This window comes from Apostichopus japonicus, chromosome 5 (genome assembly GCF_037975245.1).
Source record: "Apostichopus japonicus isolate 1M-3 chromosome 5, ASM3797524v1, whole genome shotgun sequence".
Taxonomy (NCBI): Eukaryota; Metazoa; Echinodermata; class Holothuroidea; order Aspidochirotida; family Stichopodidae; genus Apostichopus; species Apostichopus japonicus.
In genome coordinates this window covers 8,447,363-8,680,629 of record NC_092565.1, presented here as the reverse complement: position 1 = coordinate 8,680,629, position 233,267 = coordinate 8,447,363, and the positions used below count along the sequence as shown (strand labels likewise).

The window sequence follows — 233,267 nt, the reverse complement described above, 5'->3', positions numbered from 1 at the left end:
TATAAACTATACACGAACTTACTATAGGATCGCGATATAACATTAACTACACATCCACAAAGCTTATACAGCTGCATGGTGAGCTATACCAAATAGCTCAAATAATATGCAAACCATCTACTGAATATTCATTAAAGGGAATTGTTGTGAACTATTACGTAATACAAGTATCTCGAACAAAACCCGCTACAATTATTATGAGTCAAATTGAGTCAATAATTAGTGTGTGACGTTATAGTTGTACATTGCCTTCACAACCTTTACCTGGATTAGTTGCAAAGCTTCCACGTTTCTCAGAATTTTTGTTTATTTCTTTGATGTAGAAAGACTGAGACAAAGTTTGCAGAAAACAAATGGTCCATGGAAAGTTAGAAAAATTAGTGCTTATATGTTGAATGGGTATCTGTTCCTGTGAACAGGATATTTGGCTAAGTTTATGTGTAGTATCTGTTCCCTTTCGTGCCCAGGTTCTTTCCTGGGCGAGTTTTTCTTAAAAAGTAGGATCGAAATATAAACATAAACACAATAGCTTTTGAAGTTAGTGCTTAATAGCCTAATGAATAAATATTAACTATATACATCCTACATGGGAAAACTAGCAGAGGTATAGCTATATCGAGGTTATAGGTTATGGCTGCTGACGTTAAATGCTACATTCAGGCTATAACCTATGCTGCGCCGTATTCTTCATAAATCCGGAAAACCAAAAAAATACAAAATATATAATGTCAACTTTTTTTCAAATGATCAGTTATAACCAGGGGCGGATCCAGGATTTTGAGAAAGGGGGGCCGACATCCCGATGGTAGCACTTTAGTGATCTGCGTCCTAGGGGAGGGGTCAAAAAGAGTGGGGAGGGGAGGGGGCTAAAAATTTCCAAGGGGGAGGGGGACAACCCCTCCCCCTTGGAAACTTTTGATTAATTGTGAGTGCTTAGATGCAAAATGGTGAAACATTTCGCCAAAAACTAGAAAAACCAGAAACGTTGCAGACACGCTTTTTTGTGCACATATTTTTTCTCGATAGACACATATTTAACAACGCTCAACAGTGCATGTACAATGGATACACTATTATTGCGTCGATTCGTTCTTTCTTCTGCGCGAAAATTATGACACCAGATTCACCCCAAGAAAAAACATAAAACAAGATATATTCAATGAGATAATTATGATATACTTATTAATGAAAGGGGCGTGTAGGCGGTTTTACACTATCTAACGCAACGTTGTCGCCAAGAACCTGAAGTATTTTTAAGGGAGGGCCCGATAATAAGCGGAAATGGATCACCGACCGAAAAAATATCGGAATTTGTGGACTATTTCTTGCTTCCTATTGTATTAAAACAAAGCACCTATGTGAAAGACACAAATCACATTCTGAAAATTGTGGAAGCCACCCCGTTACCAAAAGCAGTAGTACTTGCTACACTCGATGTCGTCGCCATGTATACCAATACTCCCCAAGAGGAGGCATTAGATATATGTCAAGAAGTCTAATGAAAAGGCGGAAAAAAGCGAATATGGAATAAATAAAATAAAAAAATATAAATAACCAATTCTATCTACAAAAGATCGGTTGCGCCATGGGTAGCCAAGCCTCTCCGGAAATCTGTGATATCGTCATGCATAGACTGGAAAACCAGATTTTACCGACAGATAATGAAATCTTAAAATGGCTCCGCTATAGAGATGAAATTCTATTGCTTTACGACGGTTCACCTCAGGAACTTGAACAACTAGTAAACAGGTTGAATGAAATTCACCGCTTCTTAAAGTTTACGGTAGAAATATTACACACCGAGGTAACATACCTAGATTTGAAAATCTTCAAAGGTCCAAGGTTTGAAACCAATGGGTTATTAGACACCAAAGTCTACACCAAACCCATGGAAACCTTCCACTACCTCGACAGAAACTCTGCACACCCACTTGCCACTTTTAAAGGCTTCATTAAAGGGGAAGTCTTACGATACGCACGTCTATGTAACAATGAGACTGATTTCTTACAGAAATAGAATGCGTTCACAGAGAAACTGTTACTCCGTAACTATAAGAAAGAGGAAATTGCCTCAGCCACGAAAGGCATAAAATTTGAAAACCGTGAGCAATACCTCACTACCAAACCTAAACAAAAGGAATCACCAATGGTTGCAAGCTTACCTATACACCCCATATCAAAACCACGCATTTGAAAAATGTACTTTTGAAACATTGGCACTTAATCTCGCAACACGCGGACAGGGGAGTAGCGAATTTCTTTTTATGTTGGGGGGGGGGTGGAGGATTTGATTTGCCGACGGATCTGGAAGTGGTGACTGAAATGGGGGAGGGGTCTAAGGGGAGGGGGTGTCCCCCTCCCCTTTGGAAAATTTTTAGTTTTGAAACGTCCTTAGATGCAATCTGGTGCATATTTTAAGTCAAATTTGGCACCGTAGAATTTCCATTTCGATATTATTTTTATGGCAGTCGGCAGAAGAAGAATTAATTGGGACCAATTATCGAACTGTGTTTTCTCTTTTACCGATCGCTGAAATAGTGAAACTTCGTAATGAAAATGTTCAGAAAACTTCCCGGTAATGAGAAATAACAACTTTCATTGATATACAAGCGAGAAACGTTAAATATTGTGTACAATTCGTGAGCCGTGTCCTTAAATTTTCCACGGAGAACGAATGACATCTGCGATGACGTCATTCTGAACAGAGGATAATAACAACACGTTGTCACACGATAGCACGACTCATGGGCTGCGGCCTATACGGAAGCCTTTAATTCCATTTCTTTCACTGAGTTGCTGGCGATTCTGGCACTCGTCTAGCTGAGCCTGGCTACAGTAGCTATACTGACGGCCGTGACATTATCAGTTATTTGCCGAGAGGTTTTTAACTTGCAGGCGTCGGGTGATTGGATTGGTGCAAAGATTTACTTGTTAACTCAAGGTTTCATACTAACGAAGAATCAGCTGACTCTCAAGGTTCACACGAAGCTCTTTTAGATGCTCTTATAGCTGCACTATGAGTCCATAAAAACTCGTGCACAGAAAATAGATGCAATTTTTACTACTGATGAAGCTCCTCCTATAAAGTTTGAGAGCAGAAACCAGTCTAGTTGGTCATAAGAACCTACACTAGTCTCTCCTACTATTAACAGTACACTCAATTCACCTAATAGGTGCAATTACGTTTCACCACGAGGAGCATGCTATAAGTTCATGTTCCTCGGGCCCTCCCTTAAAAATACTTCAGGTTCTTGGCGACTACGTTGCGTTATAGTGTAAAACCGCCTACACCCCCTTTCACTCAGATAATTATGATATACTTGCTAACTGTGCATTGATTTTCCCTGACAGTAATAGTCAGCACTATAGTACTGAGCCGTATCTAATTAATACGTGATGTCGCGTAGGCCTGATAATTGCCTTAGTTTCAAATTTGGAATAAAAACGATCGCGTTTCAGGGAAGAGCAGCTGGATATATATTAGGCTTTTCTTTCACCAAGTTATGCTTATTAGGAATTTGAAGTACTCCCACAAAAAAACGCAACTGATTTCCAAAAAGGGGGGGCCGGGGCCGGGGCCGGGTCGGCCCCCCCCCTGGATCCGCCCCTGATAACAGTGAAATCTCTTACATACAAAAGAGAATCTCAGATACGTACAGGACTGCGTGTGCTGCTATAACGGTAGTATATAGCTTTTAAACTATACTGAAGCTCTACGTTGAACACAAGAAACCAATGATATGTGGCGGCGCAGTACATGTCTGGTCTGAACGCGGACAAGGGTTTGTTCCCGCGCAAGGGTTTCTTGGAGTCGTCACTAGGGAAAAGGAAAAAAGAAAGAATGAAACCATTCCAAATTAGAAAGTTGATTAAACAGCGCAATGAAAACTTAAACGATTCATGGTCAATTAAAAGTTTACTAGAGAATACAATTTATATGAAATGTAGGCCTACTAATTCTGGGGGTCAAACGTGCGAATTTTGTTCTTGTATAACAACCGTATTTAGACAATTTAAACCGAAAACATCAAGTGTTGTTTTGTAATAATTTGTTCTTTGTGTTAGTATTATATTTGGATAACTTACTATTAAATTGACACCGCAAGCCCTCATGATTGTTGACACAAGTACAACGGTAACCATTAGCAACGGACCTATTAATTTGACAGTATCCTCTGCCTTGGCATGGATTGTGGTTACATGGATCTGTAGAAAACAAAACAAAGGAAAACCCGTGATAGACATCTCCAAATTAGTGAATAATTTGTACTTTCAATAGTTGTAATGGAAGATATATTTATTTTCGGTCGCCACTTACCAATAAGTGGTGGCGCTATTACGACTCCGTCAGAAGATGACCCAGTTCCGGTCGCGTGATTTTTTTTCCCAGGATGGTTGTGGGTAATTAACATAAAGTAGGCGCGTTCAATGCATTCCTGTACAGTGTATACAAACCAGACAGAGTTTGGAGCAGGCATGGTTTGATCGCATTTAAGTATAGTATCACGTAGATGATGTGGTCTGCCGTACGTGTGTCTTGTACAGGTAGGGATATCCATAGCACAAGCTTGAGAGGACCAAACTCCCTGGCCTTGGCCCTGCGTGGGTGTTGTATTGATTCTGTGCACAAGTCCGTAATACGTAGATGATATGGTCTGCCGTACGTGTGTCTTGTAGGGGTCATGAAATTTGGTACCACCTATATACTACAGTATTACTACTGGCCTATTACTAGTTTGTAACTTTTACGAGGGTGAGTAAGTGAGCGAACTAGGACTAGGAACTAACAAAAACCGATGCCCATATCCAGATGACGTACGTGTGATTCGCACTAGCCTTATAATATGTCATATAGGCTAGGCTAGTACAGTGCATGCGCGCGATATCCAAGTTGTTGTGTGATGGTACGGTATTTGTAACAATAGCAGTATAGTACAGTGCATAGGTCATACCAAACTTTCCTAAAGTAGGCCTACTGCACATGTGCACTGATTGAGACACGCCTCCTTTATGTTAATTACCCACAACCATCCTGGGAAAAAAAATCACGCGTTCCGGTCGACTTGCCGGTACTGTCTCTGCGTATCACAGTATGGATCACGGCAATTCGAGTGTTATGAAACTGAACTGGTTGGTTGTCAAAGCAAAAAGAAACAAATGCTTAGCATTACTAACGCATTATAACATGTGACATGTACATTGCATGGGGCGGAGCGTACATAGCCGCGACCTAACACAAGTAAGGCCCATTAATGATTGAACATATACCGGATGTGCAGGGAGGGGAATTCATACCACGGTATATATATATATATATATATATATATATATATATATATATATATCTATATATATATATATATATATATATATATATATATATAAATATAAATATATATATATATATATATATATATATATATATAAATATATATATATATATATATATATATATATATTATTATTATTATTATTATATATTATTTTTATTATTTTTACTGTAAGGTTAACTTAGCATGCACCTACATCGGGAGATGAATGAAGAACGTATCGTAAGTTAGTCATGTATATTAACAAGATTTGAAGTTGAATGACTTTGCATTTGTTTTTTCATTGTGAAAATCTTCTTTAAAAAAATTGGTGATAAGCATCACAACAGCATTAGAAGCAAAAGAAGTTATCAACCCATACATCACTTGTTGATATGATATTTATGTAAATTTCTAACCTGGGTAAGGAAGGGTGATAACAACCGCCGCCGCTGTTAAATAAATCATTTACTGTGTTTATGAATCAAGACACGGCAAATAGCATCAGCATCAAACATAAGATACATTATTTGGTAAACTGAACTGTTGTATATATGTACCCTATAAGCTACCATACATGTACTCTATACAACTACTCTACATTATGCCTTGAATTGAATCAATTTAAACTGAAGTGTACGAATATATTCAATAAATAATGCTGTAACTATATTGGAACTATCTGTAAAAAAAGCGTAAAATTATGGTCTATGATATTTGCGAAGCGAGTTAATTTAAAAAAAAAAATCAGCTTTATCATCAATACTGTTTTTGAATTTTGAATTCGTCTTTTGAGAATAAATAAATGACTAATCCAACAAGACACGTACAAATTATCAATGCTCCAAATAAGTGTGATATCCCTTTCGATTGAATATACTGTGAGAATGCCATACTGCATTCTAGACCCCAAACGTTCATATATATTGTCAACAATACTAAATCAACGTCATATAACTATTAATGTATTTGAATTGATTTTCTTCTTCTTATTTCTACCGAATGAAACGTGTTATACCAAATTAAGTAGAAGAACAGTTACAGATATAGTTTCCAATAGACTATAGAGTTATAGATCAGATGGTAAATAAACGTCAGTTATAATAATCACAGATTTGTCACAGATTTCCAACTGTCGAACAGACGCAGATTCTGAGTGTCTACCTATATTATATACTTTGGAATAATGTTCACTTATATGTATTGTTATAAACGTGCAAAATATAATATACGTCATAAGTCTCTGGAGTCGATTGTTGTTTTATTTGTGGAACTCCTTCAGTTCATGTCCATGACAATCTGCAATAATAACTTAACCTATAGCTGTGTACACCTGCTCAGGTCACATATGGCCACTCGACTTGTCTGATTAAAGGGACGGACCTGCATAATAATATTTGTGACGTCTTCTTAAAGGGAATATCCTGCACGTTTATATTCTGACCTCTACTTAAAGGGATGTACGTGCATAATAATATTTTTTGACACGATTGAGAGCTAAATTCGTCATGTTTGTGATTGGTTTGCTATCGATCGTTTGTTTTTATTGCGAATTGCATGGAGTTCTAACTACAAAAATCCTCCAAAACAAAGATGAAGTGACCCCTGCTTGGATCGTTTCAGTGACGTCATGATGGCTTTGTTACGAACATAGCAGAGGATATTCCGTATACTACAATTACGTGAGCATCATTAAAACTCATGTAATGTCACTTTTGCTTCAGCAATAATGAACTTACTCTTTCGAAGAACTGTCCCTTAAAATATTAATGTTACAATTAAAAAAGGAAATACCTTCTTTATTTATTTATTTAGCTTTTAAATTTCATACAGGTTACGAATAGAAAAGTCACTTTTCAATTCCTCAGGGAGATTTTACCAAGAATTGTTTGCTGAATTCGAAATATCTCCATTGTGTGGGAGTCGTCCTAGCGAGCTTAGCTGTAATATTTCCCATATCTGTCATAGTTAAACAACTCTTAACTGGAAATAGTTCATGCGATAGTCTCCATATGTGTAACTGTATATTGTATAAGACAGACAGTTGTCATGATGACCTCACACGTGCTACGCCAGATTCTCGCGTAAAATTTAACAATTCATATTGCAAAATTTAATGACTTACACATTTCGTTATCTGTGATATGAATATGCTGTTTGGATGTGGCTATGGCTATGGAGGGAAGGTTGGGGTGGGGTGGATGTGGCTATGGAGGGGAGGGTTGGGTGAGTTGGATGTGGCTATGGAGGGGAGGGTGTGGTGTGTTGGATGTGGCTATGGAGGGGAGGGTGGGTGGATGTGGCTATGGAGGGAGGGTAGGGTGGGTTGGATGTGACCTTGGAGGAGAGGGTGGGTTGGATGTGGCCTTGGAGGAGAGGGTGGGGTGGGTTGGATGTGGCTATGGAGGGCAGGATTGGGTGGGTTGGATTTTGCTATGGAGGGGAGGGTGGGGTAGGTCCCCTCTACTCATTTTTTGTTAAGAAAAAAGTATAACCTATGACTTCCTGTTGTGAGGGGAAAAAATCACGCAGTGAGAAGTGACCAAGTGGTAATGGAAAAGATGATTAAAAAAGTAAATGTGCGAAAGCATGAATTGACAATTTTTTGGCAAACTTGTTAGCTTGTTCTTTCAAGACCCCCCACCTGTATAAAGACGATATTCTTAAAACAGCTCCCGGTTTACATATCCTGTATGTATGGTCATTGCACCCACGTGACTGGCTTGTTTGACAGGGTTCATCCTGATATACGCCCATGGACGTATCATGTTCGGCATTTATTATTCACTGTTACCAGACCGATGATCCTTGTTCCGCGCATGGCTGTTTATACACAAACCAAAAAACAATGACGTAGCAACATATTTGTCTTCGTGAGTCTTATTTTCGTCATTATCGCAGATTTCTTTCATCAGAATTTAGTTTTCCCTTTTTAAAATTGACAATATTTACTTACAAGACGTTTAATAACCATTACAGTTATGTTACTGGTACCCACATGTGCAGTTCTGTCTCACTTTTGTTTAACTAGATTTTCTAGATTTAGGCCTACACATTGACTGGATTCGGTTCTGGCTGTAAATCTATACCGCAACTATAATTAACATCAGTTGTGAACATTCACGACAGGAACAAATAGAATCACTGTAGAATTGGGATCAACATAAAGATATATGTGCTGTAGTCTTCCCTAAAACTTTCACGTTCACCGTTCAGGTATATTTTTACGAAAAGATAAGATATCGTAAATCACTCCTCACTTCATGTTAACATGTGTTATACTACACACTATTTAGCTGCATGTTGTACAAAATTGCGAAAGGTTAAAAGTTGGAGCAACACGATCGGTACCTATAACCTCGTTAACTGGGATTTGTTACATCCAGTCATATGCTATGACTATAGGCCTATACTCAAATCATGGAACTACAATGTACAAAATCCGTTCTACTAATACAGCAGTGTCCGTTACTAAAGGTAGCGCAGGGATATACCATTATACTTGAATACGTTCATACAACATCACGGAAGTAGTCCATGTATACGGTGATGCATGATGACCATTCTGCCGTCGAGCGATGAGGTAAGCGATTTCATCGAAAACGGAAACACTATTACTCATTAAGCAAATAAATTTAATTATCGATCTTAGGCGGCAGATTTTAGTTCAACACTAAAAAATGTAGCAAATTATTTAGTCCTCCATCGATATCGACAAACTAGAAGTTCTTTTGGTGTTATTATTGCAGACACGTGCAGTGGCGTCGAGAGCCAGATTCGGGCCCCAGTGGAGAAAAAATATGTCTCCGAGCCCCTTCTAGAAACCTTCATTTTATTATGAATATGAGAGATGAAAAATGTATATAGCTCTACTTTGCTATACCTGGCTATACCCATAGCTATACCTTGTCTGCAGCAAGGAGAGGGATATTTTCCACTGCTCGGTCACGTGGTATGTTGAGTTTTGTGCGTCTATATTCTAGGAAACGGTGCAGTTGATCAAAGCTCTGTTTTTCTTGTGTAACAGCGAGAACTATCTTTAACGTCCAAGAATTGTTTTTTGACAGAGCTCGCACCATGAAAGGGAGGTCAAATCCTGTGTGATCTCTCATCCTTTGCTTGAATAGGTCAGAATGATCTGACTGAATTATTCCTGTTTTCAACCAGAATTTTACCTGATTGCCCGTTTCACTGTAAAAGTGGGGAAGCGCTTTGAAGCTACAGTGCAACAATATCCACCACAATGATGCAAAGACCTACAAAACAACTTCCGTACTGTACCATATTTGACTTGCTATCTGTTAGTACAAGCAGGTTAATATAGAAATGAATGAGTTGAGGACGATAGGTTTAACTGTACTTTCATTTCCGAATACTGAAGCGATCGACTGGGAGTATAGTTCCTACTTATTTGTTCGCAATCGAAAGTTCTACCATATTGTTGATATACGGGGTATAAACTCCATCTCAATATAAGCGGTTTGTGCTTATTTAAATTGTTTTGTTTCTATTTGAGTGGATACTGACGACTCTGATCAAGGTTATAAAATGGCTGACACACCTGCCTATTTCAATGATACAGAGGTATATAACGGATTGACGTATTTTTCGTACTGTTTCGATTTATGTGGAAGTATCCTCTTCACCCTCATTGCGATTGTTGGTATTGTGGCCAATGGATTGGTTATTTATATGGTTGCGAAACACGCACAACTTCGGACACCTACGAATCACTTCATCACTCACCTAGCGGCAGCCGATCTGATTCTGCTATTCGTACTGGTAGTACCACGGGATGTCAACTTTTTTACGAGTTGGAAGATATTTACATACCGTGCATCTCTTATTGTAATACAGTATATCCAACATGTAAGTATATACCATGTATGCAATGTTTTCATGTTTTACCTTAGAGTATAGGCAGAGGCGTGGCTAACAGCAAAAGTTTAGTTTTCCAGGAAAAAGAGTCGTTTTATTAGAGCTTTTATGATGGCCCTATATTTAACAAAATACCGTGCGCCCACAAGCAATGAGTGTAGCCCGTACAAATAAAGATTATTTTGAACGATTCTTCACCATGGCCATTGTTACAGCACCATACGTAAGATATGACTAATGACAACCACGTACCAAACAAGATATCTCACCAACGGACCAATTTTCGAAAATTAGTAAATAGTAATCATATGCGTATATAATCATGTATTCCAGAAATCGATTGGATCTCTCATATTCAGTCTCACATCACCGGCCAAGACTTGGGACCCCTAAACAACTATATAACCAGTTCCACAAAGTTATATGTATCGTTCTTCCTATTCTTTGCTCCTTAAGCCACTTCCTATAAAGTCATGGTTTATTTGGTACTAATACCACCAGTGCCCCTCGTACTTGTCTAACGTCATATTTATGGTGTTACATTTTGTACTTTCCACTGCCAAGTATTGCCAACGAAGGTCCTGCTTTTAATCTAATAATATTTCCTTAGGAGCACACGTGTATTTGCTTTATAATATACATATATATATATATATATATATATATATATATATATATATATATATATATCATGGCCAAATTAGCATACCATTGTCTTATGCAGCTTACTTTGATCCCGGTGTCAGGCAGAACAAAGGAAAAATAGGTAAACATATCTTTGTTTCCATGACTTGAATATGTTAGTATTTTGAGTGGTTTTATCGTAGGCAAGAGACGACGATAGGCTTTTGTCCACCGTTGATTGGTCAGAGCATACATTCATCGTTATAGGTTAATATTATGAACATTTTTACTGAGTAGTCGAAGTTTGATGGAGAATCCGGTTCAGATTTAACAGCGAAACATTAAAAATTCCATATAAGTCAACTCTATGGTGATATAAACTCCGGAATATTGGGAAATGAATTTGTACAATTCTTGGAAATTATGAGCCGTATCCGACTCGGATGTAATGTGCATACAATGGCGAAACGGCACACCTAACGACCATCGTGTTCCGTTTACCTCGACCTGACTATCACGTGTCCATGCATATTGCGGTAGCAACCATTCACTTCGATATCATATGCATGGTTAGTCTCTAGTCAAGCAAACTTCTTGATTACATGTAGGCATAGTAACAACTTCTCATGCTTGACGAAGAAGGATAGGGGAGGGAGACTTGGGGTGGGGGGGGGGGCTTGTCCAGATTCTAGTGACACTATACGTAACATATCTACTTATGACAATCACCAAACAGGATATCACCCGAACGGAAGCAATGTTCGAAAATTAGTAAACAGTAAACAGATGCGTTTATTATCATGTCTACCAGTAAGTGTAGAAAGTAAAACAGTGTAGAACAGAGACTACTTTTGTTGGGTTTGATAAATGGATTGGCGTCTTCCGAGGTATACGGACTAAGGGTCAGCAATCTATTCTGTGGTCAATTCTCAGTTTTGAGTGCAGATGTAGAACCAATTATTATAAATGTATGCGATTTACCACGTCAACTGTTTTCAATCATTAGGATTGGCCTATATCAACACGTAAGTACCTATATAGAATGGAGCATTTGTAATGACAATGGGTCGATGGACTTCCATCTCTATCTCTGCAAATTAATTAATTTAACATAAATATTTTATCCTTCACTATAGTTGAAAAAACCCAACATTTTGCACTAACTTCTTTCAGGCAACTTCTTTCAGGGATGTGTTTATGTTGAGTTGGATATATAAAGAGTTCATCAAGAACACATTTTAATTACCGTACCGAGCTAATCCTTTTCAAGCTCAAACAATTGATTGTCAGGTTTTGATGTTCAGTTGTTTATGTGTTTCTTTTCAATCATGAGTATTTTCTTTCATATGATGAAAACTAGCAGGCATGAGACCATGTTTTGATCTGACGGTTTACACCGCCAAACTCACCGGTCTGTTTGCATTTAAAAGTGACTAACGGCTGTTTTTACATGTACTAGCCGACGCAACAGTGTAATGTCCTCTATAGAACAACCTAACATCAATATAGACTACAGATACGTCTCTTAAATCCCAAAATTAAACACATTCCGCACGTTTCCAATATTGATTTCATACGAGCGATCAACCTGCAGTTTTGATGTTTGAAATCAGTAGAGAACATTTGCGTCGACTCTTGTCGAAAAATGTATATGAAAGACTGGTTACAGTGTATTCGTACCAAATTGGACCTTACCATGGCAACCACGGGACGAACGTGCATGACAAGGTACGCAGGCGACTAATTGCATAATGTGTAAGTTTCTTATGGCCCTATTAAGGGGTTACCAGTGAAACAAACAAAAAACCTCTGATCTTTGCAGCAACAGCCTCGCTCCAACTAGAATCTCTTCTGTTGGATATACAACTCAATCACACATCCATTCTCCCGTTAGTATGTGTAATGAAACAATATCTTTATATTTAGCTTAGATACCTGTCTTACGCGAAGGACAGTATGACTTTAGTAAAGATCCCTCGCGGCCCATCCTCTCCCATCATCCCTCCCCACCCACATCCCCCTCAACTCTGCCTCATCAATCACTCGTCTTATCAGCAGTCAAGATAGGCTCGCTGATTTGTAATTAAATTTCCTAGAGAAGTGCAGGCTTTAAAGCAATTTTTATTGTCTTTTAATGATTTTAAGCTCTTCGACTATCAGCGTATATGTAAAAGCCTCAATAAACTACCACACGTAACATACAATCTGGATGCGTCTAATTGAAGTTAAATTAGTTAAAAAAGTTAAATTTTCAAAAGAATTGTTGCTCAGCTCCCTGCTGAGTTAGTTTAGTTTAGTAGAAAAAAGGATCAGGAGGGACACTTAAGTCCCCATCAAGGACCCTATAAAGAGAGGGAAAAAAAAACTGAAGACACAAACACTCAGACCCGATTACAATGCTTAAAGTGCCTGTCCAAAGCATTCTTAAACCCATTGACACTACTTGCAAGTACAACTTTCTCAGGCAAACTATTCCACTCATTCACAACCCTATTAGAAAAAAAGTTATGCCGAATATTAATCCTACTATGCGACTTTTGAAGTTTAAGACAATGACCTCTAGTACAACTACTGTTTGCAAACATGAAAAAGTCGGTAAAGGATAAATTGTCGAAACCATACACAATCTTGAAAACCTGGATCAAGTCCCCACGTAACCTCCTAAGCTCCAGTGTGGTGAGATTCAACAGTTGTAACCGCCTATAATAAGGAACCCTCTTTAATGAACTAATCATCCTAGTAGCCCTCCTCTGGACCTTTTCAAGTACTTCCTTATCCTTAGCAAAATAAGGGTTCCAAGCCTGCACAGCATACTCCAGATGAGGCCTAACCAACTGCTTATAAAGCCTAACTACGATGTCCTCTTTCAGAAAACTGAAGTTCCTCTTGATCATACCTAAAACCCTATTACCTCTTTTAGCAGCTTCAAGACAATGTTTGGAAGGTTGCAGAGACGAGTCAATGTAGATACCTAGGTCTCTTTCAACAGAGACCTCCTGTAACTCCACACCATTTAGATTGTATGTAAACTTTTGGTTACTACTACCAATGTGCATTACCTTACATTTATCAATATTAAAAAGCATTTGCCACCCCTGAGACCAGGAAAAAATCTTATCTAAATCCGCTTGAAATTTCTCAGAATCGCTTTTGGAAGAGACCTCAGAATACAATTTGGTGTCATCAGCAAACTTCTTAGCTGTACACAAAATATCTCCGTCGATGTCATTTATATAGGCAACAAACAACAGGGGACCTATTACAGACCCTTGTGGAACCCCACTAGTAACGTTCTGCCAAGAAGAAGCACAGCCATTAATTACCACCCTCTGTTCCCTATTACCAAGCCAATTCCCGATCCAAGACAGTAAATTCCCTATGACACCCATGCTCTTCAGCCTAAGTAAAAGACGCTGGTGGGGAACTTTATCAAAGGCCTTCTGGAAATCCAGGAACACAACATCTACAGACATCTGCCTATTTAGTGAGCTTGTTACATCTTCCATAAACTCAAGGATATTAGTGAGACAAGACCTTTTTTGACAAAAGCCATGCTGAGACTCTCTGATCAAAGACTGACTGCTGAAGTGACAGACCAAAGACTTTTTAACAATAGACTCCATGACCTTACAAACTACACTAGTGAGACTAACGGGCCTATAATTACAGGGCTTAGTCTTATCACCCTTCTTGAAAATTGGGGTAATATTAGCACATCTCCAGTCCCTAGGAACATAACCTTCATCCATAAATTTACTAAAAATCAACGAGAGTGGAACGCAGAAATAGTGTGCAAAAGTCTTCAACAAATACGGATGGATTGCATCCGGTCCAGAAGCTTTAGAAACATTTAGACGAAGCAGCTCCTTTAAGACAACGTCATCCGAAAATAAGACCGTATCCAGTTTAGGCCTATCACTGCCCCCCTGAAAATCTGGAATACTACTCGTATAAAATCTGGAATACTACTCGTATAGTTACAATGTCCCCCCCCCCACCCGCACCATCCCACCCTACCCACACCCCTATATAAGTTATGGTTAATCATTTCAGTATTTCCATGTATTTGTCATTGTCACGAATTAATCATTATAAAAAAAATGTCTCTCCCAAAAAGAAAAAAGATGACACTCTAAACTGACATATATTATTTGATAAGGGAGTTCGTATGAGGTGGTGCTACTCCTCTTACCGGAAGCGACGTGGAGGTGCAGAGATATACTCGAGATATACATTCAAGCTGAAAGAGAGCTATTAATGTTATATGTGTGCGAGTTTAAGACTACTGGTGGGACATCCCCAAGCTCTCATATCGTCTCTGCATGGTCACTAGATTACAGGAATCACTGAGCTCTTGGATGTATAATGTGACCTCTTTACCCTGTTTCCTGTTTCCTTGTTCCTTTTTACCCTGTTTTATAACGTTTCGACTTCAGTTAACATGATTATCAATCAATCAATCAGAAAATATTTATATAGCGCCAAAATCAACAAAAGTTGTTCAAAGGCGGTCAAGACAGTTACATGAAATTAATTACAATACACTTCTTGAAAAAGATAACATTTGAGCAGTTTCTTAAAAATATGAATAGTCTGAGCATCCTTGATGTGATTTGGAAGAGTGTTCCACTCTTTTGGTCCATAGCAGGAGAATGAGCGATCTGCAAATGACACAGCACGGGTTCTGGGCACGATAAAGTGAGGAGAAGATATATATGATCTAAGCTGTCTGCGTGGTGCTTGCAGCTGTAGTAAGTCAGATATGTAGGATGGCGACTGTTTATGGTGAGCCCGGTACACAAGAAGGAGAACTTTGAATTTAATGCGCTGTTGTATAGGAAGCCAGTGAAGAGCAATGAGTTCCGATGTGATAGAGTCATACTTCTTACGCTTGACAATGATGCGAGCAGAGGTGCGTTGGACATTCTGAAGTTTAGTGATAAGGGATTTGTTTACACCAATCAAGAGGCTGTTGCAGTAGTCCAACCTGGAGGTAACTAATGTGTGCACAGCTAGCTTGGCTGCCTCAGTAGTGAGCATTTTGCGTGCACGACTAATGTTATTGAGATGATAGTTAGCAGATCTGATAATAGTTGTGACCTGTGCACTCATTGTCATACCGGAGTCGAACATAACCCCTAAATTTCTGACAGGGTTTGTCTGGACGGGAACATCAACACCAGCAACAGTCACTGAGGGCAGGTTGAACTTAACCAATTGGGCTCTGAACCCAATCACCATAACCTCAGTTTTGTCAGCATTGAGTTTCAGGAAGTTTGTTGACATCCATGCTTGCACTTTGGAAAGGCAGTCTTCAAGTTTCGAAACTGCTTGCTTCACTCCCTCCTCAGATGTTGGGCAAACCGAAACATACACTTGTGTATCATCAGCGTATATATGCAGATCTAGCCCATATTCGCGAACAAGATTTCCGAGAGGCAAAATGTAAATGGCGAACAGCAAAGGACCCAACACCGATCCCTGAGGCACGCCATACACCAAGTTCTGAACAGAAGAAAATTTGCCATCAACAAGGACACGATGAGATCGATCAGACAGGTACGATTTGAACCAGGTAAGCGGAATTCCATGTACTCCCAGCAGATATTCCAAGCGATGTATAAGAACTTCATGGTCAATAGTGTCAAATGCACTGCTCAAATCAAGTAGGACAAGGATTGTTACTCCCTGTCTCTCCATTGCCCACAAGATGTCATTGTGAACCTTGATTAAGGCAGTCTCAGTTGACTGAAACTGCTTATAGGCAGACTGAAGTGGCTCATGAAGTCTGTTCTCGGTCATGTAGTTGGTTAGCTGCTTTGCAACAACACGCTCAAGCACCTTGGATAGGAAGGGAAGGTTGCTAACAGGCCTGTAGTTCTTCAGCGTGTTATGGTCTAAGTTGGCCTTTTTGAGGAGTGGCGCAATAACAGCCTCCTTATAGGTATCTGGAACAACGCCAGATCTAAGCGAAGTATTCACTATTTCTGTTACGGTTGGCAGAAGAGAGTCAAGCAACAATTTCACCATCCAAGAAGGCAAAGGATCAAGAATGCAAGACGGGCTTGCTGCCTTGGAAATTATCTCACGAAGATCGTCCTCGCTGACAATAACAAATATGTCCCAGGAGTGAGAAACGGGAGATGGCGTGGAAGAATCGCAGTTTTGACATGTGAGATTGTCCCTAATGGTTTGAATTTTAGTAGAAAAGTACGCTGCAAATTGATCTGCCAAGTCTTTGGCAGAGTCATGGTCCGGTAGTTTTGTGGGTCTCTTTCTCTGAAGAATGTCATTTATGGTACGAAACATGGACTTGAAATCATTTCCACAATCCATGATCTTGTTGTTGAGGAAAGTACACTTGGAACGGTACAGCTCGATGTTATAGCTATTTCTTTCTTTCTTGAACTTATCAAAGTCAATCAGCGAGCGACTTGAAATCCACTTTCGTTCAGCCTTACGGCGATTGCGCTTAGCAGAATGAAGAGAGTTAGTAAACCAAGGCTGCTTTGGACGAATCACCACCCTTTTTGTACTAAGGGGTGCATGTTTGTTGAGGAGATCAGACATGACACTATTATATTTGTCAGCAAGATCACATACATTGTTTGACTCCGATGAAGCCGTTTTTAGATCAGAAGATGATATATCGTTCTTGAACGCAGGCAAATCAACAGAGCGATATTTCCTTGATGTTATTATCTTAACAAGCGGAGGTGGTTTTGCGATGTTAAGATTGCAAGCAACAATATGGTGATCAGATATAAGATCAAGAAGATTATTAGGGAGCTTCCCTTGTGTCTTCAACAAGAATTACATATCCTGCTAAACCGTTGAACGCCCGAAAAAAAAACCTCAAAATGGGTTAGTCAGAATGTCGAGCTATAGTGAAACATATTTAATGTAGCTAATGGTTTATTGTAAGAATTCCAGGCTAAGAATAATAAAAAGCAAGGATGCCAGCAAAGAAACAAACATTGGGCTTCCCTCTGAGGTTAAACTTTCAAACTAACCACTTTCGATTAGTGGGCCAGCTAAGTAGATTATAAAGAAATTGTGTACGTTCCATGAAAAGTAAACATAGTTTGATTAAACAATTTACGTCATCATGACGTGATTTGAAGTTTATATTCGTACATAGCAATTCCTACTACAGCATTATATATTTTAGTCGACACTGTGACGTCAGAGAAATTGCCTCGTTCAAAACTTTATATCAAGATTTGGCTTGATTCTTCAATATTCATAATTTGTACTTTACCAACATTATGGTTTATAGTTCTCAGTTATACCACATAGGCATTTTTTAGTATTTCCATAGAATTGACACGTGACCTTGTTTCTGTCTTACTTAGATTTGCATCCAGGCTACAGCCCTGATCTTAGCCTTCATGTCTATATCGCGGTACACCATGGTAGTCCTCCCCCTCAAAGCCAAGGCAGAGTGGACCGTACGTAGAGTATGGATGTGCTGTGGTGCAGCTTGGATATGTGAGTATATCCTATTCCTTACACAAATACCTTGTTTAAATATGTGGGTATACAATCACGTGGGAATTGATGGGGAGGGGGAGGGAGGGGTGTTAGGGGGAAGTTGAGGTAAAACAAATACTACAACTTCGCTTATACGGTATCACTGTTCATCCATACCTCACTTCCATCGCTACTCTCCTTATCATCAAATTTAAAAGAACGTTTCGATCCACAACTCTTAAATGTCTTTACATTTATGTTTCCAAATAACATTATTCTTGATGGGAGGTTTTAATTAACCTCAATATCAGAAACTAATGTGAAGTTAGGGAAGATTTACCAACAGAGATACCCTTCGAAACTTTGTAGCAATTAAAACACACTGAAATTTGCAGTAATATACCATATACTATATGACCAAGAGTGACGTAACCACAATTATAATTATTATTATTATTATTTGTTATATCTTTATTGGTTTCAGTATCTGTGCTGCTGTATATTCCGGTGGCCTGTGGCATACTTTACATGAAAAATACCGGCTACCAGCCTACCCCCATACCACTCGAAACCAAGATATTTGCCGCCCTCAAGCTGGTTTTCATCTTCTTACTGCCATTCTCTGTGATTGTATTTTGCTACAGCAAAATCATTCTAACCTTTAGGAGGGGAAGATACAAACTGAAGCGCACCGCCAACATTGACTCTGGTCACAGTGATGATCAAACGCGCAAACTCGCGCGCATGGTCCTTGTGATTATTCTGATCTTTTTCTTCAGTTGGGCGCCAATCCAGGGTTACCAGACGTGGTTATCCTGCAGAGAGCATTCCCTACCTACATCGCCGGCTAATTGGAAGACGATAGTCATCCTCGGATTCTTTTTTCGGTTGTTCGCCTACTTGGGTAGTACTATTAACCCATTCATTTACGCTTACACAAATCCGAGTTTCAAACGATTTAACATGTTCAGAATCAGGAAAATACCTGATTCTGTAGCGACACTTACCTCTCAGTTGTAGAAAGTCTGTACCAAGTTTGGGTACCAAGCGTTATTGCTCTTGTCATGTGATTTACGTGTGAGTAATAGACTTAACAGCCAGCACGAGAGAAATATTGTACATACAGTTAAGCATTGTGACTATGCTATTGATAACCTATAGATTGTCTGGTACCTTTAGTTCGATGTGACACTTTGAATGTATAACACTCTATGTATATATTGGGTATGTGTATATGTATACTGCATCAATTCAAATGTCTTATAATAATGTGCAGTGATCGAGGTGTTAGTTTTGATTTTATTGTTTATTATGGTAATCATTTGTTTTCTTTGACGTCACCAAAGACGTATGTAACGTCACCAACGCAAGCAATAATGGTTTTACATTATTTTTCCTTGATATTTTAAAGAGGATATGATTAATATCGTTCCCGGCTTAAAATTAAATGTTACTTATGGGATCACCTAGCAGAGTCCACGAGCAACCGATGGACGGGGGTAGGGCGACGAGAGGTGGAAATGCATTAAATATTAGGATTGTGAATGAATGATCGTTTTCAAAGTATTCAACATGATCAAGCCGGTGTCAAGTTTGGAACCGAAATCATTCAAAATATTTACCCGTTCCCTCCTAATAAGTTGTTAAAACAAGAAGAAAAAATCACAAGGCGACGAAGGGGATACATGCCCAAATATTTGTTTGAACTTCAGAATAATTCCTCTTTTGACGAACAGTTTGATTTTGATTGTTTTTTGTGACATTGGATACTTTTAAAAGTGATAAATTTACTTTAACGGGGACTTTATCTGCTCGGTGTGTCAGACCAGGGAGTTGTTATGGAACATAACAACTCCCTGGTCAGACAGATGACATGAAGTAGTACCCAGTGAGATGTCGGCCATATACATGGAGCTCCTCATTCTTAAAGATTTTACAGTTATCTACATTTGGTTGTTTTTGTTGATGTTTTTGTTTTCAAGATTTAGATTGTTGCATTTGCTTTAATTTGTTAAAAGATAGAGAGGTGCCGGTACCATTTAATAAGAAAGTGAAGTGCCACCACAACAAAGATATATTCTTACGAAAAATGTGGCTTCGATAAGGCCTGTTGAGAAGGACTAAGGGTCGGAGGGCATCAATTTAGCGGCCCAGGACAGTATTGAAGGGTGCCGAAAAAAAGGGTGATATGAAGTGTATATAAAGTGTACAAGGCTCAATAATATAATTGTTCATGGGGTCTCGACGCCTCTGGTTTCTATATTCGCAAATAACATTTTCTATTCTATTGTTTTACTTGTAACTTCTTACCTTATACGTCAACTTCCTGTTGCACAGCAACTACAACGGCATACTGGTATATTGCGGGCGATCTTCAAAGAACACTTTAGTTGACGTCACATCCGGGTATCTCTGCAGCCACGGCTCGTCAGAATGGCAAATTGGCAATGGTCGCTAATCTTCAACTTGGAGAACCATTCGCTTCTCGGCCTTTTTGGCTAAGATCATGTGTAGTATCTGTTCCCTTTCGAGGGGAATGGTAATGCACACCTGACGATGATCACACAGTCACAGTCCCGATGCAAGGGGACTGGGGTTAAAAGCGGATCAGTCGTTCGGTAGTTTGGTTTTCGTGCCCAGGTTCTTTCCTGGGTGACTTTTCTAAAAGAGTACCTTTTGAGCGCTGGCCGAGGACACAACTTACGCATAAAATGAAGACGAGAAAGACACAGGTCGAGTGTTTTAATACTGATGCCGCTTTAATTAATTACAAGAAACAGTTCATGTTTATCATGAAACCACGGATAAGAGCATATAAACTATACACGAACTTACTATAGGATCGCGATATAACATTAACTACACATCCACAAAGCTTATACAGCTGGTGAGCTATACCAAATAGCTCAAATAATATGCAAACCATCTACTGAATATTCATTAAAGGGAATTGTTGTGAACTATTACGTAATACAAGTATCTCGAACAAAACCCGCTACAATTATTATGAGTCAAATTGAGTCAATAATTAGTGTGTGACGTTATAGTTGTACGTTGCCTTCACAACCTTTACCTGGATTAGTTGCAAAGCTTCCACGTTTTTCAGAATTTTTGTTTATTTCTTTGATGTAGAAAGACTGAGACAAAGTTTGCAGAAAACAAATGGTCCATGGAAAGTTAGAAAAATTAGTGATTATATGTTGAATGGGTATCTGTTCCTGTGAACAGGATCTTTGACTAAGATCATGTGTAGTATCTGTTTCCTTTCGAGGGGAATGGTGATGCACACCCGACGATGATCACACAGTCACAGCCCCTATGCAAGGGAACTGGGGTTGAGAGTGGATCAGTCGTTCGGTAGTTTGGTTTTCGTGCCCGGGTTCTTTCCTGGGCGACTTTTTCTTAAAAAGTAGGATCGAAATATGATCGCTTCTCGGCCTTTTGGCTAAGATCACGTGTAGTATCTGTTCCCTTTCGAGGGGAATGGTGATGCACACCTGACGATGATCACACAGTCACAGTCCCGATGCAAGGGGACTGGGGTTGAGAGCGGATCAGTCGTTCGGTAGTTTGGTTGTCGTGCCCAGGTTCTTTCCTGGGTGACTTTTCTAAAAGAGTACCTTTTGAGCGCTGGCCGAGGACACAACTTAAGCATAAAATGAAGACGAGAAAGACACAGGTCGAGTGTTTTAATACTGATGCCGCTTTAATTAATTACAAGAAACAGTTCATGTTTCTCATGAAACCACGGATAAGAGCATATAAACTATACACGAACTTACTATAGGATCGCGATATAACATTAACTACACATCCACAAAGCTTATACAGCTGGTGAGCTATACCAAATAGCTCAAATAATATGCAAACCATCTACTGAATATTCAATAAAGGGAATTGTTGTGAACTATTACGTAATACAAGTATCTCGAACAAAACCCGCTACAATTATTATGAGTCAAATTGAGTCAATAATTAGTGTGTGACGTTAAAGTTGTACATTGCCTTCACAACCTTTACCTGGATTAGCTGCAAAGCTTCCACGTTTCTCGGAATTTTTGTTTATTTTTTGATGTAGAAAGACTGAGACAAAGTTTTCATAAATCCGGAAAACCCCCCAAAAAATACAAAATGTCCACTTTTTTTCAAATGATCAGTTATAACAGTGAAACCTCTTACATACAAAAGAGAATCTCAGATACGCACAGGGTTGCGTGTGCCGCTATAACGGTAGTATAGCTTTTATACTATACTGAAGCTCTACGTTGAACACAAGAAACCAATCATATGTGGCGGCGCAGTACATGTCTGGTCTGAACGCGGACAAGGGTTTGTTCCCGCGCAAGGGTTTCTTGGAGTTGTCACTAGGGAAAAGGAAATAAGAAAGAATGAAACCATTCCAAATTAGAAAGTTGATTAAACAGCGCAATGAAAACTTAAACGGTTCAAGGTCATTTAAAAGTTTACTAGAGAATACAATTTATATGAAATGTAGGCCTACTAATTCTGGGGGTCAAACTTGCGAATTTTGTTCTTGTATAACAACCGTATTTAGACAATTTAAACCGAAAACATCAAGTGTTGTTTTGTAATAATTTGTTCTTTGTGTTAGTATTATATTTGGATAACTTACTATTAAATTGACACCGCAAGCCCTCATGATTGTTGACACAAGTACAACGGTAACCATTAGCAACGGACCTATTAATTTTGACAGTATCCTCTGCCTTGGCATGGATTGGGGTTACATGGATCTGTAGAAAACAAAACAAAGGAAAACCCGTGATAGACATCTCCAAATTAGTGAATAATTTGTACTTTCAATAGTTGTAATGGAAGATATATTTATTTTCGGTCGCCACTTACCAATAAGTGGTGGCGCTATTACGACTCCATCAGAAGATGACCCAGTTCCGGTCGACTTGCCGGTACAGTCCCTGCGTATCACAGTATGGATCACGGCAATTCGAGTGTTATGAAACTGAACTGGTTGGTTGTCAAAGCAAAAAGAAACAAATGCTTAGCATTACTAACGCATTATAACATGTGACATGTACGTTGCATGGGGCGGAGCGTACATAGCCGCGACCTAACACAAGTAAGGCCCATTAATGATTGAACATATACCGGATGTGCAGGGAGGGGAATTTATAACACGGTATATATATATATATATATATATATATATATATATATATATATATATTTATATATTATTATTATTATTATTATTTATTATTTTTATTATTTTTACTGTAAGGTTAACTTAGCATGCACCTACATCGGAATGAATGAAGAACGTATCGTAAGTTAGTCATGTATATTAACAAGATTTGAAGTTGAATGACTTTGCATTTGTTTTTTCATTGTGAAAATCTTCTTTAAAAAAATTGGTGATAAGCATCACAACAGCATTAGAAGCAAAAGAAGTTATCAACCCATACATCACTTGTTGATATGATATTTATGTAAATTTCTAACCTGGGTAAGGAAGGGTGATAACAACCGCCGCCGCTAAGAGCGTCATCGATAACAGCTTCATGTTGATTTCTTGCAGTTTCTGTTAAATAAATCATTTACTGTGTTTATGAATCAAGACACGGCAAATAGCATCAGCATCAAACATAAGATACATTATTTGGTAAACTGAACTGTTGTATATATGTACCCTATAAGCTACCATACATGTACTCTGTACAACTACTCTACATTATGCCCTGAATTGAATCAATTTAAACTGAAGTGTACGAATATATTCAATAAATAATGCTATAACTTTGAACAATTGGAACTATCTGTAAAAAAGCGTAAAATTATGGTCTATGATATTTGCGAAGCGAATTAATTTAAAAAAAAAATCAGCTTTATCATCAATACTGTTTTTGAATTTTTAATTCGTCTTTTGAGAATAAATAAATGGCTAATCCAACAAGACACGTACAAATTATCAATGCTCCAAATAAGTGTGATATCCCTTTCGATTGAATATACTGTGAGAATGCCATACTGCATTCTAGACCCCAAACGTTCATATATTGTCAACAATACTAAATCAACGTCATATAACTATTAATGTACTTGAATTGATTTTCTTCTTCTTATTTCTACCGAATGAAACGTATTATACCAAATTAAGTAGAAGAACACTTACAGATATAGTTTCCAGTAGACTATAGAGTTATAGATCAGATGGTAAATAAACGTCAGTTATAATAATCACAGATTTGTCACAGATTTCCAACTGTCGAACAGACGCAGATTCTAAGTGTCTACCTATATTATATACTTTGGAATAATGTTCACTTATATGTATTGTTAAAAACGTGCAAAATATAATATACGTCATAAGTCTCTGGAGTCGATTGTTGTTTTATTTGTGGAACTCCTTCAGTTCATGTCCATGACAATCTGCAATAATAACTTAACCTATAGCTGTGTACACCTGCTCAGGTCACATATGGCCACTCGACTTGTCTGATTAAAGGGACGGACCTGCATAATAATATTTGTGACGTCTTCTTAAAGGGAATATCCTGCACGTTTATATTCTGACCTCTACTTAAAGGGATGTACCTGCATAATAATATTTTTTGACACGATTGAGAGCTAAATTCGTCATGTTTGTGATTGGTTTGCTATCGATCGTTTGTTTTTATTGCGAATTGCATGGAGTTCTAACTACAAAAATCCTCCAAAACAAAGATGAAGTGACCCCTGCTTGGATCGTTTCAGTGACGTAATGATGGCTTTGTTACGAACATAGCAGAGGATATTCCGTATACTACAATTACGTGAGCATCATTAAAACTCATGTAATGTCACTTTTGCTTCAGCAATAATGAACTTACTCTTTCGAAGGACTGTCCCTTAAAATATTAATGTTACAATTAAAAAAGGAAATACCTTCTTTATTTATTTATTTAGCTTTTAAATTTCATACAGGTTACGAATAGAAAAGTCACTTTTCAATTCCTGAGGGAGATTTTACCAAGAAATGTTTGCTGAATTCGAAATATCTCCATTGTGTGGGAGTCGTCCTAGCGAGCTTAGCTGTAATATTTCACATATCTGCCGTAGTTAAACAACTCTTAACTGGAAATAGTTCATGCGATAGTCTCCATGTGTGTAACTGTATATTGTATAAGACAGACAGTTGTCATGGTGACCTCACATGTACTACGCCAGATTCTCGCGTAAAATTTAACAATTCATATTGCAAAATTTAATGACTTACACATTTCGTTATCTGTGATATGAATATGCTGTTTGGATGTGGCTATGGCTATGGAGGGAAGGTTGGGGTGGGGTGGATGTGGCTATGGAGGGGAGGGTTGGGTGGGTTGGATGTGGCTATGGAGGGGAGGGTGTGGTGTGTTGGATGTGGCTATGGAGGGGAGGGTGGGTGGATGTGGCTATGGAGGGAGGGTAGGGTGGGTTGGATGTGACCTTGGAGGAGAGGGTGGGTTGGATGTGGCCTTGGAGGAGAGGGTGGGGTGGGTTGGATGTGGCTATGGAGGGCAGGATTGGGTGGGTTGGATTTTGCTATGGAGGGGAGGGTGGGGTAGGTCCCCTCTACTCATATTTTGTTAAGAAAAAAGTATAACCTATGACTTCCTGTTGTGAGGGGAAAAAATCACGCAGTGAGAAGTGACCAAGTGGTAATGGAAAAGATGATTAAAAAAGTAAATGTGCGAAAGCATGAATTGACAATTTTTTGGCAAACTTGTTAGCTTGTTCCTTCAAGACCCCCCACCTGTATAAAGACGATATTCTTAAATCAGCTCCCAGTTTACATATCCTGTATGTATGGTCATTGCATCCACGTGACTGGTTTGTTTGACAGCATTGATCCTGATATACGCCCATGGACGTATCATGTTCGGCATTTATTATTAACTGTTACCAGACCGATGATCCTTGTTCCGCGCATGGCTATTTATATATACACAAACCAAAAAACAATGACGTAGCAACATATTTGTCTTCGTGAGTCTTATTTTCGTCATTATCGCAGATTTCTTTCATCAGAATTTAGTTTTCCCTATTTAAAAATTGACAAGATTTACTTACAAGACGTTTAATAACCATTACAGTTATGTTACTGGTACACCTGTAGACTCACAGCCAGTCGGTAAGGTGTCGCAGCTTGGTAAGGGTGTAAACAGGTGAAAGTTACGAGAATACTTACAAAAAACGACAACAGCATATTCATCTTGGACGTCATCGCGAAAGGTTGTCATCATGAAGCAATCATTGCCAACAGGATTTGTCTTGAATCTCACCGGCCTGGCCAAAGTAGCTTCAATATGCTCGATTATTTTTACGCTAAACGGTAAGCCAACGGTCTTACTTACATTTCTAAGTTGTTTTTTTTTCAATCCACTAAACTGCCCAGTTTAATTCCCTTTCGCCAGAACTTTTTTTAGGACATAATAAATTTATGGACAAAACAATGTGAACTTAATGCATAGTGAAAATTCTCTTATCAACTCAACTTGAACACTTTTGTCGCGTAAAAGCTGAGTATATCTGCACGTGATTGGATGAGGCACTATAAATATTGGCTTGGATGTGGAAACAAAGCACTAACTGAACAATGCCAAGTAACTCATGTTGCTTCCGTTAGTCCCTCCTCATTAAATTATTTTATTTTTTCTTTCACCTGATTTTACTATAATTTAAAATAATTAGCATGAATCAACCTTTAAACCTGATTGTTGCAATAATGTACAGCGCCAATGAGTTTTCAAACGCTTTATGTTTAACGAGTAGTTCACATGGTTCTCTTATTCATGATGGACCATCTAAATTTTACAAACTGAGAAAAAGTGATTTTTTTTTTTTTGGTTGTAATTTTCTGGTGATTTTACCGTAAAAACAAATGATGAAGAAATAAGGATCTGGACTATTTTTTTTTCAAGCTGTTGTATATATGTACTTGCAGGCTGCAAACTGACTTGAGGACTGAGTCAAAATTTTAGTTTTGATATCTTTATAATCATGTAAATCTAACACAGCAGATATCATATTTAAGATTAAGAACACATCATCTTAATACCGAACGAACCGTCATTTAGTTCACATGCAAAATATGCGTGAAACATGTTGTAAGAGTCTATATGAGTGTTTGCATTCTGACGGGAACGCTTGTGCGTAACACGTTTACTTATAGAATTTGCCAACTTCAATTAAAAGTGCCCTCTGCATGAATGTCATATTTGACTGAATTGGTCCTGCATGTTTTCGGCAATTTGATCACACCGACTAAATGATTAGTTGAATTAATATTGCAATATTTACTTTTGTTACGTAGCAAGATATCATTCTGATAACGAATATTTTAGATGTAAAACATATATAAAGTAGGTATATATAAGGTATAGGTATATAAATTAGGTTAGACAATTTTCAGATCAGTATTTAATGACATAAAAAAAAATTAAAAAATTATGATCTTTATAACTTTGTACCGCATACTCTTTCTTAACCACTTCAAACTAAACTTGACCATTCACACAAATTTACAGCAATATTTTTTGGCAATTCCAGCGTTGAAAAGTGTCGAAAATTGACAAGTTCCAAGTTAATTTTTCTTTAAATTGCTTTTAGCGTTATTTTGGGTTTTTTTATACATGTGTTTGTATCATTTTTCGAGAAAAAAAGATCCAGGCATGATTGAATGCTAATAACTTGTCACAAACCTTGACAGACCGATATAGATGTAAGAAAAACTATAAAAGATAACAAGAATACACCAATAAAGGGAGACACCGATACCATTTATGCTGGTTATCCTAACACCGTAGGAGTATATATCAGGTTGCAAAAACATGTTTTAATAAAATCGTTAATACCTGGATTTGAATTAAATGTATGTACTTCCTGTAAACAGGACTCCACCAAACACACAAGTGTTAAGTTACTTTATCCAATAAATGTCTGTCACTATATAAAATAGGCGCCCACGGCCTTTTAACTATACTTGAAAAAGTAGTTTAAGTATTGTGATTTCTTGTTTGTGTTTGACCATTAGTTTTATTAAAGTAGGACCCAGATGAACAAGGGACATAATCTGAGCAAAACGCCCCCCCCCCCAACGCCCGCAATCTGCAAAGAACATAAACCTGGGAGGGGGATGTTATGTCCATAAATAATACCTGTGCTTTTCAAGGTCAAACTCAAGGTCATGCCCAGTTACGAAGTTAAACTCTTTTTGGGTGCTGACGTCATGACTATATTCTATATTGTACCGTATTTTTTCATTCTGTATATTCATTATTCATTCTTACTGTAATTGTCATTTAGTATTTTGGGGTCTCTTCCGATTTGTGGCTACATATAGCCAATCGATGAACCTTTTCATATTAATTGTAATATAACATATACTTGTAATTGGAATGCTCCTAAGGGACTCCGTAAGTTGGTGGCGTATGTATGGTAACACAACCTCAATGACAAAAAACTTGTGCGACTGAGCAACACAACACATATAGGCCTATACCAATCCGTCATTTTAATGTGATCTGCATGGTGTCCTCTTATTCTAGTATTGCGGTTAATGTTTATTTTTTCTTTTTCTTTTTAGGGACAGCAATCTCGATGTGTTTTCCGTCTATAGGTTGCTTTACAGATGAACTTTCTTGCCACCAAGGATGCGCGCCAGAGACACCCGAGCAGATCAACACTAGATTTTTCCTTTACACCCCTGAGCTGCCAGACACCCGTCAAGAGTTGAGTTTGTCGGACGTTTCGAGCATCCGCAACTCTAACTTCAGAGGTAACAGACCAACCAAGTTTATCATCCATGGACTCAATGGTAACGCCATGCAGAGTAAATTCTTGGAAATGAAGGACGCGCTGCTCTCTATTGTGAGTAATAATACTTATTGCTTGTTGAAAACACAGTATCTGATGTTACATTTTTTGTGCACAATCGATATGACGATTATAGGTACTGACATTTCGGATATTACACTGGAGATGTACAAAAACTGGGTTCCATTGTTACGTTTAGCCAGATTATACTATACCACTGAGAGACTTTACTAAGAAAAAATCAAACCTACGCTACGATCACAACATATATGATTATCTCTTTATTTATAAAAAAAAAAAAAACTATGTAAAAACTACAATTCTCTGTACCTGAATGACGGGTCGCTTCTCGGCCTTTTGGCTAAGATCATGTGTAGTATCTGTTCCCTTTCGAGGGGAATGGTGATGCACACCCGACGATGATCACACAGTCACAGTCCCGATGCAAGGGGACTGGGGTTGAGAGCGGATCAGTCGTTTGGTAGTTTGGTTTTCGTGCCCAGGTTCTTTCCTTGGTGACTTTTCTTAAAAAGTACCTGTATTAAAAAGTACCGGGTCCTAATCAGTATGTAAAAAGGTATGTAAAAAGTATGTAAAAACTACATTTCTCTGTACCTGTATGACGAGTACTCTTCACAAAGTCTGTGTCTGTTTCAGAGTCTGAAGTCACAAGAGTTGTTATCAGAACAAAGTAGAGATTCTGTTCAGGTTTGGGTGCGTGTGTGTGTGTTAGGAACGAGGGGGTGGGCGTATTGGCGGGACCATCTATGACAGATCACACGCACGTTGGTAAGTTGCTCAATTTAAATAAGGATATCAATATTTGTTCCATTCTCTCACCTTTTCTACCTCGCTGCTGTCCGTGTAGGGGAATTTCAACGTCATCCTGGTAGATTGGGGCGATGGAGCGGATTTGATCGATCTTCACAGAATAATAGCTGATGTGACGTCTGTACCTCACAGCTATGCCATCGCTCGTCAGAATACGAGGGTCGTGGGTCGTCAAATTGGAGAACTGTCTAAGAAACTGGTCTCGTTGGCTGGCTCTTCTTATTCTAGTATGCATCTAATAGGACATAGCCTGGGCGCTCATACAGCTGGGTATGCAGGCGAATATCTCTCGGGTGTATACGGTAGAATAACAGGTAAGCTGGAGGATCATTAGATAGATATTCATTTATTACATAACCAGCTAAGCCTGCTAGCATGTGGGCTTACTTGCATGTTTTCCATCATTACTGGTGAATTAATCGAATGATTGACTGTTTCATTGACATATCGTTGTTATAGGATTAGATCCAGCAGGGCCTGGATATGAGGGTTTCTCACAAACCGGATGTCTGCTTGAGAAATCGGACGCTCGATTTGTGGATGTCATTCACACAGGCACCGTCTTTGGCTATAATACAGAGGTAAGTCGACTCAAAGTGATTACCCTAATTTGAATTGCTTCTGGCAACGTATTTTCTACACTATATAGGGGCTGGACGTGGGACAATAAATATTTTACAATGCATAATACTTATTCACTCAAACACCCGGAGTATAGTCAAACACCAAGATATATAGTCAGTCATAGTCAATCGATTTCATGTTATATTTTAATTCAGGTCGGCCATCAAGATTTCTTTCCGAGCGGAGGCCAACATCAAGTCAGTTGTTTACCATTTGATCACATCTGTTATCATCTTCGAGTTGTGGACTTCTTCACCGAGAGCATCACTTCAAGTTGCTCATTCCGTGCGTATCCTTGTAATTCATGGCTTCGCTTCCTCCAAAGAAAGTGCCGAAAATGCGGTGATTCAGGTTGCTCCAGAATGGGATATTTTGCTGACCTTTCACCGGCTAGAGGTAGTTTTATGCTTGGCACCAGCGTAAATGAACCATATTGCCGGCAAGACTCAGGTGTTCCCCCAAGCTTTTGGGGCCGTTTCCTGGGCTGATAGTGGTCGCTTGATTTCCCAAAGGAGCAGAGGCAAGTGCTGTTAAACTGAAACTCATCTCCTTGGTTGTCACGGGTTCTATAGTCCCGGTTTTCAAAATGGCGAACTCTTTAACCAGAGAAAAGCAGTAGCAGGCACCTCATTTTTTTTAAACGTTTCTACACTTTTCAGAATACCTATGAATGAAGACTGAATAATAAAATGTCAATAATAGTTGTATACAGGCCATCATATGCTTTTGAAGCAGCAGTTTATTTCAATATATGCGCTTCTCCTTGTGAGTTCAATAGCAAAGAGTTTACTGTTTGTTTAATTTGACTTTTGACCATTATTTCTGAAATTGAACATCGTCACATACAAGTTCACATCATGGGGCACCTTTCTACCGAGGTTGAGGAAAACTGGCCCAGGAGTGTTTGACAAAAAATTACAGACGTACCCTACCATCTGTGCCCCCCCCCCCCAAGACTCACTTTTCAGGAACATTAATTTTTGCCATGACAACCATGCTATAGAAAATTTGCTCAATCAACTACAGTATCTAATCCTCAATATAGGAGTGATAAGATAGAAAGTATGTAATAATTAAATAATAATATAAAATAAAAATTAATAAAAACACACTCCCGGCCATAGAAATTTGTAGTTAAAGGGATACTTCCAGACAGCACAACAAGATAAAGTAAAACAACTACACTGGTTCTCTGAAACTATGAATTTAATCTCCCAATCTATTTTTTACAAATGTCATTAAAAATTAATCTATACAATAATATCATATTCCATATGAAAGCATTTATGAACAATAAGTGAAGATTCATGAGAATTATATACAAAATTGCATCATTACCCAATATAAATTTGACCACTTTGAAATTTTGAGAAAAAAAAAAACAGTCCTAAAAAAATGATATTATAACTATAATAACTCAACCAAATCACTTTTAACTTCACGTTAACAACAAAGTGCCCTTTGATAGCCATACCTGAGGTCACAAAAATCATTTGTCTCATATTTTTTTTTTAAATTTTGTGTTGCATCTGAAGAACTAACCTAACGGTCTGTGGGTTAGTCTAAGCAATTCAGCCACTTTACTTGTTGGACCTCAGATGTTTAAAGAGGTCATTTCTCAAACATTGATAGTGTTAAAAAAATACCACCAGCACTGATAGCAGTGTTTTGTTATAAGAACTCCAACAAATCAATATTTCATTTTGCACCATAAGTCAACTTTGAGAACACTAGATCTTAAAACAACTGAAGTAGCATGATCATATAGCCTCTGCTTCATTAATGATGTACTAAGTGCAATGTTAATATCTACAAATGATACCACTAAATGATACAAAGTATTTTGGTTTGCTCCAAATGGTTTTAATCGGCTGACAATAACCAATTTTTTGCTTGAGACGATACCGGCTGGTCGGGGGCTAGGCCTAATTGTTGATAAGACTTCATAAGGGGTTTTAAACATCCTTGTAACATTAATGATACATACCCACTAAACGTTACCTATGGATGAAGTGTGTTTACATAACAGGACACATTCATCACAAAATGCAACCAGCAACTTATAAAATAATGTTTCATCCTTCCCTGTGTGGTCGGTCTCCTTAGTTCACAACAGGGCTGATATTATCATGAAGGATAGAATTACACAACATACAACACCATTGTATTTGATGTAATAACAGAGATGAAAAAGCATATTTCTATCCGAGTACCGACTACAAAGTCAATGTCTAATCATGTTACGATAAATTACCCTATTCTATAGGAACAAGGCACCCTTTGGAAGCCATATCAATCAAACAAATGAAGAAAACTAAATGGTCATTTCCCTATCTCATATATTAGACTAAATTTTTCGATAATCAGGGACAAACATATTGAATATTTTTGAATAAATTAATCCTTCTCTCTCTCTTTCTGTAGTCTTTCAAATCCTATGCTCCAGGTGACCAGGTATGGAAAAGGTCCTAAACCTGGTTTGATTGCAATAAGGATATACAGCATACGTTGCAAGATATAAAAACTGTTCCCTATCCTAACCTGAGCATCTTGAGATACTTACACACACGACACATCTTAAATACACGACTAAGGCAGTATAGAGACATACCATACGAGGGAGAAAATAACACGTATTATCAAAAATGATGAACGTCTTAAAGCAAGGTTATCATGTATTAACAGATGATTCATAAAAACAGAGGAAAGGGTCAGAAACTTAACTTACTTTCAAAAATGGCAAAGGGAATATCAAAAGTGATTAACATATCAACATACAAGTATAGAGTTATAAAAAATAACATCAAAGTTTGATTTTTATGAATCAAAATGATTGTAGTAAATGATTCTCAAGAAGACGGACACCCTGAAATGACTGCCACACCTTTTTAATACACCTATCATAAAATAGAAATTATTCATGTGACTTCTGCTTGTTGATGAAATAATATCAACCTTTCATGGAAACAAAATGATACATTAGGAAAATAATTACTTACTGTATACTTTACACTGTATGATTAATTTGCTGAGTGAAGATTCATTTCACACGAAATGACCGGGAAAGACCAACATGTAAGCTTCCAAGTTTACAATAATTTAGGAAAAGTATGAAAATTTTCTTAAAATTTGAGATGTTTAAAGGGAGAGTATTCTCTGCTTTTTCTTGGGTATAATATCACGTTTCTTGCTATTCCTCTTACGGTAGCTAAAATTATTAAGTTGAAATTGATCTTACTGATGAAGATGGTAAAAATGACAAACCTGTAAAGAACTAACAAAAAAGTTTCCCTCATTTATATTACACAAATCATGACCATTGCATAGTTTGAGAAAAATAATACAGAGGCCGACACAAAATGTGATTTCTGGAGCTGAGTGCCAGTACTATGGACAGCATGCCACACACATACTTAATAGTCTGATATTTGCATCGGACACAGAGACACTGTGATTTCTGGAGCTTAGACCCATTACTATGGACAGCATTCCATACTTAACAGTCTGATATTTGGATCGGACACAGAAAACACTGTGATTTCTGGAGCTGAGACCCAGTACTATGGACAGCATTCCACACACATACTTAATAGTCTGATATTTGCATCAGACACAGAAAACGCTGTGATTTCTGGAGCTTAGACCCAGTACTATGGACAGCATTCCATACTTAACAGTCTGATATTTGGATCGGACACAGAAAACACTGTGATTTCTGGAGCTGAGACCCAGTACTATGGACAGCATTCCACACACATACTTAATAGTCTGATATTTGCATCAGACACAGAAAATGCTGTGATTTCTGGAGCTTAGACCCAGTACTATGGACAGCATTCCATACTTAATAGTCTGATATGTGCATCGGACACAGAGACACTGTGATTTCTGGAGCTGAGACCCAGTACTATGGACAGCATGCCACACACATACTTAATAGTCTGATATTTGCATCAGACACAGAGACACTGTGATTTCTGCAGTTTGGGGCAATAAACGATGTTTCTAAGTATAATATCTACTAGTACGCCACAAACTCAAAGCAAACTTAAAGAGCTCGGAAGTAACATGATCTATAAGCTTGTTATAATGCAGGTTTCCTATTCTATGTGAACCCTTACACAACCACCGTTCTCAACATTGAATGACACTGGGTCTAATGAAGTCACACACACACACCTTCTTACTTAATCCCTTCTGAGATTTTTACCAGCTGCACCAAATTTATTTGTTTACAGAGTGTAAATGGGACTCATCCCCACTGACTTTCTATGAATCATTAAAAAGATATGAAAAGCTGCCCTCACCAATTGCACACTGCCAGCATAAAAAAATAATAAAGTCATCAATTAAGCCTTCTAATGTCACTAAACACTTAAGTAGTAATACAACCCAACAAAGCAGCAAGAAGAATAAACAGGGCAAAACTACAAAATCAAATTATAACGATACGTTAATTAATTTGTCTACGTTTTTCCGACTCGTACGGAAATGTGGAGAGAGAAGATGGCATGAGCCGGTGACAGGTCGACCCTAACCTCTGACCTCTTCATGAATATGTTAAGGTCATTAGTGTTATCGGCCCAACATTTTAGCATGCTAAAACTTGCTTGAACATATTAAAACAAATTGTTGTTCTGCATTCTCCAAATCACATCAAGAAAGAAGCGTAAAATCAGACAATGTCTCGATGAAAATGTCTCGATGGGAAACATGACTTTGATGGTTGTAATTAAAATGCCTGTTGACGGTGGAATATAACTGACTGACCATTATATGACATCCTAGCATAATTAGGGCCAACGTTGATGAGCTTTTGACGTTGTCTTTTCTTATCATTTAGCGTCAGTACAGCTCCACTGCTCCTCATCACCATAACAACCTGATGTAAACATTGCGATTGTGTCAGTCTATTTCTCAGAAGAAATATTGCACCCATCTCTGATATGAGATGTATGTAGTTTTACTGTTATATTAACTGGAAACAGACATGTAGCAAAACACTACAACTTGTACAATTTGGCAATTTATAAGGGACACTTTTCAGGATTTGATTTGACACAGAACTCAGATGATTTTGAAGTGTGAAAAACATTCTAATTAATTAATTAATTAAACTTTAGGCATTGAGAAGACGTAGCACTCACACATTAATAATGCTTCTTATTTTCATAGCACATTAAAATGAAAGGTCTAGGGATAGTTTAATCCCAAAACAGAGACCACCATCAAAAAAACTTTTTAACAAAAAACTTATTTTGGCACAAAAATGGTTTCCTTTGTTTACATTATATATGTTGTCTCGTTTTCAAACTAGTGATACATTTCCATCGGTGTATAGCTTTGGGAATCGCATATACACAGACCCAACTAGCTTAATTACCTCATAACATTGATATAACATGATTAGGTGAGCACCAAGGTATCAAAGGAATGCTCAAAACAGGATATGCAAATATCATACCACAAGAGGATATCATACCCCGATAGGGTTCCAGTATAACACGGATATCAGCATGGTTTAGGATATCATTGGATCATGTTATAAACAGGATATCAAGATATGCTATAAGCAGGGTATCATGGGATCATGCTTTAGGCATGATACTAAGGTATCATGTCTACAAGAACAATTAACAAACCCTGTCACTCTTAGCTAGGATCAGTTGCTTTTAATAGCTGGATCAATTAATGAATACAATCACCAGAAACACCCAAGTTGTTTGTATGATGAGCAAGTTTGTGCAGGGGATATTATAAGGCTGACACTATTGTCATAGTTCATCACTAACACAACAGATAACAGTATTATAGTAATAATTCTGGATATACCACTCTCTGACTAAATATTGTTTGGCAATCGATATCAATGTATGTAACAGGTACAGCATATAAAGCTACTAATGACCAACACCATAGTATCTGAATAAAGTCTGAGTTATCAGGCGGTATAATTTTTAACTTGTGCATGTCTCAAGAACTGTGCATGGCACTATTAGCTGAGTAAATATCTCCTACTTCCACGCATAATGTATACAACATAGCCATAAATCTCCTACTTACAAACATACATACAACATAGATATAAAGAGTCCCTGAATAAACCGAAAGAGGAATACTGTCTCTGATCTGTCATCCTGGACAAGGTTTGGTCAATTTCAAGTTAGTGTTAGGTAGAAAGTTAACAAGATAGTATTGAACAAGTTCATCCAGGCTGGCAAATTGAGCAGTTTGATCCAATGCAAAAGAAGAACTCTGAAAGAAAACAGAAACCACTCAAGGTTAAACTAAACTGAAACAAAACTGCAAGACTAGGCACATTAATGAATTGTAGTAATAAGGAAAAAATCACCAGGCTGGATTGTTCGTGCCATCAGCGAAGTATAGGCAGTCTAGACTAAGGTAAGCAAGATTTCTTACGACAGTAAAGTAGATGGAGTCTAGACTAAGGTAAGGAAGGTTTCTTACAACAGTAAAGTAGATGGAGTCTAGACTAAGGTAAGGAAGGTTTCTTACAACAGTAAAGTCGATGGGAGTCTAGACTAAGGTAAGGAAGATTTCTTACAACAGTGAAGTACAGGGAGTCTAGACTAAGGTAAGGAAGATTTCTTACAGCAGATAAGTAGATGGAGTCTAGACTAAGGTAAGGAAGATTTCTTACAAAAATGAAGTACATGGAGTCTAACCTTAGGCAAGGAAATTTAAAAAGCTCAGCCACTGGAAATGTGCATTTTATGAGGTGAAAACGTATGTTGTAAATGAAACGTGAAAGATGAGTTTGACCTATGTATTGTGTGTTGGAACACACTGGACAAATAATATCAACAACATGAAAGTTGTCACACACGTAGGGACCCTGGTTTGAAGCAATGACCTGATGAGGTGTGGGGGGTGGGGAGATGGTAATGCTTTGGTCCTTGACCATTTTTTTCCACAAATTTACAAGGATTCTTAATTTCTTGCCACACTTTACATTCCGTTAAGACACAGGGGAAGGATATCTGCTCTTCATGAGATTTTGCAAAAAAAGTAAAGGGGGAGTGGCAGGAGGAGGGGGTGGGGGGGGGGTGGTGCATGAAAATATCATGTATGTTTGCATCCAGGCTGAGTCTTAACTAGTTTGAGGACTGGATGGAGTTGATTATGATGAGTACTAACTGGAGGTGTACCATTAGAGTTATAATTAGGTTTGGACTGGACACTTCAAGGACCTTAATAAACAATCTTTTTTGATGACCTGACGATGGTAACCACAGATCCAAAACATGGCCTATCAGAGTTCTCTAGACACAATGAGCCTATATGTTTGCAATGTGTGGAAGTAGGATAAACATTTTGGCATTTTAGCTACATTGACTGACAACCAAATATCGACTCACCTGGTCTCCGAATATTGTGTAATGCTTACTCTTATCCGCTTGCTCATCCCAAACCATAATGACCTGCAAAAACCAAACATGTACAACAGTAATAATAAACCAATACAAGGCTACCTCTAGTAAAATAAAGTCATTAATTGAACTTCATCATTCTAAATAATAACCAAACAAAAAGGTTCATCAATTGAGTTCCTTATACATCTACAGAGGGCCACTCTTAGTGGGGACTGTGATAGTCAAGAATGGAGACAATGGCCTTGTTAGTAGCTAGACGATTGTGGCAGTTAAAAAGAGTCAAAAGAAAAATGCTAATTTGCCATTAAAAACAATTTTTACCTTGGATTTTAGTGACCTTTATTCCTTCTGGGAGTCTTTCATGAAAATTCTAACATGGAAATGCACTCTTTGGTTTTCCCATGACAACAGAATTTTGTATAAGGATGAATATCAGAGCCTTGCTAGTCTAAGCTAGCTACATTAATATATCCAGGTCATTGTCTGGATAAAATACAGAAACTATTTTCTACTAAACATTTATTCGTTTTTGTATTGATACACCAGGAAATGATGAGTATCCGGTACCTGCTTTGTAATATCCCTAGCACTTCCCCTCAGTAGGTACATCCCATTCAAGTTATGCTTTCGAAGAAGACTGCAAACAAAAGAAAGATCAATAAACAATTAGTCATCTGTTGGGGTGGAGGGGGGGGGAGGGTAGGGGGGATGTCATTGATACACAAATATTACACTCTGACTTAACCAAAGGCAGAAATGTACCTGTTAAATATATGAATATGCATAGCCATTTGCATAGTAAATAAATGCAGTCTCTTCCTTACATTTCATTTATGTTTTAATTGTTTTGTTAGTGTATTTACATTGCTGACATTGATCTTTCATCCATGGAGTACAAAGGGTACAAAGTCCAACATAATGCTGCAGTCACTAATAATCAATTTATTTAAACACTTGTTGAACCTTCATATATCTGATATGAGAATTAGTTGAGACTAGTGGAACACTTTCAAAGAATTGAGCGATCACCAGACAACAGTTGTCTGATGATCGCTCAATTACGTGAAACTAACAACTACTAGTGTTCCACTAGTCTCAAGTAATTCTCATCTATACTTGGCTCTGCGCAAAGATAGACAATCAACCAAACTTACGTACGTACGTTCGACGTATATTTACATATAAATATATATATATATATATAAACATACATACACACACACACACATACACACATATTAATATATATATATATATATATAGATATATTTATATATATATATATATATTAAGACTAAATCTTCACATGAACAGACTCACCTTTCAGAATACACTTTATCACTTATTTTCAGAACAGCACTCTCTGGCAATAGGTTTCTTTTCGCCTATAAACAAATTAAAATTAAGAGAAAAACAAAATAATTAGATTGAGAAAAACTGTACAGTATTATGTGTCCATCACCAGATAAAAAATGTGTGAATCTTGACTGGGTCGTTGCAACCTACAATTTAAAAAAGGTTAACAGTAAATCAGGTGCTGTAAGCTATAAGGCAATTAAACTCATAGTCACATGACTAGTGACTCATCATTACATGTCATCTCATTTTGGACAATGTCCAGTTTGAGACATGGCTAAATCCCTGTAGAAGTTGTAAACCTACTGTTGTTGACACGATCTCAATACGGTTACATGCTTTGCGTACAGTACTACAAAATGAAGTCATCCCATACAATCATAACCCATCAACTTATGTACATCTATGTTACTTTGTACAGCTCATTGACAGTCAGCTGTCAAAAAATGATTTCAACTGCAAAATAGATGAAGTATTCTACAGAACACTACAATCATGTTCTGTGACACAAACACACTACAGAACATTAAAATCATGTTCTGTGACACATACACACTACAGAACATTACAATCAGGTTCTGTGACACACACTCCAGAACATTACAATCATGTTCTGTGGCACATACACACTACAGAACATTACAATCAGGTTCTGTGACACAAACACACTCCAGAACATTACAATCATGTTCTGTGGCACATACACACTACAGAACACTACAATCATGTTCTGTGGCACATACACACTACAGAACACTACAATCATGTTCTGTTACACATACACACTACAGAACACTACAATCATGTTCTGTGACACATACACACTATAGAACACTACAATCATGTTCTGTTACACATACACACTACAGAACACTACAATCATGTTCTGTTACACATACACACTACAGAACACTACAATCATGTTCTGTGACACATACACACTACAGAACACTACAATCATGTTCTGTGACACATACACACTACAGAACACTACAATCATGTTCTGTGACACATACACACTATAGAACACTACAATCATGTTCTGTTACACATACACACTACAGAACACTACAATCATGTTCTGTTACACATACACACTACAGAACACTACAATCATGTTCTGTGACACATACACACTACAGAACACTACAATCATGTTCTGTGACACATTCACAATACAAAACACTACAATCATGTTCTGTGACACATACACTACAGAACACTACAATCATGTTCTGTGACACATACACACTACAATCATTTGCTGTGACACACACACACAAACTGCAGAACAGTACAATCATTTGCTGTGACACACACACTACAGAACAATCATGTTCCATGACACAAACACACTACAGAACACTAAAATCACGTTCTGTGACACATACACCCAATAGCACAGTACAATCACGTTCTGTGACACAATGCACACTACAGAACACTGCAATCATGTTCTGTGACACATACTCTCCATATAGCACAGTACAACCATGTTCTGTGACACACACACACTACAATCACATGCTGTGACACACACACACACACCCCAATTACAGAACAGTACAATCACATTCTGTGACACACACACACTACAAAACAGTACAATCAGGTGCTGTGACACATACACACTACAGAACACTACAATCATGTTCTGTGACACATACACCCTGGGGTTCCTTTTTAATATTGGGGAGGGTAATTGCTGTAGGCATTTGTCATAATACCAATTAAAATATCCACAAGCCGGGACTACTAAACTAGAGCAAATGAAACAATTTAAAGATGATATTCCCAATGCTGAATCCTCTGCACAATATACAATGCTAAATCATTGTTACGTAGCGCCACCACCACAGTAGTGTTGAATGGGTTTGGAGTTATCTTGATGCCTGGATATACAAAGCTTTATGGTAAGTTATATTTCCTCTGCTCAAAGTTGTTTGCTAATTCAAACCTTATTTGCACTATTTACCACTTCTCCTTACTTGACCTTAATTCAATCTGGTATTTGTCCATTGTAAATCTTAGACTTTGAATCCAAAGGAATGCATAATGGCATCATATTAAGTTATGCTGAGGGGGAACCTTTCACAAAGACATACTTCAGTATGATGGGTTAGTATGCACCTTAACCTGGAACAAAGCATTTTCCAACAAAGAGACATAAAAGAAAACTATAAATCAGGTCACAGAATGATGACACTTACCTTTACAGGCACTTGGGGTTTTGTGGCCTTGGGCAATGTCATTGGTTTGATATCATTTGGCTTGGGCTTGGTAATGGGCTTTGGGGGGGGTCTTGGCGTCTACCGAGATGCAAAAATGCGAAAAGGTTACTTTACTCTGTAACTCTGTTTGCTCCGACAATTTAAAAAATATAAATATACATACATATGTAAAGTTGATGTTAATTTAGCAATTCAATACAGCTACTTGCCTTTATGGCTTGTAGAATTTTTTTTTCTGGTTTCAAAGCCAGGTCTATGGGTAACAGCTATACCAGTACTTTTACAAGATAACACTGTATACAAAGTATGTCCATTCAACTTAAAAGGTGGAAAACAACAGAATCATGATGTCTCCTAGGATCACTTTAAATAAAACTAGGATTAGATTCACCTGATTTCCATTTCTATTCCATTAAAAAAACTTGCTTTTCAACTGATTCTGTTTTCCAAACCCCATTAAAACTTCAATTAGCCTCTGCAAACAATCTACCTAAGAGGAATCAATTCCTTGAAACATTTAGCAAAAAATGGAACCTCCAGATGGTCAGTCAGTCCAAACTGATTTACTAGTGATTGCACTATTGGAGATAAATGGCTGAGCCACACATTGTTCTGAGGTGAGGAAGGACTGCATGTTAGATCTGATCTGATATTTCGCTGCAGTGGCTAGTATGCTACCAGCAGAAACAAATTCATTTTTAGCCTATCATGGTTCACTTCTTGGTTTCACAAACCCTACAAACCTGTGAGACAAAATGCATAACTTAAAGAGTACATGTATTTGGGAATTTGAATTATCTTTGCAAATATCTTCAGATGATGAAATAAATTGGGAACATACCCTGGACTTGTGTGAACCTAAGGATACTGCTATTGGAGGTTGATAAACACAACTACTCTACCTATATTGTGATGTTCTACAAACAGTAATGAGATAGCCACACCTAATGTAGGTTGATAAACACATTGATGCTTAAGTTCTATCATCAATAATGAGATATGCACTCCTACTGTGGGTAAACATATTTACCTATATTGTGATGTTCTATCACCAATAATGAGATAGCTACTCCTAATTTGAGATTGATAAACACATTGTTGTGTAAGTTCTATCATCAATAATGAGATGACCAGTCATAATGTGGGTTGATAAACACATTGGTGTTTAAGTTCTATCATCAATAATGAGATAACCACTCCTACAATAGGTTGATAAACACATTGGTGTTTAAGTTCTATCATCAATATTGTGATAACCACCCCTACTGTGGGTTGATAAACATATTTACCTATATTGTGATGTTCTATCATCAATAATGAGATAACCACTCCCACTGTAGGTTGATAAACACATTGGTGTTTAAGTTCTATCATCAATAATGAGATAATCACTCCTAATGTGGGTTGATAATCACATTGGTGTTTAAGTTCTATCATCAATGAGATAACCACTCCTACAATAGGTTGATAAACACATTGGTGTTTAAGTTCTATCATCAATATTGTGATAACCCTACTGTGGGTTGATAAACATATTTACCTATATTGTGATGTTCTATCATCAATAATGAGATAACCACTCCTACTGTAGGTTGATAAACACATTGGTGTTTAAGTTCTATCATCAATAATGAGATAACCACTCCTAATGTGGGTTGATAATCACATTGGTGTTTAAGTCCCATCACCAATACTGTGATAACCACTCCTACAGCGGGTTGATAAACATATTTACATGTAGTGTGATGTTCTATCACCAATAATGAGATAGCTACTCCTAATGTGGGATTGATAAACACATTGATATTTAAGTCCTATCACCAATAATGAGATACTCACAGCTATTGGAGGAGGCTTTGTTCTCTCCACAAACTTGTTACCTCTGAAACTATTGCCATCTGGGGCAGGCCGACTATAAAAAGAAAAGGGTTGAAACATGTCAAGTGCATAAAATAGCAACAGAACGTTATGCGATACAAATTGCAGCGGAAATTAACACAGAGATAATGGAAGAACAATACTGTATGCATAGACACCTAAAGAGTTAGCACTTGCTGGAATCTATCAATTCTATCTATTAAGGACGAAGTTAACCTGATTTTAAGGAAGTAACAAGGAGTATATACTGCTCATGTAGGTACTACAAACCTGATTCTAATGAAGTAACAAGGAGTATATACTGCTCATGTACTGTAGGTACTACAAACCTGATTCTAATGAAGTAACAAGGAGTATATACTGCTCATGTAGGTACTACAAACCTGATTCTAATGAAGTAACAAGGAGTATATACTGCTCATGTAGGTACTACAAACCTGATTCTAATGAAGTAACAAGGAGTAAATACAGCTCAAGTTTGTACTACAAACACGATACAAATAAAGTAACATAGAGAATTTACTGCTCATGTAGGTACTACAAACCTGATTCTAATGAAGTAACAAGGAGTATATACTGCTCATGTAGGTACTACAAACCTGATTCTAATGAAGTAACAAGGAGTAAATACAGCTCAAGTTTGTACTACAAACACAATACAAATAAAGTAACATAGCAAATTTACTGCTCATGTAGGTACTACAAACCTGATTCTAATGAAGTAACAAGGAGTATATACAGCTCAAGTGTGTACTACAAACACGATACAAATAAATTAACAAGGAGTATAAACTGCTCATGTAGGTACTACAAACCTGATTCTAATGAAGTAACAAGGAGTATATACTGCTCATGTAGGTACTACAAAACACGATACAAATAAAGTTACATAGAGAATTTACTACTCATGTAGGTACTACAAACCTGATTCTAATGAAGTAACAAGGAGTATATACTGCTCATGTAGGTACTACAAACCTGATTTAATGAAGTAACAAGGAGTATATACTGCTCATGTAGGTACTACAAACCTGATTTAATGAAGTAACAAGGAGTATATACTGCTCATGTAGGTACTACAAACCTAATTCAAATAAAGTAACAAGTAGTATATACTGTTCATGTAGGTACTACAAACCTGATTCTAATGAAGTAACAAGGAGTATATACTGCTCATGTAGGTACTACAAACCTGATACTAATGAAGTAACAAGGAGTATATACTGCTCATGTAGGTACATTACAAGGAGTATATACTGCCCATGTAGGTACTACAAACCTGAGTTTGTCTTCATGTATTGATTCCGTTTCAGATTGCCTTGTCCTGTGTCCTCTCTGTAGAGTCTGAATAACATTAGCCATGTCTGGTTTTGCTGCTTCTTGGGGGTGCCGTCCAGGAGGTGGCGGTGGAGGTAGTCTGATGGGCGCATCATGGTCCGTTCTGTCATAGTTATCCTCTGTTTGATGATTGTAATAAGGAAACAATTAATTGTTTTGATGTCAATTGAGAACTTTTGTTTTACCATATATTCAAGAACTATGACTAAAACAACCATACAGTCTGATGCGACGGACTTTACTATTACCCTACTTTCAAGTCTCAGTCAATTGAACCATGGAGCTATTATGATTGAACACTGTATAAATAAACATATAAATGTCCATCACAAAATATCATATACGCATGATATAAAGGCTACTTCCATGCTTTTGTAGCTGAATTTTAATACCCAAGGATGCATGCATGGACACCCAAAGACCCACATACAAATATTTCCCTGCCAAGATAATAAATGAAGAAACTTATATTTCAATATTTGCCACCATCCAAGTAAAAGGTTTGCTAAATTTCTTGAAGCGTTTACATTATTACAACAGTATAATACAGAGAATGGCTTCCTTATGCTGACAAGAGTCATATAGCTGATCTGTTCCACTCCAAAGGTTAATCAAAAGCACCAATCCCCCCCCCTCCCCTCAGAGCCCCTTGCTCCTGTGAGGATATGTTCAGAATGCAGCTACATACTGAGGATGATGTTGAACCAGAGATCAACTGTTGATATCATTTGACATAAGTTCTGTTGAAACTGTAACAACACACACACACCAAATGGAACAATGGACACTCGCAATGGAACAATGCAGAATGCAGAGTACATTCCATTCAACGTTCTTTTACCCAATAATGTCAAGCTCACAAATTTGAAGCTTTCAAGAGCCACACCACAACTGTCATTATAAGAAAGCCATTCTGCCATCTATTAACGATCGAAGATATGTTTAATGGTAGAGAATAAAAAACAAAGATGAATTTACCTTATAATATTTGTTAATGATACATGCTCTTTTGAAAATGAGTGGATGTCAAATTACTAAATACACGATACAGAATAAGAAAGATGGTGATGTTATTATCATGTTACTCACTTTATCAGAGTTAATACTCTAAGAGAATTCATTATTCTGTGCCTAATATTAAGCACAGAATATGATGATTACCAAAACAGAAAAATGAAGGAAAGAAATAAACAGGAATGCTAATGTCATGCAGCGAGATGATGTAAATTGTAACTTACATGCAGACTAAAGCAATGATGTCTTAATGTACATGCATGTATCCTGAAGACAAATCAACTACATCTCTTTGTAGGAAAATTGACCAGTTTGCCAGCTACACAGTACACACATTGACTTTGTGCCTAAATGTTAGAACCATTTATGCTTTTATTGTATTGCAACTCTGGGTAAAACCAAAGATTGAAAATGTAAGCCTCATTTTGTGAATAACATTGTGGATTGTGGGAAGGTGGTTAGACATATAGAGTATGTTACATAGAATCTCTACAGTACTATTACAGAGAACCAGAATGCTTTATTAAAGTCTCAAGCCTTGCTGAGGTTGGTCATTAATCATTACATGGCTAACTTCATCTTCAGTTTCATCAAATGAACCATTAAGTGATTTGATACATACATATATAGGTAATATTAATGAGAAATGTCAGCTGAATAGCAAATTTGACTACAGCGCTCTAAAACAGCTTTCTTAATGTGTAAATGTGTCCTGATCTTATTTGCATTTTGCATTCATGAGTAATGGTGGGTCTGAGAAGCCATGGGATAATCACCCACTACAAATGTTTCTTGATCTTATTTGCATTCTGCATGCATCCAGGGTAATGGCGGGTCTGAGAAGCCATGGGATAATCACCCACTACAAATGTTTCCTGATCTTATTTGCATTATGCATGGGTAATGGCGGGTCTGAGAGGCCATAGGATAATCACCCACTACAAATGTTTCCTGATCTTATTTGCATTCTGCATGGGTAATGGCGGATCTGAGAAGCCATGGGATAATCACCCACTACATTGCATACTGTAGCAATCTAGTGACTGTGTATCTCATAGTGACATGATATCATACACAATGTTCAAACAACAATCTCTCTGATGAACAGACTGTCCAACTAAAACTGCACACAAAAAAAAGGGAGATTTTGATCTACAAATATTCAACCGTATCCATAGCAACTAGCAAATAGAATTGAGAGTAATTCACAGTTTTAACAGTTAGTTTTGGAGTTAACTACAGTGAGGATTTATAGTTAAATGCACTAAATGAGCTAATTCATAGTGGCATCCATCAAACTCAAAGTGCAGATTGAGTTGTTTAAAGGAACCGTGGATGTAAGAGTCCCCGAAGAACAAATGTGTATGTAATACATGTTGTTAAGACACACGCTAAACATGTTTCAGTTAAATTAAGAGTCAACACAGGACAAGGAAATCTTCTTTAAAAACCGAGTATTGTAAACGCAGACTCAGCTGAACATATCAAAATTTATTTTCAATGACGACAAGGCACCGAAAATGGTAGTAAATTACGTTTAAGTTTTGAAGGTTTCACAACTTTTACAGGTTTGCAAGATTAAGTATCTAACTAGTTTCAAAGATGACGAAACTTCCATCGGCTTGTGATCATTTTGGTGTACTTGTTTACTAATCGATACTAAAGTCCAATGGGAATACAGGTCATTAGCTTAAGTAGTCAACTTCACAATCATAGTAAATGTTGACTATATCTACTTTGCTTGTATCTTATTAAGCAAGCTGATACAAACAAGTCTGTCAACAACTTCTTGCTTATGTAACATTCACCTACTTCTAAGGCTTTGGGGAGCTGTTAACATATTCTGATAGTTTCCCATCATTTCCATTAATACTCTGTCAAGTCTAATATTCAAATTTCATACAGACATCTTCAGGGCACTGCAGGCAATAGTAAAGACTATTACCAGCCAAAATTAACCAATGAAAATGAAATTCTAAACCAGAGCTTATTTAATGGCATTATTATAGGTCCGGACTAGTTTCTGATTAGACTCATGCTTTCACTCTCAAACAAGCCAATTGGTTTTATGCATTAGTTTCCATACCGAACCTAGACATTCAATATTACACATACAGTAATCGGATACACCTCATTCTAATAACTACATCTATAAGGATAAAACCATTTGGCACTTATAACAAGGTATAACACTTATAAATAAAGTTATATGTGCTTTCCTATAATAATGACAACTTTGTGTCCCACAAATTTAATACAATGTTTATATATTTCATTGGAAAATCCATTGATTTTTTATAATAATTGCATTATTTCTTATTTCTGATAGTTTTGGCTGCTATTAAAAAGTGGTAGCTCTAAGCTAATTTTTAATTCAACATTATTTCTCACTGCTTTTAAGCAGCAGGTGTAACATTCATGCAACCACTAGCAATATATTGTGTCATGTTCAAAGCAAGTTCAATGAAGAGAAAACCATGAAAGAAATGTATATCCAACATGTTGCTTTCATTTGTTCACAATGAAAATCAAATATTATGAATTTGAAAATGGACAACAATGAGTTGCATCAAATTAATGATCAATGGTGGAGGATAAGGTATAGGGGTGGAATGCATGTGGGTGCACGGGAGGGGTGAAATCATGGAGATGCAGGGAGGGGGTGGATGGGATGGACAGGGAGGGATGGATGGGATGGATAAGGGTTGCAATGGGGTGGGTGGGATGGATACAATAGCAGAAGGGCATGTGGGATGGATAGGGTTTGCAGGTGGAGAAGGGGTGGGTACATGGGAATGCGGGGAGGTGGTGGATGGGATGGATAGGGTGTGTAGGGGATGGATAAGGATTGCAATTGAGTGGGTGGGATATATGGGATGGCAGAAGGGCATGTGGGATGGTTAGGGATTCCAGTGGATGGGTAGAATGGATGGGGTTGTGGGATGGATGGGATCGCAGGATGATGTGACAGTGACTAGAATAGTAAGAAGTGATGAGGCAGTACTGTGCTTGATTGCTTGGTGGCTCATTTCTTTGGGCAGTATAGTTACTACGTAGCCATGAACTCAATATACAGCTAACTAAAGCACAAGAGTCTTGTGTGACTTATACATCCTCTGTGATGTATCTACCACTCACTTCATAGCAAACAAGACAACGATTGAAGTTTAAGGGTTGCAGAGCTTCAATTATCAATCTACCTTACGCTGTAACAACAGTTTGCCACACTATAAACAACTTTTGACAAAAATTTAAGGGGATTATTCAATAACCAGTAAATGTTGTAATGAAGAAAAAAGCTGTTGATTCACCAGTGGTGAAATGGATGATTAATGGTTTGTTTCATTTAAGTTGATACCATTATTTAATGAAATCAGTAATTACTGATAATTGAAGTATACTGGTGTTTTCAAAAGGAAAAGGAAATGGCCAATGACCTGGAAGTAAGGGGGTCAGCGGGAGTCAGTCAAAACAGTTAACTATTTGTTATAATATCAGCAAACTATGAATTTGAAATATGCTAGGAGGGGTCTGGTTTGTACCAAATACACTACAATGAATGATTCAAGCCTTGGAATTCCAATTTCTGTCCTGCCAGCTATTTGAAGTCAACGTGAATAATACAGATAAATATACACAAACTCCATCAGGCAAGCAGGAACACAAAACCTGTACCTTGAAATATTCATTAAACACCTACATCCTGGCATTCCATGATGTCATTAAAATCTAATTTTGTATAATTTGAGGAGCAACGAGTACTTGTTCTGGGGATGTCTTCAATTATCTGATGTTAACAGGGCTGTGAGATATAAAGCATACATCAAACTGCACGACAAAAACCAGCTAACGACATAACAATGAATGCACTTTTGAGAGGTCAAGTTAACCCTTTCATACTTTTAATCTTTGTCCTTTCCAATAGTATCATTGTGTAAGAATGTATGAATAAAAGGCCAAGTTATATATATACATATCACTATATATAGAAAAGTGCCATTCAATGCACTGTGTAGTTCATTGAACTCTCATAAAAGTGTAACCTAAATTAAAACAATTCATGGCGACTGAATCTGTTACCAACAAATCTGAGATTGAAATGAGGCCTTTGATGAAGCTTTACTCTGCAACACCTTAACATTTTATTGGTCATAAATACTTTAAAATCCTCCACTCTGGAACGTGTAATATTTGGAGCCGTTGTTTCAGTTCAGAACTTCAATTCAATTCATACTTTAATACACTGATGATTAATACAACAAGTTGAACACGAAATCACTTTTTAACTGACGTTAGCAGGTTACAATGAAGCTCTTTATGACTATCTCATAGAAAAAGACTTTAGTGAAAGTGAAATGTCTGTGATAGATAGCTTAATAATGAGTCACACAATGTTTGACATACTCAATTTGACATACTCAAAAGTCAATAAATTAGTAATTACCTCAGAACAGAGTTCTAGAGAGTTTAATAAGTGAGTCACAGGAAACTAATCTTACCATAATCATTGAAGATTGAAACCAAGGTTTCATTTTCAGAAGAAGAAAAAAGATATCAATACTGAGTCTTAATGCTAACTTGATTGTAAAGACAAATCCCAACTTTACACTTGCCTTAAATTTAAAGTGTTTAAAGCTGTCGTGAAGCTTGCATTGAATTTAGTTTGTGGAAAGCTGTGCAGAGAATGTAAGTATCAACACTGTCTATGGTTAGACTGAATTTTGCACTGGTTAGATTTTTCTTTAAAGGGTGTGAAGACCCGCGCAAAAAGAAACGTCTAATGCCGGTAATCTGACCTAGTTTCCAATGAGGTGTAACAGAAGTGTTAGACACCACCATCGATCCCAGAAAATACACACACAGCTTGCTACCGTCGGTAATTAGACATTAGTGTACAGTCAGTAAATACAGCCGCGGTTAATACCCACAGCACAGTGTACAAACGATACAGCGATGAACATCTCAGGTCCAGCTAAAGATAACAAGGTATCACGTTTCATTACTGTCTGCATTTTGTAGCGACAAGCAGAAAACTTCACTTGCAAGCAACGGAAAGTTAACTTTTTCGGAGCGGGGTAGGCGGTTGAGGCGAGTCTTCAATGCCTTTAAGACTTTTTTCTGTTCCTTGAGGATGCAAATTCAACAGTATGACCTTTTCCAGTTGAGAGACTGATTGGAAATGAAGTAAGAGACAAAGGTACAAATTTGAACCCTCGATGCAACACTCACTGTACAGTAAAAGACCAGTTTGGCCCCATAAAAACTCAGATGAGAACTGGAAGCTTTATTTTAAATCCAGTCAAATGAAGATTTTGAACCACATTACATTTGTAATCAAATATGACATTGAGATGTGGTTGTGACTAACGCAGAAAGAAGTGAAGAATAATTTTGAAAAAACTTTTTAATACCTAGCTATGACCCACATGTGACATGTGCAAGATCTTGAAAATGGAGCTGGTGGGCACTGTTCTGCGATATTTCAAACATAGATCATGTGTTTAAAATATAAACACATCCTTACTTCACAATGTCAATATTTTCACAATGTGAAATAATTGTCTCAACACACCTATTTTGATCTATAACTATAGTTAAGAGTAGTGACTAGTCTCTATTAGGTTCTTAATTAAGGCTAATTAGGAAAGGTTGAAATTAACAGTTGTGACAGGGTGCAGCAGCACAGCAGTAACTTACATAAATGGATGAAAAAAAGTTAAATAAACAGGCAAAGAAGATAGATGATTTAGAACAAAAACATGCTGTTGTATGCAGATATGTGGCAAGTATGAGTAAGCGAGGTTACTCTGCTTGGAATGTAGTACCATTCCTCCTAAATTGAGTGAGAGCTTCATTTTTACAATTGACGTTTTTACAAGCAGTGTTAAAACCGTAGCATGATTAGATGACAAGTCATGTAAAACATGTCATGCAGAATATCATGCATGCCACTCACTGACACGCCCGGGCTCTGGAAACTTAGGCCTGCTTCCCGGGGAATTTGGAAGCATTCTTCTTCTAGTTTGAGGAGTTGTGCGGCTTTCGGGGGAGTGGTTCCTGTAATGTCTTGACGGAGGGTCAGAGTTCACCCTCTTACCTACCAGTCACAATAAATAGAAATCATGAATATTCTCTGCATTAACATCAATTTTCGACATAATATTACATCATATTCTTCGTTCATTAGATAATAGAATCAATTTTATGTATTTATCCCATAGAGACAAATACAAGCTTCCTTTAAGGAAGTTTATTTCAATCATTGCTGAAGTGATTCGCTTCAGATTACACATAGCATTAATCTATTTTTGTTTTTTGCATTTTCTTTTTTTGTGCCAACTTTTTGCATTCTTTCAGTTTAGTTACATATTTGCTTTCATTTCTCATTTTTTTTTTTATATATTCTAGATAGAGCTGTTCAGAGACTTTGTATGGATATACAATGATCAATTACAAATGATCAATTACAAAATAGCTGTAACAGATCATATACCTTCAACTGACAAAAACTTGTAACAAAATATAACGATAACTGTAACAGCTCATATTTCCTTCAACTGACGTAAACTCATATTAAATATAACCATTGTATCGATTGGCTCATACAACTTCAACTAACATAAACTTGTAAACCATGCTTTGACAAGTCAAAACAGGGACTTTGTATCAGTCACTGCTTCTCAAAAAATGAAATGAATATATACACTTTTCAGCTTTTAAGGATATTTCATCTTAAATTTATCCATTATTACAGTAACTTGACACAAGAAAAACAGTAATCAGCAGAAGACATGCTAGACAAGAAAGGGTTTAATAACACTCAAACAAACAAAAGATAAGCAATTATAAATGTCACAGTATAACATATGATGTACTGTACATATGACAAAATGCTACACAAAATTAAGGTACATTGCAAGAAATGCTCCTTACGGAAGAAGATGAAGAACATTTGTTTTCAATGAGCTGAACAACAGTTTAAGCAGTATATTATTTGATGTAGCATTGGGCAGTATATTATTTGATGAGAGTATGGTTTTTGAAAGTGGTAAATTTACTGACAGAAAATGTGATCAAAGGGAGCGAAAAAGTCCTCATATGTTGGCGAGTGAGATGTAAGGTTCACGTTTTCATCAGAAGTAGCTGCTTAAGTGATGAATGAGATTCATATTGAGCTGTCCTCACATGTAGCTACTTAAGTGATGAATGAGACACATACTGTGTTGTCCTCAGATGTAGGCTACTTAAGTGATGAATGAGACATAAACTGACCTCACATATGTAGGTACTTAAGTGATGAATGAGATTCATATTGAGCTGTCCTCACATGTAGCTACTTGAGTGATGAATGAGACACGTACTGAAAGGTCCTCAGATGTAGGCTACTTAAGTGCTGAATGAGACATATACTGACTCCACATGTGGGTACTTAAGCTATGAATGAGATTCATATTGAGCTGTCCTCACATGTAGCTACTTGAGTGATGAATGAGACACATACTGAGCTGCTCTCAGATGTAGCAACTTAAGTGATGAATGAGACACAAACTGAGCTGTCCTCTCATGTAGGTACTTAAGTGATGAATGAGACACATACTGAGCTGCTCTCAGATGTAGCAACTTAAGTGATGAATGAGACACACACTAAGCTGTCCTCGGATGTAGGTACTTAAGTGATGAATGAGACATTTACTGACCTCACTGTTGTCACATGTTTTAATAGGTTCAGTTTACACACTCACAATCTGTGGTTAAAACAAAGAGGTCTTCCATGGCATCATGCTGCCACTCGTGCAAGTTTGATGCCATGCCATGACACCAAACTGTCTTACATTAATACTTTATTTACATTGTCAAAGATTTATATGTGTTAAGTCATTACTGGTTAATGTAGGTAAATAACCCAACCCCCCCCCCCCCCCCGTCATCCTCCCACTCTTTTTCTTGCATGCTATCGTGGTTCCAACTAAGAAGAAAAATCACTTCCTCATAGACAGTAACACTCTTGATGGTCTGCACAAGACACTGGCTCTGTGTATTTTTATGGTACTGTATTGCTGACTTTGTTGCATACAGTAGCTATTTGGAGGTAAACTATGTAACCAAGGTTAGGGTTATGCTGTTTAATAACTATCAGGCAGCAAATCCCTATATAATCATTTTGTGCCAGGGAAGGGCAGTAGCCATTCTTATTTGTGTACTGTTCAAATCACAGACCAGACCACAGATGGAAAAAAATGGAAGAGAACTTCAGCTGTTTTGCTCGAAGTTATACATGTCCAAATCAAGAACATAATTTAATGAAGTACAGTAAATCAATTTTCTATTATTGATTTTACAGAACACAATGTTTATATCATGTTTTTCACTTTAATTATCTACTCTACTATTCTAACGTCACTCTAACAATACTGCATAAACACACTGGTTTACCTAGAGCCTTACATTAAAAAGGTTTGCTCTCTTGTGGAGGAGATCGAAAACTTTAATTTATGACAAGGAGTTTTAGAGTGGACAACTGTTTCTCACTACCCAAAATCAGTTTCATTACTAAAACTACAAGATTTATTCCCCATATATTAACTATATTCAATTAGTTAAAACATACATTGGGAGCATTTTACCAATATGCTTGTTTGAACAGTTAGCTTTTAGACATGTGTCCCGGTAAAACTTAATGAAAACATGGTACTTCCTGATAAAATGATAGCTTAGGAGACTGTACTATATCTTTATTATATAAACTCGGGCTGAAGTTATTATGATTACAGATTATTGATAAGCACTGAACGGTAATTAATCAGTTGTGGTTTCATGCTAGCAAAAGAATGAAAACAAGGACACACAATGCAAATTAATTAAACCTAAGTTTTTATGTTATTAATGAGTAGAGAGAATATCTGTACATACAGAGTAATTAGTAACGACAGTGTTTGACCTTCTAAGTACAAGTCAAACCTGAAACATGAGTAACTAATAAAGGGCATGCCAGACAAAATGAAAGAAACTTCACATGGTATATGAAACTCATAAATTCAAGTTTCTGCTAGCGAAATTCAGAAGCGGACACTTTGTTGGAAGTAGACGGAATAAAACCACGAATGGATACATTTTGGACACTTTACGACTTATGGATGTATTTTACAGATTTTGGTTTTTGTTTTTTGAGACCATCCTAAAGGGTTTTAATACCTCTAATTTGATATTTGATCCTCCCTATCATGATCAAGTATGCTAATAGTAGCTGCCGGGCTTACTGTACAAACCTAAGTCATACACAATGAAATGCTTCCTCTTTTACATCATACAAACACCCACATCAGGAAATGAGGGTTTGAAAGCGAGAGAGAGAGAAGGAAAAAAAAAAAAGTTTGCACAGTTAAACATTGACATTGGATGAAAGGATCCTATATACGTCATATGTCAGATAGTTTAGTGTTCTAGTGTTAGAGTGCAAAGCCTTCAAAATGTGAACACTTTGAAGGAAAGAAGACAAGAAAAGAAAAACATTAGTTGATGACTCATGCAAGACGGTGCTTCCTATCCATTCATATTTAACAGATATCTCATAGCAGATCAAGAAAAAGTCATAAGACCTGCCTGTCATAAATTCATTATCACAGCTATCAAATTAAGAGCTTGCTTACTTAAGTTTGAATGGTTTTAAAAAAAAATCTTTTATGTTTTAATAGGAGCTGTGTATCACATTTTAGTTTTAGAAAGTGAAAGGGAAGATTAAATTGAAAAGCCATTTTGGAAGCTGATAGCCTAGGTCCATGATCATAATATAATGGTGACAAGCTCTGTGTGATCCATCATGCTGCTTAGTGTTTCTATCGAAGGGGGAGGGGGGAGGTTGTCTGGAAATTTACGTATGAGTCAGGTTTAAGGACATTCTGGTACAAGTTCTATGATGTAAATTATGAATTATTCTTTCCGGATTGAATTATATCGGTGGCATTCAATAATCCATTTATATCGGTGGCATTCAATAATGCATTTATATCGTTGGTATTCAATAATGCCTTTATATTTCGGTAGCATTCAATAATGCATTTATATCGGTGGCATTCAATTATGCATTTATATGGATTGCATTCAATAATGCATTTATATCGGTGGCATTCAATAATGCATTTATATCGGTGGCATTCAATAATGCTTTATATCAGTAGCATTCAATAACGCATTCAATAATGCATTCACACATGCGTAACACATAACTTTTCGTGCTGTTCTACACTTACAGCGAAGCATACCTTGACAGCTCCTAGCGGCTCTCCTTCTTTGAACTGGAGAGAACATACTAACAGGAGCTAGTAGGCAAGGATCTGCAAAAGATGATACTTGAATCAAACACAGGGAAACTACAACAAGGCTATAACAGGTACTAACAGGAGCTAGTAGGCAAGGATCTGCAAAAGATGATACTTGAATCAAACACAGGGAAAATGTACTACAAGGCTATAACAGGTACTAACAGGAGCTAGTAGGCAAGGATCTGCAAAAAGATGATACTTGAATCAAACACAGGGAAACTAGTACAAGGCTATAACAGGTACTAACAGGAACTAGTAGGCAAGGATCTGCAAAAGATGATACTTGAATAATCAAACACAGGGAAACTACTACAAGGCTATAACAGGTACTAACAGGAGCTAGACTCAGCTAGTAGGCAAGGATCTGTAAAAAGATGATACTTGAATCAAATACAGGGAAACTGTACTACAAGGCTATAACAGGTACTAACAGGAGCTAGTAGGCAAGGATCTGCAAAAAGATGATACTTGAATCAAACACAGGGAAACTGTACTACAAGGCTATAACTGGTACTTGAGAAACCTAGAGACAGGAAAAGAGTGATGGTAACAAAGGCAAGGAGGCAGGGGGGAGGGGGGTTTCAATGAAATAACTTGCATCTGGGAAAGGAGCCCTTGAGTCAATGAGGGAAAGTAGTTTAAAGGAGAAAACACAATATCAGAATGAACTGGTATGAGTTACCAAATACAATATGGAGGAAGGTGGGTAACATTGGGTGGGAGGATGGAGGGGGTTGGGGGGGAGCTGGAGAGGGTTTAGTGTGGTAGGTAAAAGTATCTCCAGACTGCCTGCAGGGGTGGGGGAGTTGGAGAGGATTTAGTGTGGTAGGTAAAAGTATCTCCAGACTGCCTGCAGGGGTGGGGGAGTTGGAGAGGATTTAGTGTGGTAAAATGCATCTCCAGACTGCCTGCACCTAAAATTAGAAACTTGAGCTGTCTACAGTAGGGAATTAAAGAAAATGAATATCTGAATATTGCAAAGAGCAAGCTACGTACTGTAGCTATTGAACTGACAGAATGCATCTAGAAAATTTAAGCCCAAATCTATGAATCCACTTCACATCACACACTAAAGTATGATACAATAGCACAACAGACACAGGAACAAGAGAAATGCAGTAAATGTAAGAGCAGTAAATAAAGAGTTATCAATGTTGGTTTTTGTTTGCTGCTTTCACTACAGTTTAAACCAAATTCCCACTGTGGTCAGTATACTGTAATGTTCTTCTCCCACAGTACAATATCTGAGCTCTCCTATGCGATTTCTCACAGTACAATGAGATTCACAGTTGATTTAACATTTTATCTGATAGATTCTACAAACCTTTACATTACAGAAGTGTGTCATGATATATATGGTGGTGACTGTTTGTAGTGCTACCAAGGAGCTGACTAAAATTAGATGAATGCTAAACTACAGGGTTCAGTCACTTTCAATAATGATATTCTGATGTTAGATGAACGATGCTTCTTATTTATGCCTTTGATGATCTATTACATATATATATATATCAAATTGAATGCCTTAATGTCATCGTTATCGCAGAAGCTGCATTTATTGTCTTTGTGTACACCGAGCCAAAGAGCATTGCTTTATGAAGCAGCATATCCCCTCTGCACATATTACTACAAGAACACATAGATGTACAATAATCAGTGGTCACACAACTCTGCAACAATAAAAGGAAGTATGAACTACTGTAGGTCTGACCTGTGAAAGGTACTAAGATGCTTGCATTGCCATGTTTGCACACACACACAAAAAAAAGAGAAAAAAAAAGACAGATTGTTGAATGTTAATACCCCAGTGAGAAATAGAGAAATGTCAGAGAGGCTGGAAATAATCAAATTCAAAGAGCCAGAACTCATTGAGCGATCCTCAGTGGATATTCCATTAACCCTCCAGGGACTTAAGATGTTTTTGATCAATTTATTCAAGTGTAACCAGCACTTATATCCTATAGGACATTAGCTGTATAATCATGTTTCATTTCTGAGTATTGCAAATTAAGTCGATCATTTTGAAAGTTTATTATTCTGCTGTACTGCTAATATGAAATATGTCAAATCAACTTGATGAGCCTGACAATTGAATGAAGTTCATGGATTTGCTTGCTCATTAAACACTCGCTTATTGATAATATTATATGGAGAGTGTCTTTAAAAATCTTATTTATATATTAATCTGCCTGCAGCCATTATTGTTCTTTATTATTAGCTTAGAGTTGCAAAAGGTTGTTTATTTATGAGTATATGGTAAGATTTTTCGACTAGTTAGCTGAGAGCAAGAGCAGCGTACTAAGAGGAGAACTCTGTATCACTGCTAGCAACCATAATCCAGCATCGAGAAACGAATAAGTTACAATGTTAAAGCATCTATAAGCGTCGTTTGAAAACAAAACGTTGACCAAAACAAAAAAATTGCTCTAGAAGGGAAACAGGCAAAGCAAACTCTGAAGAACAAAAGATGGAACTTTCCCTTTGATTCAGAAAGAAAACTAAATACCAACTGACAATTTGTCAAAAAATATCAAGGTTGATGGATAGTAAACAGATGAGATGCATGAGGGCTGTTCAACGGCCGGACGGAAACATGGAAAATTCAAAACAAAGACCGTTTGAGTAGGTGAAAGGAAAGAACACAAAGTTAAGAAACGCTCTTTACCCAGTCCATGAAATAATGAGGCCTTTTCCAGCAATACGGAAAATACAGAAACACTTTTGTTTCATCATTTTTGTTTAATATTACCCCAGGCCGTTGCCATTTTGGCCAATGTTGTGCAAACCAAATGAAAGACAAACTAAGTGCAGGGGATGAGATCATGATGACAGGTAAGAAATAGGTAGTTTATGATACAAAGTTCTCTTCTTTGTTTTTATGGTAGTATAAAATGAAGGATGGAAGTTTGGTACAATTATTTAGTAGCCTGCAGCAGCTATCCACAAACCTGAATCCTCTACGTCAGGTATGATATCCAGATACTCGCACCCTGATGCAAAGTAAGAGTCCGGCCTAGCACTCTCTTTCCTTAAATTTACGGACTGGATCTCGTATATGAAATTGGAAGCTTTGGGAAAGAAATCTGCCATTCAAATAAAAACAAATGTCGTCGATAGTAGGGAGACATACTCTTGCCTCCTCCTGATGATGTCTGCTGAGCTAGGCCTCATGACCGTGTCTTATACAGCATTCTCTTGCGCTCTCTAAGCAGTGATTATACCTAAAAAGTTAGGCTACTATGAATTGAGCATCCTTACCACCTACTGTATGTGTTAGCGATGCATGTTCTCTATACATGGTCGTTCTGGGAGAGAATCTGATCAACAGAGCAGAACCGCTCCTATGACGACACCAGAGAGTCACGCCTCAAGCTACCTCTTCCTTACGAACACGAACGGATAAAGTTCAAAACATAAATAAATCGGATATGTTATTACAGCTGCCTCAACAGCTTGTGGCTCAACAGCTTGTGGCTTTCACTTCCCTAGCTCCTCCATCAACTGACCATGGCTTGATTTTAACACCAACATGAATGTCTAGTGTCTCTCTAGCAGATGCACCACTTTTCTACACTACGCTTGATTTTAACAACAAAATGTATCTCTAGTGTGTACCACTTTCTACAAATTTGCATGATTTTAACACAAACATGAATGTCTAATGTCTCTGTAGTAGATGTCGCACTTTTTACACTATGCATGTAAAGTGCATCAAATGCCAGAAGTGCAATGCCATTCTCCTCCCCATTCTCCAACCATAGCATCCCGATCCCCCTAAACAATGGTAGTGCAATTCCATTCTCCTCCCCCATTCTCCAACCACAGCTTCCCGATCCCCCTAAACAATGGAAATGCAATTCCATTCTCCTCCCCCATTCTCCAATCACAGCTTCCAGAATTCCCTAAACAATGGAAGTGCAATTCCATTCTTCTCCCCATTCTCCAACCACAGCTTCCAACCCCCTAAACAATGGGGGTGCAATTCCGTTCACCTCCCCATTCTCCAACCACACCTTCCAACCCCCTAAACAATGGAAGTGCAATTCCATTCTCCTCCCCCATTCTCCAACCACAGCTTCCAACCCCCTAAACAATGGAAGTGCAATTCCATTCTCCTCCCCCATTCTCCAATCACAGCTTCCAGAATTCCCTAAAAAATGGAAGTGCAATTCCATTCTCCGCCCCTTTCTCCGACCACAGCTTCCTGATGCCCCCTAAACAATGTTGTCATCAAAACCACCATCTTGAAGAGACAGGGATAAACCACCACACACCTAGAATGACACACCACCTCCTTTAGCTACTACCCCCCCCCTTTTTTCTTGTATTCTTGTTTAAAGGGGTACACCCACCTGATTGTGCCACTGAGAGCGGGGGATGTATTCGGCCTCCACTGCTTCCACCACTGTGCCCACTGTCATCATCTTCTTCCTCATGGGCGATATCATCGTAGTTTTCATCATTTTCCATGTCTGTCGTCGGCGATTCCAGGTCCTCGTAGGTCTCGTCATCTTGGAACGTACGATCTCCGCCGCTCCCGGTGCTCGAGGCAGAGGTTATGGAATCGTCCCGTGCCATTCCAACCGGCGGACATCTCGCCTGCTCTGTGGTGATTATGTCTAAGCATCTAAATCACAAACGAACAAAGGAAAAACAGGATGCTTGCCCTGGTCTAAAAGACATCAGATCTATCAAGCAGGACCCACTTACAAAGGATGAATGTTATCTTTACATAATAGCTATAAATTTCATGTAAAGTTGAAGGATAGACCAGAGCAGAAACTGTTGTCAGATAGCACAATTTATGTTTCTTCTGCTGGGCAGTATCATTCAAGTTGTGACAACATTACAATATAACATCATACAAGATTTACTCTTATGGTAAAAAACATCAAACGGCAATCACTGATTCTTTACAAATTAATTATCTATGCTGTGTGTCATATTTTTAAGTACTGTATCTCTTAATATGTTATTGTCAAAGGTATTGTAAAGTATATCAATTTAATTAAGTTTCCAAGAGTAAAATTAATTGACTTTTCGGTCCTTTTACAGAACTACCAATAAACAAGGAATACTGCTGTTTAAATTGTCAAATTTGAGAATGCATTTATAATTCCTGGATCTACGAGCATTTTACCTTGACATGGCCCTGCCCACTGCCACCATCGATATTGGTAAGTCATTGACATGTTTAGATATGCTGGTCAAACTGACCAGAATATAACCAAATTACAGGGAAATACCCAGATTAGCTACAAAGACACCTCGACTAAATTCTGCATTAATTCTTCGAAGAGTGGTTTGACATAACCTCTGAGGACTCAAAAACTTTCCTTTAATTACTTATCCACCGGTGCTGTGGCAGAGTGGATAAAGGCGGTGGCATTTGAAGCAATGAGGCTTAGCAATCGGGAGGTTTGGGGTTCGATTCTCGGCCGGGTCATAGTAAGGTGTTTTTTTTTATCCACGAGCAATCTATGGTTTTCCCATCTGAAATGACTTTCTAAATTGAAAAGAGTTAAAATGTTGAATTGGAAGCCACCCGACGTGTAAGTTGTAATCCATAAGCCCTTGCGGGTATCTCCCACATTTGCGGTCGCTAATAAGCGCCGTAAAAGAAACTGCTGAATATTATTATGGACTTACGTCTGCTTCACTTTGCCATGTATTGCGTGGTCCATTGTCAACTTGAAACAGGCCATCCATAGCTGCAAAAGAGGAAATGATAAATCAAAATAACCAAGTAGCAAAAACTGTGAACTCTTGTCAATCATCCTTTAGGGAACTCCAAAAATAGACAGGGGAACAGGAAAAGGCAGACCCTAGGAATAGTTTGATCCTTCTCAAGGAAACATAGATATCAGAATATGAATTGGTCAATTACTACTCTACCACTGTAATACTGTATTTTAACATCATGTTCTAGAGCCATATAAACTTTGGATTGATACCAAACTTAACCCTTACTTTTGCACAATGAAATTGAGTGTGCCAAAGTTTATAATAGAGGCCTACTTAACTATTTGATATGTGATTCAAAACTATCAATGTCGCTTTACTTCAAGACATCAACATATTATGAAAGAAATATATATATAAAAAAAAAAACAGGAATACAATGGCTCAAACTGTTCATACTTGTATAGTAGCTCTTGGAGTCGGGCCATGTATGTTTACTTACAACATTAATCACACTTATTCATTTACTGTCTGACATACAGGCATAGTAACATTACAGAGGACATTTAGTAACAGTACATGAAATATTAGTGTGACGCAATATTACACTTCATATCATTTATGATATAAGGTGACTATCATGATTAAACGAATCCCACTTTTCATGGATTGCGAGCTATTCAGTGAATCGTGTTACATGCTTGGTAACTGTCTCAAATTTTTTATTAGTCAGTCTCACCTGCGGGTTAAAACCATGAAACAGCTAAGTAGCTCACATAGATTATACAAGTGTATATTGTTATGAGACAATCGCAGAGCTACTATTAAACACAGTTTCAACTATCTAACACTTTTCATGAAAGTGAAAGTTATCTTCTATGAAGTACTTACACGACTGTAGTACAACCAGAAATGAAATAGTTGACAAGTCAGCAATTGAAATATTAAAGCTGTAATAGCGTCTGTTAGGAGCCACTGTCTGGTCGGTATTTATCACTACCTCTAAAATTTCTATCTGCCAAACATTGCTGAAAGTTCTCAAAGGTACTTTCCATGATGTTCTGACATTTTAAGAGTTTTAAAGTAATGTTGCATGCCTTGAGGATGGGTTTTTTGCTTATCAAACCCTTGTTTCACAGGGGGGGGGGGTATATATGACTTTCTGGTATACTCGGTGCCAAGACTGACAACAACAGTGACAGAGAGGTCTGTCCCACTCCTAAGATGTTTGTTGCATTCTCTGATGGACTTGTCATAATCTATTGGCACCATAGTTCACAGATACCAGAAAGTGTAAATTTAAGGTTAACTAGAAATGGAATCTATAGCTTTAGCTAACCAAAATCACACCAAGAATGACTTAAAAAAAAAAAAAAAAAAACAGTTCAAAGAATTATAAATGATATAACAAAAGATTGCAATGATTTTGTGAGAACGTTTTCAAGGTTGGATTAAAAATTGTTCATAATTTGCTACAAATAAGGAGAGATTTTGAAAGCTGTTAACAACTGGCTTATAATGATCAGCAACCTCGGAACTCTGATTTACTGGTAGGATATATTACAGTTCATGACTTGATGACAATGGTGGAAAGTTGCAAACAATGCAGTTTGATTGTTATGATCCAAGTTATCGTATTTACAAGGTTTACAATAACTAATCATTGTTGAAAACAATTGGTTATCAACCAGTAGCCTACACAAAATAAGTGGGTACCACTCTGTAAACTTCATGCAACCAGACCTTAATGTTAGACTAAGTAACAACATTAATATCTGTGAATAACACATGTACAGTCCAGCAACTCACAATCTGAATGACGAAGTAATAATAGCAGGTTGATCCGACTATCTGAATGTCTGAACTAGCAACAACCTTTTTGGTTTCCTGGGTAGCATTTTTCTCACAAAGTTCTACTGCACAGTGTGCAATTGAAAGGAAGCAATTTATAAATCCTTTAAAATCATTTGTAAGCACTTAAAGACAGCTGTTGCTATGAATAAATCAAACAGTAAAGCTAGTACTTGCCAAAAGCAAAACAAATCTTTGGAGTTTAACTTTCTAAATAAATTCAATGGCTGTTAATGATTAACATGCTTCAAGGAGGGGAATTTCAAATTCTTACACTTTCCACTACGATAAATGTCTGAATTAGCAAAATGAAAACCACTTCCCTCGTGGCTTTACATCAAAGGATAGTACTTGATAGAACCAAAGGTTATTGATATGTAAAGTACACTCTACTTACTGCTGACATAGTGAAATGTAAAAACCAACTGTACAAACCTACTGTATGACTAACTAGCCAATCACCACTACTATATATAGTTTTCTTCCGTTCGGTGGAAATCGCAACATCACCAAAGATGGTTTGATTTTCATACTTGCAAGTTGTATTGCTTAAAATTAGTGCAAAATCATTTTAATACATGCATGCCAGATAAACAAAAAATGATTGGTTGGAACAAACTGAATATTCATCAACCATTTGTAAGAAAATAGATTGTTTGTGAGACAAATGATACTTTTCTAGATCTGTTAGCAATCAATTAATGGCTCTCATTGTTGATTGCATATACTTGGCCATATCAAATTCTTACACTTCCACTACGATAAATGTCTGAATTAGCAAAATGAAAACCACTTCCCTCGTGGCTTTAAGTCAGAGGATAGTACTTGATAGAACCAAAGGTTATTGATATGTAAAGTACACTCTACATACTGCTGACATAGTGAAATGTAAAAACCAACTGTACAAACCTACTGTATGACTAACTAGCCAATCACCACTACTATATATAGTTTTCTTCCGTTCGGTGGAATTCGCAACATCACCAAAGATGGTTTGATTTTCATACTTGCAAGTTGTATTGCTTAAAATTAGTGCAAAATCATTTTAATACATGCATGCCAGATAAACAAAAAATGATTGGTTGGAACAAACTGAATATTCATCAACCATTTGTAAGAAAATAGATTGTTTGTGAGACAAATGATACTTTTCTAGATCTGTTAGCAATCAATTAATGGCTCTCATTGTTGATTGCATATACTTGGCCATATGAAAGGCTGAAACAAACAACCCTTGGCCCTTGCCAACTTTGGCAGGTTCTGGAGCTATTTAGTGCCAGCAACCCGTCACTACTCACTCATTGACAGGAATACATTCATAAACATTGTGACTTACTGTGACTGGATGAGGTCACGGTACAGTTAGACTATGGAAAGTACGGAACTCAATATCCACAAAATTCAAACCGTTCCAAACTGATTGCAATAACCTTTATTCCAATATAAAACTATGAAACTCCTTGACACATTTTTCATCAAACCTACAGTAGGCAACTTTTGTTGCTAAAAAATTGAAATGTCAAATCAGACAAAGTGATATGGTTCTACACGGTCTTCAGATTATACTACAGTTGTACCACCATAGTACGGTATACATATTATGTACACTATCAGCATACACACTAAACGTTTAGTTGTGTAGTATCAGAGACAGGTAAGACAGGAGTGAGCTAAAATAAAAATGTTCTTCTTTTTTACTATGTCAGTAGGCTGATTAAGCTCGGACAGTTACCCTAATACTTACTGGTTAGGGTATAATTTACCAATGACAATATTTACTGGTCTCAGGCTATACATGCCATATCATTGCTAAGGGTGTACAGGACTAAGAAACTTACCATATCACTCTATGTACAGCAGTGCAAGAGTGCTTAGGTTGTGAGGAGAGAGGTAAGTAACAGTAATGCTTCTAAGCTGTTCTCCTGTCATTGGAGTAATATAATAACACCCACAGAGGGCACAGAGTGACAGACACACCGTAACAAGTCACTGTCACACTATATATATACTTCAGCCATATTGAACCATGTATATAGTGTGACAGACTCACAGGCACACCATAGCAAGTCACTGTCACACTATTTATATACTTCAGCCATATTGAACGATGTATATAGTGTGACAGAAACATCATACCATGTCATGCACTGGCAAACTATATGCATACTTCAGCCATATTGAACCATGCAGTGTGACAGAAACACCATAACAAGTCACTGTCACACTATACATACCTCAGCCATATTGGACCGTGTATATGGTGTGACAGACACTCCATACAAAGTCACTGTCACACTATATGTACAGTATACTTCAGCCATATATGGTTAGTGTATTGGTACAGTACATCAAATGTGTCTCATTTTGTATCTGTACCTTTACACCAGATTGTCAAATTTATGTTATTTCTTCAACGAAACTAGTCTACTACGTACGTTTTCAGCAACTCATTGTTTTAACATTATGATTCAAGAGCACCTAGCCACCACTCACTTCGTTCTAATGTATACATTACACGGTCACTTTTCAATAACGATGGATGAATATATATAGGAGATGGTACATTAAACACAAACACATTAAACTAAAGCAGCACATTCATGAGATATAACTTCAAAGTACGTGTCAAACAATAAGTGATGGTGACATCCAATTAAACCTTCGTCTCATGATCTTTATGATAATCATCCTGCCTTCTGATGCTACTACATAATGTTGTAAGTACAACTGCAACGATTACACTTTGATATGTCAACACATCCTGAACTGATTAGTCCAGTTATTTCATAATTAACTAAAATATAAGGAAGTCACCTAATCAAAGGGTCTGATCGGTAAAAGATTCTATGCACAGAGGAATGTACACCATCTAGGAATCGGTTATGTATGTAGCTAAATATTGTTATACAACATAAATACAACTTTAGCCAAAAAAATCAATGTTCTGAAATATTCTGTTAATGAGGAAGTATTTCTCTGGAATAATGGTAGAAGAACCTAAATTAAATTTCTATATTTTCAACCTTCCACCTCCCCCCCCCCACCCGGGTGCCCTCTTCCTCTTTCCCTACAAAACCAAAACTGTTTATAAACATAATAGTGGCAAACGACCTTGACAATGCAGCTTAAACATTTTATGACACTTTATGATCTTAAACATTGAGGACAATCGATACAAATGAAATTTCCTTCTCAAACAGTGCACGCAACCTCTGACTTACTTCGTTATAGTTGATTTTACCGATCTTAACGAGAATGACCGAGATAATTCTGGAAAAGACTCTTTGTGCAGCCTAGCTAACACAACTCTTAAGTTTGTTCTGCCAAAGCACGATGTGAAATACATTCTCATCAATGATCATTTTATCAATAGACTGTAAATAATTCTAATGTCAAGAATGTACCTCATGTACCCTTGGATAGTACTCCATTATGCTGCGCTGTGCATTACGTACAGTATGTACCTCCTATACCACTGTTTCAGAGTACTCCATTACGTTAAGCTGTACATATATATATATATATGTGACAGTATTTACCACCTATACCACTGTTTCACAGTACTCTATTACGTTGAGCTGTATATATATATATATATATATATATATATATATACGTACCCGTGTGTACATCGTATACCACTATTTCATAGTACTCCATTACGCTGAGCTGTGCATATACATACAGTATGTACCTCCTATACCACTGTTTCATAGAACTCCATTACGCTGAGCTGTGCATATACAGTACATACAGTATGTACCTCCTATACCACTGTTTCATAGTACTCCATTACGCTGAGCTGTGCATATACATACAGTAGGTACCTCCTATACCACTGTTTCATAGTACTCCATTACGCTGAGCTGTGCATATACATACAGTATGTACCTCCTATACCACTGTTTCATAGTACTCCATTACGCTGAGCTGTGCATATACATACAGTAGGTACCTCCTATACCACTGTTTCATAGTACTCCATTACGCTGAGCTGTGCATATACATACAGTAGGTACCTCCTATACCACTGTTTCATAGTACTCCATTACGCTGAGCTGTGCATATACATACAGTATGTACCTCCTATACCACTGTTTCATAGTACTCCATTACGCTGAGCTGTGCATACACATACAGTATGTACCTCCTATACCACTGTTTCATAGTACTCCATTACGCTGAGCTGTCCATATACATACAGTAGGTACCTCCTATACCACTGTTTCATAGTACTCCATTGCGCTGAGCTGTGCATATACGTACAGTATGTACCTCCTATACCACTGTTTCATAGTACTCCATTACGCTGAGCTGTGCATATACAGTACATACAGTATGTACCTCCTATACCACTGTTTCATAGTACTCCATTACACTGAGCTGTGCATATACGTACATCATATACCACTGTTTCATAGTACTCCATTACACTGAGCTGTGCATATACATACAGTATGTACCTCCTATACCACTGTTTCATAGTACTCCATTACGCTGAGCTGTGCATATACATACAGTAGGTACCTCCTATACCACTGTTTCATAGTACTCCATTGCGCTGAGCTGTGCATATACGTACAGTATGTACCTCCTATACCACTGTTTCATAGTACTCCATTACACTGAGCTGTGCATATACGTACATCATATACCACTGTTTCATAGTACTCCATTACACTGAGCTGTGCATATACATACAGTATGTACCTCCTATACCACTGTTTCATAGTACTCCATTATGCTGAGCTGTGCATATACATACAGTAGGTACCTCCTATACCACTGTTTCATAGTATTCCATTGCGCTGAGCTGTGCATATATACGTACATCATATACCACTGTTTCATAGTACTCCATTACGCTGAGCTGTGCATATACATACAGTATGTACCTCCTATACCACTGTTTCATAGTACTCCATTACGCTGAGCTGTGCATATACATACAGTAGGTACCTCCTATACCACTGTTTCATAGTACTCCATTACGCTGAGCTGTGCATATACATACAGTAGGTACCTCCTATACCACTGTTTCATAGTACTCCATTGCGCTGAGCTGTGCATATATACGTACATCATATACCACTGTTTCATAGTACTCCATTACGCTGAGCTGTGCATATACATACAGTATGTACCTCCTATACCACTGTTTCATAGTACTCCATTACGCTGAGCTGTGCATATACATACAGTATGTACCTCCTATACCACTGTTTCATAGTACTCCATTACGCTGAGCTGTGCATATACATACAGTATGTACCTCCTATACCACTGTTTCATAGTACTCCATTACGCTGAGCTGTGCATATACGTACATCATATACCACTGTTTCATAGTACTCCATTACGCTGAGCTGTTCAAGGGTTGGTCTGCATAACAGATCTCATCTTTTCCTCTTTAAATGTTAAACATACACTAGCACACAAAGCTGCTTCAGAAGGCAACTTAATTGAGTTTTATTAAAATTATAGGTACATGGGTACATCTTTCAATATTTCCAACTTTATTTGTCTGCCAGTTGCCAGCAGAAAACTATGCTTGTATGAGCAACCTCCCTGACATCATCAAGTGGTAACTAAACAATTTGGTCGCAGTTGTATTTTGATTTTTTTTTTTATAAACTTAAGAATTCTTCATTTGCGTCAGTTTAGTTTAGTGAATTAGTGAATACTTTTTTCCTACATGATGACTTTGTGTTTGGAAGAATTTTTCTGTTTTCTGGATTAAGCCTGTTAATTACAGTCGGTGTACTAATCAACTTACAGACGGACGGACAGATACATGTCCAATTACACGTATCATTTGCTAAGAATGATGCATAGTTGAAGCTGTATGTCTTTATAAGTGACTCTGATACAGATCAAACATTTGATAGTATTCTACTATCTCCCAGTACTTTGTGTTTACACGTTTTTTAGTGATAAGACAATGCTACCATGATAGTATTGCACGCTCCTGGTTATTAATATGTGCACATCCTCGTATGGAAGTTACACATCAACAGGTTTATCTATTAAATTTGATATAATTAACCTTTCACAACCTGCCATGTACAAGGAGTAATAGTTATACTGTGTGACGTCAGCAATGGACTGCTAGAGGAAGTATCAATCTTTGTATGTACCACAGTACTGCATAGGAATCTACAGCTATACTGTAGGGTGAAAGCAGCACAAAATAACTAGGGAGAGATACGAGTAGAACAAAATAACTAGGGAGAGATACAAGTAGAACAAAATAACTAGGGAGAGAAAAGACTAGAACAAAATAACTAGGGAGATATACAAGTAGAACAAAATAACTAGGGAGAGATACGAGTAGAACAAAATAACTAGGGAGATATACAAGTAGAACAAAATAACTAGGGAGAGATACGAGTAGTTCACAAAATAACTAGGGAGAGATACGAGTAGTTCACAAAATAACTAGGGAGAGATACGAGTAGAACAAAATAACTAGGGAGATATACGAGTAGAACAAAATAACTAGGGAGAGATACAAGTAGTTCACAAAATAACTAGGGAGATATACAAGTAGAACAAAATAACTAGGGAGAGATACGAGTAGAACAAAATAACTAGGGAGAGATACGATGTAGAACAAAATATCTAGGGAGAGATACGAGTAGTTCACAAAATAACTAGGGAGATATACAAGTAGAACAAAATAACTAGGGAGATATACAAGTAGAACAAAATAACTAGGGAGAGATACGAGTAGAACAAAATAACTAGGGAGAGATACCAGTAGAACAAAATAACTAGGGAGAGATACGAGCAGAACAAAATAACTAGGGAGAGATACGAGTAGAGCAAAATAACTAGGGAGAGATACCAGTAGAACAAAATAACTAGGGAGAGATACCAGTAGAACAAAATAACTAGGGAGAGATACGAGTATTTCACAAAATAACTAGGGAGAGATACGAGTAGAACAAAATAACTAGGGAGAGATACCAGTAGAACAAAATAACTAGGGAGAGATACGAGCAGAACAAAATAACTAGGGAGAGATACGAGTAGAGCAAAATAACTAGGGAGAGATACAAGTAGAACAAAATAACTAGGGAGATATACAAGTAGAGCAAAATAACTAGGGAGATATACAAGTAGAAAAAGACTGTGGTAAACAAAACAGAGAGATTTGATTGGTGCATGATCTGTTGGGTGGGGCTTGCAAATTTTGGTTGAAGTTTGTAGAATCTACGGACTTGTTAATAAATCTGGCAAATTTTATTCAGCTGAGAATGTTTAATGACAGATAACTAAAATTGTATGAAAATTGCATAAAACAGTGTCATTTTCACTGAGCTTTTAGGACAGTAAGCTGAAAAGGTCAAAGTTTAAATTTGGCAAACACATATTGAGACTTTAAAACTGAATCGAATGACAAAATTTTTAAAATTTCAAAATCTCAGCAACAGAGTGTGCTATCAAGATGAGGATTGGAGAAAAGTGCTTCCTTTTTCCATACACTATAATATACTATCAAAATGTTCAATTTTATTTCTTTAAGCAGTACATGAACTTGTAACAAAAGAACTGTGTAATGGCATGCTAGCTCCCATCTAGTGATTTCGTACTTTACAAATGACTACAAAATTCCAAACTTCCACCGCACACTGGGTATCTTAGAAAGCTACTTGTACACTGATGTCAGTGGAATGGAAGATGGTACAGTTTGTGCACACCTAACAGAAATACAGAATTCCCACCACTCTTCTCATAAACAGGTAATGGGAGGGAAACAGCTTGCATTAGGATAACTTCCCCCCTCATGGCTGTAGCTGAGTTAATGCACGATGTTAGTGGCTAATTCACGGCCATGCAATAAGGTGGGAAGTTGTAATTTCAATACTGCGGGACGATGTATTCCAGCTCTCCATGCGTTCAAACACCAAACAAACCATCATATATCATTGAGTGTTACTTTCAAGGTTTTCTCTTCCATTTGTATCATTCTAGAATTAAACCTCAGACAGAGAGGACATATATACTTTATGCAAGTTACTAAACGTTCTGTACATTTTTAGTTCAAAAGGCCATTATCAGGTGCACTTGTTCCATTTATCTACACAAATGCTTTTCACAACATTTAGTCTCAATCTAATGCTGCAATTCTACTGTTATTACTTCTACAAGATGCTACAAGCATACTAAATCAAGGATACAATATTCATAGGTGCTCAAAGGTAATACAACACCAATAGATGGTTTTATGTGATATCCCTTGCTGACGGATACTCTTGGCTGTGAAGACTTGAAAAAATTACCCTTGGACTTAAAAAATGACCGGACCGCAATCGATGGATTTCATATGAACAGTTGTTCTAGATGGTAAAGCTCTCTGCCTAGAGTGTCCCCTGGGTGGTTCCTTTCTTTATGACCCTATAGTTCAATATAAAGTACGGGTAAACTCTTGAAGATCATGTTAATTGAACAACATTCTTTGTTTTGATCAGGACAACGTGATTTACTGATTTGTAACTGTATTATCATAAATTCTCTTCTTCACATTTTAATCTAGTACTAGCTGGCTTCACATGGTAGAGCACCAAACAAACCAGCCTATGATCAACTCACACAGGAGGAACGGACAGCATTAAAGGGTGTGAAGACTAGAGCACAAAGAAACGTCTCATGCTGGTAATCTGACCTAGTTTCGAATGATGTGTAACAGATGTGTTAGACACCACCATCGATCCCAGAAAATACACACACAGCTTGCTACCATCGGTAATTAGACACTAGTGTACAGTCAATACATACAGCTACGTTCAATACCCACAACACTGTGTACATAGCAGCGATGGACATCTCAGGTCTATATAGATAAAAGATAACAAGGTATCACGTTCCATTACTGTCTGCATTTTGTAACGACAACAAGGAAACTTCACTTGCAAGCAACGGACATTAAACTATTTCAGTGGGAGGCACGCGGTTTGGGGTGAGACGTCAATGCCTTTAAGCTCCGTTTAGATTGCAAAACTCTCTGGCTTTACTACTTACACAACAACTATATGAGCAAATTCTAACATTTTTGATATCTTTGGCCGTTTATTAAACGCAGCTAAGACTGTTCTAAAACATACAGTCTCATTTTATAAATTTTAATTCTTGCAAGTGTATGAAGTTCTGCAATAGTCTCCACAACCTTCTGACTGTAGTAGCCTATAATGGTGACAGGTGTCAGTCCTGTGACTCATTCTTATATCTACTGTATTGTTGACATGCACATGTACTGTTTGCTTCTTAAAACAATGAGTGCTTAAATCTTTCCCAAGAGGGTTTTTATAGCGCAACCCTGACTAAACGACAACACAGCCGATTGTTCTACATCGGAGAAGCGCACAAGAGGAAACTGGCTTCATTGTGTAAACACACTTTAACTTCAATCTCTGTTATATCAACAACTTCACAGGATGATCTGTCCGGTGTAATGTTATTTATGCACATTACTTTCTGAAAACTTCAAGTAGAATTTAACCTTGAATTTGTTACTTCCTTTTTCCTACATTCTCAACATATTTTGAGGAAGTTTTTTGTACAAATATTACTTCATGTACTATAACGGGCTTACAAAACTTTGTCAAGCTTCAAGTAAGAACAATATTTCTCTAAAAATCAAACAAAATTGATATAAAGTAGAACAAAGAACACAATATAACTTGTAAAGTTTGTGGATTTTTTAAAATTTTATCATCATTAGAGGCTGTAAAAGTCTTTAACCTCCACTAGGTAGCCTACTAGCCTGTATCCAGCACCTCTCTTTTGCTTACTACAGGTTTGTTGGTATTAACAGAGCTTTTCGATACATTTTGAATCAATAATTGTGGCATTAATTGAGATACCTACACCACTACATGGTTGCATTAACATGCTACTACTAACTCAGAAAGGTCTCTACTTTGTCAATGTCACAAAGAATTCACGTTTAGCTAAAAGAGTTTGTATACTACAGTGACTTTATAATGCATTCCACAAGAACAGTGGCTGCTGGTCCTAATGTACAGCTAAAAGGTAAAGATGCCTGCATGCTTCGACAAATCAAAATGGACGTTCTGTACAGTTAACCTGTATTGGACAATGCGTCACACTTCACTTTGTCTTCTAGTTAAAAGATCAAACTTGGTGTAAGCATGGAGCTATAAATAGCTCCATGGTGTAACAAAGGTGTTGCTGTATTGTACGTAGCTCTGTATCAGGTGTTTTGACTGAGGTTTTCAGTGAGTGGGCAGAACCATTGTCTCTACATATTTCAATTACAAACTGATATGGTAAAAATGGCAAAAGAAAATTTTCTGACAAATACTCTCTTCTACAAGTTTGTAATGCTAATCTATAGTGGCATGGAGTGTCCCAAATTCGTTCAATTTTATAAACTTTTCAATTTCAGAAAGATGATGTTTTGATCATGAAAATTAGCTACTACATTTGGTCATATTGTACTCATAATAATATCGTTGTATACTGTCTGGAAACACTTCACAACAAAAAATTCACCAAATAGAGAATTCAACTACAGTAAATAACTCTATACAGCGCCAAATTCCAATATGTAAGTCTAACCTGCATTTTGTCTGTCAAATGGTTCCACTTTCATTCACCCTGTGAACTACTTTTGTTTTATAATAATAACAACATATACTAATAATAATGCAGCTATTTTTACGACGCTTTATTGACGATGAATGTGAGAGAAGCTCGCAAGGGCTTATGGATGACAACTTTCATATCTTGGTGGCTTCTAATTCAACAATTTAACTCAAATTTGGAATCTTTTCAATTAAAAAAAAAATCTTGAATGAAAAACCCAAATTTCTATGACCCCACAGGGTGTCCAACCCGGAACCTCCCGATTGCTAAGCTTCATTGCTTCAAATGCCACCGCCTATATCCTCTGCCCCCCTGCCCCCCCCACCCAACAGAACCTGTTTTGAGATACGTACTTGCACAAACTGCCATTCAGAGCAAAGGAAAATATGAAAACACTGTTGCAAATTGTTTGAAAGGTCTTTGAAACTGAGAGATTACTGTATTAAATTTTATGAAAATGAATTTCATTTTTTTATAATTTGGAAGAGAATACCCTTGTACATGTTGTGCAATTATACAACGTGAACAACATTGGGACATGAACAACATTGGGACCCTAAACCAAATTTGGACCACTCACTGTACACAATGCACATGACATAACAAAGTACTGCAATTTACTGTGACAATCCTGGAATTGTTAACGTGATCAGTAACACTACAACAGGTTAATAATATACAGTTCAATTGACAAACACGAACATATCACTTGGCATGAAAGGTCTAGTGATTTACATAGGGAGACAAGTTAGAGTAAAATATACAGATAATAAGGCTTTATACCTCACAGTAATTCACATTAACTATTGTACAACAACATGGGTTGTGCACCTCATGTTACAATTTTAGAGGTAATTCACATTGTAACAGTCTTGTGCCAAATGAATTGAATTCAACCTTGCCTTATTCTTGGCAAAGCAATGTTCAACAAGTCACAATCCAAACATTATTACTGTCAAGTTTAAGTTCCTCTTGTGGCAACCTTCGCAGGCAGACAGTTCTACAGGGTTGGTCTATTGCTGAAACCTAAAAGGATGTAGTTATTAGTTAAGGTAGAGCACCAAGTTTAAGTTCCTCTTTGTGCAACCTTGGCAGACATATTCTACGGGTTGGTTTATCACTGAAACCTGCAAGGATGTAGTTGTTATTAAGGTAAAACACACCGAGTGCAAATATAAACATCGAGGCTGAGTAAATAATATCGACACGATTTAAAGAAAAATACAGAGTTCACAACACAGATATATATCTATATATGTTTATGACGAATTCATTTGATTCAGGAAGTTCTGATACTACATGAATATTCATGATAAAGATCCATGACTCCCTGTTGAGTATCGCATTCTGTCCCGGATCAAAGAGTGCCAATAGTTCTGCACAATTAGCAGAAGCTAGCAACTACTCAGCTCAACTGTTAAAGCACAGCTGTTGTACAGCAGAGAAATATATCAGTAGCAGTAATTATGCAAAACATGAAAAGCTTCAGCAAAGTGCTTTTCGCATCGATTTTACGATCTAATCCCCTCCACCCGTCCCCCACCCAGAGTCCCCCAACCAGAGTGAACGGAACATTCAAATCATGTATCGAACTCAATACCGATCTGGTTTATTTTCATTTTAGTAATTTTAACATTTACAGCTGACCAGTTCAACGAGCACATACAACTAGCTGAAGGCCATTCCTGATTGTTTAATTATAGCAGCTGTTTGATAATTAATTAGGACACGCAATGGAAGGAAGCAGAATCTCTGCTGTCATCACGTCCTCAACATTTAAGAGAGTTCATGGCAAGGACAGCAAGCCACGGGAAAAATGCCTCGGAACATACCGATGTATGAAACGACAATTTCTGGCAAACTGGCATTCCTTCCATTAATATCATTTTAGTTCAATTTAGTTCCATTCATTTTAACCATATTTTTTTAAATGTGACAATTACTACGAGATGTCACTGCTACAGAAAGGATTTGATTGCGCTGTTGTATTGTTTATCAAGAGTAAGACATTATATCCTGCCATTTGGCCTTAATCTTTTCAACACTGTCAGTCATCTCTTAATCTTTTAATCCACTCCCCATAACACACCATCCTGTCGTTACAAAACTATTTACAAGGTCACCGTTATTAACTATTAATACTTGATGTCAACATAATTTAAATCTATCGTCGGTATGACAATCATTGCGAACAATTGCCAAAGACGCAGGCACGGAGACATAGTTAACACAATTTTCGTATTTCAATGTCACTGCCTTCGTTACCTTCATTTCTCTTTCAGAAGCCGCACAGAAATACCAGGTTCTAGCCGTCGATCTCATACCGATCACTTTGAACGGCCATTTTCTGTCCGCCGACAACATTTCTTCTGCTCGGACCACCCTACGGGGTGAAAACAGGAAATGAAGGTGATATGAAATTAGTCTATATGGAAGTTGTTCACATAAACTGTTTCTGAAATAATAAGATGAACTATAGCAAGAAGGTATGAATTCCATTTGTTAACATCAAGTTATTTATAATAGGAAGTTAACTTTGTAAAAATGGTTGACCTTTAAGTTATCAGGCAAACACTATTAGGGGTGGTGGTGGTGGTAGTGGGGTAGTTGGGAGGGGAGGGGAGGGAAGGGGAGCAGAAAAAGTATATACATCTTTCATGTGCCTTCCAATTGGGAAATAACTTGGACATCGTCATGTTAAACCCCTATCAGTGTTTCTGCAAACACCTAAATTTAACAATTAGCTATTGAAGAGAGGGGAAACAACCAAAGCTCTTAATGACTAAAACTTGAATTGTCAATTACTGTTAGTAGTCGAAACTACACAATTGATGTGAAACCTAAACTAACCCTCCAACAACTCTTTGCAGCATTTAAAGGACAATCATCAAGCATTGTCATTAATTGCAAAATTCCAAAATCCTGTTTTTAAGCACTTTTTGACATTATGGTGGTTTGAATATGTATACTTGTGGTAAGATATTTCAACATATCAGATAATCAATGCGCATGTAGAATTACCGATCTTTCAACTACCGTTATTTTTAGTTTTTTTGTTTTTTGTCACGGGAGTGGCATAAACTATGTGTTGAGATCCACCTTTGGGGTAAGCTGCTATCTCAAGTGTACATTGTTGCACAGTAGGTATGAAACCTATTTAAGTAATTTACAATGCCGCGTTCTGCTTACCTATTATAGTCTTTCAAGGAGAATTTGCCGACTGGTCTCTTGTTAGTGTCGTCCTTGTAGTAGACAACGTAATGACCGTATATTACCACATATCGAAGCTGCCATTTGTTCAGGAACTGCAGTTTAACTGGAAGTACCCCACCCACTGATTGCGTAACGATATCTGTTTTCTTGTCCGCAGCTCTCTTGTAGATGAAACCCTGATGAAGAACGTGCTGTTCATGGAACTGGCTGACACCTAACAAAAAATACACAAGCAGGTATTAGGTGCAAATATAATATAATGAACCCTGTTCTCCTCCTAAACTCTCACAACCTGCACCCATCTAACATGTAGAGCTTGTATTAGGTGCAAATATAATACAATGTACCCTGTTCTCCTATTCTCTCACAACCTGAACCCATCTAACATGTAGAGCTTACTAGTATTAGGTGCAAGTATAATACAGTGTACCCTGTTCTCCTACTCTCTCACAACCTGAACCCATCTAACATGTAGAGCTTGTATTAGGTGCAAATATAATACAATGTACCCTGTTCTCCTCCAACACTTTCACCAACTGAACCCATCTAACATGTAGAGCTCTATGTTGGGACAGAACTGGAAATATTGTGGTTTACTCATATATTCACACCCTGTCATTAATATACAATACTCTATTGTTATTACTGATGCAGCTAAAACAATGGCATCCTAAAACAATGGCATCATTTGCCAACTGATATAGTACAGTATAGCTCTTGATGTTGAATGCACAATAATTAGTCTCCTAATTCTTGAGTAGAATAGTAGGTTATATCATGACACTGATCAGGCATATTTGGTTCTAAGCTTGTTCTTTCAGTGATATAACCCCAGAGAGATATTTTTATGAAACAGTCTGAGCTGGCCCTAATAGGCCATTCAACCAAACCCTTTTATGCAAACATAACACAACAATGTGTGAAAAGCTGCCAAGTTAAAAAAATTATTACAATTTAGTTAGTCAAGCATGGATTGGTTTCTTCGGGGGACAATTCCCCTATTGCCAAATTTGTGAAAGACTTCGGCATTTTGTGCAACAACTCACATATCGATAAACAATGACTGGGCATTTTATCACAAAACACTGTCTTTGTGAAAAAGACCGGCTTATAGAAACAGATTTTAGTTAATCAATGCAATTTATTATCCCTGGATTGTGCTTAAATATATACATACTGTAGTCAACAATGATGTCATTGGATCACAGACTGTATAGTACACATACTGTACCATACTGAGGATCTATTGTAACGCATCACATGCAGATACCTAATATAAATGTATTTAAGTGATAGCAGATCTAAAGCACAGCCCAGAGCTTCTACTAGTGTTAGCCTCATCATATGAAGGAAGCTGTTTCACTATCTATTTTTGCAACATCTGGGGTTTCCCATTACTACTCAGAGGACTTATATTGTAGTCCTCTACAGCATGTTGAGGAAATATGACTTCCTGATGGGTTTACCTCTGAAGCACTTCAAAGAAAACAGACTGTATGGGTACAAAGGGCACATGTACAGATTGATGCTCTGATACTAGGGTCGCACATGTATGCATGTATACTGTGTATCTTCAAAGCCCAAGTTGCTGAACACATAAAGTAGGTCTTTAATACTCAACACTGTAAAAGTGCACTGTTGAGAAATAAACACAATTATGGTGTAGAGAGTTGTGGGTGGTGGGTGGGTGGGTGGGTGGTGGAAGAGATAGGATAAAGAAAACAAAGCTCTCACAAATCCGTTGATTGTGATCATACTTGGTACAAAAAGTCAGCTACAGAGTCAAACAATTTATTCAGCTTATTGATTACAGAATTTTCAATTGCTATATCTCAGCTATTGTGCACCACACTTAATATAAATATCAACTGCTATATCTAAACTATATTGTACACCATACTTACTGTAAGTTTCAACTGCTATGTCTAGGCTATTGTACACCACACTTAATATATCAAATGCTATATCTAAACTATTGTACACCACACTTACTGTGAGTTTCAACTGCTGTCTAAGCTATTGTACACCACACTTATTGTAACTATCAACTGCTATATATCTAAGCTATTGTACACCACACCTACTGTGAATTTCAGATGCTATAAATCTAAGCTATTGTACACTGGTCACACCTACTATAAGTATCAAATGTTTATGACTAGGCTTTTGAACACCACACTTGTTTCAACTGCTATATTCATGCTATTGTACATCACACTTATACTGTAACTATTGACTGCTATATCTAGGCCACTGTACACCACACTTACTGTAACTATCAACTGATATAGCTATTGTACACCAATCACACTTACTGTGTCAACTGCTATATCCATGCTATTGTACACCACGCTTACTGTAACTATTGACTGCTATATCTAAGCTATTGTACACCACACTTACTGTAACTATCAACTGATATAGCTATTGTACACCAATCACACTTACTGTGTCAACTGCTATATCCATGCTATTGTACACCACACTTACTGTAACTATTGACTGCTATATCTAAGCTATTGTACACCACACTTACTGTGTCAACTGATATAGCTATTGTACACCAATCACACTTACTGTGTCAACTGCTATATCCATGCTATTGTACACCACACTTACTGTAACTATTGACTGCTATATCTAAGCTATTGTACACCACACTTACTGTATCAACTGATATAGCTATTGTACACCAATCACACTTACTGTATCAACTGCTACATCTATGCTATTGTACACCACACTTACTGTAACTATTGACTGCTATATCTAAGCTATTGTACACCACACTTACTGTAACTATCAACTGATATAGCTATTGTACACCAATCACACTTACTGTGTCAACTGCTATATCCATGCTATTGTACACCACACTTACTGTAACTATTGACTGCTATATCTAAGCTATTGTACACCACACTTACTGTATCAACTGATATAGCTATTGTACACCAATCACACTTACTGTGTCAACTGCTATATCCATGCTATTGTACACCACACTTACTGTAACTATTGACTGCTATATGTAAGCTATTGTACACCAAACTTACTGTCTCAACTGATATAGCTATTGTACACCAATCACACTTACTGTGTCAACTGCTATATCCATGCTATTGTACACCACACTTACTGTAACTATTGACTGCTATATCTAAGCTATTGTACACCACACTTACTGTATCAACTGATATAGCTATTGTACACCAATCACACTTACTGTGTCAACTGCTATATCCATGCTATTGTACACCACACTTACTGTAACTATTGACTGCAATATCTAAGCTATTGTACACCACACTTACTGTCTCAACTGATATAGCTATTGTACACCAATCACACTTACTGTGTCAACTGCTATATCCATGCTATTGTACACCACACTTACTGTAACTATTGACTGATATCTAAGCTATTGTACATCACACTTACTGTATCAACTGATATAATGGGGCTATGATTTCCTCTTTATACTGTAAAGGATGCCAGTAGGGTTTGTCTCCAGGGCCTGAAAATTGAAGGAACTTGAATGTTCTAAAGACATATAGCGGAGCGCCACCATGGTTGGCTAGCGTTCCAAGAAAATGTTGGCAAAAAATACCTTCCAGATCACCAGAAATGGCACTTCCCTGGCCTTGTAACGTTGCATCTGAACGTTATTTTATTTGAACTTTATTTTGAGATATCTTGTTTCATAAATGTACACTTCCGAAAATGTAGATTAGAAAATACTATACAACACCATAAGATTAGAACACACATTACTGGATAATGGTCATGTGTTCCATTCATTAATCTCATGAACTGTAAATCCTACAATAGTGTCAGATCTCTTTTTGACATTGAGGGCGGTGTGGTCGAACTTTATCCATAATTCCGACATCCCCCATCCCTCTCCCACCCCAGGATCTATGTCTGTGGTTTCAAAATGAAAGAAGACTGAAGCAAGCCATGATCGTCCCTACCGCCCCCCCCCCCCCACACACACACATACTCACAGACAAAAGCACACCAAAATAAAATTAAAAGAAAGTGTGAAATTCAGCTCATTTGAATTCTACTACCTAATTCTTTCATTTTTTTTTCTGGTTGCATGCTTTCTCTGTGTTGCTAGAGTACTCTGTCCACAATCCTTTTTGCAAGTCTATGGACTGTAAGCTTGCTAGCTTGCCGTTTCTTCTTGTTTGTTGGTTCTTCAGTTTTGGCTGACAATGACAAGGCAGATAATTTTCCTTTTGAGGTGCCAGCTGTGCGCTGTGAGCACATGAAAAGCAGCTGATTGGTCCAATGGAGATGTAAGTTTATGTTTTCTGTGGTATCTTTGAAGTGAGGTTTGTTTGGTAGACAATAAGTCAAATTTTACATTTTGAATTGCACTGAATGTGTCAATGTTTAACCTACTTGTTGTTTTGCTGATGACATTATTCATCATACTATATGACTGCTCAATACATGGCCCTGTGAATATACTAAGTGCTGCTGAAACAACAGGCTTCAAAGCTGGATACTTCTTAAGAACACCTGCCAACCACTTGTCAATCCTCCCTATTCTGCTTCAGGCAAAGATTTAACCAGTTGAAGAGCTGAAACTTGAAGATAACACTGATCATTTTCAGAAGGTGTTAAACCAATTTTCATTGCCTTTTGTTAGGTTTCTTCAAGTATTCACCAGTGAGAGAATTGCCCATGTGCATTCTTGACCTTTGTTAGGAATGCATGCATCCTTGAAGACTATCTGAAGAATGACTTTTTCACATTTTGTCCCAATGAATATTTGAGAGTATTTCAACAAGTGATCATCAATGATAACAAGCTCGGCCAGCTGCTTTGCTTTCAATTCAGATAGCTATTCATTGCTTTAAGAAACATGCCAGGAAATGCCTTAATAGTTCTGTTCATCGTGTGCTCTGTGAATCATTGGTTCCTTTTTGTGTCAATGTGAGCACAAAACTCTCGAACAGAGGCAAAACACTACAATACAAATACACGTAAGCCAATGTCAGCTCCCTTTGACATAATATCTTCACTACAATTCTTTTCTTGCTCTCCAAACCACTTGCTATTGACTGCTTTTGTTTCAATTTCACAAAGATGTCATCAAATGCGCTTTCTGTTTGGCTCCTGTGATAATGTTGTTCACTGTTCTTTTCATGAACCTTTTGGTTTTCAGTTCCAACCAATGAGAAGTAAAAGATAGTCAGGGCATCCATCATTTCCACATTTCTTACAGTAACATCGTATGCTGATAACCACCTGTGTGCCACTCTATCAGTTGGAATTTTACATGTAATATACATGTAGTGCTGAACAAATATTGGATAAATGTTGTTCGTGGAGATCTGGACTGTAGTGAAAGTCATTATACATGTCATCTGCATGCTTCTCAACATGCCTATCAAATTCATTACAAAATGTCTTCACTGCATTGTGTTACATGTTGGCAAAGGTCTCCATCAATGTCTAGCATATTTGAAACTTCTTTTCGTAATTTGGTCTCAAAGCCACACACTTTGCCACGCATGTATGCAGTCGAGTAACTACGTAAGCGATGACACTACATTCTTCAAAGGAAATCCCATCCTGATTCCCCGTCATAATTTTTTTCCTTTAATTGTTTTTCTCGCTTAGAAAATATTTCGATTTGCAAGATTGTTGAACCTGCAACATTTGGAAGAGGGATATCTTTTTTAGCCGAGCAATGGGCTGTTTCATGGACATTTGGAGCCGCTCCATATCGCACAGTACATGATTCAGTACTGGAAGTCGAAGTGCGCTTGCCTGCTTCACCTGACTGAACGGAACGAACAGCTTGAAAAACTGCCATCTAAAAGTTGCTTTGTTTTTTTTGTGCGCTTCAGAAATCCCATGCTTGAGAATGGCCTTCGATCCACTACTCTTGTAGTTGATCGTTACGTTGCAAACAACACATCAAACTTTTCCGGGGACATCTATCTTTCGTATGTAGTCCGAGAGGAAAATTTCGGAATTATATCCGTTTTCGAGCCACTTCCAATTAAATCTAATTTTTGACTCCTGGGTCAATAACTTTCACGTTTTCTCCTTTTCCACATCCATTATAAAACAGAACTAAAAATGATCTCACTTATAGGCCTACACTACAGTCAACAGTACGCCGAAAGTGACAAACGGTAGCGCTAATGTACGTATTGCAGTACTGCTAGGCTACTCTATGTATGCACTGTGTAACTCTTACGCACAGGTGCATATAACAAGACAACACGCAAATGAACTGTCCCACACATGGATTTTAGCGAGGTAAACAGGCATTAGACTTACCTGACCAGAGGTTTTACTTTTACTGTTATATTTACATGTATGAACAACGTATGGCTTACAAAATACGATAGTATGGTCTGTTCTATATTTTTACTTGGGGAAAGTCCCGACAAACCAGCTTCGGGTTTACTTTCAACTGGGGCTGAAAGAGGGCATGGAGCGGAAACCGTATTTCAAAATCTGGAAAAAGCCGGAATTCAGGCTTCGGCCGGAATTCTGGCATCCCTGTTCTGTTAATGTTGTTACAGCTTAGGCTATTTAGTACTTACTATAACTGTCAATGTCTGAGGGGCTGATGTGTGGGTCATCTGTTAGTATTCTTTGAAAACTGTCTGGAAGTGAAATCATCCCAGCTGAAGAACCATGAAGACACGCTGCTGTAGCACTCCGATCAAACCCCGGTCTGTTCATCCTAAAAGCTCTGATGACCATGCAAAATATGCAAAGAGCTACACACAGAGTGCGAGAAATCTTAAAATGTAAACAAAAATAATACAAGGTTTAAAAGATAAGAATTCATAAAGGATCACAGATCTATCATTAAATATATTCATTGATTACCAAATGTTTCAGAACATGTCATTGAAAGAACAATTTTGTCTGCAGTTATGACTTGTTAACAGTGAATATATGCGTGCAGAAAGGAATGTGATTTGTCAAATGTGACATTTAAAACTTGAGGATTTACTAAATAGCAATTAGGCACTGACAGTTTCTTTAAAACACAATAGTTGATAGTTGAGAGGAAGAATTTCAACTATTGGGAGTAAGAACTGAACTGAATAAATCTTTTCTGTACAGAAATCCTATTTAACTGTTTCTCTGGTTGAAGTGAGATTTTGGTAGACAGTATAGTTTAGTGAAAATAATCTCACATTTACCTCAGATGCTTTCACAAGTAAAAAATAAATACTTAATTCAGCCCCAGATTAGTTTTATTTTTTTTATTTTTTAAATTAGTATATACAGAAAAAACAAAAGGTGAAGGTAGTTTTGGTTGTTATACCTATCAGGTGAGTGTGATACTTGTCAGTTAGGTATATATATAATTAATAAACAGGTGAACCTGTACACATTTAGATTGTATGCATGTTACTGAGACAGCAATACGTAACATGATACTATGGGTGGTACCAATCGTTTCGGACTTGAGATATATCCCTTTGGGTAGGCCTACTCAGAATATTTGACATGGGCATTACACTTTCTCAAATAATATCATTATTAATACTATTATTATAAGGGTTTATTGATTACAGCTTACACGTCATGAGGCATCCAACTCAAAATCTTAACTCAAATTTGGCATCTTTTCGGATGGGAAAACCGTAAATTTCTCTTGGATGAAAACCCTACCTTACTACCTTACCGGCCAGGTATTGAACCTGGGACCTCCCGACTGCTAAACCTCATTGTTTCAAATGCCACTGTCTTTATCCACTTGGCCAGAGTACCGGTATAATACACAATAAAGTTCTAAGTTATTCTCTCATGAATGTTAGCTATCGATAGGGCATACTCTTTCACACTTTTCCTACATCATTTCAATAAGTGCACACATAGAATCATTGCAATATTCATAGCTTTGACTAACTAGTAGTCCATTGCATTTAATGCTGCAACCAAGTAGCCTTGGCCTTAACAGGCTAGTCTCTAGCATTATATTGAATCTCCTAGTGTGATTAAAATAAGCAAACTGAAACTTGGTCTGTAAGGCTAGGCTATAGTCTTTTGAAAAATAGGGTGGACTTAATATTAAGTAACCAAATAGGCCTAGGCCTCCATCAAGTTCAAATAACTTCTTAATATTAACTCTTAGACATGGAATATGATGGCAACAGGTCTAACAGAATGTTATGGATCTGGGCACCTACTGTAGAACAGGTCTCTGAAATGGCTTTCTATTCTAGGCCTGGACCATAGACTAAGTTACAGAGGCCACTCCAACCACTCCATGCTACCAACGAGTCCTGCAGCCTTAATACACTCTACTAGATGACCATTGAATTATATTTAACAACCCTATACTGCTACAACTTCTAGTCTAAGTTACAAGAACGATAATAATTACTAGCATACTACTACTAGTACTACTACTACTACTAGTAGTACTGAAGTATCCATTGTAAACAATCCCTTCATATATGTTTTAGACCTCCTCCATTACAAAATGTAACTACTAGTAGTAGTACTAGGCCTACTGCAGTGCTAGTAGTACTTCTTCTAGTACTACTACTAATGTATATTACTTGTACTACTACTAGTACTGACTACTACAAGTACTACTACTAGTACTAGGCTATAGCCTGTATAGGTCTAGATCATACAGGCTCGTTTTTTTGGTAAGCTAACAACTATTATTTATGGCTAGCATGCCTAGAAACTGACGATAGGCCTTGCCTAGTAATAACGTTAGGCTCTGGGCGAATAACGTTAGTTAGAACATAATTCAACATTGTTTGACAAACAACTCTTGATAGCAATTAATTCTTACCTACGTTATTCAATTTGAGGGCTACACGTTTCACAATATGGTGGCTTTCTAATCCATTGTAAACAATCCCTTCATATCTGGTTTAGACCTCCTCCATCACAAAACGTAACTCACTACAACTTTGCCTTCTCGTACACAAGTAACGAAGTATTGGGCTCGAGAGGTGAGAACTTTCCGCACACTGTTTAGAGCCTAGCCTACTTCCGAACACAATACAATATTGTGTACCCTGCATAGGTGTGTATCGACGACGGATTCAGTAGACTAAACTTTGCACAAAAGTGACGTAAGAGGGGAAACTTTTCTATAGTTGTGAGGGCGCTATGTCGAATTTCACTCCAGGGCAGTAAATATACGGCGCTGTTTCAGTCTTGATAATTTTCTCATAACATGGTTCGCGTTTTGTCAAAAAACGGTTGTAACTCTTTCTTCTTCTTTTTTTTTTGAGGAGGGGGGGGGGGGAGGGACAGTATTTTCTTTACGACGGACTGATTAATTTGGTGATAACTTTCGAAATTCCTGTTGTAACTTTTAAAATTCCTGTAACATCAATCATGCCTATAATAAGTCAGTGTAAGCCGAGGGCCGAAACATTTATGGAAGAGCCAGAGTGAAGTATTTAATAAAGGAGGTGGCTCTGCCCTGGGGTATTGAAGTCGCTTCCGTATATGATTGTTTTACTATTATTATTATTTCATACCTGTATCACACAGGATTGAAAAATACTTCTTTTTACTGCTTTTTTATCAAATAATATATGGCCTAGTTGTAGTCCAAAACGAGACTAATCCCTTCTTGAAACCAGGGAGACGTGGCCGCTATATTCAGATTCCACATAATCATTGTGATTTTCAGTATAGTTTCTATCCTAGGAATATAAAGGACTGGAATACGCAATCCTTGCCAGTTAAGAAGAGCCATAGTCTTGAGGTGCATGTTTAAAATTAGATTGTCAACGCTGTTTTACATTGTTACATTGTTCATAACCGGTATATCCCTTTAACGTTCCAGCAGTACGGAGGATATTGTATATTACTAGCATCAGACCGTCACTCTTCTTTCCTATTCCTTTCCTTTTTTTGGCTGGTAAAATGTGCCTATGCTTTTCAGCATCATGGCATAGCAAAGTCAATACCATGCCTTTCATCATCTGGGATAATCGTATAGGGATTTTCGCAGGAATCGCATTTCCATTCAGAAGTGAAGTCTTGGAGACCTTGTTACCAGGCAACGTAAAGCCCTGTCAGGTTTCAAAACCGGAAGTACCTATTACACACACAGTATAGTATACACTACAAATTGATTGTGTTAATATTATACGTACACCAGTTACGCGACTATACACCTGCCTTTGTGTCTACGTTACCCGTGTTTAGGCCCTGTAAGTTGTAGACGAGTTACGACTAACTTGAAGTGTGCAGACAACATCATGATGTACCAGACATGACAGAATACGAGAGTCATTTAAGCATGGTTTGACAATAACCCTTTTTGGCCTAAGCTAAGTAAGCAGAGAGTTCTTCATAACTATGTCCAACTTGTAATGTTACTGCTATTGTACCCAATCATAACGTACTTATAGTACTCGTTAGTCTAGGCCTAACTAAGTTTGACATAACACTACAGCTTAGGCCCAGGCTTGCTGTATGTAACGTTTCCACTTTTAACTTTCTTGTTGGATAAGTGGTACACTGGCCTAGCCTTAGACAACAATACTGTTAACCCCTAGCCTAGGGATTTGGACTTGGAAATGTTTCAGAATTTCAAATTAGACATAAATCAGCCAAGTCCCTAACTTTAGTGCACAAAAAATACACAGCTCAGAAAATAGTGATATATATATACTTGTAGGTCTAATTAAAAGAGCATAGCCTAGTAAGTACTCTAATCAGCTTGCTAGCTCAGGCTTATAGGAATAACAGACCTCTTTCAAAATTCCTACACTGTGGCAACATAACACTTGGTAACTAATAAATGCTGTGAGATCAACCACATCCACAACGAGATGCAACATTCAGCTATAGTCAGGGAATAGTTTATCCAGTATCGCCAGGGGTATCGCATGGCAAAATGCTATGCAAAGTGGTCAAAGTGCTATACAAGTGAAAGTAGTAGCATGGTGGGCTCTTAATTGACGCACTTAAAGGGTGTGAAGACTCGCGCAAAAAGAAATGTCTAATGCCAGTAATTTGACCTAGTTTTGAATGAGGTGTAACAGAACCACCATTGATCCCAGAAAATACACACACAGCTTGCTACCATCGGTAATTAGACACTAGTGTACAGTCAGTACATACAGCTGTGGTCAATACCCACGGCACAGTATACAAATGATACAGCGATGGACATCTCAGGTCCAGCTAAAGATAACAATTAAGGTATCACGTTTCATTACTGTCTGCATTTTGTAGCGACACGAACAAAATGTAACTTTGCAAGCAACAGAAATTTAACTTTTTCAGATGGCCGCACACGGTTTGGAGCGAGTCTTCAATGCCTTTAAGGATTTGATTAATGATATCTATCAACGAAAAATCGCAATCACTCAACTGTATGCTCTTTTCATATGTGTAGTTCCTCAGAAATGTAATGATCTCAAAATATTTATTGTTATGTGCCTATACGCAACGTACAATTGAACAGAATTTGACAACAAAATGTCTACCTTGCCAATTTCTTTCATACCCCTAAATTGGCGATAAGCTAACTGTAGTGTAAGACTAAGTACATCCATTGACTTTGGATGCTGTTTGCTATGCTCTGAGCTTCTAAGCTCAGACAGGTCAGGTCCCAGAAAGTAGTGGTATCATACTGAGGTAATTTTGGTTATTTTTAGGGAGTAATATTTCCAAATGCCAAACAAATGTGAAAAATGGGGGGGGAGGGGTGATAAAAGCTTAAAAAAACACAACTTGATCAGCATAAACCTAAAATAGATTAAAACTCATCAAATATGTAGCTCTGCTTGACTGCAAAAATTTCTTACTTCCTTTTTTTTATATTTTTCAAACAGATAAGCAGATCCAGTTTTCAGACAGAATAAAACTGCTGGTAATCTTAGAAACCTTGTTTGGTCATGGAACACAAACTTGAACCAAAGCAACTTTCAGAAGAGAAGCTTCCTGATGGGAAAGGCAACAGCTTGCTTAGCATCCACAGTGATATTAAAAGTAGTGTACACATACTTGATGATGAAAATAACAAAAGAAAAGAAGAACAGGAGCTGTTAGAAAAAGTGGAGAAACTTCTTTTGGGAAAAGTTAAAGAAGATGATAAAGCAGCTATATTTCAGCTTGGGCAATTTTACTTTGAATCTGTAAGTAGAGCTGTTATATTGAGAAGGTCTTGGTTGACTCTGTTATTTTCCATGTAACCATCAAGGGTCTAAAGAATCAATTTGTTATCATCAGAGATGATGAAATACCTTGTCAGATAGCAACATGGTTTGTTGAATATGCAAGGTGGGAGGCATTTTTTATGCAGCAGAGTTTCTAAAATTGCAGGTATTACTTTTAGGCTAAGTAATATATTTTCCTCCCAAAAACCCTCACGATGTATAATTCTCTTGGTCTACATTTGTTCTCTCCTATTGTGCTATTGTTTGGGGCCATGCAAGCTCCGTACACTTAAAAAAGTTACTTATAATACAGAACAGAATTATTTGCTCAATTGATGGGAAGTTCTCTCTCTGATCATTCTGAGCCCAGTTTTCAAGAAATACAACCTCAATGTTTCTGATGTTATCAAACATATAGTTGCTGCTTTTAATGTTCAAGGTTTCTCAAAATATTCTGCCAGGTTCTCTCTCTGATTTCTTTGGTTCACCTATCCATGGGTACAGTATATACTAGATATTGTTCTGACGATACAAAACTATTATGCCCGCTTATCCTTGCTCAACAAAATATCAGGCCAGTTATGCTGGGCCTGCTACATGGAATGCCATTTGAAATTAATTAATAATTCAAGTGTCTCCTTCCATTTATATTTTAAGTGTAACTTAAAGAACTATTTGTTAACTGACTATTTTGAGTTATCTGTTTAATGTTTACGTCCATTGAAAGTTTTTTTTTCTTCCATATGTTCCTTTTCCTAGATTACTCTAGTATATACCTATATTGGTTTGTTTACATATACTTGTATATATATTTATGTGAATATATATATATTTAAATAAATATATATATATTTGTACGTGTTGATATTATGTAGGTGTGTTAGGTGTTTATATACGCTACCTATTTGTCTAAGTGTGTTTGTGTGTTGTTTGTATGTTCGTTTGTATCTCCTGTTACGTCGGTTCACAAAGAGAAGTACTTTCAATGAATCTCCTCAACCATTTGGATTAACTTGGATGAACTTGTTCAGTGAGTGGAGACAGAAGTGAAAGACACTCATATGAAATCACTGATTGGGGAACCAACATCTCTGAGCTGGTTGTTTGCTATTCCCATCAGTAGATAAACAATGTGGTTGCATATTTTAACCTGCTATCTGCTCAGCTATCATGTTTGTGTCAGTGAATGTGATAATCTTGCCAACATATATCATAAAAACAGTCTAAAGAGGTCACATCTGTCATCAAGGTTACTGTATATATATATATATATAGCCTTACAATGAGAAACTCATTAATTATGTTTGTTCTATTGTTTTGTTTGCAGGAGAGATATGAGGAGGCCAAATACCAATTTGAGAAGATAAAAGACTCTGACTTTCAAGCCCAGTTTCAACTTGGAATCATATTCTATGATGGACTTGGAACCAAAGCAGATCCTGTAAGCATTGCACATCTGTTGGCCATCTACTTCCCCATTATCCTCTCCATTCTGGAAATTTGGCGGGGGTGGGGGGGTTTGGGGGGGATGGCTGATCGGTATGAACATCTCACATGTCGAAAGTAATAAATACCCAGTACCACCAATACTTGGTGATAAAAATATCAAGCACCATACATAACAAGTAATAAAAATACAGGTCATATTCATTAGATAGCCAGCATTTTTGCTATCATTATTCTTTCTTTTCCACTGCTTCCAGAAAAGAGGTTTTGAATACATGCTGAACATTGCTAATTCTACCAACCCAAGAGCACACCATCTATTACCTTTTGCCCGTTATAACGTCGGACGAGCATTCTTTGAAGGGTTTGGAGTAAAACAGTCGGATGCGGAGGCAGAGAGATGGTGGTTGCTGGCCGCTGACGATGGCAATCCAAAGGGCAGCATCAAGGCTCAGACTGCCCTCGGAATGTACTACAGCAGGGAGGACAGTTTGAATCTTAAGCAGGTTTGTATAACGGGAGGACCAGAATTGGCCGATGGAGAGAGTTATTTAAAGCAGTATTTTGCGTCCTTTTCTATGATTTTTCTCAACCTCACTGACTCCACGATGCCATAACGACGTACATATTAAACTAGCTTATCTATTTAAATCTTACTTCAAATGGTGGCATAAAAAGTCGAAAAATTTACAACTTTCAACTTTGTTCTCTCCAAGATATTTTCCGTTGGGATCCCAATAAACCTCGCCCATAATATGAATATTTAAACACTAAGACCGTCATTGACCAATACGTAATACAACACCATGCTTGATTTGTGTACAGTCTATTTGGCAGTTGTACCAGGGGATTCCCTAACCACTCCCTGGTTGTACCAACACAAAGTTTTGAATCTATTTTTAGCAACGTCTCATATTGCATCTCTGATTGCTTGAATTCAAACTAGTGGGTTGGGGGAACTGTATGCGATTAATTTTAAATGTGGAATTTGTCGGTGGACACTTTTCTCATTATCTGCAAATATTCTTAATTACTCGCCAATTAACGTTGTTGGCAGGGAAAAACTTGGCTAATATCCCCTTAGCTTGCTGTTTTGTGATTGATATATGTTGAAAACTCGATGGACAGGTCAAAAAAGTGGGAAACTGCGACCAAACACAAAATGCTGCTTTAAGTCTTACCTATAAAGGAGCTGGAGCATCAAGTTAACACAATATAAAAATATGTAGAAAATGATAATATTAGGTATAAAGAAAAAGAACCACCAATGTTTCTAACCAGCATCTTACTGAGATTTAAAAATAACCAAAATAAATAGCACAAAGCAGGTGTTAGAGTCCAGGGGCTGCTTTTTCACAATTGCTTTTTACCTTTTTTTTCTCTTTTTGGTTGTTGAACCGGTATTTCCCATTCAGTAGTGGTAGTTTTTGGAATGTAGAACTTTTATGATGGCAAATGTCAACAGAGTTAAATACTTTGTAGCCAACAATATATTCAAGTGTTACTTAATATGAGGTCAAAATGTCTGTCTGCTAGTCTGAGTGGAAACCCTTGTAGAAGAGAACTCTGTGGTTGATTGCATTTCAAAACAAGGAGACAAAGGGCAAACAAAGGCCAAGGCTCAGCATTATATCACTGTATACGTAACATAGGCTTGTCTGCTAACCAGCATGAAAGTAAGAAGATTGTGAGGGGACCTAATACAGGTGTAGAATATTATCTATGACTTGGAAAAGATGATGTTTTTCTGATATTTTTTTTCCGCCTTCCAAGGGTAGGACCACTAAAGATCATTGTCGCAAGTTGTGAAAAGTTTACAATAGTGAGTGAATGTTTTCTCTGGGGTGTTTAACGAATGGATGGTTTTACGTGAGATATTTCTGCTCACAAAACCACCCCGAAGGGGTGAAGAATGATTTAGACACATAATTCAAGAATTGCAATAGGTTTGAGATATCTGTGTTAAACTTTTGTTCTTTGTCTTCTATAGTGCTGCCATTTTATGGGGATTCTTGTCCCTCAAAGTCATTTTATTTTTTACTAAACTACATTCAGGTGTCCATATATATATAAAGGACAGCCTGAGATTCAAAACATAACATAACATAACATAACAGGTTTAAGGGCCAAGAAGGACACATGCCCCATGGAAAGCCCAACCATAGAAAACCCCAGCACAGGAGTACAAACAAATATATATATATACTGTATATATATATATATATATAAATGAAAATCGTAATGAGTTGGAAAATCAAGAACAGTGGAAAAACTTTCAGCCTCCACCGGGATTCGAACCACGGGCCTTCCGTATATATACATATATATATATCAAGATTTTTCCCGTCTGGATATTAGAAAATTTAGATTCTCTCAAATTTTATTTATTTATATATATATATATATATATACATATATATATATACATATATATATATATATATATATATATATATATATATATATATATATATATATATATAAATATAAATAATATATAATATATATAATATCCAGACGGGAAAAATCTTGACTTAATTTATTTGAGACTATGAGTTCAAGACACAGTTGAAACCTTCACAAAATCACAAACACCTAAAGAATCACTGGTTGTAAGGAACTGTAAGGAGTGTTAGCTCAGCGGTTAATGCCGGTGCCTTTCAATCATAAGGTCCCCAGTTCCAGTCTCATTAATGTATGTCGTCCAGTTACAGAGTTGTAGACAATTGACAATTCATAATCATGGACGTTAAATACGAATCTAAGAGACTGACCTTGGTCAGCTTGCAGCTTTGATAAGCCAATGATGGCTTTTTTTGCAAGTTCCTGCTTGCAGGAGGATCTAAAACACATACAAACTTATAAATCTGTATCATAGTCACCATTGAGTCTCCTCAATTCAAGTATAGTTATCCCAAGAGCTCTAAAACGACTTTCATAAGAGAGATGCCCGATGTTGGAAATAATCCGAGTAACCCTCCACTGAACCTGCTCAAGTACAAATTTATACTTTTTATAAAATGGATTCCAAGCTTGTATAGCATACTCAAGGTGTGGTCTTAGTTACTGTTTGTACCAGTTTAAAACAACATCCATTCTTACCTAGCTTTCTAGCATACTCAAGATGTGGTCTTAGTAACTGTTTGTACCAGTTTAAAACAACATCCGTTCTTACCTAGGAAGAGGAAGTTTCGCTTGATCGAACGAATATCCGATTTGCCTTAGAGGCAGCTAAAGGCACGCAGCTTTGAATGGCTTTGAACAAACTAGTCATAACAAAACCAAGATCATGCTCATCATCAACACTATCCAGAGCAATGCCACTCATGTTGTAGTTTAAAACTCTAAATTTTAGGAGCCAAGATGGACTACTTTTACACTTACCATCACATTAAAAGACATTTGCCAAGTTTTGGACCATGCAACTAGCTTTTCTCAATCACACAGTCAAATGAGCATGATCTCGGATGTCATCAACCTTTCTATAAAGCTTGGTATTATCAACAAATTTGCAAATATTAGAAGTCACACCAACATCAATGTCATTTATATAAATTAAAAAGAGAAGGGGTCCCAAAAGAGGAGCCCCGAGGAACACCACTTGTGATAAAATAATTTAAAAAAATGAAGAATGAATGAGGATTGAGGTAATTTCCTGTAATTTCTAAACAGTGAATGAGTTTAATTCATTCTTCTTGAGTTCACAAACTATTAATCTAAATCACTAGGTTAATATTACCCTCCAAAGATAAAGCATGGTCAGTTTGTTAAGTGAGTCCATTGTGTGGAGGACGCAAAGTCTATTTTATTGATTGGTTTTGGTCATCAGTCATCAAACCTTTCAAACATATACTTGAACGTCATAGTTTGTTACCTCCACTTTAGCAAGTCTTCATTGGGGTCAAAGGTTGTTTAAAGTCAATTGATGCAGGAGTTTCTCTTTTTTTTATACTTGACATCATGGAGGTAAAACCTGTTTTACCTCCATGTTGACATATAGTTCTTGGTTTGCTAGTGCTCATTTTGTTGCTTGTGCTTGGTCATTTCTAGTCAAACAGTAAGAATCATTCTATGATCAGTTCCTCAATATGTAGGTGTACCAGGTACATGTAAGTGATTTATTGAGTTTACAATGTCAACCAACCAAGGCATAGAAAGTGTAACGCACGGGTCCTCATATAATAGAATACCAAACAGCTTAGCTTGGTTAAATTTCATCTCTGGTGTTTACATCTATGTTTAATACTCAGCTCATGCAAAATGTTACACAGGTTGCAGTTTGATTCTTATTGTTTTCAAGGTGACATAAATGAAATGAAATGGACTAGGAACTAATAAGCTATTAGTGTATCGGTTTCTCTTCTTATTTCTGATAGTCAAAACATCAATATAAATTGCGTAATCTTCATGCAAATGTTTAACTAATATTTTCTTGTCTGCTTTTGTAGGCTTTTTTCTGGCATTCTGAAGCGACCGGAAATGGAAGCCTAGAATCTCAAGGTAGGGTTTTTAGCCATCGTTTAAGTGAATTAATACGACCACATGTACTCTATAGATATAGATTCTGCATTTGTGATCTGATTAGGTTTTTACCATATTTGTCTGGAAAAAAAAAAGTAGGACAAGTTGCCACAGGCTTGAGATTGGATCTAAGTTGAGGGACATTCTTCATCATTTTGGGATGAGATTAGTAACAAAATTTGCAGTTTGCTGTGTAAAATGAGATTGATTGAACTACTGTTACTATTGCCAATCTGTGAGCATCTTGGAGTAGTTTGAAAAGGAATGGATTTTTCATTGTATACATTCCACCTTCTGGAACCACCTGGAAATCCAGACAATTTATATCAAAACCTGCGCGCAAAGAGGACATGTCTGAGGAAATCCAAAGGTATGGTAACCCTTTGGCGCGTAGCCAAGGGAGGGGGGGCGAAGGATGTGACCGCCCCCCCTTGAGCATTTTTTTTTTCAAAATACAAAATGCTTAGATGCAACTTACACAGCCTGGGGGGTGCCGTTTCCAGCGATCTGAGAGGCAATTTTGCACAAAATTTGCTTGTACGCTTCGCATGGTGGCGCTACGCTTAGATAGTTTCGCCCCTCCCTTGGCAAATTCCTCGCTACGCGCCTGGTAACCCTATAGATTTATTCTATTGCTAAAGATAGTCTCACTGCGTTGGAATGAAATGTTTCAGCTATCTTCCATCATTTGCAGACCGGTTCCATACTAAAGCATACATTAAGATAGAGTGCACCAGCTTAAAAAAAAAGTGTGAATAATATCTTATGGTGCTCTGCAGAGTTTATATCTTGCAGTTAAAGGGTTCTACCGTATAAAACAAGTTTTGAGAATCTACTATCTATGTTGACAAACTGACAATAGTGTTTGTACTGGTTATAGACTTCACCTCATTAATTAGACATCTTGCTTTTGTTGATTTGCCTAGATTTGCAATTATTTCAAATCAGAACAGTTCATAGTCCCGCCGGCTCTCCCACCCCCCCCCCTTCCCCAGTCTCCTCTCATCTTCTCCCTTAACAGATTCATGTAGAATTGACCCTGTGACCGTTCATTCAATTCTTGGCTGAGTAAAGAGTAACAGCGCCACTATTATTGCTAATTCTCTCAGTGAAAGTGCAATTAATGTAAACTGCAAATAGGTTCGGAGCCCTCAGTATTACAAAACAAGCTTTCCAATACTGAGTACGTCCCTTTCATACACAGGAATATTGCAAATAATTGACGTTTTTACTGCACCAGGAAATGAGGTCATGTAAAGGAGTTGGTTAGCCTCACGTATAAAGCCAAAGTCATATGTTTACTGTGTAAATATATATATATAGATAGTATGATAATAAATTGCTTTATATGGAAAAAAGTGTCGCAAAAAATTGGGGTCATTGTAGTTTATGCATTGTGATAGTTGTTTGTATGTTATTAAGAGTTACTCTTAACCTCATTTTAAGCAACCATGCAACATATATATTTCATGTGATTGTTAATGTATTTTTTTTTTGGAAGACATTGATGCTGCTATAAAGAGAATGGCACCATCTTGCCTAACAAGCATCAGTGTAGACATTGAGATATGTTGCAGGTGAGGTAGGACTGTCGTTGTTGGTCTATAACGTAGAATAGCTACTTGCTGCAGATGCAATTGATTTGGAGTGACATCTGTCGTAAAATTATTTAATTGAATTATTAATCTGTCAGTGGATTGTGAATTTGTTGTGCACAGATATAATCATCAGATCTAAGGGCTTCTGTAATTCACACTTTGATTGGGTACCATGGGATGTAGTGGTAGTCTTTGGTGACTTAGAAATTAGCTTGGTATAAAAGATTTATCTTTAGTAAGATGTTTGATATATATCTGCTGTACCTCTGCACTGGTTTCCTGTTGCCCCATCTCAGAGTTAACTCTGTGTCAAATAAAGTTGACTCTCTCTCTCTCTGCCAAAAAAACAAACATGATGACATCACTTGGAGAGCTGAGAGCTTGTGAGCAAGTAGAAATAATAGTATCTGACTTACTATTGTAGTCCATGTTGTTTTCACTAGACAGTTAACCAAGCAGATATCTATGTTAACAAAGCAAGCTTGATTTATATTGCATCACTTTATATGATTGCTGAAGGAACCTGCTGTCACATACTGAGCTCTCTTGGAGGATCAATTCAATTAGTCACAAAACACTTAATCCTTCTTTGAGAACAGCTACCTCTGTCATCAACACTTGGTACTTGTTGAGGACTTCTGGAATGGTGGACATTGTTTCTGGTGTCTCTTGCAATAATTCCTCTAACGAAGCCGTAACCAATACCAGATCTACGACAAAATGAAAAAAGATCTCATTCATGTCACAATTGTGATCGTGAAGTAATATTGCAATAACTGGTTTGTAACATTATTGTACAATAGCTGTATTAAAGTGCAACAATCATATATTACAATAACTGGATTGTACAATAACCATATTACAATAACTGGTTTGTAACATGTAGTTTGTACAATAGCTGTATTGTAGTGCAACAATCATATATTACAATAACTGGATTGTACAATAACCATATTACAATAACTGGTTTGTAACATGTAGTTTGTACAATAGCTGTATTGTAGTGCAATAACCATATTACAATAACTGGTTTGTACGATAACCATATTACAATAATTTGTAACATGTAGTTTGTTCAATAGCTGTATTGTAGTGCAATAATCACATATTACAATAAATGGTTTGTAGAATGAACACATTACAATAACTGGTTTGTAACATGTAGTTTGTACAATAGCTGTATTGTAGTGCAATAATCATATATTACAATCACTGGTTTATACAATAACCATATTACAATAACTGGTTTGTAACATGTAGTTTGTACAATAGCTGTATTGTAGCACAATAACCATATTACAATAACTGGTTTGTACAATAACCATATTACAATAATTTGTAACATGTAGTTTGTTCAATAGCTGTATTGTAGTGCAATAAGCATATTACAATAACTGGTACATTGTAAGATTGATATGCTGTGAAAGTTTAAAGAACAAGCAGGATGTGTTTCAAGGTTATTCTTAAACATTATTTTGATTCTTACTTAATACATATATTGGCTGAAACTGAAATATCACTCTCCCTAACAATTGATCTATTCTTCAGAAGGTGTCATTTATTTGTAACTAGTTTTTGTTTTTTATAAAGTCAGTTTGTGTTATCTGGCTGTCAAATGTTGTAAATAAATTGAATGATTTTGACAAGGTAACTGACTCTGCATATGACATATCAAGAGTGAAAATAACGGAACAGAATAAAACCACTTATTTCTATGTGCTAACATGTGAAACCTGTCATATTTTAGGTACTCCCTAGCAAATTCAAATAGTCTACGTCAATATCATAAATACTTTCGGTTATGTGCCATTCATCGGCTTCGGACCTCTGCACTTATGACATTGATCTCCAAATATCGGCTTTCGCTTTAGTTCATTACAAGTAAAACTAGATTCCTTTGTTTAAAGGGAAAACACCGCACACCCGACAAGGATCTCTGGCATGTTCTGTCTAATTAATGGGAACAAACAAATTTTTCCACTTGTCGTTATTTTTTTGGGAATGTGTTTTCAACTTTGAAATCCTCTTTCTATTTCAACTGCATTTTTTTTGGTCTTTCCCAACTTTATTATTATATGTTGTTCATATTTGTTATGACAAATGTATAATAGGAAGTAGTATTTTAACAACTTTATTTGCCTTAGAATGCAACAATTGTTACCTCAAACTTCTGTCTTTCCCAACTTCATTATTATATTTTGTTAACATTTGTTATCGCAAAAGTATTCACGATCAACAGGAAGTAGTATTGTAACAACTCTATATGCTTTACAATGCAACAATTGATACCTCAAACTTCTGTTTTTGTCAGGAGTCGGCTTAAACAACCCCCGCGCCACATCCCCTTCTTTATAAAATCCTGTTTCAAACCCCTGAAGATTTCATAAATTCTCTGCCTTTGTGGTAATTGAAAAGATTAATGTTTCTTACCTGTTTCAATTGCAAAGGTCCAAGAAGTGTGAACTCCTAACCTCATAAAACAAATACAAGTTAGTCTACAAGTTAGTTCAACACTGTAGCCCGCTTCAAAGAACTTGAACAAAAGATGATGATCAGTCAGTGTTAGGTGATATTTATTTATGATATATGGCTATGGCTATATATGACTATATATATATATATATATATATATATTGAATATATATACCAGTTTACTATATATTATGTCATACCACTTGCTACACATTCAATTCTTATATATATATTGGTTGGTTGGCGTCTATCTTGGCGCAGAGTGCTCTACGTTTTAGCGATCGTCAGACAACTTGAGTTGTCTGACGATCGCTAAAACGTGTGAAACTCCGAGTTACAACTACTAGTGTTCCACTAGTCTCAACTAGTATCAACATATATATATATATATATATATATATACATATATGCCAGTTGCCTGATGATCGGTGCACGGGCCAGACCCGTGGAACTCCCGAGTAGCATTATGATGGTATTTAGTTAAGTATATTATGTGATATATAGATATATATATATATATGTCTTCACCTCTGATTCTGGTATCTCTTTCTTGTTTTGTCTAGGTGCATTGGGAGTGATGTATCAGACAGGACAGGGGGTAAGACAAGACTTTGATTCCGCCTTTGAATGCTTGAAGGAGGCGTCTGAAAGGGGTAATGTGTATGCCATGGGTCACCTTGTTGGACACTTCTACGGAACTAAGATGTATACCAAAGCAGCGGAGTTGGCTCTGAGGTGCGGCAAAGTAATCTTGAATAATTAATGACAATATGAAATTCAAGTCCAAGGAACTTATATCATTTTCACTGTGTCTTACTCGTTTTAGAATGATTCATGTACCAGTATACCATTCACCACCTATAACCTAGAGGTCTTTCAAATAGCACTATGATATGTATACATTATATTGAGGTCATTATAACCTAGAGGTCTTTCATTAGCACTGTGATATGTATAAGTATATCGAGATCATTATAACCTAGAGGTCTTTCATTGGCACTGTCATATGTGTACATTATATTGACGTCATTGTAACCATTATAACCTACAGGTCTTTCATTGGCACTGTGATATATATACATTATATTGAGGTCATTGTTAGGAGGTACTGGTCGGGGCACTTTGTGATATTTGAAGTGCAAGAATAAGACAATCCAAACTCAGAAATAGGTGAATGTGTGACTGAATAAATCTAACTGAATAATTATGCTCTGAAAATCAAACTAAATATGAATTTACAAGTTCACCAAGATTGAAAGTAGTTTTGTTTGTTTCAATATTTGGATGTCTTTTGTTATCTGTTTTTCTGTTTTGTATGAGCAGCAACACCTCAATATAATCACCAGTAATACCTGTCATAAAACAAATAATCCTTTACTTTCCATTGTACCAGGACAAAGTAGTTTCCAGCATTTTATTCCTCAAGAAAATTGTTTACTTGATATGTCAAAGAAACTATTTTAGTTTCGATTTGTGACATCAGTAAACCGATTCTCCATGGCATGCTTGAAAATTTCATTCTAATATTCAACCAATTTTCATTTTCAGAAATATGCTTTCCATTTAATTTGTGTCATAGATACCTGCAAGCCTGATTGAGCAGTGGCATTTTCAAAACTAAAAGCGGTCTGGAAAAAAAAATGTTCTTGAGAATGGAGGAAGGGTATATGTGATTGCAAAAGACATTATGCAATGTTTTTTGAAATTATCGATTTGTCAGCAGAAGAGACAAATGAGCAAATAATTTGCACTTACTAGCAGGTACTAAAACTAGCAAAAACACTACTGGGCAGGTATTTTGATCGGAATGGAACTTTTGAGCGTGTTTGTGTGTGTCAAAATAGTTGTAACAGACTATGCAATAATCATTACATGTTTCGTATATGTTTAAGCTTAGAATTACTTGTTTTGTCGTAACGGTTTCCGCTTACTCTGTTCGCAGACTAACTCTTCTAGAGAATATTGAGGAGATAAAGGATGCCACAGACTGCCTGCCCATATTCATTACTAAAGGAATTGCTATGGGTTGCTTCTATTATGCTAGGTGTCTTCATATTGGTCAAGGAGTTAAGAAGGATAAAGATCTTGCACAGACGTACTATTCCAAAGTAAGTTTTGTTTGATCATGTTGACGAATGTGAAAGTTATCAAATTTGGTACCAAACCTTCAGCCATGTTAGGAGGTTAAGACTTCAAAATGAATTATTTAACCTTAAAATACATCATGCATCATACATGGAAATTTTCCATTAACTTAACTTGATCTATTTCATTTACCCAAAGAAGAATACACGGTACACAGGCTTAGATTTTTGGAATAGTGTCATATGGATTCCTTGCGGAACTCGCCACAAAACACCCTGTTACGCAGCAAATATCACAACAAAATAAGCACATTTCGCGCTAACTCTTTTCATAACTTTCTAAGTAGAGCACTCAGAAAACTCTTTCTTATGTCATTTTGAAGAATATTGCGTCTTTTTTACAGTGATGTGTCGTTATATATCATGCGTGTGAACTTAACCCTATACTTTGTAATCTGAAAAAGTAAAAACCACTTCGGAAAGAATGTCCCTATCTCTCAATGCTTACATTGTGCTTGCTGGGAGTGTGATTGTGTAACCAATTTCTTTCCTATGCTAAAGAAAAGTTTGTTGACACCTCTCTCGAGTGATATCAAATTCGACTTGATTGGTCAATATTAAGGCTCGTACTTTTCACCAGCAAATCAAAAGCATCGTAAGAAATTTTGTGAAGTCCTACTTTACACGGCTAATCTGAACACACCACAGTGTGCAGTGCTCTCACAGCAATTTTGGAGAGTCGAAACTGCAACGCTTCCTGTGCGTATACAACAGCATTTAATTCTCCGATAAGGGGCCGTTTACAGAGCAAAAGTTTCCATATGTGTTGGAAAGAATACCTTGCTTCTTGCCTTTTTGTCTTATTATTAGTTTCTTTACATTTTCTACCCTGTTTCCTTGCAGGCATTCCAGTTTGATAGTGCTGTGACACAGAGACTTCAAGATATGGTGACACATGGTGTGATATGATCTCTACTTGACATACTGACAACATTCCTCAGGAAAAACCATGAAAATCTCCGTCCAAAACAAGTTATATTTTCTTCCACTGTTTGATAGAAAATAAGTATTTTTAACCTGTATGTATATAGTTGGATAAATCTAGATCTGTTTATCAAGAAGAATTTAATATGTTTGGTAATCATTTTTTTTTTATTAAGAAACAATGTTTGGTGTGTTTTATTGCTGACTTACGATTTGAGTAACCATGAAGTGCTTACATGACGTAAAGATCTCAACTTAGTCCATCTTGTAGCATCTTCAACAGACAACGGTGCTTGTTATAGTTATTGGTGTGGGCCGGCAGGCCGTAAGACAGCTATGCTACTTTTTCTCTTCTCGTTTAGTTCATTTATTCGATTATAAAGTGTCATGCTGTCGGGGAGAAATGGTCTTTGATTATGTGTGGGAGGTCGGAACTAATATTGGTATGTAGGGGTTCCTTTAGTTCATTACATTATGTCTCGGTCATTTGATTCCTTCTGCTCCTCTCATACAATGTTGTAAGTAAAAACAACATAGCATGTTTATATGGCTTACGACCCCATGGCGCCCGGTGGCCTCACTAGGAAGTTTGACTAGTGGAGGACTTCCAGTCTCTGTTTATGTGAGATTGCTTATTTTATTTAGATTTAATCCCATCGTAGGGAGCCACACATTGTCTCATTAATGCATAATGTTTGTCTATACGATATTTGGAATTCACACTCACAGGTTCATTTATTCACTTTAGAACTTACTAAGTGATGTTTATCGGGCCCCAGTTAACTTCCCAGTGATTCCAGAGATTGGGAATGGTGGGGAAGGGGAAGGGGGGAGGGGGTGGATGAAATTGATAATAAAAAGTGGTGCAAAACTGTTGTTGAACCAATTTAAGATGCTTTCCATTTACTCTGTACCAGTAGAAGGCCTTCATTATAAAAACCTGTGAATGAGACATCCCTGTGACCAGAATTATTTCTGTAGAGTGTCATTGAACCTCAGAGTTTCACAATCAAGTGCACAGGAACCGTCTGTCGAATATTGTCAAGGAATCTTTTCAGTGACTCAACCGTTCACGCCCAAGAAAGTAACAGTTTTAGCAGTATTCCTAAGGTCAAAGAGATTACTAGTTAACTATTTTTATCCCCTCCTAAATTGTACTTTATAATAAGTAGATTTTCGGTTTCAAAGGAGTGGTAAGGGTGAGGTTACTTTGTTTAATTTCTTTTGTCATCTTATATCGTTTGTTATTCTCACTATGCACTATAAATAAAATATGGATAAATAAAAAACCCACAAACAATAACTATACAGCTCTCAATGATATTATCACGAACAAATTTCTAAGAGTGTCCCCCTTAATTACGTACGTGCTACATGAAGTGAAAGTTAAGGACGGTTATTTTCGTGACGTCAGAGTGAACTTGAAAGTCCACTTACCGTTAGTGAAATGATCGACAAATTAAGGTGTTTTAAAGGGATCGCCCGCCCACTGATTGCGTTATAAGTCGGCGGAAGTTGTGGGTGCAAGGAGCGGGTCATGGGTCCGTTCACAAGGCGGAAGACGTGGGACACGGGGCGGGGTATGGGCTCGATCACAAGACCAGAAAGAACAAATGAAGGGTTTCGCTTTTAGATGCAAAAACGATATGATTTGAAGTTCTGACAGGTCTACTGAGAAACCGGTTACATAAGTGTAATCAAGAATTTGCTCGAAGGGTGTAAGGGGGTAAGGGTAAGGGAGAGAGGAGGGGTGCTTTTGTTGTTATTACTTGAAACGATCATGAAACTGCTATCTTATTATTTTGTTAAGTTTGTAACAGTAGTAAATATCAGGGGCGTATCCAGGATTTTCCAATAGGGGGGGCGCCAGGCATGAATGATCGCCGTCCTGGGGGATGGGTCTAAGGGGAGGGGTGTACAATTTTTGCTTTCAAAGAAGGGCTGAAATGCAAAATGGTGTCATATGCATGGGCGGCGATCCGTACTTCCGAGTGTGGGGGGGGGGGATATTACCTTTTTGACTATCTAAGCGTAGCGCCACCATGAGTTGGCGCGAAGCGTACAAGAAAATTTTGGGATTAACAAACCCTCTGGATGGCCGGAAACGGCACTTCCCGAGGTTTCCAAGCGGCATATACCCAACTTTAAAATAGGGATGTCATGTCCGAAATATCTCATAATCAGGATCCAAAATACTTTTTTTTTTAATTTCGGGTGTTATTTTGGGAAAATTGCCCCTGTCAATCTTGTTTCAGGCGCAACGTTAGAATGTTCGAGAGCTCTGTTATATTATTCGATGAAGAAAATGGCCTCATGCAGGCTATTATAGGCCTATACACATGCAATACACAATTACACATAGTTACATTCCTAGGTACCGATTGCTAAGGCATCCAGGTGAAACGTGTATTAAGCATTACCCTGGTTACATGAGATTCTCAGCTGTTCGAGGGAACATGTACGTGTGTAGGCCTACTATAGGGCCTGTATGAATACTATGAGGGTGCATATATGTACTATATCAATACCGTGGGCGCAATAATACATTTTGTTGTTATAGGGCCAATGAAGCCTACAGTCAACTATTTTTGCTTTATAAAGACGCTTTATTTGAAAAGATCGCACTGCGTTTATGGTAGGCGAGAAATGAAGCTAAAAAAGAGCCGTACATTAACGAAGATGCATAAATGTAGGCATGAAAATATTCTTATCCCTGGCATTTGGTGGGAGGGGGGATATGGTGCATTACATCCCCTCCACCCATTTTCATGGGGGGATATATACCCCCTCCACCCAGGATCGCCGCCCATGGCCATATGTGATCCATTTTTCGACCTTAATAATAAGCAACATTTCCAGTAAATATGGACACAAAATGCACAATTTAGTATGGCTGGCATGTCATTTAGTGTTTATAGTGATAATACAAACAGAATTACCATCTATGTTTGTAAAACTATTATGCCGCCGAACTTCGCCAGAACCTTTTTTTGGCAAACAAAAAATAAAGCATACGGGAGGGGGGGGGGGGGGGGGTTGAGCGATCACCGACATCTCACATAAAGGTCGTCATCAATTTTTTTTTTTTTTTTTTTTTGCTAAACTTTTTTTTTTTGGTGACGGCCAATAGGGGGGCGCGCGCCTGTTGCGCCCCCCCCCCCTGGATACGCCCCTGAATATTGACTCCTGTCGAAGCCTCAGCGCTCGTCATTTACCTGTGAGAGATTTCAAAAGGATCAATTTATAACCACCTGTTAGTACATTCGAATATATCATGGTGGGGCCGGTAGGTGGGGGGGGGGGATTAGTAGTCAGGATTTAGTATTCATCGAAATTTAACCATTTTGTCTGCTTTCGTCAATTTAACCAACCCTTTGATGAATTTCTCAAAATTAAATAAGAAATAAATGATTTATCACTAATTAAAGAAAGATCAATGGATCATTACCAACTTCGTCGCCGCGCACAGGCAAATTTTATAACTAATTAATTATATAAAACCAAAGCAACCGGAAAGGCGGTAACTTTTCCGGCATCTTTTGAAAGCGGAAACTTTGACGTTTCAAGCTAATGAAATCGGCGTTTTAAATTAGTTTCGTATTAGTGAGTATCGACTATTAATCCATAGCAATACAAGCGACTGCAAAGTTATTTGTGAATTAATAACCATTTAATTAATATCTTTTTGGACAGATTGCCTTCCAAACATAGATTTCTTAAGTTAAACAATAGTAGAGAAAACGAAACGTGTATATTAAGCATCTTGCGCAAAGGAACAGGAGAGAAGGGGATTAGCCTAGGGAGGTTGATCCGGGCGGATTAATTAAAAGAGGATCAGAAAGAAACAAAAAAAATATTAATGAATTAGACATTCAATGACACCAATCTATTGTCTCTTAAAACATAAGATTCAAAACTTCTGAAATTTGGCTAGCAAATATCCAAATACCAAAGGTTAGGCCCTATTATTTCCGAAGCGGGCCGTCATACATCGGTTGTTCCCCTCCCCAATTCTCTTCGTGCACGGGTTTCCTTGAGTTTATTTAACTAGCCATATATTTGAATAAAGTGTTCACTATTTTTAGTTCATACTCAAAACTTTGATAGTCTACATATCTGGCCCCTTTCTTGCAATTGTCTTTACAACACAGGCAGGCGTTGACCATGTCGGAAAGCCAACCTCGCATTTACATGTTTCGTTGTTAGACGGAAAAAAATGGAATGGAAAGAGAAATATAGGTGCATTACTACCCCCCCATCACCACCCCTCCTCCATTACACCCTCTAATCCCGTCTATATAGTTTCAACAATATGTCCTAACATAGAATGACGTAAACCCTGCAGGCGCCCTTAGCTTCTTAGCCTATTAAGTTAGCCTATGCGTCCGTTCAGTGTTAAGGTACCACATTGTACACTGCGACAGGAGTTTACCCTCCCATACATACACCAATGGTCATCTTAATTTATTGATATATATATATATATAGCTATATACCCAATGGCCTGGTTTTAATCAGCTAATTACTCGATGTAATGCACATATTGAAAATATGTCGCAAATATCAAAGATATACATTCTGCACCCCATTGCACATACTTGACAATATTTATATCTCTATTGCATCTTCCTTTGTTAGATTAAATTTCATAATCCTCCTGGAAAATTCTGCTGAGGTAAATATATATATATATATACCCTAGCACGTACATCGAAGTCTTTTAAAGGTTTATTCAAATAAATAACGCTATTATACAATATTATCTGTTACCCTAATGAACATGCACTGTTGAGTCATATTGTATTAATTCTTACACATAGGTTCTATATACTTAACGCCCACCAACTTACATTTAAATTTCAATGCAAAATTTGGGACTTCTTGATCAAGTTTACGTCATGACGGCGTGTTGTCTATATAGATGGACGTGAAATACATTGCAATCTGTCTCTTTGTTTAACGTTGTTCCGGTCTGATTCAGCTTTTTTTCAAGAACAAGTGAAATGAAATTCGTTGTTTAAAAGTTTTACTAATATATGGTATCTCCTGCGGTAAACTCGGAAACATAAGTCAAGCTGGCCCACCCACACCCAACCCCACCCCACCCCACCCTCACCTCCCCTCCCAAACAACTGGAATAAATCAAGCATTCAGCGACCCAACAGCCAAACTCTATACGAGTAAATGTTGTTCCAGCTATGGTGTACGTTCATTATAGGGTCATGCATCTACAAAAATCAATTAGGGGAGATTTGGAGTTTTGGCCCCCATCTATAAAGTCCTGCAATTTACGTCACTGATTTCTATCACATTAACCAACCATAACAATGATGCCGGTTGGTTTAGTGTCTTAAAAACAAACAAATATAGAACCAGTGACCACGGGAGAAATCCAGTACTTAAACGACAACACCCAAGCTTGAGTTTCGAGGCATGTGCATGGGAGTTTGCACGTCTTGTATAGGGACTGAACATGGTAAATCTCATACCCACCCAGCCGACCCACTGTACTTCTGTACTTCTAGAGCAGGCCTTACTCAGTCGTAGTAAAAGAAAGTCCCCGTTGAAATAATTCTTCAAGGTTACAGGAGTATTATAATAAGTCCTTTTAAGCTCACGCAATATATCGTCGATCTGTCATTTTCATTTTTTTATCGGTTTTTTTTTTTTTGTTTGGAACCGAGGTTTTCTGGTTTTCCCCTCGTTTTCACGTGAGAGAATAATGCCTGTTTATCTTTGTATTTCAATATCCGTGAGATAGTTTAGTCGATTTCAATCAATTCCAAAGGAGTATACGTTTACGTTCTTCGGTCTAACTATATATATATAGTAGACGTCTGGATATTTAGGACATGAAATAAAAGATTTGTTGATATGGAGTGTTGTATGCAGTGCTCACTCTAATGTGCATTAAGTTTAATAAATATTTTTGAAATAAAAGCTTGAAACTTGTTCATAGTTTTCTTTCTGTTAATGTTTACCTGGACACGATTCTTCTTATACCAGGTATATAGTTATGAACATTTTAAGTGCCAGATGGCACAATGTAGGGCTTCTGTATAGCTACAAGCCCATTCGAGGTTCCAAAGATGGGAAAGTGGGCAAGGGTTCGAGAGATTTCAATCCCGATCGGGCCATTATGGGTCCCTCGGTTGCCATGGTAGTTAGACTAGCCTACGTCGCCATCCGTTGTAGGTCGCATCGGCGAGGCTTTCTCGACTGTGCGTTCGTAGCTCTCTCACTGTTCGACGCACGTTTAGTTACGTACAAATTCCTTACGGGTAAAGAGAATTTTGTAAATGAGTCAGGCGACGTGACTAGCTGCAGGCTGAGTGTACAGAATAGACGAATGGTTCGCCCGATTAGCTATACTATGAATGCAAATCGTAACACACTTTTGTGTGCAGTTATACTATCAAATGGCAGATACCATCTGACGTATCTACAAATTACGAGCGATTCCTTTATCAGCTCTATCTAGGAAACAAATAACGCCATTCCAGTGGCTTAATACGTAGAGGGTGGGTGGGGTCCCGTCCCAGGAACCAGTCGGGGGGGAGGAACAAATGAAGTAACATTCACTAAAGAATGAGAATTCCTTTACACCTTATCAGTTCAAGTGCTTGGCCAAAGATAGCACTATTTTGCGTCAAACAATCTTACATAAACAAATATTTCTCAATGGGGGGAGGGGGTCATGCCCCTTCCCTTAGACCCTGCTCCCCGGCCATGGCGGCATCCCCTGCAAGGGGTAACAAAGGAAGAATCTGCTCAATGTGCTAACTATTCTATAGGTACACCACTGAGCCATTCACCCTAAAATGAGTGAAATAATTGCACTAAAAGAGAAAGCTGGCAATATGCTGAGTAAGCGGATATCATTTGATTTTAAACTCAAGTGTGTATTGTTAAATACAACTCCAGGATATTCCCGGATTATAGTCTGCGCTCAATCGGGAAAACATCAGCCACTTTTAACATTTACATACCAACAAAATTAAAGAGAAAACATGAATCACTGTCAACGACCTGTATAGCCTCTCATGGTCAATCACACTACAGGGACACCTGGGCAGAGGTTTGATGGTCTTGTGCAGCCCGTTCTGTACAGCTTCTTGCTGCACCGCACACGGGCCGCGTGGGGTCCATGTGCGAACGGTCCCGGTTGGAGTCCGGGGGGGGGGGGTACTAATTCCCCGGAATTTGAAGCACTTTCGTGAGACATTTTCTGCCCGTTCTGTGACCCAAATATCAATATCTTATGTTAGATTACTAAGTTTTTAGCTCATGTCTTTCAATTGGGCACTTTTTTACCCCCCCCCCCGACTTTCCCCCGTGCTATGAATTCAAGTGAAGGGTCAGGGAGCGATCGCCCTCGTTGACCCCGTGCTACAGGCTTCCTTGTCACTTTTTAGCGGCACTAAAATCACGGAGTTGCTATATATTATTACTGAACAAGGTCTTCTCGTACCTGTTATCGTTGGGGAACTAGACAAGGTCAAGCATCTCAGATGGAGACGAAATAGTGGGTGAGGTGGGGCTTGGGTGGGGTGGGTGGGGTGGGTGGGGTGGGGTGGGGTGCAATACACCATGACTTCCATTGAGTAAAGGCTGACAGTAAAATGCTACAAATGCCACAACCATTATAGATGTATGGTTTTATCTGCAAGTACGCTATACGGTCACCCTCCCTCTCAATTTCTTACTTTCTACTTTTCCCGAAGCTTTTTAATATATACATCGACAGTCTGGTCACTCTCCATCCGCCCCTTGTGTAATGTTACTGGAATTATTAACTAGGTGATAGGTAAACCTTAACCACTTGACTCGTGATTAGTGCAGGGAAGGGCGCACAGTGAAATAACTTTAAAACTATTTGTTACCTGGAACTTAGGCCTGCAATCCTATCAGTCCAAAGAAAAGAAGAAAACATTTCCTGCTTTGTACCTCAATTGATTCTATTTACTTCGAGTATTTTACTACTATAGTAAACCACTGCAAACCCAAATACAATGTCTTGTTGAGACACATTTGCAACAACAACAATTTTGACATTATAGAAACCTGGCTCGAAAGTAAAACTACATTCACCATGTGTTTGAACTTGAATATGACTTTGACCAACACCGTACCAGGAGATAGATGCCCGTTCGGACTTGTCGGGGATTTGCGGAGAAGGAAGTTTTTCAACTGGTAAACAACATCATCAAAGGGACATTCTGAGCGGTTTGTGTAGTTCCATTATGTCCATATCTCGCATACGTACGTTTAATATCAAAGATCACAAGTATAAATTCATAAAGGGGCAAATTATTCTGGAAGGTTCATAAGAGAACATATCTCTCTGCTCTCTGCTGCTATCGCAGTGTACGACTAAATGATCTCTAGCTGAGCACAATCCCAACGTTTAAAGCTTGATATTTTGGCAGTTATGTGAGGTGTTATTTATATACGGCATGTGATATATAGTTACGAATACAAGAAAAATATTCTTAATTTAAATTTCTAACCATGCAAAGTGTCTGTGTTGATTTGTTCGTTTGTTTATTTGTTATGTAATCTGGTAGTTTCTGTTATTTTGAAACAAACTACAGCTAACTGTGACATTGGGTCCATCACCATCGAATAGGGAGAAATGTGGGGGGGGGGGGGGGTTGTAACATGTAGACATTGTCGAGACTTGAAGATCATCACCGGGAAATTAGATTGTATCATTCGATACTAAGAAATGGTATTAGAGTAGTGTGAAAAAAATGCAAAACGATTCAGGCTCATAATGATAAGCTGATAAGCCCGAGATCAGCATTATTACTACCCTTTATAACCTTGCACCACATGGTTCTATAAGCTAACATTCGTTATACTGACACAATTCACCAACCAATTCCATATAGCTATTTGTAGCAAACAACCCTTCTGACAACTGCTTTGCCGGAAACGCATATGTAAGTTGGCGTGCAAATACGAAATATATTTTCAAAATGCACTGGGGTTGTATGGCGTTAGAACCGTTCCTGTACATGCTCCGTCCCTTACCCATCTTTTACCCTCCCCTTTACCCCCCCCCCCCTCGTAGCAACGCCACTATAGTAACAGGTTATTAAACCTCTTATTTTCATAAGAAAATTTGACAGGAAGTTTAGCAGCACTTTCAAAGAATAGGTATTCCATCTTTTAGTTGGTATGCTTCGTATTACAATATCGGCTATTTTGAAAGTAGATAGAAAGTGTTCTAAAATTAGCATGCCACGTACCTCAAAGTGATCAGTGTTTCTCCTCTCACATTATGACGTCATGATCAGCGTTTAACGCTGCGTCGGCTGCAGTTTAACTCGTAGTTGCATGAGCAGCTTCCTGGCTATTAGGACGTCCGATGTGGGAAACAAATTATAAACAAATAACATTAATGATTTGTCAATCAAATGGTTTAAAAACATTCAATTAGTTGTATGGTTTACACTAAATTGAAACTTTATGTTAGAAGATATATTAGTAGGATTATGTAGAGATCTTTCAATGAAACATTTTCAAACACCCGCCCTTTCAATTGAGTTATCATTCTCCTGATAAATAGCCTATTTCATGCATGCACATAGATTGAAACGAATTGATAACTACAACCAGTGTACGTAGCCTAACCAGTAGATTGTATGATGATGCATGCATGATAGTAATCTTGATTATAACATATATATATACGCATATACGGGTAAAGCTATTTATACATAGTCTAAATATGGTGACCTTTGAGATTGTAGCCAAAGAAATAGATAAACTGAACTTTTCAAGTTTTCACACGGACGATATTCATCTAATCTGCCCACGTGTTTATGTTTTTAACTCAGAAATAAGTCATAGGATTCCGTTTAGTGTCTGGCCGCATATCACGAACCTTTATATAACAACCACGCATAAAGAAGACCAGTCAATCGGTTCTGTATATAATACGACGGAAGTTGAAAGCAATTAATGACGTTTTTAAGTTTGCTGACATAATCCATATTTCTAACTTCCGAAGTGAGGTTAATCATGGTTTAAAAATCAGGAATATGAAACAAGTATGCCATAATCAAGCAGTGTGGTTGTCCGGTATAGAGACCGATATTCCTCTTCATATTTGTAAGAGAGGTATAAACGGCATTCCACCAGGCAGAAATGTTTACATACGTTGAAATAAAATCACTGGATGTAATCAATTCGTTTAATAAAAAAAAAATATGTGCATAATTCTGGGGGCTGACAAACCCTTCTGAAAATATGGTATTTTTTCCCTTTCAGTAAGAAGAACACAAGACTGCGGAAGGAAGTTTGAGATATGATATGATATAATATATATATATATATATATATATATATATATATATATATATATATATATATATATATATATATATATATATATATAAACCTCTGACAACATGCAGGGACAAAGACATAATCACGTCGTGTACTGGTATTCAAGCAAACAGAAAGTAACAGTTGGTGTAACTGTAGCCGTCAAAAAGACCGAGTCTTCTACGGAAGATTGCTCTTTATTTATTCGTCTCGTTACCTTCTGGTAAAAAACTCTTTGGACTTTTAGTACAAATTTCGGCTCTGTTAAGCACTTTACTGCTTGCGAGTCACTTCGCCCAACAACCATTTCGCCCAACTGCCATTTCGCCCAACCAGCCTGGTCATTTCGCCCAACCGCGTTGGTCATTTCGCCCAACCAGCATGGTCAGTTCGCCCAACCGTGTTGGTCATTTCGCCCAACCGTGTTGGTCATTTCGCCCAACCCTGTTGGTCATTTCGCCCAACCGTGTTGGTCATTTCGCCCAACCTTATTTTTACTAATATTCAGTCAGAATAATATTACTTTTTCTATTCCACCAGTTCAATTTGATTTATTTTGGGTAAGGTTACTTCGTAATAGGTAAATAAAGTGAGGTCCGCTCGATATCGATCGGAGTCTGAGCAGTTATTTCGGGTATAATGGGCAGGGCTTTTATCCATCCTTTGGGTTTATCCCATGTGATTGACAGGCTGATGTCAATAATTGATGTTATTGCATTTGTGAGTCAGTAATCCGCAGTTATTGTTTTGGTCAGCCAAGCGTTAATCCGGTCAACCAGACGTTTATCGGAGGCCTATTGTTTGTGGTTTATTAATCCACACCTATTGTTCTGCTTGATGACTTCGGTCAAGGTTTATCAAGTCTGCCAGGCATTAATCAAGGGTATTGTTCACAGCAGTTATGTGTTTATCTAGTTCTACATAGTGTTAATCTAATGTTATACAAACACAGGGGAATCGGTCTTCATAAAAACCTATCAAACCTAACCCCTAAAATACTGGTCCATCCTCAAGATTCCTTAATATTCGGTTCGTATTCTGTAACGTTTCCTTACTAAAGTTATACAAAGAAAAGGACTTCAAGTTTCCTTAATATTCCTTAATATTCGAACGTTTACTATCAAACCTAACCCCCAACACACTGATCGGTCCTCAAGTTTCCTTAATATTCGGTTCGTATCCTGTAACTTTAACAATTCCCGAACGTTTACTTTTCAAGTATCATATTTAATCAAGGTTGGGCGAAATGACCAGGCTGGTTGGGCGAAATGACCAGGCTGGTTGGGCGAAATGACCAGGCTGGTTGGGCGAAATGACCAGGCTGGTTGGGCGAAATGACCAGGCTGGTTGGGCGAAATGACCAGGCTGGTTGGGCGAAATGGTAAGGTTGGGCGAAATGGCAGTTGGGCGAAATGGTTGTTGGGCGAAGTGTCCTAGTTCCACTTTACTAAGGTGTGACAAAGATAAAAGGGAGTGAAGACTCGCGCACAAAGAAACGTCATCTGACCGAGTTTCGAATGAGGTGTAACAAAAGTGTTACGCACCACCATCGATCCCAGAAAATACACACACAGCTACGTGTACGTTCAATACATACAGCTACGGTCCATACCCACAACACTGTGCACATAGCAGCGATGGACATCTCTGGTCCAGATAAAAGATAGCAAGGCACTTCGCCCAACAACCATTTCGCCCAACTGCCATTTCGCCCAACCTTACCATTTCGCCCAACCAGCCTGGTCATTTCGCCCAACCAGCCTGGTCATTTCGCCCAACCAGCCTGGTCATTTCGCCCAACCAGCCTGGTCATTTCGCCCAACCAGCCTGGTCATTTCGCCCAACCTTGATTAAATATGATACTTCAAAAGGAAACGTTCATGAATTGTTAACGTTACAGGATACGAACCGAATATTAAGGAATCTTGAGGATGGATCAGTGTTTTAGGGTTAGGTTTGATAGGTTTGATAGTAAACGTTCGGGAATTGTTAACGTTACTGGATACGAACCGAGTATTAAGGAAACTTGAAGTCGTGGTTTAATTGATTACATATGTGATTACATAAAGTGGTTACATTGATTAAATAGTACTTCAATATTACGGACGGGTTTTATATATATATATATTTTTTTCAATTTAATAAGGAAACGTTCGGGAATTGTTAGTCAGTAGGATGGATCAGTGTTTTTAGGGGTTAGGTTTGATAGGTTTTTATGAAGACCGATTCCCCTGTGTTTGTATAATAATATAACTTCCATATAATAATAATATAACTTCCAATAATTTAACCCAAAATAAATCAAATTGAACTAGTGAAATAGAAACGGTTATATTATTCCACACCGATTCCCCTTTGTATAATAATATAACTTCCATTGTATGCGTAAACCCCTAAAGTAGTGTAATCCTCCCATTATACCCGAAATAACTGCTCAGACTCCGATCGATATCGAGCGGACCTCACTTTATTTACCTATTACGAACTAACCTAACCCAAAATAAATCAAATTGAAAAAGTAATATTATTCTGACTGAATATTAGTAAAAATAAGGTTGGGCGAAATGACCAACATGGTTGGGCGAAATGACCATGCTGGTTGGGCGAAATGACTATGATGGTTGGGCGAAATGACCATGCTGGTTGGGCGAAATGACCAGGCTGGTTGGGCGAAATGACCAGGCTGGTTGGGCGAAATGGCAGTTGGGCGAAATGGTTGTTGGGCGAAGTGACTAGAAAGCATCACGTTTCATAACTGTCTGTATTTTGTAGCAACAAGAAGAAAACTTCACTTGCAAGCAACGCGGTATGGGGCGAGTCTTCAATGCCTGGTCGCCCTATGTACACAAAAGCTGTTGCAGTCTGTCTGGAATAATGCCGAGGCAGAGAGACACCTCGGCCACGTAAACAAAATAATTTAAACTAACCCATTGTGCTGTACTGTAATGTGAAGAATTCCACATCTGGGAATATTTACCATGCAGGACAGCACGAGATTGCTGCCGAGCTCACCAATTATGATTACGAACAGGTTTAAATATCAATGAATAGGTTTTACGTATTGAAATTGTGAATCAACCATTACAGTTGGTCAAGATTCCGTGTCGGGTGAACACAAAATAAAACTTGCAGTTTTACATTGTTGTAACTATACAAAACGGTCATGTTTAAACATATCCGAGATACGTCATTGGTGACATAATGATAACGGATGAGCCTTATATATAGGACCGACAGGCCTGGGAAACTAACGAGGACTGATTCTGTTGAAGGTCATGTTATAGTTTAACCTCCGGGTTTTGTATCCTGAAAGTTACTTTTCGTCTTCCGGCACTGTATAGGATCTCGAGCCGTGGATGTTCTTGATTCACCAGGTCACAGTAAACATCCGCACCGGCATGGTGTTTTATAGAGCGACACCGATTCAAGCTGCATGAACTTTTCCCGGGTGTAACTAACTCGATTCATGGGAAAGCGGAAAGTTCCCAACCTTATTTCTCAACCAAGTTTATACTTTCTTTTGTTTCCATGTAAGATGAAACATGTACGGTGTATATAGAACCTTTCTTAGGCCTGGTGTGTGCAGGTCGCTTGCCGAGACAAAATCGACTTCGACAGAAATAGTCAATGTCCTATTTGAAAGTGGTGTAGCAATAGATGTAAAGAAGACACCTTTTCCCCCGTTATTTCTTACATTAACACTCTATTTGAATTCACACTTTTAATTACTTTTTTACTTTTTTTTATGTTCTACAACAAAAAGGTACATTCTACACTTCTTCTTAATTTGTTTTTGGATGATCAACAAAAGGTCACTTTTTTAATAACAAAAGGTCATTATTCACATAACAAAAGCTGATTGTTTCATTACAAAAATGAAAAAAGGTTTCATTAACAAACATTAACAATCTAATTTATGTAAAAGGTTTCCGCATATAGCTGTAGGGTGCTGGGGGGGGGGTGGGGGCACGTTTCTTCCTTCGTCTCCAGCTCCACAGTCTTAAAGGGGTAAAGGGCATTCCCCACGTCTATGCATTTGGTTACCCTTCTGTTGTCATCTTGTTCTACGGCACTCATACAAGTCCAAGCTTGTTAACTGTTCGGATCATAAAGTATATATGTAAACTAAATATAGACACGGCTTGCTCGTTATGTTGCCTGACTTCTAAGCAACACTTAATTAGTTTTAATTATAATAGTAAACCTGTTGCGAGAGTTTGACAGGTTAAACGAAAATGAAAGTGAGGATCAAATTTCTTAACACAACTTGATTGACCAAAATCGTGTGGATGAATCCATGTGAGGGTCTATTTTTAGCTTGAGACTATTTATCACTGACATATTTATATACCACTGTTTAGTTACCTTCTTATGCCGACTCATTCTATGTGGGGGATGGGATGGGACGGGGAGGGGACGGAAGGGGACGGGACGGGGAGGATAACTGCAGGGCACGTCCTATACCCTGGGTATAGCTCTAGTGGGATATGAAGCAGTGTGGGAAGGGATTGAGTGAGGGATGATGATCTTGCAAGGGTGAGATTGGGGAGTGGGCGATTCCCAAGAGGACATCGGGAAGAGGGGATGGGGGTGTATGCTGCATAACTGATATGGTGTCATAATATGAGATTCTGAACCAAAAAAATGGACACGAAATTGAACTTGAGGGCCACAGTGAAATCTTGAATGCAATTCTCCGTAAGGCACTTTAGCATGTGCTACTTGGTAACTGGTAAGGCTATGCAGCTGTATTCTAAATTTACTAACCTCTCAATATTAATGAAGAAATTAATCTGAATGGCAGATATGATCAAATCTCTGACGTAAGAGACAAGTTAACCGATATATATATATATATATATATATATATATATATATGAAAATCGTAATGAGTTGGAAAATCAAGAACAGTGAAAAAACTTTCAGCCTCCACCGGGATTCGAACCACGGGCCTCCCGCTCTGTACGCGGACACCCTAACCACTAGGCCATGGACGCTGACTGCATGCCCAGAGGTCCGAAACCGGTAAGGAAGATCGTAATTCCACTGTAGGCGTTTGTCACCTATATCGAACAACACTAGTTCTGTTTTTGGTGACATATTTTGCCCTGCCCTAGAGATCAAACATGATGCTATCCAACTCGAAAATCATTTGTGATTCCTAAAGCCGGATCCCGAAAGAGATACTTTGAACAGACTTTATGTTAATGCAATGGAGGTAAACGACAAAGGCAAATGAATATATATAAATGAAAATCGTAATGAGTTGGAAAATCAAGAATATATATATATATATATATATATATATATATTGCACTTAACTGTACATGATGTACTGTAGGAAGTCTATACGATGCAACTGTTAATATTGTCATGCTACCTTTGAGACTGAAGTAAACAAGGAACAGAGTATGTAGGGGCAGCAGTTTTGCCCTCGTAAACATTCATAAAAACGGTATGAGTATAGCAATAGCTATACAATGCTTTATCTATGCAAAGTGTGGCGTGAAGGAAGTTAATATATAGCTGTTGTTAACACCACATAGGTTGGCCTATACTATATACGCACTCTGCTGGGTAAAACTACAGTCAGTTTACAGGTCCCTTTGGTTTTTGCAGATTCAGCAACTTTTGCAGGACGATTATATCAAGATTTACTACTTGAAAACAATATAAGCCAAATATCATTCTTGGATACAGGAGCCAGCGTACATTCACAGACTATCGTTGCAGTTTCAGTAGCCCGAGTAAGTCATTGTTGGCAGCTTGCCTATTTTTTTTTTTAGGTATAGCCTACTGTTTTATATTTGAACCATATATACCAATGACACTGTTGAGATGTTTAGTGTGATTGCACCAATATTTACCGAAACACTTGAAACCGTTGAACTCTTCATGACCGTTTGACACATAGCCTACAAAGAAAGGTTCTAGCTCGTTACTATGGTTACTCGCTTTCCGCCGATGGTGTTTTTTTAACACCAAGATTACACTGATATGTTATTTAGTAAATGCATGATTGAAACGCGTGAGAACAAGCTAGGGCATGCATTTCATTTTATTTCAATACTTACCTTACCTGTACATCTATTTTTAGAAAAAAATAGACCAAGCTCTTTTAAAATAGAATCACTTTTTCCAATCTAATTCTAAGCACTATATGTTCACCGTTCTTAGTTGAATTAAAGTCCCCATTGTACCAATTGTATTTGTACGTGAGAACATAACATGTGTACACCTGCATGTACAGGTATAGGGTATTCGGCCAACGATATCCTGATTCTGACCACTATACCAGAGTTTTAAACCTTTTAAAACTTCAATTTGCATATAAAAGCTTCTCGTGGTTTCCTTCGGATAATTTCTTTGATATGACTTGCAGCTGAGACCTCATGGGTAACGTCCATCTCCACCCGATCCTCATAGCTAGTACAGTAACTACTGTTCAGTTCCACAACCCGTGCATCAGTTACTACCGCGCTGTGTTCGCAACACGGTAACATGTGTTACAGTTGGCACAGTAATAACTGGAAAGCTGTTACACGTTGAACTACGAGTCCGACAGGTGAAAATTTGCAGTAATTTAAAAAAAATCCATTAAAAAAAAAAATTTTTGTTTTTTAAATATTTACAATTTTAAACTTTAAAAATAAAATTTCAAATTTTTAAATTTACAGTAATTACTGTGCCACCAAGAACACATGTTACCGAGTTACGAACATAGCGCACGTAGTTACTGATGCACGGTTGTGGAACATGAACAGTAGTTACTGTACTAGCTATGAGTATTGGCTGCCATCTCAGGTGAACGATACCGGAACCATTTTCTATCATTGCTATTTACTGGTCCAACCCATGTGAATGCTAAGAGAGCCATATATTATCAATGCTTTACTAGTCTAACCCAAGTGAATGCTAAGAGAGCAATCTCCTATCAATGCTATACTGGTCCAACCAAAGTGAACGCTAACAGAGCCATGGAGCCTTATAAGTATACACTTATATGGGCCGACCACGATGAAAGGCACCCGATATCAGTAAATGTTATAAACCATATCACGAGAAGACACTTCAACCAGAGACCATAAGCCACCCATACATCAATATTACCTGATTATCATCTTTTGTTCAAGTTCTTTGAAGAGCCCTACATTGTTGAACTAACTTGTAGACTAACTTTGTATTTGTTTGATGAGGTTAGGAGTTCAAAGTACTATAGACGTTGGCATCGATATCATAAGCTTACATATCCAAAAATAGCCAAATGGTCGGGTGAATATAGGTTGCTCATTCATTCAAAAGGTTTAATGGTTCACAATAAATCAACTGTTGGCACGGGCTAAAACCACCAGAAAGATAAGAAACCTTTAATGAACGCATTCCAGGTTTCACCATACATGAAATGGATTATAACTAGAGGAGTAGTTTTGTAACATATAATTGCCGATATTAAGTTGACCAAAATTAAAATTCTTTATTGTAAATTCCTGATTTCACTTTGAGTTATCTTGAGCAACAACAACAACAACAGCCCTCTTCCCTAATGACCATTAATCTACGAGAAGTTGTTGAATTAACCAAATGTTGTTATCCTTTCTTTTTTTTTGGCATTGCTTGGCTGAATGTAAAAATCATTAAAGGATTATAACTTAGGAAGGTAAAGGAGGTTAAGCTCATTGTAATCGGCATACACTCTAGATTTTGCGATCGATTGTACAACAACTTCTACTGGCACTTTTGATATCAAGACTTCGTATAATATTTATAGGTTAATAATTATCAGAAATATCATATCAGGAACACTAATCTGCTTCTTACTATCCAAATCTACATTTTGAAACTGAAAAAAAAAACAAGTTTGAAAGATATCATCATCAAATAAAAGTTGATTTTATCCTCTTTTTTTTTTTGTATTTTTAGAAGGAGACTAGTAGGATGAATGATTGGAAATAAAAACTGAAACTTTGATAATAATTACGTCACAACATTCACCAGGGACATGTATTTCTCGGAGCTATTTATACACGTGACATATGTGCGTGGTAAATAATCTACATCATAAATAAATCAGAAATCAAAAAAGCTTCCAGTTTGAAATTTAGATGACAAACAAACAAGATGTCTGGAAGTGACGTATGTCAGTATGAATTTCTGTCTGCTACCAACAAGCTCGTCACAAATAACAAGCTATATTAATTAATATGTAACTTATAGATAAACATAGGTATAATTAAACTATATATTATCTCGGCGTTCAGCAGAGCCAAACTCTTTGTAGAATATGAGGTTTTCAATAGTGGCGCCCCACCCCACCCCCCGCTTTAAAGGCTGTTGTGTCGTTTTGCGTCGATCGTGAGATTGTTATATCGATGACAATAGATTCATCGGCCTTTCAATCCCCTCGGTTTCAGTATTTCAAGAAGATTATAACTTTCCATGGACTGAGTAAACATTTACAGCGTTATTGTAATAAGGGTATAGTAACCCGTATTGCTTTAGTAGCCTATATACGAGCAGTTATGTGTGACAACATTGTTTACCTAAGCTTTCAGAGTGCCATCGGAAGTTCAAAGCCATACAGACTCAATGTTTCCCATTCTCAACTAGGAATTAATGTGTTCACACCTATATAACCTATATATATAGGTATATATAAGTTTTCAGCACATTTCAGATCCGATCCCACACTGTACAGCTATAGCATTCATTACATATCTACGATCAAGTTTACCACAGCGCAATGGTGGTTTATTTTTATCATAGAGTTGTTGCTTGAATTGTGCTTGAACTATACTAAAGTAAACAAATGCCACTGACTGGGTAAAAGTCTAGACATTAAAAACCACAGGTAGTGTCCTAGCTTTATAAAGGCTGAATCAAGTTCCACGTGAAATTGAGTCTTTGTGTGTACCACCTTTGACAAAATTAAGAATACTAAAGTGAAAGCGAGGGGAGAGGGGGAGGTGTGCAAAGGGAGGGGGAGGGGGGTTAAGAGCAGGAACTTTGCCAGGGTCTCGTGATTGTGGGGAGGGGGGGGCTAGAATTATAATGTTCCAAATAGCATCAGAATTTTCCAACTGGGTGGATTCGTAAGGAGGGCTACCGTAGCGCGAGTTCGAAATTTTCAGCAGCAAAACACGAATGGGTTGTTAATTCTTTATATACCTTAAATATGCTATACCGGGTACTTCGTTATGTATATTTTAAGGTGCTAAAATTGACGCCAATTGGCCGTAGTCAGATTCACAAACGTTATAACTTGCGAGGCTTTGCCACTGGAAACCGCTAAGGGTCTGGACATATATTCTATACTAAAATCGCTATAGACGCCCAAAACTACGTGAACATGATGCAGTTTGTCACACACCTGAAATCCCAGCCAATAAGAGCGAATGCATTGGAAATGCCTTCCTACACGTCTGCATGAGTATATACAGCCGTAAGTGTAGAACTTATGTTGATTTAATTCACTGCAATCGGTCAAAAAAGCTAATCGGTTTCAAAATCGATCTACTGTACACCACCACCGGGTTAACGGTGGCTTCATTTATGAAATTTGCCGAAATTAACGGCCAAATCGGATAGCAATCGACCATTTGGCCACGGACCTACTGATCTAAACTCAGGAAAAAGACCACCCCCCCCCCCCAGACAGAGGCGGCGAAACTATAGACTATGATGCAGCCGGGTGTTGCAACCGAGGCCCGATGGCAAGTACCTAAACATAAAGAAAAACACTATCCACAGAAGCCGACTCCCTGGAAGAAAAAAAAGGTTATAAGATTCTCTTACGATATTCACCAAAATAGTAGGTGCAAAAAGAAAATCCTGTCCTAAAACCGGGAACCCCTGAGAGTGCAATACCCGGACGACTAGAGGTGCCAAACAAGCCCAAACCATTCTGCGGACATCTTTGAACACTGACAAACAGACGCCGATGTACATTATTAATGTGATGATTTGATCGGTGATCAATTAATTATTATTATTACACTGATCGTATAATCTTATCACGAAAGAATTTGCCAAGTGCCGATAAGACTTTGGCTTCTAGTTCACCTTCACGAATGATTACCAGCGATAGAAGTGATCTATTTATGGTGGTAATGCTTCCTCGAGCACATATTTACATAACAGTATTTATATAGGGTGTAGCATCAATAATCTGTGGTTATTTACGAGAGAGATTTCTTGGCAAGGAGAGTGGTATACTTTTCAATCCAGGCTATATACACAGTTGGTTGTAGTTTCGGCCTATATAGGCCGCTTAGACCAACAATTACAATACATGAAACTAAGATAAATATGGTTAAGTTGGCAGGCAATCAAAAATCCTGGCGAATACAGACATTTCGTGAGTAATACTCGTTACATGGCGGATTATATGGCAGAGACAGTCAGAGGTGTACTAAACCGATAGCAGCGCATGTAGACGTCAGAAGCTTATAAAGTTCAGTGGTTCCACACTGGATCCTCTCTCGTATTACCTGCACAATGTCTTTATTCCGACTTTGCCTTTCAAAGAAAGACTTGTACGTAAGAAATCTGAATCCCGTTCTTTCTCCAGAAAACTATTTTAAGTTGAGCAAGTTTGATTGACTCATGAAACACCAACGATACTCTCATAATTTCACGTATGGCTACCGGGCCTGCTCCAAACCCTGTCTGGTTTGTATACACTGCGCAGTCGCATTGTAGAGGAATGCACTGAACACGCCTACTTTATGTTAATTACCCACAACCATCCTGGGTAAAAAAATCACGCTACCGTGCACGCTATGATATATCCCGGTAAAATCTACTTAATTATGTCCACATTAGCTCAAAGAAATGGTGGGGTATACGCTTTAATAAGATGGCCATGGTTTGTAACAAGAGACCGTTTGCTAAAAATTGTGAGTAATTACAACCAAAAATGTTCAGGTTAAAGAAAGGGAAACATCTCTTCTTTTATTCAATATTTCGGATTCAGTTTATGCCTGGTCCTTGCAGGATCAGTGACAGATCCATTTGGCTGGTACTTTTATTGCATTCATTCTATAGTTAATGATAAGTAAAAGTAGCCTTTGTCATGTCTGGTAGACGCTTTTATCTGTGGTCACGTCGCATAAAGCAATAGTTGTCAATCTATACGATTTAGAAAAAAAAATGAGGCAAAAGTAACTCATGCACTAATGTCAATTCTCTTATTCATTCTTTTTTTTATCTCTCTCTTTGTGACAGATATTTACATTTCTGGCGGGATTTGACAATTCTCGATTAAAACATGTTACTTGAACATGACTTTCTACATGAAGGCTCGTGCGATCAACTGTATTATTTGGTCCAGGTAGACGGATCAGATGTCTTCAGTTCATTACTGTACATTAGATTGATGCATCTAGGTAAGACCACATCCTCTCGCTTTATGGTCTAAATAGTGGCCATTTTCAATAGATAGCCTATATAGGTATTCTCTTTACATTAACGACTACTGTCACAAGAAGGTGACTGTGTTTCATAACTCTGAAAACATTACCATACTATTTCCAAACACTAGATTGACATTAATGTTGGTAAGAATTCACCGCTCCGCATAGTGTGACTATAAAGTGTTTCTCCTCTACCCGAAAGGTTCTCCTCTTACCCGAAAGGTTCTCCTCTACCCGAAAGGTATAGAGTTAGTTAGATTTGAGAGTGATCCATTCCATAGCTACCATTTGCTCATCATATATGTACCTCTGCTCCATCACCAGTGATGACGTCACAATCTTATTCCATCTTTAATCAGCTTCTTGAGCTTGGGTAGGCAAATTATTATGAAATTCATATAAGGGGTTACACTTGCACAAACTAGTACAACCATTTGTCCATAAATGAAGTTTACGATGCATAGCGTTAATTAATTTGATTTGATACCCTAACATTTCGTCTCCCATGTAGACACATTACATGTTGTTAATGGTTGTGTATGGTTTGATCAGTTAATGTGACAATGAATCAAATTTGCCGGTTCGATTCTTATATGCGCCATAACTGAACCCATCATGTGGCAGTTGAAAAACAGGCTATATTACGTAAGGTGAGGGCGGGGGCTACGAATGCAAGCATGAAAAAGCCTATGTGTACGTAAATGTAGAAGTCATTTGCTTTTAGCAATGGGATATAATTTCCTCTTTTCTTCGAAGTCCGCCTCAATCGACCACTTGGAAATCGATGTCTGGAGTCTTGAACTCAACCAAACTCTTTAAAAGTGATGATGTAAATTTTTGAAATATAAAGCTGCTAACAATTTTTATTGCTGCTATTACTTACGTAAATTCAGTTCCCTCGGAAGTCCAACCTCGCAGGTTTGCACGAAACTACTGACCTATTTCATCAGCTTACGAATAAAGTTGTTTTTGCTTTGTTTAGCCTAAATTCATTTTCCCGCCCCCAAGAATTAAAGAATCATTCAGTACGCCGTGCAACCGCCGGAACGGGCATATGTTTTGACGCTCACCGAAATGAAACGCCGTTTGCCATACTCCCTCGAGTATTACATCACATATCGTAGGCTGCAAACAATCAAATTGAAAGTAAAGGTAACAATTGGTTCATGGTAAATTAATTATTAATTACTGCATTATCTCATATACACTTTACTACGCGGTTATCAATAGCTATTTTGCAAGCTGCAACAAGTCACACGCAGACAAGGACCTTTGACGTTTGGCGTTTCAACTCTCTATACCAAGGGTCCCATGCTCGATTGCTATTCAGTCCTTGAACGGGGGGAGGGGGGGGGCACGCCACACATACACCTACACACAAACTCACACAAACACACCTCACTACACAAATTAAAGTTAAATCCCATGTCATATCGGAAGACCTTGACATGCACTATAAAAATATTAATAGATTCGTAATTAATGAGCAGATGAGTCCACTGAATATTGAAAGACAACCCACATAATGAGTAATCTGATCAGGCTGTTATATAAAATTTTCCCAAAGAAAGAACTAATTTACTAGCTAACATGAAGGTCTGTACGTGTTGCCCTCAACAAGAATTAATAAATTGTAAAAAAAAAATATATATATATCGTTTCTACAGTTCACTACAAAAACAACTCCGTATTTTGCTGGTAATATATCCTATTTTGTTACTTGTGAAAGCGGCAAAGAGGAAAATACTTTCAACCGGATCAGCAATTTACGCGCTATGTTCCTTCCCTTCTGCAAAGTAAAACCATCGCAGTGTTATTTTACTGATAATAGGAAACATGGCCGTTCTTAAAATGCTACTCATATGCTCCTAGGTCACCTTACAACTCATTAAATGCTTCAAAGTAAAAAAACAAGCTATTTTGTCTCGACGTACACTCAGGATGCCATCCAGAGTACATCAAACGATTTCGATCCAGCACGCAATATGGCATTTAATCGGGTAGGTATGGCCAAACGACTTCAATCCAGCCCGGATTCTAGCATTTAATCGGGTAGGTATGGCCAAACGACTTCAATCCAGCTCGGATTCTATCATTTAATCGGGTAGGTATGCCAAAACGATTTCAATCCAGCCCGGATTCTAGCATTTAATCGGGTATAGGTATGGCCAAACGACTTCAATCTAGCACGCAATCTAGCATTTAATCGGGTAGGTATGCCCAAACGACTTCAATCCAGCCCGGATTCTAGCATTTAATCGGGTAGGTATGCCCAAACGATTTCATTCCAGCCCGGATTCTATCATTTAATCGGGTAGGTGAACCCAAATGATTTTAGACTTGGCCACAGTTCCTGTTATCTGTGTACATTGTTCTTTCTTGACATAGTTAGATTTTGATTCTATCTAGCCCTGTTAAGCCTGTTAAGGGGTAGGCTGCTATATGGGGCATAAGGGTATATGTGGGTACAGTCTGGCTATCAGTATAACCCTATAGCAAAGAATATCAATTAAAATGTTCAATATAAACAGCTGCCTCGCCCATCTTAACCAAACAACTGATATGATTGGATCAGTGCACTAATTCATGTCAGCTTCCGATAATCTTAGCATAGAACTAACTGGCTGACCACAGAACTATAGTTTCGGGTTTTATAATGTTGCATAACATTCATATATTTACTTTGCCAGATTCACCTCATGTTGCAAATCACTGTTTGTGTAACCTTGCTTTTGCCTTCTCCGCCCCCTACCCCCCCCCCTCCTCTCATAAAACAAAAGTGCAAAAAGATTAGTATTTCGTAACTGAAGAAAGGAAATTTATTATGCTAATTTTGTATCTTATCTAGTGCTACAAGTCTATACGTCTAATAGCACAATATGAAGTGCTACTGGACTATAAATTTACAATGTAATGCTATACTCCAACGCAATTGGTATATATTACTATACATAGCTTTTGCTCTGTATATGTTTACATGAAGTGCTATGAAGTGTCATATGCCTATAGTACTGCTATGAAGTGCTATATGTCTATAGTACTGCTATGATATGTCAGGTGCCATATAGTACTGCTGTGAAGTGTTATATAGGCCTATAGTACTACTATGAAGTGTTATATAGGCCTATAGTACTACTATGAAGTGTCACATGCCTATAGTACTGCCATGAAGTGCTATATTCCTATAGTACTGCCACGAAGTGCTATATTCCTATAGTACTGCTATGAAGTTCTATATGCCTATAGTACTGCTGTGAAGTGTCATATACCTATAGTACTGCTATGAAGTGTCATATACCTATAGTACTGCTATGAAGTACTATATACTGCTATGAAATGTCATATGCCTATAGTACTGCTATGAAGTGCTATATAGTACTGCTATGAAGTGCTTTGTGCCTATAGTACTGCTATGAAGTGCTACACGGGCCTATAGTACTGATATGAAGTGCTACACGGGCCTATAGTACTGCTATGAAGTGCTACACGGGCCTATATATACTGCTATGAAGTGCCATATGCCTATATATGTATCCTCTAGGAAGTGTAACAAGAACATGCATCTGTTATGAAGTGCGCATTCGCACCTTATATAATGAAGTGCCATAGATCAGCTATGAAGTGCTATATAGTGTCATATAAAGAGCTTTATACCTATACATACCTCTCTTTACGAGGTCCATATACATCTGCTATGAAGTATCATGCGTCTATACATCTGCTATAAACAGCGATAGACCGATACCTCTTCTATGAGGTACTATATATGTTTATTTATACATCTGCCATAGAAAAGGATTACCATACATTTCGAGTTTCCTCTGATACGTCCTTATTTTGCTTTAGCATCCGGATGAATTTATAACATATAAGAGAAAAGCATATTATGAATAGCTTTATATTCCTATACATCTGTTATGAAGTGTTATTAAACCCTAAACATGTGTTCTGAAGTAATTTAGGACTACAACAGTTTAATTTTCAAACCCTAACTATTTTTTGAAAAGATCTTTCATTCCTTCCCCTGGAAGAAGATTTAATGATATTTAGTACCAATGCATTCTGATTGCCGTATATATACCGTGCAAGCGCATGCAACTCTTTCATGTTCACCAATCTAAGCTAGAATGTGCCTTCCTGAAGGCACATTAAGAGAGACATCTTAATCTGATTTTACTGTTTTCTCTTCCCAAACCATGAAAGGCTACAGTGAAATATGTTATCTCCAGAAGTATATATTCTATTACGACACCTAGTTTATTGATGAATTGATATCGTTTTACCAAGGGCCATGTAGATATTAGTGTCCTTTGAATTCTTACATGAACGTTGTTAATCTTGAATTACGCCTTTCTTATAGAACATTTAATATATTGGTCATTTATTACTACACCTCAAGAGTCAAATTAGCAAGTCAAGCTAACTATTAAGTCATATAATGGCGCAACACGTCACATATATTAGATGGCAGGCAGTATATTTGTAAAAGAAAAAAATCGATTGAAACTACAATTTTCGCGACTTTTGTTGTTGTAAATTATTATTTTGGTGAATTTCGCAGTCTAATACTTATAGCGTGAATTGAATGTACCAAAACCACACAGGAATCATAACAGGAAGCAGTAAAACATTAAAATATGAAACACTTAGCAAAATATGGACAAAAATGGTTTGGGATATCCCAAAAGAAGATTTATTAATATTTCGAGGGTAATAGCCAAGGACATAAGAGCTACATGTGAACAACGTTCTATATGATTTTGTACGCGAAGAGGTAGCTAAATTGTTTCTATTCTTCTTCAACAACTTAGACGAACAGGTACTGTAGGCATTTAACCCTATTTACTATGATAGGTTACATAAAAGGAAGAAAAGTATATTATCAGAACTGTCTGGTTCAAAACAAGTCGAAAACCAGTGCACGTTGAATAACCGATCAATATTGAACGTGGTAGCCTATAGGCCTATTATTTACACTAGCAAGTATAACAATGAGGTCATATCTACAATCTGTTGTTATTGTTAGCCCGGTAAACTTAAACATAGAGTCGAGAGAAAAAGTGTGAAAAGGCAATACGGAACCTTGTTGGTATACCCTCAAAACATCAGGGTTGTAACAGGGATCCTTGATTCCTAACTTTCCTTACACGCCAAATACAGCGCAGAAGACCGCCTGCTGTCAATAGTTCTTACACAAAACTTATTTGTATAGGTATATATATATATATATATATATATATCCTTATCTATATCTTTATCTATCTATCTATATACATATATCTACATCTATCTGTATCTGGGAACGTTATGAAACAAGTACCCCTGTTACACCCTTCCCCTATCACCCAAAGCTACACCCTTCCACTCCTTCCCCTATCATCCCAAATCATACATCCGTTTTGATCCCCTTTTGAAGTCCACTTTTTAACCTTCTTCAATTCAGTTCAAACTTCTAATAGCTTGTTGTTCGTACTAGTTATTATGCCATGAGCAAAGCGGTGATTGTGTTTCACTTTTGGAGGTTATATCCTGATTGAAACGCGAATGTATTATTTCAAATTTACGCACGGATATATCGTGTCTATGTTCGTATACCCGCTTTTGTTTTAAACTTTAAAATAATGATAACGACGACTCGCTTCCTGCTCGAGTCCCGCCCATTCCCTGCAACGATCTTCAGCCAACCAAGCATTTTAGGGGACATCCCCTTTCACTCGAAATGAACGAAAATAGATACGTTGCGAAAGACTTTCACAACATCAAAACAGTAGGTACTCTTAGTTGTTAGTATCAGCAGGTAAAATATTACATAACCATCCCACGCATTGTGCATAAAACGAAACAGGCGCCTATTGTTAAAATGAAAGAAATCAATTTTGTCAACCTGTCTCGAATCGAACGAAAAGGACAAAAATAAAGAAATTAATTGACGGAGAAACGAAAGTTGGAAGGTATTAAATGGAGCTGTTCACACTAATGTTCAGCACTTTGAAGAAGCTACTGAATGAGAGAGCACCTTTTTTTGCGAAGGAGAAATTTATACCAACCGTTGGCAATTACGAAGACAGAACAAGCACAGTAAGATGTTTATTCAAGTTTACTTACAGATTATTTGAGTAGTGTTTCATGAATTGATCGATGTATTTTTTTCTCTGTATCTCATCGCTACAAAGTTTATCATAGTTTATAGACCATTTTAGATAATGTTGTATGTTACAAACTCCGGTCGAGGGTGAGATATCGATTGCAATTGTTGATATGGCAGTATCTAGACCAATAATAATCAATATTTTATAAAAAACAAGTACATATTTGCATTATTACAATATTGGACCAAAACCCGAGATCACTTCTCGGGTTTGTTTTGACGAAGACCGTTTTTTCTTATAATAATGCCATTTTTACCAGATTCAAATATGACAAACATATATAGGAATAACGTATATGGAATCATTGTTTCATTGTGTGATACCGTGACCATGTCCCCACAACGATATCCATTGTCATGTGTATCATGTCCCCCATTACGATATCTATTGCCAGTGCATAGTGTCCGCATAACGTTACAGCAAACCAACTACGATGCGGTGTAGGTATTGGTGACTATTACAGAAATATCGGCCACTAATTCATTTAAAGTTGTTCTAACTTCAGTATGGCTGATATCGCGGTGTCGTGTGGATATGGGTGTTTCTTCACACATGAATCTTGATCAAGTTAAAATACGAACTGTCAACTTTACAGACACCCTGGATGCCAAAAAAAAAAATACTGACAGTAAACATGCCCTGTAGCTCTCAATCTATGTTGCTTCCCTCTGATTTTGAACCATCAATGCTCTTTTCTTTGCGTCCGAGCTGTACCGACCACTACATCAAAGCAAACTACTTGGTAACTTCTGATTCTGCTGCAACAGGGGGGGGGGGGGAAGGGGCGCTATTTCATGATTAAGTAGATACAATCGCTAAATACAAAACAACAAAAACGCTCACTCGGGGCTTCGTACACTAAGATTATTATTTTAATGATGAGAATCGCACAAGTTGAGGGCAGCAGACTCGTAACTCAATAGCATGTCTTACCCATTGTTGTAAATGCGCACTACAATGTGGTGGTTACAAATGACAAATCATAACAACGGTGGAAATTGTTCCTGCAATTAATCTTAACTTTGCCTCCTACTTCCATCGAAGTTTGCTGTCATCATTATGAAGGGGAAAAATGATTTGAGGCCGCGCAAATACTTTCATGTCAGAAAGAAACAAATATGATATTAGGAACACGTGTTTCAGTTACTGGTCATTATACTAAATACGCATTTCAAGCAGAGCGTTGGGCGAGACTATTAAATGAAGGGGTACATTTTTCATGCAGATATCAGTATGCTCCCGATAAGCTTCGTCAACTTCCTACTGTTCGCATTCGTCGTCCTAATGAGCGCCCACTCGTCTGGAGCTTCGCAATCTATTTCGTCTATTTTGATCAACCAAGGGAGGGAACTTCAAGCCATAAAAACAACAATGGAAGACTTCTTTTCTTCTTCAAACGGTTGTGAGGTACGTATCAAACTTCTCAATATTGCATGTGTTAAAAAACGTAGGGTTATAGATCCGCCAACACCATCGGCGATACAGGCCTTTTCAGGTTGCTACTAATATAGGAAGCACATGGTTAGTGTTTAGTTCAGCACCCTTTTGTACTTACAGATCTTTAACATTTGCGCACATAGATCTTTATATTAACTCAACTATCGTCTACTTCTTCAATAATTTAATGCTACTCACATTTATATAGTCTCGCATGAAAAGTAACACAACTTTTTGTTCATATTAAACTTCTAACATAATAAGCGATGGCTTGTTGCTTGCCCTTTTTTTCAAATGATTTAAACTGTAGAATTTTGTTACGTTCGTTTTGACTTTCTTTCGTCGAAAGTGTGATGCATGTGATTTGATCGGCCTTTTTTGTATATACACGCCGCGCAAGCGCACTATAATAAATCCATGCAGCTGATATTTTGTAACCGTTTCTATATCAAATGATGTGTTCCATTTGCAGGTTGAGAGTCTTCCAAGCCAAGGTACATCATGTGACTGCATACCTCGTAACGAAGTAAGTGAATACATTTTATGCACGGGAGAGTGGGGGAGTGGGGATATGTGGGGATAAGACGGTGAGGTGGTGGTGGACTCCAAATTAAGTTGCCATGCATACAACTATGCAGTCTATTAAAACTGACTGCAAGGATGTACTTTTTATAATTGAAAAAAAAAATTGGTCATTTTGAACCGGTCTGTTGTAATGTGTTAAGTTTTAGGAGGGAATTGTGGGTTTGAGACATACCGAGTGTTTTGAACAGAATTGATACTTTCATTTGTCCTACTTCTTATAAGAGTTGAGTCAGTTACCATAGTAACAGCAAAGTGACAGCCAGTAGTCCAGTCTAGAACGCTGCTTAAATGATACGTTACTATAATAAGAACTGATATTATCCTGGGCTATCGTGTGGTAATATATAGAGTAATAACTTACACTCGAACAAGAAAACATCGCACCATCAAAGTTGGCATCTGAACTGCGTAGGACCACCAAACCTGGCAAATTTATGATTGATAACTTGTACATTTTGTTGACATGATGGGTTTTCCCCCTCTTATATAGAACGAACCTCTTTGCCCAGCTGTGGCTGCGTGTTTGGACTATATCATAGGAATGACCGGTTACCTGGATGAGTTTTATGAACTAATTGTAGAATACACTTCCTCACAACCGTCCGGAGAACACGTAGAGTTGGTTCAGTCTCTAAACGTATCATTACGGGAGTTTGAGAAGACATTTAAGTCACAGGTAAGCACAATCCTTACATGTATATAGAGATATTAACGTATACATCTAGTGAAAACTCATTTTCATTTCCATTACTTTTTAAAGTGTAGCATTACCAATACTCAAGATGTAGTATAGATTTACAGGTAGTATACTTGATTGGCACAACCTGTGTGGTTTTGGTCGCCATGCAAGTCAACTGTAATTGTAACCGGTTAGCACTTAGGAGGTGTCGATTATTATGCCCATTGTGACGCAAACCTGCAGATGACCGCACTGAATGGGTGGGAGGCGGCATCGAACCCCACCCCCTTCACTACCTCACTGGACTGGAGGACCTTCTGAAGGTCAAATTATGGTATTTTATACATATGTAAACCCAGGCTATAATTTACCCCCTTTGAAGCCCCACCTACAACCCATCTCTTCTCCGTCGTCGTGCCTCCGGTATTACTGTAATATATTTGGTATACATGTGCGTGCCCTCGATTTTATTCTTTGTAGTTTTCATCCAGAGTATAAGGTTTAATTTAAAGTACATGATTTTTGTTTCCCAAGTTCTGCGAGTAACACCGTATGCATGCAGCCGACAGGATGGCACAAAGTGTTTTGGCGCCACAAGTCTGCTCATGTTCATTCTATGAATATTCATTATGGTCATGTTGTGATTTCTCAATCAGATGGCGCCATATCGACAACAACAGAACAGAAGCTGGCCGTATATGAGCTGCAATGGAGAGGTAGGGAATATTGCACGTTGTTTTACTGTAACTATTTATCAGTATTATTATAATCAGTGGTATTCAGTATTAGTCCTAGTTTTTTTTATTAATTTATTTTTCACGACAGGTTCTTCACTGCATGTTGATGTTGTTCATTGACACGAATTAGTACTATTGGAACTTTAAAGGAAAAAAATGATGAATTGAACAGATCTAAACAATCATTCTTAAATCATAGATTATTAAATGTTGTGCGTGTATGGTACTGTCGGGCGGGGGGGGGGGGGGTGGGTGGGGGTGGCTACTGTAGTGGATATTTCGTTACTTTTCTTGTTTCCTCTTTTTTTGGGGGGTCGGGGTGATTACGAGATATTGTTTTGCTACAGAACAAACTCTTCCAGTTCTAATTCATTGTCGCCATAAGCAGCCACTGGCAACACATTTCTGATTGACTTTTTAATGTTTAATTTACGTTTACTATATTTTATCTTCAACAGAATGTGACTTACACTCCAGTGGCGAGCACTAAATTGAGCGTTTCATGTGATAGTGAGGTAAGTCAAGAAATATTCAAAATTAATTTTACTAGAATGTAAATAAATGAATCACTGAAAACTAAATTGAGACCTTAGACACAAAAATGGTAAAAAGAGCTAAGACAGTCTGGCGAGAACCATGCAGTAACATCAGGATTTATTTGTAAGCTGAAAGAATTGACCATGGTCAACGGTCAATTATATTGCATGATCCCTTAGCACGCAGTCCGTAATAGCAGTGGCGTTAGCCTACCGTTTTTCGTCATTAACATGTTTGGGCATACCAGTGAATGTTTAACATGCTTTAAAGGCACTGTACAATAACCATTAAATGTGAAATCTACTTGTAGTATACACGCCAATAACAAACTAAATCACTGACTACAAAGAATCAATCGATCAATCGATCAATCCAAAATCCATAAAGTTCTAGTTCACCGTGTTGAGGAACCATGCATGGGTGTTCCTTCCGGGCCAATCTACAATTGAACATGCACTTGTCTCAGCGAACGATCAGCAAACCGTAAATATCGACCTAATACATACTAAAAAGGTGTGGGGGGGGGGGGGTGGCGAGGCGGGCGGTGGCTTGGTCAACTGGCATGGATTCACGTTTATGTCTGAGGTTCCATTTCTACCGTAATCTGATAATTTAAAAAAGACCTGGTGTGTATTCAGAATTATTTAGCCTATATATTTCTATATTTCTATAAAGATATTTATAGATATATCTTTATATCTATATATCTATATTTCTATATATATATATATCTAATTATATATATTTCTAATTATATATATCTATATGTCTATATATATATCTATATGTCTATATATATATCTATATGTCTATATATATATCTATATATCTATGATCCCGTTGGAGGCTGAAAGTTTTTTCACTGTTCTGGATTGTCCTTCTCATTACGTTTTCAATTATATATATATATATATATATATATATATATATATATATATATATATATATATATATATATATATATATATATATACACATATATGTGTGTGTCTGTGTGTGTGTTATATGTATGATGTTTTACACGTATTTTTAATTTGTTTTCAGGATGATTGTAGCGCAGAGTCGATTCTTGCGGTCAGTCTGCAGAACTGGTTAAGTACGATGACTGTTTCATACGAAAAGCTTTTAGTTAGACCCAGCCGCCGACTCACTGAAGACATAATAACCTGTGATAGCGGCAACAGGGAAGAACGAAGCAACAATAAAAGTAGTGAGAAAGGTAAAGGAGGAAAAACAAAGAAAGACAAGAAATGCAAAAATAAGAAGAAGAAGGAGGCGGCGAGGCGCAGGAAAGAGGAAAAGAGGAGGAGGAAAGCTGAAAGGAAAGCCCAGAAAGTACTGGAGAGAAGACTACAAAAAGAAGCAAAGGCCGAAATGAGAAGAAATAGTAAAAATGCAAATAGGAAAAAGAAAACTGGACGCGAATCAAATGAGTAAAAAAAAAGAAATGAAAAGATGAAAATGACATGAAAAAAGGCAAACAAACTTCTCAGCTATTCAGCGTTGAAGTAATTGTTTGTATTACGAATACAGTACTTTTGTTTCATATTTATGTCTGTGTATTGCACACACACAAAAAAACTATACTGTTTTTTATTACAAATCGGGAAGATAAATATGTTTATGGTAAAATACAGGAATTTCTAGTTTTCGTTTCGAGGTGAATTGATCAAAGGTTTATTGCGGTAGAATACTATACTAAGACATAACACGATATGAGTTATCGGTTACTAATTTTTTTTTTTTTTTTTTTTAACTTCTACTAAAACTTGAACTATATATGCAACTTTGATAGTTTTTACAGAAACATTCTGGAAGAACCGATGGGAAAACATTCCATGGATAATAAGACTGTACTGAATTATACAGTTACTATTTTTTGTCTACCCCTGATTCATTGATAATCTAAGATATTATTAACTTCCCACAGTTTATATTTATTATATATATATATATATAGTGTTTACATTTATTACAGAAAAAAAATAATTTATTGTAGAAAGTATTCTCGGTGAGACTTTGATATTTTGTTTGTATCTCCGCAGAGAGGATATATATATATATATATATATATAGAAATGATATAGTTCTTTAATTTTAATGTTTGTATATGTACATACATAGTATGAGAAGTAGCCATTAGAACAACGCCATAAGAATAATTCCGATCAGGTATACTTGTTTAAAAAACAAAAGACTGTATTTGTTGGTACAAACGTCATGAAAATTTGTAAACCATTGAAATTATTAACTAGCTATGCATTATTTATTCTTGCTTAAATTTTCCTACATTCTTGATATCCTTTATATAAATAAACTGCAACTAACCTATAATAATGGCTCATTTAATTTCTTTATGTTTGCCTTAAAATGAGATTTTTTTTTTTTTAAATTTATTCGAAATCATTGACAACCAATGACAGGTATAGAAATTAAAATTAAAGACCTTGATTACTCCAAACAAATGATAGAATGGTTTGTTTATTCCGTCCTAGACTGTAAATGAACACTACTCGAGGCCGAATAATTTCTTTGATTCCCGTTTGTCCAATATACGGTAGGCTATATATGTAATGGCGCCCTTCATAAACATGACCTATACTTCTCACATTGGAATTTCCCCAAACTTTTTCTAGTAGCTTTCTTTCTTTAAGGACTCTGTTTGCACTCCAAAAAAGAAAATGCCCAGGGTAATAAAACCTGAATGTACTTTAACCCTCAACCAACTATAATAAACAGGTCTTTGTTGTTTGAAATACACACAAGGCGGCATGCTAGTAGTCATTCACTATGCATGTTTGTAGCGTGAGAAAAAAAGTTCCTGTAATTTTATTGGCATGGAGTGCTTAACCAAAGCATACAGGCACAGTGGTATATATCTGACCATTCCAAGTAACTTTACTATCGATGATCAGTATGTGACTATCATTCAAAATGGTGAGTTGAATCGCTTTCAGACTTCATCAGCAACAAAATGTTTACAAACAAGTATAGGCTATTTGAAAGATAATCAAGTTTGTCTGTCTGGTATCTGTGTGTCTACATATTTGCAGATTGTGGACTTTAAGAAGAAACTGCGCAACCGTCTATTACAACAACAACAACAAAAGCCATTCGTTTCATACTCTAACGAACACTGCTTAAGCTTTTCGTTAATTATATCCCCGTACTGTGGGTTAGGAAAATTAGGCTGTGTCTGTCAGGATATATATATTTGTGTTTTAAGTTTTTTCGTTGTCAAATCTTTAAATAACCTAATGACTATGTAGAGTAGCATATATACCTGTTTGACTATAGCACTGATATAACGGAATAGTTTTACACTGTTATAGTCTATCATGAATATAGCCTATCACCACTTAATAATAATAATAACGATACTAATAGTAACTAGTCTTATATAGCGCAGACTCCAACAAAAGACACTCCAACAAGAGTTGTTCAATTAAGGTGCTTTACGGGTGCTAAATGTACAAACACTAATAAGCCTATGAGTTGAGAGAAGAAAAAAAAAGAATAAACAATTACCTATTGTTTTGTCACGTCCTACATGTATAGATTCCTAGAAATGTTTGTTTACATATAGCTAACTGTACTCGCTATAGTGATGTAGTATATGTTGCCTGTTTACCTTCATAACCAACTGCTTGGAAAACTACACAGACCTTTAAGCCTGTAACCCTTCATCGCGTAAAACGCCGGGTTCCTCGTTATAGAATACGAACAAAAGGGGCAGCTTCTGATATCACTTGGCGTGATTTGCATACAATAGCGACGAGTTGACTGACTTCTAGGCTGTAAACGGCAGGTGACAAGTTCTTGGCAAAGCCCTAACTTTTTGAGGGTTCAGATAAACCACAATGTAACCGTTGGAATCAATGGCACATTTTAAATGCGGACTTCACCAAAGTCCTTGTTTGTTACCAAAGTACAAGCAATAGTGTCAGCTACAGCTAAATTGCACAAGCACATGCGTCGATGGTACGGACGCTTTTTGTAATCCAGGTCAACTTAATTAGATAAATTTAATTTATTCATAGTGAAGTATATATATACGTGGTATGAAGTACAACTTATTTGGACACTGCAGACGCGTTTATACAACACCGCAATACAAGTCGAGTTAGGTATACAGCCTATTGGAACACCCGAATAGCAAAATTAATACATTAGATATAATTCCTGAGTCGTCAGTGGTTTTAGTTCAATCTGCAAATCAAACTCGATTTACACAGTTTGAAATGAGAATTCATTATCATACGTAGTAAGTACTGCCTTATTAAGGCTGGGGAGTCTTATGGTTTCATTATGTACAGTATACTACGTCTGAATAAGATCGGGTAGGTCTATGTAAAATACAACCTTATCCATATAAAATACCTAATTGACTAAACCATGAAAGCATGGCCTCTGATGGTGATAGTGCCACGTAGAATGTCTCACTATAGGTCGCAGCTGTATCCTGACTGGATAACTGACACGTTGGTCATATACGTCAACTCTCTATACATATTACCTAGCAACACATATCCCATATTGGTCGTCAGTTATATACAGGCGTCTTTATACTTATTATATGTAGATACATTTTCTACGCTGCTCTCAGAATACATAAAGTGGTTGATTCGCCGCTTTTCGCTCCACATGCACTTACACTCGACATCCAAACCATATTCTTTTTGTTAATTACAATGATCGAAATATATGTTGTTGTTTTTTTTTTGCCTTTTCCTGAGTGAGGGGAAGGGGGGGGGGACACGGATTAGGCCTAATTGATATCGACTCCACATGGATTGTACATGACTAAAATTAGTTTTCCAAATGGACAGTTATGTCGTCAAAGTTGGTGTCAACTTAGGACGGCCGCCTATTGTTAGTCCCGACCAGCGGGCGGCGCAGCCTGTGGGTCCTTTACCTTACCCCTTATTCTGGAAGTGAAACCAAAGGAATGTATTTCGCGAATCGATGTTCTTTGGGGTCTGTCGATGATTAAGAAGTCCAGCAGGAGTCCCGTTCTGACCGTCCGACGATATCATTATATCCTCCGTTATATAGTATGTTACCGTTGTTGCGAAACAAATACACTTACATCTCACAACTATACATATATGCGTCCTTTCAAAACAACAAACAACCCTAACAGAATAAATACCACGTATCATCATTCCCCAGGTATAACATTCATATAGTTCATATAGTTAACGTGCGTTCTTGGAGTATTTAGGACTATAGCGTCACACATGATCAGGGTGCCATCGTTCTATATACCGTTGCCACAGCAACTTTTTTTTTTTATGATATAGATATTGTTGGGGACACTTAAGGACAAATGATATATAATAGGTATGCATACATGCTAGTCCTGTATTCATGGTAACGTTACACAAAAACGAGAAGAATATTATATATCGCCCTGCATGTATATGAATTACTTAAAGACAATAAGGATAGGACAAATCAAATCGCCTTTCATAAGTAGGCCTATTCTTACTTGTAAATTGGGCCAATGATTCTTTTGGAACCACATATAGACTAACTATACCTATACAGAGGCCTATACATCGTAAGTATACAGCAACTATAATACATAAGTCTGCACAATGATGTTATTACTCAATTGTTGTTGGTATATACTATCGTTGTCTGCATGGTAAAGATATGCTGTGTGTGTATGCAGTAAACTTGACTCCATGCCATGCAAACTACACCAATGACTTCCCTTCGCACAGACATGTATACAAACGGCCACGGTAATCAGAATTCTATGCAAAGTTCGAAAGTCCAGTTTGTATAGTGAACTCGACAAAATGTTCCCGATCTGTGCTTTGCGCGGCGTCTGCATTTGAATGATCACCGTCACTCATAATGGAACACATCCGAAACGTAACATTGCAAGAACACTAAAATGTAAATGTCAGTAATACCGCAACTTTACACCCTCTTCCATATTGGTACAGTCTGCATATGCTTATGTTATGCATATGTCTATGCCTATGTTCGTAACGATGACGCGGTCATCACAATGAAACATATTCCAAACGTAACATATCATGAACATTAAACTGCAAATTTCAGTAATACCGCAACTTTACACCGTCTTCTAGAATACTATATTCTGCATAGGCCTATGTTACAATAACGTTTGAACAATATCATTCTGACACTGTTGTAAATGAATAGTTGCTTACAATAATGTATTGATCAAATACGTGGTGGTGTCTTTGAAAATGTTCCACATTTGAACGTCAACAGCGTCGTTTACTCGTGAAGACATAGTATTTATTTTTATTATTTTGTTAGCGCGGATCTGGAATATTTACATTAACTTAACTTTTTATCCTTTATCCTTCCATTCCATGCAACAGCAGTTGTCAAGATGACAGTGTTTCCCGTAACCAGGGCCTTTCTGATAGCGGTTGTGTTACTATGTGTGGCATGTAAAAAGCAAAATGAAAATGATACCAAAGTATACCTTGATGACGTGAAAAATCAGTCCCGACAAATACAAGGATTGTATGAACAGGCCAACGACATGCAATTAGGTCTTGCACACCATCCTAAGGTAAGTTTACACACTTTAAATAACTCCAAGCTCTTTGAACATTCTCTTCAAGGTAACGGACTTTCTCCCAGGTAACGGGTTTGAGAAACAAAACACCAAACAAAAGATTATCATATTGATTTATTTCATTTTTGTAAAGAGAAAAATGATATCTTCAACGCTTTTCAATTTGACTGTACTTGAATTCAGATTTAAGAATTTAGATTATAAAGATGACGAAACTATGCGCACACAACATGAACAAATCCTGGTGCAAACAGGGCCGTATCACATACTCAATGAACACTACACGTGAAAGCAGTTCAGCAAAATGGCTTTAATCAGCTACCGTAGTAATAGGTAATCATACTATACTTGAAAGCACACGGTTACAATTTATTTATGATTAGCGCCACTAATTTCTTCGTTCCGCATAATAGTCTATAGCAATATTCAATTATGCATTATAGTTATAACGATCATATCATAGCTGATGTATCCTAAATTTCTTGATTCAGTAATGAGCTCTCGCACAGTCGTCAATGTTAACACTACACACTTACTGTTGATTTCATGTCGGCTCACCTATTTATTTAATCTATTTAATCCATAATTGTTACCTCACACGTTCATGTTATATATCTTCACGATATTTTCATCTTTTGTTTGATCTTAGATTCCTGCTCTGAAGAAATTGAATAATAAGAAAAAGCAGTATTTAAAGAAGAAACGAGGTCAAAAACGAGTGAGTAGCTACGTGATATATATATATATGATATTATATGATATATATATATATTTATGATATATGTAAGATATATATATCATATATATCAACATATATAAATATATATATACATATACACACGCTATTCCATTGCGTTGTATAACTCAGAGTTTCACGCACTCATTGAGTTGCCTGATGATCGCCGCATATATATATATATATATATATATATATATATATATATATATATATATATATATATATATATATATATATATATATATATATATATATATATATATATATATATATATATATATATACAAGGGCGTAGGAACCGGGGGGCTGGGGGGGCCCCAGCCCCCCCAGTGAAAAATGTGGAGGGGCGGAAGTATCATTCCGCCCCCCCGCTCCGCAAGTCAGAAAACCCCTTTTTCATTTCCAAATGAGAAAAAAATCTCATTTGGAGCACCAAATTGCATCTAAGGCCAGGTGAAAATACAAAATTAAGTTTACAAAATGGAGTGGGTGTTGAAGTGTGCTATATTGCACCAAATTGCATCTGAGGCCACCTGGAAATGCAAAAAATTCCAAAGGGGAGGGGGACACCCCCTCCCCTTAGACCCCTCCCCCAGGCCGGCCATCAGTCTTCAGCCCCCCCGCTCAAAAGTACCTTCCTACGCCACTGTATATATATATATATCTATATATATATATCTATCTATATCTATCTATATATATCTATATCTATATCTCTATATCTCTCTCTCTCTCTATATATATATAATTGTTCTTTACCCTAACGTAACCTTAACCCAAACCAATCCTTTCATGAAACAACTTTCACCGATTTAGTAGAAAAGTTATTTTACGCATATTCATTCAAGAAATTGAATGACAAGACACGAAGTAAATGACATATTTAATTCCATCTTTATTTCAGTGCATAGTATCGTATTCTTTAGGAAGCATCGCTCTGGCCACGCGTTATCTTGAGCTGTTTGGAGAGTTATCGTCAAGAATAAACAACGTTAATGTCTCCGAGGTGTATGATGAACTAAGGGAGTTTAACAGAACGTTCTTTAGGAAAGATGAAGAGGAAGGCTATCAGGTAAATATATTTTCTTATCAACATAATTAGCGTTAACTCGGCAGACAACTCCGAACGAGACCAGGTGGTCCCGTTGTGTAGATTATGTGGTTTCTGACAGGCACAACCCTCCCCCCTTCCAAGTGGTCGATACAAATTAAGGGCTGAGTAGCTCAGTAGTTGGTAGAGCACCGGACTGACAGGACACACCCCTTCCCCTCCCCTCTCCTTCCAAGGGGTCGATACAAATTCAAGGCTGGGTAGCTCAGTAGCTGGTAGAGCACTGAATCCATAACACGGCATTGATGGTGTCCATAGTGTAAAATTACCACTAGGTAATATACAAAAGGAGAAGAAAACTAATTATTACAATAAATACGTTCTTCCTAAAGATATCAATTATAGAATAGAAACCACACGTATCACGGTATTGTTCGAACAGGCGTGGTGGACGGTTAAACACACACTGAAATCTTAACCGTGCCTCCGAACGAAATTGGAGGATCAAATCAAGTTAAATTGGTCCTTAATGATTTTAACAAAGACTCAAAATCCCCATCATATGGTAAAACTTGAAGATGCATGAGAAAACACACATGTCACATGATTCACATCACCACCTTCCCACCCCCACCCCTTTTCCTCCTACTCTCGGAGACGGGGGAGACAACCTTCCTGTCTTAAATACCACGAACTGGATGGCACCCCTTTATTTCTTGTTTGCCGGGTTCGTTATCCAACAACTACCAACAATTTAGAAACGGAGATAAATAATATCAATAATCATGGCGGTTATGGGCATCTATAGGTTAGACACAATAATGACTTTCGTTAGCTGATAATACCCCAACACGTGTAAATTTCATTTTGCTATTGGTGGAGTATTCTGGTAGCATTTATAGTAATATCGTTAGAACGCGAACCTTTCTTTAGATCACAATCATCCATATCGACAACAAAATGGCTTACGAAGAATCGATCAAGTTATTGTTCTTTGTTTATTTGCAGTTTTGGCTGAGGTAGTTGCTTGTGGTTAATCATTTATGAACATTTCTTGGCTGCTGGAACCTTTTATTTATTTGTATTCAAATTTTATGTTTATCTGGTATCAATTTCAATTTGTTCCAGCTCGCATCATGTGCAGGACCAGTCGAAGACGAGGCAACATATCGCATAAAATGTCGAGGAAGCCAAAAAGTAAGTGTACAGTGTGTAACAATAATATAAGCTGCGTTTATATATAATTATATGCGATTAACATTACAAGAATATTAGTACCATGTACTGCGTGACCCATAATATCTCTGTCGCCATTTTGTCCATTTTATCATTCATTAATTCTATAGTAAACAGTGTTGTTACTGTTTATGTGGCGAATTTGTGCAAAATACGCCATTGTTTTCACGACCCAATTTAAAACTCACAAACGCTTGATGCGTCGTAGTCTATATAAAGCATATGCAATCTATATGAATATCACCTAACGACGGGCTGAGTCGGGCAGTGTATACAGGGGCCGAGTTTATGTACCACCTAGAGGACTGTACAACCATGGAATGCATTCCCACATACTATTTACTATAACAACCATGCTTTATCAATTACCATGTTATATGACATTTACGTTCAAACAATTGTTTCTGTCTCTACCAGAAAAAGTGCACGGATGAAATCATTTTCTGGTTTGGGCTATATCAGTGGCTGGACTATCTGAAAAGTCTGTATCGGGAAATCGAGGAGCTACCCATAAAACACTTGGTAAAAGTCTGCATGATGTCCAAAAGGGGCAAAAACCCCTGCGAAGAACCGGAGTCCACGACTGTCATAAGTAGAGCAACTGCAGAAGTTCAGGAATGTTGAATGAGTGCAATTTCAACCGTTTGTTTAATGTCATAATTTGTTTATTTATTTGTTATCTATTTATCATCAATAAGGGAAATCTCATCTGGTTTCTTTATTAATTTAACAGTTGGCATTTTGTATTGACATTTTTATCTGCACGGTTCACTTGCACCTAAGTGTTTGAATACGAAAACTTTAAAGTTTAACGTGAATTACTCAGTGATTGGAACAACCCTGTGTGAGTATACTAATTGACAGCTTCATACAACTGTTGAAAATAAATGTTTAACCTCTTTTAAATTATGGTTCATGAAATTTCTGGAAAAATGATACGATCATTAATATGTTTGTCCATTTGAAATGGTCATAGAGTAAAGCCTTTTGATTGAAGCCTTAGATTGAAATATTTTGAAGCATTTAGATTGAAGAATGTTAAACGAAACGATCCCTTTAACAAAAAAAGGAGCAAAAAATAAAAGGAAAGGCAAAATGATTTAATAAAAAAAAAGCAAGTTTGGCTAACAACGTCTTTCAATATCTTGCGAGACTCAGCCGTTTGGTCAACAAAGCCAAATCACATGGTCACCGGAATGGAATCTATTGTTACGTCCACACTACGTCCATTGGTATACAATATAAACCCATGCTTTCATATATGGACAAACGGCAGGCGCGTAGCCAGGAATTTGTCAAGGGAGGGGCGAAACTGTAGATTCGGCATTGCAAACTATCTAAGCGGAGCGCCACCATGGTTGGCGCGAAGCGTACAAGAAAATTTTGGCTGTAAATGCCTCCCAGATCGCTGGAAATGGCACTTCCCAGGCCTTGTAAGTTGCATTTTAGCATTTTCTCTTTTGAAAATACTAGCGATATCATAAAAACATTAAAAAAAAAATTTTTAAATTTGCTCAAGGGGGGGGGGGGGGCGGCTGCCCCCTTCGCCCCCCCCCCTTGGCTACGCGCCTGACAAACGGGATAAAAAATAAAACTCAAATCAGAAACAAAACCCTAAAATGACTTGAATGGATGCTATACTGTCCATTAGTGGACAGAATTAAAAATAAAAGTGGTCAATTACGCAGATACGGGAAATATTTCCATAATGCAGTAGTTGGAACGGACCTCTCTACCGACATTGTCTGATTTAATTACATCACACTGTCAGTCCTTTTTGGAAGTGAAAAAAATGAGTGAAGTTAATGGAGACGGTTAGCAGTGGATATATCCATGGCTGGGGTATGTGCCTTCGGAAACCAAAATTTCAAGTCTAGTGCATGGTGGCTATACCCTATTATTATGTCATTACATGTCAATTCCAGTTTAATTTTATTAGCCTTAGATAAAATATGAAATCATGATTTCTGTAGAAAATATCGCATAGCTGATTTCTGAAGTTGATATTACATAATTTTCCATCTTTATAATAATCATGATATTAAGATAGGCTAATGTGTACGGCTGCACACCATTGTGTAACTCAACAATGTTCTGTATATGCTGTAAATATGTAATATAATGTCAACATTGGCTGTATACAATAGCAGTTTAATTGCGTGTAACCGCGGGATTTTAAAATAATAGTGGATGGTGGACTTCTCCACAGGGCTGAGCTGATATATATAGATATCTATTTAATGAGTGTGCGATGTATGTGCAATACTCCTTATGTATAGTAAAGGTGAGGGAAATATGTTTTTTAGACGTTTTTAAGTTTGTAAGTGTTGCGCACATATGTTTCTAACAAATACATTGTTTGCCTATAAATCAACTACCATGTTAATGTGTTTTTTTTCTCTCTATGCAATGCTGTTACTGTTCTTTCTTTCTATGCCATGTTTGATTGATAACTGTGTAATCATTTACGTATACGATAAACAGGGAACTAGGTTCCAGCTATATACGTGAATGTGTCAGAAATTGCCCTCAAATTAGATCTCATAGTTCTAATAACGATTTACCGATAGTTCTCGTAGTTCTAATAACGAGTTACCGATATAGCTTATCATATAAAAATGGCCAACACTCATAGCCTCGTACAGGTCATGGCCTCGTGCCAGAAGCACGTGACACTACGTTTATTACTAAAATGCCTCATTTGTGACATGCTTGCTGTTAGGTTAGGAGCATGTGAGCTCTTATAGACTTACAGTAACGGTGTATCAAGCTTAGCCCCCCCCCCACAACCCGGCGCCCCTCCCTGTCATTCCAATAACGTTTATATACGGGTTTTACCTCTACACACGGAAGGTCGTAAGGGGACACGTCCCATAACGTCAACTCATATGAACATTCGACTTTACAAAGGTCCTTCTTGAAGACTACGAAGTATAAACATATTCAGTGATTTTGAAGTGTAGCTAATGTGTTTTTATGAACGCTTCTCTACCTTTAATGTAATGTAGCAGCGCTATTCTCACCAGGGCCGGATTTACCAATGGGCAACGTGGGCAGCTGCCCACGGGCCTCCACAACAAGGGGCCTCCACATACTTCATGAAAAAAATATATATAAGGGGAAATTTGAAGAAAAAAAATTAAATGTAGGCTGACAAATATCATCAATCAAAATCATACTGCGCGCGGCTTACGCCATGCATACGCTTGAAGTCATATTCAATTTTAATTGTATCTCTTTGTGAATGGTAGAAACAGCTAAGTGGTTGTTTTCCCGTTATTGCAAATCACACGTCGGCAGACAAACATGATTGGCCTAATATCCAAAGTCATCAATCTCAACGTCTATTTTCTTTAGAACTAGGTTAATGGTTTTGGTTGAAACATTTCAGTACACCCTTACAGTGCGCCTGTCATTACCTCCCGCTAGGTTTCAGACAGGTATTGCTAATTGATTCTTTTCATGTGCAATGATGAAACAACTGTCTTCTCACCCCCTCTACACACACATACACAGGCCCGTGCGCGTCTGGGCAGTTGGCAATTGGCATTAACATGTTCGTCATGAATCATGTTAGTCCAGTCCAGCTAAAAGCAAGTTTAGGCCCGGGGTGTGAGTTTTTTCGGTTTTCCGGGATAATTAGCATATGCAGACCGATCAAATTCTTGGAAATGGGACAACACCCCCTTTCTCCAGAACCCAATTTCTAGATAACTTTAGTCATTTTTGACGTCGGATTATGAAAGAAAATGCTCCACATCCCCTTATAATGGACCCTGACCTGATATTCTTATAACCCTAACCTTGATTTTGAAAACATTTTGCAGTTTCCAGAAAACCCAAATTGCCTAAACCGTCCTGAAAAATAGAAATAAAGCGCCCGAGCGTCGACGAAAATACTAGCCTCCTATCTCAAACAGGCCTACATACCGTAATGAAAATTCTTCAGAAATCACAAAATTTACTTCAGAAATCACAAAATACTGCACCATTTCGCATCCAAGAACCCTTAATTATTGGAAAAAATCCAATACCCCTGCCCTTACACACCTCCCCCAGGACGGCGATCACTGGAGGGGGGGGCCTCCACCACTGAAGGTTGCCCACGGGTCTCCACATGTCTAAATCCGGCCCTGATTCTCACCGCTTCCCTCATGAAGAGGATTCGCAACAATACTAACAACGTATTGCATAGGGTGGTTAGGCAAATGTATTTCCATGAACAAATTAGCACATGTTTTTCGTATTAAACTCTCGGAAACAAGAACATTTTGTACGGATACTTGTGAGCGAAGAATACAATAATCTTCAGTTTTAAGAAATACAAACACAACAAACAACCAATATGCACCCACAGACTATAGTGAACTAGTCAACGGCACAAAACTGAGCAATAATAACACTGATTAATGGACCCTATATCTATTGTGATCCGGTGTCTAGAGGAATGGAAGGTTTAGCCAGAAAATAACACAATGTCAATTTAGAGATAAAGCTGTCGTTTACGATCTCCCAAGCTATGTTGAATATCATGAATATAAATATATATATATATATATATATATATATATATATATGTATATATATATAGATATATATATATATATATATATATATATATATATATATGTAAGTCAAAAATTGCCATGCATCCATACCCGAAATTTCAACTTAAAAAAATATATATATATAAAGTTTTGCTGTAAAACAAGTTTGTCATGGAAGTAGATCTAGACTCGTTTCGGCTTAAAATAAATCATGAAAGCATGCATTATAAAAGGAGATCAAAGACTAGGCTCATGAATTTCTTGATTGGGGTATTTCACGGCCACTAGGTAAATATTGATGGTCATGACCATACTTGCATTGTTCATGTGAACACCAAACGGATTTGAATTTCAGTAGAGTAGGGGTTTCGGTGGAAAAAATGTCAATATAAGAATCAATTGTTAGCCATTCACACATATACTGGATATTTTGTCTTGTATCATCAAAATTTCATGAGAAAATTCACAAAAAATTACACTTCCATGTGTATCACAGAATAACAGTAAAGGACATATTGAAAATGATGATATCGAATGTTGTTTCTTATTTATGTGACATAGTGCAATTTTGATCATTATGGAGTAAGATGCTGGGGAACTTTCAATGTCTCTTCATAATCTGCTACCGAACATGTTTGGATTTTTGTTACGTCAATGAGTGGCCCTGTCCCCATCTTTTTTCCTTTTTTTGGGGGGGGGGGGGCTGGGTAGGTGGGGAAGCCTGGGTGGGTGGGGGAGGTAGGTATCAACTTACTATTGAATCCATTTGTCCTATATAAATGTAACCCTTTCAGAAATCAATTTCAATGATCTACGAACGAACAGATTGGAATTAAAACAAGAACTCCCAAGTTCTTTCTTCAGCAGTATATATTTATATATATATATAGGGCACGGAAAAGTTGCCACTCATGACTTTGACTTTGGTAGTCGGGCAGATTTCCCCTCTGTCCAAGCTTAGTACGCGACTGCTTTTAACTCTTCCAAAACGCTGTAAAGATTTCAGTTCTTTTGAATATCAAAAGTCTAAAATGGTTTCAAAGGCAGTGCACTCCTACCCCAAATATAAGATCCATAAATATACTGTACACCCTTAGTTTCAGTGGTGAATACAGCTTTTAGTAAAAGGAGGGTTCTCAGTGACTTTTAAAGAGGAGACCATCAGGAGACTGTCTGTTTTGTTAACTCTTGCTTTGCGCATGGTGGCCTTGGGTCCAGGGGCCTGCCCAGTTTCCCTGTAATAGAAGCTATATGGTTTAGTACAGATATTAGCACCATCCGTATATGACTCACCGCTATATATTCCCCTTTGATACCATGATGATCATGTACATGTACATGTTGTAACCTATACAACCATCATGTTAAATGACCTAATGATCATATAATTGACCTCTTTATCCTATTTTCTTTCCTCTTCCCCCATTCTTTTCTTTTCCTCCTTTCCCATTTGTTTGCCTTCCCCATTTTGCTTCTTCCTTTTTTCTTTTTCCCTTTTTTAGGGGGGGGGGGGGGTGGGGGACTCTCCAAACGCCCCTCCCACCTGGACATGCACCCGATATATATACAGAAATGAAAATGTATCTTCTTATTTGTTATTAGTGGGGTACAGAGGTGATAAAGCATTTCGAGCGTCAACTCTTGTCAAAGTGCAAAACAATTATAATTCCACCAAACAACTACCTGTAGTAAACTCAATTGCATGTCTTTGCTTAGGGGCAAGTTCAAAGCATTACAGTGTGACAATCAGAAGGCTTGTTCAATATTCATATGGTTCTTTCACAAAGACTTATTTATTTATCAGCAATAAAATAATACAAAATAACTACTGTAACTATGTTCTTGATAAACAGGTATAAAAATTAACTATGAATCATTGATCCATCTATCGTATTTATGAAATATGATTAATAAATCATCCTTGTTACAGTGTGACGTAAAATGAACAAGAGTTTTTTGCACAAACATGTATACCCAAAACTCTGTGAAGTTTAAACAGCTACCATATTGGAAACTCTTTTGTTGCTTTCTGCAAAGTCTTATATGACACCTAATTTGTGAAAATTGTTTGGCAATTAATTTAAATATGCAATAAAATCTTACTCAATGTAACGTTACAGCGTGACAATTGAAATGTCAATGCAAAGTCTATGTAGAGCGGCACACTGTCATGTTTCAGTGGTGCTTTGAAGGTACTTGCAGTAGATCGTTCTGATGGTCCCTAGCATCAGTCTTTGATCTTAGATGTGGAAATTTGTTAAAAATACATTAATCATGAAATGAAAATTCAAATTAGCATAGCGTTACAGCGTGACACACAACAGGCAATTACAAAATTACAAATATTTTATAATGTGAATATAACATAAAAATGACTTGATTAAAAGATAACTTGACAATTTATGTTCCATAAACATAGATCACATAGCATATCCGGAAACGTAGGTATATACAGTAGCTGAGTTGAATGAAGAAGTTGGAATGGTGCCACCAGCTTTCAAAAAGGGTGTCAACTATAATTAATATGTGTTATATTTTCCCTGTCTCTATTGTTTCTCATTAGTCATTTAAGGTGAGCTGATATCTCACATTTGAAAGCTAAATCACTTTAAAGGCAACCTCATTTGAAGTGGTTGGTTCCAGAGGGGGGGGGGGGATGTTTCAATCATGTCTGGGAATAGGACACTACATTGCAAAAGTTTGTGTGTATATTATCAATTGTGCGGCTTATATGTGTGTGGGGGGGGGGGCATTTATGAAATGAGTTTTTGAAAGCTTTTTGATGGCCACTTGAGGTCTACAGAGGCTGTTTTGAAAATTTAGTAAAAGCTCTCTCAAACTGGAAGTATGGCCAATGTTATGAATTGTGATAGTGACAAGTAGAAGCTGCTCATGGAGTTGGTATCTAGCATACAAAGGTGCACCATGTTTTGCTTTAGTTTCATCCCACATGTTGTCACAGCTTGTATTAGACTATTCGATTGGAATAAAGGAAGTTAACTCTTATTTGAAAGGAAGAGAATGCCATACGAGCACACATCATTTCTAACTTGATGTCCCAAACTTAAGTAATTGGAATGAAACTGATATTATTATTTCTATCAATAAGAATTTTCGATTGAAATTTAAAAACCAAGGAATCTTTAACTATAGCTTTCTCCTCACTGCAATTTCACATCAAAAGATTTGATTAAGACACCTGTTCACATTTCTGTTTCTAATATGCAAAACCAAAAAATAAGAACCTTTGAAGTGTACATAGACTATATAATGCAAGCTGTTGTGATACAAATTAAGACAAATTTGAGAACCAAAAAAAAAAAGACTTCTCTATATTGTGTTTACTGTACCTGTTGTACACATGTATGCAGTCACATGCTTCATACAACTGCCATACTTTACCATGAATATCACAGTATGCCTGCAGTTAATTGTGTACAATTACCTGTATAAAGACATTTTTACCAATGTTAAGTAGCTCCATACTGCATACATGATACAACTAAATATAGTGGGCCTTAGATATTGCATGTAGTAGGCGTATATACTGGAATCCTCTTCTGCAGAAAAAAAGCCAATGTGAACCCCAAAGGTCAAATTGTCTGCCCTTCTTGGTAACTGTTTCTCTATATTTGCTTACCTTTAAGGTCACATTTTCTTGACTTTAGTGGTAATGGGTCCTGTGGGAGAATCAAAAGTCACTGAGCGATTGTAGTTTACAGTTTACAGATTACAGTATGTGTATAGTAAAAAGTGTAAAATATAACAATAAACTTAATTTTATTTACACATGTTTTTTTTTTTAGGGTTTTGTAGTTCCCATGTTTTCTGAATAGTTTTTCATCACAGTGTCTGTGGAGTATGCATACTGTACATGTGTTCAGTAACCTAAATAACTGAATCATAGAGTCTGAGATTAGTAACTGTGGAAACAGTTTAGAAGAAGCTTCTAATTTGCAGGCCATTAGATTAATTTGAAAACTGTTTCAACTCTCTTTGGATAAAGACTGTTGGAGAACAATTGAAGGTAGTAGCTAAGTAATCTTGACTAATTATAATTAGTGTGCAAATGGACTGCATTTACATGCAGACTATTGATTCTGATATATATTTTCTCCAGTCACTTTTGCACTTGTTGGTACACATTTAAAGTTGAGAAAGAAATTACTTACCTAGAAATGTTCTCATAGAAGAATTTCCACTGATTTCACTCTCTTGCCATACTAATCTATAATATAATGTTCAGTATTCAAGAAGTGTGTTAATTATAGATGTATTGCCAATTCACATCATTGGGCTGAATTTCAGTACAATTTTTGTTTCCAGCATATACTACAAAAATAACAGATCATCAATGTTGTTTCCTGTACTATCTAGGTTTTACAGTATGCCTTTGAATTATTTTAGTGGAAGGGAAAAAAAAGTATGAAGGTAAACTTCCTCTGAAGTTTTTGGCAGTCCTTGCATGCAGTGTAATGCCATGGTTTATTTCCACCAGAGAGTTAGAGAGGGGGGGGGGGGTGGGTGGCATGGGGTACACTAAACTGTACCATGCCCTATATTGTTCATGCCTGTTTGGTCTCACAGTTTAACAAGCATGTTGGCTATATATTATTATTATTGAAAACTATGGTTTCCAGTCAATATCTCAAGAGTTTTCCAGTCCTACAATATCGTACAAGGTTGGGATAAATTTACTGTTGTATAGTGCTTATTATACATACTGTTATACAGTAGCCTTAAAGTACATGAGAAAGGGGAGAAGCATGAGGGAAACACATTTTCAGTGCTCAGGGGCATATATTGTAAACCCTTGTTAAGGAATTCTACTTGAGAAAAATGTTAAGCTTTTTTGCAATTTTTTTTAAAAGGGTAAGTGCAAGCCCAGGAATTATTCTTTTAACTATATGCAGGTTGGTCCAACATTTTCTGTGCTCGTTCGAGCCTACTGTTAATTTTAGTGGAAACTGACAAATTTGTTGCTTCTGCCCAGTATATAAAGCTGCCACCCTTGATGAGGGCTACTAATTGAGTATAGCCAAAAAGTACATGAAATTGGGGGTGGGGGGAACATGGGGGAACCAAATTTTCTGTGTTCAAGGGCATATCCTAAACCCCTGTTTAGGACTCCTAGTTGAGTAAAACTTAGCTCTTTTTTTTGGCAATTTGTTTTAAAAGGGTTTATTCAACATGAAGTGCAAGACCAGGAATTATCCTTAAATGAACTAAATATGTCGGCAGGTTGGTCCCACATTTTCTGCGCTTATTAGATCGTACTGTAAATGTGTGTGGAAACTGACATTGTTGCTTCTGCCCAGTATATAAAGCTGCCACCCTTGATAAGGTCTACCAATTGAGTAGCCAAAAAGTACATGAAAGCGAGGGGGGGGGGGGGGGGCACATGGGGGAACCAAAATTTCTGTGTTCAAATCAAGGGCATATCCTAAACCCCTGTGGAGGGCGTTGTGGTCAAGTGGGCAGTGGACTTGCGTTCTAAGGATTACAGGTTCGAGCCCTGGCCAGATCATTACGTTGTGTCCACGGGCAAGGCGCTTTATCTCCATTGCCTCTCTTCACCCAGGTGTATAAATGGGGACTTGCGAGGTAACTTGTAAATATAGTTGTTTGCGCCGGTTTGTGGCTGCACCCTATGGGACGTCCCCCGGGGGACACATGGTTGTGGTGCACTGTGGTGCCCCAGGAGAGATAGATTGAATTGTACACACTTTGGTGTGTAGGTGTGACAAGTTACCAATGACCAGGGTTAAGTTGTAAAGTCGTGTGAGAAGGCCTTGGCCCTGAACAAGTCTGTAAACCTGAAAATTAAAATTAAAAACCTAGCTTTTTTTTTTTTTTTGCAATTTGTTTTTAAAGGGTATATTCAACATGAAGACAAAACCAGGAATTATCCTTAAATGAACTAAATAAATTGGCAGGTTGGTCCCACATTTTCTGCGCTTATTAGATCGTACTGTAAATGTGTGTGGAAACTGACATTGTTGCTTCTGCCGAGTATATAAAGCTGCCACCCATGATAAGGACTACTAATTGAGTAGCCAAAAAGTGAATAAAAGTGAGGGGTGGAGGAGCACACAGATGCTTCTGCCCAGTATGAAATACATAACAAGCTGTCAACCCTGTTGAGGACTACTAATAAAACGAAATTTAGCCTTATTTCTTAAACAATTCTGTGGGGATATTAAACAGGAAGTGCTAGCCCAGGAATTATCTTATATATATATATATACAGCAGGTTATTGGCAGGTTGGTCCCACATTTCCTGTGCTCATTAGGGCCTACTGTAAATGTCATTGGGAACAGACATAATAGTTGCTTTATGCCCGTTATGTAGTACATGTCAAGCTGCAACTCCTGTTAAGGACTACTAATTGAGTAAAGCTATAAGCCGCTTTTTGTAAAACAATTTTGTGGGATTAATATAAAATATGAAAGGCCAGGAGTTATTCTTTGACCTTTACAGCAGGTTATTGGCAGGTTGGTCCCACATTTTCTGTGCTCATTTGAGCCTACTGTAAATGTTAGTGAAAACTGACTATATTGTTGCTTCTGCCCAGTATGAATACAAATAAAGCTGCTATCCTTGTTGAGGACTACTAATAGAAAAAAAAAACTTATTATTATTATTTCTTAAAAAGTTCTGTGGGTATATAAAACAGGAAGTGCTAGGCCAGGAATAATCTTTTACTATATATACAGTACAGCAGGTTATTTGGCAGGTTGGTCCCACATTTTCTGTGCTCATTAGGGCCTGTACTGTAGATGATAGTGGGAACAGACATAACAGTTGCTTCTACCCAGTATGTAGTATATAAAGCTGCAACCCCTGTTATAACTATACTAATTGAGTAAAACTAAGCAGATTTTAATTGTAAAACGATTCGGTGGGTATATCAAACAAGAAGTGCAAGTTAGCCAGGATTTATCCTTTTAACCAACAGCAGGAAGTTAGTCCCACATTTTCTGTGCTCATTGAAGCCTATACTGTAAATGAAAGGGGTAACAGACAACACAGTTGCTTCTGCCCAATATGAAATATATAAAAAGCTGTCATCCTTAGTATTTCTTAAATAATTCTGTGGGGGGATATGCTAGGCCAGGAATTATCTTTAACTATATATATATATAATATATATCCGGCTTTAGGAATTACAAATGATTTTCGAGTTGGTTAGCATCATGATTTGATCTCTAGAGTAAGGCAAAATATGTCACCACGAACAGAACTAGTATTGGTCGATACAGGTGTCAAACGCCTACAGTGGAATTACGACCTTCCTGACCTGTTTCGAACCTCTGGACATACAATCAGCGTCCACGGCCTAGTTGATTAGGGTGTCCACGTTGAAAACTTAATGTGAAGGAAAATCCAGAACAGTGAAAAAACTTCGAGCCTCCACCGGGATTCGAACCCGGGCCTTCCGCTTTAAATATGTATATATATATATATATTTATATATATATATATACACATATATATAGTTGGTTGGTCCCACATTTTCTGTGCTCATTTGAGCCTACTGTAAATGTTAGTGCAAACTGACAACATTGTTGATTCTGCTCAGTATGAATACATATAAAGCTGCTATCCTTGTTGAGCACTACTAATAGAAAAAAAACTTAAGCATTATTTCTTAAAAAGTTCTTTTAACCAAACAGCAGTTATTCTGATGTATCAATTAAACAGAGAAATACTTTGAATTAGAATACCTTGATGCCAAGTTTGTTGTGCATGAAAAGGTATTAGTTCAAACTCAAACTGAATGAAAAGTGAATTACTCTGGTCAATTTGTCAAATTATATGCAGTGCAGACTGAAAGATAAGGACAAGTGTGAAAAATTGAAAATGTTCTTTTCCTAACATATTTTCAGTTCCTTAAATTGACACATCTGAATGGCTAAAGGAGGATAGGTAGTTATGAGAGATAAACGTGTTCCTTACTTCCTGTACAGTATTCCTCCAACTTATTGAGCTGGGATGTCAACTTAAGAAAAATTCATATATATACCGTTTTTTCTGCCGATTAAAGAAATTCCTGTTGGAAATTGCTATTGCTGAGGCAGTTTTTTGGGGGAAAATATTCGCAGGATGAATATCTATTGCTGATTTCGGGGGAAACAGTACAGAAACTTATGTATAATTTATCTTTCAACTACCAAAGCTCCTTTAATTTCTGTCTTAGAGACAGAGACTCGGTATTTGTGTTCATTTGATGGTACGTCCCAAAAAGGAGTTAATCCTGCATTTTGGGATTGGTACCCAAACCTTTTGAAAGGTCTGCTTTTGGTCCCAGACATGTTGGAACAGCATGATTTGTGGTCCCACATATTGGGTGTGATTCCGCAAATTTAGTTCGAAACATGTTTTATCTGGTCCCACAAATGATGTTTCTCAGGTGTGTTTTTTTGGTCCCACAATTTGGTCTGGTCCCACAAATGATGTTTCTCAGGTGTGTTTTTTTGGTCCCACAATTTGGTCTTGTCCCACAAATGATGTTTCTCAGGTGTGTTTTTTTGGTCCCACAATTTGGTCTGGTCCCACAAATGATGTTTCTCAGGTGTGTTTTTTGGTCCCACAATTTGGTCTGGTCCCACAAATGATGTTTCTCAGGTGTGTTTTTTTGGTCCCACAATTTGGTCTGGTCCCACAAATAATGTTTCTTAGGTGTGTTTTTGTGGTCCCACATATTTGGACTGGTCCCACAAAGGTGTGTTTTTAAGGTCACACACATAAGGTGTACATTCTGGTCCCACAAATCAGGTCCAACAATTGTTGATGCAAAACGTACCAAGTTACTGGTCCCAATATTATTGTGGAGGTGAGTATGTGTGTATGTATATATGTATACATAATGTTTATGCCAAATCATCTTAAAAGTTGTCTGATATTTGAAACTACTGAATGATTGTGTTGTAGATGCGATACCAAAGTAAATATAATCATTTAGACACATACAGCGAACAATCCTCGAGGTATGTCCACTTGGAACACGGTCATTTTGTAATGAATCATATTTTGTCCCTTCAACTTGACGCAATTGACTAGCCGCCCAGTAGCGGAGCTATGGGTATTGGTCAAGGGGGGCGAGAATGGTCTGTAGGGGTGCTTTCGACACTATCTAAGCGGAGCGCCACCACAGGTTGGCGCGAAGTGTACAGAATTATTTTAAGTAATGATACTCTCTAGATCGCCGAATTTGCAGATAAACAAAGAATAAAAAGGTATCATCGCCATTTGTGATAACTCGGAAGTTTATATGGGTGTTGAAAGTACATGCGCTTCATCACAATCCCTGTGGTATCTTTGTGGGTGCTCATGTTTTCGCAGCCCTGACACAATGCCTGTTGTGCCTATTAGGTATTTTGGACCTGTAAATGCCAACAATACCACATATTGTCAGAAAATTATACACCAACAAAATGTGACAAATGACAATAGGTAGATGAGAGCGCAATAAAAAAGTCAATAAAAAAATAAAAATAAATAAAAAGTGGTAAAAAGCTGAAAAGGGCGCCAGCAGTCCATTTGAGTCCGTCAGGGGGGGGGGGGCATCTACCCCCTGACTGTATGGACGCTCCGCCACTGTAGCCGCCTCTAGAGATATTTCCCTGTCATCACTATTTCATAACATTTTCAAACTTAAAGTTAGCTCTGGAGTTCCAAACCTCAGTTCCGCTGTTTTTTATGTACCTTACGTTTTCCCAGCCGAAGATATTTGCTCCTTGCGAGAACTGACTCCCAAGTTCCCTCTGTCTCTACCCTTACACAGTATCTTCGCAACATCCCATCCTACTAGATTTGCCTGTAACGCGTTTCGTTAAATAATATATTATTTATATGAAAAGTAGACTTGAGAACTTGGGATAAATGTCTATATCAATCAATCCATCAATCAATCAATCACATTTATATAGCGCCAATATCAACAAAGTTGTTCAAAGGGGCTATGAGCCAGTTACATAACATTAAATGTTATACGCTATTATATTTAATTAAGAAGTATAATTAAACCCATAGGCTGAGTTTTAATGAACTTGCAGTGATGAACAAAACTGTCATAGGTACCAGGAAATGGAGTTTTGACAAGAGTTATTTACGTTCCTTGTTATCAGTTCAAATTTGCTAATTTATTCCGTTATTATCATTTTATTTCGCAATCTGAAGTTACGATAAATTACTTTAAAGTGGCGTTTTGGGTTGGGCATCACTCGGACCAGCTATTATTGTACAATTCAATTAACCTAATAAATCATTGTGGTTATGAACATTCAGTAATAAAATCTATGCGTCTATAAACATTGAAATGTTACAGATTTATATGGTTATGAACATTTAGTTCTACATATCTATGTGATTATAAACATTTTAGTGTTACAGATCTATGTGGTTATTAACATTTCAGTATTACATATATATGTGGTTATAAACATTTCAGTGTTACTTACCTATCTGGTTATAAACATTTCAGTGTTACAGATCTATGTGGTTTTCAACATTTAGTTCTACATATCTTTGTGATTTTTAACATTTCAGTTTTACATATCTATGTGGTTATTAACATTTCAGTGTAATAGATATATGTTGTTATTAACATTTCAGTGTTACATACCTATCTGGTTATGAACATTTAGTTCTACATATCTATGTGATTATAAACATTTTAGTGTTACAGATCTATGTGGTTATTAACATTTCAGTATTATATATATATGTGGTTATAAACATTTCAGTGTTACTTACCTATCTGGTTATAAACATTTCAGTGTTACAGATCTATGTGGTTTTCAACATTTAGTTCTACATATCTATGTGATTTTTAACATTTCAGTTTTACATATCTATGTGGTTATTAACATTTCAGTGTAATAGATATATGTTGTTATTAACATTTCAGTGTTACATACCTATCTGGTTATGAACATTTAGTTCTACATATCTATGTGATTATAAACATTTTAGTGTTACAGATCTATGTGGTTATTAACATTTCAGTATTATATATATATGTGGTTATAAACATTTCAGTGTTACTTACCTATCTGATTATAAACATTTCAGTGTTACAGATCTATGTGGTTTTCAACATTTAGTTCTACATATCTATGTGATTTTTAACATTTCAGTTTTACATATCTATGTGGTTATTAACATTTCAGTGTAATAGATATATGTTGTTATTAACATTTCAGTGTTACATACCTATCTGGTTATGAACATTTAGTTCTACATATCTATGTGGTTATAAACATTTCAGTGTTACATGTCTATCTGGTTATAAACACTTCAGTGTTATAGAGTCTATGTGGTTATAAACATTTCAGTGTAACGGATCTATGTGGATGTAAACATTTCAGTGTTACAGATATATGCATTAATATACACATTTCAGTGTTACATATCTATCTGGTTATAAACATTTCAGTATTTCAGATCTATCTGGTTATAAACATTTCATTGTTACAGATCTATGTGGTTATAAACGTTTCAGTGTAATAGACCTATGGGGTTATAAACATTTCAGTATTACATATCTATCTGGTTATAAACATTTCAGTGTTTCAGATCTATCTGGTTAATAAACATTTCAGTGTTACATACATACCTATGGTTCTACTTTGTCAGTTGTGCAAACCTTTTAAGTTTCCATGTTAATGTGATTTTGATCTGATTTTCAACAAGCACGACATTATATCAGCGATATATAATACGCCAACTGGGAATACTATTGTCTGCACTACCGATTTAGTTTTAGGATGTAAAGACCTATACCGTAAAATGTATATATGTTAATATCTCCAGATGCAAATATGTGGGTTTTTTTCGATGTTTACTTACTAAATTTCTTTTCTGTTAATATTGCAATGTTTCAGTGTATATACCACGAATTTAAAAAATAAATTGCTCACTTCCATTGTCCAATGTTTAGCTAAGTTACATATCAGTGCTAAAGTTGAGGATTGAACAGTGTGGTTAAAGTCGGATGATGAACGTGACAAGATTTACATACGATTACTATAATCCATTCGAAACATTAAACAAAAGGCATTCCAATCGTTTCACTGAGATGAACGGCAACCCTTTGGGAACAAAAAAATAGTAGTTAATTGAACATTGAAGTCATGCAAATGTGACGTAACAGAATGGTCACTGAAAATAGTGAACCATTGACACATGTAAAAATGTACAATGTTCAGGTATACAAAGCCAGTCTTTCCTGCACTTGAATTGATGGAATCATTTCTAAATCAATTCAGGTATATGAGAAACCATCCGTTTTGATGGCATTAAAAAAGTTGCTTCATCTACCAATCAAATCAGTTCTTTGCAATTCGATTTACAAATTACTTTGTTGCCCTTCAACTATTTTTAGTTTCTTGCTTTCGTGAAAAGTCCCGTGGTTGAAATTGCGTATCTTCACTTTCAACAACTCTGTTTGATACAGTCGTTATAATTATATTTAAATAAAGGCCACTCCAAAACTCAACAAGTTCCACTTGATGTGAGGATCATTTTCAGATTGGACTTCTTATCTGTAACTGTAATTATTAGCTACATGTTTGCAATGTTGTAAATCCATTTGTACTTTCAGATTTCAGATTTCAGAAATATCAAAACCACGAAAACCAATACTGAGAGTAAACTCCTTAATCTTTTGGCTATATAATATGATTCTTTTCACAAACCATCACATTCGAAAAACTTTCTCGATTCAAGCTATCTGCCATTTCTATTCAGTAACGACAACGAGTAAACTAATTTCATTGATAACATTTCAGATATTGTCAAAGGTAAGTCTAGGAGAGAAGCAAACATTTAATTATAAACTATAAATTAAAGTTGCTTCCCATATTTGGAATCAAAGATAGTTAACACTCTAAATAACTAAACATATACTGTGCGTGTATGTGTAACTGTTAATATGTGTGTCGATGTATGTTTTAATGCTACAATTTGCATAACAAAATACTTGGTTATTGAAGTGTTTGAATCTGAAAATATGAACCCGAATTTAATTTCAAATATCACTGACCAGCAGGCAGGGTTGAAATGCATATTTTATTTTATTTAGTTATATACCGTATTCATCAAAACTTAGTCGAGCTTAGATGAAGCATCTAGCTAAGTCACCCGCTAGTTCGCCTGTTGCTGTACTGTTCATCATATTGATACAATGTCATGTTCCACAATGATACGCCGTCGCGGCAAATACGTTTTTATCAGGACATAACTTACCCATTGTTATGTAAGTTGTACAGTGTTTAAGTGTTGTTGGTCCTTGAAACGGCTTCGTTTGTATATATATATATATATATATATTTATATATATATATATTTATTTATATATATATATATATATATATTTATTTATATATATATATATATGTATTTATTTTATTAATTATTTATTAATATTATTAATTTATTTATTTCTATTTGATTGACATTCTCATTCCCTTGTTTCTATTTCCGTTATTGATTTTAAAGTTATGAAAACTCAAAATGAAATCGAAAATTGAAGAAGTTGTTATGATTGTGACGTTGTCTGACAACGAGTCGTAAAACAATGGCTGCTATTGTTTGACGTGCTGATACACACTCGAGTGGACAATCTGAAGGGTTTCTTTCTCTTTTGTCGACCTGCGTAGATTTATAAAAACTTCAATTTGATATCACCCCAAAATCCACGAGTGGGTTTTAATTTTTAATTTCGCAAATATCATAAACCAGCTGGACACTCTATGACGTAATTCTAGACAAAACAACTCCATGTAGTCTGGCTTTCCTTGACTACCTGCAATGCCTCTTACGAAAGTCAAGACAAATAAGATTTTCGGACCAATATAATTTTTATTATTTATAATTTATTATTATATTATTATTATTATAATTCTTCCTCCGAAACTCTAAACTTTACCGAGGGAAGTTTATCCGTCATTAAGTGATTGTTCATCCCATGTTAATCCTTTTTCTTCAGAGGAAGACAACACCTTTGATGAAATGGGTATTTCCGATTGGGCACTCCATCTTCTAACGGCCGTTTTGTTATTCGAGACTATAACTTTGTCATGTTGTCATGTATGGAATGGCGATATAAATGATTTGTACGAACAGATAAAAGACATATCGTCAGCTGCATCAGAACACGCTGAACATTGTAGAGTAAGTCATATAGGCTACAAACACTTCTCCTTTTTTTAAGCTCTTTCTAACACAGTGTTCTTAGTCACCAGTCATCATTGGAATATATGTAAATATCATTATGGGCGGGGTTTGGGAAGGGGGGAGGGGTAAGTGCTGGTATTTTAGAAGTATGATCATCCCAATATATGTTTCAATATTCTAAAAACTAACTGACTGAAAATAATAATAAAAATAAAAGAAATTCTTTCTCAGTGCGGTAACTCATTCATTGAGGAAGATAATTTTCTTATAAACAAATTGCAAGATTATGAAATTCTTACTGATGAGAACATTAAACAGCTATAAGCAAATATATCAACTGCATCCCAACTCAAGGAGATATCCACAATAAGGTTATAAACCTTTTGAAGAACCTCTACCATGACGACATCCCAGCCCACCCATTTCATGGTAGAAAATATGGTATATATATGGTATATATATATGTGGTATATATATATGGTATATATGTGGTATATGTATGGTATATATATGGTATATATGGTATATATATGGTATAAATACATGGTATATATATGGTATATATATGGTATCTATATTTATATATATATATAAATAAATTTCCTTTTCCATTGTTAGGTCTCGGGGTTGGACGCCTTAAACAACGCCACAACGGAGGATGGAATTTGCAGTGATTCGTCCATAGCTAAGGTATGTAAATATATTTAAAAAAAGTTGGGGTCTTATGTGGAAAGTAAGCAGGGCATTTGAAATCTTAAGTGTTCTATTAGATTCCCAGCCCCCCCCCCCCCCCCACTAAATTATGAAGATGCTCGTTTTTAACCACAGACCCTAATTAAGGGGCCATCGTATCAGCTGTGACCGCTGCCCATTGACATTATAACTGCCATAATTGTTAGAAACTTCACACACTTCGGATGCTAGTTTCACCTATATGTGTAAATTGAAGGTGGGAAGGGGGCAGCGAGTCTCTAGGACTAATTCTAATGAAATTCTTTAACTATGCCATGAAAAAGTGAAAATACATAAACATCGTAAAAGAAATATATATTACAAGCACTGTACATAAGAGAAAAAAATGAGCAAATATCAACATATATCTCCGTCGTGTGTATTTATTTGCATATAGAAATCTGGGCGAAGTCGCTGTCTATATTTCATAACAGAGGCTGTGCGGGATATGCCCAATTTCGAAGTGTCAGAAGATATTGAATGCACAGAATATGATGATGTGTTACCACCTCGTCTGATTAACTTCAACAAAACATTCTTTAGAACGGTACGTAATCACTCCCTTTATCTCGTTTTGATCCTCCCCAACCCTCCCTCTCAACCCTCACTTTCTCCCCCACCCACCCACCCTCCCCCACCCACCCAACCCATTCCACAGAGACCCCTACGTGATATTTTATATTTGTTCCCTTTTGAGCACCGTTTCCTTGTTCCTTCGAACAAATCACCGCATTAAACGTTGGTTGGTTTGTTCAGAGGGTTGTTATAGAGAGGGAGATACTCTCAGACTGCGGATGTAACTCACTCTCAATATATTCTGGGGAATTGGTGTGATTGATGGCAGGCCTATTCATTGCCTCTTTAAGCCAAGTTTAGTTAACGTTCCCAAAGGGATGCTGAATATTTCACAATTGAGAAGATTTTCAGATGACGACAAGAACATCAAGAGTACTTTCAAGTGATATATGCTTAGCCGACAATCTTTACAGCTATAGCCTACCTTGATTTTAGATTAAAAAATAGAATGAAATGCCAAATCTTCAGAACCATAGATCACAGTGTTTTTACGAGTCTTATATGGTTATCATTAGCAAGGACTATATGAATAAAGTTATCATTGTTTTCCTGTTTTAGAACAATTGGAGGAGCGAAAAGTAATGCAACAGAATATATGTTATCAAAATGGTGCTATTGACTGCGACACCCTCGTCGCGTCATCTTTAAAATGTAATTGAAAAAAAATATGACGGATGGAATTACAATAGTTATATGAGGGCAGTAGGGTGGGGGGTAAATAAGAGGGGTGGGATCACATAAGGGTAAGCACACGCCGAGAGAGTCCGTAATTCGTAGTTATGCAATGTTAATGCTAATGTATATACCAATTGGTTGAAACAGTAGACTAAAATCATTACAGGATACAACTCATAGCTTCAATTAGGCTCCATACTCAGTTGTTTATTTATTTCTAACACCTCCCTGGTTTAATTAGACATGGTTTGTGGCTTGGCCCTGTGTATTCATACACAGCTGATACGGTTATTTTGGAAAGGACTTACGTGAATCACTCTTTTACAGATCCTCTATGTAAGCTACAATGTGTTTGTACTCTATGCCATTCTGTGTAAGATGTTATTATTTTTCAACATGTAAAGAGGCAAAAGTTCAATTAAACGTCATAAGAGAATTACAGTTTTTTTTTCTCTACATTTTGTACAGATAGGGGAGGCTAATTGCAATATTCTACCATCCAACAACAGGCTGAATATCACCCAGGTAAATATCATGAATATTAAGCTACTATTTAAATCGTATTTAAGGATTTCATCCAATTGGTTTAATCACAATGTAAGTCAGTTGGATAGTGTTTCCATGCGTATACCAACCTAACTGATGCATTCATCAACGTGCGTATACCTAACTGATGCATTCATCAACGTGCGTATACCTAACTGATGCATTCATCAACGTGCGTATACCTAACTGATGCTTTCATCAACGTGCGTATACCTAACTGATGCTTTCATCAACGTGCGTATACCTAACTGATGCTTTCATCAACGTGCGTATACCTAACTGATGCATTCATCAACGTGCGTATACCTAACTGATGCATTCATCAACGTGCGTATACCTAACTGATGCATTCATCAACGTGCGTATACCTAACTGATGCTTTCATCAACGTGCGTATACCTAACTGATGCTTTCATCAACGTGCGTATACCTAACTGATGCTTTCATCAACGTGCGTATACCTAACTGATGCATTCATCGACGTGCGTATACCTAACTGATGCTTTCATCAACGTGCGTATACCTAACTGATGCTTTCATCAACGTGCGTATACCTAACTGATGCATTCATCGACGTGCGTATACCTAACTGATGCTTTCATCAACGTGCGTATACCTATAATTGATGCATTCATCGACGTGTTACCTAACTGATGCTTTCATCAACATTTACCTAAGTCAAGTTTTCATCCACCTTTACCTTACTGATGAATTTCACCTTTATCTTACTGATATTGTCATCCGCCCTTTCCTAACTAAGCTGCAGTTTAACAAAGGTTTTCCTATAATTATTTCATATATAAATGTATGATAATCAGATAATAATTGTCTATATTTGCAGGAGAGTGGATGTGACCCAACTTCCTTTTATTCGACTGCTATAGAGGAATGGTCTGGCGCCATTGAGCTCATGTTGAGCAAGTACATTGGTAATTCATCGAGTGACAACGATATCGATGGCTTCGAACAATACTGTGACAAAATGAGGGCGAAACAAGTCAGGGACAGAAAGAAAAGAGAGAGGTTGGAGAAGAGACAAAGGAAACGAGATAGGAAAGAGAAACAGAAACAGAAACAAAAAGACAAAAAACAAAGACAGAAACAAGAACGCGGTAATAATAAAACCCGAAACATAAACGAAGAATGAACGACAGAGAAAACAGATAAAACGTAAAGATATTGACGATACAAAGGAAGGTGATGTGTGGCAATACCATACACATAGAATGTCTACAAAGTGGCATGCACTGTTAACTATATATGGTAATACCAAATATAACGTAACCAATACAAGAATAAAAGTAACTTACCACTATTTCTGCCGTCCAAAATACACCGATAATAAAAGTTAAGCAGGAGTTGTTGTAACTAGCATGGTAACTACAGGATCCGTCCACTGTTGTTCTACTCTTTTGATTTGTTCAGATTTCTGTAGGCTGGATAGCATGCTTTGCCTTTCGGTTGTTTGTGATTCCAATCTCCGTGGGGGTGTCAACACTGCATATCATTATTTAACTGTGGGCGACATACGCACTGCATGGTTAGGGTTTATTTTGTCGACGGTTTCGGCTTGGATGAGTAATAGATTAAGCCGCAAATATTTTATGGATTCTCATTTCATTGTTTAAGAAGAGTTTACGACGAGTGTTAACCTGACTAACACATTACGTAATTTGATTGTATTCTTCGGGAGAACATATTCGTGGAATTTCGTGAATCACAGATGCACATTTCCACTATCAAGCTACACGCTATCTATGCATGATGTGTTATCTGTGTTCCTCGCGAACATTTGGCGAGGTTTCGAGTGTTCCGTGAGGGGATTATTCTTTCTTGTTGCAGGTTTTAGATAACGTTACTAATTTCTCTTCTATGAATAATCATCTGCTTCAACTATTCAATGAGTGTAAGTTAGTTGCCCGTGACTGAGAAATGTTGGTAAAAGATGGTTCATGAACTTTAAAGATTTAAAATCATGTACCGGTATAGGCTTTATTTATATACCTCATTTATTTATATACCTGAATCAACAATGGCGTCTGTTCTAACTCGATTTGAGTCAGGTGTATGTATAGTAATGCCGTTGTAGTGATCATTGTGGTGTCGATACTGGTATATGATATTAATACAACGTGGTATTCAAGTTGAGTCATCTGCGGAAGACTGGTTGCGAAGAAAGCTAACATATTTATTGTAGTGCGCGTGCGCGCTACAATATTGGCATTCGTGGTCAAGTGAACGATACCTACATGACTGCTCGTTGAAACTTAAAAGTTTCATATAGTATCTGTATATTTGCAATTTCAGAGGCTAGCTGCGTAGCCAACTTATTCTGAGCCTGCCTGTCACGGCGCTCACAAGCGGCCTCACTTTGTCGTTACCTACAATACAATACGACTATACTCCCTAGTTTGTTGTCCTGCACGGAACTAACCGCCATGAACAACCTAAAAGTTCTTCCTAATATACTGCAAGCACTCCACGCCCACTACAATACTGCGTATTTGCTGGCAAATGCAATTCTAGTTAACGATTATATCCTCTGTGCATTCCGAAATGGCATATTTATCTAAATTGATCTAAATATGTGTTGAAGTTGTGGGCTAGCGTGGAGTGACGTATGAGTCCATCTTCTACCACATGATACGGTAGTTCAATGCTTTTTAAAAAGAAACCTTCATTATTATTTAGGCCTAGTTATAGCATGCATATAACTATGTTCATATAAGTAACTATGTCGCGGGGTGTTATTTTATCGGTACTCGAATCACTCGAGCTTAAGCAAATTAATTTGATTTCATAACCAAAATTATTTATAAATTAATAAAATTGTAATTGACAAGCAAGTTGTCTGTCAGAAACTAATCATTGCAAAAACATGATCAAATATCAATATTCATTTATTTATTAAAACATCAATTTCAATCTTCAATTTATTGCTACATGGCATGTGTATTGTTTAGTTCGCATTTTCTTCTTTCAAAATCCTTCATGTGATTTAAAAAATATATCAATTTAAATATAGCAAATATAATGAGTTATATATTATCAGAAGAGAGCATAATATAACTACTCCTTGAGCACTTGTTTCAATTAAATGAATGAAATGTGTTTTATTTATAGCGTGTTCACCTTGCTCACCCCTCTTTGCGTCTCCCAACCTTCTCTCCTACTCCGCCTCCCCCTTCCCCCTATTCCCGTCCCTTGTAACCTCTACTACCCTAACCCCGCCTTCCAAACCGACCCCGTATTCCCTCCTTCCCCTACATCATGAGCACCGACCTCACTTCATATTCTCTCTCCTTAGCGAACATATCAAACCAATCAGTAACTTGCTAACTAGTACTGATTGATGCATCTCTTTGACCGTTCTACAAAAAAAAACACTGAAATGTTTATCGAATTCTTTAACCAAATCGATCCTATTCTATACTGTTTGTGAGTTAAACAATCTCTGTGATGGTAAATAAGGTTCCGTGTTCATAGTGAGAGGAACATTTTCAACTGTTCCTCCTAATACTTATCATTATTGTGAATAATCTGACGAATTAGGAACATGAACTAATCATATGTATCCATAGTTTCTTTTTGTCTGTAGAGCCTCGGGATTTACATTATGATGTCAAATAAACACTATATCCTCCTCCGATCACAAAAACTTTAACTATACGTTGTTCCAGGTTTGAAGTTAGCTTCACGTAAGGCCGTATTAGACTTTCGTATTGCCAAAAAAGGGGATGCCTGCCTTGACTGGGGTGCATTGATATAATCCTATGACTTGTTGTCGACTACGGTTAATTTCTCGACTATGCTATTGCCAATCTTGACTATACAGTAAAACAAGTTAAAGCTATTCTAGCAGAGAATGAGATCAGAATCAGTCGAATATCCCGCCCTGTACCTGAAGAAGGAAAGTTGATTGTTTTAAGGGTTGGGAGGGATGGGGGGGGCTTGGTGAGAGGGACCTTCTCGCTCCTTTTATTTGTTCGTCAGTCTGACCCAGGTGTCCGTTTATTTGGTAAAAGCAAGAACGCCGGAAAGAATTTGTTGTAGTTTAATATTTTGAGTAAGGTAGAGAGGAGCAGGGCGTGCATGGGAGGCATATAGGCTGTTGAACAAAATTCGACATTTTGACGAAAATTCTTATGACTATTGTTGTGACCTCCGAGTAGGAAAAACATATTAATACTTCAAATCAAAGCTGTTTAGACGTCAGTCTCTCTGACAAGCTGAGCCTGGTATTTATGTAATAGAAAGATTTCTTTTGTTTGTTCATTGTTTATAACAACAGTGACTTCTCTGACCCTTCTCTAAAAACAATTAAGATCGTTAATTTGGAGAATCTACTTAATTCCTTTGCAGAATATCGATATTCCTGTATTTATATCTGATGAATAGTCGAGTGTTATTAATTTGACTTCACTATTATACCTCTCTGTCTTGTTATTCTCAGAGTAAGTTAACATCGTTTTCACATTTGATTTGATGACATTTTGAGATGATCGGTTAGGCAACAATAGGAGATATGCAAATTGTAAGATCAATTAGCATATACTTTATGGATATTAAGCGACCAATCGCCTAGCATTGCTTTTACACAGAGGTCATCTACGTGGTTTGGGATATTAAAGTTTTATTTCATTTGCGTCATTCTTTATTTGTCGGAACATTACTGAAGCCTCTTTTTAACTTTTTTGTTTTTAAAACTAACGGAACGATATCAATATTTAATATTATCGATCCGGATATCATTTGTCGCTTTCGGTTGATCTACTGATTTTGCCTCTAGTCAAAGACTCAATGCAAGTTATTCGACTAACAGAATTGTGAGATAACATCATTCTCCAATATTAAGCTTCATGATATATTCATGAGAGAACATGCTCCAGGTATACACAGGTTTGCTGACGGTAATATTTCACGAAATTGTCTGACATTATATAAACGATTTTCATCCTTTTAAATGGTATAGTTTTAATTTTGAGATAGCAGACTGTAAAATAAGAGCGATCGATACATCATGATACCGCAGGCTACAATGAAACGAGCCGGCATTACTCGAGTTGCTCTGTACGTGTTCTGTATCCTGCATGTTGGCGGGGTCTTTACTCAAAAAGTGTTCTGGAAGCCTAGCAGCAGCGATGGCGTTCGATGGATGTTGGCGTCCAAAGTAGCGGGCAACAACATGAAGTTGGCAGCAGAAAAACTTCCAACCGATAAGGGATTGATCAATGAACACCCGCAGCGAACTCACGCTATCTACAACAAATACATGGATGAGAACTGGTCGAAAGCAATGGAGGACGAGAGGGGTTATAACTACAAACGCACGGAGAGAAACGTATGTTACATGCCCGAAGCATGTTCGGATGGGATCGGGTTTACGGACGCTGTGCAGGAACTCAGAGACAACATTGTAAGTTATCACTTCATAATTTGCTTGCCAGCTTGCTTTCTGCAGAGTGCAGATTTAAAACAAAAATTGTTACTTTAAAAAGCACTATAGACATAAACAGAATTCATTAATTTGTAAATTACAGAATGAATTAATGTATAAACTGGCAAACTGAATGGATGTTTGTTAGAAAGGTAATATAAAGAGGGACGCAAAATATATTTATGTAACTTTTTTTCGAATTTGTGTGTTTAAATAATTGTTCTTTTTGGCCTTTTATTTGTTAAAAATGAGACACGTTCTCGTAACTTCTCTCACAAAAGAACCTGGTGACTGACTAATGACACCATTTGTTAATTAGGGAGTGACTAATGACACCATTTGTTAATTAGGGAATGACTAATGACACCATTTGTTAATTAGGGAGCGACTAATGACACCATTTGTTTATTAGAGACTGAAATTGAAACCATTTGTTAATAAGAGAGTGACTCATGACATCATTTGTTAATTAGGGAGTGACTAATGAAACCATACGTTAATTAGAGAGCGACTAATTAAACCATTTGTTAATTAGAGAGTGACTAATAAAACAATTTGTTAATTAAAGAGTGGCTAATGACACCATATGTTTATTAGAGAGTGACTAATGAAACCATCTGTTTATTAGAGAGTGACTAATGAAACCATTTCTTATTTAGAGAGTGACTAATGAAACCTTTGCTTAATTAGAGAGTGACTAATGAAACCATTTGTTATTTAGAGAGTGACTAATGACACCATCTGTTAATTAGAGAGTGACTAATGACACCATCTGTTTATTAGAGAGTGACTAAATGAAACCTTTGCTTAATTAGAGAGTGAATAATGACACCATTTGTTTATTAGAGAGTGACTAATGAAACCATTTCTTATTTAGAGAGTGACTACTGAAACCTTTGCTTAATTAGAGAGTGACTAATGAAACCATTTGTTATTTAGAGAGTGACTAATGAAACCATTTGTTAATTAGAGAGTGACTAATGACACCATCTGTTTATTAGAGAGTGACTAAATGAAACCTTTGCTTAATAAGAGAGTGAATAATGACACCATTTGTTTATTAGAGAGTGACTAATGAAACCATTTTTTATTTAGAGAGTGACTAATGAAACCATTTGTTATTTAGAGAGTGACTAATGAAACCATTTGTTATTTAGAGAGTGACTAATGACACCATCTGTTTATTAGAGAGTGGCTAATGAAACCATTTGTTATTTAGAGAGTGACTAAATGAAACCTTTGCTTAATTACAGAGTGACTAATGAAACCATTTGTTTATTAGAGAGTGACTAATGAAACCATTTGTTATTTAGAGAGTGACTAATGAAACCATTTGTTAATTAGAGAGTGACTAATGACACCATCTGTTTATTAGAGAGTGACTAAATGAAACCTTTGCTTAATTAGAGAGTGAATAATGACACCATTTGTTTATTAGAGAGTGATTAATGAAACCATTTGTTATTTAGAGAGTGACTAATGACACCATTTGTTATTTAGAGAGTGACTAATGAAACCATTTGTTATTTAGAGAGTGACTAAATGAAACCTTTGCTTAATTACAGAGTGACTAATGAAACCATTTGTTTATTAGAGAGTGACTAATGAAACCATTTGTTATTTAGAGAGTGACTAATGAAACCATTTGTTAATTAGAGAGTGACTAATGACACCATCTGTTTATTAGAGAGTGACTAAATGAAACCTTTGCTTAATTAGAGAGTGAATAATGACACCATTTGTTTATTAGAGAGTGATTAATGAAACCATTTGTTATTTAGAGAGTGACTAATGACACCATTTGTTATTTAGAGAGTGACTAATGACACCATCTGTTTATTAGAGAGTGACTAAATGAAACCTTTGCTTAATTACAGAGTGACTAATGAAACCATTTGTTTATTAGAGAGTGACTAATGAAACCATTTGTTATTTAGAGAGTGACTAATGACACCATTTGTTATTTAGAGAGTGAATAATGACACCATCTGTTTATTAGAGAGTGACTAAATGAAACCTTTGCTTAATTAGAGAGTGACTAATGACACCATCTGTTTATTAGAGAGTGAAGAATGAAATCATTTTTTATTAGAGAGTGACTAATGACACCATTTGTTTATTAGAGACTGAAATTGAAACCATTTGTTAATTAGAGAGTGACTAATGAAACCATTTGTTATTTAGAGAGTGACTAATGACACCATCTGTTAATTAGAGAGTGAAAAATGACACCATCTGTTTATTAGAGAGTGACTAAATGAAACCTTTGCTTAATTACAGAGTGACTAATGAAACCATTTGTTAATTAGAGAGTGACTAATGAAACTATTTGTTACTTAGAGAGTGACTAATGAAACCATTTGTTATTTACAGAGTGACTAATGACACTATTTGTTAATTAGAGAGCGACTAATGATAACATTTGTTTATTAGAGAGTGACTAATGACACCATTTGTTAATTAGAGAGTGGCTAATGAAAACATTTGTTTATTAGAGAGTGAAGAATGAAACCATTTGTTAATTATAGATGACTATTGAAGCCATTTGTTAATTACATCATATAAATCCTTAATTGGAGATTGGCATTATATGATTTAATCACATCCAAGGGTCCAACATTTTAAGGATATGTACTAAACTTGAAAAAAAAAAATGGTTAAAGATTCAAAGGCCCTTCGCGATTGTGCCCAGTGGATTGCTGAACCACTGAATAAATGAATACAGATTTGAAACCATTTACAGACCACGATTTCGTGTTAATATTTATATGTATATTTTCTAGGCACAATGATGTATGACTTAATTAAGTAAAATACGGTCAGAAAATGAGTATGTTAAACAAGCGTCTTTCAATACTATGGAACGCGAAAAGGGCAACCATAATTCGTTGTCTAAACTAAGTTTGTTGCTGTCTAAACTAAAGTTGTTGCTACTGTTTTACCATGCTGTTGCTCAAACTCACGTTGATGTCTAAAATTCCGTTGTCTAAACTTACGTCGTTGTCTATATACTTACGTTAAACTTAGCAACGAAATAAGTTGCCCTTTTCGCGTTCCATACAATACAACCATTTCAGTTTCACGTTTAATAAATAATAGGCTGTAGTAGCATGATATTTGATAGCATCGCTCCTATTATTGTTCACTTACAGGCCCGACCCACCGATATCCGTGAACGAAGGCTTGCGACGAATTGTTACAACTACGAGTTGGTGAGATTCGTAACTAAGTACTATTTTTAAATATATTTCAGCCGATGACAATTTTGCTTTCGTCATCTAACGATCGAAACATTCCTCAATGTGTTTATGGGAAAACATTTAAGTTGTTAAAAGTTGTTCCTTCAAAATAATGACAAACTACTAGACTATGAATTGATTTCTGAGTAATACCTGAATCGGGGGGGGGGGGGGGCGGTGCGGGTGGAGTTGACGTGGGGAGGGTATAGAGATACAGTGAATTACAGCCACTGAAGCCGGAGTCAATTAGCAGACCCAGATAAATATGAAGGGGCTTGGGAAAATATGAGATAAGAATAGTGTTTTTTTTTCATAGCTTGTAGGATAAAGCGTGCAAAAATTGTTTCCTAAGCCCCAACTTGTCTCTCGAAGTCTGTCTATTTCTATTTTCTTATCAGGATACTCCAGGTGTCATGATCGCTTCTCGCATTGGTCAATTTCCATCTCTGCTGAAGTGGTTTCAACTTATTCGTGAGAATTACGGTTCTGATATTGTGTCTTTGGTGTGGTCCACCAATTCCACTTTTGATAACATTATGGGATGCGTAAGTATTACGTCAGTTTCTAACATTTACAAGAATAGTTTGAGAGAGAGAGAGAGAGGAAGAGGTGGTGAGAGAGGTGGGTGGAGAGAGAAGGGGGGGGGGGGGGATGGAGAGAGAAATGATTGGGTAATGGAAAGAACCAAAATAAAATTCATGCTCTTACTATCGGTAAGTGTTTGTTACCTATTAAGTTGTTAAACAAAACAAACAAAAATTGTATTTGTGTACATATTGTAGATTTTGAATTACTTCAATAATCATGTCTTAAAGGAAAAAGTGATGATTTGTTCCGCATTCAGACCGGTAAGTTGAATGGAACCAGGTGTAGTTGTCATATCGTCACATCAGCAGAAATAATCAAATGCAGTACATAATGAATGATTTCGTCTTAGTCCGATAAGTCAACAATTGTTACATGTTATAGTTCATGAAAAGATCCAGTGAATGTTTCCATAGCCATTTCCGGTTTGCATTATAAGATATTCAGCTGAAAATTAGGAAACATAAATGTTGCTCCATCCGGTGTGTCATATGTTAAGAACTGAACCGCGTGTATTATGCTAATTCTACTTAAACAACAGAGCACATTATAATGACATTTAGGACAATGTGTCCTTGTTTTTATTTTCCTGTTGAGTTTTGTTTGGCACGTCCTAATGGTTTTAAGTTATTACATGTCATTGTTATTCTAATGAGATATTATAAATTAAAGGAATAGCGATACTACAGAATGCAATTGAGATGTGTTATTACATGTCATTGTTATTGATGATGACGTATTACACATTACAGTATTTGCAATACTACAGATTGCAATTATGAGATGTAACACAGTTAATAACCGCGTTATTGGTATTAATAATGAGTTATTACACATTACAGTATTTGCGATACTACAGATTGCAATTATGATATGTGTTATTACATGTCATTGTTATTCTGTTGAGGTATTATAAATTAAACGAATAGCGATATGCAGATTGCAATTATGAGAAGTGTTAGGCTATATAACACGTCATTGTGTTTAATAATGAGGTGTTACAGATTAAAGGAATAGCGATACTACAGATTGCAATAATGAGACGTGTTATTACAATTCATTGTTATTCTAATGAGGTATTATAGATTAAACGAATAGCGATACTGCAGATTGTATTTATGAGATGTGTAATTACATGTCATTGTTATTACTAATGAGGCATTATTGATTAAAGGAATAGCCATACTGCAGATTGTATTTATGAGATGTGTTATTACATGTCATTGTTATTACTAATGAGGTATTATAGATTAAACGAATAGCGATACTGCAGATTGTATTTATGAGATGTGTAATTACATGTCATTGTTATTACTAATGAGGTATTATTGATTAAAGGAATAGCCATACTGCAGATTGTATTTATGAGATGTGTTATTACATGTCATTGTTATTACTAATGAGGTATTATTGATTAAAGGAATAGCCATACTGCAGATTGTATTTATGAGATGTGTTATTACATGTCATTGTTATTCTAATGAGGTATTATAGATTAAACGAATAGCCATACTGCAGATTGTATTTATGAGACGTGTTATTACATGTCATTGCGTTTACTAATGATAGGTGTTACAGATTACAGTAATTAATCTAATCCAAATACAGTGATGGAAACATGAAGACATATATATGGTAGGAAACCGACTTTTCAGGAAAAAAAAACAAGAAAAAGTCGGCTCGACACAATAGCTAAACAAACGGTTTGCATTCAAGTATGAACATGTTTTGTAGTACGAAATGTAAATCGCATGTCCTTTTATACCTCTGTTCATGTCAGATTAAACAGATTCACTCAAGTAACGTAATTCAAGGAGGCTAGTGAGGAATGTAATTTCAAATGAGTTCATTTCACGATGAGACAAGTTCAATTGTTCATGAGTTAGCAAAGACGCGTGTTGCTTCGTATATATGATCACGCCCCTAAAATTGTGTGTGATATATGGTTTGTATTATATACAAATGATTAATTGTCAAATTAATATTTTCTTTTCATCATACTAGTTTTTAATCATATTTACCAATGTTCTCTCTCTCTCTACACACAGCTTCGGGAGATGCAGGACGAATGTCCGTGTGATTTATCCAGAATCACTCAGAACAGTTACATTGTCAGTAATTGTAGGGTAAGTGTTTTGGAAACGAGCTCACCGTACTCATGAGAACCTCGGGGAGACACCACCACCGTAATTAAGAAGAAGGCACAAATTTATAACCCGGAAGGTAGGGGGGGGGGGGTTGGACAGTAATGGACAGTAATTTAGCATAAAATGTGTTTAAGGTACAATCTTTGCCTTTTTAGCGGGAAGAAATATGACCCTCAGGCTGATCAGTTACGTTACAACGAGTGAGTTTCATGTAATGAAAGATAGTTCTCAATACGTGTGAGTAGAATGGATCAAAGGTCAAAAGAAGCCCCCCCCCCACCCGTAGCACCCCCGTCCTCCTCCTTCTCTCTCTCTCTTTTCATCGCCTCCTCAGTCTTAAAATGATAAAAGATCACATGACGCATTTTTTTTTGAAAAGTGCCTCTTCTTGCTATTCAAAAGTACCATTTTGAAAATGATTTTGGTTGATGAATGTCGTTTAAACAAATTAACCCCTACCAATCAAAGTCACGTGAACAACTGTCTCTCTTATTTTGTACCCCCCCCCCCCCACCCACCACCACCACGGTTCAATCCTAATATGGTTGCCCATAAAGCAACTTCTGCTATACACATGCTGTGTACAGCTTAGCCTATATAGCTAATCCCATAAATATTTCAATTGTTCCATAGATACCGCCACCGACCCCCGGACAATTAAACCAACGTGCTCTAATGTTGAACAGTCTCGATGAGTTTATTTTCATACTGGACTCCATCGATTACTACATTTCCAAGATGAAGTTAAATTCCCACGAGGGGACCCCACTCTGTTCCAATTCTTCGTGAATGAAGTGACCAACTGTCGAGATTACCCCTGGACTATTAAGAGATGGAGGTGGGCAGAAGATCTGATATTTATCAACTACAACATATGCTAAAATTTGACATAATCAGCAAAAGTGAATTTCAAATATGGAGAGATTATTACTGATATTTACCTTTATTTGTCATGGTACCCCTTTGAGTAATGTAACTCTCTCCCATCAGATTTAGTAACAGTGAATACATTTTTTTCCGTGCGACCCAAGCTCACTTTCCACCAAGGATCGAGTAATTCTCAGATTTGTGTCTATTGATAAACTCCTTCCCTGTACAAACGTATTTGCTCTCTCTCTCCTGTAAGGCACTCCGTTTGAGACACAAGTCTGGACAAAACATTCTTTACTAAACGAGACTAGACTGGTTTGATGGTTGATATCCTATTCATTTCATTCATTTATAAGTGTAGACACAGAAATGATGACTAAACAACCGTTTCTGAACAAGGTTAAATACAAGGAGAATTGAAACAATGAGCGACTTCAAAACGCCTAAAAAAGCTAAGCCTACAACCATTTTACTTCCAGTCTGTGGTTATTAGTATATTTATAGTCGCTTATATCCCTATGTATCTCCATCTATCATATTTCTGCTTATTCATTTAATAAAATCATATGTTAACATAGATGACCAATTTCTTATCCTTTTTCTATATGCTGACAATATGTTTTCAAAGCTCACATAAATGACAAATGACACCAGCCAAATATATATATTTACAAATACATATACACACCCAACCTGAGGACTGCAAAGAATAAACAAATGAGCACAGTTTAATATATCTCTGGATAAGTTTATTGACCAGAATGAACCTCACCAGCCTGAACATGGAAAATACTTTACACTGTCATTTATTTTTAAGGCACTTTTAGACATGTAGCAAAAAATGTTAGAAAATATAATTCTTCATGGCAGCTGTTATTATAATTTCAATTTGATGTGAATAGTGAGAATGAAGACCTTAAGTATTTAAATAAATGACGCTATGATTGGCAAGAATATTAGTACCACTATATATGGACTCTGTAACAGAGTTTCCTTCAAAATAAGTATCAAGTGACTTAAGTCAGAGTTGCTTTAAATAACAATGGGGTGGTTGAAAACACTTCATTTAAACAATTCCTTTTGTTTTAGATATCACTGGGATGACTACAGATTAGCTTTCAGAATATTTCTCTGTAATTAGTAAATGCTGTGACAAGCATAAATAATTTCAACATGATAAGAATCAAGTCTTGAACACCATTTGCCTTATAATAATAAGAATGTCTGTACAAAGAGTACTCATTAAGATTTACCCTCAAAAATAATTGTGGCCTCATAATGAAGAACTATAAATTTAAAAAAAAAAAAATCTTTGGGTGGCTTTAAGTAAGTTTGAGTTTTCAAAGTTTGTGCAATAGGACAAAACATTGTTTGTCTATATCATTGCTAACAACTCAATAATTGCATTACAAAATGTTTTACTGGATCAAGTGGATATGGTTTACATAAAAAATATTGTTCTCATAATAATAATCAAAAATAATAATGTTACAAGTGCAATACTCCATAGTAATACTTTAGAAAAGCCATCTTAATTACTGGCAAAATAAGTAAAAGATCTAACTGTCAAAGTAATCCAAACTTATCTTTAATCATCTTGTGAAATCTACATGCAGAATGTCAGTTTGCAATATAACCTCCTGACAGGCTCCCGATATTGTAGCAAGAGCATTCATTGTCCCCCCCCCCCACACCCCCAAAAACAAAAATCAAAGTCTTTCTTAATTAAGCAGTTTGACTCTGCACTATCCAAGTACAGTACATGTATGACTTGAGAATCTGTATGCTGTCAAACATACATGAACCCAGACAGGTGCAAATCAGTTAAGTAACGTTAATAACGATACCACAAAGATTCCAGAAAAAATGATGAAGTGTTAAGTTGAATCATTATTATATAATCCATAATGACACACAGAACCATAACTGTGAAGAATCACCAGATACATTAAGCTAAGACAGCAACATGATTGTAGAGTATATTAAACAGAACGGATAAACAGACCATCAAGTCTCGTGGACACACTTGAAGACACACTTAAGTATATTAGTAACTGTTGGAAGAACTGATCACAAAGATTCCAGAAAAAATGATGTAGTGTTAAGTTGAATCATTATTATATAATCCATAATGACACACAGAACCATAACTGTGAAGAATCACCAGATACATTAAGCTAAGACAGCAACATGATTGAAAAGTATATTAAACAGAACAGATAAACAGACCATCAAGTCTGGTGGACACATTTAAGTATGTTAGCAACTGTTTGGAAGAACTGATCACAATTTGCACCATCCATCTAAACCCAAATAACAAGGTTCAAACCACACCTATCACTATTAGTTAAAAAATGACTCACAAATGACTCACACCAGCTTGCAACTTTCAACCCAACACAGAAGACATTCAATGATTGTGAATAGAGAAAGCTTCATGGAAGCAAATATCAGAATCTCAAGAAGGAAAAAAAAAAATCTGCATAAAATTAACAGCAATGACATAAAACTGATTTAAACTGACAGAGGTCATCCACAGCTCATGTGTGCTATCTTTCTAAAGTGTTACAGTTGCTAGGGATAAATCAACAACCTCTGGCACATCCATTTTAAAGAAGCACTTAAAATTCACAAAAGCTACAGATATATTAAGAGAAGTCCAAGAAAAATGTTTTGGAAAGTCACAGATGTTTGCAACCACCGACAGCAGCAGTTACAATTCACATCCTTTTGGAATGTATGTGCTACTACCCAGTCTCTAAGAACCCTCTCACATTGGACACAGCTACCTGACTTGGTACTATAACTATGCCACCCACTATATTGATGTGTTTATCACAAGAAAGACAAACAACAGTATGAGCTGTACTATGGATACCACAGAGAAAGTACAGCTCAGAAGCATCAACAGTAAGAGCACTACTATGGATACCACAGAGAAAGTACAGCTCAGAAGCCACACCAGTATGTGCACTACTACCTATACCACAGAGAAAGTACAGCTCAGTAGCAACAACAGTATGAGGCACCACTATGGATACCACAGAGAAAGTACAGCTCAGTAGCAACAACAGTATGAGAACCACTATTGATACCACAGAGAAAGTAAAGCTCACAAGCAACACCAGTATGAGCATTTCTACCTATACCACAGAGAAAGTATAGCTAGGTCGCAACACCAGTATGAGCATTTCTACCTATACCACAGAGAAAGTACAGCACAGGAACAACAACAGTATGAGAACCACTATCGATACCACAGAGAAAGTACAGCTCAGAAGCAACACCAGTTAATGTACAACTCAGAAGCAACAATAGTAGTGAGAACCACTATGGATACCACAGAGAAAGTACAGCTCAGAAGCAACACCAGTATGAGCATTTCTACCTATACCACAGAGAAAGTACAGCTCAGAAGCAACACCAGTATGAACATTTCTACCTATACCACAGAGAAAGTACAGCTCAGAAGCAACAACAGAGAAAGTACAGCTCAGAAGCAACAACAGAGAAAGTACAGCTCAGAAGCAACAACAAAAACAAACTCACCTTGTAGGGACAGTTACCAAAATAGTTTGAACTTACTACAATGGATACTAACCCTTATAAGTCACTGAAATGTTAAAATGCTAAATGCTTCTAACTACACGATGAAATCAAAAATACTTTAATACTTAAAGGTAATATTGATTTCTTATTAAAAAAAAGTTATTTTCAACCATGTTTTTCTAAGTTAATCCATTGCAGTATCTTGCTTTTTCTTTTCCATTTTTTTTCTTTAAGAAATTCATAAATTATCCGTCTCTTTCCTGATACTCAATCAAAGTTACAATTTATAACCTTTGTATGGAGCTAGCACTGTAACAAAGAAAAGGAACAGTAAAAAATGTATGCACAGATATCAAGGATCTTTAAACATGATTACTTTAAAAAATAAGTACTAAAAGGATAAAAATGTAGAAAGTCAAAAGAAGGAAGGTTGATGCAAGGTTTTAGCAGCAAGGCTTCTTGGCAAGAGGAGAGCATATGACAGTCAGTTGATTTCAATGATCTGGAATGAAGTTCACCACAGCCATGACTGAAACTCCCAGTAACACACATAGAACCTGCTTTGCGGACTCTCTGAAACAAAACATAATAGAAGAAATTTGCTATAAATGAAGGAACTGCCATATCTACTTACAGTATTAGTGGTACTCCCATACAACTTGCTAATGAAGGAATGGTATCTACTTACAGTATTAGTGGTACTCCAATACCTGTTGCTACCTTGTAACTTGTAACTTTATCAAAGCAGCTGGTTACAATGCATCTCAGTCCCAAACTTACATCAATTTATTCCACTTTACACCACCAGGTTCACCATTTCAGTGATCATTGAATGCCACGGTATGTAGGTTATGTATACCGATAATAAGATCGTAATAAGCTGCCAGTAATAAGGTTTTCCACTTTGGAAACAAACTAGAACATTTTCACCTAAATTTGACTGTGGTTTCAAGAATTTGTTCTCTTACCACCACATGGTCGTGATATAAACTCTTTTTCTCTATACCTATCACATTATCACTGCAAAGTAGCAACAACAACTATTCCAGCTCTCTCCATACTAATTATCACGTACACATTGTTCCCTGCATCATCAATCACTTCATACAAAACCTTAATGATTTATTTACCTGCTATTTGTTTCTTTCATCAAATCAGGCACAATTGAGACCAGGGCAATGTTAAGAAATCCCCCTGAAGTAAATGGAAGAATCCATGCTGTGTTGGTTCCTATGAGAGACCAAATACAAAATTATGATTAACAAGCACAAAGCCATTGTTTCAATAGATATCATGCCATACAAGAGAACAATCAAACATATTACAATGGTAGTCTTAAACTGTAAATACTCATTTTTCTACAACTCTTATATTTACAGGCCACGTTTGTAAAACTCCAATAATTACAGGCCACATTTGTACAACTCCTATGATTTCAGGCCATGTTTGTACAACTAATATAATAACAAGCCATGTGTGCACAACTCCTACAATTTACAGGCCACATTTTTACAACTCCTATAATTGCAGGCTACGTATGCACAACTCCTATGATTACAGGCTACGTATGCACAATTCCTACTATTACAGGCCATGTATGCACAACTCCTATAATTACAGGCCACATTTGTACAACTCCTATAATTACAGGCTACGTTTGTACAACTAATATATTACAGGCCATGTATGCAAAACTCCTACCATTACAGGCCTCAGTTGTACAATTCATATAATTACAGGCCATGTATGTTCCTAGAATGAATTGCTAGAAGGAAGAATCGAGTCCGTCCCGTCACTGATGTCAAATAAAGCATGCATCAACAATCAACTCCGAGGCTTAATTAACAAGATTGTGGTCAGACAGACATACAGCCATACAGATACCACCTAAAAACCAGTATGTTGGTAAAAGGTTAACATGAAACCACAGTAATCTACGTTACCAGTAATGTCTGCTGACTCAGCAAATAGGGCCACTAAGCACCCCACCAGACCTCCAATAGAGGTAGAAAGCTGTGCTTTGGCTGCATCCAATCGACTAAACCCTGACCTCAAAAGAATAGCAAAGTCACCAATCTGTAAATTTTATAAATGAACAAAAGAAAAAGGCCAAGTTACATTATCCATACTGAATTCAAGATGTCATCAGTTATATTACTATACTATTAAATGGATATTACTACATTGTTTAATATATATTAGTATATATGACTATATTACTTAAATGGATATTACTATACTATTAAATGGATATTACTACATTGTTTAATATATATTATATATGACTATATTACTTAAATGGATATTACTGTATTATTTAATGGATACTATATTGTTAAATGTAATATTACTATATTACTTAAATGGATACTACTATAGTGTTAAATGGATATTACTCAGGCGTGTATCCAGGATTTTCAAACCCGGGGGGCGCGAATTACTATCTAAGCGGAGCGCCACCATCGGTTGGCGCGCAGCGTACAAGAAAATTTCTTGTTTTGAAACCCCCCAGATCACCGGAAACGGCACTTCTCGGGCTTGAAATGACCAACCAGATGAACACTTTTTGCCTGAGAACCAAGTATTTCCTAATAGTTTTTTTTTCCCCCATCCATAACCTTTTTGAAGATTGTCAACCCGGCACACATCATGTTCGACCTGATCGCATCTCCTGTGGGTCTTTGCTTTTGTAGGTGATTCTACGTCGCGGCCCACAATACCCGTCAGCCCCACTTTTTAAGGTTTCAAGCCCCATATTTGTTCAGAATTTGAAAATTCTTTTTTTCGTGAATAAACTCACTTCAAAACATACCCATAATCTTGTACAAAATTTCATCTATGGACAACCAATATAGAAAAAACTTCCTTCAACCCCTAACAGACCGGTCAAAATTAAACGAGTAGAGGGAAGTGTGATGTAGAATGTTGGTCAGAAATTTTCGACACAGTTAATTTATTGGTGTACAAATATTAAAACCTGTTATAACGGCTATTGTAAAACTTGGTTGAAGGAAATGAAAAAATAGCAGATATTTCCGAAACCGAACACTACACACATAGGCGTAGGAGGCGCGGCGGCAATGGCGGAGCTAGGGGTATTGGTCAGGAGTGGCGAGAATGGTCTGAAGGGGCGCTTTCGACACTATCTAAGCGGAGCGCCACCACTGGTTGGCGCGTAGCGTACAGAAAATTTTTGAGTAAAGATACTCAATAGATCGCAGGAAATGACCCTTTCCGGGCCTGGCTAATTTGCAGATAAACGAAGAATAAGGTGTCATCGCCAAATTACACCAACAAAATGTGACAAATGTCAATAAGTAGATGAGAGCGCAATAAAAAAGTCAATAATCTAGAATAATTAAAAAGTGGTTAAGAGCTGAAAAAGGCGCCAGCAGTCCATTTGAGTCCGTCAGGGGGGGGGCATCCACCCCCTGACCATATGGACGCTCCGCCACTGCGCGGCGGGGGTGCAGGCCCTAATTCGCCATTACTAGTGTAAAAGAGAGTTTTTACATAATTGGACCTCCATGCTTTTTATACATCTACATGAGACATGTCGTTGTTTACATTAGCATCCCGCGGTATACTGCGCAATTTTAACGGACCGTACGGTACATGATGGCAAGTCGGACAGTTTTGAGGCTTTTCATCCTGGAACGCCATTTTCATGCTCACTGATATGATGATGGTATCTGCTGTTTGCGTTACAAATTCGAACAGGCACGTAGCGAGGAATTTGCCAAGGGAGGGACGAAGCCTGTAGGCAAATTATCTAAGCGTAGCGCCACCATAGGTTGGCGCGAAGCGTACAAGAAAATTTTGGCCGAAAATGTCTCCCAGATCGCTGGAAATGACACTTCCCAGGCCTTGTAAGTTTCCTCTAAGCACTTTCTATTTTGAAATTACTTAGCGATATCATTTAAAAAATGCTGAATGGGGGGGGGGCGGGCGGTCGCCCCCATCCCAAAATGCGTCATGTTCCCCGACGACACGGTCGAGTTCGAGACCAGCCACAGTTGGTTTCATAGCACAATTCTACACACGCGTTATGATAGACCATATATAGTATATATATAGATCATTAGTGAGAGAGGAAAATGGAAACGTCAAAAAATGGAGTTGTCGGTGTAAGGGGTAAGGTGAGTCACACTTTTACGAAATCATTGATCCGTCACTGGCTACCCTTCAGCGCTGTAATGATGTCACTGTTCCTCTTTCTCTTCCCGGTGTCTTCGCGTTTTGCTTTTACTCCCTCTTTTTCTCCTTTTTCTCTCTTTCTTCTTTTTCTTTTCCCTTCCTTCCTCTCCTTCTCCTCTTTTTCTCCCCTCTTTTTTCTTCTCTTTTTTTCTCTTCTCTTTTTCTTACCCGGGGGGCGCGCGCCCCCAACGCCCCCCCCTGGATACGCACCTGTTACTATATTATTTAATTTATATTACTTAATGGATATTACTATATTATTTAAAGGATACTACTATATTATTTAATGGATATTACTATATTATTTAATGGGTACTACAATATTGGTTAATGGATACTGCACTATTTTATTTTATTTATATTACTTAAATGGATATTACTATATTATTTAATGGATACTATATTATTAAATGGATATTACTATCTTATTGAAAGGATACTACTATAGTGTTTAATGGATATTACTATATTATTTAATGGATATTACTATATTATTTAATGGTTATTACTATATTATTTAATGGATATTACTTAATGGATACTACTGCATTATTTAATGGATATTACTATATCACATGGCATGATCCTTACAATAATAACTAGCAGGCTGTAGTATCCGTGTAATTAGAACTTCCCATACAAATTTCAAATGTCACAGATAATTGAAAAGGTAGATAGCTTGTTACTGTAACCAGAGAGACATCATTTAGAGACTAAGAAGGAATTCTTAGGAGAGTAATTCAGAAGAATTACTTTAATGACTTACCTCATGTGGTGCTTCATGCAGTAAAATGGCAAGGGTGGTGTGCCATCCCACCTGAAATAAAATATAATACACAAGGTTTGTAGTATGTGCTAAAATACACTGGTTCTTGTGGTTGAAATACATTGTTCTCAAAGCAGTCACTGCTGGAGGGTCTGAACAGCAAACTATATTGTACCCCTATAACTAGACCTACAACTACATGTGTAGCAGATGCACACAGGAAACATGAACAAGAACATGGTGCTGTAGCAGATGCACACAGGAACCATGAACAAGACCTACTGTAAACATACCTGGTACTGTAGCAGATGCACACAGGAACCATGAATAAGACCTACTGTAAACATACATGGTGCTGTAGCAGATGCACACAGGAACCATGAATAAGACCTACTGTAAACATACATGGTGCTGTAGCAGATGCACACAGGAACCATGAATAAGACCTACTGTAAACATACATGGTGCTATAGCAGATGCACACAGGAACCATGAATAAGACCTACTGTAAACATACATGGTGTTGTAGCAGATGCACACAGGGACCATGAATAAGACCTACTGTAAACATACCTGGTGCTGTAGCAGCTGCACACAGGAACCATGAATAAGACCTACTGTAAACATACCTGGTACTGTAGCAGCTGCACACAGGAACCATGAACAAGACCTACTGTAAACATACCTGGTGCTGTAGCAGATGCACACAGGAACCATGAATAAGACCTACTGTAAACATACATGGTGCTGTAGCAGCTGCACACAGGAACCATGAATAAGACCTACTGTAAACATACATGGTGTTGTAGCAGATGCACACAGGGACCATGAAGAAGACCTACTGTAAACATACCTGGTGCTGTAGCAGCTGCACACAGGAACCATGAATAAGACCTACTGTAAACATACCTGGTGCTGTAGCAGCTGCACACAGGAACCATGAACAAGACCTACTGTAAACATACCTGGTGCTGTAGCAGATGCACACAGGAACCATGAACAAGACCTACTGTAAACATACATGGTAATGTAGCAGATGCACACAGGGACCATGAATAAGACCTACTGTAAACATACATGGTGCTGTAGCAGATGCACACAGGAACCATGAACAAGACCTACTGTAAACATACATGGTGCTGTAGCAGCTGCACACAGGAAACATGAATAAGACCTACTGTAAACATACCTGGTGCTGTAGCAGCTGCACACAGGACACATGAACAAGACCTACTGTAAACACATAACTGAACACAAACCGACAGGTAACAACATCCAGTCGTACCTTGCTAGCAATGTAACACTTCTTTTCATTTTTAACAACTTTCCTTCACCCAGCTCTGTGTCATTAATGCGACTAAATTATACCTCTCTGAGGAATTAACACAGTCTGAGACTTTTAACATAAAATCTACAGTTGGTAAGATATACTGCACGTTTTCAAGTCTGGTCAGATATGAACAGATTTCCTGGAATAAACAAAAGATGATATATTGAGGAAGACACCCAATGTTCCTCAACATGTAGCTTTCATCCTATTCAAGATTACATGTTAAATATCTCTGGCCTACACATGCTTTAAAGGTAACACTAAACAGTACATCAACCTTGTAACCAATTTGACTTTTTAGCTTGTTGTTTAGGGAGAACGATATCAAATGACTCGGTGATCAAGTAACAAATCACAGATGTCAAAGGGTATCTCGCATACCATCATCTCAGCATCAGCTTACAATAATACTCAATGTGGAGCAATGCTCTAGTTTGTCGTCCATGTTTTATCATGCAAACAAGCCCAGCACAGTATGATCAAGCAGCTTATTTACAGCACAACTTTGATGCCACATTTTTGTTAGGGCAGAAGTTCTCAACTCCACACACTGTAGTAAGATTGATTGAAGTGATTTTGCATTACCTGCTACATTAATGTCTTGCCATTTTCATAACAACTTTCTCGCATCCCCTCTAAAATGTTGACTGACCGATTATGAAAATAAGGATCATTATAAAACAACTGAAAACACTGCAGCTGAACAGATCTTGATACCATTATAAATAGTGTGTGTTAGTAGTGACAGGAAAACTGAATAACAACTGAAAATGCAATATCCCAATGCAAACTGCTGGCTGTTGTAAATTTAGAGATGTACATCATTGTTTACTTAACTCATCAGATGTCACTGCAGCAGAACCTATACATCCAGCTAATGTAAACAGTTCAATTTAGTATGCTAATAGTATGATAAATGTAATCAGTCACCAAAGTAACCTAGAAACCATGTACATTTTTAATCCATTTAGTGAACAGACAACACAACTCATTCTCAACACACACAGAAAATATACTGTCTGGAATTAGTGTCCTTATACAAGTTTTCAAACCAAATAGAATAGTACACACCTCTGTGCATGCGATAATACAAAATTTATTTAAATTATTATATGCTATGTTATTTACACGCGGGTCCTGTGAACCTAGAATCTTTACGATATCCTCCTTATAAAATAAACAATTCTAACCAACAAAGGTGAACATCATATGGATGTCAGGACCTAAATTGTAGTACCTAAATTGTAGGTCTACCAATATCCATTATTTGTGTTGAGATGATGCCCTAATTTCAAGAACTATACGGTATATATACTGTACTTCCTCAATACTGTAGTGTGTGTGATCAGCTGCTGTCGTACAGCTGTCATACATTAATATCATTAAGTGGACTGGAATTCAAACTGCTTTGAATATTTCAATTAATGTGAAAGTAGGAGATCATAAATGCTGTAAATATTCAACTATTAAGGGTTACTTCATGCACACTTTTGTGTTGATATGGCAAAGTCTAGCAAATTAGCCATTTTTTTTTTTTGGAAGAGGAGCTCTTTGACACAGGATATACCAACAGATGAAGAATATGGATGTAGAGTTTTATATTATTTTATAGTTTCCACATAATATTTCCAATCTCGCCATCATCCCCAAGTATTGCATACTAAGGACTGGATACAAAATGTCACTAAAACATGGCTCATATTTTTCATGTGCGGTCCCTAGTCTAGAGTTTATTCTCATAAAACTATCCTGTTATGTCACTATAAATGGTGTGGCACCACTCACCTTTGAGCTAACCATGAAGCTGCCTCCTACAGCTAAACCATGAGTAAAATTGTCTATAAAGTTGGCAAGTAGATTCAAATACCCTGTCACCTGCAAGACAAAATGAGACCACAAATATTTCAATATTCTTAAAGGTTACCAATTATTGTAGAAACTCAATTCCCTGGAAGAGTTTCCAACTTTAATGAACTGAAAAGATTGGCTACAAAATAGATTTAATAGAAAAATACATCTATATGCTATAATTTAATCAAACTATGCAAACAAAAGGAAAAACACTGACAACATATATGCAAGACTGTCAAGGTTCAAGATATGTAAAAAGTTACATTCACATGATTCCAAGTGACATTGTTGATCATTATACTGTACATAAGTAAACCTTGGCTTTGCACAAAATGATAGCATTTTAAAACCACAAGTACAGTACAATACCACAAGTATTTGTGAACAAACCTGTTTCTTCTCAGCAACACATTTCCCTTGTTTACCATCTCCTTTATTTTTCACCTTATTTGCATTGACATCTCTCTTTAGGTCATTCTTTGCAGTTTTCGTATGACCATTCTTCATTGTTGTCCTGTGTCTAACTGCAGAGTGGCCATTGGAATGTGGAGACAAACCCCTGTCCCTCTGTGAATGAATAGGAAATGTTTGCAATGAATAAACAGGTGAAATACTAAGCAACTTAAGTTAGGTAAACCCCAAATACCCTTAACACATAAGGAACAGTTGAGATATATTAAATAGTTAACACTTCTTTGCATTCTCAGAAATTTCCAAGTCAAAAATTAGGGTGGGTACCCAAATACACATTATGTACATTTTTTTTTCAAATCATGAAAGGAAATATCACATCAGTTGCCTGGCTATCAAAAAATGGTACAATTTAGGAGTTCACCATATGTATCCCGTAGAGCTATGTAGTACATGTATCATCCTGAAAGACATATTCAGCAAGATCTATTCTATTGCTCAGAAAGTTGTGTAAACAGTGTCAACCAGGTTTCACTTCCTGTTACATACTGTGTGCACACATTCAAACAATGGCATGCGAAACAAAGTACAGTTCTATACCAGTTTGAAAGTAGCATACTCAGTAGGAAGGACTCTAATATATCTTGTTTCTTACTGTATTACAGGTACAGCATGTTGACTCCCACTGCCTGGATACAATTGACTACTTGGATAACCAGAAGTTAGGATTGTCCTACAAGAAATAGAGTATTACTGAACCCAAGGATAGTTCTGTTCTCTTTAAGTATTGCACTCAGACCCATTTAGTCTCGTCAGACCAGTGTATTCAGACCCATTTAGACTCTTCAGACCAGTGCACTCAGACCCATTTAGTTTCTTCAGACCGGTGTATTCAGACACATTTAGTCTCCTCAGACCAGTGTATTCAGACCCATTTAGCCTCTTCAGACCAGTGCACTCAGACCCATTTAGATTCTTCAGACCAGTGTATTCAGACACATTTAGTCTCCTCAGACCAGTGTATTCAGACCCATTTAGCCTCTTCAGACCAGTGCACTCAGACCTATTTAGTTTCTTCAGACCAGTGTATTCAGACCCATTTAGTCTCTTCAGACCAGTGTATTCAGACCCATTTAGTCTCCTCAGACCAGTGTATTCAGACCCATTTAGTCTCCTCAGACCAGTGCACTCAAACCCATTTAGTCTCCTCAGACCAGTGTATTCAGACCCATTTAGTCTCTTCAGACCAGTGTGTTCAGACCTATTTAGTCTCCTCAGACCAGTGTGTTTAGACCTATTTAGTCTCCTCAGACAAGTGCACTCAAACCAATTTAGTCTCCTCAGACCAGTGTATTCAGACCCATTTAGTCTCCTCAGACCAGTGTAGTCACCCCATTTAGTCTCCTCAGACCTGTGTATTCAGACCCATTTAGTCTCTTCAGACTGGTGCACTCAGACCCATTGAGTCTCCTCAGACCGGTGTATTCAGACCCATTTAGTCTCTTCAGACCGGTGCACTCAGACCCATTTAGTCTCCTCAGACCAGTGTATTCAGACCCATTCATTCTCTTCAAACCAGTATATTCACAGACCCATTTAGTTTTTTTCAGATCAGTATATTCAGACACATTTAGTCTCATCAGACCAGTGCACTCAGACCTATTTAGTCTCCTCAGACCAGTGCACTCAGACCTATTTAGTCTCCTCAGACAAGTGCACTCAAACCAATTTAGTCTCCTCAGACCAGTGTATTCAGACCCATTTAGTCTCCTCAGACCAGTGTATTCAGACCCATTCATTCTCTTCAAACCAGTATATTCACAGACCCATTTAGTTTTTTTCAGATCAGTATATTCAGACACATTTAGTCTCATCAGACCAGTGCACTCAGACCTATTTAGTCTCTTTAGCCAGTGTATTCAGACCCATTTAGTCTCCTCAGACCAGTGTATTCAGACCCATTTAGTCTCCTCAGACCAGTGTATTCAGACCCATTTAGTCTCCTCAGACCAGTGCACTCAGACCCATTAAGTCTGTTCTGTCCAGTATACTGTGACTCATTCACACACAAAACAACAAAACAAAATATTTCACATTGTCTGAGACACACTAGAGTATTGAATTATCTTTCTAAAAGCACTCAGCTGACTACTAATCAATCTGTCATAGCCAACAAAGTCATGCTGATTGTACATGCATTACTCCCTCCTCTCTGATTCGTTCTTTACAATTCTCTTCATTATTACAACATCAGCCTGAATTAGTATCAATACTGATGACATTGCATTTAAATGGAAATCCAATAAAGAACTATAAACATATTAAGAGAACAATACTGTTTTCTAATAGCATCACATATCCTTCTCGTTTTGTATGTGTTATGCAAATTGTACTATTTACACAAAAATTAAACCCACAGAGATATCAGAAATATCAGAAAACTTTAAGTTGTTAGGACGCCTGAACATATTCATAGTGTAGTAAGCCATTCGTGGTAATATACATGAACTTGTGCACACCAAAATGAAGATTATCTATTGACTATAATGCAGCAAGTTATAAAGAATGGTATCAGGAAACAGTTATCATGTTTACAAAGCTTTAACCATTTAGTTCACCTGGTAACTTAAAAATAGAATTTTTATTCCAATTCCTAATGCACATCCTTTTCAGATTTGATATTAAAAACTGAGAGCTCTACATGAAATTGTTAAATATTTTGACAATCTACAAGTCATCTGGTATAATCACAACACAAATTGCCAATCTGAGACCCAATTGAGCTAACCTATTGACCCCTTGAGCTAATTTTTCCACCATTTGAGATATCTGTTGACATTATTGACATTTAAAAGACTTTTATGTTAAGCCCAGCTCACTCATCAATATGCATGAGATGGGAACCACAAACAATAGGGCACATCTACACACCATGGGGCATCTACTGTATCTACCAAGCATGAGATTGACTCAACTTTTGTTTCTTGAGATACCATGTTTACAAGCTGGCAGTCACACATACAAACAAATACATGCACACCCAAACACACACACATACACACACACATACACACACAAACACATATTACATATGCACACATACACATGCCAGCAGGATCGCAATAGTTACTGACACATTGGTATCAAAACCAAAAAACAAACCACGCGGTCTGCATCACAAAGAAAATTTAAATTGCAAGTTGGCCAATATGTTCTAATACTTCTATAATGAGAAAAAAAAAATCCATCCAGGGCACAAAATAATTAAACCGACAAAGACCTCAGAATGAGGCCATACGCTTCATTAACTTTTAATATCAGATACATATATCATCTACAGTACCATGTTGACTTGATAATTTTAATTAAAATTTATGCAGAGCTTGTTTAGAGTGAACCTGCTCATGCAAACTCTGGCTGAGGTTATCAATGCCTGACTGAGCATTCTCAAACAAATCTGAGTTGGGAGAAACCACTCTCCATTTACTGTATATATGCAGAATACAAGACAGTTTACAACCTTCCTAAGAATGATAAACAACATTAGGCTTTCATATCTTTGTTGGCATTTATCACGTTTAATAGTCTTCCTTGCCCCAAAGAAGGCTACTTTCTCTAAGGATAAAACCATACTGCAGATAGTATATATGCACAGCTTGTATTGTATTGAATTACTGTGATGATGTAGCAACAGTACTACCCACTCATACACTTAGTGCATGTATGTATGTGACATTCAATTAGCGATAAGTGGCGACACAAGGTAGGATCATACACCACAACTTTTGTGACCCTGAAAGCTCAAATGATCTGTTAGAGGACAATGGTAATTGATGATCCCTCTGATGTTACTCCGTGGTTCATATCTATCCGTCAACTTCAACTATCACTCAACACTTGTGACTAGTATTCAATGAATATACTTTCACCACTGGAAAATTACCTCTATCTTGTGCTTAGAGGAAGCGAAAAGAGTAAAACATATTGTTGGATTAAACTGAGCAGTGACAATAAAGATGTGAATGAAAGCAGAGAACTACACTAACCGCAACAGTTTCGTCATTTTGCATCTGTTTGTCGTCTTCGCCGAATATAACCTCCAAAATTAAGAAGACTAAAAGTCCAGCCAACAGAAACACTCCGTTCCTAACTCTTGCCGCTTTATCCTCTGGAAGAGAAAGGAGAGAAGAAGTTGAAGGAATATAGTATATTCCAGTGACTGAGACATGTTGATTGGCTTAGGCCACAAACCTGTTTTCAGTGTCCTTGAAATGAATGTTGTAAGAAAAAGGGAATAACATAACAGAAAATTAGATAGTCACTCCCTTTATACTGGTCATCAATGTGCAAAAGTAGCTAATGTTTATTATTCATGAATAAAACTAGAATGAAGAAAAGACTGGTAAAATGGTCAATCTTTAATGGATTTTTATGGGAGTTGAAGCTATTGTCATGATTTCCAATGCCTATTAGAGTGATTAGGACAATGCTGTTCAAAAGCGTCCGTAGACCTTTAAAAAATGAAACTGTCAAACTGTAATCAACTTTTCGTTCTGGAAAAATAACAATTTACAGTCTGATGAGTTGTATTTTTACTGATATATCCAAAATGAAATGGTCTGATTAGACACTTTTACTGCTCCTTAAAAGACTTAGTGCTGTGTAGACGGTCAGTGCCCTACCAATGGAATTTTTTAGGTTAGTGTTAAGCCCTGTGCATACATGATAACACTATTGTAGATAACACTGCTGTACAGTACATGGTAACACTATTGTACCTGGTTTAAAGTGTACAAAAGCCTCTGGTAGTAGGTGCAAGAACACATCACCAAGTAGTCCACCAACTGCAAAGCTCAGGAACAAATTTAACTTTCTGTTTCCATCTAAGTAGAAAGAAGGAAAGCATTCTTAATGTTATCATATAAGCCATTTTATCAAGTACTTTATGGCTACATTTTCACTGCAGAAATTTTGTAAAAGGACTTGATCAAGAATTGTTCTGTTCACAGAACACGTCATGGGTACTATTGGGATGCACAAAGACACAAATCCTGATGTGAAACGACCCAGAGAGAGAGAGAGTAAAAGAAAGAGGTTCCATTAATGATTCATTACTGGTCTGTAAAAAACATGATACATTATAGAGGCAGATTAAGATCTCTTCATTATTACCCTTACAGGTACAGTACACACAGTAGAATGCAATATGTTAATAAACTGTATACATATATATCACAGTTACAGTCCAAGCACATGCTAAGACAAGAAATTTTGATTTGATAATTAAGATATTTGCCACGTAGAGCAGTAAATTGGCTCACAACAGGCATACCATATTACATTTTCCATCCTTATTGTACTCTAACAAATCCCAATTTTCCATTACACAGCAAATAATTGTTATAACTGAAGTTTAACCAGTTGACATTTAGTATGTATTTAAGAACAATGAATGAACAGGGAGAGATAAGAGATTATATCTGGTCCCCTTGGTCAAAGGTGCCATCGTATCAACATTTAATCCCAGAACAATAGCAATTAGATTATCACTAAGGCTCTCGGAATCTTTATTTGCTGCTAGGATGTGTACTTTAGTACACTACACAACTGAATAACAGTCAGACATCAATCCCTTTGATGGATGGCACATTCATTAACACTTCATTAACAATACAGGCAAAAATGAATCTACTAGTGACACAATTCACATGTATTTAATTTTAAAACAATAGTTCTTTGACCATAATTTCAATAGCTACAATAGGTTGCTATATAAACAATTAACAGATCTTTGAGTACCTAAGTCTTACTGTGCAGCACTTACTGCTTGGTTGGTAATCATTAACCGTTGGTCTAAATATATATAGTTCTAAACGCTAAACTTATTGCAAATATCAAATCTGTGTCTTTGATGGTCATACTAATTTTTACAATGGAACTGACAAACATTGATCAGTTTGTACATGTGCAATATGTATTGATGTACATCATAATTTATTGTGTACAGTAAGGATGACACACAATTAACATGTTACATGGTGGGTCCTACCATGATGTACTCAAGACTTGAGCTATAGTTTCAGTTGAATAAATTCTCTAATTTCTACATATAAAGCCTAAAAGTTGTAATATGTTACCAACATGCACGTCCACATTATTCGTAGTTTGACAAAATTTGGACAAAGCTACAAGCCATTTCCATGACAACAGATTCACAAGAAGAATGCATCCGGACTCCGTAATTCACTTGGATGATTTTAATTGCATACAATGTCCTTTGTATTGATGCAAGTTGAGTATAACAAGGAAGTTCTAGGCCTAGAAAGGATAAATTATAATTTGGGGATCCATACCATATTTTTTCATTCTTAACATTGGACACACACAAATAACAGTCTAGCTGATGTACAGATAGTAACCTAACACAAAAGAAGTTACTTTGATCATAACGGTTTGGATCATCTTTTGTCTTCCGTTTTTGTGAAAAACACATTGGGACACTTGCTAAGCTAAGTTGGGAGGATAAATCATCTAATGTGCCAGCACAAAGAACCTACTGTTAACTAAAAAGAGCCTATACAAGTCAGTGTGTCCAAAAACCATTGTTTAATGCACTCATAGGTTACATTCAAATCAACCCAGTTCTAAGCTGAGAAGCTAATTAACACACAATTTGTCTTTCTTTTTAACCAAACATCCCTGCACTTACAGAATTTGAGGATTAGAATGACAGCAAATGATTTGAGTAATGGAAGAAAAATTGCTGAAATTAAGTTCAAGCAATGCTTACAGTTCTGTGTCTGCATTCTAGAGCTGTCTTTTGTGTTACAGTATAGTTGTAGAATATTACCGATACTTTGCTTACCTGATCCTTCACCAACTTGCTTTGAGTCAATTGGAAGAGCAAGTGGCAAAATTCCTGTCAAGCCAACCAGGAATGTTGCTAAAAGAGCACACATGTAGTCCTTTGTTTGGTCTAAATCTTCATCTGTATCATAATTCTCAGAGTTCCCAGGATATACTTTTGTGTCATAATCCTCTTTATCAAGAGTATTAATTTGTTGAGATGATTTAAGATGAAGGCTGGAAGCTGGTTTCCTGATCCTGTGAATGTCTCCATCACCTTGAAGGAAGACAGCTGACAGAACACACAGAATAAGTGCAAACTTGAAACAGGCATCGGAAGCCATCATCTCTTCCACTGTTAAGTTCAATGTAGCAGTAGTAGTCTACTTCGGTAATTGTGCTTCCCAACCTATGTTAAATAATAATCAGTGATGGTTGCAAGGCAGGGATGCAAGATGTACTTTTAGGCTGCAAATGGAGCTGGCAACATTGTGAAGTGTCAATATTTACTATCGCTGGTGATGAAATCAATACCACAGTCCACATGATACAGAGCTCAACTTGGTCTTAAAGTTGTCAAAGAGTAGACAAACTTGTGGATACCCTACCTCTACGTTTGACTTCCACAAGTCCAGTATTTGGTAGGCCTACGCCAGACTAATTTACAAGTCCAAGCAGACTTCGCAACAAATAGCAGACTAAAGCGTACGATATGGTATAATATTGACCATTGATTGGCCTAGGCTTAAGTTATACTGGCAGTATATATATTTGCAATATTGCTTGCATTAACGGTCTTCGAAATATATATGTCATTGAGTGCTACATTATCACTAATAATCTATGTGCTAATGCATTAACGGCTTCTCCTGCTCTACAAGACCAAGATCGGGTGTAATGCATAAGTGATCATAATTAACATCAAGCTACTTCAACTTGAAGTTGAACAACAATGGTGTACAGTAGTCTGCAGTGTAGCCTAGGAATCACTCGTATCCTAACTTAATTCTGTTGGCTACGTTAGGATACTATTGGACAGAACGTCAAGCAGCGAAGCTTTGAAACCTACTGCAATCCATAAACGGCAGCAATGTCACTCTTAGAAAACAACGCTACGAATACAACGAACTATCAAAACAATACGTCTCGGTAGCTACATCTTTAGGACGTATCTTCTGCTGTCGCTAGTTGTCCAGTACTGAATACTGATTAATTAAAACTAATTTCGATTGTCGAGTCAGCTGTTATTGTTTAGTCTGCATGCCTGGTGTTTGTGCTGCTATTTTACAGTTACGTAGTTTCAGTTCCACTATACCTGGTCTCTGCGTAGTGCAGTGCCTTGGCATGGACACGTTGTCAGAAAATGTGATAACTTTGAAAGTCTCTGGCGCCCTCCCACGAATAAAAACTTTTTTTATCTGGGATCAAATAAATTACAATTACCGTTTTAAAGATAAATGAATTTTCTTTTGAGAACCTGGTACTTTATGCCACTAAAGTCACATCAGCAGTGACGAAATTATGATAAAACTTGGTCTGTAAACGACATAATAAATCTTCAGCGTAACGGTCAATAACTTGCAAATGAAAATTATTGCAATGGTTCTAACAACACAGAGCTCTTTGATGATGTTATGCAGAGTATAAAATTAACATAACATCAGCAGAAAAATCACTACTATTAATAAATTGTGCAAAATAAATTCCCAAGAACTTTCTAGTAATTGCACAATGCTTATCTTAGTCTACAGATAAAAGAATAACACGTTCTTGATTTTGTTTTATTTTCTATCTTTTTTCCTTTTTGAAGTTAACAGAGTCAGTACAGTGGGGGGGGGGGGGTGGGGGTCCTATAGGTCGCATGGGAAGGGGTTTCTCCAGTTTTTGCAAAAACCTAAACATATACTCCATTTGGTTCATAAATGAGAAGAACTAAGAGTGCCGGTTCTCATAATTAAAAAGTAACTTTTTCTTGGTATGGTTCCCTCTTGTTTAAAAACAAAAACAAAGGTGATTTGTGAAGGCAGGAGCACAATCACAGACCCACTGGCTATATCCTGAGGCCTACGTGATAAGTTTCAGGCACCTAACCCTGGGATTAATAATCAGTTTCTGCCGGCTTTGTAAAAAAAATTATGGTGACACGTTTTGGGTTCTTTAAGTCTTTGCATATATGTATGTATGTATGTATGTATATGTGATCTTCCCGCAAACAGGAACTCGCGAAAGAAGCCATGGAGGCTTGTAGACTCGCAAGCTGACCGAAGCCAATCTCTCGGCACACATCCATTTAACGTCCATATATGGATCTGGCCGCCAGCAAACACTATACGTTATCATAACATTTTAAAAGAAATCTAAAATATGTTTTTATAACGTTAAATGTGGTGTTATAAAAACGTCGGCATAACCTTTTTTATGATATATTAATGTTATATTAATGTTTTAACGAAAAATGTTTTGAAATAATAGGCGGAAAACGTTTTCGTGAAAAATTTATTACACCACAAATAACGTTATCAAAAGAAAGGACGAAACGTTTTAATAACGCTTTAATAACGTTTTTGTGTTGCTGGAAATACCATATTAAAAGGGCGAAGGAAAAGTGGAAAGGAAAAGGGCGGTGGAGGTTCTAGGTTTTGGATGTGTAACTTGAGCGGGAAAGTGAATTGTAAACTACTTGCCGCAGGATCTTGAATTCATTTGCAATATGGGGATTGGAAATGGGGTCTCGGCTGAACGTTTTCTCGCTACTGAGCATGGAAGTGAGGGGTTTTCCCTGCTACCCCCTCCTCCTCTTACGCTGTTCCTTAAATGCAATGATTAGCTAAAGGACACGTTGCCATGGAGAGAAAGATAGTTTCATTAAGCAAAAAGATCACCATGTGTCATGATCTCGTAAGGAGATCTTCAGATGCAGTGTACATTCTTTACGTGTGTGAATTTCTGCTCTATTCACTTATTTGACAGTCTGATTTTGAAAGATATGTTGTGGAAAACAAAGTACTGTCGTTCTGTTCCTCCTTTTTCATGCAACTTGACTTGAAAATTTGGCAATAGAGATTTTTTCCCGTACATAGACACCGTCTATTATTTTACGACAAAATCAATTTTATAGGAACCCCCTCAATTTAGTGTCAGCTTTGTGATCCCTGCACGTCGAATCTGAAGCGACGGCCGTATCCGCCGCGCACGTAGCTAACACACACTAAACGAACACAATACTGTAGATTGGCAGCAACATAGCAGAGTACTAGTGGTAGGGTCGAAAGTGGAACAGTACCACAGATGCTATATTGTATGCATAGTATTAGGCTATTTTTTTGTAACGAACGTGAACATGATGGAAAATTGTACTGACAGGAAATGGTGATTTGCTGGTGTGAGTACTTTGCGGCTGGTTACTTTTTAACACTTCGATATGTTATTTGTAAGAAGGTTCACTGTGATGTATAAAAGGCACAATTTCCAGTTTCAGTGACGATGTTTCTCAAGATTTGTCCGAAGCTTCGCCTCTGCTCTGCTTTACACAAGAAACATTGCATCCTACAGTAGCCTACTGTAGCATGTAGTGTATTCCAATCCTATCCCTAACTGTCCTATTGTCGAAAGTATCTTAAGTTACAGTAGGCAGCAGCCTAGGCTAGCATATTTTATATATTTAAGATAGGCTAGGTTAATTGAAAAGGTACAACCATTAGTCTATAGAATGCAGGGTCACTTGAGAGATGTATCCTGGTATCCATTCCAGGTGTGCGAATGCCCAGTCAACTCTTTTCCCCACACTGCATCTATGCATCCCCTCCAACTTCCGAACCCAAAATAAGAATGAGTCTTCACCTCAGAATTCCCTATGTAGCATCCATTTCAGGATAGCAAGTGTAAGGTATGTCTGACCTTGACATTTATTATGTTAACCACACCGCATCTATGGAACTTAGGCCTAACTTGCATTGTTTTCATTTTTTATTATTTTATTTCCAAATCCAAGGTAGTTAAGAAATAACAAGAGTTCAACATGCCTGTAAACATTTTGTAACCATGTGCACCTTGAAACAGATGGACACCTGTGTGAGCTCATTCTGTTTGCAACATACAGTACAGTATTTTAAGTGACTTCTATTGTATGAATTATTATTTAATAAAATATGGTATTTGGGAGTTGCATTCAAACTGCAGAGGCATACAGTAGATCAGTGATGTGACCCTGTTAGGTATTATGCAATTTTAGTTTAATATCCAGTTAGCACTGTATTAAAATATACTATTACACTTTCTTCAGACAGAGAGCAAAGAGGTGTTCTGAGTTCCATATTGATGGGGACTTTTTTCTGTTAATAATTGAAACTTTCCTTTATTCATATTTCAGATTAGATACAGGCCTGTCTGCATCACACTTCAGAAGTGACATCATCATTAGCTATATCTACCTCAATAGAAAAGTACTGTGGTTCAGACTCATGCCTGTATCACACCTACACATGGAAATGAAATGGTCTTTTTGGAAAATATAGCTTCCCTAAATTACCACTAAATTACAACCCTAAAATGGCTAATTGATAATTATCTTCAGAGGAATGGTTTTTAGGCATTCCATTGTCCCTTGGTAATAACAGAGGCTTTTGCTTTGTACCTGCCATCCCAAATCTGGGGTGCAGAACATGATCTCAGAACTCAGTGAGCAATTAAGTAAACAATCTCTTGAAGATGTTAACCATCCACTTGTGGTAAGTTTTATCTGCTTTTTCTTTTGCTGAGACTCACTTTTTTTTTTGCTCATACAAAAGTAGTTTAGTACACAAACAATACTGTGATTCCTGTTTAGTGGAGAGTCGAACATGAAACAATAATCAAGTTGACCTTAGATCATTAAATGAAAAGTTGTTACACCCTGATTGGTTCAAACGCTTGTCAAATGAACAATAGTCAATAAAGTGATAGTATCAGAACATTTTGTTGATGAAATCATTTATCAGGCTATTTCTGTTCAATATTCTTATGACTCGTAAAATTGCTGTTTATTCATCCTAAATTTCTCAACTGTTCTTAAACATGTATAATTCTTGGAATATTTTCAACCAGTTTTGAACTAAGTGCTACATCAAGTTTTATAAAAGCCTAGAGGAAATGAAAAATTGTGATATTTCGGTTGTGAACTGCTGCTGCAATTGGGAAGTCAGCCTAGTTCTATTACCTACAATACTAGGTTATATAGTACTATTGATGTTGTATAGAAAAGGTGTAGCAGCAAGGAACTAAACCATAGTTCACACAGCATGGTTACAGTAGAACTAACTTTGCCTTGGCTTCAATATCTATTGTACTAGCTATGTGTAACAGGCTATCTAAAATCTGTACAGGGTGCACACATCTTTTACCACAACTATATTCACTGTTCTATGTGACAACATTGGGGACATAATATGCAGGGGCGGGGGGAGGTCCCTGTTTTATAATGTCCTGGCTAGTTGGGTCATTGTGTTGAAATGTCTAGAATCCCTACCCCGGTTCCCGGTTGTGGCAATCAGCAAGTACTGGTCGTAGAGGTCTCAGTTTCTGTTTGATGCTAGTTAATAAGATTGAATACCGGTATGCTGCGGACCAGTATAGCTACGGTACAGTATGTCACTTGATCAGATGAATGAGGTAGCTTCATATTCACTGATCTTCTATGGAAGATCAGAATCAGCACAGCCAGTCAAATGTTCATGCAAGCTCCAGGGTTTTAGCTTTCCTCCGAACTCAGAATTAAGCATTCCTTTATCTTTCAACATAGAAGAACGAAATGAGTCTCTATGGGATTAGCAGGTTGCAGATACTAAGTATCTTGTATGGAAACTTGTGAGAAAAAAACATAACTCTGAGATACATTGTTAATTTGTTGCATTCTTTTATTTTTCTTGACTTCATGTCATCATTACTAAAAACACAAACCATCTGTATACATGTGGCTAAGTGGCTTTAACTCTTTAATATCATGTGTGCTATATGTGCTTCAAGTAACTGGAGAAACAATGTGTAGTAAAGTTTTTATCTGGAATAGACTTCTATATTAGCCTGTCCCGTTTTCAGAATCAATGCACTGGGGCACATTATTAGTCTGTTGTAGCTGTTTCATTTCAAACAAGTGTATTCAATTGTATTTTTGTATTTGGTATGTGTTTTGTTCAGCGCATTGGACCCTGGGAATTTGCGCTATATCAGCACCGGTGCAATAATAATAAAAAAATTTCCGTTGTTTGTGACTAAGAACATTGACATATTTATTTTATTTAAAAAAAAATGTCTGTACCTTTTTCGGCAGTTTATGGTTGAAGAAATACATTGCAGAAGTGCATCCTCCTGCTAAGAAATTAAGCTATATGAAACAGGACTGGAGATCTTCATTGAACACCTTTAATCATATCTACCAGCTCAATATTGTCAATGATTATCAGAACAAAAAACAACCGTGCCAAACTTCAGTACATACGCCACACACATTCATACATTGACACACTGCCAACAATGGACACTGAATTGACCTCTTGGAAAACCAACACAAACATACACACACACAAATGACAAATACATACACACTTACCTTCAGTACAGGCTGTGCTGTCATTCATAAAATGTATGGTGCATTATAATGCTCATAGAAATGAATACATACAGTATGTCAACAATGCTGAGAAAATTGGGTGACCTTTAACATTTTGGCAAATAAATGGCAATGAATCAAAAAGCTAACTGGTTCTTTGGTTGTGTTAATGAACCTAAATGCTATCCTACCGTTGTTAGTGTATGGCACATTGAAGCCTAGCCAAATTGGCCGTTTCATGCTTCTTCGGCAAAAACTTTTCTACCAATATGACAGATAATCATGTTTTTTTGGATTTTATTTTCTGCAAATCAGATCAAAAGGCGTATAACCTAATGGATATTAATAGCACAAAACATGGAATAAAGTGGTTACAGCTTGTTAAAATATTTTGTATAATACTGTAGTAATTTAGGGCTCTTTCTATTTTACTGTAAGTTCAGGTGGGGATTTCCACATGTTTATTGTTAGTAATAGAATTCTACTTTGGCCACTAGTGCTATACTCAGCTGTTTAGTGGGTGCCTACACATACTGCAATCAAGCAGTCATGAGATATCAATAATCAATTTTGAAATCTAAACATTTTTAATTGGTTCAGAAATGAATATATGAACACTACATGTTTATGAATCCTTCTAGAACATACTTTGTAAGCTAAACCTTTACCTGTGATAGATGGTAATAGTAGTTTTTAAATCATGTTTAGCTGTGTGTTTACAAATGAATTGAAGAGGAAGCTGTGTGAAGTTCCTGAACATCCTCTGCACAAGTAAAATTCCTGTATGTACATTAATGCATGTGCAGATAGCAAACCATTTTACACAGTAAATCACCATTGAGATTGTTCGCCTCGGTATGGCTTTATCATACGGTGAAATGTTTGTAAAGGTAGTCTTGCTAATATTGTGGTTTAACTTAGCCATGAGTCACTCGCCAAAGTGGCGGCGACCATTATTGTTGACAAGGAAAGTTAAGAGGGTCTGGGCAGTGAAAGTCGGTCAAAAGAGGGGCAGGGTGGGGGGTGAAATGAGGGGCGTGCCGGCCAATTCCTGTGAAACAGCGAAGCTAGGGCCATGCCAGGGGTCAGTAGCCTTTGTTTCTTGGTATGAGGACAAGGTACCAATGCAACTAAGACATTTACAAAAGAAGTCTGAATTAATGCCAATGTTTTGTGTATGTGGCATACAGTACTACAAATCATTTGGTTGAGGTCCATTGTGATCAACAGCTCTAGATTATTTTACATTACCTGATAAGTCAACAAACGTCAAATACATTCTCCTATTTATAAAATAGTTAACCTTTTCTTCATCCCCTCCCCCTTCCCCTTAATTTTAGTTAAAGATGTGGTTCATTTCATAACTTAGGATTGAAGTATAAAGGTTATAGTTCTGCAAAGCTCACAAACCCTCTTAATCTGTTCAGCTGATATCTGATACATGTCTGACAATGTGTATTTAGTGAAAGCCATATACAGTACAGTCAACTTCCAAGGTTGTTGACAGCATCAAGACTGCATACAGAACCACCTTGTATGTTGTTGTGAACAAACCACACTTAAATAACTTGAATCATGTGAACAAACCACATTTAGATAACTTGTATAATGACAATGGAACTTACTTTTCTTTGTAAAACTTGATTTTCAGATCCCATATCAAACCAGAAGCAAGACAAGAGCCCAACAGTTACGCTTAGACCATGACTTATGCACAGGTGAGTATTTGCAAGAATCCTTGAACCTATTCCTGTGAACTATAATGGAAATACATTACATCATGTGGGAAATGAATGATCTGAAAGCTCTACATGCACAGTTGTCCTTGTGGTATATAAGTTATCACCAGGAAGCCCTAAAAATTGCCCAAAGTACACATACCTCTTGTTTTCCTTTCAAAACATTGTTTCGGTTGTTTTATTATCAATTGGATAAAAATGTTACTTCATAATACAAGAGCTGCATTTTTGAAGCTTTTAAAACCTCACAGGCTACAGAACATTTTCCTGCCATGTCATGCTTTTCCTACCTGTGGAGTAGACCGAAAGTTAGCAACCTATGGGTGCAGTAGTGAATCACTGTTTTGGTCGTAAAGGAATTTGGATGGGTTGTGAGATCACTTCAGAAATTGCTCCATTTATTTTTTTTCAATGTACGTTAAGCTGAATGATTTGTCATTCTGTACAAGGTGGCCCTGTAAGCCAATCTCATGATTTCAAGCCAAGACTGATGAACTTGCAGCAAGGGAGCACGGCAAGCCATCACAGAAAGCCATCACAGTAGCAACTATATTCCAATGGCATGTAATGATAATTGTTTTTAAGGGGGCCTGGGGTGGGGGGGGGGGAGAGGGGTTGCAGAGGGAGGGATGATCGATGGATTGTCAAACAACTGCATTCTTTTCCTTTTGAAATGAAATATGTAAATATGTCAACTGTGTCTGGATGTTATTCTATGTTGGTAAGATAATCTACTGTAATGACTTCATGAAAATTAAACTATGATTTTAAGTTGCATCTGTGAGAAAATTAAAAACAGTTTGAAAATTAAGAGACAGGGAAAAGCTGACCCCAGTATACAGCATACTGTACGTTTCTTAACCATTGATTCTCCTTTCCAACATTTTGTTTCATGCCGAACACAAACTGTACAATATTTATTAGATATAGTAGCATTCCTTGGTGTCACTAAGCTAACACAGTTAGGCAGTTCTGCAAAATGCACCATAATTATTAGATAGCATTCCTTTGTTTCACTGAACTAACAATTTAGCCAGTTCTGCCAAATGCACCATATTTTATTAGATATTAATCATTCCTTTATCCTTTGCATCACTAAACTACATAGTTTTGCAAAATGTACCATATTTATTTGATAGCTTTCATTTGTTCCACTGAGCTAACACATTTACCATAATCAATGCTTGGAAAGAGTGACTAATTCCTGCACCTGAAACAAAGGGCTCCTCTGATTAATGAAACATGCAACAATATATTCTATTTCAATGTGATTGTGTATAGTACACATGAAATGTTCCAATAAATGTTAGGTGTAGAGTACACTAAAAATAAACAATAATTGCAGAGATGGTACAAAAAAAGAAGAAATTGTATCAATTTATCATTTATTAGTATTGTAGAGCTGTGGTGAATCATTTCTGGTAGTCCCAACAAGAACCAGCACTGAAGGTATGTAGGTCAGACAACCTGCAAGTTGTCTGACTAGGTAATTATTACACACATTGGCTAATCATCTCCAGGGTTAGTACATATGACAACATGATACCACAATATTAGCTCTACTTGTACAAGAACTACCTACTTCATATGATACCAGGGGGAATTAACAGAAAAAAATGAGCTGGTAATAGGATTACTCAAAGAACCAGACCGACCAATCCTTCCAGTTTTCCCTGGAGTTTTCTGGCTTTTTAACTCAAATTTCACACTCTTGAATTTATGTGCTAATACTCCTGGCTAAATTTTGAATTCTAATTTTCTCTATATTGCAATCAGAAGTGGGTCCATGAGTATATTTTTTCCTGCATCATGAATGTAGAAACTATCCTTTTGGATTTTTGGGACATAAATTTATCAAATATGCTTATGCCAGTGTTGCCTGTAGAAATAACTGAGTTACTGTTATTGTAGAGTTGATGTGTAAAGCTGAAAAATGCTTTTGTTACTTTTGATATTGTTATATCTAGTATTAGTAGGTTTTGCTTCATTCTCCAATTTGTTGGGATGATCTGTACAAGTTTACATTAAATTTGACTCCCATGATGCAAATTTGAATCCCTACACGTCATGTACCTCAATTTTGGCTGAGGCCTTGGAACACAATATGGAGAGGTTCAGTGCAGGGTGACAAACACCCAAATCTTTGAGAATTCCAAAAGTTCATATACTAGGATATTGGGAGCAGGTGTTTAGTGCCACATCTTCAAAGTTGCTTCTGCTTGTCATCATTAACCAACAATATGAAAGTTACTCTTTTAAATAAACAGGTTTTGCATGTCTATAGATAGCAAGGTCATGGTTACCTTTGCCACCAGCAATAATATTCTGCAAGACATAAAAAATTTGTTTAAAATTGTACACTTCCTCCCCACACAGTGTAGTACAGTACTTATTGTAGACAGCAAGCAGGAAGGGACATACAGTAATGCAGGCAGTCTTATTGCTCAGTGGGTTGCTGATACATCAATGTGCTGTATGCTCTATAGCTTGAATTCTGTTACTAGCATCTTACTGTTTATATGTCATATATGAATTAGGAGACCTGCAATGCTTTGAAATTGAAACATTGCTCGTTTATGAAACATACTAACTTTGGAAAGATATATCTATAGATGCCATTGTGGTATTGATGTTAAGTGTAGATTGTCTATTAAGTATTGCAAGAGGATGTCTCAAGTTACAATAAAGATATCAGTCTATTTTTATATGTAGCTCATAATGAAGCTTGATCATTTCCTTGTGTGGAAATAATGAGGATCAATAATGACAAAGCAGTTATTGTTACCTTGAATAGCCAGCAGTTGGGGTTTGTTTATAGGCCTTTTGTTTGCTGGGAAGTGGCTACCAAGTCTGCAACTGAAAAACTTATTCACGCAGTAATCTCCTGTAGGATTGATTACAGAAATTCCTTACTAGCTGGCGCAACTTCTACCCAAATTATCTTCACAGAGCAGACATATATTAACTGCCTTTACTCCTACAAATTTCTACATAGATACTAAATCTATACATAGATACTTGCGTGCTATTGAATGAAATATCCCAAGTGACCTATGTGTGATATCTTGCATCAACAAACTAAAAACAGGCCATCTACATCACAATCTTAACCAGCTTATTGTTCCTGTGTCTCATCTGAAAACGATAGGGGGATCGTACAGTAGCTTTCATCATGCTGCTCCACCCCCCCCCCCCCCCCCCCCCCGTTTGGAGAACTCATTTCCAGTAGATATTAAGTCTCTGGACTCAGTTGATCAGTTTAAACATTGTTATTGTTATGCCAGTTCCTATATGAAGGAAAAGAAGGGGAGAGCTACCTTTAGATCATGATGTAGGCTACACTCAGCATGCACGTGAATGCACACTGTACAAATGGACCATTTATTTCAGAATGTCAACAAATGTTTACCTTTGAGAGATGGCCACAGTTTGTGAGATGGCTGAACTTTGTTTGGATAAGAGTAATTGGAACAGGCTTCCTTGACATTGATTGATGGTACTGCCTTATAGACTGTTAATACTGGAAATGTGAGGTACAGTAGTAATTCTGCACTAGAGATGCATGATGTGAAATTACTATTAGTCAGTCCAGCAATCACTGTTTTAGAGACTGGTAATGCTGGACATGAGAGGTTGCTAAGCTGAAGTAGCTGTGCATGATGGGAAATTACTATTAGTCAGTCCAGCAATCTCTGTTTTAAGACTGTAAATAATGGAAATGTGAGGTAGTAATTCTGCACTAAAGATGCATGATGGGAAAGTATTACAGGTCAGTCCAGCAATCACTGTTTCCAAGACTGGTAATGCTGGACATGAAAGGTTGCTAGGTTGAAGTAGCTGTGCATGATGGGAAATTACTATTAGTCAGTCCAGCAATCTCTGTTTCTAAGACTGTTAATACTGGAAATGTGAGGTAGTAATTCTGCACTAGAGATGCATGATGGGAAAGTATTATAGGTCAGTCCAGCAATCACTGTTTCCAAGACTGGTAATGCTGGACATGAGAGGTTGCTAGGTTGAAGTAGCTGTGCATGATGGGAAATTACTATTAGTCAGTCCAGCAATCTCTGTTTCTAAGACTGTTAATACTGGAAATGTGAGGTAGTAATTCTGCACTAAAGATGCATGATGGGAAAGTATTATACAGTAAGTCAGTCCAGCAATCACTGTTTCCAAGACTGGTAATGCTGGACATGAAAGGTTGCTAGGTTGAAGTAGCTGTGCATGATGGGAAATTACTATTAGTCAGTCCAGCAATCTCTGTTTCTAAGACTGTTAATACTGGAAATGTGAGGTAGTAATTCTGCACTAGAGATGCATGATGGGAAAGTATTATAGGTCAGTCCAGCAATCACTGTTTCCAAGACTGGTAATGCTGGACATGAGAGGTTGCTAGGTTGAAGTAGCTGTGCATGATGGGAAATTACTATTAGTCAGTCCAGCAATCTCTGTTTCTAAGACTGTTAATACTGGAAATGTGAGGTAGTAATTCTGCACTAAAGATGCATGATGGGAAAGTATTATACAGTAAGTCAGTCCAGCAATCACTGTTTTCAAGACTGGTAATGCTGGACATGAGAGGTTGCTAGGTTAAAGTAGCTGTGCTTGATGGGAAATGATTATTAGTCAGTCCAGCAATCACTGTTTCCAAGACTGGTAATGCTGGACATGAAAGGCTGCTAAGCTGAAGTAGCTGTGCTTGATGGGAAATGATTATTAGTCAGTCTAGCAATCACTGTTTCAGAGACTGGAAATGCTGGTCATGAAAGGTTTTTAGGCTACACTAGCCGTGCACGATAGAAATTACTAAATATTAGTCAATCTAGCAATCACTGTTTCAGAAACTTGTTATGTTGGACATAGTAGGTTGTATGGCTTCACTAGCCGTGCATGATGGAAAATTATTAGTTAGGTCAGTTCAGCAATCACTGTTTCAGAGACTGGTATTACTGGACATGGTAGGTTGTTTGGATGCACTAGCTGTGCATGATGGGAAATTTCTGTATTATTAGTTATCCCAGCAGGTAATCATACAGAGACTGGTAATGCTGGACATAGAGGTTGTTATATTGCTCACTCTAACTATGAATGTTGTTTAGTCCAGTGATCACAAATAGTAGTCTCCCTATGAGAACTTGCCAGAATTAACTTGGCTGATTATGATTGAAATTGGCAACATGCAAGTTTAGATAATTGAGAAGTAGTTCATGTACAGTACCTTTTACCCCTTCAGATGTAGACAACGTAACTAACTCATCCTACCATAACTGTTCAATTGGTGCCTAGTATCTCTTCACACTGGGAAGTTGAAGCATTCATTCTGGTTCATAAAAATTTGCTAACCAAATAACCATTTTGTTGTGTTTTTTAAAGACTTTTACAAATTTGAGTTTATGTGTTGTTATTCATGTGATGCTGATGTAGCAACACTAATGTAGTATAATGTGTTCTGTGGTCATGGATTGGCAGAACGAACAAGAACGATATTGTTGTTTGTTGAGGCCAAAGGTCAACAGGTAGCAGTCTGATAACATTGTAAATATATGATACATCTTACAGTAAATCTTTGATAAACTTCATTTGTGATACATAGTATAGGTCCACACATTGGTGCAACAACTCAGCTGTCACCAATGATCCCAACCTGAACATCTTGTACAGAGTTTAAATGTTAAATATTCTTGCTCAAAATTTGGTAAGGAATAATTAAAACCTGTTTGATTTCTGGTTTATTTTTCCAGGGAGTAGGACCGTCTTTGATGCCCCACCGGTAACAGTCAATGATATCTCTCCTGAAGAGCGACCAAGGAGTAGATCTCACACAGCGGGTTCAGCAGCATGCTATTTTCTTCAGAGTGACGTAGCTGACAGACAAGATGGGGGCAAAGTCCTCTCAGCCACACCTCCTTCTGCACCTCCCAAAAAGAGACACTGCAGGTCAATGTCAGCTGGGGAGGTAACAGAGAGAAGTAGAGCCAGCAGCCGGTTTAAACCACGGGCGACAAAGCATTGGAGACCAGTCCGCACAAGATCAAAACTGGATGGGTATCAGGGGCACTCCCCCCTCTCAAAGACTGCTTGTTTTAATTACCACAGACTTTCCAGCCACATTCCTTCAAGTCAAAATGCGGGTGCAACATCTTCAAACATTTCAGAATATTCCACTCCCCCGGATTCGCCTGTACAGAGGCCAGTGTCGGCAACGTCGTGGGATGGCAGTACCAATCCTCCGTTCTGGTTTGAGAGGTTCAATTCTTTCCGGCCTGTGTGTCTACCGAGGACTATGTATGCTTTCTCATCCGTGGATGATCGAGATCGTATGTCCGAGAGTTCCGGATCGGTCACCTCCGTCTCCAGTAGTAGGTCGGACACTCTTCACGACATGGAATTGAGAAATCAAAAGGTGGTCCAAAGATGCAAGTCACAACCTTGTGTGCCGGTGTCGAGACACGGCGGAGGCGGGAAGAAGAGGAGGCGGGATGAAGAGGCTAGACCAAAACTAGATTTTTACAAGATGGCAGAGGTGAGAGGCATTTAACTATTATTATAAATGATATAATTCACCCGTCTGATTTAGTGTAGTTTATGAGGTAAGGTCCCATGTTGTTCTACAATTAGTCCAGGTACTTAAACTACAGTACCTCTAATGTTTTCTACTTGTCAAAACTGAATCTCTGTGGACACAGAGTGGTAGTGGACTGCATGTATATATGCCGATAAAATTAGTAGCCAAAATATGTGTTGAATGTATGGTGGCTCCCTTGTACCATGTATCCAGGAAAAAGATCTGCATTACAACCAGTCTTTAGTCTGTGTGGCCAAGTGTTGAACTGTACAGCTCTGTATTAAATGCATAATGACCTAACATATGATATATCATTGTAACCCGCAACTGTGGATATCAAACCATGTGAGTGATTGGTCAAAGATCAAGAATACAGAATGTGCTCAAAGCAAATATTTTTGTGTTACCATGTACATCTTTTGTTTTTATGATTACTGAAGAAGTTGATCTACTTGGGTGTATGTTAAACCTGCATTGCAGCATTTGGGAACCTATCATTTATGTGTCAGCACATATTGAAAGCTGTGTTGTATGTGACTAAAGTACTGCTTCATGCTAAGACCATCTCATTGTTCTATTGTCATGGGGTTGTGTATCAAAGTAAGCCATTTTGAAGTAGACTATAGTCTAATGACTTGGATAGGCTATTGTTAAGAGCATGATAGTGTATTGATTTTGCTCTAACAATTTCAGCTATTGCAAACACCCAAGGTTTGTAGTATCTTTAATAATGGGATCTGGAGGCTCAGATATAGTGCAGTGTTACCTAATACTCATTGCTTTAAAGCTTATACTGAATTATCACAGCTCATGTTGATCAACACGGAACATGCACAGCCTGACAACATGTATTAAAACACATCTGATAGTAAAACTTTGGATTCTGGTATTGTGCAAGTATATACTGCAAAAGTTCAGCATGCATTATACCCTACAGTTTGGAGCCAAATTTGCAGTTTGTACAACTTGATTGTTATTAGTAGTTGCAAGTTATTTCATAAAATGAATCATTAGGTGGTAAAAAAAGTAACAATGGTTACTCAACATGCATAGTTTGGATGAGCCCCAAATGCACTAAGCCCTCTTTAATAAGCTCAAGAGGTTTTCTGTTAATGAAGTCAGTGGTCTTTTAAGGTTCACACCACAATGATGGAATTAAACATTAAATTTGAATTCTGAGGAAGTGCACAAGAACCTCAATTGATACAGAGAAAGGTCTTTTTAGGTCAGCAAAGTGCCAAGCATAAAATTGAGGCAAAACTTAAACAAGCGGCAATTTGAGTGAAGATTGACAGCTCACATTGCAAGTAATTTCTTTAGCTTTCTGATGTTGTAAGAGATGTGTGTGTCTGTGTGTGGGGGGGGGGGGAGAAAAGGAGGGGGTTATGTTAACTAAATAAAGATGCTTTTTCATAGTTTGCATAGGCCTAGTTGTTAGTGTGTATCTGGGATTGCGACCGTATGTCACAAGCAGTCTGAAGAATTTTCATCCATGCTAAAAGCCTTGTATCAGGGAAGCAGAATTTTACATTTGTAACAATGCTGGGTTAGACATGTGATATTTATACCCAGCACAATGGGTTTGAGGCTGCTTAGAAAGGTAGGGAATTGTATAAGGATGGTTGTATCAGAGCTGAGTTTGCACAAGAATTACAAGAAGGCTTCAATTTAGCAGAACTTTATGTTAGGTTACTAAATGAAGTATATCTTCTATCAAATCAGTATCTGTGCCAGACTTCCCCTGTTGACGTCTTGCCTTGTTTGAATCTAATGGATCTTGGCGTGATGAACCAGGGTTTACACATATAGATTCAACAAGTTCCTTTCAGTAAGTTGAAACTGAAAATAATAATAACAGCTACATACTTGCGAATGTGGACTGTTATCGAACTGGTGTAAGTTGTAACAGAAAAATGTATCCATAAAAACATATGGATGACACGAGGGTAAATTCCTAAGCAATACCACTCTGCTTACTTTGGAGCTGCATTATGGCTGGCAGCCTGTTGTGAAGGTGTGAAAGCCAGGGTAGCTCCCAGGTCTGTCATTAATGTAATACTTATTTGATATAAAGGAGGTGTGAAATTCCTGACATGGTAAGGTTGATTGGGATTGGCACCTTTCATTGATTGGAAAAACAAAAGGACTGCAGGTGGCATTGCTATCCTAAATAGAAGGTACTACTACGCTAAACAGAAGGTACTACTACCCTAAACAGAAGGTACTACTACCCTAAACAGAAGGTTCCACTACCCTAAACAGAAGGTACCGCTACCCTAAACAGAAGGTACACTACCCTAAACAGAAGGTACTACACTAAACAGAAGGTTCCACTATCCTAAACAGAAGGTACCACTACCCTAAGCAGAAGGTATCACTACCCTAAACAGAAGGTACCCCTACCCTAAACAGAAGGTACCACTACCCTAAACAGAAGGTACCACTACCCTAAACAGAAGGTACCACTACCCTAAACAGAAGGTACACTACCCTAAACAGAAGGTACCACTACCCTAAACAGAAGGTACCACTACCCTAAACAGAAGGTAGTACTACCCTAAACAGAAGGTACCACTACCTTTAACAGAAGGTACCACTAAACAGAAGGTACCACTACCCTAAACAGTAGGTACCACTACAGTACCCTAAACAGGAGATATCACTACCTTAAACAAAAGGTAACACTACCCTAAATGGAAAGTATCACTACCCTAAACAGAAGGTACCACTACCTTTAACAGAAGGTACCACTAAACAGAAGGTACCACTACCCTACACAGGAGATATCACTACCCTAAACAGAAGGTACCGCTTCCCTAGACAGAAGGTACCACTACCCTAAACAGAAGGTACCTCTACCCTAAACAGAAGTTACTACTAAACAGAAGTACCACTACCTCAAACAGGATGCTACAGTACTACATCAAACAGGATGCTACAGTACTACATCAAACATAGGGTGCCAAACAAGGGATTAAAGTACTGCATCAAACAGAGGATTCCAAACAAGGGATGTTGCTACATTGAAGTACTACAACAAACAGAGGATTCCAAACAGAGATGTTGTTACATTCACAATTGATGTGGCTACTGTCATTTTGGCAATGCTACTCAACATCATAAATGGTGTTGCAGGCACAAATGAATATGGATACGAAGAATGACACAGCGTATTACTGTACCTGCGATTTTGTCATGAAAATGTGGGCTGCTGTGTTAACATATTGTATAGACCATAGCAGTGTCTGCCGCTGTGCTGTAAGACTTGTATATTTGCTGAGAATGCAACAGCATATATTCTGTGGTTATATACTGCATATGCCATAGCAATGTCTGCTGCAGTGGTCATGTAAGACTTGCTTATGTGAATGAAACAGCATTCATACTGTTGTAATACATTGCATATGCCATAACAATGTCTACTAAACATGTTGTCTGTAAGACGTGATTCTTTGACAAGAATGAAGCAGCATATAACAGTGCTGGACAATTTGTTTCGAAAGTAGTACTTTTAATATTTTGAGAGAGCCAGAAATACATTTGTAAGCATCGTTGTATCTCTGGTACCCATGTAGAAACAAAATACACAATCAAGATTTGATAGCAATTTGTGATACACAAACTTGATTCTCAAAATACAATTTTTCCCATCTGGCATTGATGGTTATAAGAAATCCAAAGTGCATCCATGATATTCTTTGCAGTATTATAAAAGATATGTACACAATTTTTGGACTGATTTAGTAGGGGATTTTTCCACGTGTTATAGCTACTATTCTCACCAGAGCCCTAGAAACACTGTATGTTAGTGATAATCTACGTAGTTGTTTATCAAATGTTTTTTAACATAACATATAAGTTACTTCTTATGTTGTGTTTGGCATCGGTGCATTGTTCATAGACCGTCTGAATATGCTATGTTTACAACTTCTGTTGTGCAAAAGTTTCTTGGATTCTTCCCAAGAATTTTTTGTAAGCACAAGATAGGTGTCAGCGGGGATATGATTATTTTAATTGTGCTCTGTCCACTTGTACAACACAGCGCTAGACTAGTGATATTCACAATTACTGTGCGGGAAAGAAATTTGGCAATTTTGAATGTTGTTAGCCCAACGGGCTTTTCAGCCATGATGCTTGGTAGCCCGATTACAGTAACAAGGAGGCCTGTACTCAGAGCATAGGATTATGCAAGCCCTGATACACTGTTGTAATATACTGTATACTGTATGTCTTAGCAGTATCTGCTGCTGTGCTGCCCCATGGTTATATGCTGGCTGATAATGAAACAGCACACATATATGCCTGTCATACATACATGTCATTCCACTCTCACCTGTCCCCTACAGTATGCAATTGTACTCCAATCTAACCTAGCCTATGAACTGGTAACATTTGTACACTGTCATGAACGTCTGTTCTATTCCTTTGTCTGCTTGTAACTCCAAATTCAGCCAAACTGTTATCTTATATATGTATTGCAGTTTCAAATAAATATCATGTAGCTATTTTGCCATTTTACACTACCTTGTGGCTTTCAGTCTGGGAATTGATTCTTTGTTCATGAATAGATCTTGTTCAGGGACTAGTTCCCTATATTTAAAGCTGTACATGTATGCAATCTTCCACACGGTTTAGTATCCAACAATTGGGTTTATTCAACTCTAGATAAAGGTAGATGGTGAAAATTGTTTTGTGTTCAAGTTCATTGATTTCCATGGTTTTGATTCTGCTCGGTTTCATTTCCAGTTGTGAGTGCTTGAGTTTGCAACTGCTTGCAAAAGCAACAAGGTCAGTCTATTGGCAGTATATATCACAGTTATCTCAGTACTCCATGTACATTGTAGTGCAATCAAGTACAAGGTTAAGTGACCATTAAAGAAACATTGATTGTGGTAGCCTTGTGATAGAACAATATTTGGACAATAAATAGTGGTTGCATGATGAAGACAAAGGCGAAGTACTTCTATTAGCAGTTAGCAACTGTTTGCCCATAGTCAAGATATGTATACCATTAGAAGGGAAGATTAAATGCAATATACAATACAGCTAAATCCATTGCCATGACAACCACTACAAGCTAATGGATTTCTGACACACAGCTTGCAACTGAGTTAATCATTAACTTTGGCTTTATTATGGGAGCTCTGATTCTAACGCAAATTTGGAAACAAAGTTTATAACTTTAAGGAAATAACTTCGCTCCTCGCTTACCTGTCTCCCCACAACATAGCACCTCCATCTACTGTGCCTAGAATGAACTGGTTACCTTTTAACACTGCCCGCCCTCTATGACTGGCTCCCCGGTCAATACCCTTCTCATTCTACCATCCAGAGTGCCAGCATTGTGCGTTTTTTACTGTTTTTTTCCTGATTTTTTTTCCTACGAAACTGTAACCAAGGATCTTAGTTTTTCCAATCTTGGATACTGAAGTGTTTACCAAGCGTCATAGCTCGATAATTATCCCTATTTGATTTAAAAAATTTTTTTTTGGTAAGGTTTATAAGGTTGTGGCGAGACAGGTAAGCTCCTCGTTCGTAAATATCCAAACCAGTAAGTTTGGAGTATACATGTATACAACCCATCTCATGTAAAGACACAACATGTCTGTGTGAAAATAGCAAAAAAAAGAGGCAAAAGTCAATCTTCTGTCTCAATGGAGTGCTAAATGTAAAAATCTCTGATCTTTTCTGGTTCTCATTTAATTTTTAGACAAGTTTATCCCACTTGATCTACAATAGTCAGATAGTAATTTTGAATGTTGAGAAACATTGTTTGGTAAGGAATCACAGAGCCAAAGTTCTGGCTTTCTGGTTATTAAGTGACTGAGCTGATAAAGTTTAAGCAAAGGAGCTGTCTCTTCACTTGGTTATTCTGGAACCCTTTGGTGATCCCCATTATTATTGATAGCCTGTTTATACCCAAGAGTCTCTTCAGGCCTCATGCTGTTGGCTTAAAATCAATACTGACATAGATATTGTATGTATATGAAGTACACAGATTGATGATAACCAACCTGGAGCTTTTATATTGCTGCATTAGATATACATTTGTTTTCCTGAATGACTAATACAGAATACTATTGTGCTTGTTCCCCATGCTTCTGTCTGTCATGATCAGCAAATTTGATCATATTAAGAGAATTATCAACTTGTATTGTATCAACAACATTAATAAAAATCATGCACGTCACTGATTAAAATAGGTTAGAAATTGAGTTACAAAATGTCCAATCATTGTATCATTGCCAATGTCTCTCAGTGAAAATATTAACTGTTGGCTAAAGCATATTGGCAGCTTCTGTCATTGCTATACGTAAACAACTTTGACTATAATATTGTTACTTTTGGCATTCATTCCAAACAAGATCTATCCTTAAAAATCTTTGCGAAAAGTACTTCAGCATTTCAAGACCATCTACTGTACAATACTGTCATGGCAGGTTTAGACTTAAGTAGAATTCGTTGGTTGATGATACAAGGTGCTATGAAATAGATATGATACTGGGTTGATGGTACACAGTGCTAGATATAGATGTGATCATTGGTTTTGACAGTACACAGTGCTATGAAATAGACCTGGTCATTGGCAGGTGGTGGACATTGCTAAAATGGAAGTAATAACCTATTTTAGCAATGTTATCCAGAATGAAAGTTCTAAGGTTATGAAGAGGCAGGGAAGTTTGTTTCCAAAACTCTGGAAGCATAAATTTGCTTTGAGCCTGTCTCTAGCGATTGGAATTTGTTGTCATTTGACGAGCATATTACATTGTCCAAAGTTCCAAACCCATTTTTGGATGTTTTACAATGACTCTCTTATTTATACCTGTGATAATCAGGCTTAAAATTGTGAACCTTGTGTACAATGCTTGTGCAGAAGACCCAAGTTTTCTAACCTCCTAAACTGAGTTTCCATTTTGAAATCTGAAGTTGAGTGTCTTTCTTAGTTCTTATGCTACTAAATCCCACTGTAAATAGTATGGTAGTACACTATCTATGATATAGCATGTAGTGATACCGAAGAAGCTTTGAGTTGTGGAAATGCTCTCTACAACCAAGACCTAGATCGTTGCATATCTCATTACTGCAACCACACTTGCGGAAAGGGAGGAGGAATTAATTGGATAAAAAGTGAGTGTGTCCGCTTTTTGGAGGTTCAGCCATAACCAGCGTTTCTGGATGACTTTGAATGATGTGTCTGTCACTAGGCAATTTAAGTAATATACTATGTGAGTTTCACTGAAGCCTCAATAATCAAATTAGGCCCAGGAATCCAGGGTGTTTCACAGATATGGAGTCTGAGGATGGGTCAGTACTAAGTGGTGTCAACATGGAATCTTTTACTAGTATGGAGTATTGCAGTAAAGGTTACCTCTGGAGGCTTCAAGTCATTTAACACATGAGCAGTGGTGAGAGAGGGGAGTTGATGTGGTTGCAGAAATCTATTCAAATTTAAATTTGAATGAGAAAACAACTGATAAAATCAGTACTGATGTGTTTGTATTGTGATTAACAAACAATAGAATTGTAAAATTATCAACATCTGAGAATCTAATTCAAGAACAGTTTGTTTATCACCAAATAGAATTTGCATGAACGTGAGTTTTAAAACTCACATATACTGTATGTGCGAGTTAATATCAAGATCAAATAATCAATTTAATCGCAAATTTTTAAGTTACTAACAGCTTTGAGCCTTAAGTGACATCTCCTCCTCATGTACTGGCATTATAAGAGCTTGTTGGTGGTGTTAAATTTAGATTGACAAATGCAACATTATTTATGTTTGGGACCATGTGCGATGTTCTATTGCTCAGTCTCTTTCCATTGAGCTGTTGCCAAGTTAATATCATCATGTCTGGTGCAGATGCCAAATATTATTTCTTCAGAAACAGACTTTGCCTTTTGATGAAATTATAAAAGTTGAGAACATTCATGGCTACAGATTGAAACCACAATTGCAGTGATGACATCACAGACCCCTCCCCCCCCCCTGTTGTGATCAACATGAGAATCAAGGGTTTAGCCAGTCAATATAGGTTACAGTACATTCAATCAACCGTACACCTCATATTAAGAACAAGATATTGAGATGGGGTATACAATTAACATGTGGAAATTTTTTTCTTTAAGGTAAACTTGTGTAACGTTGTCTGCCATTGGATTATTCCTTTAAGAGATGTCAAAGGGCATTGAGGTTCAGCAGAGGTCAAAAGTCTAAGAACCTTGTAAACAGGATTACTCCAAACCCAAAGCTTAGGTGAATTTGATATGTGTTATGTACTTCCGTGTAGGGAGTACAAGAACACTACGTCATTTCTTTAATAACTTCATCACATTACTATGTGACATTTCCTCATGGAGAGATATTGATTCCTTCTAAGGGAGGCAGTTTTTCATTGGCAGAAGATTGCTCTCCCAGGTTAGGTCACATACTCACATTAGTTGTACCCATGGAAAGTTGGTTTTCCCTCATCCTATGAGACACTGAAGTCAGTGTCACAGTGGCTAAGTGCTGGCTTAAGATAATATGATTTATAGTCTTATGATTTATAGAGATCTTTGTGATGAAGAACTCCTTAATACAGTTATTAGACATTTACTTCGCTCCTCCCTTACCTGTCTCCCCACAACCTTAGCACTCTCGTTCTACCGTGCCTAGAATAAACTGGTAACCTTTTAACACTATGACCGGCTCCTCCGGTCAATGCACATCCTAAGTGCTAAGGTTGTGGGGAGACAGGTAAGCTCGTCACTTGTAAATATCCAAACCAGTAAGTTTTGGAATATCCATCAAAACAATCTTAAAAATGTCATTGATCATTTTATTGTTTGTCTATAAGCAGATTATAATTTTATAAGTTTTCAAACTTATTGTCAGATCTTAAAGCTGTGTAGGTTGGTACAGTAGTTGCACTGTGAACTTTTGTATTGCGTGTACAAGTTCCATTAAACTGGCATCAGAACCCTCCTTCCATAAAGGTTTTTGATAGGCTACACCGTTACTATATACCTAATTATATGCATAAATTTGCTTTACCATCTCCATTATATAGGAGACTTAATAATACCTCTGCATCCTGATGTCTATATTTGCACTATTTTAGGGTATGAGACACTGCAGTTTGCTGTTGTCAATGTTAGTGGTCTTGCAATGTTCAGCCTACAGTGCATTATGTCATGTTCTTCATGGTAAATAACTTAGCTTTGTGTACATACTCAGCCTTCAGACAATTTAGTTTAGTGATTGGATGCATTGTACAGTACTGTAGCCTGTACTGCTACTTGTTTGGTTTGGCAGTATTATACAGGTACAGTAGTTTGCAAACCAGATGGAATCACCAAAAAAGGTACAGTTGATACTAAGTACTAGACTGTTACTAGTTTATAGTTGTATTTGGATATCAGGGAGTTTGCATTGTCAATTAAACTTTATAGACAATTGACAGGATCAGGCAGTTAATTGGAGTACTTGGCCTAAAGATTGCACATTTTTACATTAACAGTTGTCCATGACCAAAAAAATGAATAGTATGTAACTTTATATCATAAGTTTCTGAAGTCGTGCACTTGAAAATGGAGACACAAACCAATTTCTCCAAACAGCTAAGAAGAAAAATGTGATTCCATTTTGGGACTTGGAAAGGATAACACAGATGTTATATATAATGCATCACAAACAAGGCTGAAGACTTGATCAAGTCAATGTATGATATCTTGGAGCCACACGTAAAAGTCTTTGTTAATTTATTGCAATTTCGAGAGGTTTTTTTGTTTTTTTTGGAAGACTGAAGGCAGAATATGTATTATAGGAGATTAAAAACATTCTTGTCTATTGAAATTGCAATGCATGGATGACACACAGTCAACTTTGTACTTTGATAATGTAAGCCAATTTAGTGTGGCTTGCTTTCTGACCCTCAGACAACCCTTTCGTAATACTACAGGTCCTGTATTGTTTTGTATCAGTTGTAATGACTCTTAATTCTGTTGACAGTTGTCATGGCCACTGAAGTGCCGCTCAAGGTATTAAATGTAGTATTGGATTCTTGGAAAAGCAACATAATGCAAATAGATTTAAAAATATAAGAAACTATATTAATGTGTACATTTGGCTTAATCCTATGAGGTTTGTGATATTTGTCTTATCCTGGTAATAATTGCATTCATTGGGTGCCCAGTGCAGGAGGGTTAAAAGTTGTTCTTTATAGCTTTGAAGAACATAGTATGTATAGGAGACAGGCAGGTATTATCATTGGTAAATATACCAAAACGTGTGAGTTTTGGGGTATAAAGCTTGTTGGTTTTGAGATATTATTACTGTTGTTGAAGTTGTGAACTGGAGGGGTGGTAGGGGAGGGAAAGGTTGTAAGAGAGGTGGAGGGGGAGGGCAAGGGGGTAAGAGAGGTGAAGGGGGTGCGAGGGGGGTAAAAGAGGTGGAGGGAGGGAAATATATGTCAAATGGTACATTCTTAGGCATATTTAGACTACATTAGTCTGTATAAGTACTGTACCTCTAATCACAAGATTAAGCTAAGACCTAGTAATAAATTCAAAATTTCTTCCTAACTGATTTAGGTAGGGTGGCAGAGGGGATCGAAGGATTTATAAAGGGAGGGGATACTGCTTTGGTGTCATGCAAGCCAGATCCCATATAGGGAGGGGTCTGGGGGTCCACCCTCAGAAAAAGGAGGGAAATTAAGAGATCAAGTGATGCATTCTGAGGCAAATAAACTATTAAGTTAGGTCTATAAGTAACTGTTAACACAAGGTTTTGCTAATAAATACTTTATAATGTGAGGATGTGCACCTGCAGCAATGTTTTAAATCTTCCTTGGCTGAATACCAAACCCCCCAGCTGAACCATTCCCCCCTCCCCAAAAGCTGACCATGTCCTCTCCCCTCCTCAGCCCCCTTTGCGCACACCACTGATTGACAACATCTTTGTTTGGCCTGGCCATTCTATTGTTCTGATCTTAGATTGGGGCAGTTTTTATTTGCTTGACCTAAAAGTTTTGTGGAAAAAATTCTTATCTTCAGTGCTTCTGTGACAAACACATGTTTGTTAAATATCACTTTCATTTCCAAAAACAGAATGATCCTGGAATCCTCCTGCTAAAACAAAGAGTTGGCATGAAGCTTTAGTATGCATGGTAAACAGTCCTAATTTAGGCAGAGATTAAAGGTCTTTAGATATCCAAATCAGGTGGAACTGGTTTTTCCTGCATATGGCATCAGGTGTGTGCATGTGTTGGGATGTATAGAGCATGCACATGTTTTGCTGTATCATCATACCATATGATCATGCATATGATAATACAATATAGTTGTTCTGTATGAGGTGAGTGCAGTAGTAGTACTGTATGTATTATAATACATCGGTCGTGATCTCTGCCTGGTACAGTAGTAGTATTCATAGCGGTGGTAATTGAAAGGTACAGTAAAAAAACATGTTGCAGAAGATTGAATGGGTTTAGTCTGTATAGTAAACCCAGAGTCAGTTTCAGTGGACAGTATTATTATTATTATTACTGTTGTGCAGTGGGTAAACTTAGTCACTGGTATTGATATATACTATACTGGGTCATTAATATGAGCAGCATTGATCAAGTATGAGCTTATATAGTATGCTTGGTGTATCATACATTGCTGCCATTGATGTATATATTGTTACACCATGACCTTTCACATTAACTGTCCGGCCTGTGTATTCACTGTTGTAATAAATTAGACCTGCTCTCCACATGGATCTCATTTCTTCTCTGTTTACCCACAGGCAAGGTTAAATAAACCAGCAGAAATTGCAAGACGAAATGAAAAGGTATTGTCCAATTTTCAACTTGGTGTATTTTAAAAGTTTGAATACCAGCATTTAAATGTCTATACGTATGAGAAGACTTATTGTTTACTTAAAAAATAATTCTGCATGGACATTTTTTGCAGTGGTAGGGGAGCACAAAGTACATGATATTAATTATAACATGGAATTTTCCCCTCTTGTCATTCTGTGTGTACTGTATAGGGGGATCTTGAGGAAGCTATGTACAGTACTATGTATACACATACTGTAGTATACATACTCAAGGTACACGTATATGAAATCAAGTAGTATCATTCACAATTAATTAGAGTTTCATTGTTTACTTAACATGAAAGGAGTCTCTGTAGTTTGTACTATGTCAAGAGTACATGTATGTGTGAAGACAGTGTGTACATGTGATATTTTCTAGTCATATCTGAGAGCTATATTATAGAGATATACATAAAGATACATTGACTGCAAGAACCCTACACAAGTTCATATAGTGGTGGAAGTGGTCTGTTGTTAAATTACTGAAGGCAATTTGAAACAGAGAACTCGAGCCGAAGGAGTTTCCAGCAAATTTATACTTCTATGGGTATAGACGTGAACTTGTTTGATGTTGAAGTGTAAGCTGATACCAAAAGGATATCATATTATTGTTAGAACCTTTTCGTTTTCGTTTATGGTGCTGTGGATCAAGCACTCAGATGTCAATTAGGATATTTTACCATCCAGCTATTTATTAGCTGAACTTATTCTAGTCATGTACAGTATGTGTGCCTCTATAATAATTGCAGTAGACTCACTAGTAGTAATGAACATTGTGTAGTTGTCCAGTTCAATCTAACAGAGCCATTGTACAGTTTAGATGCGGCAGTGTTGGCATTAAACTTCTATTTGAAGTGTTACAATTTTAGTAACATTTGTTTTTGAGATGTTTTTTTTTTAGGCCTAATAATAAGTGTAACAGTTGTTTTCTATTTTGGTCAAGGTAAAGTTAAATTGGGCTTGCAGAAAAAAGAAAGTGTTTACACTGAGATTAGAAAAGCAATCATGATTTAAGCTGTCGTCTTTGGAATTGTTGTTACAGCTAGACCATATTATATGATCTCAGTGAACTGGTCTTCCCTAGCTGATAAGGAGTGATTCAAAACGGAACTTAAACATCGAGAAGATGAGTGATGTATTTGTAGCATTAAAAAAATATTGTATTTGCAAGGCACAGCAAGAGTAAGTCGAGAGTGGTCAGTATGGTATCATAAATAACTTTTCCTCTTGGCATTAGAGACCTGGGCATTATGTTGAGGGCTTCTTCAATATAACCTGTCAACCATTGCACGAAAAAAGTAAATTTCTTGTGACAAAGCCATCCATGGTTTTTTCCCAAGCTTTATTTCCAACTTACTCACCCTTTAAACTCAGATCTAATAGTGCTATTCTCCTAAAGCCACCAAAAATTAAAACCAAGACATACAGTGAGCGTTCTTTCAAATTTGCGGCCCCCAAAGTCTGGAACATTTTTCCCACTCACATTAGGAATGCCCCTACCATAGACAATTTTGAAAGTGTCTTAAAAACTTACTTATTCATGGGCTACCCTCATTTGACTTTGTAATTTCCCAAAATTTAGGGACCAGTATTTTTCACACAACTATGCTGCAGCTGATATGGAGCCATCGTGGCTCACTGTCCTTTTGGAATATCTTGGAAACCAAGATGACAACTGCTAGCAGCAGTACAAATGCAATGTTGGTTTATACACAACAGATCACATCTCAGAGCAAGCCTTGGTCCATTATTCATTCCATTGATACCATATAAATACAACGTTGGTTGATACAGTGCACTACAGATTAGCCCATTGAAAGCAATTTGCAACTGAATTATTCTGCTTGCATAGTCAATATTTGTTTGTAATATTAGTGTTCACAAACTGTATCCACGTATTGCATCCTTTATAGCTTTGGAAGCTATACAGTAGATGTGTTGTGCTTGTTCAGACTAACTAACTTAATATGAACAAGGAAGCAGTGAATATTAAGACTAAAGTACTATCAACATTTATCAGATTGCCTCCAAAGGCTATTTTTATTTTTTCACAAATTATTTGACTTGAAGATGATTTTAATATTGCTTAAAGCAATGAAACAGATGGTATAGCACTTATCAGTGTTTGAGGTAGACTGAGACTTGAGTATAGGTCTTGTGAAAGGTTCAGTTTGCTTTGCACTCATTGGAGATTATGTCCTTGGAACAAAGCCATCTGAATATTACTAAAAAATTAGACTGGCATTATAAGAGGTCAAAAGTAATTTGAAAGTTCATTCCAGTTAATCTAGACTTGACATTCAAATGAACTGTGAGGAACCACTCAGGTATTACATGTTCTCTTAACTCACTTTTCAAGATGCTAGGCAGTTAGCAATTCACTTCAATACACTTCAATACAAAGCATATGTACCAATGTCTCCTTTATGTTAGAAGCCCGAGGGCTGTTTTGTCAACCATTCGAAGTGAAATCCTCATGTTATTGTACCATTGAAATTGCTCTCATATAAACTTGGTGCAACAAGATGGAGTGGCGCAGCGTACAGTATATAGCAGAGTATGAACACAGGCATATAAACTTGCCAAGCTACAATCCTAGTGTTGTTTACTAGCCACTGAAACATCTATCCTATTTCCTTAGCTCACATAAATATGAAATGGCACAACATATAGTATATAGCAGAGTATGAACACAGGCATATAAACCTGCCAAGCTACAATCCTAGTGTTGTTTACTAGCCACTGAAACATCTATCCTATTTCTTTAGCTCACATCAATATGAAATGGCCCAGCATGTACAGTATGCACTAGTTTGAGTGCATCACTGTTCCTTCTTAATCTCCTGTAAGTTTACGACAGTTTACTTTTTGCTTACAGGTTGATGGAATTCTTCCCAGGACAAGGATAACCAGAAGTCAGGCATTAATGGTATGATATTATGTTAATTGGTTCCAAGCATCTAAAGAGCTAATGTTTCTCTTGCCAGGGTTGTCATGAATTTCTTTATCCCTTTAGAAATTCCTACCATATTTGCATAATTTTGTGTTTATCAAAATTCAAAGAAACAAAACACGTATCGCTGTTTCTGATTCCTTAGTGAAAGCAAACAGACTGTATGCAATAGTGATGGCATGCCTGTTCGTGTGTGTATGAACAACCTTGGCTTGTATGCACAATAATTCTAAAGTACATGATGGATGAACTTCACACTTGCAGTGTGGATCCACACCTTATTGAGTATGAGAACCCTATTGTTTTCTGTAGAGGTCAAGGTCATTAGAGGTCCATAAAGATGAAAAGCATTGAAAACACAACTCCAAAAGTAAAGCTTGGATAAACTTCATGATTAGTATATGTTTATCCACCTTAGTAATTATAAGGAACCTATTGTTTTCTAGTCAAATGTCATTCAGAGGTCAACAGTGGTCAAGGTCCGGAAACCTTGTAAAACACATAACTCAAAAAGTACAGCTTGGATGAAATCAGTCGGTAGAGTGTGGATCCAGCTTAGTCCATACAAAACCAAGATTTTTCTTAGGTCAAAGTTTGTTTGAAGTCAAACGAGGTCAAAGTCTGAAAATCTTGCAAAGACAACCACCCCAAAAGTATATGCTTGAATAAGCTTCATACTTGATATTTGGAGCCACCTTTTTATACACATGTACAAGCATAGTTAAAAAAAATCAGCCAGGAATTACAAATCCTGTTGTATTTCTGGTTATTTTTGAGAAAGGAGCTTTAGAAGAGATGTTGATATTCTCTCAACATTGTAACAAGAATGTGGAGCATGAACTCTTGTGATGCATATACCAACTTCCGATGTTTACTCTTATTTAAGTCAGTAAACCGATGTGATAGCCTCCTTTGAAGCTTCATTAAATTTTGTTGCAACATCATCACAAGCAGCAAAATTAAGTCACAGAGGTATTCTCTTTTAACTATTCCATCTATTTGGCCATTGTATCCAGTAGGATAACAATTTTTAGTAAAAGTAACTTTGCAACAAATTCAGTCCAAGGGTTCAAGCAAATTTGGGTAAGTTGCACATTTGGATGGACATCAGATTAAGTGTTATAGTACGAAGCAATTGAATTCTGGGATAAATGAAGGGAAAACTTGAGTATATGCAAGATACAACTCTTCACTGACTAATGTCAAGAAGTTCAGCAGCCATACATACACCATGGGGAAGGACTAAAATACTTGATATTCATCTCTTGCTAAAAACTACCAAAATATGGAATTAATGGAAATGTAATATATTGGTTATAGCAAGCCCCGATCATTAGTATGTTCATTTCAGATCTTAGTTGATAGCATAGTTGATGGATGTCACTCACATTTGTTCTCTCTTAGTGCAAGAAATCTGGACTGAGAAGCGCCGTGGGCAAACGATCCCCCGAAGAATGCATTGGGCTGCAGACCATAGCTTCATCCCCTGGAGAATCAAATAACAATTTGATAAAGGAGTTACTGAAGCCAATATCACCGGAAAGTGAATCGAATGGATCCAGTAGTGTGATGATCACCCCCACCTGCAGCCCGACCAGGGACGTGGCCGCTAAAGACGGACCGAGTGGCAGTCGCCATCGCAACATATCCAAGGATGATGGTTACCATGGTGACAGTGACTGTAACCTTGACAATGAGGATGAGGAGGATGATATGTTCCAATGTGCCGACCTGGATCTAGACGAAATCGAGAAGCACTGAGTAATATAAAGCAGTGAAAATATCCATCGATCAGGGTTTGGTATATTAACTACAGTCGGTCAACATTTTAGACAACAGTCTTGTCTGTCAGAGTATTTATGGCTCTTTCGAAATTTGTAAAACTTTTGGTGATGAAATAGTTTCAAAGGATTTAAAGTTGTGAAAAGACAATACACATTTTGACTTTGTTGCTCTCAAGCAAATTGAAGCATTGAAATTTCTATGTAAGACTCTTGACTGAGTGAAAGAGATGAGACAGTCGTTGCCAAGGCTTTGTTTCCAAATTTTGATTATTCAGAGACAATGCAGTTTGGTGATAAGTGTGAAGCTAACTTTTACTTTCACGATGAGTAGTTTTCTAAGCACCAAAGTCAGTATTAAATGAAAATTGTACTTCCAATCAGTTTGGTGGATGTGGGAGAAAATGTTGGTGAAGTTTGAGAAGATTGGTTTGCAGTGACCACATTTTGATGGGTCACTTAGGTTGCACATTCGGAATTTCATGAATTCTTGTAAAACAAACTTTAAAATTTGTCATAGCCATAGCTTTCTATTTTGATTTGTGAAATTATATTCATTGAAGTGGTTCGAGGTTGATTGTTTTATTTTCCACAAAAAAATTCACTGAGTTTGCAGTGTGTTGTGAAGTCATCTAAGAATGATTTGACCTTTTGTGAATTTAAAGAATATGTACTTTATTACATATGTTCAAAAGTTATCTATTCAGTCAGAAACCACGGTATCAATTTTTAGAGTTTTAAGACTATTCGTATGCTACAATGGAGAATTAAACAGCCTGATACTGATCATCCAGATTGTTAGACCCTATCAAGACTCAGCTAATTCATCGTCATCATTAACGGCTTATTTTTTTTTTATGTTAAATCTGTGTTTGAGGGGGTCATGAGAACTGGTGTACTCAGGGATGTTGGTTGCATGTTAGGATGAATATATGTATCTGCTACATGGTAAACTATCAATGATTATAACGACCATTCTATAGAACAATTGCCATAACACTCAATATTTAGGGACATGATCATTTTTTATGGCTTGTACTAATGCTGATGACATGGAAAGTGTTTTTAAATTTCAAAGAAGCACGGATTTGTATATTTTTTACCTCCACTGGTGTTATGCAATAAATTAGAATTAGGTCTGGCATTTATTTTGAATGTTGAGCAGCACTGAGGTATGCCCTAAGTGTAGCTTTGCGATGGATGGATTTCAAGTGTAGAGGATGTGATCAATATGTTTCATACATTAACTGAAGAAGTTTGAGTGGCTGTTTTATGATTCTAATTAAACCATCACGTTTAGAGCAGCCATGGCAGCATATTGCCATAAAATATACACTGTGCTCAATTTAACCTGTATCTTTGAAAATCAGATAGTTACTGTGTTATGCATTATAATTTTTTGGATTTTGGAATTTGCAGTGATACAGTACTATAACTTGAACGTGTACAGTAATATTGTGTTTCTTTGTTGGACTGCTTCTTTTATATGTACGTAGGTGGAATATAGTCTCCACATTACAACAGCAAAAGATGTCTGTTTGATGATGTCATTTGTACATAAAAGGTGAAGTTCACATTACAACAGCTGGAGATGTCTGTTTGGTGGTGTTTTAATTCAGTATGTGTAATGTACATCTCCACAATACAACAGCAAGAGATGTCTGTTTGGTGATGTTTTAATTCAGTAGGTGGATTGTATATCTCCACAATACCACAGCAAGAGATGTCTGTTTGATGATCTTTTAAATAAGTATGTGTAATGTACATCTCCACAATACAACAGCAAGAGATGTCTGCTTGGTGATGTTTTAATTCAGTAGGTGGATTGTATATCTCCACAATACAACAGCAAGAGATGTCTGTTTGATGATCTTTTAAATAAGTATGTGTAATGTACATCTCCACAAAATAACAGCAAGAAATGTCTGTTTGGTGTCCTTTGAAATCAGTAGGTGGATTGTATATCTCCACAATACAACAGCAAGAGATGTCTGTTTGCTGTTCTTTGAAATCAGTAGGTGGATTGTATATCTCCACAATACAACAGCAAGAGATGTCTGTTTGCTGTTCTTTGAAATCAGTAGGTGGATTGTATATCTGCACGATACAACAGCAAGAGATGTCTGTTTGCTGTTCTTTGAAATCAGTAGGTGGATTGTATATCTCCACAATACAACAGCGAGAGATGTCTGCTTGGTGATGTTTTAATTCAGTAGGTGGATTGTATATCTCCACGATACAACAGCAAGAGATGTCTGTTTGATGATCTTTTAAATAAGTATGTGTAATGTACATCTCCACAAAACAACAGCATGAGATGTCTGTTTGCTGTTCTTTTCGTATACGTAAGTATTTGGAATGTATTTTTCAACAGTACAACAGCAAGAGATGTCTGTTATTTGATATTATTTATACATTTAGTAGGTGGAATGTACACATGCACAGCACAACAGCTAGAGATGTCTGTTTGCTGTTCTTTTAATCGCTTTTCCTATACGTAAGTAGGTGGAATGTATGTCTGCATAATACAACAGCAAGAGATGTCTGTTTGAATCTTGCACATTGGTAGGTGGATTGTATATCTCCACAATACAACAGCAAGTGATGTCTGTTTGAATCTTACACATTGGTAGGTGGATTGTATATCTCCACAATACAACAGCAAGAGATGTCTGTTTGAATCTTAAACATTGGTAGGTGGATTGTATATCTCCACAATACAACAGCAAGAGATGTCTGTTTGAATCTTAAACATTGGTATGTGGATTGTATATCTCCACAATACAACAGCAAGAGATGTCTGTTTGAATCTTGCACATTGGTAGGTGGATTGTATATCTCCACAGTACAACAGCAAGAGATGTCGGTTTGAATCTTGCACATTGGTAGGTGGATTGTATATCTCCACAATACAACAGCAAGTGATGTCTGTTTGAATCTTAAACATTGGTAGGTGGATTGTATATCTCCACAATACAACAGCAAGTGATGTCTGTTTGAATCTTACACATTGGTAGGTGGATTGTATATCTCCACAATACAACAGCAAGTGATGTCTGTTTGAATCTTACACATTGGTAGGTGGATTGTATATCCACAATACAACAGCAAGAGATGTCTGTTTGAATCTTAAACATTGGTAGGTGGATTGTATATCTCCACAATACAACAGCAAGAGATGTCCGTTTGCTTATGCATTAGTAACTGGAATGTATGACTGCACAGTACCACACCAAGAGATTTCTGTTGATGGTCATATTTATATGTTAGTAGGTGGATTGTACTTCTCCATAATACAAACAGCTGGAAATGTCTGTTTGTTGATCTAGTGGCTGGTTTGTTTAGAATTTTATAATTTTTGTCAGGTGTCCTTATTCTGTTTGAAGGAAGGAAGGAAGGGAAAGGAATGTGGATAAGTGGGATGGGTTTTTTTTTCCATGTGTTGTTGTTTATTTTGATTAATACCTATGAAGTTTGACATTGGAATAACACAAGGATAAATCAAAAGGTTTTTGTGGTAGCATTGGTTAGCAGTGAGTAGTATGATGTACAAATGGTTGGTACAGATAGGATTGTTACATAGTTGTGTGTATATGAACACAAGTTGTAAGATGTATAAGGGGTTCTGATATGGACCGCCTCAGGAGTTAACATGCAGTGTTCTATTGTGTCATCCATCTAGTAATCGTGTTGCTGTAATAGGTGATTCAGATCAGGTTCATCCTTCATTAAAATGAATTTAGACGTACACAGAAAATGTAGACAAAATAAAGGCAAATTCAGTTTGTGATATGAAATTGATTGAGCTTGTCATAGTCTTTATATTGATGGTGATAATATCATATCATATTTGTAAGTGTCATTTCCGATGCATGCAGTAGTTGGTTGGAATGTTTCATATTAACTGTACAAGTGACCCAGTTGTTGTCAAATATGGCTGATGAGGCAAAAGTTTACACATTACATTGTATCACAGACTTGTTTACTTTGGTATAAGACTGTGACCCTGAATCACAGAACAAATTGAGGGAGTCTTTGGTAGTAAACCATCTGGTTGGTTTCTTCTGCAGCAACTTACCATATTGTTTTGTGAAACCATTTTACTCAGCATTCTGATATCAACAGGACCTGCCTGCCAGTGACACTCCACAATACAACTGTTATTTTCCTTGCCCTGTGGCTTTGCATGATGGAATGGCATTTCACATATCATTTCATGTTTCCATTGGTTAAAAGCTGTGACAGTAAGTACAGGGTGGCCTATATTGGCTGTATGTTGCATGTGCATCCATGCTTGGCAATAAGCTATGTTTATGTAAACCTTTTTACAGCTTCAAGCTGTAGTAGGTTAAGTCTTCTTCTTTTGTTGTCTCTACTGCTGGCTGTTTTATATAAGTGTAATGTGATGTGCAAAAGTCAGACCACATATTAATATATATATAAATGCTAAAGTTACCAGCAATTAGCTTAGTGAATGACATTGAGTTTTAATACAGCAAACTTGAGCTGCCAAAATTTTAGCATTTTTCCATTTCTGTTTGAAATTTGAAAGTTTTTCATTGAAATCCAAATCACTTTATTGAGTGTTTGCAATAGTGTTAGCAATAGTGATGTAGAGTTATTCACTGTTATTAGCTGTGTGTGCTTTTCGTTTGAAGTGTTAGCATGCGCTAGAATCAAGTCTGTCATTAAATGAAAATATGAAAGGTTGCAGTCTTTGTGGAATGTCTGTGTTTTTTTGTGTTGTTTCTGGCTTCAAATTCTTGCATGCTTCTCGTCATCCCTTTATGCTCACATTACAAACTAGTCCTAACCTGCAAGAGAGAGGTCTTAGTGGATGGAAAATTGTAAATCAATAATGTTATCGAGTTCCTAACTCAGCATCGCATGTCAGAAACTGGAAGTGCGAAAGGATCACTAGGAAATTCCAACTGAAGCCAAAATATGTCTCCAATCAAGCTTTACTGATCGGGATGTTCTTCATGTATCTGAGACATCAACCTTTAAAGGCATTGAAGACTCGCCCCAAACCGTGTGCAGTCATCTGCAAAAGTTAACTTTCTGTTGCTTACAAGTGACGTTTTTTTTGTGTCCCTGCAAATTGCAGACAGTAATGAAACGTGATACCTTGTTATCTTTAGCTGGACCTGAGATGTCCATCAGTA

At 37.2% G+C, this 233,267-nt stretch overlaps 11 protein-coding genes, 1 long non-coding RNA gene and 2 pseudogenes across 32 annotated transcripts; 10 read left to right on the top strand and 4 right to left on the bottom strand.

Moving 5' to 3' along the window:
* The first annotated feature begins 8,788 nt into the window (after positions 1-8,788).
* LOC139967541 (G-protein coupled receptor 54-like) lies at positions 8,789-20,544 on the top strand. Its single transcript, XM_071971447.1, has 3 exons — positions 8,789-10,178; positions 18,167-18,302; positions 18,769-20,544. Exons 1-3 carry the CDS (start codon positions 9,858-9,860, stop codon positions 19,302-19,304), a joined length of 993 nt encoding a protein of 330 aa, XP_071827548.1. The 5' UTR covers positions 8,789-9,857; the 3' UTR covers positions 19,305-20,544.
* Positions 20,545-21,709: 1,165 nt separating this feature from the next.
* Positions 21,710-21,786, top strand: LOC139968260 (U2 spliceosomal RNA; annotated as a pseudogene).
* A 724-nt stretch (positions 21,787-22,510) lies between these two features.
* Positions 22,511-30,071, bottom strand: LOC139967545 (uncharacterized). 12 transcript variants are annotated; one of them, XR_011793027.1, is made up of 5 exons: positions 29,940-30,071; positions 23,766-23,844; positions 23,151-23,270; positions 22,918-23,038; positions 22,511-22,648 (listed from the first exon to the last, which is right to left on the bottom strand). XR_011793027.1 is itself a non-coding variant. In XM_071971453.1 (4 exons), the coding sequence occupies exons 1-4, from the start codon at positions 29,982-29,984 to the stop codon at positions 22,545-22,547; spliced, it is 348 nt and encodes a 115-aa protein (XP_071827554.1). In that variant the 5' UTR covers positions 29,985-30,071; the 3' UTR covers positions 22,528-22,544. The 12 variants fall into 12 exon arrangements, 2 of the variants coding, with proteins under 2 accessions (XP_071827554.1, XP_071827555.1); XM_071971453.1 differs by lacking the exon at positions 22,918-23,038 and having other exon boundaries at positions 22,528-22,648; XM_071971454.1 differs by lacking the exon at positions 22,511-22,648 and having other exon boundaries at positions 22,820-23,038.
* Positions 26,221-31,348, top strand: LOC139967535 (pancreatic triacylglycerol lipase-like). The gene is made up of 5 exons (XM_071971436.1): positions 26,221-26,616; positions 28,870-29,153; positions 29,968-30,244; positions 30,390-30,511; positions 30,710-31,348. Exons 1-5 carry the CDS (start codon positions 26,526-26,528, stop codon positions 31,040-31,042), a joined length of 1,107 nt encoding a protein of 368 aa, XP_071827537.1. The 5' UTR covers positions 26,221-26,525; the 3' UTR covers positions 31,043-31,348.
* On the top strand, positions 29,441-29,517 carry LOC139968265 (U2 spliceosomal RNA; annotated as a pseudogene).
* Positions 31,349-31,742: 394 nt separating the features above from the next.
* Positions 31,743-86,491, bottom strand: LOC139967531 (uncharacterized). Of its 5 annotated transcripts, none has more exons than XM_071971430.1 (15): positions 86,246-86,491; positions 84,017-84,218; positions 77,418-77,655; positions 76,494-76,611; positions 61,734-61,795; positions 60,437-60,711; positions 59,033-59,167; positions 51,722-51,862; positions 44,693-44,870; positions 43,375-43,447; positions 41,515-41,613; positions 39,269-39,333; positions 38,516-38,585; positions 37,934-37,996; positions 31,743-36,809 (listed from the first exon to the last, which is right to left on the bottom strand). In XM_071971430.1, the coding sequence occupies exons 2-15, from the start codon at positions 84,177-84,179 to the stop codon at positions 36,687-36,689; spliced, it is 1,803 nt and encodes a 600-aa protein (XP_071827531.1). In that variant the 5' UTR covers positions 84,180-84,218; positions 86,246-86,491; the 3' UTR covers positions 31,743-36,686. The 5 variants fall into 5 exon arrangements, with proteins under 5 accessions (XP_071827531.1, XP_071827530.1, XP_071827533.1 ...); XM_071971429.1 differs by having other exon boundaries at positions 86,242-86,490; XM_071971432.1 differs by lacking the exon at positions 51,722-51,862 and having other exon boundaries at positions 86,242-86,490.
* An 819-nt stretch (positions 86,492-87,310) lies between these two features.
* On the top strand, positions 87,311-103,986 carry LOC139967536 (LRP2-binding protein-like). 2 transcript variants are annotated; one of them, XM_071971438.1, is made up of 8 exons: positions 87,311-87,714; positions 89,255-89,557; positions 90,906-91,019; positions 91,282-91,530; positions 95,473-95,524; positions 100,179-100,350; positions 101,558-101,723; positions 102,603-103,986. In XM_071971438.1, the coding sequence occupies exons 2-8, from the start codon at positions 89,318-89,320 to the stop codon at positions 102,666-102,668; spliced, it is 1,059 nt and encodes a 352-aa protein (XP_071827539.1). In that variant the 5' UTR covers positions 87,311-87,714; positions 89,255-89,317; the 3' UTR covers positions 102,669-103,986. The 2 variants fall into 2 exon arrangements, with proteins under 2 accessions (XP_071827539.1, XP_071827538.1); XM_071971437.1 differs by having other exon boundaries at positions 87,312-87,746.
* LOC139967547 (uncharacterized) lies at positions 95,531-168,525 on the bottom strand. Of its 2 annotated transcripts, none has more exons than XR_011793037.1 (3): positions 166,716-168,525; positions 111,938-112,041; positions 95,531-97,853 (listed from the first exon to the last, which is right to left on the bottom strand). It is a non-coding gene; the product is annotated as an uncharacterized lncRNA (long non-coding RNA). The 2 variants fall into 2 exon arrangements; XR_011793038.1 differs by lacking the exon at positions 166,716-168,525 and adding an exon at positions 138,082-140,912.
* On the top strand, positions 118,429-136,309 carry LOC139967537 (uncharacterized). Of its 3 annotated transcripts, XM_071971441.1 has the most exons (8): positions 118,429-118,765; positions 124,242-124,402; positions 131,804-131,985; positions 132,488-132,541; positions 133,091-133,276; positions 133,936-133,995; positions 134,475-134,531; positions 135,598-136,309. In XM_071971441.1, the coding sequence occupies exons 2-8, from the start codon at positions 124,285-124,287 to the stop codon at positions 135,988-135,990; spliced, it is 1,050 nt and encodes a 349-aa protein (XP_071827542.1). In that variant the 5' UTR covers positions 118,429-118,765; positions 124,242-124,284; the 3' UTR covers positions 135,991-136,309. The 3 variants fall into 3 exon arrangements, with proteins under 3 accessions (XP_071827542.1, XP_071827544.1, XP_071827543.1); XM_071971443.1 differs by lacking the exons at positions 118,429-118,765; positions 124,242-124,402 and adding an exon at positions 126,097-126,429; XM_071971442.1 differs by lacking the exons at positions 118,429-118,765; positions 124,242-124,402 and adding an exon at positions 126,097-130,507.
* LOC139967542 (uncharacterized) lies at positions 137,313-145,420 on the top strand. 2 transcript variants are annotated; one of them, XM_071971449.1, is made up of 6 exons: positions 137,313-137,490; positions 140,922-141,115; positions 141,771-141,839; positions 142,765-142,932; positions 144,040-144,108; positions 144,565-145,420. In XM_071971449.1, exons 1-6 carry the CDS (start codon positions 137,391-137,393, stop codon positions 144,769-144,771), a joined length of 807 nt encoding a protein of 268 aa, XP_071827550.1. In that variant the 5' UTR covers positions 137,313-137,390; the 3' UTR covers positions 144,772-145,420. The 2 variants fall into 2 exon arrangements, with proteins under 2 accessions (XP_071827550.1, XP_071827549.1); XM_071971448.1 differs by having other exon boundaries at positions 137,315-137,490; positions 140,919-141,115.
* LOC139967544 (uncharacterized) lies at positions 162,697-166,722 on the top strand. Its single transcript, XM_071971452.1, has 5 exons — positions 162,697-162,873; positions 163,495-163,566; positions 164,006-164,155; positions 165,328-165,384; positions 166,247-166,722. The coding sequence occupies exons 1-5, from the start codon at positions 162,712-162,714 to the stop codon at positions 166,550-166,552; spliced, it is 747 nt and encodes a 248-aa protein (XP_071827553.1). The 5' UTR covers positions 162,697-162,711; the 3' UTR covers positions 166,553-166,722.
* An 891-nt stretch (positions 168,526-169,416) lies between the features above and the next one.
* Positions 169,417-178,260, top strand: LOC139967530 (uncharacterized). Its single transcript, XM_071971428.1, has 5 exons — positions 169,417-170,821; positions 173,995-174,054; positions 174,480-174,626; positions 176,715-176,792; positions 177,447-178,260. The coding sequence occupies exons 1-5, from the start codon at positions 170,426-170,428 to the stop codon at positions 177,600-177,602; spliced, it is 837 nt and encodes a 278-aa protein (XP_071827529.1). The 5' UTR covers positions 169,417-170,425; the 3' UTR covers positions 177,603-178,260.
* A 150-nt stretch (positions 178,261-178,410) lies between these two features.
* LOC139967529 (zinc transporter ZIP13-like) lies at positions 178,411-197,924 on the bottom strand. The gene is made up of 10 exons (XM_071971426.1): positions 196,653-197,924; positions 194,566-194,670; positions 193,834-193,955; positions 189,767-189,943; positions 189,311-189,400; positions 186,196-186,246; positions 183,176-183,308; positions 182,363-182,462; positions 181,126-181,805; positions 178,411-181,071 (listed from the first exon to the last, which is right to left on the bottom strand). Exons 1-9 carry the CDS (start codon positions 196,978-196,980, stop codon positions 181,727-181,729), a joined length of 1,185 nt encoding a protein of 394 aa, XP_071827527.1. The 5' UTR covers positions 196,981-197,924; the 3' UTR covers positions 178,411-181,071; positions 181,126-181,726.
* A 1,917-nt stretch (positions 197,925-199,841) lies between these two features.
* LOC139967523 (protein FAM53A-like) lies at positions 199,842-232,812 on the top strand. Its single transcript, XM_071971410.1, has 7 exons — positions 199,842-200,015; positions 201,003-201,360; positions 204,868-204,934; positions 210,697-211,478; positions 223,294-223,338; positions 226,247-226,297; positions 227,726-232,812. The coding sequence occupies exons 2-7, from the start codon at positions 201,295-201,297 to the stop codon at positions 228,080-228,082; spliced, it is 1,368 nt and encodes a 455-aa protein (XP_071827511.1). The 5' UTR covers positions 199,842-200,015; positions 201,003-201,294; the 3' UTR covers positions 228,083-232,812.
* Positions 232,813-233,267: the final 455 nt, after the last annotated feature.

Coding starts and splice junctions, on each gene's coding strand:
- LOC139967537 (XM_071971441.1), top strand. CDS start 124,285: ATGTTACTTGAACATGACTTTCTACATGAAGGCTCGTGCGATCAACTG. Junction 132,542..133,090: donor ACTGCATACCTCGTAACGAA/GTAAGTGAATAC, acceptor CCTCTTATATAG/AACGAACCTCTTTGCCCAGC. Junction 133,996..134,474: donor ATATGAGCTGCAATGGAGAG/GTAGGGAATATT, acceptor TATCTTCAACAG/AATGTGACTTACACTCCAGT.
- LOC139967523 (XM_071971410.1), top strand. CDS start 201,295: ATGATCTCAGAACTCAGTGAGCAATTAAGTAAACAATCTCTTGAAGAT. Junction 223,339..226,246: donor TTGCAAGACGAAATGAAAAG/GTATTGTCCAAT, acceptor TTTTGCTTACAG/GTTGATGGAATTCTTCCCAG. Junction 226,298..227,725: donor CCAGAAGTCAGGCATTAATG/GTATGATATTAT, acceptor GTTCTCTCTTAG/TGCAAGAAATCTGGACTGAG.
- LOC139967535 (XM_071971436.1), top strand. CDS start 26,526: ATGAAGCAATCATTGCCAACAGGATTTGTCTTGAATCTCACCGGCCTG. Junction 29,154..29,967: donor AGGACGCGCTGCTCTCTATT/GTGAGTAATAAT, acceptor CTGTCCGTGTAG/GGGAATTTCAACGTCATCCT. Junction 30,512..30,709: donor TCTTTGGCTATAATACAGAG/GTAAGTCGACTC, acceptor ATTTTAATTCAG/GTCGGCCATCAAGATTTCTT.
- LOC139967529 (XM_071971426.1), bottom strand. CDS start 196,980: ATGATGGCTTCCGATGCCTGTTTCAAGTTTGCACTTATTCTGTGTGTT. Junction 194,671..196,652: donor GCAAGTTGGTGAAGGATCAG/GTAAGCAAAGTA, acceptor CTTTCTACTTAG/ATGGAAACAGAAAGTTAAAT. Junction 189,401..189,766: donor GTGTTGCTGAGAAGAAACAG/GTTTGTTCACAA, acceptor TTTGTCTTGCAG/GTGACAGGGTATTTGAATCT.
- LOC139967544 (XM_071971452.1), top strand. CDS start 162,712: ATGGGTATTTCCGATTGGGCACTCCATCTTCTAACGGCCGTTTTGTTA. Junction 163,567..164,005: donor GTGATTCGTCCATAGCTAAG/GTATGTAAATAT, acceptor ATTTGCATATAG/AAATCTGGGCGAAGTCGCTG. Junction 164,156..165,327: donor ACAAAACATTCTTTAGAACG/GTACGTAATCAC, acceptor CATTTTGTACAG/ATAGGGGAGGCTAATTGCAA.
- LOC139967545 (XM_071971453.1), bottom strand. CDS start 29,984: ATGACGTTGAAATTCCCCTACACGGACAGCAGCGAGGTAGAAAAG. Junction 23,271..23,765: donor TATCACCCTTCCTTACCCAG/GTTAGAAATTTA, acceptor ACAACCAACCAG/TTCAGTTTCATAACACTCGA. Junction 22,649..23,150: donor AATAGCGCCACCACTTATTG/GTAAGTGGCGAC, acceptor CCTTTTCCCTAG/TGACAACTCCAAGAAACCCT.
- LOC139967530 (XM_071971428.1), top strand. CDS start 170,426: ATGATACCGCAGGCTACAATGAAACGAGCCGGCATTACTCGAGTTGCT. Junction 174,627..176,714: donor TTGATAACATTATGGGATGC/GTAAGTATTACG, acceptor CTCTACACACAG/CTTCGGGAGATGCAGGACGA. Junction 176,793..177,446: donor ACATTGTCAGTAATTGTAGG/GTAAGTGTTTTG, acceptor ATTGTTCCATAG/ATACCGCCACCGACCCCCGG.
- LOC139967542 (XM_071971448.1), top strand. CDS start 137,391: ATGGAGTGCTTAACCAAAGCATACAGGCACAGTGGTATATATCTGACC. Junction 137,491..140,918: donor TGTGACTATCATTCAAAATG/GTGAGTTGAATC, acceptor TCCATGCAACAG/CAGTTGTCAAGATGACAGTG. Junction 144,109..144,564: donor AATGTCGAGGAAGCCAAAAA/GTAAGTGTACAG, acceptor TGTCTCTACCAG/AAAAAGTGCACGGATGAAAT.
- LOC139967531 (XM_071971430.1), bottom strand. CDS start 84,179: ATGGTCATCAGAGCTTTTAGGATGAACAGACCGGGGTTTGATCGGAGT. Junction 60,712..61,733: donor CATGGCAAAGTGAAGCAGAC/GTAAGTCCATAA, acceptor TTTGTGATTTAG/ATGCTTAGACATAATCACCA. Junction 51,863..59,032: donor ACCTGACGTAGAGGATTCAG/GTTTGTGGATAG, acceptor TGTGACTGGTAG/GTAAGAGGGTGAACTCTGAC.
- LOC139967541 (XM_071971447.1), top strand. CDS start 9,858: ATGGCTGACACACCTGCCTATTTCAATGATACAGAGGTATATAACGGA. Junction 10,179..18,166: donor TAATACAGTATATCCAACAT/GTAAGTATATAC, acceptor TGTCTTACTTAG/ATTTGCATCCAGGCTACAGC. Junction 18,303..18,768: donor CTGTGGTGCAGCTTGGATAT/GTGAGTATATCC, acceptor TATTGGTTTCAG/TATCTGTGCTGCTGTATATT.
- LOC139967536 (XM_071971438.1), top strand. CDS start 89,318: ATGGAACACAAACTTGAACCAAAGCAACTTTCAGAAGAGAAGCTTCCT. Junction 95,525..100,178: donor TGGAAGCCTAGAATCTCAAG/GTAGGGTTTTTA, acceptor TGTTTTGTCTAG/GTGCATTGGGAGTGATGTAT. Junction 101,724..102,602: donor CACAGACGTACTATTCCAAA/GTAAGTTTTGTT, acceptor GTTTCCTTGCAG/GCATTCCAGTTTGATAGTGC.